This window comes from Aythya ferina, assembly GCF_964211825.1.
Source record: "Aythya ferina genome assembly, chromosome: 8".
Lineage (NCBI taxonomy): Eukaryota > Metazoa > Chordata > Aves > Anseriformes > Anatidae > Aythya > Aythya ferina.
Genome location: NC_140304.1, coordinates 32,310,490 through 32,559,714, shown reverse-complemented (window position 1 = coordinate 32,559,714; position 249,225 = coordinate 32,310,490). Strand labels below are relative to the sequence as shown.

The window sequence follows — 249,225 nt, the reverse complement described above, 5'->3', positions numbered from 1 at the left end:
AGGGAAAAAAGAAAGGGAAATGTAAAATTTTTGTAATTATGTTTGAGTACTGTATCAATAGCAGATGTTGAACATTTTATAGGAATGATAGGACTTGTTCTTCCAAGTTGTTATGAATTCCTAAAGTGTTTTACGTCTATGGTATAAGTTGACACCCACCTCGAGGTCTTGCTTAGAACCAGCTGAGATCCTTACAAGAGACCCAGATTGAATGTATGTAGAGACTGAATTGTCCGGTCGGTGCTGGAGGTCAGGATTAAATACTAATGGGGCCAAATGCCGAATACTCCTGTTGCCCTCTCTTACAAATACCTAATGTAGAGAAGAATGTTTGGGGCAGTGCTGCTGGATCAGGTTTTGTGGCAGGCACAAAACCGAGGAGAGTACGGGTGCCATAAAGTTGCTTGGAAACTTCAGCAGATGCAGAAGGCTGTTTCTTCATAAAGTGAATGTTAGAAATCTTTTTTACTTTTTTTTCTCCTCAGTATTACAGGGAAAGAACCATTTGTTTTGTTGTTTTGTGCTTTTGGTTATTCCAAAATATCACAGAGCTTGCTGACATAGGAAGGAGCCAACGTAGCTGGGGCTATGTATTTTGGCAACGTAGCAACTGCAATGGACTGGATGCTAGATCTTAAACAAACAAAAAAAGAAAAAAAGCAAAAAAAATCCCACTAACAACAGTTATCACCTTTGAGTGTAGCCTTATGTGAAACAGAGGGTTCTGTGTATCTCCACCTGCCTGTAGAAGAGACTTTACTTCTGGTGGGGAGTGAGGTATGGCTTGAAGCCCACTACAGGTTGTGGAAATGTGGTCAGTGATTTCCATGGACTCTGGCTGGAGATTTTTTTTTTAAATCTTCATGACTACACAATGACTAACTTTGATACATTTTAAGATTTGCAGGAACTTTTTCTAGTGCGTTGCTATATTAAGGCTTGCTTTAATTTGGAGCATCAGCAGAGAAGAATGGACACAGGTTTTGTTGACTGTAGTCTTTTTGCATTGTTGTAGTGAACATACTACTGCTTTTCTTACTCCGAAGCCGAATGCTCTGACTCCATCAGATTGTCCTTTCCAGTTCAGTGACTGTTTTATAGACTCCTGTGACAGCCTCATTCAGTGAGAGTTGAACTGTTTCTCGGTACATTTCCTTCCAACTTCTGGTGATGTGTTTTCTGTCTGAAACATTCCTAGCGGTGAGTTTTAAAACACTGTTAAAAACGTATGGACACTTTGGGTGTGGTTTGTGGATCGATCCACTGAAAGCTGTAGGAACCTTCGTTAGCGAGAGCAACGTGTCTTGCGTTAGGCTGAGCCTGTGCTGGGGAGCTGGGTGCTGAGCTCCCCGGCAGCGCAGCTGTGCTGGTGCGGTTCTCCAGTGGTGGCTGTGTCCACACCGGTATAAATGTTTTATCCAGTATCATTCATTTTGCTTGCAAGGGGTTTTTTTTATTGTACTGACACCGCGCATCTGTCAGTACGGAGCCATCCACGCAGAAGCTTTGTCGGCGCTGTAGGTGGGTGAGGTGTTTCTCGTCTAGATGTAGCCTCGGCCCCCAGCTGTGCTGTGGGCGTTGGTGTCCGTTACCACTTAGATCTCCTCTTTGGATATCTTTTGGAAAACTTGTCTTTTTAGCAGGATTGATCTAGCGGAACTTAATTTCTGTTTTTTTCCCTTCATCTTTTCCTTGAGGCCACGTTAGGTATTAAGGAAGGGTTGTCCCTTTACAATGAGTACATATCCACTGAGGCTGTCTCGTTACTGCTGCATAGACAAAAGCCCGGCAGCTCCAGCGCTTTAACGCCACCTGTATGTGTGTGGGGGCTTCCATTGCAACACAATTCCATGGGATGTGAATATCTGGGTAACAAAAATGCATTCCTGGACCTAGTAGCGGAGTTGTGAGGTATCATTTGTGATGCACCCAGCGGGGCTGGGAGAGGCAGCTTTCACAGCCTGTGCAAGAACCACGGTGTTGGGATGCTCGCTGGCACCGTGGGGCTCCCGGAGGCAAAGCTGACGGTACGGGAGGGATGCCCAGAGGGGAGATCTCTGTGTCCCAGGGCTGTGACAGAGACAACCTCAGCGCAGAGTTTGGGTGGTGTTTCTCTCTGATATCACCACCTAATTTTTTTCTGATTGATGAGAGAATTTTTTTATGAATAAGTCTTAAAAAGACAGCCACTAATTTTGGTAAACTGAAATAAGAAATTGTTGCAAATAAATTCTAGGGGTTGTTTCTTAACCAAACTGTTTTACTGGTCTTCCAAAACATTGCTTTAATTTGTGGCAAAGGGAATGCGTTGTCTTTTTCCTTTCAAGGAGCTGCTGTTCCAGTCACTGTACTCACTTTACTGCAATTCTTGATTTATGTATAGAAATGATTTGTTTAAAAAAAAAAAAAAACTCTGGATATATTTGTGCTGGAAACCCACATTGTTGATATTCAAAGCAACTGTCCATTTTTAAATGTATTTGTTCTCAATTTTATTTCATGCAAGGATAACTGCATTATTTAATCTGTATTAACAAGTTTCCTGTAATGCTGCAGTTTCACATTTATTTTCCTTACAATTTGTAACTATCATGGAAACAATGTCACTTTTTTTGCATCTTACTAGTTTTTTGGTCCATGTTTTTAACTTACCTTCACTAATAGTAACTTTTTGGTTGTATCATTTGTTAGAATAAAGACCAAAATATGCTGTTCGATTCTGAAATTGTTCAACATGTGACAAACATGTAAAAATCAAGTTCAATGCTCCCTCCATGCGGTACTCTCAAGAGTATAGAGGTGTACATCTCTGAGCAAGGATTTGATTTGAGAAGATGAGTTCACACTGCTGCATTCTGCAAGGGCATTTTATTGGTCAGTTTTTAAATAAAAGTCTCAATTTTCAGCCTAGCACTGGTTTTTACCCTTTGTGAAGCTCTAAAACGTGATGGGACTGTTTACTACACTGGGGAGGTGCAGTAGTGGTAGATCATGAACACTGCTTCCACCATACCTGAAGGTGAAGGAGACAGAAGCAAGCTCTTCTTAGCAAGTAACAAGAATAGCTACCTTGGAGGGAAAAAAGAGACCTTTTAAGTTTAACTGTGTTCAATATTGACATTAGTTTTATCTCTTAAATCCAGAATTATACAGAAAACTGGCCATAACAGTAATCTCAGAACAAGTGTGGACAATGAACTTTTAACAGTCAGTTGCAAGAGGAAAGTAGAACCTAACAATTAGAGAGCTACAGAGTTAATTAAAATAGTAAAAGCACAGACTGAAGTCAACAGGTACATTGTAATCTTCAGGGTTGGGTTGTAGTAACCTAAAATAATGTCTAATGTAGGTAGCTTCAAGCCTGGCTTTGGCCAAAATGAAGTGCATTCGATTTAAAATGGGTATGCCAACACCTACTCTTTCTTCAGGGATTTCATCCAGTGTCTTGCTCAGCCTGACTTCACAATAATCATTCTTCCTTCATTTAGTGGGAGCTATCCTTGTAGGAAAGCCAATCTGCTGGAACAGCAGCCCCCAGCTACAGCAAGACAAAACCTCCATCCGGCCTGTGGTCCCTCATCTAACACCGTTTGTGTACATTCATGCCAAATGGAACGGGGCAGCTTCAACTGCACACTGGTAAGGTACCTGAGGAGCTGGAACAAAGCCAATATTGACATTTACTAAATATTTTAGTTTCATTTTAGGGGAAAAGATGTCCCATTCCTCAAGACTAGAGGGATGCTTTTGGGTGTTTTGATGCAAACAGAACAGCCACTACTAGGGCTGTGAGTGAATACTGCTGAAATCTGGCAGTGGTGAATGTAAGGTTGCTGTGTAAGCAACAATTAACCCTATTTGGTACAAGGTTTTTTGTTTGTTTGTTTTTTTAAGAATGCTAGTGGCAGAAATAATAGCTATTGAAATACTTAATATAGCACAGGAATTACTATTTGCCAACATAAACAGTCACCTCCTGTATTGCTGTGCTCTTGACCTTTGGTTCCTAGCTGTCATTTTCCAAGGAGTTTAGGTTTGGCCTAAAAATAGCTCCTGCTCTTTGCTTGCAGTCTGCAAGCAGGAAGTGGGAGAAAAGCAAGGAATGACTTTTATACACTCGTCACTTCACAACTGGCAAACCCTCACTGACCAACTCTCAATGCAATTTTAAGCAGAAAAAAACATTCTGCCAGTTATTACTTTAACTTAAAGCCCCTTCCAGGAATGCTAGAGGACAGGAGCAGCTGCTACTCAATCAGGATTAAACTACTCCAGTAAGGCAGAGACTTGTTACATGACTCGAAAAGCTTCACCTCAAGAGGGAGGCGATCTCAGTAATAATTACCAATCAATTATCAAGCCAAAGTTAAATTACTGAAAATAAAGATCTTGAGTCAGCGCTCTAAGAGCTGGTGTACACGTACAAGGGCGCAGCGTGTGCAAGCCCTGCGGGAGGAAGGCAGCGCTGAGCTCTGCACTGATACAGAAGGAGAGCACCGACCTGGTACAGCTGTTTCCTACAGCACCCAGCAGCCCGCCTCTCATCGCCCCTCGCTATCGGCTCCCAGGCTGTAAGAGGCAGCCGAGACACGCTGGCATGCTGGAAGGCAGTGAAATGGGCACAATTAGCAAATGTAGCCTGAGAACGCACACTCTTGTTTCTCCAGTCTACACATTTAGGCTGGGGCAGCCTGAGGTACCCAGTTAATGCACAACACAGACTTCGTTACTAAAATAAACCACCAATCATTTAACTTAATTAAATGTAGCACTGTATACGTCAGCCCCAGCTTTACCACCTTTAGCTCAATACGCTGGTAAGGATCTGACTTAGCCCTTTCATTACAGCATGTTAATGACTTTCACAACAACGAGGTCTAAGGATCAAGGAGGTTTACTTTATTACTATAAATTGTTTTATGTTCTTATACTTCACATATAAATACCTTGACAACTAAAAAGGCACATCTATGAAGACATCATGCACCTTGTCCGTGTCTGTATTTTGTTACAAGAACTATCAGGTTCTCTGCACTGTCAGAAATAAAAGGCTAGAACTGCTTTTATGACATATACCTCTCTGTATTGACAAAATACTTCAAACAGTTGGTAAAAATTTACATTTCTACAAATTCTAAAAAATGACACTTCATATCTAAATGGCAAGTTCCACTTTGCCTAGGGCAAAAGGACAGTTTAAAAAAAAGGTGATTTGACTCATCAGATTCTAAAATTCAAGCACCACTTACAGTTTTATTCCAAAACTTACTGATTCTAACCAGTAAGGTTTCAGTTCCTGGCATAACAGCCTATTTTATACGTACAAAGCACTTGCTGCTTCCTGTTTCTGTGTCTTCCATCAGCATTCTAAAAATAAAGATGAATGTTCATACTTCAATGAAAACACAGAATTTACAAATATGTTTCTTTAAAGTTTTTGCCCCTTAACACCTCTAGATTACCATTTCAGCCTGTTCCCTTTATTCCCAAACGAAGTAAAAGAACTCTCTTTAGTATACAACATATTTAACTCAAGCTAAAATGGCAGGCTTAACAGTTTTGTCACTGTACTTCGTTTTTAAAAAGATGGAGTTGTTATAGTCTTTTTGAAATACATAGATGAAGAAAAATGCATTCTCTAAAAAGGAATGAGGTAAAGATTCACACATTCAGTGGTGTAAATAAATACCAGTAAAGTTTTATAGGAACAGGAATATAAGTTTACGGGTTTTATTATCAAAGGTTTGTAAAACAATTTCAGAAACTGTACATCAACATGGCACAGACTGTAGCCTACTTTTGTCTTTTTACCTGCACAAAAGTAAAAGCTCTTGAACTTCTGTAACTAAGAAAACAGCTTGCCTACCTACTTTGCATATAACATGGAATCACTGTGTGCATAAGATTACTACTGCAGTGACAGTAACACAAATTTATTAGTTTATACAACTTGAGATCAAGTAGAAAGTACATTATCAAGTAGACTTGCTTTTAAAAGCATACAAAGATCAATTTTAAAATGCACTACCCTTTTTGCAATATGTCTAGCTCATTAACAAATAAAACAACCTGGATTATGAAGACTGCACAAATCAACCTTTAATCACCGGGTACAGTTCAAGCAGAGACTTTGACTCCCAAGGCCCAAGATGAGAAGCTAAGAACCATTACAACTTGTCACTTTTTGCTGCCTGGGACGGATTTGAACTGACAGATTAAAATAAGTCCTCGAAAAGGTCAGTGCATTTTAACTTTGTCAAAGCCAAACAAAATCCACCGGAAAAAGAAACAAAACAAAACAAAACGAACAAAAAAGCCCAGCTGTATGGCTTAAAAACAAAACAAAAAAACCCTACCTATATCAGAATGGTTATTTTCAGATGTACTGTCATTTTCTGTGTAGTCACACTTAAGACCCTTAAGTAGATCCACCATATGTTGTAAGATTTTAGAACATTTAGGATGTTTCTGCCACAATCAACATGCAGTCAGTGCATTCCCTATACTGCTCTATTACTGCAATGAATCAAATTCTAGAAACACTATCATAAGTGAGCTGATTTACTAAAGGAGGTCATACAACAAACAGTCCATGCCTGCTGTAGATGCATGCAGCTTTTTGCTTTTGCTTGAAGCATCACTGAGTTAGTAAGGATTGCTTGGATACGCAATCCCTTTCGTCCGGAACAAGAATGGTTACCTTTCTATAAAGCTTTTGATGGGAGTTAGTATCAGGAGCTTTACAAACCATATATAGCTTAGAGCTGTATACATCTAGATTTAGGATTAACAAGTACAGCATAAAAGAATCACACAGGAATGACACTGATGCACGTCTGCAGCTGTGTTGACTGCAAAGGCAAAATTCAGTCACTCATATCCATGTCTTCTTCGTGATGATCATCCCCATTTACTTTGGACTCCCTTGATGAATCTCCGCTTCCTTTATCTGCTGCAGACTCCTTCACTTTAGGAGAAGAAGAATCTGCCATTTTCTTTTCTTCCTTTTTCTCCTTCTCGCTGTCATATCCTTGTTCTTCTTCATCATAATCCCTTGTGACCTGCTTCGCCGAGATAAAAAAATAAAAATTACAATTTGCTTTCAAAGCCCCTGAGGGTTTAAGGTTAATGCTACAGTAAAGGTGGTGAATAAACAGGTTTTTAAAACATACTTTCACATCTTTATCACTTTCGGATTTTCGTTCTCGATCCTTCTCTTTGTCTTTGCTTTTTTTTTTCTTGCTGGTTGACCGTTCCCTCTCATCTCTACTTCTCTCTTTGTCTTTATCCTTCTTTTTTTCCTTTTTATGCCTATAATGTTTAAGAAGAATGAAAATCGGAGTCACACCATTCCATAAACAGAACACAAATTACATCCGCACTGTTACCCACTGTTTTTTAAAAATCTAAATGGAGAAAGAGTCACGTGCAACTAAGATGCGCCATTTGCTTTCAGAAAATAACCAAACATCCTGATTTCTTGGCTCCAGATCAAAAACAAACACTGCAAAGTGAAGCCTAATAAATGTTTTTGTTAAGAATAACATTATAGTGGTTTAAGGAGAACCGCAACTTCCACATTTAGGGGAAAATGATCATAATATGGCTAGGCCACACAGAATTCAATTGACCAGTACTGTATAGAGCCAAATAGGCCAGGAACTCGGGATGTCTCTTACTCCTCATCCCTAGAATACCTCATTTTGGAACTCTTGGTACTAACAAGCTCTATGCTTGAAGCCAATTAAATTATGATAAAAGGTAGCAGGCAGCAGAAATCCACTCTCTCTTAAGAAGTCAACCCATGGCCTAGGTAGAAGAAACATGCCAAACCAACCACCTGCGAGCTGACCCCACTGTGATCTCTACTATAAGTTCAGGTTCAGAATTTTCCACCAGCTTTTTTTAGCCAATTGATACTGACCTTCTTGGAGATGGGGATCGGGACATTTTCCTTTTAGGAGACCTGGGTTTTTTAGGTGACCGTGTTCCACTCCTGCTTCTTCTACGTCGTCTTTCTCTGTAAGGAACAGAGATTAAAGCCTTTCTTTTTTTTTTTCCTTTTTTATTTTTTTTATTTTTTATTTTTTTAAGCTACAAATGCATCCATGGCTCCATAATTAGTACTGGTCAAAATGTAATAAATATGTATTATAAACAGAAATTGATATTTACTATTAGCAGTACTGCAGAACCCCTGCAGTTGCTGATCAGCAGAGTAAACTGTTTTCTATTCTACCACCACCTTAATGAATAAATGAACAGTTTCAACTCTTTTAGGGATGCCGACTCTTATTTTATCCATAACAGACACAAAACAATTTGTTCTTGTTACTACATTAAGTAGATTTTCAAAGCCACTTTCAAAAAGAACACAACTATACATCATGCCAGGATATATTCCAGAAGCCAGGAAATAGTTTAAAAGTGATACAGAGCAAGGAGTACTGTGCTTTGGGGTCAAAGAGAAACTATTCTAAGCCCAAATGATACCTCCAGAAAATTACAGGAAAAAAAACAGTCTTAGAGACATAGGTGTAGAGAGTACATATGCACTTGTACAAGCACATGCGCATACAACCAATATATCCGCATCAATCACCATCCTATTAAATACAAGAATGTTCCTTCTATGAAGTGGATAAAGCATACTGGAAACAGAGACTACAGAAATTTTTCAAGTTACCATACCTGCTTGTGCTTCTAGATCGTCTAGTTGTGCTGTAGCTCTTGGGAGGAGTTTTAGAACGCTTCTTCTCTTTCTCTTCTTTCTTTTTATCCCTTTTAGTAAAATACACATTTTAAGTCATTTTCAGACTATTCATGTATTCGCTACTACTGCTGTATCAGAAAGTGAATGAAGACATGACAGTTACATTGGATAGCATAATTATTTCTTTTATTTCTGGGGCCAGTTATATTATGTTAATGGAAAAGAAGAGAGATGACTTTTATGGAGAAATAAAAGAAGAGCTCTTTTATAACTACTGTGCACGAACAGCACAAACTCTTCAAGTCTAGATACCTGCATTTCCTGTTTTCTAACGATAGCTAATGCATGATTCAGCTAATGCATGCTGCAACTGTTGACTCCTAGGAAAAGCACGTTACCTCTTTTTATGACTAACTGCACATGTGTAGGACAAACTAAAAAGATGCAACAAGAGATTGCTATTAAAGAGCTATTTGTTCATTTTTCCCTGGATTTTTTTTTTTTTTTTAATTAAACACCAGAATTTAAATTCATTTCTGGAAAATACAGTAAGTTTAGTGAAGGATTACCTGGTTTTGGATGTGCTCCTAGATCTTCTGCTTCTCTCTCTGGAATGAGACCTTCTTCGCCTTGGACTTTTAGATCGCCTCCGGCTTCTCGATTTTGAATGGGACCTTCTCCTTGATCTGCTTCTTGACCGTCTACCAATAATACATTGGACAGGTGAGTTAAACACACGAAATGCTGATATACTATTCAGAATTCATCATCTCAATACTGACAGTATTGCAGTGCAATGATACAGAAAACAGAATAAAGAGTACAGAAAACCAAGCAAAGGCGTCACATTCAGCCCACTGAGGAAACAGAAAAAAGGGAGTGCACAAATGCTAGACATGAAAGAAGAAATGATGCTTCAGTCAGCTCTCTTACTACGCTCATTGTGAAAAAATAACAGCCCTATAGTAGAGGAAAAACTGGCAAGTCACATTGAAATGTGAAGAAGAATTTTAAAATGCTAAAACCAAATAAGGGCCAATTACAGAATATGCAAATAGCAAAGAAGTACAAATGAGAGGGTCATAGTTAAAATGGCTCTGCACAGACAGCTAGCATGGACTGCTTAATTGGAGGTGACAAGCCAACAATGCATTTGTTTAGGTAGGTCACTGTTAAGATCTTTAGTCAGGATACCCACACAGACCTAGGTTTTGATTTTTGACTTGGGTAACTTCCACCACGCTGAATTGCTGCACATACTAGAAACAAGCAGCTCAACAGATAAGTGTTCAATGTACATCAATAATCGTGCTCACAGAAATTTCTCAGTACTTCCTTCTAAGACAAATTATAATTACATAGGCACACTGGGAAGAGATTGAAGAAAGAAAAGAGGTTTAAGGAACTAGTGCAAAATGGACTGCCTATGGTAGCTTAAGTGTTGATAGCAGTAAGACCTATGTAAAAATCAAGGCTTTATGCCGTTCCCTATCTGAAACAAGAAACTATAAATTATTTAAAAACAGAGTCCAAACACTCCTAGAAAAGGAAGCCTTGTCAGAAGATGTCCCATTCTTACTGTTCCTGAAGTTCTTGCTGCAGTGGCTTAAGGTATTTTTGAGATATTTTTGCTAGCATTACCCTCTCAACTTTCCTATAAAGACAGGAATAGGCCTTCATCTCACACTATATTCAAGCCAAACCATGGTCGTAGTTTCTTTAGAACATTTGCAATCTTTTTTTTTTTTTAAGTCAGCCTCCATGAGTCCAGTATCACTTTGAAGCAGTAATTCTGAAGAAATTGCTCTGTTTTTTTGTTTGTGTTTTTACGTAAATGCAGTAACTACCTGTGTCTAGATGAAGAAGGTGTCCTCCTCCTCCTCGAGCGTGATCTTGACCTTGAATGCCTTCGTTTTTCATCTTTTTTATCTGGAGTTGGAAAGGAAAACTATAGTTAAAGAGATGCTAACGTTATTTTAGTAATCTAAAACTAGAAAACTACAAAATAGAAAAATATTTACTAACTTCTACAGCTCAGGAATTAAAGGAAAACATCGCCATGAACAAACTTATCAAGGATGTCAAAGTTAAGTCTCTTGCTGTTTCCAGTGAAGTCTCAGAGATGGCAATATGAGCTTCAAACAGGAGAAGCTCAAGCATTTTGCTATCTCCAAATCAAAGTCAATTTTGGAAAACAAACAGATGATTCCCTGCATCATTCTGCTGGACACTTGCAGCATTAACACTGTAGCACAATTAAACACTTGTGAACTAACCATTCGGTCACCATAGATCATGAAAGCATTAAGCCAATATTGTGCTGACCATTACTTTTTGCCATACACTATGTGGGAAAAACACCTTGAATTGAAAATTCCATGATTTAAAATTACCTGGCTCTATAGCAGCAGAAATTAATGACTGTGCTTCTCGTACTCTTTTCATTGCTTCTTCTATTTCTTTACTGGAGGTATCTGATTTCAGACTTGGCGAAACAAGACCTGCAGCTACATGGTTCAACCTGGAACAGAAAAACAGAATTTTATCTATTCAGTACGTCAGAATCCAAAAACCACAATCCTCCATTGTCAGTTTATAGCCTATCCAAAATGACTGATCCAAGTGAACCAGAACCTGTCTGCATTTTGTCATCACTCAGATAACAGAGAAGTAAGTTTATGATGAAAAAGTCCAGAATGAAGCCTGTAGTGATAACAGTTGCATAAAATACTAGCACACGTGGCTTTAGAATTCTAGTAAGCTCTAAATAGTAGGGGAGTTCACATTGTCCTGCACAGGCAAGTTTCTAACGACGCTTTTCAGTACATTTTTGTATAATGCAATTTCAATTTTCATCACCTGAAAGAGCAGCTCCACAGGAAACAATACATTACACACTAGAAAGTCAGTTTCCACTCTATAAGCCATACTGAGAACCCCACAAACAGTGATGAAAATTAAATTTCATAAGTTCTGCTCTATATGGTAGTTTTAAAGACAATCAGGCATACACAACATACCTGTGGCTGATATTATTTAATATATTACCCTTGATAACTAGTTTGTTCAATTAGTTGTACATTCTCTACTTACAGAAACGTCAATTTAAAAGAGAATAATATACTGGAATAAAATTAAAAATGAAGGGAGAACACATCCAGCTTTATCCACCAGTATAGATCAGATGGCTTTGACTTAATACAAGAACAGTGCTTCCCTACTTGCTCTTCACATGTTATAACGTTTTGGACAAAATTGTTGCTTTTCTATAAAGTTAAATAAAAACTAGCAAATACATGTGTTTATTGTTATTTGCTCCTTCTATAAAGTAAGTAGATCTGCTATCTTTTATTACCTTCTGACAGCTGTAACATAACATATGTATTCTTATTCTAGTCTTTTACAACTGTTGCTCGCTTTAGAATATTCTTGGCCATAGCTTGTTTTGCCTCTCTGGCAAAAACGTCATGCGAGAAACTAAATTTCTGTCTTTAACACAATGAAATTCCAGGGATGGATTGGTGTTATTCCATAGATACAAGGTGGAATAATCTTAGTTTCCTACCCCTCTTCCCCTTACTACATAAAATAGAACCCACAACAGATTTCCAAGATACTAGGTTTCTCCGAAAGACTGGATGTTGAATCACAGATGTAATTGCCAAGATTAAGTGTATTGTACAAACGTCTGTAAATACTGAAGCTTACTTTGGATCCACTGTGCTCATAAGTTTTAGTAGCTGATCTGCCGCAAGAGACTGTGGGGAATAAAAAAAGAAGTTAAAAGCATGTCGGAAGATGCATGTGCTTAAGATTATCACCACCCTCAGCAGTGACTATACAAAAATCCCAGCAGTATCTATACAAAAATCTCTACAGATGGAAAAGAAAAATAGAGGGGGACGAGGACAAAAAACAACCCCCCAATAAGTTACCAACAGAAAGATATACCACTCTATTTTAAAACTTGTGGATGGGGGCAAGGGTGGGGATGAAGGTCTGACCACTACATTTCATGGATGCTTAAGTACTTCTTTTTCCCCCAAAGGAGCCAAACAGCCTTTCCTGGGTGGTATCAAAGCACTTCAAAATGCAAACTGCTACATAGTTCTGGTATTTGCAAGTTATTTCTCTGTCACTCCAAGAGAATAGCAAACTCATTAGGGAACTAAGTCACATGCCCATGGGAAGTCTTCAATGTCAACTTATAAATATGCAAAAGGTCCTTTACTCTAAAAATTTAATTACAAAATGTATTTTATAGCTCTTAGGAAAATCCAGGTATTATCACTACTGGTAACATCACGAACCAATGGTACATTAACAAAGCAAAATGTTTTGTTCACAATAAATTATTTTATATGGAGGCAGCCATTTGCTGAATCCAAACAGCTTTACAATCTACAGGCCTAAAGAAAAAAAGAAAGAGTGATTCATCATTCCAAATGTGTATTTTTCTAATTTGCAATTCGAATGCTTATTTTGCTTCTTTTATTTCATTGTCACTATAATTTGGTTTTGTGTGGCATGCAGAAACAGAATGCTAAATGAAGGATTTCTTAAGGAAGCATTAATAATTTAATGCAATGTTTATCCACAGAACATGCTCTGTACAATATTTGGTTCTTATATAAGCCTTTGGTGATGTTTTAGAATGACAGAATCATAAAGGTTGGAAAAGACCTCCAAGACCATCTGGTCCAACCAGCACCTTACCAGCAATGTCACCCTTGTTCAAACCCAAGTACAGTGCTTCCTGATCTTCACGTTGGTATTTAATACACTGGTGAACACTAAAAGCACCATGAATCTTAGCGCATCTATTGACGTACTAGGGACGATAAAACCAATTTTAGAATGTGTGACATACCTGAGAGTTTAAGTTTGCTCCAGGAAGCCCAAGAGCAGCTAGGGCAGGATCAAGAGCAGGAGCTCCTAAAGCAGCTAAAGGAACAGCACCAATCTGTAACAAAGAGAGCAATTGGTCAAAACCATATTAAAAATCGATAAAAGGCTGATAATTCAAGGTTTACAAGCATTACATGCATGGAGATTTGAAGCTAGCCAGAGAAAACTTTATAGCAAGGTCAGTAAGAATACTTTCTATAAATACTCTAAAACGAGTGTTTCCACTGCATCCCAGCAGGTAGGGGGGAAAAAAAAGTAAAACCTTCCAATACATCCAAGAAATAGTTTAAAATGAAATTCTGTCAAGAGTTACCATGAAAATTCATTAAAAGTTTCTGAACCAATTACCTCCTATTTAAGTCAGTTCAGGATTTGAAATTAACATATTTTATGTTAAAAGACAATTATATATTTCTTTATTTTTCTATAGTTTGGTTTAAAATGGCAAAGAGTTTAAAAAGCTTCTGGGAGAACAGGTCTGAATTCCTTAAGACATGGATCTAGAAGCCTCATAAAAGAACATCATTTTTCGGCCATTTAAAGCAAGATGACCAAAACACAGACTGGAACCGATCTGCTCAGAAACTCACGATCTTAGACTAATCGAATGGTTCACAGTTGCTGTGAGGTCTTGCTCTCCCTCCCATTACTTCTCACTTCTTCCTTTTGGTCTTCTCTGGCACTTTTGAGTGTCATTTGTCAACCAATTCAACAAAGCTGCCAGAGAAATTATTGTTGGGCTGCCTGCAACAAGCTTCTTCCATAACCTTCAGGTTTCAAAATTATACTTCAGACTTTTCCCTCTACATAAGGTTAAAAGGAGTTTCTGAACAGCGGCAAGTACATCTTCAATGCAATTGGAAGTAACAGAAGCTATACAAAGTCCTAAGCACGAGCTGAAGATTTAATCTGAAAAGTGCAGAATTAATGAAGCCTAACTCCTATTAATTTTACTCTTGCACTTTGATTCTCTTTTTCGTAGTAAGCTATGTTCTTTGACAGAATTCTTCCATACTGTACTACTCTTACTGCTCAACTTCCATGTGAATTTTTGTGTAGTTAGATAGAGAAAATACATACTGCAATTTTTCCCCCCTTTAAGCTGGAGTATTAATGGAAGTTCTCTCCACACAGCACATCACTCTCTCAAACTTCACAAATTTAAACTTCCATCTATAAGATCTCTCCTCCTTGCCCAATTTGTCAATAAGCATACGATGGAGGAAAGAGGGATAACAAATAGATACAAACACAGAGGCCATGAAACACCAGAAGTGTCATATTACGGAAACAGAAGAATTCCACCTAGCACCTGATTACTGCTTTGCCACAAATTGTATCAGAAAGTTGTAACACCACCATCCATCAAGGTACACAAGCTAGGACATTCGATGAATCGGCATTAGCACAGTGTATTTGCCCCCCACCCCATCAAAGAAACACAACAACAACAAAATAATTAAATCAGCATCTAACGATACTCTTAATAGTTTCCCTTCGTGTCAGTCTTAATTGGAAAGCCTACCTGAGAAAGTGGGTTGGGAGTAGGCAGGAGTCCACCCCCAGGCAGCAGACCTGCCACAGCATTAGCTGGTGCCAAGAGAGACAAAGCCTTAGTCTCATCAGGAATAACTCCTGCAGAGAAATAGCCTGGCATTAGAACGCATTCTGTTTCAATAGCAGAAAATACACAAATACACCCAGAAAATGTCTCCCTGATACACCACCTGAGTTTGTTGAAAGTACTTATGTTGGCTAAAATACAAAGCTTGATGTCTATTAATATTTATCATTAAATTTTTTGTCAGAACGAAACTTCAATGTGTGAAAATTTGACTGTTCCTTTTTCTCTACAAATGGTTAAGTATCTAGAGCAAAAAAATAGCACAATACACACTACTTTTTTGTTAACACTGCCAAGATTTCATCACCTGTACTCGATTTTTAAGTCATGAACCAAACGTAAGCAAGCACAGTCGGTTCTCCAGGGGTGTGCTCTCAACTTTCAAAAGCTGTTTTATGAACAACGACTCGTGTCGGCTGCTTCACTATAAAGCACACAGAAAAATCAAGATACACAAGACAAAAAAAGTTTGATTTAGGGGTTAATAATATGGTACAGTTCACTATGTTTTCTTTTACACCTACCATATAAATTTTGTAAAACTTAAGAGAAGGTATGGAAATATATTTTGTTGAATCAAGCGTAGGGCTTTTGCTGACTTGTCAAATAAAAATGAAAGTCTGCAGATCTTCAAATACACGCTGTGTGTGTGTGTCTGTGGGTGGGCAGGTGCATACGTACAGTATATGGTGGCACATTCCTTACCTGTGCAGTAAAATGCTTATGTTCCAATATGTGCCATGCTTATTGTACCAAGAATGCTGCTACATACTGCCATTTCAGAAGAAACTTCCGGCCCCAAATCTTGCAGCCAACTAAGACAAGTGTCTTATTTTACTGCCTGCTCTGCACATATCGTTTTAAGGGTCCTACTGTGAAACAAGTACTTATGTAGGTATTTTTTATTCTATCCAACAGCAAAAGCCCTATACAGATGGATTAATTTGTTAATGTGCCCAAGCCCCCAAAATGAGAGTTCAATAAAACAATTTTACTATATATTTGCAAATACCAGTAGTGTTTCTGTAATACATATTAAGAAACTGCATCTCATCATAAAACATACAATATGTACAGGGCACTTAAGAGAAACTGGATAAGCTGCAGAAGAAAACTGTTGGGTGGTATTTTCAGCAGGGCCTGGTATATAGTTCAGGCTGAACCAGGGAAAAGAACTGTAAAACACAACAACAAAAAAGAAAAACCACTGTTAAATAAAGGTAATGGTTCCTTCCACCTATACTGAGAGTGCCGATAATATAAACAAATGTATAATACACAGCACTGTTATCTTGCTTGTGTCATTGAGCTGTCATCAATTTAGATACCAAAAGTTATGGAGGGAGAGGGGGGGAAAAAGGTCATTTAGATAAAGGGCATTAATGCATAAATATATTAACATACCTACAGAAAGATTATGGGGTAATTTTGCATGCAAAATTATGTCTCAGAGGATATTTATAAATTATATCTAAACATTTCAAATTAGTGCAACTACAACATTTCTGGCATCTAAATACAAATCCTCAGACTTATTTTGAGACACCTCATAGAAGATCTGCATTCATTAAAAAAAATCATGCATCTGATCCTCTAATTGTTTTTTAAAAAAGTATTTAGAAATAAATAAACTACAATTTAAAAAAAAAAGCAATGAGGCCCCTCACCAGTTAATTTTCATGCTTCAAGAGTTTTTTTTACTGCTGCTTTGTTAGAACCATGAAATACTGTATGAATGTGTAGAAATGAAAGAAAAAGAAACAGACAAAAGAAACAAACATTAACCAAAGAACCTAAATACCCCCCCCAGCCACCTTTAATCTTAGAGTTCCTTCCAAATCTAGGAATAGCACAGTGAAAATTACAATTAATACTAAACCTTACCGTAGACTTTGTGTATAGTTCTATAACACAAAGCAACAGCCAACACCAAAATGTCTGTGTATGCTACAATTGGAGTGCACTTGTGATATAGGGGATAAGTACTGCACTAAACAGATAATAAACATTCACTTTAGTGACAGGCAATATTAATACAGAATTATCACAGTAGAAAACAAAAGCGAAAAGGGCCCAGTTCAGCACACCAGTTAAGCATATGCCTGACTTTAAGCACGTGAGCAATTCCACTGTGGCTTTAAGAATTTTGCCGTATCGTGCTTCAATAAGTTGTTGACTTGGGAGCCTGGCAGTATGTATTTGGAGGGAAAACTATACACCAATACAGGGACAAAAGCATGTGATTACAAAACCAGGGGGCATAACTTTATTGGCTGAACACATCTCTTGCGATATGCCACAACAGTATGCCAAACCCATTATCGTTCTGATTTACCACCACAAGAAACAGCCCATAAGGAACCCCGTGACTTAAACGGGCCCATTAAAATACAATAAACGGGTATTTTATTTTCTTTACCCAGTCCAAACCAAAACTACTGGGCAGATTTCTCTATGTGCCAGATTTATCCACCATCAAGCACAATGGACAAGTCAGACGGACAAAGAGAAAGTTGTTTTTATCCTTACTGGGAAAGTTAAACACTAACATTTTTCACCTCAGGCCTTGGAGAGTATTTCAGTATAAGCTCAGGTGGACCGCTACTTTCTCATGCTTTAATATAAAGAGGAGAATGAGATGTCTTTCAACTGCTGTTATACCTGAACTAGCGAAAGCAGAGGCAATAACTCAACAGCAATTTCAGAACGGGTTCTGTACTAGCAAAAAGCAGCAAGTCTCAGTCAAAGGTCATGCTGCAGATTCCTACAGCCCATAAATTAAGTTTTCGTATCTTTTAAATTGCAGGAATACAAAGATAAGACAGCTCCCCAGGCCTCAAGAGACATTCTATAGCATTATGTCTTGGCAAAAGGTCTGAACCCAGGCCGTGTACCAAATTTATTATTGTAGCATGACTTAATCTGCAGAGGTTGTATTTAATTCAAGCAATTTGGGAAAATCCATTATTTCAGAAGTAAATCAAGAAACAGTACAATGGAAATCAATTACTTCTAAAGCAAGTCTAGAAGAGTTTAATAAGACTTCTGCAAGAAGAGGTGTCTTCTCAGCACTTTGCTTTTAAGTTCCAAAAACCCTGCTCATTGCCTTTCAAATTACTGTAACACCCTAAAATGTAAAAATAAAAAGAAGAAGAGAAAATGTAGTTAACAAGTGGTTACACCAGGAAAACACTTGGGGACTTGAGTGCTTGCTGGCCTTTAGTTAATGTCTAGAATCCCCTGTAGCTGCAGAGGACCCACTGTTTTTCAGTCATCTGGAAGGGCTTTGCATTTGCCTTCTCCACTACAAAAATCACACACACAAATAACAGAGAGAAGAGTTTATTATTTAGTGAAATTCTATCAAATATAGCAAGGCTGAACAAGAAAACTTGGAATAAAAACTAGCACCAGTGCCCATTTGGCACCTCTTGGAAGATCTCACTTCCCAATTAAACCTTAATTATTCAAACCCTTGGTATATTGGAGTTCACAAGAGTGAATGGCTTTCCAGGGAAGCTCCCAACTAAATGCAGTGGCAGCATCTCCCAAAACGTTAATCTACTCTCCCATGTCCTCTCAGGGAGGGAGGAACCGTTCCCATAAAGAGATTTATCATAGGTGATAGAAGCAAACACTTATGGCAAAATTTCCTTAAAACGTTGACCTGTTTGCATAAGTTCATTTAGGAAAACATCTCACTGAAATTGATAAAGGGCATAATTTGCAAGTAATTCTGCCTAAACTGTTCGTATTCTAAACTGAAGGCACACAAACCCAGTAAGAGTTAAACTCCCCAGTTTCATTCAGTGTCACTAAACAACAAAAAAGTATTTAATCCATGGGCAAATTGCAATATACCAAGGGTTTCAAAAAGTTAATCTCTCGTATGTTCGACATTTAACTAATCCTCATTTTTGTGAACTATACTGAAATGAAATGCCATCGTATGTTGGCTTCATAGGCCATTAAACAATTCACAAACCTTCTGCATAGGGTACGACTATCAACGCTCTGTCAACGAATACAGTGTTTGTCAGATGCTGGGCCACAACTGCCGAGTCAGGATCATGGAACTTTACAAAACAGACACGCGATGAAACAGGCAAAGGAGAATCACTGAAAAAGAAGGAAAAAGAAATTAGTTAAATGGAAACTTGTCTGCCATTACGAGGCTTGTAACTAACACGGTCTCTCCCCTTCCATCAAGCTAGAAAGTCATACGGACTGTGTAAAAAAAAATACAGCTGGATGAAGCTACTTCCCATAAAATCACAGGAACAGTTTCATTGCCTCACCTGTAATTGGAAATGAATTCTAGTACGCAGGATGCATCTCTGCCCAGTCACCTACATGCAAATTAGTTTTTGTGACCTATCTGTGGGAAAGGAAGGCTATGAAGTACTCAAGAGAAATAAGATAATCTTACTTCATATACGACAGAAGTTGACAAGAACAGCAGTTTTATACTCTCTGCGTTAGCCCCCACGTTAGGTTTTTGCAGTACACTGTGAAGAGGGTAACGATGCAAAACACCATTATGATTTTCCCTATTAACACAATTCCAGGAAAGCTTCTAACCCAACCTCCGTTATACTTCCCTTAGCCAAACACTCACGCACAGATCTGCCAGGCTCATTTTGAAGGGCTGTGCACTGCTAAATATATGCCTACTACTCAGCAGTAACAGCACTAAACCAAAAATGCAGGAAATTCATGTAGGCAAAACTACAGCTGAAATCTCACTAGCAGGTGAAAACTTTCTGAACAACCCACCAGTAAGCATAAAGTCGTTTGTAAGACGGGTCCCTGCCTACTCCACAGCTCACACAGGTGCCCGTCAGCAGAGCTGTGGAAAAATCCTCGGGCGTGGAAAATCCAAGAGACCACACAAGTTTTGAGTGACCATATAGCCAGGAAACCGTGCAGATTTTCCTTTAGCCAGAGGTATCAACCACAAGAAAGCAAAAGAAAATGTTACACAGACAACTGTGCCGCAGATGAGCTAAGAGCTGCCTGCAGAAGACCCAGAGCAGACGCAGCAAGCAGTAGCAAGTCCCTCAAAGCCCAGCTTCTAACCAGGGCCAGATACGGCCACCCTTCAGCTCTGCCCTGAAGTATCAGACACAAATTATTCCGAAGAGCTAGGTCTGAGCAAAGCTGAGCAACTCCTCATGACAATCACCTGCCTTTACCAAGCAGGTACCCAGGTACAGCAGTAGTTTTTTGAAGTGCATCCCACTGCCAAAGCATTTCATCTAAGTTGAAGCAAACTGATCAAGTCTTTAATCAGCTGAGAGGGAACCTGTCAGAATTTAGGAGAAAGGAGAATGACTTTGATACCAAACAAGAACAACATCTACAAGTTCTTGTCAGTGTAAATGCCAAAATGCTACCTAACCTTCACCACCAGGCACAGGCTCAGCCCAACATGCAAGTTACGTAAACTCTACAGCTGTCTTAAACGAGTATCAGGTTACCCTTAAATATGTGCTTTACATCTCATCTGGCGTTAAAAACTAGATTGGAGCCAGTGCCTTTTATCTTATATAAGTATTAAAACCAGAACTATCCAACCTGCGGCTGTGAACAGAACACTGACAGCAGAGGCCAAGGAAGGCCCTTCCAACCCAACAGAGACACAACACACCAGGAACTCCCAGACACCAGGACGACAAACGCTGGGACACACGACGATGACTGCAGCTCGACACTGCACCAGTTCTGAAACACAACAGGGCAGCGGGGCACTCCAACCTTCACCTCCTAGCCTCCAAACAGAAGCAGCGTTCCCACACAGCGCAGCCAGCATTTTAAACATTAATCTGATTTCTGAAGGTATGTTCCTGCCGCTTACATAAACCTCCTTGCTCATGTAAAACGAAGCTAGAAGCAGGCTGGAGTGACACGACTGTGCAAGCAAGAGATGCTCTTCAGCATTACCATATTCATACCAGAGTGGGAAGAAACAGAGTAAAAATACCCAGCCATGCTCCTCACTTTGAAGCCCAAGTTGTCATCCTTTTCTCACTGAGCACCCAACTCCCAGTGGCAACTGCAGGCAAAGCCAGGATTCTGCGGAGCGCCTCCGTCTAGCTGTCACTTCAGTTATTGCAGAGGAGGGAAAAGATCTTGCAATTACTGTCATCCAGCTTATCAAATCATTAAAATGTATGTTCCTAATTTTATTAAGCTTTAGCACTGTAGATGTTAAGTTTTCCATCCAATGTGCTTTTTGCTTGGTAAATTTCTCCATCCATAACGATTTGACTGGACTGCTCCTGCCCATGAGCAAGGCCAGAACACACACTGGGGTCTGTAACTCCGGTAGCAGTTCTGCCAGTAAATCCTTTTGTACTTAAGCTTTGATGTAAAGGCACTTTTCTTAGGCTAAACAGGATGTACTGAAATTAGCTTTTTAAAAATACATGTATGTGTGTGTGTGTATGGATGTATCTGTATTTTTTTTTTTTCAAGCCCTCTCCAAAGTCCATCCCCTCCACTTTTCAGTGCTGCCTGTCATGGAGTTGGGAAAAAGCAGCAGCAGCAGGGGTGACACCCTCCTTTTCAAGGAGAAGTTACGGAGCCTGCTGTGGGTTACAGCTGCAACATGAAGCTGAGGAGCATGTAAAGCCTGTAACAGCTGATTAAATAAACTAGGATGGAGATGGACGATGGCAGAGAAGGAGAAATGGAGAGAAGTTTAGGAAGCGACTGTTCTGGAAGCCCACGATGATAACAAACTTCTACAGGGGACAGCAGGATCAGAGTGACAGGAGAGAGAGATCAGCTGAGAAGGAGAGCAATGAAACAGGTGCCCAGGAACAGCGTGTGTAAGAAAGAACCCCGGTACAATCTGGGACAGAGAGAGATCCAGATTAGGGAGAGAAATTACACATTTAATTTGTCCTTTACCCCCCAAAAATGGGTGAATGCCAACGGCAGGGAGAAGCCAGGAGGAGGAACTGGAAAGCACTCAAAGAGATGAAAGAACCTGCTGCTGCTGGGAAGTAAACCCCTCTCCAGGGTGAAGTGAAGCTGAAGCCCTCAGAGCATCCCTCCCCTGCCAGCACCGCGTGGCGGCGGAGCAGAGCACTGCCCCCTGGCGCTGCAGCCCGGCAGGGACCTGCCGCGACCGATCCCTGCGCACCCCAGCGGAGACCCGCGGCGGGTCCCGAGGTGCCGGGCAGAGCCCTCGGCATCTCTGCCGGGACAGCCGCACAAAGGGAACAGCGGGAAAAGAACTTAGAATAGTCAAATTAGAAATGTAACCCCAGCCCAAAAACCCACGCGTTCTCATTTTCATCAAGAGCACAACCTTTGGCTAATTTAAATGCACTCTCTATTTGCAGACGTGCTGTTTTTCCACCAAGCCCTACACTCTGCAGCGAAGACACAATAAAGCTGACTCCCACAGCTCTTCAATATTTTCTCCATCTCTGTGCCAGACCCACTTAGCTATGATGCATTTCCTCTCCTGCGTTCATCTCTTCTATGGCTCTGCCTTTTTCATAAATACTCAGGACCCTTCCCAACATCCCTCCGTGGCGAAGCACTGCCTTCCTCTTTCATCTACAGAGTTGAAACCTAAGAAATGTAGGCCAAATGTTTTCACTGATTTTTAGTCTTCTGCTTTGTGATACTTGGAATCTGGGTCACTGGAGTTATTCGCATCGTGCTGCTTTTCCCTTGGTCAGCAGCGAGCCCTCAGGGGCCCTGAGTAAAGGCAGGCAGCTCACTGACCTTCTGTAGAAATCAAGCAGCCCAGCTGAAGCCACAAAACCACCAGTGCCAGAACAAAGGAGGCAGAAGGCAGCAGGCAAGTGCAGGAGCCCAGCCTGGTGGAAACAAACTTACACCAGGACACAATCCAAGAAGTTTCCCTTGAACACAGGTATCCCCTCGTACCCAACTAGTATCAGACACTACAGACACCAGGATTCAATTCAGGCTCTCCAGAGCCAGCTGTCCCGCCTCACAGCCCAGCCCTACAACACACCCTCACAGGCTTCTGAGCCAGGTCTCGCGGGGCCACCACTTCACAGCACACTGGTGCAGAGGAGGTACCTCACGAACACACGGCCAGCCTCAGCTGTGCCAAAAAGAGAGCTGCTGGGATGAGCTTTTTTTTTTTCCCCCTCAGAACGCTTCATTCTGAAACCACAGAAGCGATCTTCTGACACCTTAGTTAATGTGTATCTAAAACAGTACAAAGTTTCAGAAGCAGAGCTCACCTATAGTAACCTCTCTTGAAACCTGGACAAAACATTAAAGTACCGAGCAGCACGTCAAATAACCGCATTTTTTTTTAAAGGTGGTTCACTAGGTTGGCTGCTGAGCACCGCTGCTGTGCCGCTGCAGTACGGCTGTCCCGGTCGTCACACAGCAGCGCTCAGGCCTGGCACTGTCCCACACCCAGCTATGAACACATCCCCCTTCCTTCCGCGCCTAATTCCCGACATGAAGTCACCGCTGGCCAACTCAAAGGAACTGCATGGAGCCCCAAAAAAATGATCCTCAGTGTGATCTGTGACTGACTGGCGGGACGGACGAGCACCCCCAGCTTTGGGCTAGCAGCGATTGAAGGCTGAGCGATAAAAACCTCACTCTGCGATGCCTTTTTCCCTGAAAACGGCACCTATCAGGTTTGTGGATCAGCCCCCAGCCGCCCGCTTTGTGCACAACTTTTACCAGGGAACCACGCTGCTGTCCTTAACACCAGCTGGGGACCAGGCCCCCAGCAGCCTCCTGCAGCCCCGCTGCCTGCCCAGCACGGGCGGCTCCGCCGGGAAAGAGGCCGCGAAGGCCCCCCCAGGCCCCACACCCGCGGCTCGGGGCCGTGCCGAGCCGTGCCGGGCGCCATGGCGGCGGGAGGCGTGCCGGGAGGGGGGGAGGGGAGGCGGCCGGGCCGACTCACTCCGGGGGGAAGAGGCGCAGCTCCTCGATCTTTCCCAGGAAGCCGAAGAGCGTCCGCATCTGCTCGGAGCTGGCGCTGGGGGACACGTTGGTCACCTGGATCACGTCGGTGCCGCTGCTGGAGGCCATCGCGCCGCCGCTGCGAACACACGGGGAGAGGGGGGTCAGCGGGCGAGGGCCGGGCGGCTCCCCCGGCTCCGGGCGGCTCCGGGAAGCCCTCAGCGGCCCCCCCCGCTCGGCCGGGCCCCGTCACGGCCGCTCCCGGCCCCCTCCGCCCCCGCCGCGCCGCGCGGCGCCTCACTCACCCGCCCGCCGGGCCGCAGTATCCCACAATCCCCCGCCGCCGCCCACCGCGCAGGCGCAGCGCGCGCGCGCCCCGCCGCCGCACGCAGCCCCGCGGCCCGCACCGAGCCGCCGCCGCCGCCGCCGCTGCTGCCGCTGCCACCGCGCATGCGCGTGCGCGCGCGCCCCCTCCCGCCTTCGGCCGGGGACGCGCGGGGGGGCGGCGCCTGCGCAGTGGGGCGGGGAGGGGGGGGGAGGCTGCTGCGCCTCAGTGCGTGCGCGCCGCGGGTGTGGCGCATGCGCAGAGTGCTCGGTTGGTTCCTGAGGGACCAAAAGTGGTTGTAAAGTAATGACAGAATCACAGAATCACAGAATTTCTAGGTTGGAAGAGACCTCAAGATCATCGAGTCCAACCTCTGACCTAACGCTAACAGTCCCCACTAAACCATATCCCTAAGCTCTACATCTAAACGGCTTTTGAAGACTTCCAGGGATGGTGACTCCACCACTTCCCTGGGCAGCCTGTTCCAATGTGAACGTTAACGTGCATAAAGGTGTTTGTAACGTTAATCGGTGCGGGAACGCCACCCCTTCCAGCCCCAGTCACGGCTTCTGGGGGAGTCACCTCGGCTTGCTTCACCCCCACGCTTGCAGATGTCTGCCTCCAAGTTTAACTTGAGCGCCTCACACACAACTGGAAGGTGCCGGCGCTTTTTTTAAAGGCCGGGTTGAAATATCCGGAGTTTTCCTATGGGGTGGAGCCCGGTGACTCCCAGCGTGAGAGGAAAAATGAGAACTGAAAAGAGGTTAAAAGCAAAAGGGACAAGTCCTTGGTCACAGCCCAGAGCACGACGTATGGCGGGGGCTCGAATCACCAACCCGCTCACCACAGTGGTATTTAGCCCTTAACGAACTACTTCTACATTCAATGGAACTTAGATTGTAGATTTAAAAAAATAAAAGTAAAAAGGTTGTGTTTGGAACACCAGGTGCTTGAAAACTCAAATGGCTGTAAGTTTTTAATGACTGAGGGAGAAGCACGTTCCTTTATTCGCTTCTCAGAGGATCCGCCGGGTGGGTCAGACACCGATCGCACCCAGGAGCCGAAACCAGGGCTGGTCACCAGTAATGGCAAGTGTTGGTGGGCAGCCAGCGCTGATCAGGTGGGAGTCACAGGATCATTGAATATCCCGAGTTGGAAGGGACCCATGAGGATCATCAACTCCAGCTCCTGGAGTATTTTCACTTAGTTTGCCAACACTGGGCAACAAGGAAACGAGTTGAAGTAAAAGTGCCTTTCTGTGTGGCTACTTGACATGTATATTTACAGTGTTTTCCAGGTTATTTGGTCTGGATTCACTCCTGCGACAAAGGTGAAGACGTTAAATAAAAAGGGGGAGAGGAAGGAAGTGAAATCTGAGCAACACAGCATCCAGTTGCAGCTGGCTTGTATCTCCGTCTCCTTTTGTAGGAATTTCGTACCCTCCGTTCTGCTGCCATCACGCAGTTCCCGGCCTGGCTTCCCTCCCCACATACCCAGCTTTGTACCCGCTCCCTCCCCAGCCCCAGGCTTTTTGGTGCGGCACCAAATGGCGCTGGGGCTGAGGCCGGGGCCGTGCCTCCCGCTGCTGCCTCCCTGAGCCCGGGGCGGGCGCTGGGCCGGGCCCCGCCACCCTGCGGGGCGGTGCCGGCGGCCGAGGCTCGGGATGGCGGCGGCGGCGCGGAGGGCGCGGCCGGGGCAGCCCCGCTCCGGCTTCGGGCGGGCGGCGGAGGAGCCGGGCCCCGCCGTGCCTCAGGGGCTGCTCCGGGCCGCCCGCAAGAGCGGGCAGCTCAACCTCGCGGGCCGCGGCCTCGGCCAGGGTGAGCGCGGGCGGGGGAGCCGGGGGGCTGCGGCTGCAGCGCCGGGAGGGCCGGGGGCTTCCGAAATACAGCGATAAGGGAGGGCAGAAAGATCTACAAGGGGTACAGCGGCCATAAGGAGCGCTCCCTGCCCTCCCGCCCTCGTTGCTGCCGCCTCCAGCCACGTCCAGTTGTCAGCTCTGGAGAAATCTCCAGAAGTGTAATTGTGTGCATGCGGAAAGCACTCAGAATGGGGAAATTTCAGGGTGAGTAACAGGTGTATTTAGCTGACCCGTGTGTGTTTGTGCTTGTAGTGCCTCAGCATGTGTGGCGGATAAATTTGGACACTCCGGAGGAAGCCCATCAGAATCTGTCTTTCGGTGCTGCGGATCGCTGGTGGGAGCAGACAGACCTGACCAAGCTGATTTTAGCCTCAAACAAGCTGCAGCTTCTTTCAGAGGACGTCAAGCTTCTGCCTGCACTCACTGTGCTAGATGTACGTACAACGATCCTGCTATGTGCTCTCTCTGTAGGAGGTGGGACAGGATAGTCTTAGGCCCTTGTTTTCTGTTTCCTATGGAGGTGGATGTGTAGAAGTGCCATTGGTGTGTTCTCAGGATAAGGATTGTTACATACCACCCTGCTGATACATCAGTTTATACACTGGTCGTAGGCATTGTTCTGTAGAAAGATCTAGGAAATATTAATAAGGGCACTGAAAGAAGATCTGGTTTTGGATGCAACCACCTTTCATACACTTCCCCCTACTTCATATTAAATAATTTAATTTCTCACTGCTTACTGTCAATTAAGTAGAATTTTGACAGATTGGCGGTTGCAGTGCTGTTATTGGTAATTGTATCGAGTCATATACACAGCTGCTACTACTGGACAAAACTATTCTTTGTATTAGTTTTTTTAATATCTTTTTGTCTTTTGATGTTGGGGAAGAAAACCTACAAGGTGCAAATTAGTAACTCTTCTAAAAACTCTATTTTTCAGGTACATGATAATCAGCTGACATCTCTTCCATCTGCTTTAGGACAATTAGAAAATCTTCAGAAACTCGATGTCAGGTAAGCGTTACCTTACAAAAAAAAGCGTTACGTTACAAAAGTAGAGCATTGGTTTCCAAGGTGTGAATGAGAGATTGTAGTACAACAAGTTTTGTTGCAGAAAAGTTAACTTTTGGTTTTTAAATAGACAATATACTGAGAATCATAGGTTTCAGGTCAAAAAAATATTTAGGTTTGTTACAAAAAATACTTACATGTAGGTTTGTTAGAATTATTTTGACTAATACTCAGAAGTCACAGGCTCACTTGGAAGCTGAAAGCTGGTATTTTGAATAATCACACAAAAGCAGTATCAAGATTCGTTTGCTTCAGTCTGGCAATTTTGTTTTAAAGGATTAAAAATGTTTTTTCTCATGAATAATATACATTGGAAGTAACTATAGGCCTCGTTTATGCTCTTCATAAGTTCACATTCTTCAGTTACGAGGAATAACTATGTAAGTTTGTGCACAAGGAGACACAGGGTACGTTCCTTTTGTGTGTGTGAACTGCATTAAAAAAATTAGATCCGTCTGGAATATTGTAAATTCAGATGAGGATTAAAACTGGTCTTGAACAAATAACCAGACATAATTCCTCCTAGGAAACCAATCCATTGCAGAGGGCTATAACAGCTGTAAGAGAGATTTTTTTTAAAGGTGATGGTGTCCTGAACAGCATGCATATGCAAGCTGCACTCTGAAAATGTTTCGCAGGAGCCTGTCTCACTGCAGCTGTAATGAACAGTCGGTCTGTGCCAATATCAGAATTTCAGGTGCATGCTGGAAATGCTTGATACTTGCTCGAGGGCCCAAACAGTTTGCATTTCAAGGGGTCATGGTGGCTAGGACAGCCCTGTAGGTATTAGGGTTGTAACCCTAGTTTGGATGGCATCATGTGTAACAGAAGTTTTTTCATGCAGTTATGTTCTTAAAACTACTTAGTGATTGTTATTTCCCTTTGTTTTCCACATTTTAATACCAGCCATAACAAACTGAAAAGTATCCCGGAAGAGCTGATGCAGTTGTCGCACCTGAAGAGCCTTCTTCTTCAGCACAACGAGCTGAGCGACTTGCCGGATGGGTTTGGACAGCTTGTCAGTTTAGAAGAATTGGTAAATTACAACTTTTTGAAAAATATTTATTTGCTCAGAAATGTCAATTTATCCATGTTTTGTTACTGCAAATGTAAATCACAAAAAAAAAGTCTTACATTGCAGAACCTTATGAATATCCCAGTCATTTATGTAGCTTATCAGCTATTACGTTTTTGTGTGTTTGCTCAAAACCAAGCTTTACTTTGGGTTTGCCAAATATTTTAAGAAAAATCAAATCCCATATGACCTGTCAGTCCTGGGAGACTTGTCTCAGCCATTCACATTTCTACCAGGGAGATCCTGAAGATGTCAGCAAACTAGTTTTAATGTTCTGCCAGTAATTAACTTTACAGTAGCAGTACTCATGGGAGACTTTAAACATCTCTCTTTGTAACCTCTTTCTCTCTCTTTTTATTTAATCTTCAGGATCTGTCCAACAATCATCTTACAGACATTCCAACAAGTTTTGCTTTGCTCATTAACTTAGTGCGACTCAACTTGGCTTGTAATCAACTCAAGAACCTGCCTGCAGATCTCAGTGCGATGAAAAGTAAATTTGTTTCCTCAGCTTATTAAGTGTCATACAGCCATTTCTGTGGTTATGTTCGGAAACTTGTTGTATGTTATTCAGGATTAAGACAGTACGTTTTGAAGGAGTTAAAGTATTCTCAAGAGCTCTAGTTCAGTGTTATTAAAAAAAATCAGCTACAGCTACTACATATCAAGCTTAAGTCCTCTCGTGGTTTGTGTTTCTTGACAAATGGAGCACAGGGAATTGTTAGAAAAGCCTAAGGATTCCTGTTGCTCAGCTTTGAAGATATTAGCCTTAAAACTGCAATAAGCAATTTGACAAATGTTTTCTTTAATGCATATTTTGAGTGGAAAATAAAGCATAAATAAGAGGGTTGAATTCATTGGAAAGAGAAAAAACATGAATTTTTCACTGATGAAAAAATCTATTTTTACTGTTCAAATGTTAAATATCAAGCTTATTCATGTCAGATGCATATTTGAATAGCCGTGGCAGATCTGATGGCAGGACCAGGTGGTAGATTGCCATCTTTTTTAAATGCTACAAAAATTATCTGCAGATCTTTCTGAGGTGGTCTGTGATATCAGACTGAAAGTTTCCTGTTATCTCCAAATGAGAACTGGTATCTGGTAGGGTCACTGGAGGCGTTCCAGAATGTCTGTGAAGAACGAATGAAAAACAAATGTTTCGTTTTCAGAAATGCTGATGCTAACTGACTTGATTTCTTCCAAAATTCCAATTGGCAAAATGTTTTTAGGCCTACATCAAAAAGCAGGAAATGTGTGCTTCTGCAGAAAACTATTTTTATTTTCTTTCTTTGTCATTTGCACACTTACTTCTGTAGGCTTAAGACAACTGGACTGTACTAAAAACTACCTGGAAACTGTACCTGCTGAATTGGCGAGTATGGCATCTTTGGAACAACTTTATCTGAGAAAAAATAAATTACGTTCCTTACCGGAACTTCCCTCATGCAAACTACTGAAGGTAAGGTTTGAAATAGTTGGTGCACTGTAAATGTGTTTGCAGTAAACTTCTAAAATAATGATTGTTATGTCATGAGTTACTGTGAATCACTGTGGTCAAAAATTAAGAATTCCCTGTGTAGAATTCTGTTTAATATGTACCCATTTGCAATTACTCTTATTGTCCGTGTTGGTCTGTCCTAATGTCCTTTGGAAGGCAAATTTACAGTGGTGCTCTTCAGATCTGGAAAACAAAAGAAATATTTAAGGAGAAGAATGACTGAAAAATAGATGTAATATTGTCTGCAACAGTTGTGTTTTATCTCTGGCAACATCTTCTGGATGAATTTACATTGTTCACTGTATTTTTTTCTTTGTAACTGCGGAGAAAATATGCACTTGAAAGTATCCCATCTTTCAAATATTTTGTAGCCTTAGTTCCCCATATGTTTATAATTGAAAATTCCCTGGCTCAGAACATCATGATTTTGTTGCTCAACTAACAGAAACATGATTGGGCCAACTGAATGCTTGTATCACTGTTGTTTCCAATGACCAAATCCATCACTGAATGCAGACACCTTAGTTCCTCCTAACTCTGAACTCAGCCTTTACAATCCCAGGCTATTGCAGCATTTTCTAACCAAGCTCCTGCTGCTGTGAGAAGTTCAGTGTCTGTAGGGCATCCAGTAGCATGCGTCTCTTTGGTCTAAAGCACCGTTCAGTTCTTCCATTGTAAGTGAAGCATTTCCAGTAGGGAGATGGAGAGCTGCCGTCTCAGCTTCCTATAGCTTAGAATTTAAGAAACTTCTTGGGTAAAGTAGTTGTTAACAAGTTCTTGACAAAAGCGGAGCAGATTTATTTCTAACTTGGACATGAAACTCAAAGCTGGGAGTTCTCTGATGGTTTCAAAACAAGCTGAGTTCAGACACATGTCCCCGGATCTTTGGAAGCTTTGATGTTTCCTGTGTAGATAAGTGGGTATCAAGATCTGTATCTTCTCCACACCATATGTTTTGGCTAGTGCCATGATTTGGGAGATTAATAACTTGCAGGGTAATTTTACCAGGGTAACATAACTCTGTGAGGGATCTCTGTCTCCACAGGAATTACATGCTGGTGAAAATCAGATTGAAATATTAAATGCAGAGAATCTTAAGCATCTGAATTCCCTCTCTGTATTGGAACTGAGAGACAACAAGATAAAATCAGTTCCTGATGAAATTACTCTGCTTCAGAAGTTGGAGCGACTTGACCTTGCCAACAATGATATCAGTAGGTAATAATAAAAACCACGTATGTCTGCGACAAGGCCTTGCTCAGGGCATCTACTGATGGCTAATTCTGTAGCTAATGTATTACTCTTTGTAAAATGTGATTAAAAAAGGACTTGGTTGTAAAATGGAGGAGCCCGTTCTGTGTTATGTAAATGCTGTGATCAAACTCTGCCTTTATTAAATGTAATACATTCTGCATCTTTTTATTTGAACCCAGAGCTTCAGAATAGCAGGCCATCTGACAAATAATTGCAAGTGCTTTGGGATTTATTTTGAAGCTGCTTTGAACTGAAATGGGTTGTTTCTGGTTGCAGATTGCCCTATACATTGGGGAACCTTCCGCAGTTGAAATTCCTGGCATTAGAGGGAAACCCTTTGAGAACCATTCGAAGAGACCTTCTACAAGTAAGCACGTTTAGGTAGTGTTGAAAATTTGGCTCTGTTGCATACTTATGTTATCCAAATCATGTAGCCAAAATATTATTAGAAAACATCGTAGCCTGCGCAACTTTAATCTGTCTCTTTTGTTTGTGTAATTCATGTGCTCTTTCCGTGGGAGTCTGATAAAATGCTTTAGATCATAAGGACTGTGGAATAAAGGAGGTTGATGCTTCATAGGACCCATTTCTGATTTGCTGCAGAAGCTGTAATATATATTGCAAACAAAGCAACAGATGTCTGGGGAGAAAAGGATAAGGCAGCTGTCTGCTGCCTAATTCTGCTGCAAGTCACAGTTCATTGCAGTGCTAGGCAAGTTCTTTATGTCAGGCTTTTCCTAGATGAGCGTGGATTTCTGTTTCTCATTTCCTGCTTGCCTGAATTAAGGATCTGGGATTCAATTTCCAAAGAGTTTTTAAAACAGATGTGTTTTGAGCCATGACAATATGAGGTACTATGTTTTCTTGTGGATAACCTACACCTCAGATCTATGTTCTCTCTGTAGGTAGATGGCAAAGCGAAGGTGTGAGTTGTGCATGAGAAAACAAGTATGGAGGGCAGCAGGGAGGCTGGAGCATGGGCACTGCTGCTGCTATAGAATTCTCTTTTATTTTTATCTCAGCAGGCTCTTCTTGGTGGTGGCATACATTATTTCTTCTTTTCTGTGCTTTTGCCAGTGCTTTAAAATAAATGTTTCCAAAGCACTTGGATTCTCTAAATACAAACAACATCAAAGGCCCTCAGTTGAAATGAATTTTTGTAATATGTCAGAAATAAGAGGGAAAACATACGTATCTGATTAAGTGTGAATTGTAGTCACTGAATTAATGAGAACATCATACGTGATTCTGGAGTTCAGAATTGTCTTAAAATGTACATACAAAGGAGTCTGAGTTAGGGTTGCTTGGCTACTTCAGTTCTGCTGTTCCCTAGTATATGAGGATTTACTGTCTTTCAGCAGTAAGACCACAGATATATGTAATTTTTTTTGTAAATATTTCTTATTTATACCAAACTACAGCTACAAGGATTCCAGTATGACATTTTTTACTTATACCATCTTGATCCGTTTCCATTACACTGGAAATTTATAGCTGGAATTTTATATGCCTGACTAGATTTTTTTCCACTTGATTTAATAGAGAAATAGATAAATCTTGTAGGGTCCCCAGGCACTTGCTAGCAGCAGGTGAATGCTGAGATGAAGGAGTTGCAAAGACGGGGGATAAAAGTATAGCCTAGCAGGCACAGATTCTGTCTTGTGCATCCCTGATTCATCTCTTCCTGTTCCTCAGGCTTCTCATTCTGGTCTGAAACCCACTCTTGTGTTTTGTTTTGCTTTGTTTGTTTGTTTTTCCAAAATCCAGTCATCTCTTATTAAATCCTAGTCTCTCCTATTTGCATTAAATTATCACCTGACTGCTGAGCTTTGTCTTACTGTCTGCCTTCCTCTCCATGAGCCAGATGACCATCACTTAACTTTCTGTTTGACCTTCACCTTTTTCTTTTCAGTTTCTCCTATATGGGCTTCTCTTGCCTTGCTCAGCTCAGCAGATGCCAAGTCTTCCTGTGTCAGCATTCACTCCCAATCTTCTCCAGCCTCTCTTTCTCTGTCTTCTGTCTTCAATTTCTGTCTGGTTTCATTAGATTCCTTGTGAGAATTCTTCCTTTCCCTTCTCCATGTTTTGTTTTTCCCCTCCGCATTCAGATCAGTCTCTTCTTGTGTATAATAAATGTCAGCTAGAATGAGAAATGTTAATTCATATTCACTGCTTAAGTTCAGTCTCTTCTTTTAAAACTTAGAGGAGAAACACTCAAAATCATGAGGAAAGCCTAGTTTTATCCTAAAACAGATGGGCTGGATGAGATTATGCTTAATTACTCAGAGATTGTGCAGGTAGTAACTGCGTTTGACCAGTAGAGGTTGCTATGAGAGGATTGCCAATCAAATCTTTGGACAATCCAGCAGTTAAAAATCCATGCAAATTACATAAACTGTGGTGATACAAACAGTTACTGGAACACTGAGCAGTCAACTTCTTTGACTAATGTTAAATTTCTTCTCCAATGCAGAATTGTGTTAGACCTTTTAAGAGAAGACTAAGTTCTTTTGAACAGTTTTTCCTCACTCTTGGCCAAAGTCTTTAGATTAAAAGCTAAAAATGTGCAGCCTAAGGTGGTAACATGGGTCTGGGCATTTCCATCTGGAATAAACAACACTCTAAATAAGCAAGTTCATAAGCTACCACAAGAGAGTTTTTCTACACAACCTGTTAGGTAGGTTTTATAGGTAGCAGTGCTATGAGCTCTACCTGTGTGACTGAAATTGTCATTCCTGATTGTCAGAACAGCTGTATAAATACTGGCTAGCAGATGCTTACTGATCTTTCCTTTTCTTTTCTTTCTTTTTTAAGAAGGGTACCCAGGAACTTCTGAAATACCTAAGAAGCAAAATCCAAGGTATATTGTTCCATCGCGCTGCATTTTACAGATAATCTTTCTAAGAAATTGCAATAAGCTAGAGTCTACTCAGGGTAGCAGTTTTAATCCAGTTTCCTCCAGTTTTCCCGCAGTAATAGTTTTCTTTACCCAACAATGTGCTCTTATATCTCACTGTTGTTCCTTTTTCTTATTCTATTGGATAATACTGAACAACAAGCATTCTTTATGGGGCACTGTCACTTAGAAAAATAATCTTAAGTGTTATGCCCTGGTCCCTTTATGCATTTTGGATGAAGAATTCCAGTAGCTTTTTATTTTTTCCCTGAGCATCACAGGAAGTTTATATAACAAGTTCTTCATTTTAAGCTTGCCATCTGTCTGCTGGCTTGGTCGCAGTATGGAAGGGTAGGTGAGATTATGCAAAGGTACTCTGTATTATTGATTCATTCATGTGGGAATGTGGGCAGTAAAGTCCAGTGATTCCCAGAAAGTATATGCATGAAAAAGTCTGCCTTGAAATCATGGTGGTGCCATAAGGTCCAGCATGTAGCTAACAAATAGTATAAAAAATTCTGGGGGAGAAAGTAGTTGATTATTTTAAAGAAAATTCTAATCTTGGCCTACTAGAATTCATCTTTCTGTGACGTATGAGTCTTGATCCCAACATTCCCTATAGAAATAATTAAAAAGTCATAAAGCAGAAATTCAGATGGAATATCTCAAGATTAATTCTCTGGATGCCTGCTGTGTGTTTTTGCGGAATCTTCTTTTGGATTCTGAGATCCAACTGCATGGATTAAAAACCACCTAGCTGGTTGTGTATCACATTTCTCTTAAAGATGCAGTACATTTTACTACCACCAGTTCTTTTTACAAAAAGGGATCAGAAGTTTTTAGTTGCTTCCATGAATGGAAATCACTTTTCAGATTATTACCTGGGCCTCCCATTCAGCGAGATACTTTGCCTTTTTTTAGTTTTGTGCTGTATTTTCTAAGTAAAGTGGTGGAGATGACACTGTATTTTTGATTACATAGGCAACAGGCTGTCAGAGTCTAAGCAAATGGCATGTTGAGGAGATGAAATCTTCTCAAAAACAGGATTTTTTTTTTACCATCTTTAGAAATCTTCATCTTTCTTAAAATGTATGACATGAAACAGGCAAAATAACCGGGTTTGCTGATCATGTTAAATATCATATGGAAATGATTTTGCAGTGCTTAAATGGCAAAAAATGCTTAACTTCTTCATTGAGAAGGGGCCTTGATAAGACACATAGGCAACTTTTATTGAACATGGTACGTGTAAATTTGTATGCTTTCTGCAAGTGGGCTTTCTTTCCATCTGCCAGATGATGGCAGCATTAATTAGGTTACTGCAGTGTGTGAAATTGCTTCAAAATGCCCGATTCCATGCAAGTATAACCTAGTAGTAATTTCGCAAAAATTAGTTGGATGCTAGAGTACATACTCAGAAGCTCACCTGGTGACCTATGACAGTTAATACAATTGTGGATAATAAAATAAGCTAATGTCCTGCATGGATGGCAGCGTTTATGATTTTACTGTATCTGTTACAGCATCTAATAGGGAGTTAAACCAGTAGCAGTAACAGTCTTATTCGTGTAGGGATATAACTGAAAAAGTGGCTCTTAAATCTTGGTTTTGGTTCTTCTTAATGTAAGGCTTACTAGCTGGGCTTAGGAACAATAGTCAGTTGACTTCTATTCACAAATGCCACTGAATTTCCTACAGTTCTGTTCATTTATTTTAATGGAAGCTGGGTTTATCATGCTTGGACTTCTGGGTAAGCTTCACCCTACTTAAGCATATGTTGAATGCCTAGGGTGTGATGCCGCAGCTCAGACACGCAGAGCATTTTTAATTGACTACATTTCTTACATACTCAAAGGAGCAAACAACTTTTTCATGTGGATTGTAGAGAGTAATCAAAAGGAACTCTACAGAGGAGGATATTAGGAAGGTTTTTATAAATATTAATGTTTTAACTATAATTATGGTCAGGTTTGCTGTTCTGCAGATAGTTGACCCTTATCACTTCTTGCCTATCTTCCCTGTTTCTCACTGTTTCTAACCTCCACACTTTGGAGGGTACTGGCTAATAAAAGCTAGCTAGTGCTAGCATACCAGGTATGGTGTTTAATGACCTGGTTTTTTCAAAATCCAAGTCAATTCTTCCACCCCCCCCCCAAAAAAAAAAAACCACAAAGAACCCAAACCCTGAAACCCCAAAATATATGCAAAAAAAAAAAAAAAAAAAATTAGGAAAATCTTGAAATAATCTGAATTAGATTATATGCAGTCAAGCCAGAAGATAGGCAGAGTTAAAATGGCTGATGGCAGGTGACTAGGGACCCTAAAAATTCACCATCTATGCTGCTCAGGGCACATCTACGGCAGCCTGTAGGTTGTGTGACTGTCTGTGTGTGCTATCTCCAGATGATGGACCTAGTCCAAATGAGGAGCCTCCTGTGACAGCCATGACTCTCCCAAGCGAGTCAAGGATTAACATGCACGCCATAACTTCCCTAAAATTACTGGAGTATAGGTAAGTGTTTGGAAATATTGCCTATCTCTAAAGTTATAAGAAAACTTGTGGGACCCTTCCAACTTGGATATTCTTTCTTATATATATTTTTTTTAATTTATTTTTACCTCATGGTGTTTACCAAACACTTTTCGAATTCTGATATATTTGTGCATTTTTCACTTTAATTTGAGTGCTCAGGAGTAGGCAGATGTGATTGCAGTCTGTTTCACATCTCGTTTTCTTTTTTTTTGGCCTGTGTATTGTCAAATACTCCACGATAACATTCCTTTTAACTCATTGAAATGCTTAATATCTTTAGATGCTTTTAGAAGCTTTTACACTTCCTTAGTTATTATCATTAAGTCTCAAAAAATCTCCTGGTAGGTGAGTATTTCTTCAGTTACTTCTTAAATGTAGCCAACAATTTAACTTGTTAGGCTAGGAAAGGGGAATAAAACCCTGCTTGCTGAGAACTGCTGGGTGAAATGCACAGTCCTGCAGAGAGCTGGAACGTAGAAGGGGCTGCACTGTAGTGAAAGGGCTGGGATGGACACTTTCAGTCTGCTCAGATGGTCAGAGGCTCCAAATTCAGTACTTACCTGAGTTACAGCGGGGGGATGTTTTCTCAGCTGAGAGGAAGAAACAAGTGAAATGCTGATTTACTCCAGTTTCTGGCCCAATATATGGCATTGACACATTTGTTGATGTAGTGACCTAATTAAGCTCATAATGATTTTTCCTAAGCAAGATGACAAAACAAGATGTCAGCTAACATGGTGCAGGGATTGGTAGCTTTTTCACAGCCGTCCTTTCAGGACTTTTATTTTAGATATTTATGTATTTATTTTATTGCTCATCTTTTTCTAAAAGGAATGAAAATGTTTTGTTAATAACTAGGAGATGATTAACATGTTTGTGTTACTTGGGTAAATGCTTTTTGTTGTTCAGTGAGAAGCAGGCAGCTGTGATTCCTGATGAAATGTTCAACGCGGTCAGAAGTAATCCTGTCACCACTGTCAACTTCAGCAAAAACCAGCTGACTGCCATTCCTGCAAGGTACTTTCAGAAAGATCATCCTTGTTCGTTTTTATTCTGCCTCTGTTCCTCAGCGTCTTGTGTTGTTTCCACTCAAGCATATTTACACTTCTTCCTCTCTCTGTGTACACACACACAATGCAATTGAGATGCTGAAAAATGTGCTCATGTTTCTGGTACAAGTAGCCTGCAGGTGGGTCCATTTATTAGCACAAAGATCACAGTAAAAACAAGCTTGGCTCTGCTCATCGGTGCTTACATTATACGTTGTCTTTCATACTGCTTTTCTAAGCATTGTTGAAATGAATAGGGGTGGACTCTGATGTGACTTCTAATAATTATGAAGTGCTGTACTTAACTGCAGGCTAGTATTGTTTTCCTTGCAGAGTGGTCCTTTTCCCATACGAAGATAATCTGTGTGTATTCACCACTTTGTTAGGTGATAGCTTTGGACTATTGCAGAGATCCTTTTTCAATGTGGTTTCTTCAGACAGTTTAATTGTGAGGTTTTGGGGTTTTGTCTTCAGAAGCCTGAACAATATCCATGCCTTTTTTCTTGATAGCTATTGTCCCACCACAGCACTGGATATTATTGCACTTGTTCCTTCATCCCCAGTCAAGGAAAAGCTTTCTGTTGACAGTAAGGGGAATAAATACTCTTATTGCATAAGGAGGAGGCTTACTGCATCTCTGTAAGCCTAAGAGCATCATGACAGCTGATTTTTAAGGATACCACCCCACTAGTGGGGATAACTTACATCCATTCTTGGACACAAATGTGCTGAACATTTAACCTTTTGCACATAGAACTCGAGGAGGTGCTATCTCACATGGAGAAGATGTCTTTTCAGTACAATTTAGTGTAGCAAATCAATTTAGTGAGATAATGCTTGCGCCGCCCATGCTTTTTCGCTCTGTGAGAGTCTGTTGCATTCAGGGGGGAGGAAGCTGTAGGTGTGCAGCTGCTAGGTGCAAGGGAATTCAGTGACAATCCAGATAGGAGAGGCGAGTGTTTAGTTCATTTAATTACTTTCTGTTTTTAGGGTTATGACAGACATTCTGTTGTCAGGATTCAGCTACTAACTTTTTGAGCTTTTAAATGCTTTACATCACAGCATCTTAATTTAATATGGAAGCAGAAGGAATAGCAAGAAGCAGTAAGTGTTGTGTTTCTTGCCGTTTGTAACAGCAGAAGTGTTGAACAGAATCAAAAGTTGGAAATAAAATGGCAATCTCTTTCAGTTTGATTGCTTAAAGATGGATAGTCTTCCTGTCAAAGCACTTGCAGGACTGGAGATGGAAGTGATTGTCATTTCTGCCATAATTTCTGAAATCTCTAAACTGCATTTAAGTGAGTAGGCTTTCTTAGCAAATTTACTCTCCTAATAACTTTTTAAAAGTGCTTCTGAGCTTTGTTTTTACATCAAGTGTAACTCTCCAGGATGGAGAGTTTTCAGAGGTGGTTTCTATAATCTTCACGAAATTGCTTCTGAAACATCAAGAAACACCAAATGTTCTTGATTTGTAGATTTCTAGAATGAAATATTTTTTTCAGCAACTTAGAATGCAACACGTGCTTACATAGTAAAAGGATTTTCATGTTGGGTTTCAGGATCGTGGAGCTGAAGGACTCACTTTGTGATCTCAACTTTGGCTTCAACAAAATCTCATCTATTTCCTCGGAGCTCTGCATGCTTCATAAGTTGACACATTTGGATATCAGGTTTGTGACGTGTGTTGGACTTCCTTTCCCAGTGACTTGTTTTCGTGCCTTTTTAAACCAGCCATCTGTTGCAGTGGAATAGCAGTACTGAAATAATTTTTAATTTCCCAAAACAGCTCCGTAGCAGCTGAATGACCGGCAGATCCAAAATAGCAAGTGGCCTAGATTCAGGCACTGGTTAAAGCACAAAACAAGTGGGCAAGCTCCAAGATTTGCTGTGATGGAAGAGCTTGCCTCAGTCACTCAGTGGTTCTCAGAGGTGTTAAGAGCGTGTTTAAAAACAAAACAACACGGAAAAAAAATAATCCTGGGGGATATCTGGGAAGTAGGACAGTGACTGTACCAACTCTGGTGTGCTGCCTGAACCTGCAGCTGTCAACTGGGATCTTATTGCAATACAGCAAGATACTTACTGTCATTCTTCCTTGCATAACTCCTGAAATATGCTCAATGCATGTGTTTAGACCTCAGGGTTAGCTTGCTAGCATTTATTATCTTGGCTGTTTCACAAAATGAAGAGCAGCAAAGCAGAGTGCAGAGACAGGTTTGTACTTTGGCTTGGTTTAAAGTAATCTGCCTGAGGTATGTGCTGCTGGTGGAGGAGTTCTGCTGAAGACTGCAGAAATGGATGATAATGAGAGACTGATGAGGGGACAAGGTTGAATATCTGATTAAGAACTTAGGCCTAAGTCTGGGCATCTTTTAGTGAGTGGCCTTTATTTTCCTGTAATAAGACTTTGTGGCATGTTCAAGAAATACCTTGTTGGTCCTTACAAAGCTCTGTCTTCATTTTATTTAAGAATGGCTTCCTGTTGTGGGAAACTGTGCAGTAACAGTAGCCATAAACGAGTTTGTTAGAGCAACTGGATAGCAGGCTGAATGAATTTTGAAGACGTTTAGAGTTATCTTAGTGATTCATGTTAGCACCAACATCTGGGCTGTTTCATGAGATTTCCTCTGAAACCCAAGTAGCAGAATGCCTGCTTCAGAACTGTTAGATGCTTTGAAATGCCTGGGAATTTTTTAGAGAACAGGCTTTTATGTTTTATTGGCAAAAAATGAAAATGCAAACCTGGTTTGCACTCTTGAGCATGGTCTTGATCCATTTATGAAGCAATGTAGTGGTTTAAAAGAGCACGTTAACACTGATAAATATGCGTATTCCGTCTGTGGATTCTTAATTTAAACATCTTAGAAGTTAGTGATTATTCTTTGTCTTCGTTTGATACACAGAAATAATTTTTTGACATCTTTGCCTGAAGAAATGGAGGCGCTGACAACACTACAAGTAATAAATCTTTCTTTTAATAGGTAAGCAACTGTTTTTTTGTTTGTTCCTCTTTTTGTTTGTTTTTGTAACAAAAAAATCAATATAATTTTAATGTGTTGTAAGATTGAGTAGGGACTTCATCAGCTAACGGTGAGTTTAAACAGTTGAAGAGAACGTATTTCTTTACACAACGGTAATATATTTTTGGAACATCCTGCCACAAGTTTTTGGAGAGAGACAGTAGAAACCAGTTAAAAAAGGGTTTAAACAATCTTGTGAATGATAAATCAAAAAATGGCTTCCAGCAGGACTACCCTGCAGCGTCCCTAACACAACAATTCTGGATGATGGAAAAATACAAGGGGAGTGGGCCACGGGAAGCAGCTGGGAGGTGGCCGTAACTGATAACTGTAGCCACCGTGTTGGGCTGGAAGCATCTTCCTCTGGCTCAGCAGGGCAGTTGTTAAGTACACAGGAAAACGACTGCCCATGGCTCTCCCCTCCTTACACTGGAGAGTCCCCTTCTGTGTGACACTAACTGTCATTCACAGCTGGCCTGTAGTTCTGCTACAGGTGCTGAGCTGTCACTGTGCAAATTCTGTCCAGCTTTTTCACCGTGTGCAAGATAATAAAATAACCAATGCTTTCTCCTTCCAGAGCAGCACATTTAAACATTGAATTTCAGTAAACAACACTAAAATGCCATCTCACTTAAAAGGCTGTTAATTTTTGAATGCCTTGTTTCTGACTTTCATTTGTTTTTCTCCTTTTTACTGAAGGTTTAAAGTATTTCCCAGTGTCCTTTACCGCATCCTAGCACTGGAGACCATCCTGCTCAGTAACAATCAGGTTGGGTCCATTGACCCTCTGCAGTTAAAGAAGATGGAGAAGCTTGGAACACTGGACCTTCAGAACAACGACTTTCTCCAGGTGCCACCAGAACTTGGAAACTGTGAAAATCTGAGGTGTGTACTTTAAGTGATGACACGTTTTATAAAAAGTATATTCTGACTGGTTTCTTCAAGGCATGTTTTGTCAGAGGGTAAAGGGTTTAAAAAAAATCAGTCGTATTTATTAACAAGAAGGTGATGCATGATAATATGTAGTATCTTGAGGTAGTCTGCATTTGGAGAATATCTCCAACTCCTGATACTGATTGCTGAGTTCTCAGCAGCTTTGACCACTCACCTATCTCAGTATGAGTGTCTTTATCAGCAGTGTATGTTCACTGTGTTCCGGCTATGGCTGAAAAAATTAAAAGAACTGAGAAAAATGCCAGATGCCTAAAAGAAGTATGAAAAAAAAAAAAAAGGAAGGTTGTGTTGGTTTGTGAAATGCCATGTCAGAGCCTCAGTCAGTTACCTTGTCTGTATGTGTGTACACTGCTGGTGTGCCTGCGGACGAGCCTGTTGGCCAGGTGGGTGAGCCATAGCACTGCCTGTCAGTAACTCCAGTTGGCTCCTGAACTGTGTAAATAAATCCAATTGCTAGAAAAGAGATGGAATAACATTCTGTAAATAATAATGCTCATATAGGATCAAGGCTGTCAATATCTTCAGTTACATACCTCAAAACCAGTTGTGGATAAGTGGTCTGTCTTGTCAAAGATAGCAGATTATCGTTAGTATGGTTTTCTCCTTTAAAGGGCACTTCTCGAGGGACTTAAAAAATACAAAATAAAACAACCCCTCTGAACACAAACAAGCAAAAAAAAACTCCACAGACATTTATGTTTAGTGAAGAGTGAGCTAGCAGCCAAGCTAGAAAATGGAGGGTTGCAATTTAACCCAGCTTTTCTGTTTAATTTTGCAATGTACATACTTGAGGAGCTCTTTTTCTCACTCTGTATTTTGACAGGTTGCTTTAGAAGTGGGGTATGTGTGTATTGTGCATCTACAGTAATATACCACCACTGATTTATTAGCATACATTAAAATTCAGAAGATAGGTTAGTATGAAGTAGGGTAGCAGAAGTTAACATTTTTTGGAAGAACAAAAGAGGAATTACGTAAGAATTTCAAGATTCATAAATCTATCTGCAGTGTGTGTGTGGTACAAGGAAAAGCCTTCATAAAATAACTCGGCATCTCTGTCTTTCCAGGACGCTTCTTTTGGAAGGCAATCCCTTCCGCACTCCCCGAGCAGCCATTTTGGCAAAAGGGACAGCTGCCGTGCTAGAGTACCTGAGAAGCCGAATTCCTACCTGATAGTCCGTTTCCCTCCCAGACTTGTGAATCGAAGTACAAACACAATTCTTCTCCTGCCTGACCAAATGCTCTGCGATTATATTGCCTTCTTCCTTCTTTGTAAACTTCTTGTTAATCTGGCCCGTGCCATAAAGCATTTGTAATTCTGTTCATGGTTTGCATGTTAAGAAAGAATTCACCTGTGAAATATTTCCCCCTCAAGGCTGCATGTCTCAGGAGTGCATTTTAAAATACCACAACCTATGTTTACACTTTTTTTAATAAAGAATACAGTTGAAAGCTGCATTTAGTAAGAGAGACAATGTTTTTCTACAACTAAGCTATTTTTTTTTTTAAAGAACTGTAAACACCAAAGTACTTGAAAAAAGGTGTAAGTAAACTTACTGATTTTTGTATGCCTGTTTTATAATCTTCTGTAAGGTGCTTGGTCTCTCTTCACTGCTGCCTCAAACAATGAGTTACTGGGCTGTACGTGGTGAAATGCTTGAACCCTTAAACTGTATGGTTCTAAGAACACAGTGTGAAATGTACTGCAGACTGCCTGCATGCCTCACGTAAAAGTAAGCAAAATGTGGTTGCTATTGGTAGCTACTCTGAAACAATAAATGTTTGCTCTTGGATGTGTGTTTTCTTTCTACGTTTTTAAGAACGTGCTCTAAATTTTGTAGCCAGTGGCATATAGACATTTAATTTTTTTATTTAAACACACTTCAACATCATGAAAGTGATCTCTTTATTTGTAACAGTAACACATCATCGTTGTTAATAGTATAAAGGAAGGGCTGCTTGATGTTACTTGCTCTGTGACTGTAGATCCACTGCTTCTCTGTTAGACTGCCTCAGGCCTGTGAATTGACATGAAATTGAAGAGAGATCTATCACATGGATTTCCACTGGTAGGGTTTTTGTTTGTTTTTTAAACTACGCTAAGTATTTCCATGATGGCATTTGGATGATTGAACTGCTGCTGCTCTTAGCCCTGTGACCCTCTCTTTTGTTTCCCTGCCCTTTGTAAGGCATTTGTACCACAGCGAGCAGCAAATCCTGAGCTTTTCTTCCCAAGTGTGCAGACGCTGCACTGCCATATTTGATGTCTCACCAGTAGCAATGTGCTGAACCAGTGGAGTTGCTCAGTTTTCAAGTCTCTCTCTGACATATCTGTAATTATCTGTAATTAAAATGTCTCTTTCCTGAAACGTTACTTTGTTTGCTGGTAGATAGAGCAAACATTTCTGAAGCTGTAACTTAGATCACTGATGATGCAGGTGTAGCTGCTAGCTCCCTGGCCCAGTTTTAAGGAGATGGGTCGGTAACAACCGCCTCACCTTCCATCCCTTGTAGAACTGCGACTTTGGAAAACTCAGATCCTTTCCAATAGTAAAAAATGACAAAAAATAATTACAATAAGGTGACATTTTTATTATTTATACAATAAAGAGACTTTTTAATGTTATTCAAAACACTTTTTTAAATACTGAAAAAGTTGGGTACACCAAAGCCGAAAAATGGCTCTGCTATACACTGCACAGCATTGTTTTAGTCCCTGTATTTGTTTTATGTACAGAAGCATCTGCAAAATGCATTCTAAACACAATATGCACCTTACGGATAAGTGTCATACATGAAATAAAACTGGAAGGATACAACCTGCATGTGCAAATTAACCGACAATATAATTGATTGCACTGAATCAATAGATTTAAAATATAATTTTGAAGTACCTTTTTGCACATAAAATGAAGCAGCTTTCAAGTTCAGTTAAGTCTTTATACTGCAAAAAACATTAAGTACATTCACAATCTATGTTAATAAAGTAGTAAATATTTTTCATTCAGCTTTATTTACATTAATACTGTAATTAAACTGAAAAGTACAGTTAGTCATTTGTAATATAGCAATCTTTTAACACATACAAAAATGACCATTTTCTGTATATAATTTAAGCTCAAAATCACAATTATCTCAAAATATTAATTACAATACAGCCATCTCCATCATAATTAAACATGTCTTTTATAAAATGGTAAAATTTTTAATAAAGTAAGCTGTTGGTTTTGAACTGGATACAGTACTCACAAGTAGAAAACTTAACTGATAAGTGTTTGTTCTGACCAGGGTTTCAGGGCAAAGCCACATATGCTAGCAAAGAGACAAAGAAGGCCCCAATTTACAAAGATGAAGCCTCTTGTGCTGCAGGGCTGTGGCTCGGTTGGTGGTGCTGCAGGAAAAGCCTCACGAGGGCCATGTAAATTCAGCATACAACGCAAAGATGTCATTCACTTCTGGAGTATTTGCTTGGATTCTCAAGCAAAGAGGATTGGCAAAGGCTTTGTTTGTTTGAACAAAACTATTTTAAGTTTATGACTATTAAATACTGTAATTTGAAATTTGCTTTTGCAACGAAAATTCACGTTGGCCGCCCCAGGCTCACGCCGCTGGGGAGGAGCGCGGGTTTCCTTGCCTGGCCTCTGGTGTCACTGCTGTGCTGCACGCGTGGCTAACGCCAGCGATCAAACGTACCCGAACCAAAGTTGTTCGAAACAAAACCAAACCACCAATTAGTTCATATCCTATCCAAACTACTGGCCTGAAAGTTGTATCATCACTTTGTATTCCACTCATACTAGCAAGACTGACAAGTGAAATAAGTCCTTAAACCTGACTGGCTGAAAATAAAATGGGAAGTCTTTGTGCCCTTGTGAAAATGAGAATTTTGAAGGCAGAAGAACTGGGAGAAGAGCGCTGAGGTGGGATGGTGAGGGTGGCACAATAGCCCCTGGGTTAGGAGCTCAAGCTTTAGACAGCATTTTATTCTGAACTAGAAATCCCAAAGGAAAATTCTGCAAAGGTAAGTAGCGGATCTGCAGCCCACAGCTGAGGTTTGTAATCTCCTGTGCTTGTTTACAAATTTGGGCAAATTGATACTTGTGTTTTCTTTCTGTTTTATGTGTCCTGCCTGGCTGTGAGAGCGAGGGGTTAGACCACAGTGAAGCAGATCCCCGGGTGCTTGTGAGCTTCACTTTCATCTGGGAGGCTGGGCAGCACACAAACCCCAACCCTCGTCCTGCTGCCAGTCAGTTCCCCAGGAGCCAGCGGCCAGCCTGGTCTAAATCCCCGTGTCTGAGAGCAGATCCTGCACATGGGCAGGTTGGAACGCGTGGTTTGTCCTTTCATCCTGTCTTTGCATTTACTGTTGCATATACCCCTGTCAGATATATACATATGTACACAGAGCTATAGGTACGCGGGCTTTTCTTTGCATAAGGAAATTCAATGCTATATTACAAGCCAGAGAGGTTTAACCAAGGAGAGTCTTTACATTTTAAGTGCTCACTAACAACAGCAAACCAATCTCACGAACACTTTGTACTGCATTTTTAGTTGAACTTTTGGGTCATGAAGATTAATGGTGTTCTCCAACATCACTGATTTGACTCTTTTGATATTAATCTATAAGCTAAACATATGGCTATTAGAGCAATGTTTCCAAGGTCTTTCAACTGCTCAGAAAAAGGCCACCCCACAACAGCGCCGTATCTGATGGTACACGCAGACAGGGACACGTTAAAATACATCTTGGAAAACACCAACACTGATTTGAAGATAGCTATTACGAACGACTAGCCTTTAAATATCACAGCTCACCAACACCCTGAAAAAAATTGCAAACTGTGAATGGAAAATGAATGAATTATCTGGACTGAAAGGTCTGCACAGGGCTTCCTGGGGTTTTCTCTTAAAATGTTGCTCAAAATAAGAAAAGCATTTGGGGAGCAACTTTTTCCCCCCCCCCATTCATTTTTTTCTTAACAGCAGCCCACAGGGCACTGCCGTGGGGGACAGGGCACTGCTGGCAGCATGAGCCCAGACTGCGACCACCGAGCTCCCCAGAACCTGCTGCAAAAGGAGGCTAAGGGAATTACAGCGCAGGTGTCCCTTTCCAATCTAGCCCTTCCCTGAGGATCATTTGTTGTTTATTGCATGGGAAATCCAGAAAAGCAGAGCTGCGTGCTCGCCGCGAGTGGGGCCATTGCCATGGGAACATCACAGCTGAAAGCTACCGGGGGCAGCCCTGCTGGGGAGAGCTGCCAGCAGCACGCCGGACCTTCCAGTGTTGTTTCTAACCCGGCGTGTTTCAGTCGGTATTAGCATGGCCACGAGTAGCTTCAGAAAAACAGCGTGTGAGTGCCGGTGTAGTTACTGTGGGAGAACATATGGGGTGCTTGGGAGAGCTGCACAGCCCGAAGGAAGGAAACCATCTGCAGTTCCCAGCCTGCTTGCCTCGATCAAAATCCCTTCACACACATGAAACTTAACCCACACACGGAACTCGCCTCTGGGTAAACTGTCACCTACCACCAGCACTTGCCATATAACCACATTTAGTTGAAAAAAATATATATAAACAGTATATATATATATCACATATATCGTACCTATGTGCAGGGCATGCACATAGCTGGGTTCCCCACCTGCACACCGGGCTGTACACGACCATGTACGTGAGGCTGCTGGGGACTCCAGGACAGACAAAAGGTGCACGTTATTTCGAAGGACTAATGTACAAATTCTAATTGGGCTCACTGAATCAGTTTAGTTGCTCATAGCATTAGTCCTATCTAAACATCATTTCTACAAATTTGAATAAAAATAATGCCAAAAAGGAAATATTTGGTGAGTTTGGACAATGGAGGTTGATGTTAAAGGTTCACTGCTGTTCTGTTTCATCTGGGAGGCCAAATTCACCGCAATCCCCTTTCTAGAGTCAGCAGGAGTTTTGGATAAGTTAATTTGGCATTCCATTGCACTAATTCAATTTTATTGTAATTTCGTTTTCATTATAATCCATTAATGAAAGCACTCAGCAATCTTGAACTACAGTTCTGCACACAGCCCTGGCTGATTGTGCCGCTGCGCCTCAGCTCTCAGAAACTCAGCACGCAGAAACCCAGCTGAGCACAAAACGCAGAATTAACAAACACTGAAGACTGCTTCTGCCTTTCTCGGTTTCCCATTTTTCATCTGCATGTTATCTTGGGTGTAGGTGTCAGGATGGGCCCCCTGTCACCCTTCTGAGACCTGCAGCTCCCCAGCATGTTCCTGGAGCTGCTGAGCAGCCGCCACAGGCTGCAGATCTCTGCCTTGGAGCTGTGTGCGGGGACGCGCTGGGTGGGTGTGCACCGAGTCCTGCACCATGGCAGCAGGCAGCGGTACAGCAGGATTCAAAGCTGCGGCAGTAATTTACTCCGTTTTCCTGCTGGAAGGAGAAGTCATGGGGAAAATTTCTGCGCTAGGGAGCTGTGCTATCATGGACTGCCCCCGGGCATGTAGCAGCAGATGTGCAGATGTTCGCTGCACCTCTGTGTGCACGCGTGCTCATGTTCTTAAGTGATTTTTTTTGCATGAAAAGACAAAAGTAGCTCCAAAGAGGAGCTGGGTGCGTAAGTACCTATTAATGTCCCTAATTCCCATTCAGTATAATTAATGACAAACGATGTAGGTGTCTGCAATTTTCTGAGCATATGATGAGAAAATCCTTACTTCTCTAAAGGGCAATGGGCTTAAGTATGGCAATGTTGGCCTCTGACATGCCATGCATGTTAGGAAAGTTTTAGATGTGTTCTGCCAGAGCCTCTGTGGTTTGAGGGGACATTATGAGACTAAAAAACTGGAAGCTGAAAAAATGGGGTAAATAACAATTCAAACCCAAATCATGTGAATTCAGCAAGCAGCTTCGGCTGGTAGCATCGAGGTTTTAATTTACTGAAAAGAATTCATTATTTAAATTTATTTTCTAGACATAATCAAATCATGTATTCAAATAGCACATTTTAGGACTAGCATTACTATGGCTCACTGGGGTACCTGCTGCTGTGCTGCCACTCAGGTGGTGCAGAAGCTCTTGCAGTGTGAATGCTTGCATGTGTTAAGTAAAAACTCGTATTGTGTGGGAACCTGCTCAGTCAGCTTGGAATTTATGGCTCATTAATGGTTATATTAATAAACCTAATCACTCCTATTGATTAAAGAGAAAGGGGGAGGTGTCAACGACCATAGGACAGGGAACTTACATGCAAATGTAAGTCTCACTTTCCTAGCCACTGCTAAACAAATTCCTGTGGGGAGCTGAGGTGAGGGCTGTGGGCTGCGTTTCTCTGCACAGTGCCAGGGGCTGCCCTGACCGTGCTTTGCAATCACTGCCATGGAGGTTAAAATAAAAGGAAAAGGAGTGCAAACACAATAAAAATCCTGCTGCTCCATAACGTTAGAGGATAGTTCCTACTCCTACCGATTATGTATGGGGTACCTCTCTCTCCTTTCCCATGTGCATAGGTGGTCTTTATACCACCCTTTCCTTCCCAAATGTAACAAGTCTTTTTTTTTGAAGGCCCGGGAGCTTCCAGAGAGAGGCAAAGAATGACTGCACCAGCTTTGGGAAGCCTGAGTTCATTTGGAAACCTTGCTTTGACAGTTATGGCCAGGCTGGGGGGGGAAGGAGGGGCTGATTATGCATTTTCCTTTGTGGCTGGTGGATGGGATGAGGCCCCAGGTCCCCTCGCTGTGTAGGCAGTTTCTAAGAGCACCCAGATGTGAATGCACAGAGATGATAACTGAGTAGAGCAAGGATTTGGGGTCCTGGCCTGGCTGTCCCTCTCTCTACCCAGTTCCTCTCCCAACACCCACAGCCAAAGTGATTGCTGTGCACGTAATAACCTCAGCAGACTGCTCTTCCTGAACTCATTGGGTTTTAGGGACTTGATGTAAGCCCCCAGCACACCAAGCAGCACGTGCAGCAGTGCTGAGCACTGGGGTGTCTCAGTAACACCAGGGACACATCAGGAATGCTGCCAGCACCTTTGATAGCTCCAGTCCTTCCACTTACTATAAACAAGACTGCAGCAAAATTCACAAAATGCATTTATACCCCTACAGCAGGACGACTAGGTCCATACAGCAGGCAGGGCAGTAGACCTAAGGGCTCTATTGTCTCTGGAAGTCATGTTAGTTTAATTCGAAGTGTAATTACCTCAGTCATTGTGCGCTTGCTTATGGGACGAGAAGAAAGGTTTGAGAATTTCTAGAGGCTCTTGTAAGCAGCAAAGTGACACGTCCTTTGCCATGCCCGTGAGCTGTAGCACTGTGACCCTGACCAGGGCCCGGCTGCAGCCCCCTGCCCGCGCTGTGGCTCTCCCTGCAGCCCACCACCACCGCTGCCAGGCCGATGGCAACAGCACCCCTCAGAAACACCTCGTGGGAGGTTTCCTTCTGTTTCGCCTTCTTGCTGTCAGTTACGCCCATGATGTAGGCCTGAATTACTGAACCAGCAGCAGGTTTGCAGAGTTCTGTGCTGCCAGTACGCTCTGTCGAGAACAGCGCGAGGATTTTTACCTTAAGGGTTTCAAACTGAGTGCTTCAGTGGGAAAGCTCTTCCCATGCTCTCTCAGCGCCGTTCTTCTGCTCCCCCTGTGATATGTCATATCTCAGATTAAATCTATCCCCACTCATTTTAAAGAGACTGTTACACAAATAAAGGGTTGTATAAAGGTTAAAGCCTTACTGATAATGAACATATCGAGAAGGGGATAACAGCCTGCACCAGAGCAAGAATACAGAACACCAAAGACTGGGGGAATGGGCAATGCAAGGAAGGGGCCTACAGTTTTAAATTCAAAAGTTAAAATAATAAAATTAGCAGCAACAAAAGAAGTTTTACTGCCACCCATCATAAACGTCTTCCATTTATGAAGCGTATCTGTCTAACCTCACTGTTCGTCCATTTAGTGTGTTCACATGGAATCGACTGAAAGTGCCAAAGAAAAGGAAGTTAACCAATCTCCATGTAGGTTATTTATATCTAGGTCCCAGAGTTGACAGTATCATTTATTAAGTATCTCACCCTGTATAGTGACATTTTTACTAATTAGTATGGAGCCAGCTATACACACTGCATATGTACAGGTATTTTCATAAGGCATATAATATCTTTGCATTGAAAATAAATGAACATTATTAAATTTAATTTAATATATACTTTCTTTGAGGTGTTTATGAAAATATTTTTTCTCTATATTTTTGTATGTGACATGATAGAAATATTTCATGGGAAGTACAGGTTAATATATTTTATCTTTATAAAGGCATATACAACTTTGAGGCAGTGTTTCTGATGGACAGCAGAATTCCTAAAGAATTTGTATGTGCTTCTGTGTTTTGAAATCATATGAAATTGACTTTAAGAAGTAACTTGATTAAAAAAACGCACCAATGCACAGCCAGAGGCTGACAATTAAAACTAATACATAGCCACATGAACAATATATTTATATAGTTAATATATTTTTTTCAAGATGATCGGTACTAACATAGAGTATTATACATTTGGCACTACTGTTTGCCATTGGTCCAGCAATTGGCAAAAATTTGTTTCCTATGTATAAATCTGTTTGAACATTAGATCTGGCTAGACATATTTACTATTTATAAAAAAATATTTAGACAGTAAGCTCACGTTGAATAACTAGGTCTACTGTATTCTGGAAACTCTTCAGTAGTAATACAGCTTTCTCATGTTCCATATGTACAAAACTGTGTCCATTTGCCTGCAACACAAAAACAAGAGGAAAAATCAAATGAGATCCTATTTAATATCTTCATTTTGTGGGTGCAAAGGGATATATGGAAATGAAAAACAAGCCTAAAATAAACAACAGTCATATGGTGTTTTCCTGAAAGCAGGAGTTCGAATGGTACCGCTGAGAGAACACGTTTCCCTCTTCCTGCACCGGAGAGATTCGGCACCCTCGGGGAATTAGTGCAGCTTCCAGCAGGAGAGGGACCAGGTGACCTCAGGGGCTCCCTTCCAGCCAAAGTTTCTCTCTGACTCTACAATATTCAGCATATTTTCCCAAGAATCCAGAACTCTGCGATGTAAGGGTTTCCTACACTCTGGAGCCCAAAGGAGCCAGCAGCAGCACAGCCTTGGTCTCAGACACTGCATGTATAGGGAGTGAAAAATTACTGAACAAACTGCTCTACTTTAGTGCTAATTAAATCTTTCTGTAACTGGCTGTTAAAATGCTATTTCAAATCGTCAAACTTTAACCTAATTATCAACAGCTTACTGCATGGGATCGATAAGTAGAACCTCCACAAACAGAGCAAGGCTTGGCCTTCACCAGGCACCGAACAAAGACAGCGCTCGCTGCACACACCTGCCAGTGAGCCACCCACAACAGCTTCACAATTTGGGACAAGGTTACACCCCAGGACTGCCGTGGCTGTGCTGCTGACCCCACACAAGGCAGGGTGACTGCTGGGCTGCCCCTGGGCTCCCCTTCCCTACAGGGCCCCCAGCAGACGCCCCGTCACTGACCCGTGCCCAGGGTGCAAGCACAGCCGGACCAAGATGGTCACTGGGAGAGAGGAGCCAGGTCTCTAGCTTAGGGTAATGCTATAAGCTTACTGTGCTGTGACAAGATATACATTTAAACTCTTTAACATTTTAACTAGCATTTACGAGTAGGTTAGTGAAGCCTTCCTGCCTCAGGCGATGGCAGCAGGCAGTCACGGAGTGCCCTGAAGAGGTCGCGTGCAAGCAGCAGTGAAAGCAGCTCCTGGGCATCGAGTGATGCCAGTGAGTGTTAACACATTTAGGTTCACAGAACCTTGGGAACTGGATACTGTTAGCTAAAGGCATTGCTTGTATTGGAGAAGTCAAATATCCTTCATCCTTTCACACCTATGTTTTTTTCCCCTGTTAATTCTTTCACAAGATTAATGGCTTTCCTTTATTTGCCACAATATAAATCAATACCTGGTAATAGGTATTATGGTTGCATAAAGGAATTGCAAGTAAAAGGAAAATGTTCCTGCTGGAGAATTTAAAATGACGTGCTGACAGTGACAAACGAGAAACTGCTGAGACTGATCTGTGGTCCTACAAGAATGACCGAGAGCACCAAGTCAAACGAACGCCATCAGATCAGTGATGAAAAGAGCTAGGAGAGGGAAATCTGCTACCTGAAAAAATGCAGCAGTAGCTTATACATGATTACGTCAGTACAGGCAAATGCTCCTATGTTAGGAACAGAAGCTGAAAACCCACCTGGATGTAAGGAGCAATGTTTTCCCTGTGAGGGTGGTTGAATGCTAAAGCAGGGGCCTGCTAGGTGCCCCATGCTAATGACAGCAGGAAAAAATCTTGGGCATAACAAAAGCCATAAAAGAAACAGCTCAAAAGAGCTGACAGGTGCATGCACCTCTCAGAACTGCTCCCACACAGCCCTCACAGAACCCGTCAAGAATGTCCCCACTGCCTGTAGTTCATTTAGCATATCAATTTCTTTTTTTCACTGCTTTTGAACATACTAACAATTAATTGCAGATGTTAGAGCTGATGTTACAGAGATGTCAGATGTTTTGCAGTGCCCAGACAGGAGGGGCTGGGGCAGCGAAGGGGAGAGGGAAGCAGGAGGGGAGAAGAAGGAAGGCTCCCAAAGATGCCTGACCATGTCCTTGGTGTGCTGATTTTCTTCATAAGGTGATGACAACACAGTTAACCTCTAACCCTTGATCAGGCCAAATGGCTTTAAAAACTGTTATAAACCCTTCAGACAACTCCAATGACTCTTCATTTTGTCAAAAGTAATACTATTTGCTGCCAGTGGTAATACATTTTCTGGGCTTAAAAGCAAACAAACGACCTTGCAGGACATGGCAGAATACATTTTTCCTGTGTCAACAACCACCATTTTCTGCAAATGAGGAATTTTGGAAAGGTATTTTAGGTAACAGCCTGCCTTTATTCTAAAACCTGAGACCTCTGTTTAAAAAAGTACATTTGAATACAGAAAATATTTGCTTCAGAAATGTAAAAGAAAACAAAAGGCTGAGGTTTCTCTGTAAGTTGTGCAGAACCCAGCAGAAGGGCTGCTTTTCATGCAGGCACATTCAAAAATGAGGAAGCAAAGGAGAGGCAAAAACAATGCCAACCACAAATCCCTCCCAGGGTGTGACTACTTTGCTCCTTACACCAGGATCACATCAGCTGCAAAGGTGAAAACTAGAAACACACCTTACTTTGTCATATCCTGCTGCTAGAGAAACTGCTTGCAAAGCTCCTTCCTCCCTGCGGCATCTTGCACTATTAATGTTGAAAAGCTGGGTATGATGTAAGGAACATTTGTATTTTCAAGTTTAAATTGTTACCTGGATTTTTCCTGTGACAGGCTGTGATCATTAGCCCTTTTCTGCAGTGCCATGTCCTCTCAGAAAGCTGGTGCTGGCATGAATGTGCTTTATCCAGCATCCCTGGGGAGGGAGCAGAATCTGCCAAGCAAAACAAAGGCCAGCCTGGCTCCTGGCTGTGTGATGCTCCCTCTGTTCCTAATGTGCTCTCTGTGTTTAATTCAGCTCCCAGCTAGTGGTTAGGGGTTTGTCAGCCAGCACACCCCAGTGCCTCTTTCCCACATACTCATTTGGTTTTCAAACAGCTTTGTTCCTTCCGAGACCAGCTTTCAAGAGTACTGACAACAATACAACACTCTATTATAAATCAAGTGCCATAACACCAAAAACTGTAGTTGTACTGAAAATAGTGTTACTGTAAGATGCAAAGATTGGCTTTATATCACTTCAGTTACAAAGCAGTCAAGTCCAGCCATACCTGGAGGATCTTGTCGCCAGGCTGGAGCAGGCTGGATGCTGGTCCGTCAGGCTGAACCCTAGTAACAAAGATACCCTATAAGTCAGAAGTAACAGAGGTTAGGATGCTATCACCACGAACTAGTTCCCAAAATACAGGTGTCTCCCTAACTGCTGCTCTGGGGGATCTGTATACTCTGACAATGCTCTAAACTCTAAACTCCTTTTTTAATTTGTAGGTAACCAAACAATGGCAGTGACTTGCAGCAGCTCTCTGTGACCTTCAGCCAGTTACCGCCAAATACAAACGTAATTGTGGGTCATTGGAAATTGAGATTCTGCTTCACAAAATAATGTGCAATTGGAATAGTTTTTGGGCATAGACAAGAGTAAAAGGATTATCAGGAGGTTAATTAAAATGGAGCAATGGTCTGTAGCAACTTCTCTTAATCCATTGTCTGAGGAAGAAATGACTTTGAAAAGGGATAAATCATTAAATAATGAAGAATATTTTAGATTTGGATTTCAAATTTCTGTAAAATATGTTAATAAACCCCCAAACCAAAGATTGAGTTCCTGGATGATGAACACATTAGAAATGTTACCCATACAGCTCATGCAGTCCTGCACATCTGCACCCATGGTCTCACCCTCTCTGCTGTCCTCACCCTACTGCTGACGGCGAGCTCCTATAAGCAGCCTGGAGAGCTGGGCACAGGCCACATTTTAGCCACTTACATTGCTCACATAGACACCAGGGGAATTCCCTGCTCGTTATCATCATGCAAATCATGAGTTTGAGGGATTTTATAGCCTTCCAGAGCAAGGTACTGCCCAGTATTTCTATTCACCTCACAGAAAGCTGAGCTTCTGCAGAGCAGAGGAATGGAATTTTATCATGCTTACATTTCATCCACACACCATTAATGTGTGACTTAAGTCTGCCATTCAAAATGACTGCTTCTGTGCTTTTTACTGCTTTTCCTGTCCTTCCCTCTTTTCACAGCACCGTCAGCACGTCATGGCAGGGACACATCACCGCGCAGAGGAGGGCTTGCTGCCATCCCTGCAGACTTCATCTTGCAGACAGAGCAGTGCCACGTGCATGACTTAAAACCATCACGAATGACTGGCATGTATGATGAGAGACAAAGTCACCCTCCTACTGCTTCTGTGACATGCCAAACATGGTAAATCTGATTTAACGGTATGGGAAGCAAGGGTTCAGTGTAATAACATAAAACTTTAACTGTTAATTCTTTCAATATAACCACCTCGTCAGTACCTTACACACAATTTTGCATTTCTATTACTAGTAAAATTAAGTCTATCTACAGCTATTACTGCACTGAACGTGTTACCCATGTAGGCACATTCATAGTTGGACAGAGATTCCTCTTAATAATTCCAGGCAAATGATAGACAACAGAAGTATAGCTTAATTCTAACATCATACATCAAACTGAAAAAGGGACACGATGTTATAAAGTGTAATACCAGTCTGCAGTCTCAAAAAAGGACACCAAAAATGAGCACGTTTTAAGGGCTAACTGTTAAAATACCTGATGGCACGTACATTACGGTAAACTATACTTTAGGTTCAAAACAGGGATTATTGATGATAAAACTGAAAAAAAGTAAGATTGTGTTAGACTGGTATTTTAAAGAGCATTTTACTTTTCCTATTAGAATCTCTTGTAGTTTGAGAGTGGTGGGTAAATTATTTTTTTTAATTTGCATGCAGATCTCAAATTTATAATACAAGATGAAGATTCATTATTATTTTCATCATTTGCCAAACATTCTCAGTGTTTTTGTAAATTATGACTGCCTCCTGAAACTGAATCCAATATTATCAAACAATATAAACTATAATAATACATTTAACTTAGAGGTACCCATAGTCTTCATTTTCCAACAAACTCCTGTCAGTTTTATTGCACAGGACAGATGAACTCACAGGTCTAAGAAAGAGTTTTCTAATCCTAAAGCACTGTATAGCTGATAATCACCAGATGTTGTATTCTTATTAGTCATCCTTCCACTGACTAAAGAGATTTATCATCCTCTTAAATGTGTAATTCCCAGAATGAATACTGAATGTCCCTGGCCATCATGTACCATAATGGTTATTTTTTTAATTAACATTACAAACTAGGAGATTGCTTGTCAAGGTGTTTGTAAGCCGTCACTGCTTATCTCCAGACCAGTTTGTGGGCCAGGCCTATTTTATTTGACACCCTCCTATAGACCCTGGTATTTCAGTTATCCAGTGAAGACAGTGCTGTTTTAGCATTCCCTCTAATGACTCCAGTGACAATTTAATCAGGGCCTATACCGAGTCTTGAAAGAAAAAAAGTGAAAGAGATGGTACTCGAGAAAACAGTCTGAAAAATTATCTTACACATGGGCTGTAAGCCCGACACCCATGTGACTTCTGGTTTGATTCTCTTGTCTTCATTAAACACAAAAGAAAGAAAGCAAACACTGCTGCCTGAACAGAAAAATGCCAGGCATGGGAAAACTTCTTTCATTTATCACAACAGAAGTGCATAGAAATGTCATTCATGGTATCTATGTTTCCTCTATATGGCACTCTAAAATAAAGCCTATTTAGTGAGCAATTTATTACTTACCTTATCAGAAGGTTTGAATGGATTGCCTTGTCCACTTATTCCACCACTGATACTAAAACCAAGGCCAGGATTCTTCTCTATTCTCACACAAAACTAGGTTAAAAAGATACGGCAAGATAAGTCAATGCCAACACTAACGGCTATCTAAACAGTGGCATCTTCTTCTCATACAGTCCCGTTTACCATTACTGAGCTGACCTGACCCTCTCAAAAGCTGTTTAGCACAACACAGTAAAAGCCAGCAGAATGCTGTTACAAAATGAAAGTATTCTAATTGTTTTAACATGATGCAGCGGTACTATAGTATTCACAGCACTGTGTCTATTTTTGCATATATAAAAAATTTATTTTCAAGGAGAGAAAAAAGGGACTCTTGAAAAGACAGTTTATGTTGGCCAAATTTTTCGCTCTCACTTGAACTTTGGGTAAATGTATGCCAGTGAGAAGGGAATCTGCCCGTACATAGACTTCTTGTGCACTTGTGTTGTTCCAGAAGGTGTCGCACAGGCAGCACCCCTGGGTGCTATGCAGGTGACAAACGCAAGCAGTAAGTAACCTGAAGATCTTCAAATCATTGCCAGTTCTAGGGCCAGGGCCCCAGTAGCTCTGAGCACCAATGGGTTTTGCAAGTGAAGTGCCTTACTACAAAAAAAAATGCTGAATCTTATCTTTTAGTCAGGGTGAATTTAAATGGCATTGGCTAACTTAATATAAGATGAAAATGACTTCAGTGCAGCTTAATGACTACTCATTGAGCCAGTCTGAACACGTACCACAAGCCACGCAAGCAATTGTTTCCAAATCTCAGTGGTATACTCACAGACTTAATACAGGCTGCTCCTTACATGGATTGCCCAATGTTTTACCCAAGAGAAAGGTTTACTAATGATTTGGAGCCTTACTCTTAAAGTCAGGTGCCTCATACAGTTGTTGAAACCATTAAGGCCAAATTTAACAGGGATAGGACCACTTAGTGCAGAAGCTTGTCAGCACCCGCTACGTGCGGCTCGGGGAGTGGAGCTGCCGCTGGCCTTTCTGGGTGCTTGGCTGCTGCAGCCTGTACAAAGCTGAGCAGATCAGCACCTTGCCAAATATGCTGTACTGTTAGCTCTGAGCTAGGTTATGGGGGAATTGGTAGAAATTCAGCATGACTCAGTGATGGGTCAGAAACCTCGGTGCCAGGCTGTGTTGCTTGGTCAAGCCAAGCAAGAATGGTGTCAGAGCCTGGTGCTGGGAAGGACAGAGCTGCTCACCCCCCCCTGTGTGCCTCACACGGTGTGGCACATCTGCCCTTACTGCCACAGGCTCCCTCTTACTGCTATGCACGAGAGGGAAAAAAAATGAAGCTTTTGTCAGTGTTAGCTTATGCTCACACTTTCCTACCTGCTCCTGATAGGCGTCCGTACTTCTCTGCCCCTTGGTCTGGATGAGACACCGCCCCGTCTGAGGTGCTCGGGAGCTCTGCGAGGAGGGGATCTGGATAGGCAGTGGTGGCTGAAACTGTTGGATGGTCACCTTGTTCATGTTTCCTTCGTACTGCTGCTCGCGGCTCCGGTGCTGCAGGCTTTGCGATCCCATTAAGGTCTGGATATGGCTACCTGCCTGTGGGTAACGCAACCCGTTAGGCCCGAAAGTCAGGAAGCTGCAAAGAAGCAATTATTACAACTTACAGAGTCAGGTCAAAGCAAACCTCTTATATCACATCAGAGGTTTGTCTTTTGACCACGACTGGAAACAACTGTGATTAAAAGCAGCGAGGATATGTACAGTGCATTTGGCAGCCCTGGGAGAATAAAGGGAAATTAGGCAGATAGAGCTTGCTTTATGAACAGGAAATAGTTGTTTCCTCATGTCATAATGATTCTGCTCCAAATATTTCTTGAACTGAAAAAATACAATAAATTGAAACAGAGTGCATGCTACAGACATTGGAATGTTTTGTTTGTTTGTTTTCTGAAGCTAGTTTGGAATAGGATTTATGCCACAAATACAGATATTGTCCATTGCAGTGTGCTGTGTACAGAAAGCATGATTAATTGAATTAGTCTTGTCCTAGGAACAAATGTGGTCCTTACAAAATTTGATTAATCAAATTACCAATTTCTATGATAATTTCTACCAAACTGAAACTCTACTATTTTGCAAATGTAAGTGAAATATTGAATTTACATTGGCTTGACATGTTGATATTTTCATTTATAAAAGGGCAATTACTGCCATCCCTCTATCCCCTCTGCCCCACTGCCTTCCACGTTTTCAGCAGTGATCTAGCAGGTGCGGTTTGTGCTTTGTGTTCTATTCCTGACATAGTAAAGTCACCTACTTGCTTAATCTTCAATACACGTTGTCTATTTAGGCACGTGAATTACAGAAACATTTGAGACAAATCTTTGCAAATGAAAATAGGTCAAGACAATTTTACACCTTCGCCATATACAAGATTGAGATGTTGCTTTTAAATAATTGCACACAACTTAGCTGTAAGGGAATGAGCAAAATTCCTGCTCCACTGTATGACCAAATATTACTGCCTCCATGAATTATCACTCCATCGCATTGTTTTCAGATTACAGGCACTCATCAACCAGCAGTTTTATTTGAAGAGCCTGAACGTGAACGAGCATTATGACTGCACATCTCAGTACCTACAAGTGGCTTTGGATGAATGGAGCTACTTAAACAGTGCTTCACATTGAGTTAACACCAGCCAAGGGCACAACCACATCTCCTCATCAAAGTCTAATCCTCATTACCATGGAACCTTTATGATCCTGGTGGAAGAATCACCGGTGGTGAGACTGTATTTTAGACACAATTAAAGTTAATACAGCAAAAGATCAAAACAAGTCTTACCCACTGGACATTCACCTGTCCTTGCAAGTTATGGCAGCCAGGGCCATAGAACTGATTGCATGTTGTCATAGCAAAAATACATCTGAATGGCTTTTCAAGGTTTGTCTGTGGAACACATCATTAATACAGGTGCAGATGGAGCTACTTGAGTCACCGAACACAAAATCCTAGAAAGACACACAGTTCCTGCAGTGACTGCAGGCAAAACTGATCTGCTCTGACGTGCTTTTTTGCTGACGATATTTTGACAAAGGAACTAGCCAGAACAACTAGACCACTTTTCTGGCAGGTCTGTATCTTAGTACATGAGGGAGATAGTCTCAAAGTGAGTAACGGCAGAGGAAGCTGTTACATCTTGTACCCAAATCTTCAATGCCCAAACTCCTCTGTGCTAACAGACGTTGACCAACTTACTCCTGGAAAAGCCTGGTGAAGTCAGCCTGTGCCGTGAATAGCCCACTTCACAGGTCAGAAAGATCTACTATTCTTCCAAGATCAGAAGGGAAGAAAAATGCCCAGGACAGACTTTTTTTGCTGCTCATTAACTCCTCAGCAGCACCAGGCCATGCCTGCAGCAGGTCACCGAGTCTGTGTCACTCTGAGCTGTGCAGACCCACGCCAAGCAGGTGCCCGCATGCAGCAGGGCTCTGTGCTTCATCTTGTGCCAGGTTGCCATCGCAACAGGATCCAAAAAGCAGAATCTCATAAATTTCACTGTTCGACTCAGATATAATCCCAGCGTATCCACCACAGCATACACAGCAGGTACATTCTGCCTCAGAGGAAGACATCTATTTCAAATACAAATAAAACTGTGCTTTTTCACTGAAAATCCTCCAATCTTCTTTACCAGCTTAAAAGACCTGTAGGTTGAACAACAGCTGCTGGAAATGAAACAGAAAGATGCCCCAGCTTCTCAGTTCTGGCTAACAGATACACTCCCAAGTCTGAAAGGGTGAGCAATTGTGACCTGGCCACTTCTGTGCTCCAGTTCCATAGCACACACTTCTTTCACAGCCACCGAGCCTGTTGGAGCCTGTGCAGGGACCTCCAGGAGTTTGTGTGGCCTCAGCCTCTGTGTGATCTGCTGCCATCCCGCAGTACCTGCAGAAGAGCCCAACTCCCATGGTCCAAACACCCATCCCAGACCTGCATAGCTCATCGTCTTCCATGCCCATCAGCATGCACCCAGGTCGGCTGAACTGATGGCCATTCATTTTCCATCTTCATTCTCTCACTTCGACTACTCTTTTTCATAAGGAGTGACTTCCAGGTTCCCTTTTGGTGGTTCCCCCTGCCACACTTCTATCCCTTCCCTTTCTTCGGAGAAGCACATAACTCAGAATGCAGCTGACTTCTGTCTCATTGAGCTGGCAGAAAAATTGGGTCTTCCAGGAAGTATAAATACTGTAGTCTTTTAATAAGTCAGTGGATTATTCGATTTAAAGATTAAAATATCCAACTTCTCCATAGGAGAGACATCTCATAAATTATGGGCTGATTACATAAATGATCATAGTTAAATTAAAATAAAACTGGCATTTAATCTCTAGTCTGAACAGCAAAGAGGACAGAAACAAGCACTCACATAATATATAATGTAGTGACTACTGCGTAGTATTCCCAGCCTACCTAACATACATGAGTAGTATATGCATACCACATTAGCCTAGGTACACAGCCTGTCCGTCTATTGTACATGCTCTTTCCCTTGGAATAACAAGTCCCAATTTTTCTTCCAGTGATTTCCCAAGTACAGCTCTACCATGGGCTGACCCTGCTCTGCACAAGCCCATTCACACTGGTACTACTGTGTTACTGGAAAACCACAACATACACTACTATTTATATTTACATCATTTAATTGTTCCTTATGTTGAACTTTATTTCTATAGATTTTCCAAGTCTGACTTCAAATAATTGCAGGATATTAATCCCCAGACGCTGGTAAACCAGGACACTCCAGGTGACTTTATTGAAAAAGACATTAGCATCGTTGTACCAACACACTGCAAACCACCTCCTGAGGATGGTGGGTAAACAATTTTCAGAATTCATTTTCTCATTCCTGTTAATAGACTTTGTTTGAAGAGATCATATTGTGATTTGGTGTGTATTCATACTGTGGCTCTTGCTGGAGGTGGATAAGCTGAAAACAAACCCTTTTCTTAGAAATGGCAATTATTTATTCTGCAGAAAGAAACTTTACTATGCAGACTGTTCCCCCTGATATCATTTGTATTCTGTACTTTATTTAACATCCACCACAAAAGTTAATTATTTTCAGCTCAGTGTCCAATATTTACAGTATAATTAAAGTAGCTGACAGCGGATGTAACAATGGATTGCTCCACTGAGTTAAGCAGATTTCAGGACAGTTATGCAATGTTTGTACTTACCACATCTGAGCAGCAAGACTCTGAGATATTCAGAATGAAACAGAATCTGCAGTTTCTTATTATAGTACCACTGATGCACAAATGAAAGACATGGACTTGTATTAGATTGTGTGAATGGATGTGTGCAGGCTTTATCCCAATATGTTCATGAAGATAAGGAGTAACTCCTCTTAAATATCTTATCTGGGTTTCTTGCATACCAGAGGATAAAGAAACCCTTTGAACATCTTGGCTGTCAGAGACAATTCCAGTGAACAATGCCAAGACACTGTCCTCTTTACCCTCCTGCACCTTGGGTGGAGCCTCTGGGCTGCTCTAGGTGTAACAACTCACAGCTCCCGTCTTTAAGCAACCCTCCTGCATGCGTGCAAACTATCTCGTCACTACTTTTTTTTTTTTTGTAAAGGCAAGGGCTAGTGCTGCTGAAACTGTCTTGGATAAATAGATGTGAAGCCAGTAGGGAAATATTTGCTTCATCAGTGCTGACAGTTAATTACACTGCAGAAATGATCAATGTGCACATTATGACTCATAAGACTTCACTTCGTCAATGAGCAGGACCCATTTCCATACAGTTAACAATCAGTGGAATTATCATTGCTTACACGTGCAGCTCCACCTTCTAAAGCTGACTGCAAACAGTTCACTTTGTCAAGATCCTTTATTCTGCAGCTTTATGATGATAATATCTAAAAAAGACAGTTTCTCAGCCAATGAACAGAGCCAAGTCGAGCTGGGAGACAGCAGCCAGTGTTTTCACAGGAACTGGCCAGATCCCAACACTGTGCCATTTACTGCCACGAGGTACTAGGAATTAGACACCTTTCTAGTTTATCAGCAAATGGTGTGTGCTCAGGATGTCTCTGCTGAGATGTCTGTAACAATCTGGACAGTGAGCTGCTCCCCATCTCAGCACTTTTTTTTTTTCTTTCTTTTTTTTTTTTTTTTTTCCATGAACTCCATAATTTAATTCAAACAAAGAATTTAAATGGCATATTTAGAGGACAAGAGGGGGCTGATAGCTGTCTGCTACATGCAGGAATACTCCTGCTGAACCAGTGTGCCCGCATCACGCACTAGAGACGTACTACTACCATCTGCATAAATAAACAAAAAAAGCAGGTAGCAGGAATGAAAACATCCTTAATTCATAGCAATTGTTCCTTCAAACTTTGAGACAAAACCAAGGGTCCCACAAACCTGTCCCCGTTGCCCCGTGCTCCTCCTTCCGTGGATTCCCCAGGAAGGGAAGGGAACCGCAGCCATGCAGCCGCTCTGCTCGTGCCACCTACCTTCTTGGTGACGGTGTCGGGGGGCACGTCCCGCCGCCCCAGCGGGTAGGGGTTCCACTGGCCACTCACAGGCACCTCGTCCTGCCCGTTGTCCAGGATGCTGCTCTGCTGCGACGGGGTCTGTTGCAGAAACGGTAGGGCAGCCTTTAGTCACTGGCAAAAATTCTCTCCTCATGCTTATTTCAGTCATCAACCCAGTTAAACTGCCGCACACTATTGCTAAATGGAAAGCCTCCAGTTCCTACGGCATTTCATTAACACGTAATCACAGTGCAGTGGGACTCTGCAAGTTAGAGATCTCGAGAGACATACAGTGAAAATAATGAGCATGATGAATGATGAGAGAAAAGAGAAAAATAATTTAACGTAGTTCCTTATTTCAGGAAAGCAAATTTTGGTGAAGCCACGTATTTAAATTGCAGTCTGCCACTAATTTTTTGAATGAAAAGTTTCTAGTTTCTAACAGGTCATTCAAGTATCAAAAACATTTTACTGAGTACTTGACATGAAGATTAAATTATATGCTCGTATTTTCTTTAAAAAATATTCCCCATAGCGGCAATATTGGACCTGTGAGTACCGTGCCTCAGGCAGAGGGAGCTCTGTGTAACTCCGCCTGTTGTACACTGCTCACAGACCTCTCTAGGATGTGCTGGCTTTGTTTTAGGTTAGCAGGACATCACATGCACGACAACCATTAATTAAACTCTTCCTGAATATGAATGGACATAACACTCATGTAAAGTTTCCTAAATGATCTCAATACTTTTTTCTTTTCCACTTTTCTCTCCTTCAGTCATGGTTCTCATCACTTTTTCACTCCTTACTGTGCTCCTGTTTTCAGTACTTTTCAGGGCATGTATACCTTTGCTGTCCCATCCAGCTTTTATCTTATCTGTGTCTATTTCTTCACAATAGCTGGAAATTTTCCTAACATGGGTATGACTTTTTGTGTCAGACCTTCCAAAATACCAACATTATTTTACCACCGACAGCATATTACATTATACATTATTACATTAATATTATTATCTACATTATTATTTATATTACAAAAAAATCACCCTTGATTTTAATCATTATTTAAAAAGACAAGAAATCTGACATCATAATTCTCTCATCATTCAAGAAGTCCTCCAGAAAAAAATCAGGAAAGATGTGATTTTCCTCGTATTAAAATGCTGCAAACATTTCCCCTGCTGAAAGCACAAGACCTCCCCTTAGAGCTCTCTTTGCACATACTAAAAAGGGAAAAATGAGACCAACCTCAGCACTTTTTCCACTGGTGACCCCTCACAGCTCAGCGGACCCTGTCCTAGTGCCTGACACTGCAGTGCTGCCGCTCTCTGGCGGCACAAATCTCCTTTAATGTTGGCTAATGTGGGCCCAGAGCTCGGCAACATAGGGACAAATGCATTTGAAAGAAGGGCTGCCTGAGCAGGGGCCAGGGAGGGACTTGGTGCCTACATAAAGCCCTGGATCAGCCTCTCTGCCCTGTTTGCTGCTCGCCCCTGTGTCCTCACCCAAAGGGGACACATCAGCTGAGAGCCAGGCAGCAAAGTTCTAAAACGAAGAGGTACTATTGCAAAAATCCGTGCTCTGAGGAGTAACAAAAAACAAAGGAAAAGAAAGGAAAAAGAAAGGACATCATCTGTGTGCCATGAGTCAGCCTTCCAGACCCACCACACAGCGAGATGCCCAAGGCTGGGCTGGAAATGTGGTCACCTCCCTGCGAGAAAAATTGATGAAGAATTGATGCCCGCAGCCACACAGCCACCGAGGGATTGTGCGGAGGCAGCTTCCTACTGGCACTTGTGGTTTTTCTCCTAAGTGATGTATGGGAATACACTGATTATTCCTGAAGGGAGGGGGTGCCGTACACTTCTGAGACTGAAATGCACCAAACCACAAACTTTTAAAAGAATTGTGACACAGATGCCAACAATTCAAAGCAATCTTCTGAAAAGTGGTTCTTTTGTTACTGCAGACAATGCTGCGTCTTTTTGATAAGCGACTGACTAATCTGCAGAGGTGAGTTAACACTCAAAAAGGAAAAAATATAGAGGATGCTTTCTGAAGAAAAAGGAAAATTCTGTGATAAGTTTTCATTTTCATTTTCTGCAGTAAAACAAATTCATTTACTTGCAATATCACTCATTTACAGAGCTTGGATGGACTGCAAACCAGTAAAAACTATGTGCTTTTTATGTCTAGGTAAATAAAGAAAAGCAGCAGTTTAACATTTTATACATGCAATAGACTCAGTGTAATAAACTTTCCCAGTTTAGGCAATTCATATACTTGATTTCCTGATCTTCCACTGGACAACTAGACCCCACTCATTACTCTCCTGAATCGAGGCCACAAGAAAGAGGAAGGAGAGATAAATTTGAAGCTGCCTGTGGCCTGGATTCATTGAGAAATGCAAAATGTTTTAGAACATGTGAAGGAATAAAACTGATCAACAATGAACATTCAAAGTTCAGCAATAGTTTTACCCCACTTCCCAAACAGTACAGTAAGAGAATACACCCCCTTCATGCATTTCGGCACCATATTTTATATGGACATGTAGCAATGAAATGCCGGTGAAATATAAAGCAGAATAATTCACATAAGGCCACACCAAAACATGTCCAGTTTCATGAAGTTTCATGCCCTAACCATTTTCATGAAGTTCCTCATATATCCATATTAATTTATACTTTAAAATTGTCAAGTATGTAAGATCTTATTCTTAAATGTGTGTACAAAAATACTCCCAACATTTGGAGCTACTGTCAAATTAACACCTTTCAAGGACTTATGACAAGAATTCCTACACACCTAAATAGACAAACAAATTCTTTGAAATAAAAAAACAACATGACCAACACTGGGAAGCTGTCTACATCCAAACAAACACACAGCTACAGCTAAGATTTGACCTGGATGTCATTAACTGAACAACAACGGAGAAGCACACACTAACACTTGGACTTCAGTCCAGGGACAGCTGAATGGGAGCTGCAAATGAAGATAACAGAGTATGGAAAGTTACAGCAGGAGAAACCCAACAGTGATCTATGTGTAGTGTGTGTGCACATTGTTAAACTATCACAATTTTGTTGAAAATAAATCCAGTGCACTGTGTATACCTGCATTAGCTCAGAAATACTGCTGCCTGCCCTCTGGCCAGCAAGCCCAATCTGGTCATGCTGCTGCCCCTAAATTCTCTTACTCTTGTATGCAGGGTTAGATCTCAACTCTTACACTGGGCACTGAAACCTCCTTTGGGAACTCACCCTGGCCAGGCAGTGCCTGGCACAGCACCAGCTGGCTCAGGCCAAACGTGCCTGTGGCCAGCCCGACAATTAGCAGCACAGATGATGGCATTTCAGTGCCTGGATCCATGCTCTGTGACCATTTAATTACTTACAGAGATGCAGCTAATTTGTACCAACAGCTACCGCTGCTAATGCAGCAGTGTCCCTCTCTGGCCTGCTGTGTGTGCTTTTCCTACCAAACATTCGCTTGTGTATAATCGTGTATATATGTACTAATCAACAATATATCATCCATTGCTCACAAATAGAAAAAAAAAAGATGAAGAAAAATATTTCTATGGGCAGTCTTCCAAACAAAAGTTTAACATTAGTTTAAGTGTGCTAGGCACCTACTCGTAATGTATCAGCTATTACAGCATACTCAATGTTCAAATGTTAAAATGTCCATCTCCTGGAGACTATTTAACTGCATGTCAAACATCTCTACATCATTTTTTCTTTTTTTTTTCTTTTTTTTTTTCTAAAGATTAAATAGTAACAAAACAAAACATGTTCTTCATTTCTATGCACAGATTAAGTCATTTACAAAATATAATGATTGCATCAATCTAACACAAGAGCAGAAAGCAGTAATGACAGCCATGTGAGCTACTTAATCCAAAAAGCAAGATTCTTAAAAGATTCCAGGAAAACTGTGTTACTATCATCTTTGCTTTTTGGATTGTGTATAGTATAAGCATGAACTATAGGCAAAAGCTAAACCAGGAAAAAGCAAGGAGTATTATTAATTTATTTCGTAATGCTGGTATATGCTGGCTATCCCATACTTACTTTCGGTAGAGGTAGCTCTTGAAGCATTTGGTTTTCAAATTTAGATTTAGTCTGCAAGTTTAAAGTCATGCTTCTGCCGGCATGCATTGCTGAAAACCCTCCAGAGTGCAGCATGCCAAGGCTAACTGTGTTGTGTTTGTAAGCAGCGGTCTGAGTAGAGGAAACAACCACGTGACAGGATATGAACACACATGCTCCTTGAATCAAGTATCACACATATATGGTTAATTTCACAAAGTTTTAGTTTAAGCAAACAAACAGTACCAAGAAATAAATAGCTTTTTGATGCATGCACTGAGTCACACGGAAGCAAATACATTGCTAGTTATACATAAAATGGATACCATAAAAGACTTCAACGCTGACAGCAGATGAAATATGTTGTTATCTGTATTCTGAAAACTGCAGCATATAACATGGTACAAGTCTTTATTTTGCAAATATGGCCAAATTTTGGTATGCCTGCACAACCACAGAAGGGCCAAAAAACATATCTAGTAAAGGAGTATCAATGTCAGAGAACAAACCCTCTGCACCAGGACCCTACATCCCTGTGAACATTCTGTGGGAGCTCCCAGGTCCTCTGGGGCAAGCCCCCAGGCGTGGCATGGCACAGCAGCATGAGGCTTGTGCAAGGCAGAGCCTGGGCATTCATTCATTCCCTGGATAGCCCCCACACCAGTTAGCCCAACTTTGTGGAGCTTTGCTGGTCCGTGCCGCAAACAGCTGGAGGCCGGCTCTCTGCCTCTGCAGAGATCACTGGGAACTTGATTTAACCACCAGTGTCAGCTTTCCACGAATTAAAATATTTCTTAGGCATATACACATTGCAAACTACGTGTAAAGATGTTTCCAAAACATCTGGGAAGTGTTTCCACCAGAAACTTCTCTACTTGGTCTGCTCTATTTTGGTTAGATATTACGCATATTCCCACCAGTTTCACATAACTCAAGGAAACTAGCTGAAGTAAGGAAAAAGCTTCAGCCTTCAAGCCAATTTGTAAAGTTTACCCATTTGATCGTTAATGTTATTTTAGTATGCATCACGTCGAGCAATTGGGAAGTATTATAAATATATTCACACCAAACGCATGAATATCTAGCATAAAATACGTATACGGACACAGTTTGCAACTAACTTACGCATTAGACCACGGTAACTTTTCACAATCACTTCAGATTATGAAGTAAATCCAGATTCATGAAGTAGGCCATTAAATAGTCAAAATCGTTATAGAAATCATGCACTGTAGTACTTGTATTATGTTTTGTATTTATGTTTTGAGGTTAAATAAGCATAACTTTCTACTGCTAAAAGGAGTAATAATCATATTCCTTGTTAAAAACAGTGGCAATATATATCCAGTAATATTTCTCAGTGTTGAGAGCTTTAGATCCCCTCCACTAACAATAATACGAAAGCTAAAACACTTTTTTAAAAAAACCTTTTTATCTGTGATTTTTTCATTTATTTTGTTTTTCTGCAAAGATGTATCCAGCATCTTCTAATGCTCTCAAATCATTACTGAAGTGGTGGACTTCAGCAGCATGTTCACATCTGCTGATAAGAAGAGATTTTTACTTTTTTTTTTTCTTTTTTTTTTTTTTCACTTCAGACAGTGCTGCAACAGGCACTGAATAAGCACCGTGTGCCACGGTGCAATACCCATGCGGAGGCCGTGTGCCAGCCTCTGCCCGGGAATGCCTCACTCCAGCTGCTTTGTGCACCCACAGACACCTTTGCAAGCCGGTTCCTCTGACACCAATGCAGGAATTTCATTACTGGGAATTCTGGTGGTTACCACTGTACGTGCAAATAGTTTGAAATACCAAAACACACAACTAAAGGCATTAATTGCAGAGAAATGCCAAACATACCCTGTCTAACCTTCTAGCTTCTATATGTCTAAGTAGCTGTTGTCTCCAGTCAGCAGGCATTTTAGCACAGCTCTCATTTCCCTTCACAGGGGTAGGCCTTGTCTTTATATCACTGTTATCGGAAGGCTTGTCGCCATAGTTACCCAAGTTATAGTCTGACGGTATCTTTTCCAGCAGAGCTGCCATTGTAGGCCTCGCTGAAACTGGCCTGGTTTGAGAGGTACCATAACTCTCTGTACTGTAGCTTCTTGCAGACAACGGCCTCCTTTGTGTAAGGTTTTTAACAGGAAAGCTGCCAGTCTGGGCTTTCACTTCTTGGTAGGAAGGATGCTCGTCTTCGTACCTGCCGTTCCTCTTGAGGAACTGAGACTCGGAGACCGAGATGCTGCTTTGGCGCTCCACAGCTCCTCGGTACGGAGGCCTGCCATACCTATCGCTTGGGGGCAGCTCATGGGGCTCACTGACCCTCCTGAACATAGACATCTCGGTGGAACTGGCCAACGAATCCGCTCTCCTCAAGAAGCCCGGCCGAGAGCCCTGGCTCACGAAGGGGGCACTGACGGCCTCCTCGTTGACCGACGGCTGGGAGAAGGAGAACATGTGCTCCACAGGGGGGTAGCCGCGGTATGCCCTCGGGCTGACCAGCTCCTGGGGCAGATTTTTACTCTGCTGGGGAATGTACTCGGGGTTGAGCTGGAAAGGTGGTGGTAACCTCTTCTCGGCTGTGACCTCCACTGCTCCCTGCGGGTTGAAGCTTTGGTCAAACTGGTAGACCTTCTTTGTCACGGACGACTTCTGCTGTGGCTGCACCTTGACGCTGCCGTAGGTCAGCAGCTCGTCATCCAGCATGGGGACCGACTGGCTGCGGGACATGCTCAGCATGCCGTGCTCCGGGCCCAGGAGCTTGTCCACCCTCTCGTGGGCTCCTACAGTATCATTACCAGATGCATAGTTTTCTAAAGGTATATTATAAACTTTGTACGTTCCAATGTCTATCTCATCGATACTCTGTGACTTCTTAAATTTGTTAGTTTTTAAATCCCTCATCATTGGAGACAGCCTTTCTGTGCTCTTGCTGATCGAAATAACACTTTTAGAAGGGTCTGGGCGACAGTGAATATGTGAAAAGACATTTGTGAGACTTCTGTTAGCATTTGAATCGTGATATTCCCATGCTATTCCTGGAGTGAAAGTGCTAGATAATTCAGGAGACTCTTTGATATGATCTTTCCGCTCAGGCAAAGGGCTGGTGGTGGGGGTGTTTTCCAGTTTGGAAGGAAAAGCTGTCCTGTCTTCAAAAGGACTAGGGGTTCTGGTCCAATTTTGCCAAGGATTGGGAGGAGGCACTTCAGATTCGTGTGTGTTTCTGAGCGTCGGCTGCTCCAGCTCCAGAGGAATGCCAACTATCCTGTCTTGTCTGATTAACGGCCTGCGCCCATGCGCAGATGTGCTTCTAGATTTCGTGCTTAGGAGAGGGTTAGCGCTCGGGTTGTCCACCGTGCTCTCCTCTGCAACGAAGCCGGTGTTATCGTAGTGCGAGCTATCATTCCAGCTGTCGGTGAAGGTGTCGCTCAGGGGACGCCTGTCGTTGCGCTGTGGCAGGTTTCCTGCCGGAGCAGATTCCCGCTGGCTCAGTAATGGCTTTGTTTCAAGGGGCTGTGGAAATGACTGCACCAGCCTGCTGAAATAAAACAAAATTAAATAAGGTAAAATGCTCTCTATTAGAGCACAGAAACAGTCAGCAGAAAGACAAATTTATAAAGCAATTTAATATTCTCCCGTCCATATTCAGGCTTTGTGATGGGCACTTATGTCACTGAACTGGCATGAGTGTCTGCAGCAGTTCATTGCACTGGAGCACAGATGCTTCAAGTATGCACACAGAGAAAATAAGAAATGAGTCAAAAGTCCTGGATGGCTCAACACCAAGTTCATATATAAATCCAGCTGAACATATTTTTTTACTGTAAAAATAACCTTCTATGAATTGCAATTTATTTATTTTTTTAAAAAACAAAGCTGCCAGATGCAGTTTGTGCATCTTCTCACCACCAAGATGCTATGCATCGCCAGTAAGCAGGCTCCAGCCTCTATTAATGGGGAAGAGCCTGTGCATTTCTTAAGACAGAGCTACATTTACGCGACTTACAGCAGGAACAGACAGGGCAGAGAGTTCCATGTATGGTACAAGGGTGCTTCCAGGTTGCTGATGGCCAGTGCAGATTACAGCTTTCAATGAACTGTATTGCAATTGGAGGTCCAGGGCAGAGTGATGCTCAGGACAGCATGAATATGAGACACATGCACTCTGTTAGCTACACTAAACTATAACCAGCTGCAGCTCAGGACCACACAGAACAGAATAATTGCAGCTCAATTACTAGGCACTTTTAATGCATGGCTATAGCACATGGTTGAAAAGAGAGCTGTAGAATTACTGACATTTATAGAGTATGAATGGGTGGCCAATGCTCCACAGCCTGGGCCATGTATGGCTGTGTACACCTCAGGATAATTGGGGCAAAATGTTATGATTTTGATCTGAATATCTTTACAGACAGTACACAATTACTTTGAATGAGTACAGTAACATAAGACAAAAAGCAGTTGGAAGCTGTGTTAGAGAAAGAGGATCACACCTGTTTCCCCACAAAGAGTTATTCACTGCATCTTTAGCTGTTGTCTGCAAGGACCCCATTTTAACATGCGCATTGGAGGACCCTGAGGAAGCCTGGGAAGGGGAATAGTCTGAGTAAGTGCCTGAGGAAACGCTGTTATTCAGACAATGGATCTTATCTGCTTCAGACTCATCTGTCGACTCTGAAACAAAACACAGCACATGTTTTCAGGAGGTGGTGTATGGAAACTAAACTCCAGAAAAATGCATTTTCAAATAGATACTATACATATATACATGTATGTGTGTGTGTGCACAAATACATACACAATGTTTTAAAATCAGTGAAGTGCAGAATACGTTAAATAACACATCTATCTATGTGCATTACATATGCTTCCATCTAGCAGGCTGTAAGTCAAGTTAGTACCTTTCTTCTCTTTACCCAGAAGAACAAGCTTGGGTGGGTACAACGGAGTCTCTGGTATGGAAGGACGAAGTTCACCTATCCTCATCTCACTGGCAGGATGTCCAAAGGCATCCTGAGGAATACAATAATGTAGAGTAAACACAGGAAACAGAAACCACTTCAAACTGCAACGAGCAAACATTTCGAAGCCTTCTTTTCATCAATGTGACAACACACCGAAACCCCACCATACGGGCAGAGATTGTCTAATTATGATGATTTGTCAGCTGAAATTTCTAATTAGTTCTACAAAAATACTTGTAAAATTATGGTGATGTGTTCATTCTGAAAATGTGTACAAAACAGATGGAGCTCGTAAGATACATCAAGGCCGTGTAAACATTTTTGATCAGGCAAAGGTCACAAAAAATGCAAGCTGCCAGCAGAAATAAATAAAAATTTTGAATAAATATTTACTTATTATTTCAGGAATAACTGTTCCTCATTCATTCATGGCACAAGTCTTTCCACAGATTCAGCTCTCCTTATAGCTATATTTAATTCAATTACTTTGTCTCTAAAGAGTTTTCTGCTAAATTAAAATGATTCAGATTTCAAAAACTTCTCATAGAGAGTTTAGCAACTCTAGACATTCTAAGTCTTCCTGCACAATTGTTTTGCTGTTCTAGTCAGCAATAGAATACAAACTGAAAATAACATGAGTTGAAAAGTGGAAAGAAAGTGGTCTTAGAAAGAGACATTTTAAATTAAGGCTTTTAAATTGAGCTTATAGGATAGCTAGAAGAAGGGAACAAAGACACAAATAACCAATCTGTAGCATTTCTTATGCCATCACTGAAAAAAGTTCAGAAATAAGAGAGATGCTACACCCAAAGATAGGTGACACGGGGAGACAGGGTAGGGGAAGACCCTAACTGGAGGAATGACAGAGGTAACCCAGCTCTCAGGAAGGATGGGCAACACAGGAATCGCATGCTGGGGGTCTTAGTGCATGGGCTCAGGGGAACATCCCAGAGAGAGAACTGATGGAGATGGGCACAGCAAGACCGGATGGTTGTGCTAACTAACACCAGTGAAGATCCTTGTGGGAAGGGGCAAGAGAAACACATATCATCTTGGAAGCAGGAGGATGAGCTGTGATTTTGTAAAGAGAATGGAAGCCAGGGAAGGAGGGTATCTAGTAAAAAAGAGGATGTGTCAGACCGGTACTAGGAGAAAATCCATAATTAGTAGCAAAAATTAGGAAGGGAATAGTTAGGGGAAACATATTTAGGAAGAAACTTTCCCTAATGGAGACAAAAGGAGGATTTCTGTACCCTGACATTATGTTGTTAATGGTACTCCAACGATTATGGGTCATATGGTTTTGCAGAGAGAAGTCAATAAAGGAAGAGAAACAATTAAGAATTAAACATTTAGAGAAACAACTAAAAATGGAGTACCAAAACCAAAAATGCATTATCAAAATGTAAAATTATACATTTTAAAACTTTATTGATTTTACTCATAGGGTGAAACCTTTGTGAGGTGTAGCCCATTAACTACTTTTGAAATAACAGTGGAAACAAATATTTGTTAAAGCATTTGCCGTGTATTTATCCTTGAAGAACATAATTGTATTTAAGAAACAGATATTTTAATCCTTCTACCTTTGGTGTACTACTGGAGGTAGCACCATACCAAAATAGCAAAGAACAGGCATCTTCACAGCCCATTTAATTAACCCTGTCAACGATAACATTTAAGTAAACACAGCCACATGCTGACTCTTACATGATGTAATATATTCAAGACTTTAAAACACTTTGATACCCAGAGCTCCCTTGTGGTGTATGGTATTTCTCACATAATGGTATTGATGTACATACAACTTAAAGTGAGCAATAGTGCAATAGCATTTTTTCAGTGTAACACAATCATTTCTACTGCAGTGTAGCAAACTTATCATGCAAAACCATTTTTGAAAAATAACAAAGTGCATAGCATTCACAGAACGTGAAATTCTCCACTTTTGAAGCATAGTGTATGCTTCAAATGTTTTTGTTTTGTTTTGTTTGTACCTCTGAGCTTTTTGTGTGCTCTTCTTTCTCCTTCCTGTCTGGGATTTCCAGAGTTGATTTATGAGTGTTGTCTGTATCAGACAGGTGACTCTTATGGAACTCTTTACTTTCTCTATCTTGCACCTAGAATCCCAATATTGTGCCATGAAACTTTTAAAAGTTATAAGCTTAAAATAAAACTACTTGCTGTAAGATAAGAAGAACCAGCAGTTCCATATTTGACATAATGGTGAGCACAGGTTTTTATGAAGTTTTCATGAAGTTTTCTGCTATTCCATCTTTCTTTCTTTCCTTCTTTCTTTAACTTACTTTAGCCTCTAGTCTAGCTATTCCAACAATAATCTATACACTTTTGAAAGAATTAGTCTGGCACTTCTGAACATACCATGAAAAAGTGAAAGATGTAAAAAACCAAAAGCATATTCCATTTACTTTTACTCTGCTTAACAGCACCCTTTTTCTTAGAAGCCCAAGAACAAAATGGGCACTAAAAGAAAAAAGAAAAAAAAAAAAAGTATTATTAATAGGACCACTTGCAAGAGTAAAGTAAAGAAATAGACGTAATTGTGTTTTCTGAGAACCTATTCCTGAAGAGTAACCACAGAAAGATACAGGCAGAGGAAAGAAAAATATGTTGAGCTGTTTCCCAAGAGAAAATACATGGTAAACCCCAGTAAAATAACTGGGAAAGAGAAATATTGGCAATTATTCATGCTGACAACACAAAAACATCAAATTAAAATCTAGAGAGCTGTGATTTTCAAAATAACCTAATTCTGAGAGTCTGTTTGCAAAGAACAGAAAAAGAATAGAAAGACCCGGGCTCAGTGCAGATGCATCATGCATAGGGCAAAGGCATGGAGGACCATTAAGGATGGATCTATTCCAAAAGAACAATTAAATATACATAGAGGGTTGGCAGCACTTCTGAACTGGAGTAGGCGAGGGCAATCTGAAAAATGACAAGCTGGCTATAAAGAAATCAAGAAGCAAAGACAAATAAACAGATTCAGGCTAATATTACTTGGTCCATATTTTACTAAAATTTTAATGAGGGACTAAAGAAGATCACAGAAAATGTAGCAACAAATGTAACCAGATAGATATCAGAATATCTCTAGATACAGTGAGACTAACTGAAGCATACATGTTTTCCCCCAGAATCACAGTTAGGTCTAGAAGTGCAGTCTTAGAAAAAAGCCTCACTGAGCCACTCGCCATGTCACAGACTCTGCACATAAAATGGCAGATCTTCTGTCTCTCAGCCCTGCATGTGGACAGCTTCAAAGTCCCACTAAAAGTCTTCTCCTGATAAGACCACAAAATGCAGACTTCCTGCAGCTCCGTGTGAAAGTCAGTCACAGTTCTGAATATGTTGCTAAAATAGCAATGACCAGATTGACCTAAATAAAATTCAGTCACTAATCCAGAAATGCACTGAGAGTCACCCAAAATGTGGGATTATCCCAGAAGAATGTGGAGTGCAGGGTCTTCCTCCTGGTCCCACAACTCTCCCACTCTTCTGCCTGCAGAGGCTGCTTCCAGGAAGGCCATTTCAGTAGCCATTAGTTCTGAAGGCTGTCCTGTGTGTACAGGGTGTAAAGACGAGGTATAAGTCCTACTAAAGAACTGAACTTGTGGGATGAGAACTTCTGAATGTGGATCTGGAATCTGAAGGTGGGAGAATGAAGAAACCCCGAAACACGTCTCACCTGCTGGGGGGTACAGCAGCCAGCACACTGTTAGAGCATTGACGCAGTGAGCTCTCCCCTTTTTAGCTCCAGCAGGCATTCCCAGACATACAGCATGGCTTTAAAAGGAGACACAAACTTGCTGATTTGGTGACACAAGTACTTGAGGAACAGACTGGGATAGTGTTTGGGCTCCACACAGAAAGACGGAGTAGATCCTGAAAAATAAATTGTTCTGGGCAGGTAGGGCTGTTTCTGCCATGTCTTTCTGCTTTGCAGTCCTGGGGACTGGCAAGCATTTAGAGGAATGCACACTTTAACCTTGCCTGTTAGGTGATCAGAAGTACAGCCCATCAGACGCACCCAGGCACTGACCAGAATTTGCTACCACCTAAGAAGTCAAAGTCTACAGAGATGCATTTATTGTGAAAACTTCAATTTCCAATAGTTTTATTTCAAATGGCTAAGCTTGTTTGCTGACATGGTCAGAACTCTGGAAAGATAAGCTGCAGATTCTTATCCAAGCAGTTTGTCATGTACTGCAGAGGATGGGAAACCCTGTAACGTCATCCTAAGTTATAACCCACGGAGATGGTCTTGCCCAGTTCTGTATGTAGTCTTCAGTTTGAGGACAGAAGGCCCAGCGGTGCTCTGAGTTACAACACCCTAATATCTGAATTGCACTCCCTGTGCTCTCCCATCTCTGGAGGAAAAGAGCTTCTGCCACGCTTGGTCTAGATGGATATGTACCCAATTGCATATATTTCACTGGGGTGAACAGAGACATTCTCAGGTTTCTTGAAAAAGAGACTTTTTATGGCCCATCAGACATAATCCAGGCCTACATGCCCTTCGTATATGAGCTTGTACAGGGTGCCACGTCCAGACGTGTGATACTGCATCTCCCAGGTCCTCACTCAAGTGGGGCCAGGCAGAGCAGCAGCCTCAGTGGGTCCGCTGATACCTTGGACTGATTTTATGGAAGGTGGGCTTTATCTTGGAGACAGTTCTGAATAATGCCTCTCCAGTCCAGACAAAAAGATAAGGTCAGGCAGAAGTCAAAGTAACTCAAAACGGACTTTAAGACATTTGACATCTTATGTGGAGAAAAGTCTCTTGTAAGCCGAATGTCCAGAACAGGAAAGCATTACTTCTCCTTTGACAAGAATTCACTGAGGTCGTAACCTCAATAAACATCCTTTGTACTATGGAGAAACCATATGTCAAAACTCTATAATGAAGATGCTTCTGCCTCCTTATTAAATATAGGTAATTCTGTTGCAAAGAGCTTATCGTGCTATGGCCTTAAAGCAGACACAGACTGAAAACCTTTAGGACATATTTCCCTCCCAGTCAAGAGAGACTGCCATTGTGCATCTCATTAAGGGAAAACGGTTCCCAAAAGAGACACATCAATTGAATCAATCGAAGCCAGGCAACCTGGGGAAAACAAAAGTGTGCAAATTCTCTTGGAAAGGCAAGATGATCTTTTAGACAGTCTCTAAAATTTTCACTAAAAATAGAACAAAAAGAACACCTTTCTCCCTCTCAGCCCCCATTCCTCCAAAACAACCCAAACCCATGCAAGTAATGAACTAAGAAGTTAAAAGGATTACAGTCTTATTTTGATTGAGATGAGATAAAGGTCTCAGAAGAGCCAATGCAGCTGAGGCAGTATTTTTCTGTCTGTTAGCACTAGTACCAGCACCAGCATCTGGAGCAGATTACTCAGAAGACAACAATCTCTCCTTTTTACACAGTACTAATGAACCTGCTAGGAATTAACACGAAGGATGGAATGTTGCATGCTGGACTAGAAAATGCTTTTTGTTTATTTATTTATTTATTTAAACACAAAGCTGACAGTTGTACAGAACTCTTTCAGATGATTTTCTTATATCAAGAATATTAACTAAAGATCTCAATTGCCTATTTGTGGTATTTCTCAGTGATGCTCATGGAAAGGGTACAAAATGCACTAAGTTATCCCAACCTTATTTTTGTCTAAAATGCACATCTTTCGCAATGACATAGGACAACAAAAAGGTTTATTTTAAATGGTGATTAATTAAGAAATTGTTTATTATTACCAAAGGTGGAGGATAATACAGGAGTTTTGAAATGTAGCTTATTACTCATTTCAGATTCTCCTTTTAATTATTTAGGAGCAATTCTGTGAAGACACATGTGTGAATTAATTGCAATAGAACCCAAGAGAGATCAGAAAAGAAACCAGCTTATCTGGCTTCTGAAGATGAAAAAGTGAGCACTGCATCTGAAATTAAATTACCTTGTTATAAGAAAACTGTCTTCAGTCTAAATCTATAGCAGAACACACCTGCATTTTCAAACTGTATTTTAACTTGAGGCTTGAGATCATGTCTCCTAATTATCTGAAAAGCAAATGGAGCTTAATTATGTTTTATTTAACGTGTTACAACTGAAATCATGCTAATGTTATTCACAAATAATTCATGATTTTTCTACAGTTTCCCATACCTCTTCTTTATCTTTATGCAGGAAGCCAAAGAGAGGAAAATGTGTACATGATCTTGCTTTATTGCCATAAAAGCTTCCCAGCAATGTTATTTGCCTGAATGACAGGAATGCTTTTTTTGTTTTCTTTTCTTTATTTGATGAGATAGCTGTGCTACTAGTCTTGAATAAGTACTAGGGAATCTAAAATCTGGAAAAAGTCTACCATCTTCACCCTTGTAATAAAGGAAGATGAAAAATATGTTTCTATTGATATGATAAAAATAGCTCATGGACTCACATCAGTTGCTTGTGGTAGAAAATCAACTAGGAAATTGCAATCACACTATTTAATTGCACTTCAGGAATTACTGCAGGGTCCTTAGCAATTCAACTATTTTTATAAAACATATATTTTGATACTCTTGGATTAAACAGTTCATGTACATTCACAGAAAAACTAGATATGATTATTTTCCTGTTGCAAAAGTGAATGCATTTTTATCAAAGAATAAAATGCAAGAAATCTGTCTTTATCTTCTTCTGTATTAAAATTCAGTAAGCATTCTACATACTGGCGAATAACGGAGGCTTTGCTAGGCTTTGGATACTCTCAGAACTCTGCCATGGCTGTTAGCTGGGACATTACTCCCTGCTAAGGGGCTCCTCTTGGGTGACAGCAGCAGAACCAGTACCGCCACCTGTACCTGAAGCCCTGTGTTGCCAGACCCAGAGCCATGAGACCTAACACCCAATGGCTTTATCAGACAATACTGATTCCAGATAGTATGTATGTGGTCTCAGTATGGTTCATTAAAAACATCAGAAACCTATTAAGAATACTTAAGTTCAAAGTTAGTTGATGCACAATAAATTGTATTCAGCAACAAATCAGAACACGTGAATACTCATGCCACAAGACATAAGTTGGTTAAAAGGCCAAATTTACACAGTGAGATAGAGAATAATTGGTAAAAAAGAATAATGGTAGAATTTAAGATTTCACCTTTAGATAAAACATGAATGATTTAACTTAATTTGAGATTTGAAGAAAGTTTTCTGAAGCCATCCTAAGTCAAAAATAGATATTCTTTTAATAAATGAAAAGGTTTATCTTTAAGTAAAATACACAGTACTGACAGTGCAGCTACAGTGACTGCTGTATAAGTGTGAACAGCCAATCTGTGTTAAGGATACAGAAAATTGAGGAAGAAAAAGTCATCCACACCCAACCAGCCAGGGATATTTCAAAGACAGTGAACTTATCATAATATTTAAATAACAAAGGGGTGAAAAGATAATTTGATTTTTTTTTCTCTTTTTTTTTTTTTTTTTTTTTGAGTATTAGGACTTCATAAAGATTTGTAAGAATGGAGGTATTCCTGTAGACCTGTCCAAGCATTTTACAAACTATCAAGAAATACTGCCAGAGTAAGAGGTTTCTGCTATTTATAAGGTGTGGCTACACAAAGTAAGTCATTAGTATGAATGTATCAATGAGTAGACATCCTCTGAGATCAAACTTCAGCTAATAAAAACAGCTTTGCACAGGACTGTGCAGTACTTTGGAATTGATCTTTTACTAACTATATTTATGTCAGAATAGAAAACTTTGTTGCTATGCATACTGATCCACTTTTGGCCAAAGTATTAAGGGCTAGATTGTGCAATTCATTGAAAAGTACTGTTCAGGGGCAACTGATTTTTAAGTTCCCTGCAGTCAAAGAATCACTTCTGTTGGCTTCATTAACATTTGGCAAGGTTTATTGGCTAAGGAGGATTGGACTAGATGATATTTCAAGGTCCCTTCCACTCCCTAACATTCTGAGATTCTGTGATGTATTATGTATTACTTTTAATGGGATAGAAGAAGCAGAGCCTAATGGCATAGTATTGTGAGACAGAACAAACTGATTTGTCATTTACATATTTGGTGCAGAGATAAACTTACGTAAGCCTGATGTGTAAATCAAGATCAGGTCTAATCTCCCAATAATATGCAAGTCTCTCATATCATTAAAATTTAGGAGAGTGCGGGTATATATCAATACAAAAATTCAGATTTAGCTAGATTTAAAACCCAAAATTCAATCTGATAATCTTAGTTGTATTGAGAAAAAGAGCAACTCAATATAAAACTAGACTTACTTTACAGAATTAAACTAGAAACTCTTAGGTATGAAGTTCACAGCAGATGTAGCATATAATTTGAGGGAGTTATGTTAAAACCCCATCTTGAACTATTGAAAGGAACAACGATCCTTTTACATTACCTCCACTGAAATCTCCTTTGGTGCCATGGGCCACTTGTGCTCATACTTTTCTTTCACAGTTTGTTCACTGTTCGCAGTTGGTGCTGTGTTCTCAGGCCGTACTCCATGGCTTGTTTTGCCCACCAGATTTTGAACTGATTTTACCATATTCTTTAAATCCTCCGGGTATGGAGTGGGATAACGTTTTAGATTTATTTCAACCTGAACATTCATAAAAAGAATTAAAGCACAAATACAAAATGAAAACAGCATGCAAACTAAAACCATGGTTACAGTACTATGCCTAAGTGCAAATTCCTCAAATTTTGAGTTAATCTATTTGAGGCAATTTGTTACATATAGCTACCTTCATGGATTTTTAAGTTCTTGGACTGAAATTTGCATTCAGTTACATTATGGAAACCTATAATGGAAATTCAGTGACATAAAATAATGGATGGGAATGCTTCCCTATAAGCTTATCTTTCACCCTGTGAGAATATTGTATTTTAATTCTACACTTGACTTGAGAGTACTAACATATTAAATCACACTTTTCCAAAACGATACTGGTGTAAATGAAGAATTAATTTAGCCATGTTCAGTGTACTGAATTAATCTGAATTATCTATAACAACTGAGAACAGAATCTGATCTACTGGGAGCTATTTGCTCTTTGAGATGGATAATGTACATACATACACTCAAGTATATGAATACTCTTAAGTATACAGAAAATGCAGGAAAACAGACTCAAACCACTACAGAAAACTCACCCAAAATCACACTGAATATTCCTTTGACTGAAAGAGCTACTGTTTTGTTACAATGATCAACATCTTAGCTTATATTTTTTATCACTCAGAAGTAAAGAAACATGGTATTCACCCAAGTCCAGAGCAACCCTAATTTTAAGACAATTTTACAGAATCTCAGGGTTGAGTGAAAGGGGAGGAGGGACATGACATGACGCTATCAGCAAATTGCTCAGAGGAGACGGTGCTGTAGATTACCATGTCAGGAGGGATCTGAGCAGGAAAGAAGACATACATGGTGCTGACCTCCCCATCGTGTTACAGACATATTTTGTCTGCTGTACATTGCACCCCATCACGAGAAGAGATGCTGAGGAACCAGAAGAGCATGTTCAAACAAAGCATGACCTTAGCAAGGCTGCTTGGGCTGTGCAGAGTGGGCATTTGGTAGGTCTGTCCCTTGCAGCCAGCGCATGGCAGAGGCCCCCCCTCAGCGCATGGCTCTGTCCTCCATGGAGCATCTCCTGCCCTCCCTGCTCTGTCCTTCCCACTGCAGACCTGTGCTATCTGCACTGCTGGGACTGATGGTTGAGGGTCAAGCACCAGCTCCGTGGCTCATGTGGTAAAACAGAAAAGGTCTGCAGAGCGGTCTGTCCGCTGTCAGGCAGGAGTAATGGCCCCCAAGCATGGCCAACTGAAATAGAAAAAGTGCTGCCTGAGTCTGCCACTCTCTTCGGGCCTGGACTTGGGGTGGAAATGCAATCAAATCCTTCAGTGAAGGAAAATTACAGCTCCCAGGGCAAGCTCTGTGTGTCAGGATAACTGTTGCTGTTTATGAGGCTGTGAACTTTGAAATTACTCTACATTTGCCATGTGATAAGTAAGTATTTAGAAGCATTTACCACAAAGCTGCTTTTACCTGGTTGTGTATGTGAAGTAAGCAAAGGGAGGTTGCTTTTAATAGCTCACTATACAGCCACTGAATTTTACACCCCTAATGAGTAGGTAAAAGGTAATTTTGGATTCAAATGAATATGGTCTGTTGATGGGAATATTTTAGAAGCAAGAGCATGATCAATTTGGAAAATGAAACTATATGAAATACTAGCTTATAAGTCTGAACCACAATAGAATAAACATTACAGATAATAGATTCTGACATGACCTTAACATAAAACGTTAAAATGTATGACTATGATGTCATATGTTAATAAAGAATTTCAACAGAAAAAATAAATTAAGTCTGTAAAGCATTACTAAAGCTGTGGTTGATTTGCGGTTGAAAGAAATCGTATTTGGATGTGGCCTAATTAGGCAATAGCTTTTTCACAAAATCCGAGCCATGATTTAAATGCAGGTTGTACAGACAAACAGAGCTAGAACTCAAGTCATAGAGCAAATCCTCAATGAGTACTAGTCAAGGAAAAATTAACTGAAAGACTTTCATGTGATAGGCAAGTCAGACAGGGATTTCAGTAAGAGTCTTATATCGCTATGCGCATAACTATTACACAATGAAAGTACTGGCAGTTGTGGTGGGTGATATCCAGCAGAAAGCAGGCATTTTCATCACCAATTTAGAATTATCATTACAGTGGAAATCTGCACTCCCTGTCGATGCAATTCATTAATGTTTTAATGCTACACCAAAAGTACCATGACCCTGAAAAGAGAATTTTCAAAGTTCAAAATTCTTTATGGAAGAATTTATTGAATAATTAAAATAATCAAATTAATGTTATATAGTTTGGCTGAGAATTCAGTTTTAACTGTGAAATATAGAAAGGAAAAAACATTTACACTTTTATAAAATGCTAACACTGTTTCTGATTACCACCTATTGTTAATTGGTTAATCTTTGAATTCATCCCATAAAGCTCTGATGAAACCGCTAAAACTGCAAATACAAAATAGTCCCTACAATCAATTGCAACACATGGATGGACTGACACACATTAAGTTCACAAAACGTTCCAGAAATTAGCTTTTAGCTCATGTGCATGCATTTAAATGAATGCTTGGGAACAGTTGAATCAAACAACTCTTTATGGCACTTCTAGGGTCATTCATATATGCAGATGAATTAGCCGTTCTGGAAAAGAGCACAGACGTAACAGAAGGATGCAAGTAAGTGTTTCTACCCTATTAATTAAATTTGAGATTTATTTTTTTTTAATAGCTTGGGAAGAAAGGGTGTTTTACGGGTGTTTTCCATCACCCACATACCTACAGTGGGTAATCTTTTCCTTTCAAAGTCTGGTAAGATTTTCTTGTTTTGAGCAATGTTGTTTCCACACTTTCCGTTTTTACAAACTTACGGGATTTATTGGTATTTAGTGTACACACAGTGAGATATAAGAAAGGAAAGATGTTTTCTTTAAGAAACACAGATGGGAGGAAGTATCTGAGCAGCTCCTAGCTCCTTGCTTAACTTTTCATTTAATATCTCTTCTCTGTATAATCAATGACTATGGCATCTGCTGCAAAACGTAATGGTTTGCTTTGATGAAGAGATACTAAGATCATTATGGAGGAGAGGAACATTGGATTGGAGCACCTCTCCTTCGAAGACAGGCTGAGGGAGATGGGTTTGTTCAGCCTGGAGAAAATAAGGTTCATAGAGGCTTTCCAGTACCTAAAGGGGGCTACAGGAAAGCAGGGGAGGGACTGTTTGTCAGGGGGTATAGTGACAGGACAAGGAGTAATGGTTTTAAACTTAAAGAGGGTACATTTAGATTAGACATTAGCAAGAAATTATTCACCACGCAAGCAGTGAGGCCCTGGCTGCCCAGAGGAGCTGTGGCTGCCCCATCCCTGGCAGTGCCCAACGCCAGGCTGGGGGGGATTTGGGCAGCCTGGGCTGGTGGGAGGGGTCCCTGCCCATGGCAGGGGGTTGGAACCAGATGGTCTTTAAGGCCCCTTCCAACCCGAACTACATAGAGAAATCTCATGCAGAAATGGACTTGTATATTACAGCGTTGGTATATCCACTCTCTATGGATGAGAGGGAGAAGAGGTAAGTAACAACTCCAGAAAATATATTTTAGCGTTGGACTCTTCCCCCCACACTGACACAAAGGATGACAACTGTCTTGACCTTCATCAGGCCAAGACAAAGCAGTAGGGAGACCTGCAGCCCCGGGGGCCATGGGTCACCCACATGGCACAAACTGCTCCTCCACGACCGGCCATGCCACAGCTGCCTCCTCGTGCCAGCCGTGAGCAGGCAGCCTGGGAAGGAAGCACTGCAATCGCAGCATCCACAGCATCCTGAGCAGCTCTGGTGCTGTGTGCTCAGGCCTGGCGTCACACCACGCCATGGCAGCTGCTCACCGCACGGCACAGGCCAGCTCCTATCTTCACTAAATGCTGTTTCTAGGAAACATGAAAATAAGGCAATGAGTCTCGGCTGTGTTTGCCTCCCCATTTTCCATACAGCAGATGGCAGCATTGGAACTCAAGTACAAGAACACCATTTAGTGGATGAAGGATATCATTCTTCTACAGAAACGTCTTACTCGAAGGAAACACTTGTTTCAGTCATTCATAGAGTTCAGAAATATATTAAAACCAAAATGGCTAAGTGACATTCTATTGCATTTAAATATTGAGAATAATGCTTGCAACTAGCATATAATACAGTTAAATTCTTCTATGATCGTAGAAACTTATATCTATTTCCCTGTTAATATTTCAGTTATTTTGCATATTTTACACATTTGGACATCCATATTGTTAACAGTTAAAACTGTGATCAGAAGTAGTGGAACAACGTAAAACTCTCCCTGATTCTCTGCTTTCCATATGTGAGCCATAAATCTGCAGTTCACCTGGGGTAAAATTTCAGTTTAATCTATTTATCGTGAGTCAAAGATTGCTTTATGATTTCATTTTTCTGTTTTGCAAAGTAGTTTTCACTTTGCTAAGTAAGTTCTGTTTTGCAGTAGAGTGAATTATCTCTAGTTGCAAGACTTTGATGAAAATTCCTAATTAGGGAAAATAGAACAAAAAATCCAAATTTTCCAAACAGATCTAAATCAGATGTTAAATATTTATTGCTAATAGTATTGTCCTTTTAAAAATTAAAATATGATTTTAATATCCTCATATGATTTTTGGCTCTGGCAACACTTGTTATGTTGGGTATTCTACTGCAGTTCAAAATATGCATTGTAAAGTGTTTGATCTGGGGGAATTCCTTTATATTATTCAAAAGATAGACATTGACATTTTCAAGTTTTTGATAGGTTACAAAATTGATGAAAGATAACCCCTCTGGTGCACATTCCTGTGTAACTCCAAGAAGTCGCAAAGTGCTCATCAACTTCCACAGTGAGAGGAATATGGAATATAGGGTCTAAATATTTCTAAAGAATGGGTCTAAATATTTCTAAAGAATTAGGTGGCTGGAGGGTAATTCTAAGTCCCTAAACATTTGTTGTTAATTTTGGCTTAGTGATAAAACACCTGTCACATTAGGAACCCAACTTAGGAACCCCATTAGGGTTCCTAATTCGAAGTTTTGCTGTCTAGGCAACAGCAGACTACCTGGAACCATGTACTTCAGGGAGAGCAGGTATGTTCTTCTTTCTTAACTGCTATACTTGAAACATGGTTTCAAGTATTTTCTGCTTATTTATAAAACAGAAATAGTTCAATACAAGATCGGTATATTGGACCCTGTCCATAACACGTGAGTACCAGAAAAAATCAAACAGAGCTTACCTTAACTTTCCCTGCATTTTCCTCCTCTTCCTTTTTGTCTTCGAATTCGAAGGCAACAGTCATACGTTGCTGTCTCTGCTCCTCCCATAAAGTAGGATTAAAACTATCACTGTCTGACTGGAAATCTACAGTTAAATTGCAAACAGCAATGCAACAGAACAAGGGATTAGTGCACTCAGCAAACGATTGGAAATGACCTAAAAAGACAAGTTCTTAGTGGCTTCTATAATCTTGGGTGACTGCCTTAAAACTGTTGTGGGGGGTAATGAAAGTATTAACTGACAAACCACTACAAACAAATTTCAATGCTAAAATCGGAAGAATGGTGGAAAGCAAGAGGGTTTCAGGGCAGAGGGGAGTGGGCTACGGGGATTCCAGTGTAACAGGGGTATGTCAGGAGCCAAATTCCCAGATGTGCTGAGCCCAGAGCTCCGCACCCGCACGTCTCGGAGGTGCCCCCACCCCAGCTCCCTCAGGCAGGCCGAGCAGTCCCTGCTCAGCTCCAGCTAGACCCTCGGTTTCTGCCCCACACACACTTCATGCCCAGGTTGAAATCATTTGTACGAGGCCATTCTTCTGAAAATGTAAAAGAAAATGTAAATCCTGAGAATAATGGACAGGAGCCCTTTGTGTGTGACAAGATATGGGCTGTTACGTGTGCACTGCTGACTTTACGTGTCAGAAGAGAGACACTCATACAAAGAACCACATCTGAAACCCCTCCCTCTCTTTTATCTCCACTACCTGAACAAGCACTGCTCCTGCCTGTGTAGGAACTGCTGACGATGTTTTACCTTCATCACTGCGGGGTTGCTGGGGAAACATGTAGTTAGTCAGCACTCTCTGCTTTGTTTCTGGGTGAGCCTCCGTTTGCAGTGGAATGAGAGCCTTGGACTGTATAGGAGAGGCAAAACAAAGGACTGGTCACTCAGAGCATGTGTGTTAATTGAAACAGGATTTTAGTACGTGATAAATAGATAATACAGGAAAAACTAAAATTCTGTGTGAAAATAATCCTCTCCATGGACTAAAACCAGTGTTAGTTTGATGGAAATTCTTACTGTCCCATTCCTCACTTCTAGTCTACATGTGATTCCCACCAGGGCCACCTGAAGAACACTAAACGTTGGAAATACTGACTGCGTGTTCAGCACCACACCGGTGGGGAAGCTAAAGGATCAGAAGAACAGAGCTGCAACTGCACAGGAGAACACCCACATTATGGCTGCGAGTTGTTTTAAGTCAAGGTTAATGACAGATGAGTTCATGATAGCTATTGGTTCAGCTGAGCGTAAACCTGGTGCAAGCTACATGGAAGCACCTTGAATATTCAGATTTTACCATTAGGTTTTACTTTAATTGATTATTTTTATTGCCTTGCTCTAATGTAGGAGTGACTGTCACAGTTCACAGAAGAGAAGTTGATCTAAAATGCATCACTGGAAAGTCAAAATGCTGAAAAAATATAGTAAATTTAAAAAGAAATATATGTTCTCTGGCTGAGTGGAGGTGTCATGCAATGTTAGTTTTTTGATGGAAATAAGAGTGAACAGAAGGAGAATCCTAATTTAGCACTTTAAAATTTACTCATCAGTTTCTATTATCTCTCCCAGTTAGTCTCCCCTCCCTTCAGCTTTGCAATTCTTTGATTAGCTATACAAGCTAAAAGTAAATTTAAGGAGAGATGCAATGAGCAAGTGCTGATGTAAATCTATTGACTGCAGTACACTTGGCCTTGTTTGGGGGCCCAGCTGAGTGCTACGTGCTGGGCAGGAGCCTGGAGGTTTGTCTGGTACCACTACAAAGATACAACCCTGTTTGTGCTGCTCTGCACGGTTCTGCCCTCAGCCATGCTCAGCATGGGCAGATGCGCCTGGTCTGCAAATGAACAACAGCAGGACCAGAGTCCCTGTGGCTTCTTCATCCAGATAAAAGGATGGATTAATTTCCAGTAGTATGATAATTACCCCAATCAACTTCAGTTAAGGAGATATAATATCTGATGTCGGGTGTTATTGTAAGGTGAGAAAGAAGAGATTATGAGAATTTATTGCAATTATTAAAAACTATTAGGTATGTTGAACATTTCTAGCATGTTATTAATTGAGTTTTTCTCCACTTAAAGTCACATTCTGGAACTGCAAAATTATTTTATTCACCAATACTGGCAAAGATTGATGGGGGACTTATTTTAGTGCACAGATGCTGGCTAACTGTTGCATTTCCCTGTGTTCGTGTTACAAAATTTGTTTAAAAATAGAATCCTAAAGAATGTATAGTAGTGATATATAAACCAAGAAAGATATATAAACTAAGAAAGGCATATTTAAATTTAAAAGGAACTTAAACAAGAATTTTCTCCAAAACAAGATTAAGAGTACTTGTTCGTCTTCTACATTTTTAAACTCCCATTGACTTTAATGGAGTTTAAAATATGCAGGAATGGAAGCATGGACAGGAAAAGGCAGAAGACAAAAATGTAGGCATAGATGGAATATGGAGTGGGACAAACAAAGAACAAGTCCAATGAAAAATCTTACCTCTTGAATTTCTATTTAAAAAAACATTTTCTTGATAATTCTGGACTTTATTTTCTACTATATGTTACTACTTTTGTCAGGATATAGAAGGTTAGTTAGAAGCAAGAGGTAATAAATGACAGCCAGGAGAATCTACACCTTGGTATGAAAGTAGCAAGCTCGACTGAGACTAAACACTTCTAAAATTCTACTACAGTCATGTATTAAATTATAGGCTTCATTTATGGCCCTTGCTAAGAACCCTACTACTTTACTAAAGAAATTATGAATATTGAAAGCCATTACCTGGTTGTCAGAAAGCCACAAAGCTGCAAGTTCTTTAAGTTTAGTAAAAGTGAATGGTAAGTTCTTCAGTCTGTAAATGATAATGGAACAACATGAATACTTCATTTCCACAATAGTTTCTTTTTAATCTACATGCAGCACATTTTGGCTCAATCCTACAGAAATTGCTGTCATATCTTTATTTTCTCTTGCATTTTATTAAAATACAGTAAGTTACTAAGGGGATTCCCCTTAAATTGCTTCCACATTAAGAGAGACTTACTAGTAGTAGAAAACTACTGATTTCATTGCCTAGAGGTACTAAGGAGATACCAATGTCTTGCCATCTTGCCATGGCTGTAACGTAACCAGCTTTATAACTTATAACCAACACAAGTTACAGCTTATAACACAGAAAAAATCTTGGTCCCAGTGAGACTTATAGCAAAGTCCTTACAGTTTACAGTGTAGTTAACACAAACCCTTTTATTTATCAGTTAAATTTCTGAACACAAATTACTCTAAGATAACTGAAAATTCATTTTTGCAGAAATGTTAGGAATGAAATTAAAATCAAATTAAAACAAAAACAAAAACAAAAAAACAACATTTTAATTATATGCATGAACACATTTCCTAAAATAATCTGTATGTGGGAACAGGGAAAACATGACTAGATACTTGTGGAAATATCATTCATGTTTTTCCCAATAAGTAACTCATTATGAAAACATTATTTTTACTTTGCAGCCTGTACTAAGCCAGAGAGGGATGTCCTACTCACATCCTGATATCCTCCCATCTTTGTGATACAGAAGATTAAAGAGCTGGAGGACTGTCGAAAGAAATGGACCAGCCAAAGGAGTGACTACAAAGACAAAATCTAAATGTGATTTAACAGAAGGAAGAGAGGAAAAGCCCTTCTCTGAGAGAGTCAGACAGGCTGATATTGTGAAGAGGACTGACAAGTATGTTCATTTGCACCTCAAATAAAGACAGGCATTCTACTCTAAGGGACTGCACCTGCCCAGCATCATCAGGAGAATCCTTTGTCCCTCTATCATTAAATAACTGATAATATTCCTACAATCTTCTTCGCATTAAAAGTCTATCTGCATATCTGGGAGATATGTAACTCACAAGCTTTTGTACCATTGCCTCTATGCAGAGTTTTGAAAGTGCATCCACTGTGGAATTACTTTGGATGCATTTTTTGCCACAAAGATACTACCATTAAATATTGTGTTAGTTTTGAAAGCAGTGTCTACTTACTGCAAGTAACACATTTTAAAGACTGTGATTTTAATAAGAATATCTTATACTAAAGATGACTTAACTACAGAAAAGAAATAAATTGACGTGAATATATACAAACACGGTGTGTTGGGACATAATCTCCAATTAAATGCTTGTATAGATTAGACTATCTTTACATATGTGTGCATGTTTAAGCCTGTAATTGATGCCACAAGAAAGGAAAGAGTTCCTAAACTCCCTGATATTTAGCTTTCATTCCTATTTTATCAAAAAATTCATACTGCAGTGTGTTTAAATGTAAATTTTCACTTTTCTCTGGAATAGTGCAGAGTGAGACATTCTTTATAAATTAAGGTTACAAGATTAACCTTTAATAGATAGTTAACATAAAGATTGTTAAATAGTGTTTATCTGGATGTTTTATTCAGGATGCTTTTCTTTTTTCTTTTTCTTTTTTTTTTTTCTTTTTTTTTTTTTTTCTGTATAAAAAGATATGTACTTTGGGTTTTCAAGTGATGCCCTTATTTCTTTACACTTTAGGATTCCGTAGGATGAGTTTCAGAACTGCATAGAAACTTTTGTCTGCAGAGCACTACTGGTGAAGTTTCCAACTCACTCAAGCTGAGAAGTGTATATCAGAGGGAGAAGCAAAATTGGTAAGCACTCTTCAGAAATGATGTGTGGCAAGTGGATCTCCATGCTGGTTTTCCATTTCCGTATTCAAATAAAACACCGAACACTTCATTTTTCATTCTTTTTTGCACATAAGCCTGGACACCTAGCTTTAAACATCTGAAGAGGACTGATTTTAAGGCGTCCAATAAGAAAAAATCTCAAATTAGAGATCAAAGAATGGAGGCACCCAAAATCAGTACCATTTTTTGAAAAATTTCCACTGGGACAAGACTCATCCTCTTTTTCTAACTGCAATTTCTTTTGACAATTTTAAGACTGCTTTTTAAATTTTATGAAGTTTATGAACATTTCTCCTTATGTGCACTAAAAATGCAAATGCAAGCATTCTGACTTTCATGAACAACTGAATTACCAAGTCATTTTGTGTTTTACCCATTTTCACAACAAGGCCTGTTATACTTGTCATTTACACTACATTAGTTTAACCATGAAAGGTAAATACGTAAATGTTTTTATAGCTTCATCTGCCAATATAAGGTTATGATATAGCTACAAAGCACCTCAAATGTTACTTATGCATAGCTGTAGCTTGATTACTTTCTACAGATTAGGAATTTTGGTATAAATCAACATAATTTTACTGATTTCAAAGAACTAACTCACAGCATTCTCAGTGAAAGATTTGGCCTCCTCCAAGGAGAAAATTGTCCTTCAGTAATATAAAAATGTGATTAGTTTGAACTGCTTCCATTTATCTAATATATGGCTGCAATCAGATATTAACACAAAGAAATGAAATGTCCATGAATATGCTATTCAACAAATAACTTTTCTGTTATGCTTAGATGCTGAAGCATCTCACTAGACAGCATGGAAAATTACATGCATAATTGTTTTTGTAAATCTAAGGAAAATATATTCACAATGCTAGATGAAACTTTAATAAGTGCATCTTCTTAATTATTAAGAAAAATCAATTATTAATTATATTAAGAAGATGTCCAAATTAATCAATTTACAATGAAAAGGCATATTCTGCTGTACCAAAATAACTTATTCTTACTATGGCTGAAACTCTGCTCAGCCTGAGTAAATAACCTTTGCATGAGGCCATTTCCTTACTGGAAGCTACTGTAGGACTGCTTCAGAGCAGCCAAAATCCAGAAGTCAGGACTGGGAACTTGCTAATAGAAACAGAGCCATAGCTCCTGCACCCGTCACGCACCAGCTGAAGGGCATTCAGAGGCTTGAGTTCTGTGGGAAGGCAGGATCTCTGAATCTTCAGAACAACTACACTGCTTCTGACACTTGGCAGCCATCTGTTGCACATGCTTGCTTGCATAAACAACAGTTGCATTCCTGTACAAGTTTTAAATCACTAACTTTGTTTTGCAGTCTCTTAAACTTAATTGTAAAAAGAGCTAAACATGCAATAACAAAATAAGGAAATCTTTTAGTGCTACAGACATTTTCTGTATTTATATTAGTTATGTTAAAATATATATAAAATCATGTATGCCTTTGGTAAATGTAAAAGTTTAAAGGTTATTAATAGAATTATTTCTTAAAAGGAAAACACTGAAATACTGATTTTTCAGCAAAGTAACTCTCCTCAGTAATAGTTCAGAAAAATAAGAAACACATATGTTCTTTATTGTATTTAATTTTCACACATAAAATGTTTTCCTAGGAGGAAAGAAAAAAGAAAAAAAAAAAAAAGAAGAAAAAAAAAAAAAAACATCCTGTGAATTCCCTTAGGTGAGTAAAACCAAAAACTAAAGCAACAACAGCACACCTTTTGAAATGACATCCTTAAACATTAAAACCATTAGCACCCTATGACCCCACAACCTCAAAGAAACTATATGTCACTGTGTTACACCAGGCTGGAATGAGGACTTTAGGTTAATTTAGAGTAGACTAGCCAGTCAGTCAAGCCCAGAGACAGTTGATACTTGTGACAGTTCTCTACAGTTACACTCAGCAAACTGACAACAACAGGGTTTTGGGAGTGTGAAAGTTTAAAAGAACATAATTCACATTAACTCTTCAATATACTGTTCACATGAATGCCTGTGGATAATAATGGACAGGAATAATTATCTCTTTGGCAATAAGCAATATTGTACAATTAAATAATTGAACAGAAAAGATACACCAAGGAACAGTCCTTTGTTTTGGAATGGATCACATAATCTGGGGATCTTTTTTTATCTAACTTCTGTTCGTGAGATTCAGAGTAGTAATTGAGTCTGACTCCAGGACAGAAGCAGAAGCAGTGCAAATACAGAAAGGTAATGACTCTTTCAGCTCTTCTGTAAGAACAATCTAAAACTAGAAGAAAGGTTACTTACCAGTAACCGATGCTCTTTGAGAAGTGTAGCCCAAATGTACATTCTAACAATTCTACCTCTCAATCACAGGACTCATACCTGGAAGGACTCTGAGGAGAGAGGAGAAGCAGATGGAAGACAAATGTATAGGTGGACTACACATTGTGAAGAACACCGGTTACTGGTAAGACATCTTTTTTTTCTTTGAATGAATCCCATGTGCAGTCTTAGCAGTGAGTGTATCCAAGCAGCTACCCCAGTGTGATGGAGATCTCAGTACCTTTCACGCAAGTGGTAACTGCACAACTACTTTATCAAATGCTGCATTGGTTCTTGAAGCACTGGAGATAGATAGTGTTATGCCTGGCAAAGGCAAGGATGAATCTCCAGGTAGCTGCATTGCAGGTATCTGGAATCAAAACTTTCCAGAACGCACAGGGTGAAGCCACCTAAGCTCTTGTCAGGTGCACACTAACCCTCATTAGACTCCACTTTAGCAATGTGATAGCAAGTCAGGATTCAGCCCACCATTGCCTTTTATTGTGTAGCGACAAACAAATACTGTATTTTCCAGTGGTGTAGAGTCTGTAACAGGGTTGAAAAGGTTTGGACCTGTAAAGATAAAAGGAAAGAGGACTCCCAACTATGGAGATGAGAATTATAGATACAGTCTTAGAGTGTCAGGCTTGGGAAGGAAAAGCTGGAGTCTAATTCCCTTGTTAAAATGGAGTTCTAACATGAATGTCTGTAGAAAATCCTGGAACCAAAATAGCTTCTGGTCTATTAAGATAAGCAAGGTTCATCTTTCAGTGATGAGGGCCTTCAGAAGACATAGAACAAGAGCCTGTAGTAGCTGAAACCATAGTATTAAAAATGCACAAGGGAGAGAATCCAAATACTGACCCACCTTTGATCAAAATGTGTCAACTCACAAAAATTTGAGATTCTTGTTAACCTGAGTGGCAAAGAAGTCTATGTCTGGTTTGTCTCCTTCCTGAAAGATACCCAAGGAGGACTTTAAACCAAATCTGCCACTTATGATACTGGAGGATGTGGAAAATGTAGATTTTTGACATTCATACTCAGACAGGCTACAGGTAACACAAGGAAGAGAGGGCTTCTTTTTAACTCGTTACATGCTATTTCACAGTTAGGTTGTCCATCACTCCTTGTATGCATGACCATTTGGAGAGCAGACAGTAAATTTTCCACTCATTTGAGCAAGGCAAGTTCAAAGCCACCAGCATCTCTGCGCTCTGCATGCCTGGAGCTGGGCTGCACTCCCCATGCCGTGAAGAACATATTCAGAATTAACATTTTTGGTGGCAAAAGGGCATCTCACAATAAACACTTGAGTAGCCCACTCTCAGCAGGGCAGCATTTAACCTCAGATGGAATTGATGTCATTAAAGTAGGAAAACATGATCCCCAAGGACTGCTCAAGAAAAGTATGAGATAATTCAACCAATTCCTCTGTCTCCTAGTCTAGACTCTGCTCTTCAGCTAGCTCTAGAATGTCTGTAACTCACTGTACAGTTTTTCGTATCAAGTTGAGAGAACAGCTTCCCATGCCAATGGGCAAAGGCCCTGTTCTCCTGCCCTCCTCATACTTTCCCATTTGGTGCGCAGCCACTGTTTACCTTCAGCTGGCTTTGATGCTTGCAAGACTCCACTGCGAGCAAATTGGACACATGGGGAGCATCAGAAAGCAAACACAATAAGAAAAAAGATCAATTCTTGAAGTTTCAGTGAATTAAGTCATTGCAGTCATTTGACCAATGAGCCCTGAGTAAGCCCAAGGCAGATAGATGCAGGGCTACCAGCCAGCACAAAAAGGGAGTGGGCAGGACAGTGACTGGTGTGTTCCAGGCTGAGGAACATCACATTGCTGGGATGCTGGTCCCACCATTTACCCCACAATGGAAATCCCAAGTGCTCTCTTATCTCTGGGCAGCCAGGGAAAAGGCAAGTGGGCTGAACTGCTGTTTCAGTTGCAGCCATCAGGTCAGCTTGGTCAAGAAGCCTTGCATACTCTGACCACCTCTGCTGCCTTCTGCCAGCAGTGAGCCACCTCCTCCCTCTCACCCCAGCAATAGCACTCATAAGCAGTAATTACACATGTAGTCACAAGCCTGAAATACGCAGCTGATCTGGCTGAAAAGTTACTTGGCAAAAGGAAAGAAAAGAAGAAGAAAAAAAAGACTAATTTCTGCTTCCTCAACACACGCTCATGGCATGATTACAGGTTTGAAAAGGGGTCAGAGTGACCCAGCTCAGATTGGCTTAATGTGCCGGTGAGGGCACTCTACAGCTGCAGCTCCTTGGAGTCCCTAAGATGCCTTCAGCCAGCGCCGTCCTGTTGCCTCCCCAGCCCCGTGTACACCCTGTGCCCTCCCACATGCTGCTAGAGCTTACTGGGCAGCCACACAATGGAGCAGCCACCCGAAATGTCCACCTGAAAATTCACCATGTTTCTGACATTTGCTGCTTTCATCTGAATTGCTTATGTATTCAGGATCACCATACACCTGGATGTGCCAGCCTGAGGGAGTTTAAAGTTAAAACACAGCTCCAGTCTGTAGCTCCACAGATAAGACCACAAACCTCCACTACTGTGGTGACATGCTGATGGGAGAGTCCTCCCATGTCCCTGTGAAAGCACTGGAATGTGAAACCCAAAAAGATTTGATTCTGGGACTTGGACGGTTTCTGCATGGATTGGAGATCAGTTTAGCTTTACATTCTGGTCCATACATAATGCACTACATAATACACAATTACAGTGAGGAAAATGATCTAATAGAAGTAAGTAAACAAATTTGAATAAATATATTACAGGGATATCTTGATTTTATAGTTTATGATCAACCTTAATTTCAACAATGAAACTGGTGACAGGAAATCAGACACAGATGTGCAAAGTTCTTCCCCTGATATTTACTGAGCACAGATGATAGCTACTTGGAACAGAATGGTGTTCACACCCTTTTTATTTTTATTTTTCGCATTATTAGGCAAATTTGTATTTCTGTGGTTGTACTGAAATTAACATATTCTTGGAACATATGTTTCTTTAAATTCCATGGAAAGGTCAGTCATTTCTGATGCCTATGGGAGCACAGCATAAGTACCAAGAAAGTCTTGTTTCAAGCATTCAATTTCTCAGAGGAACAGTGAAGTGTGTGAGAACACAGAATCTGGTGTTTGGTTTGTGTTTTTGTTTGACAACACTTTTGCCCTGCTGAAGGAAACAGAACATTTTCTTTTGATTTCAGTGGGGTCAGGGTAACATGTAGTATGTTTGCACTTACTGATCTCCTGTATAACAGCTTGTCACAATTTTTTGAGCAGGGCACAACACTAAATATTATAAAGTTATATACAATTTTAAAACCAAATATCACGCTTTCACGTGGAAATTACAGGTGATAATATAAGTAAACAGTCTCTCATCTCTGAAAGCACACCGAGACCCAGATGCTCACCACATTCAAATTTTTCTTTGGATATTATGCAATTAAAACCAAACCATAAAGATTAAAAAAAAAAATAAGAATTTTTCCATATAGTTTAAATACTTAAAGTATTCATAAATATCATTTCTATGTATTTCATATACTTTCATATATTTTAAATAAATGTATTTTAACAATACCTAGAGAGAATTATCTATTCTTTTAAAACAAATTCTTGTGACGTGAGTTAGGAAAATTATGTGAACTATACCTGTTATCACTCAGATTTAACACTCTTAGCTTCTGCATCTGACCTATTTCATCAGGAAGAAATTCCAGCTTGTTGGAGCGCAGAGACATCACTGTTACGTTTTTACAGCTTCCAATCTATGGGAATGGAAAAAAAGATTAAAAAAATGTTAGGATTTTGATAAAATTTATTATCACTAATTTTATGTCAGAGCGTGGCCATTTTTTTCCCCTATAAACAACAAAGAACAGAAAATACAGTATCCAAAATCAGAAAATATTATTCTTCTTTGTCAGAAATCTCAGGGAAATGCACTACATTACTTGAACTTCTGTTTCTGAGTGATATTCTCATCTTTACATGAGTTTACTAGTTTAGTTTTTATTATTTTACTATTGAGTATGTAAGAAAGATTTGATATTCAACACTATGCAGAAATAACCCCTTTAAGCGATATTTTATCATAGTATGGATGAAGTCTTAGGCCTACCAAAAACCATTTAAATCTAATTTAAAAACAGGATCAGCTTCTCACTTCTCTGGGCAGTTCAGGAAGGAAATTCTCATCCACAGCCAACGTCCTCAGGTTGTGAAGGTAACCGATTGTTGAAGGTAAGGACTCCAACTCATTACAGCTGCAGTCAAATTCTTCTAATAAAGATAAACTGAAATTGTAAATGTAGTCGTTAGATGCTGTACAAGGGTTAGGTAATAAAAAATAACAATCTAAAACCTTTGAAAGTTTAAAACCATCACAATTCTACAGATGCCATTCCCTGAAGACGGAAAGTTTATTGCAAATTTCCCTAGAAGTCTATAATAATACAACTTTACGAACTACTAGGAACACTATTTTTCAGTCATAAGTGGTAGGACAGTTTAAGAAAAACCTCTTAGTTTCCCATATTATCATTCTTATTTTTTGAAGTGAGGATGTATTCCAGGTATTCCAAATTCACAATGATCAGGGCAATTCATACTAAACTGAAGAGCCAAACAAAAAATTTATAGTCTTAACATACAAAGACATAAAACAGCTAAAGAAATATCAGTGGTGAGCAAAAAGGAAAAAAAAAAAAAAAAAAAGATGCAGAATTTGCCTTCACTGTATGTCTAACTTACCTTTATCCCATTTTCTTAACTCAAAAAAAAAAAAAAAAAGGTCTTTTAACCTTCAGATTTTATCAAATGTGAAACCAGAAATAGATACTCTTTACAAGGAATTCTCAGAACTTTCCTATAATTGCTGTGTTTCAGTAGACTGAAAAGCCAAAGTGAGTCATACAGCGATTAGTGCAAGAGATGCATGGAATATATCCAGAAGCCCTGCTAGGTTTTAGCTTTTCTTTAATATAAACTTTGCATCTACCTAATTTATTTCAAACTAGTTACAAACCAATTTCAGTAAAGGCATAATCCAGACATGTTTAACTACTTCATACGGAATACGTGCTTTGACAGATGGAAGTCCAACTTGAAAACTTGTTAAATTGAAAGATGTGCACATTCTTCCTTTTACTGATGATAACACTATCAGAAAAGCTTGAAAATAGATAAACTAATTTTGAACAACTACGTTTCCAATGGAAATCGGAAGCTCTGATTCTCTGAACTGTAACTGTGCAAGTTTCTGTGACGGCAAAGAATGACTTTATCAGACAATAGAGTTTTATTTGAAAGATATTGTCTGGCACAGACATTCTCAGCCTCTTTTCTCCCTGGTGACATCATCAGTAGACAATTGAAGATGGCCACAATAAAAACAACAAAGTCCCCATGAAACTATAATTTATCTCTGTAACTACCATTGTTAAATAATACGTAGTTCAGAAAGTGATTTTTCATTCACCATGACTTGATGAACAGTATGTTGAGAATAACAGCTATAATTACAATCATGCTAATTTAGCTAAAATGTCATTAACTTTAATGTCTTCTTGGGCTAAATTCAGATTGTTCTCTATAGATTTAAAGAAGAACAGGCAATAATCAGATATGAACCTGCCACTCCGTTTGGCACCCATTAAAAGGGGTAGTTCTCAGCAGTGTCCTAAGGTAGATGAAGAATATCTTTAGGCAGATTAGTAAGGAGACATTCATGGAGAATGAAGTCTGCCATGAATAGAAGAGTAGTTCCAGCCTGTCTCAGCCCCATTTTGTACAGTCACAGACTTTTTCTCTCGACAGCCACAGCAGCCTAACTCCCAGGTATTAGACACACCCACTGTTATCTGTTCAACAGCAAGCAGAAGGAATTCTGTAGATCCAGGAACAGAAATTTGCACTTTCCTTTGCAGCATCTGATACTGTCAGATATGGTGTTGACTAGAAACATATACGAAACACTCATCTGACACAATATGCTGGCTCCTGAGTTACTGCACCATTACCTATGTATGGGGCACAACCTTCCTCATGACCTTCCTACACAGAAAGTGGGAGAATGGGCATTTGCTCAGGTCCTGTACATACAATCTCCAGTCCCTGGGTCTGATTTGTAAAGTACATAATCGATATAAATCCTCTGATAAACACATGCTTAAACATTTTATTAAGCTAGGTCTACTGTGCGTAGTATACTGTAGGGTCCAACTCTAAATGCCACTTACAGGCTTGCCCTTTGAACAAGACTGCCAAAAATGAGGGTGGTGGCTCACTGCTAACAACATTGACTCAGGCAGTGCTGAAGTGCTCTGTGTCTCATCATGAAATTGGTCCCTGGAGGGAGAATTCCCTCCTCCACATCACTAATCTTTGTGTGACAATAATATACTCTGCAGTGGGTACTATGACTATCATTCAGGAGAAAGAGACCCAGTAGGAAACTATCCAAATGGATGAGTCAGAGAAAGGAAGTTCATTTTGATGTGGGAGACACTGTCCTCATTAAATGAGGGAAAGTACTTCATTTAAAAGAAACAACCAATCATTCAAAAATAATGTGATAATATTAGATGATTAACCTAGTGTTCTACAAATACACCTTTTAGAGCAGCAGTAAGCAACTCTTCAAATATAATTATGGATCCACAACAAACAATTCCGAACAGATATTAAAAAAAAAAAAAAAAGAAAAAAAAAAGAAAAAAAAAAGAGGGAATCCTCTTCAATCTGAATTAATCTGAACAATCAATAAGAAAGCATTGTCACGACAGGTTATAAAAATGATTCTCAAAATTATTAAAGATAATGTTCGACATTATATCAACCTTTTTGCATATAACTTTGAGCCTTATGAGCTTTCACAGTCAGAAGTTATTGCTACACAATAAGATCTTCTTTTTGTCATTCATTTAACCAATTTTTACTACACATCATTAATATCACATAACTCTAAAGGCACTGCAAGAAGTAGAGCATAGCAAGCCAAACTTCAGCTTTCAGATTTCATAGTTCACAAATTTGGATTTTTGGATTTTTTTTTGGATTTTTCGATTTTTTTTTTGAGGTTAGAGCTCATTTCTATTCTAGAGACCTCACTGTCCTATCATATTTTTGAACAAGTTCCAAAAGCTTTCCAGGCTTTAATTTTGGAAGGCTCACAACAGCACTGGCTTAAGAAAAATACTCCCAATGAAGGGGTTTGTTGAGCTAGAACTCACTGAAGAGAGAATAGTTTTTGGACTGTAAGAACAGGCAAAGAGCCTCAGTGCAACTCCGTGAACAGATGCCAGAGACATTGCCTGCCCCTTTCCCCATGTTCTGTGCTGACAGCACGGGATTGGTATAGCCATGTGTTCAATCACATCAGACAGACAATCATTTTTTAGGCTGAATTTAAGTAAACTTTAGGTTTACTTATAGAATACTTTAACTTTTTGATGTATACACCTCTGAAATTGTCATGACGTTTCCATTTATGTTACTTCAATATTTTCAGATATCTTCATACACATGAGGTTTACAGCCATTTTCTTTCCAGCATCAAGTCCTAGCTGTTGCTATAGAAACAGACATATTGCCCCAAATACTTATATTTCTTATACTTTTGTTGCTCTAATCATCCAAATTTCAAGTGATTCATACAGAAGATAACTCTTCGTTCTTTGTCTTGAAAAATATGATATACTTCACCTTCCCATCACTTATGCCAGAGTAAGTCCACAACAGTAATGGTGTTGCTCCAAGTGTAAATGTTACAAGCTGCATGTTAGGCACACATTTTGAAATTACTTTGTAATTCAGTACACCTTCTCTGTCTTACTTTGATTTCAGGAAAAATACATTCCACAAACAGAAGGGAAAACAAATTTTTCTTAATTTTGAAAAACTTGAGACTTATACTCACTTTCCGATTGCATTTGGCAGAATTGTAAGCTGATTGTCATCTACTTTTAAAGTTGTCAGCCTTTTCAACAGTCCTACAAAACAGAAAAGAAGGGAGTAATAGAAAAATATCTCACCTTTTTTCACTTTCTCCAATATTCTTAAATAAGCAATGATGTCTAACACTAAATAATTTAGGTCTAGATTTTAGAAAAAATACAGTATACAAACACATTCTTGTCCCATTGAAAATATGTTTCATCAAAATGAAGCACAGATTAAATGTTGAACTGGATGGCAACAAGTGAAATATTAGGTATATTTCTGAAGTCTTGAAAAAAAATGAAAAGAAAAAAAATAGGAATAGTATCCTATCTGTCTAGGAAGTGCAGTATTTCTAGTTGTTTATGAATTATCATGAAGTCTCACAACAACCAAAAAAAAAAATAAAAAAAAAAATCCTCAACTATAAAAACATGAGCTATGGAGTTCTCACCTATGGAGTCTGGCAGTTGCTGCAACATATTTGATGACAATAGGAGATCTTCAAGTCCTTCACATCCTGATATGTCCAAATCAACAGTTTCTATTCTGTTTTTTGACATATCCAGGTACACGAGCTGTTTTAACTTCCCTATAGACTTAATAGCATGTTACAAAGTGTTACTTGAACAGATAGAAACTGCTTGCCCACCTCTAAATTTAAAGACAAACAACTGTAATATGGATTTATATATAGTTCTCAAAACATGCTTTTTTATTTATTTCACCAAAGCAGCATCAGTAGTGGTCTAATAGCCTCACGGTTCAGGAAGCTGCAAAAACAAAGGCTTAACTATGGGACAGAGCTGAAAATTAGTTTCTCTGTGACTTTTAAAGAGATCAGGTGAAAATTCTGGGGCCTATTAAGATGCTATCCATTGTGGTTAAACTAGCCTTTAATTCTGTAAGTCAGCTGTACCTAAGTGACACATGCCACACTAATTCATGTGTTCCAGAGGCATTAAATCTGCTGAAAGTTTGAGTTCTCCAAGTCATCCAGCTGTATTAATTCTTCACTTGGACACAGAGCCAAGAGACATTTACTCACAATTCATGTCTACTTGTACCAGCAGGCCACTGGGGCTAGATATGCAGGCAATGCTTTTCTGTATCATACCGATTGTCTACATTTGATAAAATCTAAAATTAGACTTCAGATATTCATAGCTCAATTATAAGAGGTTAATCCCAACAGTATACTTTGTGAATGCAGTGTTTAATTGCTGCTATAACATCAATGAATAACATGACAGAAATTCTTCCCTAATTTCTTTGATAATCTGTTTATCATGCAAAAGTTTGAAGCTATAGAAGTAATTTGCTTCTTGATTCATTACCACAAGATGGTCACTTCATTCTAGACATGAAATTTCACCCCCAAAAAATCAACAAAAGAAGGTGCTGTTGTTTTTCCTATACTAAAGCCTGCGAGTGGAACAGCACAGAGATATCACTGCTGGGTTTACAGTGAATGAGCTGGATCTACAACCAAATGGCACAGATATGATTGCAAAGGAGGAGTGAGATAAGGCAGCACAATACCATTACTAGAAGTTGCCATCTGCTTGCAGTGCCTTGCATTAGCAATTCACATTAGCACTTTGTGTTAATGTGAATTACTTGTTTTCCACAGAAAGTACAGACTTGCTACAAAGTAAAATGAGCAATATCAAAATTACATTTCAAAACACATGAATGAACATTTATGGTCTATAAGAGAACTTTATAGCTTTGGGTAGACCATGGCAATTGCCTATGAAATTGTATGGATTCTACAAAAGTGTTGTTTTTTTTGTTTGTTTGTTTTTGTTTTTGTTTTTGTTTTAAAGTTATTTACGTATACTTTTAGTGGCTATCCACTGTACGTATGAAAAAGGCTAATAATTTTAGACAGCTTTATTTGTCAAACAATATGAATGTAGTTTGCTTTCATCTCTTACCTTGCTGACACCTGCTCTCTGCTTCTAAGTAGGCAGTTTCCTATTATCATTATTCAGATCTGAGTTGTAAAAAGGGAAAAATCTCCCTTTCAACCCTATCTTTGCCATTCTAACAGTTTAATATAATCTTTGTTTCTAGCACAGACTACTGTTTATTTAAACCAAATTATCAACACTGGAAACCTGACAAATCTCTAAATCTTCAAATCAATTACCAGTTAGTAATTCCTTTCTAATTTCAGAAGTCAAAATTTAAGGCTAGTATTAACTGTTTTAAACAGCCTGTCTTGGAGAATGTTTTCATAAAACATTGGGTCTTACTAGAATCAGATTTAGTAGACATAAATTATTCCCTGAAAATAATTAAGTTTCTTGGGACTCAGTTCCAAGATCTGCAGAACACCTTCAGCTCTGAACACCCTCTCTAGGGTTTATGATAGCTCAGCAGAACTGTGTCTGGAACACATTTTAGCACTGGATATATTAACCAATTTCATTGTCATCAGAAAAGAAATTGAATAATGGTTAAAATATTTATGCCCACATCCTCTTGTATAGGTGACTTCTTCTACTCAGTTACACTGCAGCAATAATACTGTAACATGTCTGTTTTTGATCTCCATTTGGTATCAGAATCAACAAATGGTTTCAAAATCAGCCCTTTTTAAATCTCATTTTATTTTTTTCCACTAACAAAGTTTTCAAAAAGTGGACATATGTACAGTGACTGAAAATGACCATTTTCTGTGGAGACATCCTGCTTAACACAAAATGAAAAATGATCCTAAATTATTTTAGATTAAAAAGAGTCCTTGTTCAATGAAGAAAATTGAATTTTGATTAATAAATGTTCAAAGCTGAAAGAGGACATAACACTTCTCCTTACAACACCTAAATGTTTTTATGCTAGATCTATTTCTAAAAGTTCCCTGCACCAGTGGAGCATCATTATGTGAAACATAAGATCTGCTACCTGTGTGGAAAAAGGTTAATGACTGGGATATCTTTCCCCAGTCATTGTTTATTAATATCAAATTATTTATGTCAATAAATATTGAAAAAAAAATATCTAAGTTCTATCATGGGGTAGCAAGAACTCAGAAACAGCAGTAATACAGACCCATGACCCTAATGGCTAGATTTTTAAATAGCTCTTGTTCTTTTTCTAAATGGAATGCTTTTAGAGTGCTATCTTCATTCCACTGTCTCAGTCACTTCTAGTATAGTTAAACATGTACATACTACCAGTTTTCTTTAATTTTATTTAGATTACTTAATATTTCCTCTTCCTTCTTAAAAGTCAAGTAGGATTTTATAAAACTGCTAGTTAATGTATGGTGTCTGAGAAGACAACAGTAAACAATTTCCCTTCACAATGAAAACTACACAAGGCTTAAATAAAACAGGCACATTCCCATTTAGACACTATCACGCAATAACACAATATTTAAAAGGTCTTCATATTTATGTCTGCTTTTAGGGTATGGCTACTATATTATTTTTTGATAATAACTAATTCACTTTAATTAATTAACTTTAACTAGGAATATGCACCCATTCAAGAAATGCACATACATTCATTTACTGCAGGGTAAATAGTTAATTATTAGCTTAACAGATTTGATTACATGAAATAAAATTTCATACCCCAGGTAGTATTTGCAAAGAATTATTGTCCATCCACAATTCCTTTAGATTTTGTATTTGTTCGAGAACCTCAGGCTGAGGAAAAGAATAGATAGTATTATGGACAGTTACATAAACCTGTTAGTTATTTTTAGTTAAATAAATCAGTATTTTCTTACAGAAAGATTCCCTCCATCTTCCTTTTTTTTTTTTTTTTTTTTTTTTTTTAAACACCCATCACACTCTCAGATAGATAATGAAACAAACAGTATATTAAATGAACTGACTTTACATGTTATTGCTCTTTTTAAAAACTTGTAAGAAATGTAAGAAACCTTTGGAAATGAAATGAATACAAAGAACTCCTTAGAAGCTCTTGTTCTAAGCAGTTTATTGGCAGTATGCAATTTATGAACAAAGCAAATAAGCGAAGTGAGAAATGTGGAGTTTTAGAAACAATCTGCTAAGAAGAAAGACCAAATCTCATCTTGCAGCACATGTTAAACTCTGCCTTTTACATAATTTATGGTCTCAAAAATAGCTTAACAAAGGCTGATTCCTGAATGCTTTCCACATTTATGGAAATTTACCATATTTATGAACTATTTAATGTCTGTAATTGTCATATTCAGTAGTTAAAACAGCAGCATACAATGATCAAACCTTAAAATTACAGTAATATTAAGCTTTAATCGGATGTTCTATTTTTTTCAACATTATAGATGTCAGTGAGAGAAACAGAAAAGGGCAATTCCCCCAAATCATTTCTCATTCATTACAGCTTTGAAAATCAAGAATTATCAGGTCACCAACATTTCCATGTTTCAGCCTAACCAGTATTTTTCTTTTTGATGAAACACAATTTTCACAGGTAAAACAAGACTTTCAATTTGCCTTAACTCTGTAAAGTTAGAGGTTTTTTCAAAGTCTGCCAGAAACTGATAAAATACTTGATTCAGAATGAACCAGAGTCTAGCATGTGAAAAGCCTGTAGTACTATTTCACCAGAATTATTAAACATAGCTAGAAAAAATGTATCTGTCTAACATCCTAGGACCTCATACTGACCTCATACTGTTTCTGAGACGTGTCAGTTCCTATAGACATTGTAAAAACTTCCCTGAAGGGAACAACAACTTGATTATTTTCTATACTAAGACTGGGGAAAATTCCTGAAAGCCATTCTTTCCCAGGGAACCTGAGTTACCTCTTAGAGTTTAGTTAGGGACAGAAACTGCTTTTGGTGCAAAAAATAAATAAATAAATAAATAAATAACTTCTGCTAAAAGTAATTTCTAATATATTTGGGATTTAATGCTAGATTTTAAGGATATGTAATTAACATGGGTATTTACAGTAAGATCACCAATTCATCTCACACTGAAGTAGTCCAACAGTAGCAACCGGCTGAGAATGAGAATCGCTTTGATCTGAGCTGCAGAAGCTTGATGCAGATGTAGTGTACTGCATTATCAATGCTGACCTCATGGAAGACGACAAATCTATTTTACAGGTAAATGTGACCATAACGTGTGGCCATAATACCGTAATGCCTTTCAAGTAAAAGTTAAATCTCCCAAGCACAGAGCATCCGAAACACAGTGGCATGCTACTAAGAAAAGGCATTTCTTACCAGCTCAGAGAATTCATTATTGCCCAGATCAAGTCTCTCCAGTTGAGTCAGTTTATGCATTGACCTGTAACAGATTAGGAAATTTCTAAGATGAAATTTTTCCTTGGGAGCAGTCAGTCAAATTTTACTTAGGGAAGAAAAAAGCTCAGATGATATTGTTGTTGTAAGAAGAGTTACATCAGCTGGACATTATTGCAGATGAGAACAATGCGCTTCAGCTTCCTGACATTAGCTAAAGTTCTAGAACTGCTAAGATAGCAACAAATATTTTAATATAAAAATGAACATACAATCTCACTATAATTTTGCATAATTGCTCAAGGAAAATGACTCATTTATAAGCAATTGAAAATAATATAAATCATGACATCTACATTTGTAAATTTATGATCAACTTCTTCATAAACTACTAAAAAGTATTTAGTCTCTTTACAGCAAAAGTACAAAGGATGCCTGTTACATCCCTGAAACTGCATCTAACTTCAACCATGATACAAAAGTATTTTTGTGACAAGGAGAAGCACAAAGCTGCACGCTGCACAGCTGGAGCTGAGCTGAGGCTGTTTGGGGTCCTTGTGTTGGCTTAACAGACTGCCCTGAGCCCATGGGGTCCTCTCCTCTTGGGGCTGCTGTATGGGTGACCTGAAACAGGGCTTCTGTTTTGGTCATGAGGAAACTAACTCACACCAACGAGCAACGGTACTCAGTGGCATTTAGTGACACTCACTGTCTTCCAGTAGCTTAGGAAAAAAATAGCATTGTAAGTGGATGAAAAACAGAAAACAGTTTTCTAACTAAACAGTCAATTTGAGATTCAAGCCTCTAACATGCTGCAAGGCACACCTAGGCAAGTATTTCTCTGTGCAGTCTGTGGCCATGCAGCATGGTGCTGCACAGGACCCCACTGGGGTGAGACAGGCTCCACGCAGCCACGGCTGCAAAAGCCAGGGTGACAGCAACATCAACCAAAGCAGCTTATCCTCTTCACAGCATTAGGAAGGAGAGACAAGTAAGAATGCATCATGTGAAACTGAACCAAAAGCAAGTATCAAATATGCACGATAAACCCAAAAGGGCTTTAAATGATGAATAATCGGGATTTATGTCTGCAGCTGATCACCACGTAACAGCCACAAAGGCACTTTCATTGTCTGGGCTCAGGTGACTCAAACAGTGAAATAAGAGGAAAAATGCAAAATGACTAAAAACGACTTGATGAAATTCCTGATTTATTGAACTAAATGGAATAAATCTCCCAAGTTTACCTCCGGATTTGTGCTGTGAGGAAAAAAAGGTTATTTCTAGTATAGCTTAGACCTGTAAAGGCACATGTCACACCGTATGTGGACTGACTCTGAAAAGTATTTAATGTACCAGTTTTGAATATAGGTAAGCTTTTAAAAATACACAGAACTTTAAAAATCTATACTGAGAATGTGTCATGGGCACTGACTCAAAGAAGTAATCCCAAAGCAGCAAAGATATTTTCAAAATGGAAGGAAAATTGCTGAGCAACTTCTTAACATGAGCTGAAGGACTGAACATGCCAGAAGGGTGGCAGTACGGTGATTTCTTCCATTGGAATGGATGTTCTGCTGTAATGTAATGTACAACTTTGCTCATACTGGACAAAAAATAAATAAATAAATAAATAAATAAATTCTAAGGCTGATTTATATGCTGATAGATATGAACTATTGCTACGTCACACCTTCCCAAACTGTTAGAATCTCATAGTTTTATGAAGTTAAGATTAGGAAGTTGCATTCAAAATTACTATGACATTAGAGAGTAAGAGCAGTGTCCTCATTTGAATATATTGATCTTCATGGTTTACGATGGTTGACTTTTAAAGTAAGCAAATGATTTCAAATAGTGCAGTCAATGCTTTATATTTAAAGAGGTTATTAAATTTAAACCAAATAGCTTTATAAATATTACACACAGATTTTAATCATTTTGAAAATAAAATGGAATAATGAGATCATATTCCTCCAGGCCTGATAATGAAAATTCTGCACTAAACAAGGCATTTCAGACATTAAGTCTTCCAGGGCCGCACGAGCTGCTGCTGTGCAAGTGGTGCAAGATGCCAGGGATTGCCCTCGGGTGCTGGCTCACAGCTTCCCTTCTGCTGCCTCAGCACGAGTGCTTCCTCGCCCAGCTTTGGCTCCTATGGGTTAGCTCTAACCAAGCAATTCCTGGACATATCTGGGAGACAGCCTGGCCAGAACCGCTTCCAAAAGGCAGGCAATGTGGCTGCCCTGTTCTGGAAAATGTTCAAATTTAATAAATTAATTACTGCCTCTATTTCCATGAACAAAACTGGGACAGGATAGTATCACTGCTGTAGGACTTCTCTTTAAGCCCTACCATTTTTCAATAGTAGAGTGAAGTATTTTCTGCTAGACATATATTGTTAAAATGAAAAAGTTGGTAGATAAATATTTAGCCCTCAAGTTTAAGAATTTATATATTTTATTAGATTTCTTTAATTAAACAGACTCTTTGACCTACTGCATTTCTCCATCTTTCATCTTAACTTCAAGGAATGAATGTTAGGGTCATAACTTAAGATCAAGTGCCACATGCACTTCTGTACTTTATAGAAATTAATGATCTGCAAAGAAAAGTTGTTAGAAGACATCTAGGACTCTTAGGCAAATCGTTCACTGCTGCACCAATCAAGTAATTCCTTTGGACAGGAGCTCCTGTATCTAGCTCGTTATTGTTCATGTAACATAATTTCCAGTATTTTCAAACACAGAAAATTTAAGCAACATAATGTATAAAAGCCAGTACATTTAGACAATGGTTTGGGGAAATGCAATGCCAAATCCTTTGCAGGTGATGTCATCAGTACTGTGAAACTACTGCAGGTCACACTCCTATGTTATTGATTTTCTTCAGTGCTTTCTTTGTTCTTTTCTAAAATGTTCTTATATGTATTTATTACTGGTGTGTTTTTGTTTGTTTGTTTGTTTGTTTGTTTGTTTGTTTTTGTCCAGTTCTGCACAATCTCTGCTTCTTGCCAAGTCTTTGAGACTCAGCAACTAGCTTATTTCTGCTGATCACACAGTGTTTTGGAAATACCTCAAAACAGTCACAGATTACTTTCAAAATCTTTCATGCTGAAGTCACCCTAGTGCAGATTAATTCACAATAACATCTTTTTAACGTCTTCTGATAGTTCATTTATTTAGTAATCACTCGAGCTCACTGTTCTAGATAGTTTCTTTATATTTTTTTCTTCCTATCCCACATCTTCCATCTATCTGATCAATAATCACAGATATCTTTGAGACAGGAAAGCAAGAGAGACCTTTTGGTTTTGTTTGCTAGAATGAGAGGTAGTTGCCTGCACAGTTCTGAAGGGGTTAGCACCTAAATTGAATGGAAAAGTTACAGCAATTTTTTGACTATAAGGTGCAAAACAAGATGGTGTAGTTTAAGCCTGAAGCATGGAGTGGTTAAATCTGACATTGTTCCAAAACAATACTTATGAACAGAACTATGATTAATCAAGACTGAGCACACAGATTATTAAACAGAAATGACTTTTTATATACTCTATACTGAGTCCCCTTTTAAGTTAGTAATATAACTCTTGATTCATGCTTCCCAATTCCCAATCTGCTTCTTACTGCCTTTTTGCACTTAAAGTATTTATTACTTTGAATTATTATTGTTATAAAGCCAGACGGAATAATGAAAATATTTTATCTTTCAACAGTAACTGTTCAACATGTTGAAGTATCTGGAAGACAAGAAGCCATTCACGAAGCAATAAGCACTGCACTGGCACAACAGATGAGGACACTAAAGATAATGATGTCACCTGGACAATGTGAATATTTTTCACTCCTTTCCCCAGAGAATTCTGTTTTATATTATGCTCTCCATTAAAATTCTAGCAAAAATATGTTTTAACTCCTCTGGTCCTCCAACTGCACCATGATTCTCTTTGGAAATATCTTGCAAGACCAAGAGAAATTTTACAAAGCCAGACAAAAGCTAATTTTTTAAAACAAAGCTGCAACATACTCATCAGCTCATTTACACTCCCTTTCTCCTTAAATAACACATAAATCCCAGAAAATGTTTACATTTGGTCTAACTTGCTTCTTCTAAAACTTTCACCATTGTGTCTTAATTGATTTAATATTAGCCTAGTTTAGACTTCTGGCACTTAGATACAAGTTGTAAATTTCTATATAAATTTTTAGATTAAGTCAAGTTAATGGAAAAAGTAATTACACTGGTAATTGCAAACACTTGATGACTAAGGACAGTCTTATTACCATAAAGAATCTCATTAACTTTATGAGGATTCTTTACACTAATGTGTGCAACCCCTGGCAGTATGTGCTTACAAGACTGGACTCAGCTTATGAAAAATGATTACAATTACTCAACTACAATTTACCAGTTGCCGTTTTGGAAATCAAAGTATTTCTGCCTGAAACAAATCAATCTGACCCTTCTGAAGACCAGCCACTTGTTCAGCAGTCAGGTAGTACCCACACTTTCAGCCTGAATGATTAGGTTGTGAAAAACAATTAAATATTACAAATCTTGACTACAGGTTTCACTCCTAAGTACCATACAAAGGGTTTATACCCTAGGAAACATCTCAGCATGTCAAGTGAGCATTGCAAGTTTATTGTTATTTACACTTGCAGACATTAAAAGTTTTCCAGTTACAGCATTCACTGCATGCACATTCACAAGTATCACTTAGTACATTGGCTTTACAGCTAAAATGAGGAAACGCGACATATGTTTACAACAGACAGTTCTAGTGAAAACTTTTCTCTCAAAGGCAGTATTACTTGTGGCTTTACCGTTCTGCATTAAAGTTAATAAAAGCTTCTAGTGATTATGTTTCCCCATGCCCATGTTAACAATATGCTCCAAGAATAATCAGCCACAAGGCTGCAATTACCTGCTAACTGGAACTGGAAGCTGAACAGCAGCTTTTCTCTGATATTTACATATATAATTACTGTTTATACACGCATGGAATTATGTGTCTTGAAATGTAAAACTCTGAAATTCATCAACAATGAAATGAAGGGTAATTTTAAATTACAAACAGGTTTGGGAAAACTTGTGCATTTCATACTGTCTTCTACCTTTGAACAAAAATTCTGCTTTAAAGGGTTTGTTTGCAATAGTGTAAGTTCATTATAGAAAACATCTTCTAAATACAGCTTTGAATCATGACTGCATAATTTCTCAAGACGGTCAAATAAATAGTTTCAGAAACTGCAACATTTGTATGGAGACAGATTAATTTCATTCAGCTGATGCTGTATTAAAAGATAAAGCACACTGCCAAATGTACCCAAGGGAACATCATATGAGATTTTCCATTATCTTGTGATATTTTTGTCTCTTTAATGTAACTACTTATATTTTTCTTCTGCAAGATCCATTATATATTTTTTTTATGTGGGGTCATTTTATAAAGGTTGAAAAGGAAAGGTGCAATTATGAGTAATGCTCAGTTAAATATTCATTGCTTAAATGATGTAATGTAATTTAATTAATGTGATAATAAAACTTGCAGCCAAAATTTTCACATAAATCTTTACCCATATCACATTTGGATCCATTCTTCCACTCATAACCAACTGCAGGAGCTATATGCAGGAGATCTAATTCTCAGCTGTTGAAGTGGACCTCACAGTAGGTTCAGAATCAGGTGCATTTTTTTAGTTCTACACACAATAATGGACTGTAGTTCTCAAAAAACAAATGTGTGAAAACCAGTGTAAAGAGTAGCTCAGACAGATTACTGAATACTCGGTGGAAAATCAACATTGCTTATAATAGTTTTAATAGCATTCATAATCCATCAACTGTAACTCACACTACAAAATTCAGTGGTATCAATTATAATTCATGGTAATTACATACACTATCTAACATATCTTGCTTATGTTCTTGCATGTTTGCTTAAGTTGCCTTATTTAGAAGTTACATTTCTACAGATTGTTAACACTTCAAATAACCAGGAAATTATCTTGCATTAACAGTTTCATAATAAATAAATAAAGAAAGAAAAGACAACTACCACAACTTATTTTAAAGAAACCACGGTGTTACCACCAAAATCCTGGTCTGACAGAGATGAAATGGTGATTAAGTGAAGGTTTATTCAAACCTTCAATCACAAACTTTTACACATTTCTGATTTTTTTCTACATACAAAGAATTGTACTCATTAATAAAAGTATCTCGAGTAGGTAAAAAGGCATGAGTGAAAAGCAGTTGTGTCAGAGACAAGGTTAGATTTACATAACGATAAATACGATCAAAGATGCAGTACAATACTGCTATATAATGAATGCATAGTTCTTTTCTGTCATAATTCTACAAAGATAGGACTGATAAAGTTATAACAGTGACATGATCTATTTCCTTGTAGAGAAACATAAAGGATTATGTTTATGCAATTTTCTGACAAATGGATACCCTTATTTTCTGAAGAAATAAAAAGCACCTAAAAGGAAATATGTTGTTGTTACTGCAATAACTGCTGTATTAATTTCAAATAATATTTTCTCACACTTTTGTTGTACACAGTAACCTTTATTGCAAAGTTGTTAAAAATGTCACATTCAGGAGTCCCTTCCATTTCTGCTATTTTAAAACTTACAATATAACTTTCAATTCATTAATTATTCAGTTTAGAAGTTGCACTGTAAAATTAGTACCTAATGTTGAGAGTCTACCTGTTGCAGAACAGTTAAATTTTAACCAGAACTACAATATTACGTGATACAACCACAGAGAACTATTTACTTCTACAGCACTTAATGGATTACAAAGAAATCTCACTATTAGTTTTCAGTGAATCTTAAGACAATGCATATCATTTATTGAATATAACACATGTGGCATGGAAAGCAAAGAACTACAAGTATAAATTAATGTGTCATAAACCATTTAATCTACATTTTATCCAGACTTTATAATGACAGGATATGTTCAATTAAAAACTTATTTGGAGGTTACCAAATATTGTTATACATAGACTGTAATATGTATATATTTATGAGGTTACTATCAAAAATAGCCTTTATTTCAACTAAAGTTATAAATCATATATAAGAACTTACATTTTTGCAATCTTTAATATCAATCCACAAATCAGAGAATGTAGCAGAGACCATGAAGAACAAATAACCCCAGAAACCCCTGATCACAAGTGGCACTGTGTTGCTTTGTTGCTTTCATATGGTCTCATCATTAACACAGTTAGGAGCAGCTAGTCCACAAAGCATGCTGTCACCTTGGCTGCATGGCTCTCAGAAATACTACTGCAAAAGGCAGCAATGTCCTCAAAATTAACACATGAGTTAAATATATGTGAAAAGCAGACAGCATATTAATCTGCATTAAACATTCTGGACTAAGAGGCAGCCTTCATCAGCCTTTATATACCAGAACTGTTTGGTTGCATAGTATAGTTTGGGAGAACTACCTCAACACAGTCTACTCGTGCTGATGCTCCTGACGCTGCCATTTCTGGTGCCCGAAAATCTGCTGACTCCACATCCTCTGCTGTTCATGCCACTGTACACACTCAGGCGATGGGCAAGGGCACACTCTCCATCTTCAGATGCTAAGATGAGAAAAATCAATTTCAATGCCCAAAAGATGGAACTGCTAGTGCAGAAGGTGTCTAAACACAACCCATTCATCTATGGCACTGGAGACTTGGGTGACTTTATCTAATTCTATCAAAGGGTTAAAATAAAAAGCACAACAATAACAGAAGTCCTACATACAGAAACTGGAAATCAAGCTCTTTTGTGATTCAGTCAGAATAAAAACACATAGGAAAACATTTCAGGAAAAAATATTTGTTTGCAATATGTAAGCATTTTAGAAAGACACTTCTGACTTAATGTATATGAAACAAATTTCCAATCAATTTTGTTTATGGTATATATGGATCAGATCTCTAAAATCAATCTCTCATTTCAGGACCAAGTTTTGAATCACACTATAACTGGGAAGATATGCTTGACTGATTGCAGAGAAAGGTGAACTCTTCACAATTTTGATCCTTGTTCCCACACAAAATTCTTTCCCAATGCAGCTTATAAGACTATTGGGAAAGAGTATTCTAAATTTCAATTCAGATCTGCTTCTGCTTACCTGATTGTATAAATAAACAGAACACAGAGTAACCTTTTTACCCATTGCAAAGCTCCTAGCAATATCAAGGCTTTGCAAATAAATTTTTATACTTTTTTTTTTTTTCTTTACCATTCTTTTTTCTCTTATCAGTTTGCATCTGCTTCCTGGATTCTTCTACCTTCTTCCTTAAACAGGCTTTGCGTGGTTAAAACCAGGGTTAATGAATGTTTCCACTTTCTGGACTGAATTAGTCGAGTCAGCCTCATCTGGTGCATAAGGTGTTCCTGTGTGTCTGTGGATGCCAGGGGTGCCCTTGCGTGCAGCAAAGCCCCTCTGCAGCCTGAGCAGAATTTTAGTAATGCCAAAGTTGTCTGGTTAAGCCAATGACATCAGATGTCTCTTGCATCACCATTAAAAATTAAATTTATCCCATGACCAGTAGTCATCCAAATTCATTATTCAACTGCATTACTAGGAGCCTTAACAAACCAACCATGTTACACAGTTATTAACAAAGTTTACATCATCCTTATCATATTTTTGAAGGTATCTGAACAATATATTACAGGCCTATTTTCCTCTACATTGGAGCCAAATAATCCCTGACACATCAATTCACAGCGTGACCCTGAAATACCCCATTTTGCTTATGAATCACTACTTAAATCACTACTTTCCTTTGGTACAGAAAATTGAAAAATTTTCTTTCACATTTTATATTTTCTATGCCATGCTCTTTATCTCAGAGAAATCTGGAGGAACACTTCAGAACATAAAAGAAAATATATCCATATATCCCCACTTGTGGGATTAAATGGCCTCAGCTAAACTATTGCTCCTCTTCCAGAAAGTAATCTGTGTTTCTTAACCTTGAAATGCTGATTGCAATGAAAAACTTGAACATACAAAATTCATATTTGCAAAATTTCTATGTATATCTAGTTAAAAACATTCAAAATACAAGTAACAACAAACATACAGTTACTCTGTCTGTGAATTTCAGAATTTATATTCCTGGAGATAAGTGTGAGGTTTGGAACGTTTGAGTTACAGGGTAAATACAACACTAAACCTCGGTGCCAAATTTACATCCACTAAACTCTGTGGTGCTGATGACATCAATGATTTAATTCAGCGGTCTATGATGTCTGCATTTAGACAAAGAAGCAATCATAATTTTCACATAACATATACATAGCATAGGTGACATAATGACAATAAAAAATGCTTGATAACAAATACACCTGTTTTTAATAATTATGAACTCAGGATCCATTGTGGACATTTGAATTCAAAGACATTGAAACAGAGCAAGATTGACTGCATCAGTCACTGCCAGAAAGGTCACCTCCCCCTTTCTGCTTAAAAGGCTGGATATCTGGTAAGTGATATACTAGGCAACTTATATTTTGTTGACAGTGTAATAATACATTGAAAAGTAAAGAGCAGATTTGTAAACACTACAGTACTGATCAACTTGAACATTTTAATAATTTTAGTCAAGTTTTTATATATAAAATCACAGTCGTATTCGGGATCTGGGTCTCCAAAATTTTGAAGACAGACAAGAAGCAGGCTCCAGGTTTCCTATTACTAAATGATGAATAAAAATTTCCTATATTTCATCAGGATATAAAACATATTATTCAAATCTCTAAAGCATTCAGCACTTGATTTATACCCCTATGTGCTAGTTTTGCATGGAATGAATGAATATAAGTTACAGACAGACCTACTTCTGACATGCAAGACTGAAGATGCAGTTTTTGCCCTGCTTTCCCATTTACTTTGCCAGAGAGCAGGACGAAGACCTAACTTAAGGTGCTGAATAATCAACCAGGAGGAACCAAGTTCAAAGGGCATTAATGAATACCTGAGGAGTAAAAATTAACTGAGTCAGCTAACCCAAAAAACAAGAGCCAAATAAATTTATCCTCAACGCATTTCTTATTTAGTAGTCCTTTTGATTCCTATTTCTACTTAAATATAGCCTGAAGACAGCAACAACACATATAAAAACCAAGAATATTTCTACAGCTAAAGCCAGAGGAATGAAAGGGGAATGTGCTAGAAACAGACAAGGATGAATTGGAGATGAAAACTGATGGGACACAATAACAATCTACATGTTAATCAAGGAAGAAGGATGAAGGAGTCAGAGACGGCAAGGACCACATGAGAAAATGTGAAAGCAGAAGGACAACCCTTGCTGTATAGCACATGAAATATCTGGATATAAAATACGCACATTACAGTTAAGCATTCTCAGTAAAATGGCTGATGTCTTCTGTAATCCCTGGTGGAGTTTTAACTGGGTGTATCATTTTTATGATCTGGAAGATCTTTACTGATGAGCTCTCCACATTAGTTATGTTGCCACTCACTAAGCAATGCTTTTGGCTGCACTGGCTGATTGCCAGCAGGGCTATGGCGAACATCAAGAGAAAACTAATGCCGTCTGATATACACAGCACTTGGGAGCAGGTGCCAGAGACTTGGCCACGACTTCTATCCAAGAACCATGCTTAAAAAGAAAAAAAAAAAAAAACAAGCAAATGCAGGGCCAAAATGCGATCTTCCTATTTAGTTATTAGAGGACTGCTGGAGGTAGACAAAAAGATAATATTCCATTTGGAAGTATAGCAAACGTGCAAGACCTGTTTCATAGTCCAATGACAGGAAGCAAGCTGCAACACAGAGCTTGTGAGCTTGAACCAAACCAGTCCATTGGGGACACCGAAATGGGAGAAGCACAGAGCGGCCATGGCTAAAAAGTCAGCTGCAAGGCATAAATGCTGGGCATAACTGGTATCTTTTGTATATTTGTACAAATATATTTCAGTGGGAAATACAAATATAAATAGTTTATAACTCACTGACCAGCTACAGAAAATAACTGTGATATAAGAATAACAACCACTGCAATCTATTCACACACACGTACTCTACAGTTTTTCAAAAGGAAGTCAACCACTTGTCATACATTCAGAAACACAAGCAGCTGAGAGACATCACATTTTTCATGATTGTTTTTTATTTTTCTGGTTACATAAATAGAATGCCTCATGGTACAGTGAATTTTTCAGGGCTTGAGGGAAATGATCACACCAGGTAATGTGTCGCGTACCCCGAGTTGATCACAGGTTAAGTGCTGTCTGCTTGGTGGCCTTGGTGACACTGCCACAGTGCCCTTCCGAGGCTGTCCCACCCCTCTCATGGGAAATGGGATGCTGCTGGAGTTCACAGCCCACAGCGTCCACACGTACAGTTTCTACAATTTGATAAAGCGATGGATGGCAACAACTGACGATGTCCTTTTACAGGTGTTTATTTCAGAACCATCAATCCTTAATCTGACGATCTATGGAATGGCAGACACGTTGTCCCAGGGCATCAGGCTGGGGTGTTTCTCAAAGCTGACACGAGAGCTAACACAGCGCAGGGCACGCGGACGCTCCGAGGTGGTAATATGTGCCTAGTGGTCTCCTGTTCCAGCTGGGAGAAAGACAAAGTCTGCAATGGCCATGGCAGGTAAAAACGCCATCCCATTCTCAATGCACTCCGTAGTCATCTCTAAATTTAAATTCCTGTTGTCATATCAACCGTACACAGGTGTCTTTACTCTGCAGATGTTTTTCAATCACGTAGAATTAACACTGACTTAAGGTGCCCTGAGTATACTGAGCAATTTCCTTGCATACCATAAAACAACCATACCCGAGAGCTGGGCACACAAATTAATATCTCATTAATAACAGTCAGCTTGAACTCTTCGTGTCTTTAGCTTCAATGTCCTGGGAAGAGCTCAGGGTTCTGGTATAACTGAGAACAAAATGAGTGTAAGGTGGACCACGGTGATTCTCCATGGTTAAAAATGTTCTCCCCTCCCGCCTCTTTGTACTGTGAACTCTCTATCTGAAATTTAACCCTACTAGTCAGATAGAAAATATAAATCAATTTCATATCTGTTAAGTGGAAGTTTTTAGACAAATAAGTAATAAATAAATACAAAAATATTTGGTATATGAAACAAGCCTGCATACAAAACTCTAAGTTCCTCTGTGTCTTTCCTTCATCCATTTGAAATTAAAATTGCACACAACACAAACACTCTCAGATAAGAACCACTAATTCATAAGATAATTCATTAGAACCATAAGCTAAAGTAATGTCAGGATTACCCTAGATGACAGAAAAAGTACTGGTATATTTTTAATGAACTATAAGTTCTGGCTGTATCACCTCTCAGACTGTCGCTCACTGGAGATATGGCAAAAAATTGCCACTATTACCTTTAGGAAAGAATAATTATGGCAATTTTTCAGATAAGCTTGACCCACTATTGATGTTGGAAAAGCAATCTTGTAACAGGAAAGCAATAAAATGCATTTTTCTGCATCTTCTCCGAGCAGCAAATATATTTAATTTAAAACAGCCTAATGGGAAGTTATGTAGTAGTAGTTTCTTAACTACTTATTAAAATACCAGCAATATTTTAATAATGTAATGCCAAAGTACTAAGTCATTTAGAATATGATTTATTAAACTCAGCCAGAGTTACCATTAAAGAAAACAGGTCATCATGAAAGATGAAAACATTTGTAATCTCAAAGTGCAAGAAACAGTTTACATCTTTATAATGAACCAGGAAGAAAGTGGAACAGCATTTCAAAAAATAGCAGTCTGAAGTTATGCTTTTAAATCTATATTTAAATGTTCCTGGACATATTCTCAACTGATATGAATAATTGATTCCATTGACTTCAACACACTTCACTCAAACTGTGTTTTTTGCAAATCTACTTCCTAAAACAGAATTTTGGAGGTGGTAAGGATTTCAGGATTATAAATGTTATCTAAGTGAATGGAACTCATGTTCTTAAGTCACAAGAATGCTTCCAACAACTCCATCTTCAGGATTAATGGAAATAATAATTATCAGTTTTATTCATCAAATTTAATACCTGAAAAAACAAAATGGATTGTGATGTTTTAGATGCCTGAATATCTTTCAGAATCTTTTATTGGCTCACTCCAAGCAACACCAAATCTGCAGTCTTTCAACGTGGCAAAAGCTAGAAATGTTTGTGCTTATCTTAAAGTCAAAGCAAAATGGTATTGAAATAGGGAACAAGAGCAAAATAACTTTATCTGACAGTGTTTCAAAACTATGTTTCTATAAATCACCAAAGATGCTCATGAAAGATATATGACAGTTTCTATACTAAAATGATTATGTATAGAGGAATGCCAGCATTCAACACATACAATGTATTTATACAAGACCTGACTACATTATTCTCTTTATTTTTTCAATTCAAAACAAAGTCTTAGCTACAGAAAGTCATAAGACCTTTAACTCTCTACAGGTAGATAATTCAAATTTGTAAATAACCTCTGCAAAATACCTGTCATTATTATAGATATGTTCTGCCAAGGCAGAGTCTAGTCTACAACACCTTACATTGTTGCCTTACCAAGTTACTGTGTGTTTTTTATAAATTTCTTAAGATGCTGCTTAGAAACCTTGATCTTTTGAGTCTCCTTATACACAGTCTCACTCCTAAGAAATGAGCAACAGGAAGGAGGGAAGGAGGGAAGGAAGAGAAATATCAAATTTTCACATTATATTTATGGAAAAAAAATCCCTACACTAGAAATTCAAAAGATAGAAAAATCCATTAAATTTAATTTCATAGTTAGACTGAACTCTTCTGGGTGAAAAACGTGATTCTTCTCCCCTGTACATTTTGTGATAATGTATTTTCATCTTTGAAGACACAACAGATACACTACATATGCACAAAAAGATTGGTTGATTGGTTTCACCATTCCATTCATTACCCAGAAGGAAAAAGTTAATGGATGGCATCCTTTTTGCTTCTGTTTGAAATACCTTTCATGGAAAATTTCAGATGATAGTGACCTTCTGTGCTTTTAAACAGGTGGAAGAAAACAGACCCTTTGCCCTTAATCACGTAAGAATTTCAAACATCCATAATAAAATATTATGCAAAAATAGAAATTTGTATTTTTCTCAGAATTTTTGAGAACTGCTCAATTGTAGAACTAGAATGCACAGAAGTACTGTTGTAATGCAAAAAGTGGCAGTAAAAACACAGAGATTCCCTTTAGAACTTGGGACATTTGCAGAAAAGAAATCAAAACAGAAGAGTACCAGCTTTATATCACATTGCCTACAATAGGTGTGTCTAAACAATAATTTTACAAGTGAAATGTGAATTCCGACAGAAAATATACTTATTAGCCTCAATCCTCAGAAATATGACCTTGTGGCTAAAACATACTGCCAGTATTTTTCCATAGTTACATTTTATTACAATTAAAACCTAAAGCTGTGCAGTTGAGACTAGAAAACATCAAGTTTACATTTTAAAACTGAAAACACATGAATGCAAAAAGGTTAATTATAACAACAGGAAAAAAAATACCCTTCACCATCATCACTTCCCTAAAGTCATGCTATTCCTGGCTCAAGCTGACAGGTATGAAAGATATGGAGGTTGCACTAAAACAACTGCAAACTGATGGCACGGGTATTTAAAAAATAAATCTCTTTCAGAAAGGTACTCTAATGTAATGTACTTAAATGTACTTTAATGTAATTTAAAAGAACAACTAAGGAGTAATAGAATAATGCATGTCGACTTCTTCGAAGGAATATAAAGTTGCTAATCAACAGTATCACTTGTGATTAAAACTTACTGTTTCTGGTTGATTTCAGACGCTGTGCTTAATAATCAACAAACTTTGCTTTGCACGGGGAGCAGATTTCACACAGCAATGCACCAAGTTCAAACCGGCAGGACCGCAACAGATGCCACCAGAGTTTAATCGTCCCACAATTGTCTTGTGAGAATGAAGTTTCTGACAGGAAGGCCAGAGTGGCCATGCAAGCAGGCTGCATCCTGGCCCTTGAGCCCATTGGGAACGCCCGGGACCAGTTCCAGCAGGGGGGCAGGGACCACCCTGCCTCTTCCCACCTTTGGCATCTACTGGTCTTACAAGGGAGAGAGGTTCCCAAGCCGCAAGCGTTGTTTTTGTCTTCCAGCAAAACACAAAGGGGTGTGTGTCAATCTTAAAATAATAGAGACCCTGGAGGTGGGGCTGGCTATGCACTCAGAGTTCTCGTTCCTATGGCCAGCTTATTCTCATCCGCTCCTCTGTCAAACAGATGAACCTGTCCAGGCTGAAGATAATTTTCTCTTCCAAGTTGCCTCACCTGACTGTGTGTAGAGACAAACACTAACATATCTCCCCTCACCTTCTGTTTTCACAGCAATATGCTATTTCTAGAGCCTTGTCTTATGACACATTTTGCAACCATTATTTTTCCCAAAGGATTTGGACCTTCTTTAGCTCTTCCTCGTACTTGTTGCATTTGGAATCTTTCCTAATGAGGTCTCCCTTATTTTCTGTACAGTGCCACAAACACTTCTGTATCTCCAGTGGAAAAACTTTGTCAAAGAACATTTGGCTTTGTCAGGACACTGCTAGGTTGATGACTCATAGACATTTTACATCCCACTAATACAATAATGTCTTCTTTTCTTCAGTGTGATTTCTGACTGAAGAACCCCTAATTTATAGCATAATTTCATATTAGTCCCTCAGTACATGACCTTGCACACCGTATTATTAAATATCACCCAGTTTTAATTGCTCATCTTCAGAATTCCACAGTTCTTCCAATTTTAGAGGCTGTTCTTGAGAATTTGATCCAAAACTTTTACTCTTCACACAGCAAATTAATTCTGAGCACTAGCTGAAGGCGAAGACAAGACCTGTTGTTTTTTCCAAACATTAGCTGCCAAGGACCCATCCCCTTGGTAATGTCTTCATTGTATGTTATTTCCTAAAAGCATGGTATTGTAAACAACAACAAAACCCTAATAGCTCTAATATCTATTGTCAAGAAAATCAAAGAGATGAGAAGCCACAGTTTCAGGTGGGAAATGGTGAGTCATTAAGATGAGTGCAGCAAATACAAGTATTTTCTCATCAATTACCAGCGCCTACACTTTCTCAGACCCTAGTGACTCACCATTTACAATTGCAGTTTCTACAGTTTTTCAATTTCACCAGTTTCTACTGAAGGATATCCTACAAAACCCTGAGAAGGTGTTTTCCTGAGCTCAAACAGCTCTAAAAGCAAAGACCATGCTAACTACTTCAATTTATTCAAAGGTTTTTGAAAAAACACAGGCAGGCTGCCTTGCTGCTCGGTGCAGGTACTGTTTCCAGGTTCCTTCCTGAGATATGAAGTACCCTGGACTCCTCTCAAGAATTCAACAGGATATTAATGTCCCCAAACTTTCAGTTTAGGAGTGTCAAGTCTGCTATGAAGAGCAATGAATATTTATGACAGAGCCTAATTTCAGAAAATATAAATTTAAATGCAAATTAATGAGCTTCTGTAAAAGTGGTAACCAGACCAGGTTTCAATGGGACTGTTAGACAACTTAAAAAATTTTGTTGTTACAGAAATATGCTCAGAACATTTCTTTCCAACTAAGCTGTAAATTCATGTACTGGCTTTGAAGAACAGAGGGAGATTTACTTCAATCAATGTAATAACTCAGCACTATCCTGAAACAACCAGGCATCCTCAGCAGGCAAGCAAGCAAAGTGATGAACATGAGGGAGGGGAACCATCTGAGTTTTGTGTATGTACCACTGTTCCTAAAACACTTGGCTAAAAATTTAGACTTGGAATAGGGTTAATTTCTGGATTAGCTAGTTTGTTTTTTTTTTTTTATGCCAGGTTAGTTGCTGTTAACCATTTGATGAGAGAGAAGGAGACAACACATGCATATATGTTTATATAGCATATATGCGTGGATATGTATATATAAACACGTACACATATATTTTATCTAACTGCATAAATGTGCACACAAACACACCAAAGGCATATTTATATACAGCTTCCACATATCTCTGCTTTTTAAACATGGTGGTGTAGTTATGTTATATGAGATTTTAGGTTTTACAATTTACTCTTCCATCCTAAGTGGGTACTTTCATCAGCCTGAGTACACTGGTTCCTTTGAGCTCCAATGCATTTGAAAGGATCTTTGGTTTAAGTTATAAAAGATAACCTTAATTTTTAATGCACAAACCAAGCTATACGCAAACTCCTCGAAAAAAAGTCAAGATGGATATAAAAATACTACCTGTGGTAGACATGTAAAGTCTAGCTAACACATCTACTTTACCACTTTTAAGAAAACAAAACAAAACAAAACAAAAACCACCACCAACAACAATAAAACAACAAAACAAAAAAATAGGAAAATAATGCCAGGGTTTAACCAGATGCCCATTGGTAGTAGGGCAATACCAATATATTCTTCTCAATAATCTAGATTTAAATCTAGTTTGAACACAGAAGCTTTTGATTTTTACTCTTTTAGGGAGAATATCAGTCTGTATTTGGAAGGTCTACTGCCCAATAGTACATTTATTGGAACTAAACATCCAGAAAGTAGGCACCAGGCCTCAAACTGTGGTCAGAAATGAAGCAATCATACCCACAGGCCACCTGCAGAACCCAGCTCCTGCCGCATGATTTAAGGTTGACTCATGTAACACAGAAATTGTTTCCTACAGTGTGGGCAGCACAAACACGACTTCAGTATTTGTATCCACTGGGAATTTTCATTCAGCTAGTTCGGAGGGAACTTCTCAGAAACAACTAATTGGTTGGAAGAGGTGTACTTTCTAACAATGTGTGCTAACACAAACAGAAGTGCTTTGCAGCTGAAACTCACAGACATCAGTAAAATCCACTTACCAAGCAGCGAGAAAACAGAGGTATTTTTTATCTTTTACACAAATCCTCAAATAAAATTATTAAATACACTGAGCACCAGAGTGGTTGGATTAATCACACAGCTTAGTTACTGTCAACCCATTTTGTGGTTCTTACGGGAATGTCCAATACTCAGAGCCATTCCAACAGCCTCAGAATGAAGTACAGGCCTTAGAGTTCACAGTCCCAACACAACATTTATTTGGCAAATGGCTTCAAAAACATCAACACAAACACTGCTAGCCTAATAATTTTTTAACCACTAGGTTAGAAAAAGCCTCATTGTGCACTCATACAGAAAAACTACACTCCAATTTGTTTGTATCAGAGGTGAGACAAAGCCATCTAAGCTGAATCTGCAATTAAGAGTAGGAAATAGATAAGAGGGTAACAGAGGTGTGAAAGCTGTTTATCCGGACTGAAATGGGAATATTGCAACAACAACGTGAGCATCTATTTCACTGTCACCAAGTCAGGAGTGCTCACAGACTCACACACTTCACATTTGTCAGAAAGACTCATTAATTCCTGGTTCACCATCATGATTTTAAAACAACAAGATATACTTGCACCTCTGAGGCCCAGAGATGCAGGCACACATCCCTCCCTGCATCGACAGGGTCAGGCCCCACATGAGCAGCCCTTCACAAGCCATGTCTGGCCTCTGGGGGAAGTGGCACCAGCTTTTTTCAGGATGGCTCTGGGCAGGTAAGAGGAAAATAATCACAGCAAGAAGTCCTTCCTACCAGCTAAGAAGCTAAATTGCTGCTGTGAGAAGATCAACATGTGCAAGAATTAAAGCAATACAAAACTACCTGTGAAAAGGACCTGAGAAAATCCAAAGCAAACATTGCTAAAAAAACTTAGAAGACATCCTTCAAAGAGATGAAAACACATCCAAATAAGGAAAATAGAACAGAATGGTTAGCTATAAAAGGCTAGAAACTATCTTCAGAAATATTTGAAAAAAAGGCATAAAAAGTAATAATAAATCTTTCTTCAAGCACCTCAGGAGCAGGAAACCTGCCAGAGCCTATGGAAAGGATATAAAAGGAATGCTCAGGAAAAAAGAAAAGAAGGTCATAGCAGAAAAACTAAATTAATTTTCTACATTTGTATTCAGAGCTTGGGCAGGCTCCCATGCTGCAGTGCTTACCCACAGAGAATCAACTGGGGGATTTGTCTTAAGCAGAAGTCTCAATAAAGCAAACCAAATGAACAGCGCAAAATTGCTGAGATGAAATGGTACTCAGGTAAAGAGCTCTAACAATGTGCACGTATGACACACAAAGCCTCTCAAACGGTGCTTCAGTGCTAGATGACTGGGAAGTGTATAACTACTGGCACAACAGCTTTTAAATTACTCCAGGATAAGTCTAGGAAGCCACATGTCACTGACTGGCATCTGTACCAGACAAATTAACAGAAACTCTTCTAAACAATAACGTAAGGGAAATAACAAAGTAAATATAAATATGACACACTGGGAAAAAAATCAACAGTTTTTCTGATGAGAAGGGGTGACTCAGAAACCTCCTGGAGCCACTTGAAAGAGTCAAGAGTACAAGAGATCTGGACAATATAGTCTACCAAACTGGAAATTCTTAACCTAAGCATCTCTGTGATGAGAGAAGGTCTTCATGTAGGTAAATAAATGGCAGCAGATTGGAACTAACTAAATAAATAAATGAGTGGGTGTAGGAGGAGGCTCTGGGCTGGGGCACATGCTGCTCAAGTTGTTTGTAAATGACTTGGAAAGGATGTTAATGAAAAGAGGTTTCCAGAAATCAAGTTTTTCAGGCCTTGCCAGGTGAGGGTCAACCACTGCCACAGATAGGACTGAGGGCAAGACAGGTCCTTGTGGCACCTGTGGGACTCTGGAGGTCTCCTACTGCAGTTCTCCAAGTGGCTCTCCCTTGGCAGCCTCCTGTTCTCCCGTATCTTCCCATCCAGGTTGGACCAGAGCATTATTCAGCAAGATAGAAAACTGGGAATTACATCCCTCCACTCTGAGAAATAACTCAAACACAGAATAATTAAACACTGAAGCACAAATTGCCTCATTCAAAACCCATTGAAGCTAACAGGAATCTCTCCACTGAATATAATTGCTTCAGTTTGGGTGCAAAATGCCTGACAACATCACTGCCAATTGAAAGCCTTGCCTCTAGCTCCAAATACATATTCAGTAGGGTAGCATTACAGAACAGAATGCTACACAGCTATTGGGAGCTGCGGACTATTAAACATCGCCCTGAGCTATTACAGTGATATTACATGTCACTGCAGCGACTAAAGATCAAGTACACTTTTATCCAAACAGAATAATATAAATTATATTGCTTGATTCTTCAAGCCAAAGAGGGCCTTGTGATCAAGGTAGTAACATATTTCAGGCTTAAGAAATGTAGTCAGAATCTCACAAATGCTCCAGAAAGTTAACAGAAATTACAGAGAAGAAAACACATTTTTCTGGTTTTGTTGCACAAATTAATGCTTAATAAAACATTTGTAATATTGGATAGAGATTTCCAAATATTTCTAATTTCCCCAAAGCTCTTGGAAATAGGTATCTGTAACAATCTTTAATCAAACTATTTTCAGTATATAAAAGTAGCAGTAAACCTAAGAGGATTTTCTGAAGAGAAAGTACTGCTGAGAGAAAACAGCAACATCCTGCAGCATGTTCATCTGAAAACTAAGGTACATCTCCAGACCACGATGGTACAGCAAGAAATGTTGTTTTAAATGTTTGGTATGCTTGTCAGAAGAAATCAGAAAACTCTTCAAAACGCTTCATGAACCATGCGTCACTAATTTCCTATCAGGAAACTGCTGGGGAATACAGCGATATGTTTAGATCAGTTTTAAGTGCTGGAAAATTATGTTGACAAATTCAACAGTCAAAGGAGAGCTCTCATTTTTTAATAAAAGATGTATTAAAGAGGGACATTTTTGAGATCTAAGCTCTGGTTAGAGAGCTACCTTTCAGCCACTGATCATTAGTATTTACTTAATCTGATGATTTTGTAAATAATTTTTTAACATTTTGCATTCGGTTACTATGGGTACATTTTACAACAGTCTTGACCTGTTGACTGAGAAGCAAAAATAGAGCTATGGTAAACACGAAGCACATTTAATTGCTATTTATGCCAAAATGCCAAATGTTTCCTTCAAAAATTCTTTATATGCATCTATCTGACAGCACAGAACAGGTGAAAGAGCACGATCTGCTTTTTGATAACTTTTTGTTCCACATCTTCTAAGTTGCACTGAGCAGTGCTGAGCAGAAGTTACTTGAAATGGTCTAACAGTACATTTCAAAACTATTTAAAAGCCAAAGTACAGTATTAAAATTTTTATTTAACTTCCTTTTCACGTCTACTCTTACATCAGAATTACTGAACAAACTACCAGCATAATCAGGTTACCTTTTCCACAATACATCAAATAAACTTTAGGGTAAGAATGAAAGCCTTTAAGCGCCTAGCTGAAAGACCTCCATCACCTGTTTTATCACTAGAGTGAAAAATGCATTCTGATTTCCGTCACTGCATTTGTGTTCCTAACGGCAGGTTGTTCTCTCACAGGCACAGAGCTCTGGTCACAATTACTCGGAAGCCTTCCTGGTTTCCCCGTACAGCCCAAACATCGGCACTAGTGTGCCAGCTCTGCCTGCTGCTGCAGGGCCTTGTGCTGATTTTTTTTTTTTTTTTTTTTTTTTTTTTCTTGAAGAGAAAACTGCTCCGGAGGACAAAAAAATCCAGATATACATAGATCTCTCATTTTTGTCTCATCTCATGAAAAAATGACCTTGCCATCTTTCTTCCCTCTTACTTTTACTTTATTTTTTAATACAGCTATTTTACCAATAGTTTTAAGGACAGCATTTGCACACGCAAAAGCTTTTATTTCCACTGTCAGTAGTATACAGCAACGCCTTCTGCCACAGCACGGAGCAGAGAACAAACACCTGCAAATAACGTTTCCCCTGATTACTGGAGTCACAGAATTTCCTTATTGTCAGAATTACACATGGGGAAAAGTCACGCTTAGCCACTTTAGAAAACCTAGTGCTGCTAAAACCAGAGGCTACCCTTAGGTAGGAGGTCTTCCTAACACATGCCAAACTCGACAATTGCCTGGTAAGCACCATGTATCACAGCAGTAACAGAGCACTGATCATTTTTATTAGTAATGAGGACACACAAGTCTAACCTTGCTGCCACTGACCTCAGTGAAAAATGTATCACCTTAAGTGGGATTATCATTAGACCAGAAGTATCAAAATATTCCATTTGATTAAAATTATTGTGGAATTGCAATTCTTCAATACTAGCACACACACAATCCATTTATTCTGACAAGCACCTTCTGTGTGCAGAGACTTCCCTTCTAAAAGAGACCGATATTTAAGAGCTGGCCTCCATTACATGCACACACTGCAGCATATGTACGGCATTTCAGATGTTAAAGTCCTCAAAGTCTACAGATGTGCCCTCCCAGCAGGTATTATTTTTAAATGCAGCTACACCCTTTGGGAGCAGACTGAAGGGGCTTCACAGAGGGGAAAAAAAAAAAAAAAAAAAAAAAAGTGTTTTCCAATGATATCAGGAATATATCCTTTTAACTTAAAAAATAGCTTTCATATAAAAAAGAAAAGTGTTTTGCCTTTAGGTAAATGCCCACAGGAAGTAGTGAAAACATCATTATATCCCATATAGGTGTAAAATGCCTGTACATCAGATTTTAGTAAACACATGGTTGCTGAACAAAGTGCCCTTTTTAAATAAACTAAATAACAAACAATTTTGTATCAGCAAAGTTGCATAAATACAGTCTATTCACCATCATTATAACTCTCACTTATAATGGGAACATATGACCTCCATTTAGAACAATTCCCATATCCATGGATATTTTTTCATTGGTAAGGATCCCTGTCACATAAAACATTTATATAACATTGGTCTGACTGTAAAAATGTACTCCCTGCTTTATTGCAGTGGTAGTTCCTATATTCAGAGTGGGAACCCTAGATTTTATTTTTCATTTCTTTATTGTTTCCTTTTCAAAATATCATTTAAGTGTTGGTCAAATGACAGTAAATCCCGGAGACATACTTTTTTCTTTTTTGTGAATAATTCAAGAAATGGTGCCAAACTGGACATTTCTTCAATATTCTGATGATACAAGTTTCTAAATAGCATTGTAAATGACCAAATACACTTAACATCTGCATGGATCATATGGGGAGATTGTTCTACTGAGGTTATACTGAAAATGTTTCCAACACATCAGATTACTTCTTGATGAGGAAAATACTATCACATAATCACTGGCCAGGGTTATCCCATGTTTTGTTTCTCAATTCTATTTACATTTAATATTTTAAACGTTACACTGTAGATTTGGGGTATGAAGTTACAGTCAACTACTGTGCCAGTGTCCATCTTCCATTATATGCTTACTTTTTGCTAAAAACCTTCAGCAGAATTTCTTTTAACAGTAGAAAAAAATAACTGAACACAAACAGCACTGTTGTATTGCTACAAATGAAATTATTTTGCACTTTTGGAAATTTCAACTGAAAGTTACATAAATATTCAATCACTTACTTTGGTAGAGTTTTCAAGTGATTCTCCCTTAACTCCAAAATTCTCAATTTGACAAGTCTAGGAACATAATAGAAAATAATTAGTTCATTTTATGAATTAGTTCAGAAATCCATAAGAATGATTTGAAACTACTTATTTTAACAGTAACAAAAAAATGAATCTGCTTAATGTATAACAATAAGACGTCTAGCTATTGATGGATTGAATATAGGATAAAATGCATTCAGAAACAAATAGCTTCATATGTACATAATTTTTCTTTTATGTCCTTATCTGGACTGTTCTGAAAAACTGACATACCTCAGTTTTTCATAACAACTCTAAACTATTTTTACTAACAATTCAAATGAGGGAAAAAGAGGAAAAGTTAATTACTCTCAAACATTTCCAAATCTGTGAAAGGATAAAAACCTGCTATTGAGTTCACAACTGTCTTATGCATTTTTAGCTTTGACTTCTATACCTCCACACAGGCAGACTAATACTACAGAACAGATCTCCATTTAACTTACTGTACTTTATGCAGAAGCAGGACATACGCCTAAGTGTTGGCATGAATTAGAACCTATATACAACAGTACTTCACAATCCCATGTCATTTTGCAAACTCTAACTGGCATTATTTAAGCTGTGTGAAATCAACTGCTTCTGCAAAACTAGTTTGTAACTGTGTCATTTTTAAACAGAGACGTCACATCAGAGTCACACCATGTACGATTTTAGGCTCATAACATCATTTCTATAAGTATATATTTGTATGTGAGGAAAGTTAAAAAAAAAAATAAATACAACAAAGCCTTAAATAGTTCTCTGTCGAGCACAATACCGGTTTTCTCTTTCTTAAACCCCAGTCTTCCCAATAATATGCTTTTCTAGAAAGCTATGATTTTCCCTTTTTCCTTCCAAACAAAGCAGAAAACACTTTTAAATCCTACATTTGCACTTAACCAGGGCTTAAGGGAATGCTTTTAAATGAGAAATGTGGAGAGATGTTCATGTGATGCTCAGGAAGGCTCCATTCCTGACTTTATTCACATAGCTAAATGAGATTATAGGAGATTAACTGACTTTTTCTGTAGCAGAAGAGATAAAGAAAGCACTAAAATCTGGAGAAGAGCAATAAGAGAGATACAGTTAAAGAGCCACATGTGGTTATTAAAAACAAAAACTAAAACTAAACAGTGCAATTTCTGTACACTAATGTTGGAAGCTTCAGAAATATGACAAGGATTTGTAAAGGCAGGATACCGAAAAATGATACAGGAGCAGCACAATCATAATGGAGTAACAACCACACCTGGAACTAGCGTCATTTCATTTAGATAAAATCTGCATTTGTAAAAAAAAAGTGCTAGGAGATTTAGAATACTAGAAATGTCCTTAAGCATCAACGATTACTAGACAAAGTACCAGCAAAGCTTCAGAAGAGAATAATGAATATAAATTTACCATGAACAGAAGCACTGCACAGCTGATAAATTGCAGGGGTGTTTCATGCATTTATTTTTCCTTGACATTTGTACATGTTGTATGATTGTGAACTGCAAAAGCAGTCTTCAGATTTACTCTGATATTCCAAATACTCATCTTCAGCTGGGCATTTTCTGCTCAATATAACACCTAGCCTGAGCCCTGGGTCAGTGATGGGTTCACCAAGCAAATGCCAATAAAGTAGCACATTCCATTGGCCAGCACCTGAGCATACCAATGTTGTTGACAAGACAAAATACGTCACTTCAGTGTTAATTTTGGAGTGCTGTGATGATATTCCCAGGGGAACAGTGAAATACACGTGGGTAGCTAGGTGGACAAGGAAAAAACTAATACTGCATGAATTCTGTTAAAACATATATTTTGTCCCTTAATCCTGTCTTCTGGACAATATACATGTAGTCTACCAAACTGGAAGTTTCATTACCCAGCTGGACAGCCAGAGGGCAGAAAGGCTGCCCATTCCTGTTCCCTTAGCAGTGTAACAGAGGAGGGACAAACTTCATGCTTCATCCAGACTCGAGCAGTGGAAGGATCCACTTTTAAACGGACAAATTGTCTTAACTTTGCTTTTTCTGCCCTTTGCTTCATCCTTTTCTAACACTTTTTGACTCAGTTTCTCCTGTATTTATTTTTACTCTCATTCCATATTCCTTCTGCTCTGCTGTCTTTTGAACCTTCTCCCTTGTTCTTCCTTTAATATTTTTGCTCTGCTTGCTCCACCATGCTCGGTCATTCCTTATCTACCTTTCTGACTCACGACATTCTTTCTGTTCATTTTTCAGTAGGTATAGACCATATTGTTATTTTCTGCCCTCCCCGCAATTTAATAACACATTTGATCAAGGACAGGCCTTTTCTCCAATTTCTATTTCTCTCTACTTTTTCCCTAAACCAGCAAAGTGCTTCACTTCATCATAAAATTCTTGCTGACATAAAATTTTCTCCAACAACAATCATTCATCAAAATATGGCTGAAGAGCAAAAATCTATACCTTCTGCTGTTTAAAAAATAAAAATAAAAATAAAATAAATACAGTTTTAAAATGCTATCAGCCTCAAGTGAGTTCATGAAAGAGCAATGTGCTTTGATGACTAATTCTTACCTTCCAAAGTTAGCAGGAAGAAACTCCAAAAAGGCATCATTTAGATAGAGCTGGGTCAAATTTAGAAGTTGTGTAAAGCCATCTGGCAGCCTAAAAAACAGTTAGAAGCTTAGTGCTCACACTGAAGTTGCTATGGAAACAATAACAATATATATTTAGAAAGAGAAAGATGACTTTCTCTCTCACCTTCTTTTTCTACCTAAATTATCAAGGACTTACTGAGCAACTTTTTACAGACATTTTTGACTGTTCTCATCTTTTCCACATTGCTATAACCACATCAAATTCAAATACTTTGCACATTCAAGTTATATCAGCTTCTTCTACATCCCTAGGTGAGGCTTTTAAGACAAAGGTGTTTTCTTTCTTTCTCGCTTTTTAAAATATTTAAAGTTTCATCCTTTCACTTCCTTCACTCCATTTTGTAAGTCATGAGATTACAAAAGAGATTGATGGTGGTTACTATCACATACAGCAAGAAAAAGGATTGCTAAAGTCCCAACCAAGAAATTATGGGAAGTGAGGATGCAGCACGGCTTGCTTCCCAAACACATCAATTGCCAGCCCCATGTCTAAAGGCTGCACTAAACAGACTGCTTTGCCAATGCTTTTCTTTCTCCACCGTGTGGAGGAACACCGTGTTTGTTACAGAACACAGAGATCTTTTCATAGGTACATCATCTTGGATTTTAAACAGTTAAAAAGAAATGTAGATTAATCTTGCAAATAAACTTGATACTGGTCTTTAAATTTCAGTTCACTTTGCATACATTTTCTGCACTTGCAGTATACAAACACAAGCTACTGATACTCACTTAGATACTGGATTGACACTGGCTTCAATAATTGTTAAACACTTACAACATTTAATATTTTCTGGAAAGTCTTGAATTCCTAAAAAAAATATTGAAAGTATGATTATATACACATGAAAACTGTTTCATAAATGAGTTCATTTGACATTTTCAAATCAGACATAAGCTATAACAGGAAAATAAATTTTCTAGTATTACACTCTAAAAGATATTTAAGCTATAAATAAGTGTACTGCAACAGCCAATATACCATGTACTAAAAATAGTCTGTTAATACTTGGTTTATGTAATCTTCTGGAGTTAGAGTGACATCATTTGTGCTGATATTTGTGCCTTTCATTTGTGTCCCAGCTGCTCATCTTTTCCTTTTTGGGTCCCCGCCCCCCTCATCCCCCCCCTCCCCCCTTCTCTGGAGTCCACATATATAATTCTGAGAGTCTCTAGGATTATATTGATAATAAATGTTTCAAAATTTCCAAGAGTGCCTAAGTCTAATTTTCAAAACAAGAACACTTAAGTTCAGACATGCAAATGTTTTTAACCACGTAAATATGTAAATATCTATTTTGGAAATGCATGTCAGCAAATCAGTCTGGCTATATAAATCCAGGTAGTTGTTTATTTGCAGCCTTATATGCTTACTTACACTAGCAAACCTGGTCCACAAGAGTTCATTAAGTACCAAGCCACTCTGGAAAGTGGAATTGTTCCTAAGTGCAGTGAAAATGGTCCTCCACTCCTATTTTTAATGCTTATCAGTCACAACTTGTTGTGGTTTACTATACCAGAGAGACCTCTATTTTTTTTTAAAGGAAAATAAACACGGTAGATATCTTCCTGGACTTGTCAAGTGCCAGATAAGAACACAAAACATGATCCAGAAAAAGAGCAAGTTTTCTAGAACACAAGCTGATAGGAATTGAAATTTCCTTATTATTGTTTGTTTATTCATTACAAATCTTTAAAATACTTATCTTTTTGATCTCTTACCATTTTTACTGATATCAAGTTCTCTGAGATTAACTAAGCTAGCAATAGTGGTTGGCAGACTGGAAAGGTCATTGTCAGGTATACTCAGTTTGCGTAAAGCTTGACAGTTGAACAGTTGCTGTAACATAAAAAGATACTTTACAGGGTTTCATGAAAAAAGTCAGCTTGGGAACAATATTTAAATACTAAAGTAACAAATATCACAAAACTGCTTTTATTACATAAGAATTCAAAAATGTAATTATATTTTGAAAAGCAATTATTTGAGAAGACATTCCAAAGACTGCTTAGTATCACAAACACAGCTTACATGTGGTTGAAAAGAATCACAAGAATAGTATTTGGAAGCAGAAATATTCAAAACCTCTGAAGTTTTTTGTAAAAAACTGTACAGTCATTGCAATCAACATTTTGAAGGAAAATGTTATTTCATAGGTGTGATAAAAAATGATTATTTTTTTTTGTGGCTTGTGCTAAATTATCATTGTTGTTTTGTTTAAAAAAACAATTGCATGATACATTTTAAAATATTTTGAGTGCACACAGACTAAATTTGCTAGTTTTGAGAAAAAAAATTGGCATTGTCAAAATATGTTCTGTAAATCTGCAAATCCCCATGCTTCCACCCCAAATATGATCCTGATTTTTAATGCTAATTGCTAATTCAATTTTTATAAAGTGTCAGAATTTCCACTATGACAAAAAAAATCTTCCTTTCAACCTGAAGTAATTAGTAAGTTGTGTTGAAAGCACCTATTTAACGTATCTGCTTTCTTCAAAAACTATCACACAGCATAACACACTTGCACAAATTAATAAAACTCATATGAAGTGAAAGTAGTCATGAAAAACTATGTTACATTTAGGTGCTTCGCACCTCAAGGTTATTGCTGTCTTAGACAAAGAATGGGCAAGGTGTATTTTTTAGATGAAGCAGAAATAAACTCCGGGCTGGGCTGCACAAGGAGGTGCCAAATGAGCCCTCACCAACGGGCATCTCAGAAGTGTTCTTCAAATGGCAGTGCTATGTTTGTAAGAGATTTAGTCTTTCCTCCAGACTTCTGTATCAGAATAAATCTTAAGTACTCATCTACAGGCTATCTGAGAACGTATAGCAATTTGATTACCTAGATATGGCTCAGCCAAGTATCTGGAGGGGAGAAAATTAACACACAAATAGTGTGCAAATGCCAGCCTGGTACTTCAGTCTAAGTAAATACTAAATCATTTTGAAACGGCATCTTTTTTTCTGCAGTAACTTTCTATTGCAATCCTTTAAAAAGAAAAGCCCCTGCTTTTTCTTCAAGACCATCTATTCTCAGAAATTCGAGGGGCGATCACATGAAGCGGAACCAAGAGAACAATCAAGGCTCACAACAAGAAGTCTAACACCAGAACCACCACCACCTGGCACTGGGCATGAAAAGGCCTTTGGACTGATTAGCACCTTTGGCATGCCTTTTTATTGACAGTCCTGCTTTTCTGATCCCACAAAATCCATGTGAGAACCACAATTTCTCACACGAAATGCGCTTGTTCATTCCTGAAACCGCGCTGCAGCCCCCTGCAGCCCCGCAGCTGGGGCCAGCAGCAGGCCGCGCAGCGCACAGTGACAGCCCCAAGGGGTGACACAAGAGCTACCTCTACGCTGGGGAACACTTCCACACTTCCATGCTGCCCAATCTGATGTGCCAGAGCAGCCTGAGCAATTACTGCACACCTGGGAGGCAAAACGGGGTGACACGTTGCTGCCTGCAGACAGCCTTGATAAAGAGAAACCTCCCGCTAGAGGATGAGGAGTTCCTCTGCAGCACATCTGAGAGTACCTATTTTTTCTTTAAGCTTTCTTTAAGCATTTTGGACTGAAAAGTAGGGTGAGCAGTAGGCTCTAGTGCTTGCTCTTGATGTTTCTAGCCAGATTGCTGCACTAGAACTGCTGTAGACCCCAGCAATGTGCAGCACAGAGGACCTGCCGAATTTGGGAACACACACAGACAGCACTGCGCTGTTAGGCCTGCAGAATGAAATGCCTGGCGCCCATCCCAGCCATTGTGCTGGAGTCTTATCTTAAAAGACAAGGAAGGCTTGGAACTTGACAATAACTGAACCAACACAAGGCTTTTGAACTGGTGAATAAAGACATCCAATAAAACTCGTTTCCATTAGGAAAAAATATTCCCTCTGGAGAAATTCGGTGGTGTGCTATTGTATCAGCAATAATACAAGGGTGTGAATACAGGTATGCAGACCCACAGTTCATCACTTTTTTTTTAGTGGATATTCAAAAGATGTCCTTGTCAATTTCTAGTGCTTTATGGCCTTGCCACGCCATCAGGATAGCTTGATGTAATCATTAGACTGTATGCCCATGTTCTACTTTTTATTCCTTTTAGACTGGAAACCAAGCGGTGTTAACACTGCTGTGATTTGAGTTATAACAATGGGCTATTACCCTGCATATCTCAAGTTCTCAGTGAGACAATTAAGCGTCAAATTGCAGCCTCTAACTTCAGTAGCATATTCGGCATTACTAATACCTATTTTACCAACACATTACATTTATTTTAATTACATTAATTTTGTCCATTAAATGCTAGTAAAGATTTTGCTTTATATCTATAGGGAAAAGATGCAGGGAAGAATTTTCATATAATTTGTGCTTTTCTGTATACTGAATGCCAGTGACTCCACCTGCATCAAAATCAGGGTTTTTTTATTAGTCATTGATTCATTTGACTCATGCAAATAGGGACACACTTGCAGCAGCAGCTCATGATAATGAAGTCAAAGTCAAGTAAAATAAAAGTCTTAGCTAGGTTTAGGGAAAAATAGAGATTAAGATTACAGAACAATACAACAAATCATGAAGGAAAAAAAAAAAAAAAAGAGGAGAAGAGAGGAAGAGAGAAAATAGGAGCTAGAAATCCAGTTATAGTGGATAGCAAAAAAAAAAAAAAAAAAAGAAAAACAAGCATAATTATAATGCACAAAATATAAGGTAAAATTTCAAAAAAACGATAGCCAGAATTATTTTGATACATGTGTTTAATGCTAAAGAATTTATTGTTGTTATTGGTTTCTAGAGTATCAGGTAACAGTGAAAGTAAACTAAGGTATATAATGATTTAATAGGGTTTTTACCTGTGCTTATTTCAATAAACTTTTAAACAAGATTAAGTGTTCTGATGACAGAAAACTTGAAAAGTACACTGCGAGTAACTTCAGAGGTATATAACATTTGGTAAATAACAAAAAACTGACAAGGTAAATTTTCCCTGGAAGCAGTTTTTTGAATTCACGTTTACAGGGAGAGGAAAGTTCTGTTACAGTAGATCGCAGTATATAATACAAAAATTAATGTTAGGTAATATAGAGGCATTTTAAGGAAAAAAAATGGCATTTTGTCACCTAGAATATTAATTGAGCAGTGGAAAGAGCTTAAATACATAGCAAAAAGTATTTGAAGCACAAAATTTGAGAAAGAAATTATTTCGACTGTTTAATTTATGGTAATGATTAATAAAGGCTTAAGACAAAAATTGTGAATGGTATTAAGCAAGCAAACTAATGCTCCCATTTATATTCTAATATTTGTACAAGACCAAGACTGTTAATGATGTATTTACCCAAGCTCCAGGCTGATCAAAAGGATTTTTTCCAATACCTGGTATTTGCTTCAAGTTATTATTTAAAAAACAAAGAAAAATTAAACAAAAGAGGTGCAAAAATAGAGTCCTATTCATTTAAATCTCTCCAAAGTATGTATTTATCTGCTGTTTTGTTTCACAAATAACACATACAGAATAGATGATACCACAATGCAATGTAAAGGTTTCATTAGCATGCACATTTCAGCTCTGATTGACACTACCACCTTCAATCCAATTTCATGATTTTGGACCCTTTACCTTTGGCCTCAGTTTATTCGTATACAATTACGACATATAGCTCTTTTTATATGTCCTGATATATTTGTCTTGCATTCTGCACTGCAATTTTCTTTAAATACCATGGTGATGCATACTTTCAAGAAACCCAAGACAAATATATCAAAAATCCCTGGCTAAATTAGAGACTTTAAATATTCTTCAGTATGATTCTTCAGTAGCATAATTAAAATATACAAGATTAATCATATGTTTTTATTAAGAGAAAAATAGCCCTGACGGTATTCGGTAACAGTGAAACAATCTCAACCACAACCATTTTATATTTATGGGGACAAAAAAAATATCTGTTTCTCTGTTGTCTTTTCTAGTAGGAGGAGAGATAAAGCAGTTCTCCATACCATTTTTCTGTGACAGCTGAAGATTGGAGCTACCCTGCCTTATCATCTTTAAATAATTTCTTGACTGACTGAGTAATCTTCAGTAATGAACTATCATATCTGAATACAGGAACTCTGTGTAATGGAAAAAGAACATTTTCTACATTTGTAAATAGAATTTATATAAAATCTCTATGCAGTGTAAGTAAGAAACATGTTGGGAGATGATGAAGAATGGATTACATTGGAACAATGTTTAATTAAAAGACTTGTAAGCATCTTTCATTATTGTTGAGAAAAATTCAATTAAGGAATGGATTACATTACTTCATGCTTCATTATGTAGCTAGCACCTACTATTAATTGGTTTTTCCACTACCTTGCCCTCTTTTGTTTCCAGAACACTTAAGTTACACTAACTTTTAATTCCTTACAGTAAATATTAATCGATAGAAGACCAAATTTAAAGATTCTGTAAGAGAAGTTCTACACAGAAAGGATAACTGAAATAACCTCATTGCAGGACCTCATTTACAGTTACAAAAATATTAGGCAGAAAGTGCTAGCCTTTCTCCCACAAGGATAAACAGCTTATCCTGACGAAGAGTTTGCTTTTAAAAGCAGCACTACTGATGATCCAAATGTGAGACCATCTGCCCCATATATTAGTGTACTCTTGGTCTCCCAAGGTACCAAATGTCATATTCATTATTTGTTGTGTGAGAAACTCTTCTAAATGACTATCAGTTTCCCAGTTTAAAACTTCATTGGCTTCCAGCTGTTATTATTTCATGAAGCAGAGAGAAGCAGGCGGCTCTGCTCCTCTCCATGCAGCATCATCTGCAAGAACAGTGTCGCAGTGGTTTGGACTCTTCGGAGAGGGCAGAAAAAATGTAAAAAATGTGACTGAATCTCTAGAGTTAATAGCCCTGACTCTGCCTATGGCAAGCAGGTAATCAGTCCATGAACGAGAACTATTTGAGAGTTGAAGCACATGTTGAATATGCATTTAAGAACATAACTTTTAACATCTGTATTACAGGAAGGACACGGATTACCTTGGGTAGCTCTTCAATTTGATTGGCATCTAGATAAAGCTCCTCTAACGTCCGTTCAAAGTTAAAAACCTCCTTTGGCACCTGCTGTAAGCCACAGTGAGAGTAATCCAACACTGAAACAATCTCCTCTTCACCGCGAAAACACCGGCATGGCACCAAGCGGCCAATAATTTTCCTTTTGGTTGTCATCTCCAAGCAGGGCACTGAAAAGAAAGGGGAAAAACACTTTTCTGAAACTATCAACATGTTTGGAACTCCCTCTTTATCAAGATCAGAGTCTAATTAATTATTTATTTTCCTGAGGGGTATCTGTAATTTGCATGTCTCAATCTACTTTTCCACAAAACACAGAAAAGTGAGATTTGTCAGTGCAACCACAAGAAGCAATCTCAGTATCTTGTCTATTCCCCTACACTGGGATAGAAAAAAACACGTCAAGACCATCCACAATTCTTGCTTTCCTTAATGATGGAAATTAACTGTGGAAATGCTACACATGTGATCACATTCACCAGACAGAGTACAAAGTGACATCTTTCACACTCTGTGTTTTTATCCTTTGCTCGGTTTGACCATGAGTCAGTGAAGTGAATCAGTCATAGTTGTTTGGTTTCTGATTCTCTGTGACAAATGCACAATTGTACCTCATTTCTCTGAAATCAACAGAATTCCTTGGCTTTCCACAGTTATTGGTGGAATGTATTCCTTGTCTTTTTGACCATACAAATAAAGAGAAGAATATGGAAACTTAATTGGTTATGAAACTACAATAACAGAAAGCCAACAGTTTGTTTACCTGTCATTCCTGCTTATCTCCTGCTATCTTAGGCTGTGGAAACTCAGGGAAGTGACTTAGCAGAAATCCCATTAATTTTTCTGCAGCAGAATACACTGCTGGGATATTTCACCTCAGTCTGTTCCCTAACTTCAAATCTAGATGTCAGTTCTACAGATTTTCCTTGCACAAACAATTTATACAAGCACATCTAATTCTTGTGAGTAAGTTTCAGCTTATAATATTTTGCTAAAAAAAATACTAACTTCTTTTGAATTGAGAGAAGACTCAATAAGTAGATTTTCTATGCATCAAGCAGTCTCAGCTTCTAAAAATGTCAATATCTGTTTGAGATGTAATGTTAACCAGTTTATAAATAAATCAGGCTGTTCTGAAACATATCACCATAGAGCCAAGAAGGTCTAAACCCTCATCTTCTATTTTTTAAACCACTTACAAGGTTTTGAGTTACATTTATGAGAAGAATGTACAAAATCAGTCCAAGCAAAGCAAAACTCATCGGGATCCTCTTTCATGGAATGCCAGTGAAAAAGCAACCATGTATTCATGCAAAAAAAAAAATAATCCATAGAGATAAACAATGCAGTCACGCAACATTTCTTGCTAAAACAGCACAAATTATAGCACGTAGTGTCAATTTGTGCTCTCCTTTGTCTTCTCATCCATTACAAGGAACAGCAGCTCCTCAAATGCAAGAAATCCAGTTTCATGTAAGTATAACTGAAGGGAAACAAGTCATTTCTGTTCCTGGACCATTCCTTGTTCACTGAGCTGAGCTGTATTTGCATATGAGTAAGTATAGATACTTCATGTTGTTTCTTAAGCCATTATTTGTCTGATATGTAACATGAAAAAAAAGCATTGGTCAAATAATGCCCCTTTTGTGGTTCTGCAGGAATTTTATACCGTGTAATATGTTGTTATTTCAGAGGTAAGTAAAACACTCAAATGTTATATTTCCTTGTTTAAATTTTATTAGCTCTTAATCTGCCTCTAGCAATCCCAAGGAGATAGGCATACAAATACTGCCAGAAAAAATACTGTTTTTTCATGTTCTCAAGGAGACCAAGATGCTGGAAGAACAGCAGTGAAATCAGAGTGCAGCTGGTTATTCACTGGGCAGTGCCAACACGTTTCTGCTGGCTGATTTTGGCTTAAGGGTAAAGCTTCAAACACAGAAAAAGGTAATTTTGTAATTTAGCTTGACCTGATGCCAAGTTTGCTTGTATAACATAAAACTTAGCTTAATTACAGTCAGCTGATGCAATTAAAACATTTTCATAATAAAGCATACATAAACTTCTGAAAAAATAAAAGTAGAAGACTCATAGGAACATAAAAAGAAGCTATTCATTTTCAAGCTAATAAATGACATCATCATTAATTTTTATTTGAGTTCTAGCAGTGGGATAGTCCATTGCAGAACACAAACACCACCGCAGTGAAAATCTGGGGATGTAACATGGCACTCAAATTTACTTTATCTGTGAACCTCAATTGTAAACATTCCTCATTTAAATTTCTCACACCAGGAACACTGGATCCCCTATCACATTTCGTACACATCCTGTTTCTTGGTTGGCACTTATAATTTCCTGTGATAAATTATTTTAGTATTCCCCCTAATTTTCCATTTCAGCTTAAACTCTGTTGGGTGATTTCAAACACACTGGGGAGGAAAATTCCCAGATCCCTGCTCCAGACCCAGTCCCAGAGGAGAAAGCCCACCACCCCAGCAGTGCTCCCAGGAGGGAGAGGCAGCACACACGCTGCACCCAAGTGGTGGCACCCGTGCTGTGCAGGCCCTCTCCCTTGTCCCTCTAACCCAGTTCCCTCTCAGATCAGGGCTTTCACCAATTTCTGTGCACCAGGCAGATGTCACGGATGCAGGGAAGGCAGCGCTGAGGCCTCACAGCCTCCCACCTTCTCCACTTTGCCATATGGCCAGCATCCATGCCAGGCCACAGAGGGTATGCAGCTTGACCACTGACACCAATTAGCAATGTGTCTTCTGTTCCAGAAATCATCCCAAATGGCTCACTTGAGATTACAAGATCAAAACAGATGAAAATTGTAAAAGCATTGGCCACAGAATAAGTCTTTCACAAGAAAAAAGAAATTAGCTAGCAAGCTGCACAGCCTCTTTGTATTCAAGCATAGGAAGCAGCATTTGCAACTGCATATTTCAGACCATGACACAATACAAATAGATGCCCTTGGAATATCAAATTATTTGTAGCTTTTCAAGGCATTCGAAGATAATGAACAATTGAACAGTGACATGTACTTCAAAAACTATTCAGAAAAACATTCTTCCCATAGGCATTACAAAGCACTTAGCTTTGCATTATTCTCCTCTACTGTAGGCAAACGCATAAAACAAACCTCACATTCCATTTTAATAGAAACCCAGAACAATAACAGTGTAATGGAACAGCTAGAAAATGTACAAATAGCGATGAAGTGATAGAACTGCACTAAGAATAGCAATTACAACAGCAAAAACATTAAAAAAATATTTTTTTTTTTTGCTTATACAAACAAAAGTACTTCTATTCCTATAGTACATAAAAATACCTGTAATTTCTCATTCAATAGAAAACTGTTTTTAAAAATTAGGAAAAAAATGCAAAGGATAAACAAGTGATTTAATTACACTGTCTTCCTCAAAGGCTAGGATAAGACATAGTTTTTATGTCGAAGTAATTTGTTGGGATTATTTGGTTATCTGTTGGAACTGTCATCTTCAGAAAACAAACAAACAGAATGCTATTTGGATAGACCAGCAATCTCTAGTAATCACTGTTTAAGAAAAGATCAATAATAGAATAAGGAAGGTATTGAAGCAGAATTACAGTGCATTGCTAAGAATTTCTTGCAAAAATTAGTGTAAAGTTACTTTACTGAAGAAACCTGTGCTTATAGAACACTTTTTGGAAGAATGACCATAGGAAATCATGAAATTTAATATATTTTGGTGAGAAGTGATTTTGCATGTGTCCATAGTCTACTCCTTTATATATCCTCTGCAATTAAAACAAACAATAATGCTGGAAAACCCTGTTAAAAGTCCCCTGGGACTTCCTTTTCACACTGTTCTTTGCAGACATTTCAGAAAGCATCAGTATAGAATTACAAGACCTGTGATACAATTGAAAGAAGTAAAATTTAATGCCCTGTGGACTAATGGCTTTTAAACCCTTCATTAATTTCTACCCCAGACTAATTCCAGCTTTGGTAATTATACTTTTCTTACCTACATTTTAGTTCTTCATAATTTTCACAAAGCTTTTTTTTTGTTCCGATAGTTACTACAAGAGGATTGCTTATTCAGGTCTTTGGAAACCCAGCCCAAGTCTAGAAGAGTCAACAGGAAGCCAAACTCCTGGTTTGGGGAGGTTGCCACCATATACGCTGCTGCTTCATAAAATTTCTTAAAGCTTGTAAGTGATAAAGTCTTCCTACTTCCTTATAGAAATACTAGTCCTTAGTACTTATCCCCATTTAAACCAGTGAAAAAAATGTGATACTCAATAGCTGAGTATTACAGGTCATTCCTCAGCATGAGTCACATGCTATATATTAATATATATTATATATATACAATATCAAAAATTTATATCACAGTCAAAAGTCAAAGAATTTCAGGGATGAGGCTGTCTATTCAGTTGCACATGTAAGAAAACTAAATTTTCAACAATATTCAACAGACCACACGTAGATACCCTCAGCAACTTGGAAAGCTATGAAGTCTTTGTTCTGCAAAGGCAGTACAAGCAGGTGGATTTTTTTTCAAAAGCAGAACTAGGATAACATGTACATCTTTTATTTTTATTTATTTATTTGGAATTCTGCTTAAGGAAATTCATTATCTTCTTAATTAATAAATATTTCTAAACAACTGCATACATAACAAAATATAATGCACAATTACTCAACATTTCAGAATAACAAAATAAAAAGCAAACATTTTTTTCCCCACAAAAGCTTAAAAATGTTTTGGCCTATTTTCTAAAAACTTTTTTTTTTTTTTTTTTTTTTTAATACGTCCTTTCTAGAATTAGATTAAAGAAACTATGAAAGAAGCATAAATATAAACTGCTATTTATCAGCTTAAGCAAGCATCTCATTATCGTTATCTTCATTTTATTCTCTTACAAAGCGAATTCCTAATCTAAGGAAAATAGAAGTTTTATGGAAATTAATTAGAATAAAATCTAATCTCTTATTAATTAATGGATCTTTTGTGCAGTAAACCCACTAATCCCTGTTTCTTGATAATCATGAGAAAACTTCTCCTTACCTATTTAGACAAAGAAAATTGTTGTATGGCTCAAAAAACTTTGATTTAAAGATGGAAAAAACTATCTCAACAAAACTTCAGTTCTCTTGAAAGAGTAGGAGAGAGAGTAATTTTTCACAAGATACAGTATAGAAGAATTTTGTTCGTCACCTCAGAAACCTTTCCTGCTACAGTGGGCCTATACACCTTTAGATGTAGCCTTTTTCCTTTTTTGGTCAAAAAGCAATTCAAAGTTCATTAAAAAAAAAAAAAAAAATCAAGTAAAAGTAATTTCTCTGAACATATTCTTACCTAGTTGGTTTAGTTATACACTATGTGGTGCGAAATGGTATCATCAATATGTTTTACTTCACCATTAACAGCATTAAAAAACCTTGCAAGTGGCAATTACTGGGCAAGCAATTTGAAAGACTTGTAATGTGAAAACTAGTTTCAAATTGCCTTTGGAAGCCACCAGATCTCTTGTTAATAGTCCATTTAAGCCAAGAATATACAAATTCAGTATTTGAAAGATTTGACTGCAATTATAAAGATCGCTTTCTTGATCATCACAGACCTACAAAACCTCAAATTTATTTGCATGTTAAAACAAACAAACAAAAAAACACAGGGTAGAAAGTACTGGTACGACAATTTTAAAAAGCTGTGGGATTCACAGGTTTGCCTGATATCAGCCAGCACTGATTCTCTTCACCCGGCCTTAAGCCAGCTCTTCTAGAGCAAGTTCCCCAGGACTGCTGTGTGTTAGTACCACTGCTGCTGCAGGGCATCTGCTCCACACACGCAGGTTCTTCAAGCTCTTGAACATCTTCATGAATAAGAATAATTTTAAAGCATTGAAGGAAATTTAAATTTTTAGAAGCAAACAATAGTTCTCTAATATCTTTTTCAAAAGCCTCAAGTAGATATATGAAAAAAGAATTTGTAAAGTGTTACTGTTAAGAACTCCAGAACTTGCCTCTATAACTGGTTGTATAAGCCAATTTTTCTTTTTGTGTTTTCCAATATAGATTGGTAATGAATTTATTTTACTTCCAAACAAGTGTTTGATGTAACACTCCCTTCATGTATTTCTTTTCACAGGAAAGTCTCAGTTCCCAATGTGCTGCCATGATCTGTGATCTGAGTCCACATTCAAACAAAAAAGAAAAACGTTGGATAATAAGGACTTTAGGACCAGCCCACGTTACCTGACAAGGTATCAACATAAAATGATCTCTGCTGTTAAAATTTCATTCAGAAAACTCCGCAAGAAATTGCAGAGTGTAAGTAATCTGGTAGTGCTGGAAAGTTACCGAGAGATCCCGAGAATAAAGAACACAAAAGTGTGAATGAGAGTATTACAAGGCTGAAATGAGTAATAACGGTAACATTTGCCAGAGGGTTCAGAAAATATTAATTATATTCAAACAGCAGACAATTCGCTTCACTGCATTCTTTGTCATACATCACAGATAAGTGATGATTTTTCTGTTCCTTTTCTTTCCCTTATTATCAGCATAATCAACAACATTAATATGCTAATATGTTGGTTCTCTGCAGTGCGTTACACTGTCAAGCTTAGAAATCACAAATATGTCAACCCCTGTACCAGGCCCAGTCTCCATCACCCCCTTCTAGCTCTCCGAGAAGTCACCACCACCAGAGGAGATGGAAGCAGAGCACAATTCCTTGCGATACCCATGGAGCCCTGCACCCCATCCCACCTGGGCTACCCGAGGCAGGGAGCCAAGCCCCCCTGCGACCCCACAGGGGCCACCCATTGTGGACCACCCCTGCACCCCTCACCTTCACAGTGCCAGCTTAAACCCTGACAGCACAGCTGGCTGATTGCAAGGGGAGGCTGGAGCCCAAACTCCTCAGCCACTATTTCTTTTCCCGGTGCCATTCCCTCCTTTCAACCATGCCTAGCAGATGGTAGTACTGCTTTTTCTCTTCAAATCCCATAAAGTAGTTGTTTTGCTAAACAGAAGTGTTTAGCCTGATTTCTGATTCTACAGCTGCTGAAGGCACAGACAGTACGGAAGGTACTCCTCTGGCCCCAGGGGGGTGTTGGGAGTTTTCCCATTCATACAGGTCAGAATTTCATGTTATATTTTCTGTGCTGAAACAGATTTGATAATAGGGACTAGGAATATGAAATGGAACAAAGCTGAGAATATGGTTGGAATTTAAAAAAATATCTTTTTCTTCAGTCTTTCTGCACTGATATTCCTCTAACACCTCTAGCACCGGCCAGGCATTCACTTTTCTTTTCTCTTCTCTCCTTTAATTAATTATGTGCGCTGTGTAGGAGATTTACATTGTGTCCATTTTCAATCCAAATCATTGAAATAATTAGGGAACTTCAAAGCACTCATAGTCCTCTTAATTTGCAGTACAAGTTTTCATTTATAAAAACAGCACTATGAATAATTTAGATCTCTTAAAAACTGCAGAAAGATTATATCTGTGTGTACAAGCTGTGCCCTCTTCATTCAGCTCTTAGTGTTTAACTCTGCTGCTCACCCTTCTATTATGTTCACATCATAGAACCACAGAACCATCCAGGATGGAAAAGACCTGTAAGACATCTGAGCTTTGTCTTGTAGGAAACTCAGGATGAGTTTCACCCAAAATTCATGCTGGGATGCTCCAGTGGCACCCAGTAGGCACACTGCTCCTTCCCAGCCTCCCGTGAGTGCCCTCCAGATGTCCCAGAAGAGGAGACCCACACACGTCTCGAAGGTGCTCACACAACACCTAATGTGTCTGCATTGACCCTAAAGGCTGGAGGTCACATAGTATTTGAGGATCAAAGCAGGGAGTCTTTCAAGGCCTGGGACCTCATTTCTGACTGACTGTGATGATATTTGGGAGAAAATAAATAAATAAATAAATAAATAAAATCAAATATTATTCATTGAAATTTTGCTAAATTCTGCCTTGAATAACCAGAACTTTAACCCTCTGTGACAAAGGATCAAATCTTTACCTTTTCTACCAAGATATTCATTGGTATCAGTGAAAGTTTACTATTGGTCTTGCCTTGAAATTCCTAAGCAAGTTTTTCTGAGGAAATATTTATGGAAGCACTTAACCTTAGGCACTGATGACACCTAGAAGAGACAGTTTAGTGAAATCAAAAAAGTTTTTGTTTGTTTGTTTGTTTGTTTTTACATTTCAAAACTGTATCCTATTCCCCTTAAAAACAGTTTTTCCATTACCTTATGGAAAATTCCAGTTTTGTTCAGTTTGCTATTACACAAGAACTGTCAGAATTTCAGTAATTCATTGCATGCTAGTAGCAAATGTTGAAAAATAATAATAATGCTTTTAATTGCTAGAAACTACAAATAGTTTGATGGCCCACTGTTCAGATACTTAAGCAGGAGCAAGTGCCAATAAGCTAAGAAGAGAAATAACCTTATTTATGAAGTGTGCTTTCTGGAATCTGGGAAATTTACATTTAAGCTTAGATCTTTGATTTATTTCAGCTTTTACTTGAAGTAATTCTTTAGTTTAAAAGATGATTTGGTATGTAATTTATTATGAAATATGCTTTATTTCTTGCCTTATGGTTTTTGCTGCCAATATCAAGGCCAGAACTGCTATCCAAAGGAATAGTATAGAAAACATAATTTACCTGCTAAATACATTAACTAAACAAATTGCTATTTAAATATGACTTTCATTAAGTCTGGTTTTCTTCCTCATAGAGGAAAGGGATCGTACAGAATACCCAATTACTTTCCAGTGCTTTACATCACAATCTGTCTGCATTATTCGTGACATATTAATCAGCTTAGCAGGAGCTTACTCCAGGAAAACTGTATTCGTTTTGCTGAGCTTGCAGAATGAAAGTTCCAGAGATAATAACGTGCAACTCCAAACTGCAGTTAGAAAAAGAAAGTTTTAATTAACAGGGACAACTATGACTCACAACGAAAGCTGATCTGAAAGAGCCCAGGCAGAGGTGTGCTGGGACAAGGGCTGTCTTTCTTCCTCCTCACTGCCACCATGCTCAGCGTAAGATACAATCACATTGCAGCAGATACTACCAAAGTCCAAAATACAAGGAGATTAAGCTGATTTTTGACATGTCCAAAACATGGTTACATTTGAAAAACATGTAACCAACTGCCCAGAAAATACATGTTGCTCGCTCACCATGGTAAATGTTCAACATGTGTCTACAAACTTTTTTTTTTTTTTTTAAAAAAAAGCAAACTTTTGCTTTCTGAAAAATAGAAAATTGTCAATCATAAAAAGAAAAGTGCAAGCCTTTTTTTGCCAGCCTTCTCCATCACTGAAGCACCACCTCGAGACAGTTTCCCACGTACCTTTCTACCATTGGTCATATGCAACTAAAACCTCATCCTCTGCTTATTCTCCCCCTTCTCTCTACAGACCTCATATTTTGAGAAGAAAAAAAAAATAAATCCATCACTGCCATCAGTTTATCTTTCCTTCATCATTCTATCCCCCTTCCAAGCTACAGATTAAATTTTTTTTTCATTGCTCCCCATTTCTTTCACCATATCCACTAATGCTGTAATATGCTTATATGTATGTTCGTAAATTGGATTATCAAAATGCAAAAGCCTGTATACCAAAATGCCAGCACAAGCGCAATCTCAAAACTACCCATGAAAATTGGTTACTCAAATACAAGAGTGCAATTTGTCATCTAAACAGGCATTCATCTCTACAAATACCTCACTACCTACGAATACCTGAGTACATCTCCTTTGTATTTCAGTGTGTATAGTAGCTGCCACAATTCCCTCTTGCTAATTTTAGGTAGAATCAAGTAATTAAATCTGAACTTTCAACACCAATTAGTCCCATCATTACCCTTGAACAGTGACGTACTAAGTATAAACACCCTCAAATAAAGGCCTCCAGAACTTGGGGATTGCTGATTTCATCTTCAGAGCTTAAAATATATTTATACTAGGAAAAGTTCCTTTTATTTCAGTAAGGACTATATTATATTATGTAATTACAGAATTATGACTTTTTTAGATGAATGCATACATTGGAAGTATCTTCGCAGAGCATTCTTTTTCTGCCCAACCATACTGTTTTTTCATTAAAATCTTGCAAAGTTCAAATTCTGTGGCAGGAAGAAATCTTGGGAAGCTACCCTAAAGGAAGGCCTAACAAGAAACACCACAAGAGAAGAGAAGATGCAGACTGATGCAAAAATGGTTTATGACTCTTAGACAAAGTTAATGATGCCATGGCAAACAAGCAAACTTATTTACTGGTATTTCATGAGTAAGTATCACAGTTCATTGAACACACACCAAGAATATTTAAGACTAGGAAAAGACACCACAAGTAATTGGAATTAATAATTTCTGGTAAATGTTTTCTTACAATTTGCTTTCACTTTCCTAAGGACAGCCGTGGGTGGCACATTCTCACTTTCTGCAGGCCAGTTTTTGACACATGAATGCATTTTGCAGTTTTCTCCGTTTGTTGTTTATACATGCTTTGCCACTGTCCACTGCCCCATCATCCAGAACTGAATTCAGAAAAGCACCCTGTGCCACATCAAACCCATGTCTTCTTTTTGGGCAGCGTGGGGCTGTCCCTGCTCCTGCCCCCTGCAGGACCCATGCTATTGCCCTGCCCCACACCACCGCCTCCAGCTGCGGGGCCGCTGCTACCTGGGACCTCGGGAGCCCAGCAGAACAGGAGGGCAGGCCGTTCGGGGCAGATACGGACTGTCTGCTTACATTCTGTTAGCTAATTTTCTGGCTTATGTCTATTCTCTCTACTCTTCCAACAGACAAATCAATTTTACCCAGCCATTTGCTGGTTATTTTTTTGCAGAATACCCAACTTCCATTACCATCACGCCCACTGTTGAATCAGACATCCTTGCCAAATCCACATGCTAATGCTACACCAGGAGACACCCCTGCTAACAAGAAGCAGTCACCTCCTCATCTTTTGCCATGTGAAAGTTCAAGGTCTGGAGCAAGCTAGTCCCATAGGCTCACTTCCTGGTCATCACCTTAGTGTGCAGATTTATTCCACCTCAAGTTAGTGGTTGGCAACCCATGGGAAAAATAATGCAGGCTATTCAAAACAGGGCATTTGAAAAAAAATAAATGTATTTCTAAAGGTTTTCATCAGCAGAGGGCTCTAGAACTACATTCTCTTAGGTATAGTGCTCCCTCCCATGATTAATCTGTCCCAGTTTTTTTTAGTCAATTAACATGCTGTTCTTATGGTACAAATGTTCTCTAAAAAATTCTCACAGCTGAGCTGTCAAACACTGAAATTCAGTACATTGGAATGTCAGGTTTTTAACAAAGTCCTGGAGTTTGTAAAGTATAATCAGAAGTTTAATGCCCAATTATGCAATCTTAGCAATAACTTTCTGAAGAGAATTTTATTGCTTTTACTGTAAACTGGGACCATCAACCAGAACTGTGCCAAACTGTTTCACTCAAGGAATACAGAGGCTTGATTCTTAATGGAGGGGTTCATCAGATTTCATCAGAAATTAGAGGTGTGAATATACCAACGGAAGAGTCAAGCTCTTTGGCCCATTCTCTCCATGCAGTAACAATGATTTTCTTTGTTTTGTGGTGTTGTGTTTTGTTTTGCTTTTTCCTTAGTATTTCCCTTGCTTATTCATGCTTTTGTCTGGTGGTCATAATTAAATTGTTAAGTATTCATTCTTACAAAACATAAGGTCTCTCCTTGTCTCAGCTCATTTAGTTTAGCAGACGTTCTTCAAGGGCTAAGATACCTCCCCTGAGCAAACACAATGAATACTAAAAGTCCAAATTAATTTCTCACAGCCTGAAATAAGATAAAATAAATATGGACAAAGCACTAAGCAAAATTTTAGCATCCACCTACCTGCTCAACTAAGTCTTAGCTGTATATAAACAGTGATGGCCTTTTGGCAGCAATTTATAAATAGCCATACAACTTCCATTGTACAATCTGCTCTGGCTACAAAAAAAAAAAAAAAAAAAAAAAAAAAAAAAAAAAAAAAGGAGAACAAACACAGCCTAGAGGCTTTAAGCTAGAGAAAAGTGAAACACAGAATTTGTTGTCCTTGACTGAATTAGCAACACTATGGTATTTTAATGGGCATGTTTTCTGTACTAGGTACCTGCTAGTAAAATCATTTGGACAACTAGAAGCCAGGGCAAAAGCTCCACTGAAGCAGGTACTAGGTTAACACCAATCAGCACTGAAAAGATATGCCCAGACCTGACTGACTTACAGTGATGCCATAATATTCATACCACTATTTGCAGAGATGTTCAAATATACTCCTAATCACATTTTTAAATGTTCGGGAACATTTTAAATTCTTTAAATTCCTACAGAAGCAGTCAATAATATCATTTAATCTACTTCAGAATGCAACGCTCAAGCAGTTGCATTTTATGAGGATTTAGCAAGTTCTCCTGAACTGCGTCAATGTAGTATTTGATTTGCCTGTTTCCATAATCAAACCGAATAAACCCTATTTGTCATTCTTACAATGTAAGCAAAAGAATCAAGGATTATCTTGAAAGTTTTATAAATTTAATCTAGGCAGTTCATGATTTCAGCAGTTTATTCCAAGTTAAGTTATTCTTGCAACCTTCTATTGGTAACTGAAAATCCTGAATTGATAACTTTCTCTACATGAACAGCACAGCAGGACATGGTCCACAATACCTACTCAAGTGTCCTTTCGTATTTGACAATTTTTCTTTACTATTGCCTGACCCACCGAAAGACTTTAATGCTAAATTATACTGAGAGATTTATAACATGCTTGTAATACACACAAATTGAAAGATGCTTAATCGCTTTTCAGTCTCTATATGGCTTATTTTTATGTGACTCAGGGAAGGCAACAGAAAGGGCTGCTGTATGGATACAGATGTCCACATGAAAAATAAACAACCCATGCACTGAATGTGCAGTCCTTAGCTCTGGGTGATCACTGAACAACACTGCACATAAAGAAAAGAAGTTAGAGAGCATGCATTTCCTAATATACTACAGGTAATCAGCTCTTGTAACTTGGAGGTGATTCTGCTAAGATCAATGACGCACATTTCTTCTTTGGGTTTCATAATACCAAAATAAAAAATATTTCCCTCAGGAATTGACTTAAAATAATGTTCATAACTATCAAGGTATTTAACTCCATCTATTGAGTGGTAAGGAAGGTTACCTTTTAACCGATAGCAGAAGATATGGACTACAAGACACCACCAACAGAATCATTACTGCTCATGGCTTGAGAGGCTACACACATAAAGAACAACATTTAACTCTAATTGCCACCTTCCAGGTCTTCCAGTATACCCACTATTTCCAGCTCTCAGCTATGCTGGTTTTGACAGTTTCACACCGTGTTGTCATGCAAGAGAGGGACTTGCAGAAAACCCTTCTGCAGAAGACATTGCAAAAGCCAGCAGAAAGTACTGGGGAGCACCTTTAAGGCATAAGCTTTAGAGCCAGCTTCTCAGCCTCTTCAGAGGTTCATTGATTTGAAGGCACGTAACTGCAGACTGAAATCATAGAAAAAGAGTATCGCTCTGCTCAGTGTCAGCTACCTGTCGGAAAAAATACATTGATCTGAAAATGAGGACAGGCAAAATGATGGCTGCAAGAACAAGATCGGGACAGTATCCATTATTTTAATGCGGGAGAAAATAAGAGTATTTGGAGAGGGACATGAAAGAATCTGGAAATGCATGAAAAATCACCAGCAGTCACGATGATTAGAGAGAAGAAAAGCAGGAACAGGTAGAGGTAGTGGAGAATGAGAACAAAAGCCGAACATGTGGCTGAAGGAAAGCATTTAGTCAATACACAAGAAAGAGTAAATTGCAAATCCAGCAAAGGGATGCAATGATAGCTTTACTGATGAACCACTGTACTTTGATCTCATAGCAACTGCCACAGACCTTTTTATCTCTATAAAGAGGTGATTACAGCTTTGCTGGGTCAAGTGACATATGGATCAAGACTGCCCAGAGTACAGTACTGTAAGTGCCACTGAACCGCATTAGAAACTGAACATGAACATCTGAATTTCAGCCTGAATGAGGAAAAAACATTTGGAACAGCTTGGAATGAATCCCGTTTCTCCCTCCCACCAAGGAAAACAGATGGCATCAGAAATATGAACAACATCCTAACAGTCCATGCTACTGTTCTTAACGAATAAAAACAGAGAGGCAGAGAAGTATAGGATAAAAAGAACTTTCCTGGTGAATTATGACATCCTACTATGGCTTACAACCTTATCTTTTAATCTATTACCTAAATTCTTCAACTCCATCTCCAGTCAAATGGTTTCTTGCTCCTGCTGAGCCCTACTGGAATGTTCTTGTAGACATTCATTTTTTCTAAGATTCATACTCCCATTAATAACTGACCTAAAATTATTCAGAGGCTATTTATACCTACTTACTCCTTTGCCAAGAGGCTCATTTATAGGTATGAACTTTATAGAATAGACACAGATCTAACGGAAGAAGGAAATTCAGAAGAAGCAAAAGAAACTTATGAAGTCATCAAAAACATTCCTCCTTGCAGAATCTTTTTTTGACATTATCTGATGATCTAAGGCATAAACAAAAAAAAATTTCTAAAGCACTGTAATTTAAACTGACTTTACTTTTTTCCTTTACCATAATAAAAACATAAATACAGCAATAAAAAATAGTGCATGAAATGGCTTCTCTATCAGCAAAACGAAGTCATGTATAGCTGTCATGGGCTCCCCCAGCCTAGCACAGCAGTGTGGCCAGGCGCCTGGAGCACGGCATAAGCAGAGAAGCTGAGAGAGGTGGGGATGCTCTGCCCCCAGAGCAGAAGGGGCAAGGTAATTTAACCGCTGCCTTCTACATACATGTACTACAGGCAGGGGGATGACAGAGGGGACAGATCTAGGCTCTTTTCAGAGATGCACAAGAAAAGGCCAAGTGTTAATAGATAAAAGTAATAGCACAGGAAATTTTGACTAAATAAAGGAAAAAGGTCTCTGTAACAAATGCACGGCACTACAATGGGTGGGCCAGAGTCTGAGGAAACTTCATCTCTGAAGATACTCAAGAGGATGAGCAGCCTAATTTAACATCAAAGCTGGCCTTGTTTTGAGTAAGGAGTCGGACCAGAGACTCTTTGCTTCTCAATTTTAGTAACTCTAAGGTTCTACGATTTGGTAAGTTCAACTCGTACACTGAAAATACATGTATATGAGACTAGGGAAAAGAATTTAGACAAAGGGCATTTAAAGCTCTCCTTTTTATCAGGTGTCCTCTTTCATTACATAATGTAGAAGCCTGGGAAAAGATTTTGTGGAGATGAAACATATCCTGCTTCTTCTAAGATATCTGCATTGTTATGATCCTCAAAAAAAAAAAAAAAAAAAAAAAAAAAAGCATTCGCAACTATGGTTATGGTGTCTTGTAGAATAGTAAATAGACATAAACTATACTCCTAAACATGCTTGCTGCCTGTTCAATGACAGAAAACCTCTACCTTAGCAATTTTAAATGTTTGGTTGGTTTACATCTTATTTGTAAATAGCTATTTACAACGTATTGTGTAATTGCTCCCTTTACTCTTCAAATTTAACTTAAAAACTCCAAACACTGTACACATATTTTACAATTAATTCCTTCCTAGTTATGAAATTTACTCCCTAAAATTGCTCCTATTTTGTGGTTTGGATGCTTACAACTTCCAGCCTGCTCATCTGCTTGTTAACTTTTTAAGACAATGTTTTGAGATTCAAACAGTTGGTTATTGACAGCTACCAAAAGCATGCAGGAATTACTTTAAATTACTTTAAATTTAAAACTTTTTCAATGTTAAAAATCTTTTGAAAATAGGAAATATAATTGGTCAGTATGCTGATATTGTTCAGTTCACAAAACCTTAATTAAGTAAGAAAATGTGAATCTAAGATGTGTGCCTCTCCTACATATTCAATGACATTCACTTCATTAAATGTCTTCACCAAATACCATTTATGCTAAATGTGTTCAAATGCACATTCTACTCTGTTCTCAGCATAACCATTTCTTATCAGTAGAGAGATGTTTTGATGAAATCTATTAAATTGCTTACATTTAAATAAAACTGAAATTTTGACATTTTTTAATTACAGTCTTGCCTCTTTTTGCTCCAAGTAATCTCTAACATATTTATTCATTTGTTTTAATCCTGTCAAAACAGACACAAATCAAAAATTAGTCCTGTTTTCAGGTTGAAACTAACTACTGTGATGAAGCTGGAGATCAACATAAATTTCAACAAGTCTTTCCCTTTGTTATCTCTCTTGTACGTTGACAACATCCAGATCTAAATGTTCAGTGTATCATAGGACCAATTCCAAATAGTCTCTTAGGTTACCTTAAATTGGCAATTACAAATGAAAGAGCAAGTGTTACAGTGTTCATTCTAATATGATGAAATCTATTGCTAAATTCTAACGAATGGACATTTCTGCTTATGCACCTGGCCTTATTTCTGTATCATAAAAAATTAAAAGGATTTTTTTTTCTTACTTGTTTGATGTAAATAGAGATATCTAAAAAAAATAACAAATATAACAGGAGAAAGTTTGCAGCTGTGACATCAATTTCTGATGGAAACGGAGACAAGCTAATCAATTCCCTAACTTTATGTCCAGATGTTCAAATATTCAGGAACAAGACAAGTATCAAACTTCTCATATCTATTATAAGTGCCCTGTACTTCTGCATAACACTCAGAGGCTGCAGTCAAATTGGACTAGTCAAAAACGATGGAGCTTAGTCCCCATTCCAAAAACTTTGTAACCTGATTTCACAGCACGGGCAAACAAACAAACGAAACAGAAATGACAGGGCTGGTAGAAACAAGGTATTCTGGTAACATGCTGGTACATTTATTTTCATTAGCAAAAATCTACAACCCATTACATACCTGTCCACTTCCTGGAGTTAGGCAAACAGTATGGAAGGTTTACAAATAACTGCCTTAGTTATTTAAACCAGAGAAGTCACATGTAATTGGTTATTTACTCTGAATACAAGAGCCTGAAAGGTATTTTGAGGAAAAATGCTGTGAAAACAGTTTTACAAACCAATATGTAGAAAATATTCTGTGTAAGTTGCTAGCCTATAAGCATGGGTGACAGCACTTAAGTAAAAGCTGGGGGACAGACACTGTAAAGTGAAATCTCACTTGAGCTCCTTTCCCACAGTATTTTAAACACTGCTGCTCCCCATTCACTCGCTGAATGGAGGGAAACGTGCTCATGAGCCAGAGGAAGCTGCCAACTCTCCTCCTGTGCTCTGCCAGCCCTACTGAGAGGATGGAAGCCCCTCAGCAGGTAGCAGAGCAGCACAGTGGTGAATCTGGGCTGTTCCCTTCTTATTTGGGGCTTACTCTCTATTTCCAGTTCAGATTGGTTGCAAGCTGAATCAAGAATATATACATGAAAGCACGTACCCAAGTAACAGAGAAACCTGTAAAGTTTGAAAAATTCTAGAGAGATCAGGATGGAAGTTGCTGAACTAGCACTGAGATTTGTGAGCATCAATTTATAACAGAATCCTTTATAATAAAATGATTTCATGTTGTCATCTTATATGATAGAAAGAAGATATTATTTAGCAGACAAAGAACCTGTCTTCTGGATTTAGAAGATGATTATCATAGATGTCAGTCTGATTGAGAAAGAAGTTCATTCTGGTTTAGAACAAGTTGTTTCTTGAAATTTTCTTGAGTTACTTTTTCTCTTGAAGGGAGTTTTCCTAAGAAGAACTGTCAGCTTACAGACGCACATCTGAAATTAGAAAGCTTGTTGAAAAATATTCTGAAGTACGGTATAACTAATATAGCGTGGCTCCCTGGCATTTTCATGACGAAAAGCATACCAAATATTTTTCCTACTTCACGCACATTGGCAGCAGCTAAATTCTAACCCACACTTTTATGATCCTGAAAGATATTGCATATGTATACAAGTGGCCCATTGAAATACAAAGTGCATGTTTTACAAGTGAAGTTAATTCTAGAAAAAGCATACCAGACTGGCATTTTATATTACTTCATGAGTTCATGATATTAAACAAAAATAAAGGAGTAGGTAAACAGAGGATGTTCACTTCTTCCTCTCCTCCACTTCTGAAACATTACATCAGTCAATAAAAAATTTAAATTGGCCAAACTCCTCCGCCTAAGTGTACAGTATTTGCCCTTTCCAAATAGAAATGTCAGACTCCGCTATGACTAAAGATGACTCACAACCAAAATCTCAGCTCCTAACTCTCAGATGAAATCAAGGTTTGAATTTTGCATGTAAACATTTCCTTTCAGAAGTGCATAAACATATACTTCTGAATGTACATTTTAATACTAATATGCATCCATAAACATTAAAATGCAAACTTTCTACATAAAAATGTGTTTTTCTCTTGTTTAGTCATGTTTAAATTGTTTGCTACCCTTATCTGTATTGTCAGTAATTCACAACTTTTTCACGTGTCAGGAGGGGCAATTCCCCCCCCTCAGCACTACGAGGCCACCCCCGGAGTGCTGTGCCCAGCCCTGAGCAGCCCAGCACAGGTCAGGCACAGCCCTGCTGGAGCGAGCCCATTAACGATGATTAACTACGATGATTAACGGACTGGAGCACCTGACACACTGGGCATGAAATTCCACCTGAACGTATGAAAGCGCTATTTTAACGTGAGGGTAGCTGAGCACTGGTGTTGGTTCCCAGAGAGGTTGTGGAGTCTCCACCTGTGGGGCTATGCAAAAACTGTGGGACACGTTGCTTTGCAGCCTGCCCTAGGTGACTGCTTTGGCAGCGGGTTGGGCCAGACACTACCAGGAGGCTGCTGCAAACCTCCACCCTTCTGTGATCCTACAGTTCCATGAAATTTTCTAGTTAAACCTGGACATGTGGATTTCCAGTGGAAATGGAAAGGATACATAGAAGCTCCCTCATCTTTAAAGAGGTAAAAGTGAGAAGTCACACAAAACATGAGTCTTTCTTTCATGAGGAAAAGGAAAGAAGAATCTGAGACAAAGCTCCCCGGCGCTGCTGGCTCCATTTCTGGTTAAATGCAATTGATCTTTTTCTATTAAGAAGAACAAAAAGTAAGGTTTCCCATCATCTAATACAAATTTGATTAATATTTCAACAATGGTGTTACAAACTTTTTGTGTATTACAGAAAATACTGCTGTGCAAGTGTCTGTGTTCCCATACACAGGCAAAAGTAATGAAGTAATGTGAATACCATACTCCAAAAATCCAGACTGAGCATTAATTAGCATCCCTGATGCCATTAAGTTTCATGAAAGTCAGCACACAGAATGAGATTTATCCCCATTCAAAATTTCTTGTCTGAATTCTGTGAAGACATTGCGTGAGGTCACTGAAATTCAGTGTTTCTGATTCAAAATCAATTTTCAAAGTTTCAAGACCAACTTCGGAGCAAAGCTTTTGTTTAAGAATGTATTTAGTAAATTTTATATTAATTCATGTTGTACCAATTGTAACAGTGCACAGTATGGCATGACTTATCATTTCAAGTCATGTAGAAAAATGAAACACTCTGAACTAATTAGAGGAGCAGCTGTTTTTAACACCCATGTGTTAGACTGTGATAACATTTCTAGACTACTGAAAATAGCTGCTCCTCCAATTTACTCACAAGGTGTCTAATATTTTCTGATTCAAACTGTCAAGATGTTCCATTATAGCACAAACAAGAGAAACTTTGACCAAGAAAATAAGGCAAAATGTAGCAGTTTATAGTGGTTTAAAAATAAAATAAAATGAAACAGAGACAATATTTTGACTTTCATGTATATAACATCCATATGCCATGTCAAATAATCTGAAATGACATCAAATGTTATTTTGAACTTTTAGTGACAAATAACCAAGTAATTGAAACAAAAATTAATATATTTCACAGCTATTTTAAAAAATTTAAATCTGACATTTTCCAAATAATTTAGGTAAATTACTTGCATTTCAGAATTAGCTGTCCAACTTCAGATTTTGACAGCTTCAAAAATTTCCTCGAAAGCATGTATGGAACTCTTCTCTTTGAAACAGACTGAAAGTTCCTGGTCAGGAAGGGATCAAAGTACTGCTAACTGTGAGGCAGGAAAAGTGGGTTTGATTATTCACTTTCCTGTGGTGGAATTGCCCTTACTAACTAACGTTTCAGGAGATGGGGTTTGTGCATGCTGATCTAAAGGCAGAGAACTGAAATCACTTCACATTTTCTAAAAAGACATATGAGTATTTTTAAACAGCCCTGACTGACATGTTTCATAATCCTAAGCACCTGCACATTAATTTCTATGATGACAAATCCTTCCTGTCCTAGCAAGACTTTCTTGTGTCTCTATAACAGAAAGAATAAAGCAGCTGGAACCTAAACGAGGGTATACCTTAACTCAGCAGAACTACGAAATTAAGCACAATATACCCAAAGATGATGTCCTTGCTCTTTACTGCCTTTACATATTATTTCATCACAAAGATGAACCAGCAAACATGTGATTTATTAACTTTGGCATGTTAACTATGGATCTTCCAACAGTGATCACTCAGTGTGCTAGCAGTGGTAAGCTCCACCACTCAGATTCAATTCAAAATTCTCTAGCTTTTGGAAAGGCCACAAACACCAAGTTTTTAGTTTTCCAGCATGGTCTATGGCAAATGAATAATAAAGTTCTGTGATTTTTCTTCTGAATGTGTTGCATGAGACACAGGCAATGCTCCTTGGAGAGAGAACTGCTTATCAGATGTTTGAGGAAACATCTCAAAATCACTTAGTTAATGCCACTACTTAGAAGGCATTATCAGTTATATGGAGACAGATAATCTACATGAATCCACATCAGAAATATAATTTGAATCTGTGACTAATCTTCTAAATAATATAGAACTTTTTTTTTTTTTTTAATGTATCCAGAGTTGTGAAAATCAGATAAGATGAACAGAGAGGGCTGCCTTTAAAATGGCATCAGCTCTGCAATGCTGTTAGACTATTTTTCAAACTGACTCACATAGAAGCTCTTGGAGTTATACTGCCAGTGGCAGCTCATGCCAGAATACTATCTTATTCCTCAGCAGTTTCATGTCTCCTGACTATAGCTAACTTTCCTACACATTTCTAAGGTAGGAAAGTAGAACTCATTCCTTGTAGCCAAATAGCAAGGAAGGAAAAATATGTCAGAAGTCAGAGTCAGTGAATGGCTGTGGCTGGAGGGGACATCCAAGATGACCTGGTCCAACCCCTGCATGGCACCAAGCAGAGACAGCTGGAGAAGGCTGCTCAAGACGAGGTGCAGCCAGGTTTGCGTGGCTTTGCAAATGAGACTTCAACATCTCTCTGGGCAGACCGTTCCAGTATTTCATTACCCTCACAGTAAAAATGTGTTTTCTTATGTTCAGATCGGATTTCACATTTCAGTTTGTGCTCATCACCTCTTGTCCCCTCTCTGGGCACAACTGAGAAGGGTCTGTCTCCAGCTTCTTCACTCCCTGCCCTCAGGTATCTGCACATTTATTTGTATCCCTCCTGAGCCTGTCCTTCTCCAGGCTCAGCTTGCTCAGCCTCTCCTCCTAGGAAGGATGCTCCAGGCACTTAATCATTCAGTGGCCCTCCACCAGACATGCACCAGTGTCTGCATTCAGCCAGCATCTAAGCAGTACGAATGAGAGGGCTCTTAGCTGGCCTAAATTGGCATCATTATATTGATTTCAGGGCAAATTCAGATCTATTTAGATAGATAATGGCTCCATAATTTGACAGCAGTAAAGGCAACCACTGAGTTGGAAGGAGTAAACACGAAAACATTCTCAGTAAAGATGAGTGTTATATATCCAGTGGTAAAAGTTTATACTAATTAAGTAGCATCATTGAAGCTAAGAGGTAGCTGCTAAAAAAATCTCTCGATTTTCAGTTCACTTTCCTCATAATTATAAAACAAGATTTTGGGACAGAGAATCCTTAATAGTTCTGGAACAGGTGTTTTGTACTTTGCAACGCAATTTCTCCCATTTTTGTTTTCCAAATTACAAATGAGTTAACTGAAACCAATTAAACTATATTCTGCACTGTGAAAAGTAATCATGGACATACAGTTAAATGTTTAATATATTAATGCAATTCAATTTTGATTTCAAATATAATATTTCTAATGAAATGTATGCATAATTCATACCAAAACTTCTACAGTCCAGATCACCTTGACAGATGTTCTGGTATCACAGCATCATGTGATAAAGTACATATCGGTAAAGTATTTTTTACTACTCTGTCAAGCACCTGACACAGAACAGGGGGCAATGTGCTTTCTGCCATGATGTCGCTCTAAAAGCCCAGACCTATCTGAGATTAGCATAAAGCCCGTGCCAGTGCACAGCATGGCCAGATTCCCTTCTCACTTCAAGACAAGTACACCAGGAGTAGCATTCATTCATCTTTCTGAATTCAGGCGAGCTGGTAGAAGAACAAAAAGCACTGTTACAAAAAAATATGTTGACACATTTTAAGTGAGATCCATGATGTTGATGAAATCCTACTTTTCCTAAATTCAAGCAGTTTTGCCTCTGAATTCCTCCTAACATGGAAGCAGGATTAAGAAAAAACCTGATTAATACAACAGACTTGCTCTCAGAGAAGATTGGTTTTTATATCCCACCCTACCTATTGCAAAAATCTGCTTCCTCAGCATGATTCATAAAAAAACAAAACAAAAAAAAAAAAAAAAATCCAACCATGGCAGCCTAAACCTTTTTTACTTTTAAAATACTACAGAATGTGCCTCAGCCTTAATTACATCTCTTGAACATAACACAAGTTTCTTCTCTTCTGTAAATAAGCAAACATTCCTAACTGAAGGTGACGTTAATTTCCACTTCTGGAGAATCTGGTGTGCTACTTTAATATATACATATTTACACATATCTATGCTGTTAGGTTTATTTTACAAAGAATATCACGTTATGTATCTCAGGAAACAGTTCTTGAATCTTCAGGAAAAATTTGAGGAAAAACAACTATGTATTCCCAATGGCCAATGTAAGGTTGTTAACAGAGATTCCAGGTCTGCTTTTGGTTACGATATTTTCGTTTATTCATTGCTCACATACCAAAGCACAGGCAGAAGTTCACAGTGTTCCAAGTGATACTCCCACTGCACTCGCCTTGACATATTTTGACATCTGTTACTGGTTCTTTATCAAGTTTTTACACGAGTATAATATCGGACTGGATTTTTTCAGATCATCCCTTTCATGAAGCAATTTGGAGATGAACCAGACATTACCAAACACATTTGGGTTGACTTTCACAAATAGTAAAAACTTAGGAAAATAAAAAAATCTTTTTAATGGGGTTAAAAAAAAAATATCAAAGAGAGGCTCCACATTTTACTAATATATAAGCAGTAAATAGGTTACATTTTTAAAGAAGGAAGTTACATTAAAAATCCCACTAATCTTACCAGAAATAAGCAACAGAGACTTTAGAGAGGTTGTTCCAATGGTGCTGCATACTGCTTATTTTTCATTTTGTATTTTCCTACTTCACTTTTATTTGAATGCCCACTTTGCAAATAATCTTTTACTTCACATAACAGTAAAAATACAGCAAACCCTTCTGACATATTTAGATTGCTGTTCATTGTTTACTTGCATTTTAATTAATTGCAACATAACCTTTTCAAGTAGATTGAAAGCTTATTAAACAAGACAAAATGTTCAATTTCAAGATGGAAACAATTCAGTGAAAAGTAAGTTTTCATTTACAATTTAAAGCTGACCCAGTAGACTGGTGGCCATAAAGACACTTGTATTTCTTTCTCATGAAGAGAGCATACCCTAATATCTGAGCCCTCAGATGGTAATCACAGTGTAGCTGGAACCTACTCTCCCCTGTAGTTGTGTAAATCTGTAATACAGTCATTTATTTCAGTAGATTTCAGCTGGAATACTCTAAAAGCAACATTTGTTTTAAAATGAATGGGTAAGCATTAAAAGAACTTGCAATTTAGCACTCTCCAGACTAGACACACACTGTACACTACTAAGTGGTGCATTGTCAGTTAATTCATTCAAATGATTCTTTTCCTCTTTTTTGTTTAGACATTAGAATGAAAATCTAGTGACTGCTGCTTAGCACCCTTTCAGAATGAAGTCTATGCATGTGCATCAATTAAACAGCCCTGATTACAAGAATATTAATATTTATTAAGGAAAAAAGGGAGTATCTACTTGCTATTTATTCTTGTAGCTGCGTAACTTCTTGTAACTTCTAGGTAGTGACCATTTTGATTCACAACAGTTTTCACGTGGTGAGTTCCTATAAGAAAAAAAAAAAAGAAGAATTTTTAATTATGTATGATTAAAGAGGCTCCATTAAAAGCAAGTAGGTCAGCACTTCCTTTGAAAAGACTGCTTTGAATGAAGTCATTACAGTAATGCTTGTGCTCCAAGCTGCCTACATTTTAATTTACACATTCTACTCTTAACATAGGCCCAGCCAAACCAGTTAACTTTAAAATGCTCAAAGTGAAATGAAAATAACTTAAAAGTGAAAAGAAGAGCAAAGTTATGTCTCCAAAATGTGAGTTTCCTGCTGTCAATCAGCTAACATGATCATACCTTTTTATGAAAGTTTGACAATCTCATAAAATCAAATTTATACTAGACCTATCCCGATATCTTGGCACTTGCCATGAATCACAATGGATAGAAGTCATTATAGTGGACATTTGAGACTGAAAGGTAAATTTTATTGATAACCTTTTAGTGGTGTAATAGAAATACAAAGAAAAAAAAAAACAAACAAACAAACAAAAAAAAAAAACTTGCTATAAACAAATGCACCAATGGGACAATTTAGAATGAAACTACCTGACTGAGTAAAGGGAAGAACAGGAATCATCCTGTATCTTATGGAAAGTTCTCCAGCAGTTAATTTACAGAAACTCTGTGTATTTACAGAAACTACCATCTATACGCTCCAGCATTATTTAATATCAGTACCAGCAGAATATCAAAGAAGTGCCAAACATCACACTACTTCCTCTTCACTCGGGCTTGTAAGCAGGTAGGAAAGAAGGAGATCACGAAGCTCGAGGAAAAAAAAAAAAGATAATATAAAAAGAATCTCTCTTACATCAGCTTCACCTTGAGCTCAGTAAAGCACAACTTTATTTTTTTAATCCAGCTCCTTGCTTTGATCCAATGACTGTTGAATTAAAAGTGTACAACTACAGCATCTGTAACCCCAGACTAAAGGGATGTGCATGCTCGTGACCAGCCGTTCAGAAAAGAGACATGCTCACGCACAGCCGCTCACCAACAGCCCACCCAGACACTACACCAAGCTGGGTAACCCAGCCAGGCCGTAAAGACAGAGGGAAGAAATACAGCAGTGCTCCTAAGCTGAATAAATAATGGGTAGGGACTAAAAAGTCACTGTCATGAAGAGAAACCCCAAATTCAAACTTAGAGAAACAAGTACACCCCCTGCAAAAATTTCCAAATTAACATTTTTGAATTGAGAATAATCTTTTGTCAAAACCAAAACTTGTTATGCAAACACGTTCCTACAAGAGCTTTGTTTTCCAAAGAGAAGCTGCAAAAGTGTTCTGATGAACTCAAGATGATCCAATTTAACCTTTCTGGAGCAGAATACCAAAATAACTTTCAATTTAAATGTTTTCTATCCTCTAACAAACTCAAAATCAAACTTTTGGATTATAACAGAATGAAAGGCTCAACTGACCATTTTTTAAACAGTGATTTTGGAAGAAGTTCTATAGTCTTTGTTTCAACCCAAAAGGAAAAAAAAAAAATCCTCTGGAACTGAAATCCCCCAGTTTGACCAGCTGCAGTTTCCAGGCAACCAAATCCCTCTCTGAAGGAGGATGCTTAAAGCAGGCTGTGGCTTGAACACAACTTCCCCAGAGAAATGCAGTGTACTTAGCACACTTGTTTGGAGAAAAAAGAGGCATATGGGAATGGGAAGGTGTCTTGAGCAGCCACAGGGAGATTTTGGACAGCTCTGACACTGAACATACAGATGGAATTGAAAGAAAATACAGAAATCTCCCTATCAAACTAAGCCAGTCAGTAAATAATGAAGCCTGTTCATTTATTGTCTAGCACGATTTAATCTTATTGCTTGTGCATGGTACAGCCAGCCAGCTCCAGTCACCCACATCCAGCGCTAGGCATGATCCAGGACAAGAAAACATCTCAGAGGGGAAGAAGAGGACACATCAGAAATGTTTTTATTCAGTATTTTTAGAATAAAGACGTTAACGAAAGTAACAATACCTAAAAGCCTTGTATTAAGGACATTCTAGCGGAGAACACTGTTGCTTTGTACAGCACCCCTAGGGGGAAACTGTCTTCTGAAAGGCTTTTAAACAATATTTATAGGCCCAGTAACAATAATATTTCAAAGCCTTTGAAAACCAGCCTTATTGCACTTGGCTAGTCTCCTGCATTATTTTCCCTTTGTGCATAGCATAATGACCTTCTATCAGGTTCCCCACAAAAAAACTATTTCAAAATAAGCTGGAAAATCAGGCACTTCAAAAGTTAAAAAATGCCTAAAATAGGTTGCCCTTAGAACCTTAATTTTACCCCATTTTTATGTCTACAGTCCTCAATTGTATGGTATGATCAATGTGGTTTGGGCTCTGTTTGAGGCAAAAGTACTGTGAAAATCAAAGCAAACATGTAATAAACTCCACCAAGAATGCCAAGGATCTGTATGTCACACAGTTCTGAATTGCTTTTCATAAGCATGGAAAGAGGAATAATTTCATTTCAGAATTACTCACTGCCAAATTTCTACATTCTGCAGCAGAATGTGCAAAACTCCTACAATAATTTTTAAGATCAGAAAGTAAGCTATTCTTCATTGGTCCTCAGAAGCTGCTCTGATAGTTATTAAAACTTTTTTTTTTTTTTTTTTTAAAAAAAAAAAAAAAAAAAAAGAAAAGAGGACAGAAACAAGTCTGGAAAATGTCAATAAAATGCTTCATCTAGCCAATATATACGCAACTTAGATGGTGTGACTAACCTGGCAATACTCAGCCTGCTTAGTTACACACAGCGACACTGTTCTGTCTGTAAATCAGAGGAACAAATCTAGCCTTGGATATTCAGCCTCCAGAAAGGAAGCACCACTGTATATGACTAATATAACAGTAACTTGCTTTTGTATTTATTTTTTTCATTAAATTTCAATGAGCAAAACAATAAGGAATCAAGAAAACATTAAAAGTCTAATAAATTTGTCCACTGAAGTGATATAGTGGGATACATGACTGAGAAATTTTTTCTGCAGGTAGCAAGAATATCTCAACATAAAAGCCTGCTTTCTAGCTATTCTCAGCTATAAACATGCCTGAATATGGCCAAAGACACACCACTACTGCTTTCCCAATATGCAGCTTCTTATTTCTCTTACCAGCTCAGCCTGTGCCTGGCTCACACGAGTACTTCACTGATTTACACATAGAAACTTTGGGCAGAGATGAACTAGGCCTGCATTGTTTAGATAGAATCCATCCTCTGGATATCATAAACATTTATCTGGAGAAAATATTTCTAGTGTTTTATTTTCTTCAGAACACACAACACCTGGAGGCATGTACAACCTGGAAACACAGAACCCAACAGTCAGTGTCTTACAGAAAGCAGGTATTTGTTCAATATGCCATTCCAAAGGGACAAATTCTTTAGCCACTTAAAACCATTTTTTCCTCCAGAATAAATTGTTTGCTTTTTAGTGTCTAGCATTGATTTACAGCCCTTACAATGAGAAGTGATCCAGACTGTGAGCATGAGAGCAATTATTTTCTGATGATGCTGTGCCCTTCCCAGACTGGATGGAATAAGAACAGCTCTGTTTGCACATCACTGTTATAAATGCAAAGATTTCCGATGCACTTACATGTTTTATGCTGCAAAAACATCTCCTAAGCTTAAGTGATAAATACAGATGGGTATCACTTGAGAGCATCATAAATTATATCAGATTTGTAAATGTGGCAGGGTTTCATCCTTTCATAGTCAAGTACTTGCGACATATAATTGGATTATTAAAAGATGTGAAATACTTTTTTCTCACTTCATGATCCAGTTTACTCACAGCTTGTAAATCCCGTGGAGCAGCAGTACAGCAAGGACCATGTAAGTACAGTAAGGAAACGCAAGGATTGTTGCCCTAAGCACTCAGAACATGGATTTGGCACTGGTGGAGACAGCCTCTCATGACCCACCAGGCTGACTAGCAAAGCTCCAGCCAAAACCAGTGTTCGGCACACTCCTGTATAGAACAGGCAGGCAGCACAGAGGAAAAGCTTGTACCTGATGAGCTGTGAGTGCCTATGCCCTGTCCCAGGTGCAGTGCAGGGAGCTCCACTTTCACAGCATCAGTGTTATCTCTAATCAGGAAAGCTGTCAAAACATTCCTGTCTAAACTAGGGAAGGGTCTGGATGCCCCAGATACTGGAGCTCACCAGACTCAAGTTGTCTTAGATCAGACTATAATCCGACTTCTACATGTACAGTATTTAATGTTTCTCTTCTTTCTCCTTGAATATTTTTGCTACCAACAGTGTTCCTCTTTTTTTCCCCCATCCCATCTCCCATTTAGAAAACTAACTTTATGACAATTGCCCTCTGGAACCAGGAATTTGTACTTATCAATGCATTACAATAATTACAATAATATTTCCACACGTGTTCAGAAAGTAAGGAAAGTTGAATATGGTTTTAGGAAGCAGCAAACCCATTTTTCATTCTTTCACTGCTGTTTTAGGAAAGAAACTATCAAGGACAGCCCATCTCGCAGAGGAACAGAACGTTATTTCCTATAAGCATCAGTTAATGAATGCTCTATTTTAGGTGTTACGACTTTCCATCAGGAGACAGAAAATTGTATATAATGTAATATAATGGCGTTCAAAAAAATAATCTGGTACTGCTAGCCTCAAGTTTCCTAACAAACCAAATACAAGCTATTGGGAAGCTATTCTCAGGATAGACATATTACATTTCAGATATGAAAATTCCAAGACATTTTGAGAGAAGTGTGTAATTTCCCTCAAACAATAAATACAGAATGAAGCACTACCAAACATTACTATTTGGTCTATAAGAGAATAAATTTGTTTAATATAGTGTTTAACCTCAAAGATGAAAAATCAGATGCATCTATGAAGTGTATCCTAATGAGGATTCTAGCCTGGGAGAACACCTAACTTAGCAACTTCTGATTTGAAGGGCTATCTTCTGTTATCAGAAGGTTTACTTACAGGTTTTTACACAATGAGTTTGGAAACTAATTATGTCACACACAGAGAACGGAATTTATCTGAAAACAATCAAGTAATAACACACTTCAGCAGAACCAACCCAATTTTTTCAGATGAACAGCTTTCCTTGTCACATTAAAAAAAAAAGAAGTCTGAAAATAGTCATTCTTTTCAAAAATTTCAAATGGGAGCTGCCAACTAAGGAAAACACAAAGTATAATGAGCAAGTAAAACCAAGCTTTCTGTCAGTGTGCGTGTCCCATTCTTCACTGGATTCAGACTCAGAAAACCAAGTTCCGTGACACTCAGCAGTAGCAAAGCCTGTTTTCCTACAGAAATATGTTTTTTGTTAAATCCCCTTCTGGTCAATTGAAGCTTTTTTCTGCAATGGGGATGTTTACAAATTTTCTTTCTTTTGTGGTTCCCTCCTGTATGAGTTTATTCAGCAACCTTCTTCCTTAGGTGGGACACCCTTGAGGCCACTTAATTTTTTTCTCCTGTCCCCAAATGTGTCAATATTTAATTGCACTGGGTAACTCTATCCAGTTTGCTGAAATCAATCAACACGATCAAAAGTTAACAGAGAAGGACAGAGTGAAATACACACACGTGCAGTGCACAGCTCCAAGAACTTAAGGCCAACTAACGATTGCCATCCTGAGGCACCGATGCCGATGTGCAGTGCTGTTGTGGGCAGAGCTGCGACCCCATGAGCACCGGAGCCAGGCCACCACCAACAGCACCAGGGAGAGCTCCAGGCCCTGAGCTTGCTCAGAGGAGCCGGGCAAAAATGCACAACTGAGCCAGTGCCATGTCTGGGGGTGGATTTCAGAAGCCTCAGATAGCCTTTGCTACAGCCCTCGGACAGTAGGCTCAGGAGCATTTCTTCCTGAGAGGAATCCATGGCAGTTAGCACTGGAAAATCAGAATCATGGTAAGTAATCGATTTATCTATATATTTCAAATGAATCATACCAGCATGATTTTATTTCAAGCAAATGCAAACAAGTACTATATATCCATAAAAAGAGGACTGGAAGCCAGCTCATCTAGCCTGTCTCATTCACTACTAGCAGGAGCTCAAGTTTCATGCGAAGGAACCCGGGCTGGCACCTTCTGCAGCATTAGCTGTGCATTTGGTTGAAGTAGCAAGCATGGAGGAAGTACTGATTTTCTTGCTCCTCCACACCTTGCCTATGCCATGCTTTTGGTAGATTTTCTCATGCAATAAAAGTGTTTATAAACAAAAACAAAAGAACTGCAAACCCAGAAACATGAAAGTCCACAAAATTTTAGACCCTTCTTAATTAAGAAAAATAATAGCAATATATGTTGGTGTACTGACTTACATGTGAGCACCAACAAAATTAAAGAAAACAAACATTTGTAATAACACAGTGGTCTGAAATGTCAGACCATGATTCTAAATTAATTTTCACGGAAGTCTGAGTTATATAAGCACATGGCAATATCCATCATCTTCTGAAGTCACAGACAGCAGTTTTGAAAAAAATGAATGAAACATGAATGATATATGCATAATTCTGAGCTATATTCTGTCATCCACTACACTGTAAATCAGCTTGAGAGCTAACTCAACTGACTCTTGCAGCCTTTCTTTTCAATAGGAAAATCCTCCAGGGCACACTTCTTCCGTAGCAGTACACGTTCCATTTTTTCAGCTGGCTTTCAAAATTATCTTTGTACTGACAAAAAGGAATAAAGGTTTCCTTAAATGCAGGAGTCACTGTCTTTAAGGGCAGCCAAGCATAGGACCACCAGTTGGGTGAATGTAATGACATGTTTAGAGACTAGGGAAACTCTTAACAGCACATGTACAAAAAGAAACACATTATATATCCCAGGGCTGGAATATATTTTAGATGAAAATGAAGCTTATCCTATTGTCTTAGCTGGTCACTGGAACTCTGCAGGAAAGGTGATGGATAATTGAAAACTGGCACCTTTCTGTTCATAGCCTAGCATGTCTGTCTTTATCCAGTGGACGTATTTCTGCAACCTGAGGCATGATGAAGTTACATGATTTAGACTGATCTTTTTCAAGTATCAGGTCACTGTAAGTTCTATGTGCAATCTTACAAACCAAACAATGCTGCCACCTTTTAGGCAAAACTTTCAACCTCTTTCAAGGCCCCATACACCATTGTTTGGAAATAATGAACAATGATTCAACACAAATCAGTGTCATCTATATTTCCAGATGATTAACACTGCAATGAGCTATCAGGAAACTAAGTTGCTCACAAGTGCCCAGAGACACAGCCCATTGTTCAAGTTCTGGAATTACTCCCATTCACCCAAAACCAAGCAAGTCTTCCACCAGCAAGATCAGAAAATGGGGAGTTAATACCACTGATGCTTCCAGCAACTGAAATAATTCAATTATGTTTTTGAGAGCTTAAAAACAGCACGTAATTTCCACAGAAATAAAAACCAGATTAGCTGAGACATGCCGATCAAATGCTAGACAGTTCTGTATGCACTAGTGGATAAAGCAAGGTCATTTCTGCAGGTCAGTGATCTACTCTGGCTTGGCTCCTTTTCTTCCAGACACTTGGCAAAATGTATTTTTAAAGGATTTTTTAAAAAATCGGTTATTTTTAAGACAAACAAGTCATTTCAGACTCTGTATGGAGGTTACAAATAATTCTCTGGAATAAAGCCTCTAGACTCCGTTTCTGTTTCTGTGCAGAAAGCACTATTTTCACTTCAGAAAGGGTGATTAAATTCTTAATTACCCAACTTGCACATAAACGTGTCTTTCAGTAGAAGTAAATGTGCTTTTTATAGACAGAGGTTAAAGCCCAGTTTCAAAATATGTCCCTTGGTGTCTATTCAGTAACTACCAAGCTGCTAAAAACTTGGAGAAGTGCACACACGTACTCATACAATGTCAGAGGCTCCCTTTGGATGCTCAGTGAGGTGCATCACACCTCTGCCTTTGCAAGCAAGCGTGGAACATCAGCACGCTGCAGTCAGGCTGCAGCAGCAGGCATCGCTCCCGGCAAGCTGGCCTTGGCTCCCAGCAACGATGGGAGAGCTCTGCTAGCAGGAGAGGCATGTTTATGTGCACTGTAAAGATAACACTTAAAATAGTTTTGATTCCATTTGGGAAAACAATTTTAGTGAGTGTGAATGCAATTGTGCTCTATATCATTCTAATTATATTGTGGCACATCTCATAAAAGGAACTCAAAAAAAAAAAAAAAAAAAGGGATTTGCATGTTGTGTAGTTCATTGGCACGGTATTTACTGTCAAATACAGTAAATACTCCCATATTCCCATACATTTAAGAACATTCTATCCACAAATGTTGGATATGTGAGAAAAATGCTTGCATGCTATCCTTTTAGAACTTCAATAAAGCCAAATCTATGACTAATAATAAAGTGTAATGGTTAAAGATGGTTACATCTTTAATAATAGATATTAGTCAAAGTGTCACCAAGTGTGGTTTCTATAATTTAGTATCTCATTCAAAGATCTATTTTTCAGTGCAGCTAATGTCAAGTTCTCAAAACCCCTACAAAGATAACACACTGATTTTATCCTGTGCATAAGGGCAGCACGGGAAAGAAATCAAGATGAGTAATTTCTCCTTAGCAGCTTGTAACAGAATGGTATACAAGCCAAAATTTTAAATGGATTTTAAAAAGCATTCAGACATGCATAAGGGAAAAAAAAAAATCTAAAAACAAATAATACAGATAAAATGTTTGATTCAGGAAGTCCTTGAGGGGCTGCACATTAATAGGAGTGTGTGCCAGGGAAGGATGATCTCATGCAGTATTTCTGTAAGCATTGTATGTGTATAATACCAGGCTCTTGAATGCCTCAGTGAAGGTCTCTACTTCTCCCTGCCATGAGCAGCTTACCTGCAACCTACCAACCACACGCCACACTGCCATCAGACCTCTTCAGAAAAATGGCAGGACACAGAGCCAGGGCACGGATGAGGCTGGAGGTGCCTCTGAGCCCACCTGCTCCAACCTTGGCTCCAGCAGGGCCACCAGGAGCAGAGCCTCAGCACCACCTCCAGGACACAACCTGTGGGGACAGCATCCAAGGCCTTGCTGAGGCCCAGGCAAACAGTACCCGCTGTGCAAGGACGTCAGGAAAAGGGGAAGTCTGAGAAATATCAGAAGTCCTGGTAGGAAATGACTTACTTGTACTGTTCGTACAACAGAGACAAAGCTTCCCTGAGAGCTGCCATAAAACTTCTTGGTTTTAGGAGGATATCCCTCCATGCATGTTCCCTCATGGTTGCTGCCACCTGCAGCCTCCTGCTTTGCCACAGACATGCCCTGCACCGAGCAGCAGCAGCCCCCGCCAAGGAAAGGCTCAGATGTATTTGCCCTTACTTGGTTTCCTGCCTCGCCCTTTAGCAAGGTAGATTTCACCGCTCATATTTTCCTAACGGTGATGTTAGTTACAATCCATTACCTCGTTTATGTGATAGATGGGAGTTCTACTGAAATCAATGCAGTTTTGTACAGCTACTGAGGTCTACTCATAAAGAATGCAAGAAACACGCTACAGGATGAGGTCACCAGAGCCCTGTGCTGCAAATATCCTCTGCAAAGCACTCACAGGAGGAACAGCCTTTAGCTAATACTAGTCTAATATTAAACATCTGAAGACTCGGGTCCTCAAAAATAACAGCTAAATAATAATATTAACAAACAAACAAGATACTTGCAACAAGCAAAGGTAGAAAGATACATTTTAAGAAGTATGTTTTAATAGGTTATAAAAGTATATTTAGTAGAATTCTTCATGGAACTGCATGGATAGGACAAAAGAAGGTAAATTGAGATTTAAAAAGAAAAAACGTTCCTGAGTCAGCATAGAAATGTGTGAGTACATACAAATGTCTACTGAGAGAAGCAAATGACTAGGGAACACTAAATCCAAGTAGAAACAGGAGCAAATACTTCCTATGTGTAAGACTATAAAAGAGACAAAAGACCTTATGAAACGAAACTGTAGTGCATGTGAAAGCTAGGAAGAAAAGCTAAAAATGACCCTGGGAGAACTGCCCACCATACAGATGAAAATAATAAGAGTAAAAAGAGATAGATAAGTGCCTGGAGAGTAGAGATAAGCAACATCATAAAACAAATTATTTGCTTTGAGGAAGGGAGGGCGGCTCTTTCTGTTGTCCCTGCAGTACTGCCTCACAGAGACTGCAGCTAACTCTGCAGAACATATTCCTGAGCCTTTGCCCATTTGAGAAAGAAATAAACTTCTTGTAAAACATACTGCAGGCCTGCCTCTATGTACCCACATAGGCATCTTTACTGCCAGGATGTAAAATTCCTTCTATATGAGACTGGACAAAGTTTTCTTCTATTTCACTTCCCATCAACTTGCAGGAAGGAGGAGAATACAGTAGCAGCAAGAGTTGACTCAAAAAGAGTTGGGAATCAGCCATAAAAGAAAAAATAATTAAAAAAAAAAATATGAAAAAAATCACAAAGAAAGAGCAAAAGAGGGTCAAGGAACACAAAAAGGGAGGTGGAACACTGCATTTTTCTTCAGTGGTAATGAGGGAAATCAAAAATGAAGAAAAAAGCTTCTTCCAAAAATTAACAGTTAAACACAACTCTAACATGAGAGAAAATTACTGCAAAAAGCTGAGGTGGAAGAGATGCTATCCAATAATGATTCACTCCACATTAAAAGGAGACAGGAGAGATGATGAAAAATAAATAAAAAAATAAAAAAAATAATAAAAAAAAAAAAACAAGTCTCTAGGAAAGGCTCTTACTGTGGAAAATTAGAGAACTTAGAGAAATACGTATTGAGAAAAATTAATCAGTGATTTTTTCCAGATGAAAATTGATTTCTCAAGTCTGATAATAAAGGCCTGACAAAGGAAATACGGATGAATGAAAGGAAAAAATATTGTGCCTGCAAATCTGAACAGTGATTAAAGGCAGAGCACATAATTAGAAAAATATATTTCATGATTACTGACAAAAAATATTTTAAACCATCTTGCCACCTTCATGATGTCATAATATTCATCAGTAAATTTTAGAACATGGGGAAGTCGCAGAAAGTTATATTAGGATATTTACTGAAAATAATACAAGATGGAAATGAAATGTTTTGTCTAACAGATGATGATGTATAAGGACAATGATGTAAAAACAAAGAAGCAATGTCCAGTTATTTTAAAGGGTAAATAGTCCCTTAAATAAATGCTGTGGCTTTGTCAACTACATCAAAGTTAATCTGAAAAATTTTATGTTCCTATAATAAAATGGCACTTGGCCTGCCTCGCATGTTCAAACTTTCTGCTAAAGAAATGAGGTTCAGGATCTAGCAGTGTGGCAAGAGAAAAGAATGCCCTAATAGCTTCCTGCAAAACTCAGCCAGGCAGAACACCACAATAAGCTGTGTTCTGTGGGAGTTTCAAACATAATTATGTCTTCAGCTTTATGTTAAGGAATACTTTAAAAATACTTTATGTTACAGAAATACTTTAAAAAGAATTTTTAATACTTTTTTTTTTTTTTTTTTTTTTTTTTTTTATCTTTACAAGTGAAATAAATTAAGATTGTGGCTGCTGCAGTGAAGGTAAATGTGAATGTGTTAAGAATACATATTGCAAGGCAGCACGCTTTTCATCCCGAGTGTGTGTATATACATATACACACGCGGTGGCTCCTGCCTGGGACTGGGTGAGGGCAGGAAGAGGACAAGGAGCTCAAATTGGCCTTTTTATTCTATATCCAGTTAGGTTTTTTATTTTATGTATGGAGTGAATAAAAAGAAAAGAATAAGTACATATAATATTAGAAGAACCCCAAATTAATGTAGTATTTGCATTTTAGTTATTTTATGTTGGCATATCACTATGCTACATTTCTCTTTGTCTTCACCTCAAGATACTCTCAGGGGCTTGTTAGGTAACTTAATTGAAAAAACCTTCAAAGTTGTATTGTCTGTAGAAAATTATAACAGCAAATATCCCTATGTTAAAGGAAAGGGAAAATACAGAGCACGAGTGATTACTAGACAGTGACTCCTTTACTTTTTTTTTTTTTTAATTTGCTAGAAAGCAAGGAAGGGTTTGTAGCTAAAGAAACATGCACCTCTACTATGACCAGCCTGCTTGCTTTCATTCCTCAAGCGCTGCTCCCAAGACAAAAACTCAGCAGCTCCCCAGTGAATGTCCCACCCACAGCAGCAGCAGCGAGCACCACGCGGCCACTCTGCCGTGGTTTGTGCTCACCCTGCCGGGGAGGCATCCATCACTGCTCCGATGGATGTGGCTCTCGCTGGAATGCAGGGCAGTCGTTCATGTTTCATCCTGGTAATTTCGCTTCATTAGCTTCCATTTCCAACACGCATACATTTTTTTCCCCACTGTACAGATGTTCATAACGACACAGGCAATATATCACCCCAAGATTAACAGCGCTTCATTGTTCCTGCCACCCAGCCCTCCTATGTGATAATGAAACCTTATGAAACCACTAGTGTATCCAGCTAAAACTTACAGTTAGGTTTAAAAAGCATAGTGAGTAGACTAAAAAAAAAGATATTAAATAAAATCTTCCTTTCTTGTGTCCAAAAATGGGGGTAACTAGCTCAAACAGAATTGACTGATTTACCAACTGTTCTTTAGGTACATGAAATCACTGGGCTCTTTGTTTTAACCCTAAATTTAGTATGGTACTGCCCATAAAAACAATGAATAAACGGTGCTTTTGTGACTTTCCCACGAGAGGCTCTGGAATTTGCTTGCACTCTTATTCCAGGGTCATGCCATTAGTCCTGTCTGGTGGCAAGATGAAAAACGTGGGTCTGCAACTCAGGGTTCCCCAGCAAGGGAGGGACAACCTGTGGGCTCCCACAGGGAGGGCCCAACTCACCCTTTCAGCACACAATCCATTGCTTCACAGCCTACAGCACTAAAGCTCCACGTAGCACTGTCCTTCTGAGGCACCAGATGCTCTTTCTCTCCTCAAAATAAAACAGCAATTTAGAACAAAAATACAGACATACAAGCAGACACGTTCAGGCAGTCATATTCACACATTCAAATAAGCCCTGTGGGTCTCTGTGCTGGAAGCCAACCAAGTACAGATTTATTCCTCCAGTTCAGCCCATTAGGTTTTGACTCCAATGTTTCCTTCACTGGAAATGCCAATGCCCCTACTGGCTTCGCTCAGGAGTAAAAGTAGGGCCCAGCAACTGAACAGCCTTATGCTTAGATACAGTATCTCCATCCCAAGGCGAAAGTGGTTGCTGAGATTGCAGTGTTTATAGGATTGCATACATGCATGTATCTGGCCACACGCTTCCCTCACAAACCCAGTCAGACTAGAAGACAAAAGGAGTTGTAGAAGCCCAGTCTTTTCAGCAGTTGTACACTGCTGAGAAGGACTTCTACGCCAAAGCCTTCCACCAGCCTCCTGCTTTCAGCCATGCAAATGCCAGTAAGGGCACCCCGAAGGCTTGGGTGGGATGCCTGAGGGCTGATATGATCATGTCAGAAGATCACAGATCAGGATGATACAGTTAATTTGTTGTATAGAGCTGTCAGAATAAATTTTTGCTGTAGAATAACTAAAACAATCTGCCCATACTTTCCTTTTTATCAGAAGTTCTGAGGTAAAACGTTTTTAGAAGAATACACACACCACCTATCTTTATAATCACACAGACACCCTTACCTTTTTACCTTTTTTTTCCCACATGTAGAATTATCTTCTGACCCTTTTCATCCCTGGCACAATGACAAAGTAGCAATCCTTTTATATTAAGAGGTTATTTATTGAAGCAAAACATACCTGAATAGCTTAAATCAGATTAGGAAAGGAAACACTATCTCATGCTAAAGCACCTAGCAGAGCACTGGGAGATCTGCAACACGTCTTGGCGCTGCAGCACACGATGCACGACGGGCAGCTGGTGCTCCCAGCACAGCACACAGCACCCCACATTGCCAGCACCCACAAAGGGTTTCTCCATGAGCTTGGGCTGCTCTTTGTACACCAGTGCAGCTGCACATTGGTGCATGTTGTTGCCTTAATGACTCACAGCCTCATTAGTTCTGGGCTGGCTCAGGTCGCACGGCAATCTGACCACGGAGAACTGCCAAACAAAAAAAATCAGGGTTTGATCCCTATGCCTTTACGTGACATCACAGAAATACTAATGTGAGCACACAGCCAGACTCATCCATGATTCAATTTCATTATTTGTATTAAAATTTTACCACTAGGTAATCTGACAGGTATTTATTTCATTTTTTGCATGGTATGTGGCTTTTGGAAACATGCCGGCTTGGTTTGCCCTGTACTGATTTTTGGTACAGAAAAAACACTTCAAGACAGTGAAAGCCAGCAGAGATCACCCCAACACTTGGCTTTCCATTGCAGCCATGGTCAGCAGCTGGCACCTCGTAGTGGCGTGCAAGCACCACCATGCTGCCTAAGAAGATAGGACATCTCTGGGGCCAGGCTGGGCATGAACGAAATGCATTAAATCTAAGCAATAAGCTATAAATCTTAGCAATAAGCTACACATTCTTAGAGTGCAGACACCTCTCCTACTGGCATAAAGACCCACCTGCAGGCTGCCAGCTTCTACACCAGCTGTAGGGGATAGCTGCTTTCCAGGTACTCCTTGGGCTGCTCATTTTCTCTTACAAGTGCTCCTGGCTGCAGCTGCACTGCTTCAGCTGCAGGGTGCTGAGCGTGGGCCCACCCTCACTGCAGGCTTTGCAGCTTTACCAGGTGAATGTCCTTCACTGAAATACTTCTGTATTGCCTCGGTGCCTGGGACAACTCCATGCTAAAATTACTGGCAAATAACTAAGGTGCTGAGAGTGAGAAACCCAGGGAGCCAGGACTTGTGTGACCACAAGGACCCTCAGACAACTTTTTGCTGAGCCTCTGGGTCTGACCTCCAGGACTCCCCTTTCCACAGAAGAGAAAGTGCTTTACAAGCAAGGTAACCACCCTCCCCAGCCTCTTCTCACCAATTTCTTCCTACCTGAAATTCCAAACTATTAAAATTAAGTTCTGATGCTGCGTGTTACCAGTTATTAATCAAACTGCATATTAACTGATTATCAGAATTTATATATGGCTTCTATTTAATTAAAAAATGAACTGATATTGACTTGTAATTCAGTGCATACTACTCATTAACAGCTAGGGCTATCAGTGTGACTGAACACTATCATATATGGATATTCTTAGAAAAAAAAAATCTAATTTTGATGAGCAGTTTTCTATTTTATGAAATCAAAACAGCAGCAGATCAGCACAGAGGTTGCAAAAACCATGAGCCGCCTGCCCCACCGGGCTGGAGGAGCCCTGTGGCAGCCAGTGGGACACAGCCCCGCGGGCACAAAATCTGGGACAGGCAGCTCCTACGTCCCAGGTAACACTCGCAGTACTTCACCGGCACTTTTTGGCATCAGCCATCATAACAAGAGGGCAAACAGAAGCCTAATTTCTCCCTCACAATGACTTGGATTTCAATAATTTCCAAACAATGTGTTTTAGTTTCATGGAGAGCTCTTCTCATGCCATTGGGAGGAGTTCTAGATAGTCAGACTATAAAATATATAAAAAATAAACCTATATAAATAAATAAATTACATTAAACTCTAAAAAGTGAGCTTAAAAAAAAAAAAAAAAAGTCATGAGTCACATCTACTAAAACACAACAAATTGCTTTAAAAATGCTGACGGAAGAAATGAGGTTTGCATTCTTTTATAGCCAAGCCTGATGTAAGTCGGGGCCACACCGTGCAAGTTTCGCACACTGGGCCCACGCCACGCGAGTTTCCCACTGGGGCCCACGCCATGCGAGTTTGCATGCAGGCAGCAGCACCAGAGCTGTCAGGAAGGACAGAGCCTCTCACCACCGACGACGTGACACATCCGTAAGCCAGCCCACGGTGTCCTAGCGCAGGAACTAGGCAAGCTGCAAGCAGTACTTCAGGAAATGCTATAAAATAAAACGCACCATGGTGGTGGAATTCTATTCCAGCTTTGTGCAGCTAATTCCCTTGGAAAGCGGTCTCTTTGGAGGCACCATGACTGTGTCACACCCGGACCACACTGCTGCAACAGCCCTCTGCCCTTCTCGGACTATCTGCAGTCAATAGTGACCACAGAAGTTTATTTTTCAGGTCAGTTGGAACTGCAGAGCTCCATTTGTCCATCATCTCTACCCCGTGTTTCCAGTGTACCAAGAGATCTGCATGCATCACGGTATCAGACACTAGGCAAGTACTTGGAATGAAAGCTCCCTACATAATATAAGCAAAAGACCTATATTTATGTCTTGCATGTTTGCATGCTTTTATGTCCTCATTTATATTTTTTTATATTTATGTTTGAATGTTTAGATGTCTATATATTTCTGAGTTTATATTTATGCATTTATATTCATAAATTTAGCTATTTATACACTTATATATTGTGTGCTCATATACTTACATATTTATATTTATACATAAAGACCTAAAGGATTTCACATTGAAACTGAAGAAACACTGGAGAAAACAAAAATCATTTCTGTAACTACACGCAATATCTGTTGCTTAAGAATTAAAAGACATCAATAACTTTACATTCATTTTGACATTAAAAATGTTATTACACTCTAGATTTTTTTTCCTGTGCATTCTTTATACCTAACTCCAAGTGACAGTAATGGGAATCCTATGAGCCGTTTTTAAACAACAGAATGAACCTTTTAGCTTTAAAACCTTTGGGTTTACTCGGTGGTTTTTAGCCCCTGGGGAGACCTGTGGATAATAGCTCACATTAAAAAGAAGATCTGTATTTTACAAAATGCAAGGAAAGGAAAGTCAGAGCCAAACATCTTTTGTATTCAAGGTCACACGTTACTTGGTGTGGGTGAGGTTACTCCTTTGGCTTGGACAGAGCTCCTCCAGTTCACAGCAGCTGAGGGTTTGGCTGCTTGTGCCAAGGTTCACCGTTCTACCTGCACCACTCCAACTGGACAAACGCTTTGTGGTGTATCAATCACATGCAAGGCAAAATGAAATGAATGATGTGGCTTAACAGCATTGCAATGTACCACACAAAGTATTTCAGAAAACTACTGTGGCTTTTTCCTGTCACACAGGAAACCACAGAGAGACACCAGAGAGCCCATTCAATACGCCATTTGCTTGTCATCTATTTAAATTACATTACAAACGTATGTCATCATGGACAGCCATAAGCAGAGACCTGAGATGTTGCAGTATGTCCCCACCTCTCCCCTCATGAGTGACACTGTCAGCTCTCATTTTCTGTCCTCCAGCCCAGCACCTTAAGGCAAGATTTCACGGAAGCAAGCTGTACAGTATGGTCAGTTCAACCGGCTGAGCAAGTCACCCCCAAGACAAACACTAGAGAGATGTTATACATGCTGTGGCATAGTCCAAATTTCAAAAGGAAGTTACTGAGTATTATATCACTTGGCACAGTCCATTTTTATTCACTGATGTAAAATACCAGCTGAACATTAGTAACTGCCTATGGCTACACATGTCTGCATCACTGCTTCGGCTCATCAGCTTCATTCAGGCACTCCTCCAACACAGAATAATGGCACGTTCAGTCTGGAAGTGCTCATCCTTGGTTCCTCCTTTCTCCTTCCATCCCAGTGACAGTTCACAAAACTGAAAAACTGCAAATACTTTTTCTTCATTACAAAAGCGTTGGCCAGTATTCTCCAACTGGCAATAAAACAAAAATGTAACATTTGTGTTAAATTCCAACTGACAGTCCAAAAAAAAAATAAAAAATAAGGTTCTACGTTAAATATTAATGATTCATTTTGTTTCCATTACAGAACAGCTAAAAAGCAGCAGTTCAAGATTGTTTCAGAGCCCTCCACAACTTTAAACACGCTAAGGCTGTAATGTGCATGTGTATCTGTCGCAACCGATTTTGCTCCAACTTATTGACATTCTCCTTATGCACATCACAAGGCACCAGCTAGAATGTTTGGGCCGGATCCAAAAAAGGAATTACTTTACCACTCGGATTTCTGTGCTCTCTCAGACGCATATGCTTTCTAATGTTATTTAACATTCATGGCTGCTAGCAATAATTAAGCACTCACTGGATCTGCAGAGGATGCTCCTGGTACAGCACGAGGAGGACAGCCCGTGCAAAAGACATAGGGAGGGAGGGGTGACCAGTGTGGGGCTGGTCTGAAGAGCCAGGACTTCTTCGAAAGAGCTCATCTCAGCCTTCCTACCTCAGACACGGTTCCTAGAGAGCGTGTTGTCCGCAGCCCCGAGGCAGGCAGCTCTGGCCTGTGTGTCTGAGCCGCTGCTGCAGGCAGAGCTCTCCGAGCTCTCCAGGCCTTGTGGAGAAAGCCCAGGCTGCCAGCCTGGCACTGCAGAGCTGCCACACTCCAGGCACCTGGCACGGCCACTATCCTCAGCACCAGAGGCCTATGGCAGCTCCAAATCACCCTGGTCGCCGTGCCGCCTTGGTTCTCTCCCTGCTGCACAGAGACGTTGCTGCATTTTTAAATATAAAGTTGTTTATGGTGAATTAATTTGCGCTAGGTAGTACCTGTGTAAATAGTAGTGCAGACAGGAAGGCTACAGGACTCCTGAGGCTTGTGGTTTACATGCTGTCTGGCAGAAAGGGAAACAGACTGCAAGCCAGACACAAAACTAGCACTCTAAGCTCTTCTTGAGGAGGAACCTGCACTCTGAGAAGAACTCAAAATGCAGCAGTTACAGGTGTGGAGAAAACCTGCCCCTCTCCTCCCAGCAGACAGGGGACTGCTGCTGAGCACACGCGTTGTAAGTGTGGATTCTGGGGGACGTTTCCCTACAGGCAGGGAATCTCTTCCCTCTTTTATCTTACAGGAACACCAGCAATGAGCTTTTGCTTGCAAAGAGGATGGCAATAACTGACTGTTTTTCTCTTGTGTGATGTCTGAGATTGAGTTTCTTCCCCCTTCCCTTCCTCTCAGCAGTAAAGTTACAAAATACGAAGGTTAAAAAAAAAAAAAAACATACACACACATCCTCTTCCCCTAGAGCTTCTCTGAAATTACATTTCTATCATATTCTTTAACTACCAAAGTTTTCTGTGGCTTAAATTGTGTTCTTGCCGTCCTCAGCAGTAGAGCATTCTCAGAGCACTACAGAAACAAGCAGTGAGAACCCTCAAACACAGTTTCATAAACTTCTAATCTCTAGTCCTTCACGACTTCACCTGTGACGACAGCTGTAGACGACAGCTCTAGAATTTAGTTATTTCTCTACCTCCACTTTCCCTGCACTAGTCCCTACTCCACCAGCTTTTTAAAGTTTAAATAGTTCATCCTGCTTCAAAACGTCTGTTGAGAGGCATCGTTCTTTGGGAAGCATCCCATTTATCAAGCCTGCACCGCAGTGACACTACATGGCCACGTGCAAGCTGTGAGCAGAGGCACAGCACTGCAAGTCCTTCCAGCCGGAGGCTGCAGTGGAGATGTGGTGCACCACGAGCTGCCAGCCTGCACAACCTACAGCCACCACCAGACTACTTCATAGCTGCTCAGAACAAGCCACCTTGCAGCTCTCACACCAGCATTCAGACCTGGCAAGGTTTGTATGCACGATGGAAGAGTCTGCAGATACATAACCTAGAGCTGTAATGCAACCACAAAGCCTTCTCCAGCACAGCACGCAGAAGGACCTCCATGCAGATGCATTTTCTGAGCCGGTGGTGCAGTCAGAGGGCTGGGACATTTCTACCACGGAGGTCAGAGAGCTGGGAGGACAGCTTTGCTGAACTCCAGCCTCATTCCTAAATAACACAGTTCTTTGTTAAGGTAGTCTCCTGCTGCCTGAAAGGCTTTTTGGAACCAAAGCAGGTGGCATGAGAGAGGAATCCAAAATTAAATTATTCCAGTAGACCAACCCAGAGCATCAACTTTGCATCATTTTCCTTCTCAATTTCACCAAACATCGGAAGAAGACAGGGAAGATCTTGCCCTGTGAATCAAGAACACCTCGACGCAGTCTAGCAGTAGCTGAAAGGTATTTTCATAGTCTCTAAAGAGCCATGGGGACTTCTCTTCCATTCTTAAAATAGATTTTCTTATTTTGCAAATCTGGCAATGGCTTACTAGATAAGAAAGGGAGCCATAAACATAAACTGAGAAGGTACAAATTTCCCTGCAGTACAAGGCCAGAGTATAGAACCAGCCAAAAAACCATTTCACTATACAGCAGTTCATATTCAGAAAAAATACATTTTGCTGTAACATTTCCCTGAAAAATATACTAGCAACCAAAGTATTAAGAATAAAATGATAGTTTAATAGATATTAACCCTTCCTTTACTGCTGAGTTTTAAAGATATAATTACAATAATCTTTTTTTGTGACATACTGCAAGTCCTTGGCAAGAAGAATCAGAATGAACCAGACAACTACTGTATCAAATGAGTAATAGAGAAAATGAGATAATCTGGATAGTTACAGGTCTGCCAGCCTGACACCAATCCTGCACAATGTAATGGAATAAGCAATATGTAACATTATTTATAAAGTACAGACGCTTAATAAAGTAAAGTAAATGCCAGTACATGTGTGTATAAAAAATGCAGTGTCAACCTAGCACGGCAAATTTATTCTGATGGGATTACAGGTGTGGGGGTTAACCAGTGGTAATGCAAAACAGCTCAGCAGGCATTGGATTTGCTACTGTACAAGTTTTGACTATGTCAGAATGTTATAAAATCAGTATATTACTCTAAATGACATGAAAGTGACAAAAGAAAACTTCAGAAAAGAAGACTAATTGTAAATGGAGAACCAGCAGAGAAGGAGGCTGTATTCAGTCCAGGTCCCAGGTTTTGGCCTTTTGTCACTTCACCTCTTCTCCGGTGACTTAAGAAGATGTGAAATCATTACTGTGCAAGTGAATTAAAAATAGCTGAGCTGAAAATAACTAAGAGAGCAGGTGACTCTCCTTGGTTGGACAAGAGGGAATAAGCAAACAGCATATGCTACACCATAGCCAAACATTGTCCTATCGGTAGGCAAAAAAAAAAAAAAAACAGTATCCAACTGGATCTGTCAGAGTAAAGGGCTCCAGCATGGAAAAACATGAGTTTTAACAGCTCTGGGAGAACAGGCTGGAGTTACAGAAAATCACAGTGCAATAACATGGTAAAATGAACTACTGCAATCTTCAGAAATGTAAATAAGGCAACACTTTATTGGAATACAGAGGTTCTATTAGCTCTGGGTTTTGTGCCCACAATTAAAGAAAAACATTGAAAACATGAATGATGTTCAGAGAATTGACAGGAGACTAATCAAGGGACTGGAAATAAGCTTTCTAGTAGAAAAGACTGTTCATCTTATCAACAAGGAATCTTTCCAGAGACTTGATCAAAATTAGAATGCAATAAAGATGGGGAAAAGATGACTGACAGTAAACAACTCTTCTGTATTACAGACTAAAATTGTAAGATACAGTGCATTAAAGAAATCAGGACCTTAGATGGAAGTTGTGATCCCAGAGATCTGTGGAACCTACAAGGGTCACCGAGAGATCAGCATTCTCCCTCAGCCAGGTTCACAATAGCTCGGGTGCATACTGGAGGCAGTATGGCACGTGGAAGGGGCAAGACCTATAGAGAACTGCTCTCTACAGCTTAAGGAAAGTGAGGGAGCAGCATAACTTAGTAAAAAAGAGCAGAGGAAGTCAAAGAGAGGAGTCCCTGCTGCTGCCTGGACCACTGTGTTGCACTGTAAGTCTGGGACAGTGGACAGTAATATATGTTTGGGGTATTATAATGTTTGGGATAAAAACAGAATATACAGTTTAGAGTAAAACCATCAGCCTGTTCTGTCTGCACTCCCTGCAGCTGATAGATGGATCTTCTACAGGAGGAGGATGCTCTCGTGATCCGTGCTGTGCGGGGTGTATTAATGAGACCCACGCTCCAAAGCGTCAGCCGCAACAACAATGTTCTCCTGAATTAGGATGAGATCCAAATATCCATTTTCCTCAGCTCAGTTCTTGTGGAAGCTAATTTCTTCCTAATAAAGTTTCAAGAGATTAAACTTCAAATGTGAAATGTTAGCAGAAAAAGAAATGTTCAAAGGGCAGGGACTGAAGGAAATCATCCAAGTCCATCAAGTCACACTAGATGCTGGATAAGTCAATTAAAAGCAGTGAAAAATGCTCAGATGTGCTGAACAGGGCTATAGGTTTCTCATTAATTGCGACTGTACAGCAGATAAGACACATCCACTTAGCTTGAGAGGAAAGTGAATAGGAATATTCAAAGAAGCTTAAATATCATCCTTGGGCTGATTATCACAGTCTTTCCCCTAAAAAAGAGTTTCTCTGTCAGTGTGCTTTCCGCCCAGAAAGATGAAGGACACAGTTATTGATGTCCTCCCTTCTGTAATTCTTTTTAACTGTATGTATTTTTCTTTCACAAAGCCACAGAAGATGTGGACATGTCTCTGACCTCCTCCTTAGAGATTCATCAGCTAAAATAAATACTGTATGTGTGAGTAGGAAGATTAATTGCTTTGCATGGCTGCATTTAACAAATGCAACAAGTGAAATTAAATTCATTTACTCAGAGGACTTAATAAAATGGGTTTTGTGGCATTTCACTTTCCCTATGAGAAAGTCTCCTTCTATCAAAACTTGGAAGAATATTTTTTAAAACCATTAAACTAGAAGTATTGTTGTCAATTATCAAAATCAATAAAGTCTTGCAGAGATGCTTGTGACAGCTGAGGATTATTCTTCAAGCTGTTTAAATGCTTTACATTAACAAATACTTAAGTTTGTAAGAAGACCGTTATTACAAATGCTACAGATATCTTAATTGTACTAGTAAATTATATTGGTCCACAAATGACATTTAAAGTATGCTTAAATATTATACTGCTGATTTTGGTTCACTTTCCCCCTCATCTGCTGATCCAAAGACGCTAAGTTCATCTCTCAAGAGGATCTTGTCAGGGTAAAATGTCACTTGAGTAAAATCTTCAAGATTAGAAATGATTATTTTTAATAGCAGAGAGCAGGGAAAGGGCAAAGCAGCTTCCCTGAGGCAGGGCCAGTTCAGTGCAGGGCGCCTGGCACAGGCTGCAGCTGGGTGCCCAGCGCCACATGGGGGTACCCCTGCCGTGCTCTCCGGGGGACCAGGGCTGGCAGGACTGTCATTTTAGGGTGAAAGGGCCCAGATTATGTAAAATGGCTGGCCTTTGGTTAAATCTTACCCTTGCAACACCATCCACTTAGAAGGGCCAGTAACTCCCATTCAACTTCCAAGCCCAAAGGAACACTCCCTCAGTAAACAAAGGCCATTCTGACCAAGCCCCAAACAATCCAACCGATGGCAAGAATCCAAAATCACTTTACAGATAAGTGCCCTCTGATGGCAATATAAATTCAAAGAAAATAAACTACTGCTGAAGGTGCACGTTCAGATTTCTAAAATATTTATTCATTGCGCTCCCAGCTTTGAAACGAGCTCTGACTTAACCAGGAGCTTAACGATGCTGTTGGAAGGTGTCTGAATGCTGCTCCAGCATCCACGCAGACGAGAGGGACAAGAGTGCCAACCTAAGAAAAGTAATACAAATGAGCACACGTCAGGATGAAGAACACTGGAATGCAGCTCTGAATCACTAATCAAGAAATGAACATGGCATTTAAAAATACTGAAAAGATCCAACTACCATCTATTATAATTTATTGGCAAAGCTTCATGGGTTTCCCACAACTGTAAGGTTTCTCATGGTTCAAAATGCTTTCCTGTTGAAAAAGGCTGAGATAAAAGGTCAGGGAAATGGATATGACAGCACAACAGCGTAGGCAAGACGACAACCGTCACTCCATGGCTTTATTCCACGAGAGCTGACAAAACCTGCCAGATTTTCCTTATCTTTCTTTTCGCTAAAGAGGAGAGAGAACAAACGCTGCCTACCTGGAGCATGGTCCTGCAGCACAAGCTTTAACCAAGAGAGCAATTATCTTTCCAAATCACTCTACACACATTTCATAGAAGCCTTCACAACCCATGTAGGTGAATTCGAGCTTTAATGTTGACTGCAATAAAAGCAAAAACTATACATGAAGTTCAAACTAAACAATTTAATTGTTAAGTAGATTGGTTCACAGGAGAAAGGGCACATACAACCTGGAGGAAAACCGCCATTCATCCTCTGCCACTGTCTCTCTGCCTGTTTCTTCACTGAGCACTGAGTTAGTACACAAGAAAGGGGGAGGGAACACACACAAAACCAGTAGTGTAAAACTGAAATATTTGCACTGGGATGCAAGGCACCGGCAGCTTGCAAACGGAGGGCTGATCTTCAGCAGACTATGGGATTCCTGGGCGCTCCTGTCCGCCTCCTGTTCCCAGAAAGGAAAGCCTTTCTGAAACAATCCATCAAAGACTGGCAAATGGTAAAGATGAATTACCCCATCAGAGTGCCTGCCCATCTTGGCCTAGACATGCCACCTTTATTTAATCATTTTCATAAGTTACTTACTGCCTCATCTGTAAGTCTCCAGGGCTCTGGGAGCCAGGCTCGAGCTGATCTAGGCACTGTCCCAGGTGAAATGAAGCTGCAAATTAGAGCAGCATGAGCCTTGGTCGCATCTGAGCTGTTACTGTGCCTGAAGAGGGGACTGGCTCAAACAATCGGCAAACAATCTGGCTCATAATTAGTATTAAAAGGGAAATCAAAAGGAGGAGACAGACCGCCTTATGCAGAGAGGCTTATGGCCACCAGGCCACCAACATGCGTTGGTGGCCTGGTGGCCAAAAAAAAAACACACATAAAAAGCCAACAGCCCACATTATGTAGACTTTGGCATATCAGAGACAAACTGTGGCACCATCTATGAGGCTGAGCATGGCTGAAGCAAGAGCAGTAGAAATGGTTCATTAAAGCTAAGGTCCTCGCCAATACGTTCCAGATGATTTTGCTGCTCACCTTTCAGCAAAAGATACGGTTCTAATGCTTTTCCCTCTCAGAGTAAGTGGCCTGTGCTGCTATTTTGATCCGTTATGGTTAGTGCTGGCAAATAACACAACTCTTTATTTGGTGCATAAAAGAACTCCTGCTGTTATGTAAAGAACAAAAAATCCAATTACGAAGCTTTTAGACTTCTCCCCTAGCAGTAGCATTAGCAAACAAGCTAATCTGTGCAAAGCTCCCGCAAAGATAGTGGGCGAGGACTTTGTGGACCTCAGACGGTGCAGAAACTCTTTGCGAACACCACCGGGGCACGCTCTCCCTTCCCAGAGGGACGCCTGGCAGGCACCAAGGGCAGCCCGACCTCTTTGGACAGCTCTCCCTTCATTTCCTTGCCTCTCCAGAAAGAGGCCTCTCCGCCTGCCTCTCCGCTCTTTAGTTTTTCCTCTTTTACTGCCATTTTACTGAAGATCAATAGAATCCAGCTGAACACTGGTTAAGAAAACACAATTTATTTCTTCACACACAACTGGCAAACAATACCAGATATCATAAGAACGGGGTTCTAACCGCTGGTTCCAAACAAAATTTTGGGGCAAACCCTGAACTATTATTAGGAGAAACTGGGCATGACACTGTGCAGAATAGCTTTTTGAAACAGCAAAAAGCATCTCAGAATGATCTCTTACCAATATTTTTATACTTGCATTACACTAGGCACTATCTCAAGTCCAAATACAGCTTTTGTCAAAAAGCTGTATTTAGCTCTGTCCAGAATAAAACCTCTGATAAAGCTGTGCCAAACAAGTAAGTATTGGCAGCCTGATTCAAATCTCATGCAAGTTAATGCAGGTGCTAGTGAACTCTGTGAACCTTTGGATCAGGTTCCAGTTTGTTCGTGATTCTGAAAGCATGAAGTGACTCATAATTTTCTAGCTTTCCCTCGGTGGTTTTAGAAGAAGTGTTAAGTTACATGGGACTTCTCTTACAACTGTCAAGAATTAGGAAATCATACACATTTCCAAAAACAAGTGAAAGCCCCCAGATAAATTGCAATAACAAAATGAAAGGCATTATTTCTCTTGTATTAGCATACTGCACAGGGCTAATAAAAACACAACAGAGGAATCGGTCATTTGAAAGTCACTTATGAATTCTTTACACAGGACATCTCAATGTCTTACATGGCTGTTCGCTCGGATTGCTCCAGCTAATGAAGGACCGGCTGTAGGACACGAGGATATTCAGCTTCTGTTCTGGGGCACCCGAGCCCCAAGCCTCTGAGTGATAACGCAGCTCCTGCCACGAGGTCTGCTGGTGAGAGCTGAGCCCTCAGCAGCTTATTGCATGTGAAGCAGGGAATTCAGTTCTGCCTCCTGTGTCACCTTGAGTGAGAGATCCCTGGCTTTTGGTACAGCCAAGGAATCCAGAACCTGCCTTCTGCAGCTCACGGGCTGCCTGCAGGCCGCTTTCTGCTCACTTTGATTCCATACACCCCCCTCACTGTGCATTACACATCCGCATTTAAGTGCTAACTCCAGAGAAACAACTGGATTTGCACTCCTGAAAGGGAAGAGTAAATGAGCGAGGAAGCAGATCCTAAATGCAATGAAACCAGCAACATTCAGCACAAAATATGAAAATTAAAATATATTCAACAATATGCCCATACAGAGTCTGTAGAAGTTATTCCAGCAACTTAATTGAGCCCCCCATATAATCCGATTAACTTTGTGTTGTAGAACTGCAGCTGAAGCTGGCTTTCTATCCACTGCATGTGGTTAAATGGACATTGTTAAAGGACTCTTAAAGTGACTACAAATAAACACGGCTTTTGCTCTTCTTGTTGACAAATACAACATCACGAAGATATAGGACACTAAAATATCACACAATTAAAAGCTGTGTTCCAGGAAATCGATTACAAAATCGCTATCGATTTTGCAAAAGACCTGTGTTTCTTTCTTGGCGTGCTGTTCTGTAAGGGCTCATGTTTATAAATTATTCTGCCATGCAACCACTGAAGTTGCCGGCCCGTTCTGTCCCTGCGTGGCTGTGTTCAGCGTGCGTAGGAGAACCTGTGAGGATGCAGCGCAGCGCCCTGCAGCTCTATTTTCTTCCCCGAGAAGAACGCGACACAGATACCGACACAGGATATTTTTGTAGGGTGGGTGTTAAACCAAGCGAAATGCATCCACAAATGCTGTCGGTCCACAGCAGGCATGAGGCAGGTGAAGCTGGGCGGTTGGAAGGCGGTGGTGAAGCAGCACCGATGTCCCTGCCCAGGCACTGCTTGACCCCACAGGGCCCTGCTCTGCTCCCAGTGATGCCAGTTTTCCAACCCAATGGCTCTTAGGTGTGTTTTAAAGAAATGCAGCCCCATAGGCCAGCTCTCCCCACCTTCCTCCTCCAGCATGTAAAGCCATAATGCAAGGCAGCGTATGTAAAATAAAGATTAAACAGGCAGGAAACACTAAAAAACATCTGAAGAATAAATCGTACAAAAAAGCTGGGTTTGCTGGGAAGGAAAAAGCAGTGAGAGGACAGCACGCCAGGCAGGGTGAGCTGGTGTGGTGGCAGCCACGAGACCCATGTGGAGCCCAACGCCTGCATCGCTGACGCACGGAAGACACAGGACCAACGCCTCTTCCACGTGCACGCACTAACTCAACACCAAGTTACTATGGAAATAAAGCAGAATTCTTCCTATCACAATTTGGAAAAATAAGTAGAAAGAGTGGAAAACTAGAGAGACAAAATGTGGGAGAATGACCTTAAATTATGTTTAGCTGTGGACTATCTTTGCCTTCAGAGTAGTTTTAGTAACAAACCACATACGCATCTCCAGAATAACGTCACGATGTGGCTTGCTAATAAGCTTTTTTCATTCACTAATTAGCAATAAGCATTCATGTTATATCCTCAGTTAAATGGTGTCAGTAGTCACCACATTGTATTTTAATTCCATTTGAATTTAAAATCCCTATTTTAATTCTATTAGCTAAATGGTAGCCACTCCAGCTGAAACACTGGAAGCTTTTGTAAGACAAACATAGGTGGATGGCTTTCTCCTTGGTTCGTTCATGTGCTACCACCTTTACTTGATGTTCAGTACCCTCCCATACTGCTGTGATATCAAAAATGGATATACTTTCATATGAATAGACCTATGGAGCTCTCTTGACTTTGATTAAATTATGAGGATAGAAACAAGCAGGATTTGACCTTCTGGGTACATCCAGATAGAAAGAACAAGCTGCATGATATCTTGGAGTCAAATCTCGTGCATCTGGTCAGAGACTCCTTTCCCAAGATGAATTAAATTAGCCTGCGTAACAGACATCAGAGCAAAAAGCTTAATGTGTTTTGATGTTGAGATGAGCTACACACAATTTATTAGGAAACAAATAATCATACTAAATTACAGTTCACAGCTGAAAACAAGAGAAAGTGCCTTAACACTAATAGCTTTTTCCACCATACAGTTTCCAAGTACTCTCTCCATCCCTCCCTGGAGGCAGCCATGGGATGCAGTGCAGCACCTGCAGCAGCACCAGACAGAGGCTGCTTTGCCTCCTGAAACTGGTGGGCAGGCCACCTATGGGTTGCACACCATGCATCCCCAAAAGCCATCTGCATCCCTGTCCTGAAACCAGGATGCTCAAGGGGTTTGTGGCTCATCATTTCTGCTGTGGCTTGGCAAGAGCTTCTTACTTCACTGTTTCAGTGTCCTCCACAAACCTGCTGTGCAGCACACAGAGCCTGCACTCAACAGAAAGCAAGGTTGCTAACACTTAATAGTTAAAAATGCTAGCTCTGTGTATGCTGCCAGCATTACACTAAATTGTTTCTCATTGCAGGTTTGGGCTGATTTTGGCTCTCAGCTATGAATATGCAGTCCTCACTGGTCAGAAAATAATGCAAAGGGTACCTTGGAAGTCATAGAAAAAAAAAGTCTCAAATGTTTCTCTGTGTTTTCTTGGGGCAGACTTTATCAAAATTAAATTACAAGAAAGGTTAAAAAAAAAGAAATCATTATAAGTTCTAAAAGCAAAAATGGTTGGCCCCTCAATGCTCAGCTGGTACTGTAAAACTCTAAGGGCCACGTGACTGGAAGGAAATATATAAATTATTAAATGCATTACGGAATTGTGAGATGTGTATTTTTAGAAGACAGCAACAGATACTAGGTACAAAATAATAATCCTGACATTCCCCATTTCCGCATGTGGAAAGTGCTTGTTACAAGATCGCAGCAGCGGTCAATGTCAAGCTTTACAGCATCACAGAATGAATGCTCCTTCTGCATCGATGCAGTCTTGCCGTGCGCTTCTATTACATCACCTTTAACCACACGATCTCACACTAATTTTCCCGCAGAGCAGCTGTTTCAGTGCACAGGGTGGATGATACTCTGTGAGCAGCTCCCCCCGTCTGCTTTCTCATCCTTGTTCAAAGGACACGGCTGGATACTGAGCACTGCTGAGAGCCTCGGAGCACAGCCCGACTGTACGAGTCGCCGTGCTCCTGTGGGTACCTGAAGCTGCTGCCTGAGCCTGCAGGGCTGCCCTGTGCCCCGCAAACCTCCTGCTCATGGCGATGGGGCTCCCAAAGGCACATAACAGCACTACAGCCTCCTGTTCCAGAGGCTGACCTCTTGTTCAAATCCACCTGGGTTTTCAGGAGGGTGGGAGAAAGCTCGCAGCTGCTGGGATGGCCACCCCACGGAAAATCACGGTGCTCTGCTGCTTTAAAAGGGTCAGCATGTTTCAGAATGGGAGAGCATCAAAAACTAGTACCCTAGGCAGAGGATTGTGTTTCTTCCCACCTAGTCTTAACAGTTCTGAGAAGAAAATATTTATCAGGGAGCAGTTATAAACAGGAAGAACTTAGTTCAGGACCTACAGCTTGGCTGAGCAGAGCAAAGAACCAAAGAGCAGGTCTGGAAAACTCCTGGTGTGCCTGAAAAGCTCTATTTTTGCATTTGTGTTAGCTGGCCTGAGAAAAAAATGTCACCCCTACCTCCATACTGTGCTTTCTCTAAAAAACGATGTAGATGAGTCAGAAATTCTGGGCAATCCTGAAAAAGCCAAAAGCTACCACCACTCTGTGGCTTTGCAAAGCCAATCCTCCACCGGGAGCGTGGCGAGGCCTGGCCCAGGCTGCCCAGGGGAGCTGTGGGTGCCCTATCCTTGGCGGTGCCCAGGACCAGGCTGGGGGGATTTGGGCAGCCTGGGCTGTGGGCATGGTACCCTGACCATGGCAGGGGGGCCTAAGGGGGTTCCTTCCATCCCCAAAAAGTCTATGAGACTATGAAGCTCCTGTGAAAACATCACTCAGCAGGGACAGCAGGACACACAGAATTTCAGCTCAACTGCCCCATTTCACCGCAAGCCAACGGGCATTATCTGCTGGATGAAAAGAAGACCCACGTACATGCGCTTTGCCCTTCTTTTCTGCAGTAAAATAATAAGAAACACTAATTCTCTTCTGACTTGGAGGAAGAACCTATTTGGCTCCCAGATTTCTTTATTGTGCTCTCTGGTTTCACAGTTCTTCATGGAGTCATTGACTCCATGCATTGCCTACAACCAAGCATGTATGAGGACCAGAAACACATGCATCACCCAAAACAGTCTGCTCACCCCATTTCCAACCTAATCTGATCCAGCACAAATTATTCCAGTGCTCATTCTTCAGGGGGGACCAAGAACCCACAGGAAGTAAAAATTAAGCCCTGATACCACCTCCACCATGCTGAAGGTTTTTGAAAACTCAAATAACTCCTTCATGCTTTCCATTCTGCTTGCTGCTTGGAAGTTTCCAGGTGCACTGCTATTGTGAGAATAGACGATGATTATGGAGCAATCCCTCTGATCAGGGTGAATTCAAATGTTTATTTATATAAATCTGTATTTTATATAGACACATGCATTTATATAGGAAAACATACACAGATTGTGCACTAGAGACAAGGGCCGAGAATAGGTTTTGCACTCAGTGCTAAAGTGCTTTTCCTTAACCCCAAAGAAAGAAGAAGGCAAGTTCTCTGCTGTAAAGTAGCTAGAGAAAGAGGATGGGTAAAAGCTGATAGGTAGGTTCTGCAGATGATATAATATTCAGACTTATCAGTTCATTAGAAAGATAATGATCTCTTTTTTCTTTCTTGTCAACTATGAACTTCTTCTTAAAAGGGTATTGTATTTTAGGTAAGCATTTCTTAACAAGAACAAACTCATTGTATTCTGTTAATCTTATATTTCTATTAATACCAGCTATGTTTTTTCATGCTGTTCACCCCATGCTGCCAAAGTCAGTGCATTCAGACTAATGGACTAGAAAAATGCAGAGTATTTCAGGAAGGACACAATTTAGTTTTCTTTCAGGTTTCTGAGAGCTATTCTAAAGCTATAAAAAATGGTTCCCTCATTGAAGTAGAAAGGAAAATGCTCAAAATAGGGCTAAAAGGATGGGCAAGGGAATGGACTTCTCTGTGAAGAGTGACTAAGTAGGTCATAAAAGAGATGAGCTGGGGGAGACATGATACATATCTACCAAAACCTGAGCAGCACCGAGAGGACAAAGTGGGTTCAGATCTTCAACATCTCTAGCGCAACGGGGGCTTCAGCCCAATGGGGTATCAGAGAACAATTTCTGACAACACAAGACATTGATACCACCCCTCGGTTCCTCTGCGAGTAACCCCGTAACTTATTATAAGTTTAGTGTGACTAGTCAGGATCAAACCTAGCAAGAGTAATTAAGATTTATCTAATCTCAGACTAATCTGACAGCCAACACAGAAGAGCTTTTTCTGCTTTATCTAAATCTACTAATTATATAATTATATATATAATAGCAATCTATTAAAATGTAATGATATAATAACCAAATCTACCAATTATACCAATTGCAGGAGTTGCACAGAAGAAGGTGCAAGTCCTGAGAACCCCCAAGCCTCCTTTCCCAGTACTCTTGCCCTCAGTTTGTTTCCTGTTGTCAGGCAGAGGCTGAGGAGGTGAAGGGGCAGGCACGGCATCGGAGGTGAGAAAGGCGACCACAGAAGATTCTTTCTGCTAAGAAAGAATTCGTAATATTGAAATGTGGAAAAACAAAACAAGACAAAACCTACCTTATACATCACTGTATAAGGCAACAAAGAAACCCTAGGAGTATGCTCAAGTAGCGTATTCTGAATGAGGCACATAGACCTCAATGTTTCTAAAGGCAGCTATGGACTGGGGCCAAACCCAATGACAACCAATGTAATCCCATTTAGCTCCACGTGCTTCAGATTTGCCATAAATTAAGCAGCCCTTTAAGTTATTGCATGAAACATGCACTGTGCAAGCAGGGCAATCACTTAACTGTATTGGAAACCCTTTTCTTTGCTGTTTCACACAAACTCGGTTAAATGGAGGAACAACTGGGGTGGGGGCAGGGAGGAAGCAAATGATAAAAACAGATTCTTTCCCCCTCCCCACGGATAATAATTAATCAAGAATTACAAAGAGAGCCATTCCCAAACTAAGATGTCTTGGACAAAGACTAAATGTGCTGTGACACTTTGCATCACACCTATTTATGCTAAATCTGTCCACATAAAAATAGCAGCGCTGATTAAAGAATGCCAGCAGCCCTTTTGCTCTGACTGGCAGTTCCATGGTCTTAATTTTTAACTTGTCGAAGTTAACATATTGTTGCTATTATAAATGGAAATGATCATCCAGCAGCAGAGTGTTAATGACATCCCATTAAAAAGAGTGCCTTTCCCTGGCAGAATGAAAACTCAGGCACCAGTTAGCCTTGGGAAATGCACAGAAATACCTACTTTAAAGGGTTTCTGTGCACATATTTAAAAGCTGATGTGCTAGCACAGGCAAGCATTTCAGTGCTCATTTTTAGTGCGCCCTTTCACACATACTTCTGTAGGAATCCTGAAATGAGGCTTTACTAGAGAAAATCCTCCAGTACTTAGAAAAACACTGCAGCAGCCCCTGCATCCATGAAATAATGAATAAAGAAAACCACATGTGATGGCATTAATATGAAGAGGAAGAGAAGAGGAAGAGAAGAGGAAGAGAAGAGAAGAGAAGAGAAGAGAAGAGAAGAGAAGAGAAGAGAAGAGAAGAGAAGAGAAGAGAAGAGAAGAGAAGAGAAGAGAAGAGAAGAGAAGAGAAGAGAAGAGAAGAGAAGAGAAGAGAAGAGAAGAGAAGAGAAGAGAAGAGAAGAGAAGAGAAGAGAAGAGAAGAGAAGAGAAGAGAAGAGAAGAGAAGAAGAGAAAGAGGTGCTCTGCTCTAGTGACGTTTGTACACCACAAGCCATGTGGTTATGCAGTCTGTATCACTGTGTGGTTACAAAATCCAAGGTGTCTATGTCCTAGCACCTCTCACATAAACCGTTACTCTGTTAAATATTGGTAAAAAATGTTGTTTGAAAATATCATTGTCAATACCATTTTGAAATTCTCAGAAAGCAAGGGATGGATCTGCTTAGCTGTCACGCCAAAAAGATACTAGAAATCATAGGTGTTGATGGCATTCCTGACCCAATTTGTTTCGATGTGTAAGCCCCATCTTAAACACTCCAACACTCTCTCGTGTAAATAAATAAGTTTTGCTTGGTTGTAGCCCTTTCAAAATATTATTAAACATTGGAAAGTTATTAATATAACTTTAATAACTTTTTAAATATAACTTTATTAATATAACTATAATGGCAGATCTCCGTGGATCCCCACTCCTCCCTTCTTGCTGTGTGCCTGCCCAGGAGGGAACCAAGTTGCACAGCCCCTCCAAACATCATGACAGCCCCTGAGACATCGCTCACCCATCCTCGGCCTCTGGCTTTCCCAGCAACCGGTGGGGATGAAGCCCACTCCTCCTCCTCCTTCTCCTCCTGCATGTAGCCACAAGCATTACAAAACCTTCTGGTACAAGCCAAACACTTCTGGGGTGTTGTCACTCAACAGGAAGGCAAAAAGTAAAAATGAGTATTTCCCCCAAAAATCCCTTTGAGGGTCGTTCTGCTCTTCCATCATCATAAAGAACTCCTTCTCTTCATTTCATACTTTCATGAATTTGTAATCAGCCTGTCCCCAGCATTCACTCAGAACATCACAAAGTACTCGAGTAACCCGTTCATCTCACCATCTCACTGCATAGCGTGGCAAGATACCTCCTGCTACATCCCTGAAATGCACATGACAAGCAGACATCCTCGCTTCTTCTGCTGAAATGGCTGAGCACGAGGAGGAGCATGCAAATGCCCAGCAAAGATGAAGAAGAGATGCACGATGCCTGGCAAGTTAGTACCAGCACCCTTGCTGCTAACGGGTGCTCCTCCATGGAGCATCTGTACACCTACGAGCTGCCAAAAAGCACCAACCATTTCTAAAAACACTTCCTGTGCAGTTTGCAAGGCCATGGAGCAGGTTACACGGCGGGATATTTTTGCCAGGAAAAGAGACAGACCACTTTGTATTTCTGGTTCACGATCAATACCCAGCCTACAAGGCACCGGGGAGATAAAACTGCATTATTGCTGCAGGAGAAGGCACTGATGGCGTTAGGAAAAAATCCCTCACCATATAAGGGCTGCGAACATTTTCCCACTTAAGACAACGTGTGGGATCATATTCACAGACACAGAAATATGTTCTGTTCCCTGACACCCACAAGTCCTAGAACACCGGGCTGAAGTGCTGGCAAGAATAAGAACCATTTGTTAAGTACAAAAAATGTCTCACATAATTAGAGAACTGCTGAAAGCTACCAATTTAGTACTCAGGCTTTAAAATTTAAGAATTCTCATTGTAACAACAGCTCAGGCTCCGGTGCGCCTAGAGATGGGAACGCCTAACACACGCACCATGCGGCTCCATCGGCGTACCAAGGCAAAATTAAACCAAGGAGACTTCGTCACCACTCAGCCAACACCTTGAGCAGGTTTTATGGCAGTGACGAAGGGAAGCTGCCCTGCAGGCGCTGTGAACGTCTCACCAAGTGTCCCCCGGGGAGAAGAGCAGCCCCTGCCTCACCGATGCACCCCATGAAGACCCAGCACCAGGTAGCAATGAAAGAGTGCCCATCAGAGCAAGGGAGGACAGCGGTGATGGTCCCTCACATGGCCCATAACACAAAAAAATGTGAATCCATTACAGAACTGGGTTCCTCCAAGAGCAGGGTCCGGCATGCCGTGCTTCTTCCAAGTTTCCTTAACTCAGTTGAAGTCAAATTTCTAAAAGTGAAACGAAGACAACAAAGCAGTATTTTCAAGCCAGCAGCTGAAAAACACTCCAAGCCAACCCCAGCTCTCAGCAATCCCTGGGGAGCGCTGACACCCGAGGGCAGTGGCTGCAGCCCACTGACGCCACTGCTGGCGCACGCGCGTGCAACGCCACTCACGATGCCGTACAGCATGAGCGTCCGAGATCACATGGATTTCTCTTGATCAAAACGCTCCTTGAAAACGTATTTTATACCTGCAAGCTCGCTCTATTGATTGCTCTATTTTTAGTCCACGCCGTATCTCTGAAGCATCAAGCTTCGGTGAGAAACTGAGCATCGCAGATTCCACAGGCGTGCCTTTACACCCTGAGCACATCACTGCAAGAAAGAGTCACGACTGGCAACCGACGTGACATAAATGCTGTACGTTTGTTCCCATCACGGGCGCTTGCACAGCCAGCACAGCCCCACAGGAGTCCCCCCGACTGGTTCACATGTCTGAATAAACCCTGTCATTGTGTTTCACCCAACCAAGACAGATTCCAATTTTTTCTGCCCATTGTCCCCTGCCTCCTGTGCTTGTAGGCTGATAAACCTGCTTTCCTCAGGTTCTCTTTGTTCCAACTCTCATTTTCTTTCTCCCCAGCAAAATATTTGGAAAAATAGCGTTTCCCTCCAATAGGCTTGAGGTCCCATAGCCGTGTATCCACTTCACTCCGGGCAGCGCATTAACTAAGGGACGACAGAGCTCTCCTCCCCTGCTCCACCACCTCACCACAGCCCTGAGAGCTGCTCGGGGCTGCTGCCCCTTTGCTTCCACACTCCCACACTCGGCTGCAGATCCACAAGCAGCTGCCTCCCCTTCAGCCCAGCCCAGCCCAGCTCCGTCCACACTCTTCCTCCTGGGCTTCCACCACGCCTCTGCCTCTTCCAGGGCTCTCAAACAGCTCGTGCTCGAAGGCGGGTATCTGCCCCACGGAGATGCACAGTAAAACATGTGGGATTTAGCTGCTATCAACAAATTTCTGCATTCCAAGGGAAAAAAAAAAAAAAAAAGAGAGAGAGAGAGAGAGAGGGAGATCTGACAGAAAGCTAGCAGTTCTAAAGGACTTGTGCTAGGATTTGATGCAATCTGCCGTGCCGGCAAATTAAAGCCTACAGAAACCATGCTAAAATTAGAGAGAGCTGAGCTGAAAACCAAAGACTCACGGTGGCTGCTGCAAATCCTTAAACGTGGCTTAATGCAACATTTCGGTGCTCTGTCTGAGCTCGGCTTACGCCCACCAAGGCCGTTCATTTGTGCTGTGAAGTAGCACCGACCGCTTCTGGGACAGTTTTCCACCCCACACCTCCCATGGCTACCAATGTGGCCTTTCAGACACCAACACAGCAGCCCAGCCTATGTTCGAAGCACCTGTGATGGCCCCGAAGGAGTTGCACACCCTATTTTGGGTGAACACTTCCCCTACGCCCCCCACAGAGGGTCTGACTCCAAGGCAGCCGGGTGCAGGCTGCCCATGCGGGGTCCCCTGGCACAGCCCCAGCGAGGGGTCTCCCACCCAGCCCACCACATCAGGATATGGCCCTGCGTTAGCCAAAGGTCTTGCACACCATGGTTCCACATTTCTGGAGCATGGCAAGACCTCTGCTGGACCCAGGGGGCCCCAAGAAGCACCCCCCAGGCGGCTGCCTGCTCTCTCCCTCCCGAGCTCCTGCTCTCCGCATGCTGCGGTGCCTCGATCCCTGTGCTCAGGGCTTGGGATGCAGTTCAGTGCTCTGCTGGATTTCACATCACTGCCACCTGCTCTCAGCTCAGTGTGCACACCACCACGGCTCCATACAGACGCAAATGCCCCCGGGGCTATTAATTGCTCATTAATCAGAAGTTTTGTGGCTTTACCAGCATGCACACGCTGCCGCCTTGAAATATTCCAGAGAAAACGGGCAACCTTCCTTTCAAAATCCCATTTGGTAAGTAACTGCTACTCGATCCATTTTTTAATCAGTGGTTAAGAAGCGTTTATAAATTCCTGTGGGACAAAGGAGTGATGAATTTTGACCTCCTCCTTTCGCTGGGCTCCCGCAGTGGTGGCAGCGGTGCCCGTGCCATGTCCCGCAGCTGCCTCCCGCCGGGCTCTGCAGAGAGCAGCGTTTGCTTCCCAGCTGCCGGGCCCGGCTTGGGAAGCACCCGGTGCACAGGGTGCAATTAGCTGTGATGGCCTCTTCTTCGGGAACTGCAGGAATTGGTTTCGTGTGAAGCCAGTTTTAAGTTTTTCACATTGTTTGTATAATAAAAATGCGCAGCAAAGCTCCCCTGTGAGCTGTCTATAAAGCACCACTTGCATCACTGAAAAGCGGTTTTATGCATCAAACACTGACCAAGGTTAAAGTTCGCAGGGACATCAAGCTAGAACAACCCACCAAGAAATTTGACGTGAAGGTCATTGATTTCATGCAGGTTTTTTAAAGTGTGCACTGCTGGAAAACGAGGAAACCTCCGTTCACTAGGATTGCATGAAGAGAAAAATGCATGACCTCCCCAGGAGGCTGGCTCCCGATCCTGCCCATAAAACACACACCTATGAACCCAAAGGAGCATTAAAATTCTTGAAAAAGAGGTCATGCTTTCCAAGATGCGCAATCTATCTACGATTACGTAGGTACCGAAATAAGCTGTTCCTATTTCTTTAACAAGTCTTGCTACTTCCAAAAAAGTGGCTGCAATATGCGACGTGGAGGTTGCCATGGCAAGCATACATTCCCTGTCGAGTATCTGAGCAAGCAGATGCGTAACAGCAAAGCCCACAAGATTAAGTCACTTCTCCTGCCATGGAACAATGGGGAGGAAAGCGCTTGGTATTTCATCTCTTCCCAAAACCGAAAATCGCTCACAGCACCCGAGCTTAACACCAAGGACGGCACGTGGCCGGAGGCTTTAGCCGAAATTCCCAGATGTGCAAAATGAAGGGGCTGCACGGGAGTTCCCGCACACCCGAAGCGCCCAGCACCTGCGTCCCCCCCGAGCAGGGAACCTCCCCCGGCACGACCCCTCCCCGCTCCAGCCTCCCGGGAGCCCCGGGCGCGGGCACGGAGCCTCCCGTGCCGGGGCTGGCAGCGGCTGCGGGGGGAGCCCGGAGCCGTGCCGGGGTTCCCGAGCCTCCACGCCGGCCCTGCAGCGCCGGCCGCGTTTAAAACCCCGGCCGTGGCGGCGGGCGGCGGCATCCCCGGGCTCGCATCCCTCGGCTGCGCCCGGCCACGGCTCTCCCGGGTGCCGGTGCCCGCGGAGAGCCGGCAACGGGTGCGGAATTTTCCAGGGGCTGCGCCCAGCACCGCGGCCGGGCCGGGGGGCGACGGCAGCGCCAACCCTCCCCGAGCGCCCTGCGCCGCCGGTGGTACCCGGGGAGCGCCGGGGAGGGGCCGCCCCCAGCAGCCCCGCGGAGGCTCGGAGCATCCCTGCGGGGCTCTGCCCCCCGCTCCCTCCCCCGTCCCCCTGTCCGTCCATCCCCCGTCTGTCCGGCCGGTACTCACGCTGCAGGCGGGAGCGCGCATCCACGCGCGGCCGAGCCGCCGTCCGGGGGGGCGCGGAGCCTGCGGGGGCGCCGCCGAGGGCTGCCCGCGCCCGGGGCTCGCCGCCCGCCGGCCCCGCCGCGCAGCGCCCGGCCCGCCCCGCTGCGGGCGGCGCCCGGCCACAAAGGCGGCGGCGGCGGCGGCGGCGGCGGCGGCGGCAGCGGCGGGGCGGGACCCGCTGCGCGCCCGCGGTGCGCTCCGAGGCGGCGGCGGCGCAGGGGCGGAGCGGCTCCGGGCGGCCGCGCCCTCCCCGCGAGGGATGCGGGGCGCGGGGATGCGGGGATGCGGGGCGCAGGGGTGCGGGGCGCAGGGATGCAGGGCGCAGGGGTGCGGGGCGCAGGGATGCGGTGCCGCCCCGACGGGACGCGCCGAGGCCGGGGCATCCCCGCGCTGGGGGCTCGGAGGCGCCGTTGATGCCGCTTTCCCTCTCTGCCTCCCCCTGCGCTCCCCCCTCCCGTGAGGCCGGAGCTATGTTTCTGCTCCGGGGCTAAGCTGAGGGCCCGGCGGGGAGGGCGCTGGGTGTCCCCCGGGAGCGGCGGGGCACGGGGACAGCTCCCCAGCCTCCGGGTTGAGCCGGGAGAACGCGGCGGGGGCGCTGGGGCAGACCCCGCATAGGGTCGAAGACCATGGGGCTGCAGCCCTCCAGGTGCTCTGACAGCAGCTCCCACAGCTGGTGGGGCAGGGACCTCTCAGGGGTGTTCCCCTTTGCTTCCCTCTTCATCTCCAACTGCCCCAAAGCTCTCAGCAGCAGCGCTGCCACCTGGCCTGGCACGTTGCTGGCCGCCCGTCCTGCCCGCTCAGCCTCGAGGGCTCACTGTGTGCCATGAGGCCACCGCCTTGTTCTCCCAGCACCGCGGCGTTGGCCAAACATTGGGTAGGGAAAGGGGTTGGTAGGAGCTGGAAGAGGATCACGAGAGGGTTTATACCTGCGCTGAGTTCTCCACCCCTGTTGGATTTGACTAATTCCTTGGTGGAGGTGACCTGCACCCGGGCTGCTCCTGGCCTCTCCCGCTGTCACTGTGTGTGGAGCAGGGGCTGAAATCTGCTCTGGGCTGGGTTTTGCTTCCTGTGACACGATGTGAGATCTTGGCTGCTGTCACCTGGCTGGCCCCTTTTGGACACACTCACTAAGTTGGAGATGGGTTTGGCCTTTGCTTTGGTGGAATTATGACTACAGAGGGTTTTTGCTTCTTCCAGCTTCAGGGTTGTCTGTGGCTATTCCGAGACACACGACTTTTTGTCAATGGGAGTGCAGGGGGAGGCTGTGGAGGCAGCAGCCCTCACTCCCATCCATGGGATGGGTGCGTGGGGGCCTCAGAAGTGCCAGAGCTAAATGTGAGGGCTGGAAAATGCTCATGGCTGAGCCACTCAGCCGGATTATGGGCTCTGATTTAAGCAGAGTGACTTTGGTGCAGGTGAGCACTGGCTGTGCCAGCGGGAAGCCCCCTGCACCATGCCAGGGCTGTGGCACTGCTGGAGGTGGGCGGCAGGATTGGCTCTCCTGGCTGTACTGCTGCCTTGGGCACAGCCGCTTGGGTTTCCCAAGTAAGCACAGGCTGATTTATTCTAGTCTTGGGTTTTTGCACAGCTTCATTGGGTGACAACCAGCTGCTGCCTCACCCCGTGCCGCGGAGAGCAGAGGATGTGTTTGCAGTGAAAAACTCCGGAATCGGCCTCTGGCGATCACTAATGAAACAGCCTACGGTCAGGCCAGGAGTTGGCATCCCTGCGAATGAGGTTTGGGAGAAAAGCCTGCTGCTTTTGTTAGCTGCTTATCAGCGAATGTGTGTTGTTGGTCCTGTTTACAGATAACGTTGAAGTGGTTGCACATCACACAAAGAGCCTCAGGAATCACAGGAGTTTCATCGTGGTTTCACTTCCACTAACTGCAGCAGGGACGTGCCAAAATGAGGCTAGCGAAGAGCAGGCCAAAATAGCTGCTTTCTGAAAAGATGTGGGTCCAGGGTATATCCCTGCTATCACACTGCTTCGTGCGCAAAGTCAATTAGCTGGGCTTCAGCATGGGGAGTCGAACCTATTTTCACTGGCACATACATATAAATAACCGCACTCCATACTGATTTCTATTCATTCGTACATCTGGCTAATTAAAGTTTTAAAATCATGAAATTCCTTCAGCAGATTTTAGTGGAAAGCTGAGTGTGCTCCTTGCGTGGATTCCGCAAACCTGGGTTCACTGCTGGCTGCTGGAGTTACACCAGCATGGCAAACCAGAGCACGTGCTTCAGACTGATAACCCCGATTTTTTTCTTCTCATTTTTAAAGTGCCTGAAATATATGGGAAAGTAGTGGTTACTAATGGCACAGTTCCTTGCACTTAATAAATGGCGGTGCTACATAGCTTTAAAAATTTCCCCTGTAGAATTCCCGATCTATTTTTTTTCCTTCTGGTTGCGCTAAGTCTTCTCAAGTGCCACTTCATCTGCTTCTAGACAACGCCAGCCTCCCTTCCTGAAGGCTTTCAGGTTGAGAGGAGCGGATGAGTCATGGGCTGTGGTGGTGGAGATGGGGGCTGATTTTTGGGTCACCCTCTAAATAGGCCAAGGCTGGTGGCTGTTAAAAGTCCCCCTGGCCGCGAGCCAGTGCCCGTGGCTCCAGCTGGGGACTGTCAGCGCGGGTTCTGGCAAAAAGCATCAGTAACTTCTGAAACAAGAAGTACCAAGAGCAGACCTTCCTCCTGGGGGTCCTGGGGAGAAAAAGCAGGGCAGGGAGGGTGGCTGGGCAGGAGCAGCCCTGCCTGAGCCAGGAGTCAGCTCATTGCTGCACTGTCACCATCACTGGCATCATCACTGCCACTGCCACCATGACCATCATCACCACTAACTCCATCACCACCATCGCCACTTCGTGTCAATGCAACGGCACGCATGTGCAGCCCAGAGGCAGCCAGTGCTTACCTCTTTTCTGACATTTTGAAGAAAAAAAGCTATGAGATCTATGAGGTCTGTTAGTCCTTGAAAAAAATCTGGGCAGAGTGAGGGTGCTGAGGTCTGGTCTGGGTGCTCTCCGGAATAATGTTGGATATCAGCATCCCTGTGCCTTGTCTCAGGTCCAATTTGCATGAAATAGGTCAAAAAAAAATGAAGTTATGTTGTATCAGACCAAGCACGGTGCTGAGATGAGCCAAGGTGCTTCTCCATTTACACAGCCACATGCAGATCTTTTTTTAAAAGCCCTTAAAATTGCAGGCATCCCGCTGGGATGCTGGACATGCAGTGCTGGGGCTGGTGTCGGGGGAGCACCGAGTGCCCCCACTTCCATCCCATTTCCTCGACGCATGGAGCTGCCGCCCATGGCCGGACACCCGGCGCCCAAAAGCCCTCGCTCCTGTTTCATTGCAGCCCAGAGAAGGCTGAGCTCTTCAGGTCGATCCAGCAAAAAGTATTCAAATGTCTGCTTTAAACCTAATTACAGCTGTCTCTCAAATCCATAATTTCATCTAAATTTGCCACAATTCATGCATGACCTTCCCTGCCAGAGCCGCCGTGTGAAGAACAGCTGAAGGTCACTCCCAACTCCACTGCGAGCACAGGGAAATTAGTGTGGCTTTGATGCAGAGGCTTCCCACCAGTGTTTTGTGTCAGTGCTGGCAGAGTTGCCGGCTATTACATTTTTGCTGTACCTCCCATCAAAGCACACACACGGCGCTTTCCACCGAGTGCAGGAGGAAGCGAATTCGGCTCCCCTCCTCTGCTGCAGTGGGCTGCACTCTGCAGCAAGCGTGTGTCAAAAATACATTGCAGACACTGCAGCAGTAACAAGTCCTCGCCACGTGCTCCAGCGTGTTCCCACACAGGCAGTGGGTGTTTGTCCCTCTTTGTGTCCCTCTGCCCCTCGGGGTGCAGCTGCAGCACGTACCGTGGGGCGAGGTGCAGGGGGGCAGTGTGGCCGAGCCCCCATTGTGGGTGTTAATGCCCGCCGTGGCTCTGCACCCCAAAATACTCCGCATCCCGAGGTGCAAAAGAGCACGAGCAGTGAGTAGTAACCCCACGATGGATTTGTAATGAATTGGCAATAAGAGCAGAGACTGTGCCAACCACAAGGAGGGTGCTGGGCAGACCTTTGGGGGCAGGCTGGGGGTGCAGCGAAAGTCCCATGCAGGCTGGCCCCAGGTGTGGGAGTGCAGCGGGGCCCCACACTCCGTGCCCAGCAGCAGCAACAGCATCAGATAGAGCCTCACCTCCCCACACGAGCCCACGGGATGCTCAGCACCATGCCTGTGTACCGAGTAGTGTGTGCACTGGGCAGGGGGCTCGGAGAAGCTGCACCAAGGGAAAAGCCTCAAAGGAGGACGCAGCGACAGGAGCAGGCTCTCTGCTCCCCCGTGCTGGAGTATGTCCAAGGGCAAGCACCTCGTCACAGACACGAGCAATGTAAACCAGCTGCCGTGATCCACTGCTACTGCTCCCTCAAGGCTCACTGCCATGGGCAGTCCCGCTTGCAATGTCCTGGGGAGCTGCAATTTTCCCACTCGGGACTCTGTCCGTAACACACCTTTCAGCTTTTTTTTTTTTTTTTAATATCTATTTTCCTGACATCCTCTTATTATTCACAGGTCCCAAGCTATCAGAGACACTCCAAGTCATTTCTGGGGTTCTGGCAGTCTGACAACTCGCCCTCTTTGTGCCTCTGGGGGTGGTTTGGGGCCATTACCCCACAGCCTGCCCACCCCGGCCCGCAGCACTGCCGGCAGGGCCGAGGAGCAGCCCAGCAGCCACCCAGGTTCTGGTTTATTGCTGTCTTGTTAAGGTTATTTTGCAGCAGGGGTGATATTTGCAGCAATCAAATGTATACACAGTAAAGGGCTTTGCTGTTATCAACCCCCTGAGCCTTATTTTGGTATTCAACCAACCATAGAAACATTGATTTTTTTTGCACATATTTAATACCGTGAACCTTATCCCTTATATAAAGGAGGTGTGTATATATAAATATATTAAATGTGTTAAAAACACAATAGGTGATGGTGGCATGGGCCTTTAGGGACGACTTAGCAGAAACCTCAGCTCTTCCTCAGCCCTGGGCCATCCCCCAGCCATGGACATTTATGTCCCCTAAATATGTCAGTGGGCTTGCAGGCAAGAAAGGAAAGAAGCCAACAAACTCATAGCATTGATCTGGGTGGCAAAAACTCAGCCACCCTGCCTGTGACCACAGCCGTAGCCCACCCTGCTCGGTCCAGCTTGCCCCGAGGTCACTGCCTGCATTTCCACCACATTTAATGTGAGGTAGGTGGGAGATGGAGGAAACTTTCTCTGCATTTTTATTTTTTTTTTTTTGTCTAATACCCTCTTAGCATTTAAAAATAGAGCTGTTACTAAGCAATGGCAGTAAGTAGAAAGCAAAGCCTATTGAGGATCATTTCTGTGAACAGGTATTTTTCCCAGCCTAAGTACTGTAAACATTGTGGGTTGACAAATTATGAATCAGAGCGATCCTTCCCCATCACAAGCTGCCCCTGTTCCCATTATCCCCAGAGAACAATAGCAGTGATGATCAGGAGATGTTTATTTTTGCTCTGGCTTTGAACACCTGGGTTTGCAGGTCAGATTCGCAAGCCTTTCCGCACAGTTTAAGATCTTTAAAAAATAAAATATAAATATAAAATAAATAAATAAAAAGAAAAAGAGGAAAGAAAAAAAAAAAAAAAAAAAAAGAATAAAGAAAAAAAAAAAGAAAAAAGAAAAGAAAATGGAAAAAAAAATGAATAAAAATAAATATCAGCATATAACAGTGTAACCGTGGTGGGCAAGAGCTATGAGAACTGTCCGCGATCCCCGTGTCGCAGAGCAGCCCCTGGGTCACAGCAGGAGCAGGGGCCGACTCTCCTGTGGTGCTCTGGCTGCCTGCAGGCAGGTTACAAGCTGAGAAGGGCGCTGAGAAGATACAAAAATACACCCCAGGCCCAGGGGTCACCCGGCCAGCAGGAGATGCACAGGCTGCGGGTGTCACTGCCTGATGCTGGCTGCTCCCAGCCGCCCGACTGTCTCAGAGAGCAGCACCCATGGGTGGGCATCAGTCCTGGCCCTGGTGGGTGCCCCTCGCTGCCAGCACGGCCCATGGCAGCTCCTTCCATGAGCTGCGGCGTGTGTGAAGAGAAGGAAGCGTTGCCACCCGCTTGTTTCCACATCTGCAGATTTCCGTCATCCAGATGGTGTCTGAGAATAAGAAAAATGAGGACGGAAGAGGAAAACCGGTGACGGAGCAGCACCAGTGGCTGCAGCCGGGCACACCGACTGAGCTGCCTTTTGGGGTCAGCCCCCACTGCTCTCCTCCAGCCCTGTCCTTGGTGTCTGGGCTGCAGAGGAGCCACGGGGAGGAACCAGGACGTGGGTGCACGGAGGCACAGCGCCACTCCAGCACCTGCTCCTTGGTGGCATCTCACTTCCAATGTGACATTGCAGCCACCCGTGTTTAATGTGTAACTGTGCTGGCTGAGCAGCAGCACTCGGGTAGTTCCTTGGTGGGAAAAGCCTAACCCAGCATGCGTAAGGTGAATATTTAAACAATGTCTTTATGATTGCTGCGGTCACTGGGGACGTGACGATGTGAAGAGCAGGGAAATCCTCACGGCCGCCTATGAGCCACTCGCAGGGCAGCAGGGCAGCGGGTGTCTGTGTGCCAGCACAGTGGGTCCTGCCCTGGGTGGCTTCCAAAAGCCATGCCCTGCTGCCTGTGTTTTCAAAGCCCATTTAAAAATTCTCCCCACTTGCGACACTTTTCTCAGATGCTGCTATACCAGGCTTTCTCCTGGCACTAAAACTTTGTGTGTGTCGCAAATGCCATTTTAATGCTACATGAATCATTGCAAAAAAAATGCTTTGAAAGGAAAATGTGTGAGCTCCTTTCCCTTGAAAGGGAAACGGGTGAAAACGCGTGGCCCTGGGGCCACCCCAGCTCAGAGGCAGCAGGACCCATGTGCTGGCTGCACCCCGCTGGCTGCAGGGCCTGCTGCTGGCACTGCATCTGTGGCCTCTCCTTCGGGCTGCTGCAAAGAATCTTTCCCCATGCCCTGGAAAAAAATGGCCTTAAGCTGCATCCCATGAGGTGCTGGGGAAGGCTTCTTGCTCCTTGCAGCAGGGACCCTTGGGCATGGGCCTGAGGAGTGGCTGGATAGGGCAGGGCTCCTTCCACTTTCAAAGGGTTGAAGAAAGCATTAAAAGCTAGCTGAGATGGCCAGGTTCTAACAAATCATTTGCAGTTGCATTATTTTATTTCTTACAGTGGGGAAAATTTGTAAGATTCATTACTGCATACACTAATTACTTCGGTTAAGTGTCAAAACTGCACAATTTAATGTTGTGTTTTCATATATTAAAGACATTAATTGCCAGCAAACAGTATGCCATGACTAATTCTTTTTTTTTTTTTTTTTTTTTTAAAAAAAAAAAAAAAAAGAAGAAGAAATCAATATTAAGTATTTTTACTATTAGGAGCTGAAACAGCACAACATATCCGAAGTCAATGTTTCCCTACTGAGCTGTGCTGTTTAAGGACTCGAGGCTTAGCAATTGCATTATTGCTACCCAAACTGTTATTGGCTCTGTGAATCACGTTACTGCCAGGTTACCGCACATGAATTAATACAATAATAACGTGCAGACCCCAGGAGAACACAGGCAGGCACTGGCTGCAGGGGCTGGGGCAGGATCCGGTGGTGCAGGCTCAGGGTCAGCAGGGCAGATGGGTGAGCCAGTGTGGGGAGCACGGGCACTGCTTCCATTTACCTTGGGGAAATCATTGAAATCAGTGACTGAGTGGTAAATTAAAAGCAAAAGGCAAATTTGGTTGCAGTGATGGAGGGGAAGGCAAAAGGCAAGAGAAGCTGCTTACTTTGTTCTCTGCTATGACCTACACATTCCCTTAGTTCCTTGTACTTCTCTTGGCAACACGTTAAAATAAAGGTCATGTTTGTGCCTGTAGGTGACCTGGTCGCTTTGGGGATTTAACTGCATATTCTAAATGTCAGTGTGAATTTCTAAACAATGCAGGTGAAAATGGATGGAAAGAAAACGAGAGCTTGCTCTGCAAAGCCTGCCCACACATCCAGCCACTGCGGGTTGTCCACCTGCAGGATGGAGAGCAAGAGCTGGCAGGTGGCTTCTGTAAGCAGAACACATCCACAGGAAAATAAAATATCTCACTGGGTCTTCCCAGCAGCAGAGATTTGAATTTGACTTAAAGATGTTCATTCTTTCCCCAAGCCAACTGCTGGCAGTGCCCGAGCCCCCTGTGTTGCCCCTTGCCAGGCTCTCACAAGGGCACAGCAATGTTTTTTTTCTGCTCATGCTGACCACAGAATGGCTTCACACGCAGGTGGGTCAGGCTGCATGGACAGTGCTCCTGGAGTCTGCTCCTGGACAAGGCTGCTGGAGGAGTCCAGGCAGAGATGAGGATGTGTGTCCCCCCCCCGGTGACATGGGGCGCTGGCAGCTCTTGGTCTCCCTCTGCTCCTTCCACAGTTGTGCCCGAGGAGCAGAGCTGGAAAGCTGAACATCCAGCTTTCACTCCAGCTTCTTGTGCAAATCACTGTTTAACAACTATCTCCATTGAAGGCTGCAGTGTGTAAGTAGCATTTCATACCCCATAAAATCAAAGTCTCACTTCATTTAATTGTGTCTTTTTTTTTTTATGTCATAAAACACTGAAATTGCCCTCGTAAAGGCATGGGAGGATTTGCCTCTTCACTGCAGGCTCTTGTCCTGATGATGTGCAGTGCACCCTGCCTGCAGCCTCCCCAGCAGCCACGTGCCTCCGGTTGGCTCCAGACATTGACACCCAAACTCTTCAGCAGGTGGTATTTTCCAGGCACCGTAAGAACATAAATTTCCTGGGAAATGGCTCGGTTTCAGTCACTCGAGCACTTTTGAAAACTCGTGACTACAGGCAGTAAAGAGGAGTACCAGCTAGTAAAAGGATCTCAGCTGAGGACGGATCTCAGAGAATGTTAAATACTGTACTTGCAAGTTGGCACCAGAAGCTGCTCGGGCTTGAAGAATTCCTGTTCCACGACCAAAGTGGAATAACAATTTCTGTCTGGCTGCAGTTGGTCTCCCCATGCTCATTTTCCCTCCTTATTCATTTTTCTTTTCTAAATCTATTCTTTGCAAGTCAGATCAGAAAGGACAGTCAGATAAATGTAAGAAAAAGCGTGTATTTGTGAATAATCTTGTGCCTTGTCAGCCTCCCTCATGATGATTAGGAAGGAAGCTTGGACAAGACACAGACTGAGTTATATCTGAAGCTGGGGAATAAAAATGACACCTTGGGTAGATGTTTCTTTCTTTGGTGATAGGGTCATCGTTCTTCCAGGCAAGCCTGGTTCACGGGTCCTTGCTCAAATTCAATTGCCCATTTTCTTCTGCCTCAATTTTCTGCTGCTGATTGAACTGAGCATTGCCTAAAAGCCTGGAATAGCAGTGAGCGTCTTACGTTTCCAGGTAGCTCCCGCATCTTCCCAGCACAGCCGTGGAAGCAGTTATCTTCAGGTTTTCAGATCGTACAGAAAGGCAGCTGTAATTGTCACCATTTTGTCTCTATGGTTTCTCCACCCAATCCCTCAAACCAGGCTGTTCAACAGGATCACATTGTAATTCTTAATCACAGTTGTGTCCTTCCCAGTGTTCAGGGCATCTTCCTACCTTTAGCAAGCAAAACAAAAACCCTGGAGGTTTCTATACTGCCTTTGACTTGTGCTTGGATTTTGGCTGTGCATGGTGTGTGCCCTGCAAGACGCACTAGGCCCGAGAGCAGCGTGGCCACCAGCGCAGCCTCAACCCTGCTGCCCGTGGCCCTCCCAACCCTTAACCACACAGGGAAATGGTGACTCCAGAGCCCATTCCTTGATTAAAGCAACAGCTGTCTCCACGGTGGGCATGGCTGTTCTTCTTTGAGCTGTGACAATGGCACTGAGAGTGTGTGCCGGCGGCCTGGCACAGCGGCTGCTCCTCCTGCCACGGTCAGGGCTGGGCAGTGCTCACCTCACCACAGCTACACCGTCTGGAGACCCAACAGCTGACAAAGTGCAGTCAACAGTCACTAGGGAGGCACAAGCATCCCCAGGGAACTTGTCCCGACCTCAAGCAAGGTGCTTGGATGCCATAGCCACCATCAGGACAGATGCATCTTCTCCCTGCGCATTTTTGGGCACTCTGACATGCTTCGAGCATGGACACATGGTGCTGCTGCTTTTCCTACAGCTGCTGCCAGCGCCAAACCTTCGCTAGACCTCCTTAATTTCATGGTTTTCTGTATCTCTACCAGAAGGCTGAGAGCAGCACCAGTAGAGGTGTGGAATACGTGAAACTGGAAGAAAGACCTAGAGAAATTGGAAACATATCTGCACTTTTCCTACAAAGTATTAAATATATGAGAACTGAGGTTTAAATCCTTGTTAGCTGAAGTAGCTCTCCTGAATCCCCTACTGATTTGTGGTAGCTGAGAATTCCTGCACTGTGTCTTTATGACTAGATTTACGATAAAGTCTCTTCTCACAACAATCACTATCACAGCCAGTGTCAGAGTAAGGGAGAAAATATTATTAAATATAATAATCGACATTTTCAATTAACCAAGACTTTGCAGAGGAAGAAAGCAGCTTAGAATTGCTAGGTCTGCTGAAGAAAAATGGGTAAAAAGCACAGCTCATGGTTATAAAAATTGTAGGATATGGCTGGAGAAGTCCAGGTATTAAAACTAAGAGTCATACATTAAAATTATGAAAAGGAATGAAAGATTTGTCTGTATTCCATGCTCTTTTGTGTCAAAATAACTACATACAGCAGTAGGTAAGCATAGGCTCTCCCTGACAGAGGGAGACAGTGCAGCCCAGGTTCCTCCATCCTCCTCTTCTGCAAACCAGGCAGGTGTTTTAGGCATCCAAGAAATCCCAGAGTTCAGCCCACAGGCTGCAAAAAATTGGATGGGATGTCTCATTGCAGGAGCCCTGCAGGGACCATGGGCACCAAACACCCACAGCACTGGTCAGCATGTCCTCGGGGGAGTGGTCGCTGTCTGTGGCAAATTATTCAGGAACTCTGTGTTCATTTTCTGAGTAACTGCATGAGCACCAGTGCAATGCTCAGTACGTGTATATATTTAAATATATATTTTTAAATCATTTCTTCCTCGAAAGTTTCCAATCAAAAACTTGAATTAAAATCTCTTGAAATTTCACTTAAAACCTTTGGAACCATACTGTAACTAATATTTTGCTACTGATGCAATACACATCCATTTCCCCTTATTTTTCTTTTTATTAACTTTGTTTCCACATTTAGACAGAGTAACTGCTTTCTAATTTCCCATACAAAATGTTTAAAAAGCATCTTCCTCCCTCTATTAATGCTTACAGCTGCCTTTATACACAAAATAAGGTGGCTTTGCAAAGAAATCATTGCATCCTCAGTACTGCAAGAGCCAAGTGAGCAGCTTTGGCAGAGAGGGTGCTGGCTTTCGACCACGGGCATCCCCTTCCAGCATCACACCCAGGCACATGACTGCCACGACAGTGCAAGGTTTGCCAGGTAGCCCGTGGCCACCAGCCGATTGCCTCCATCACTAAGTCACCACCAACCTCCTGCACAGCAGCAAAACAACAGCATGAAGCACAGATGGATGGGCAGGGGGGCAAAGCCGGATTGCCTGCAGTCCCGTGCTGTTGGCACAGCCCAGATGCCCCTCGTGCACATCACCAAGCGACCCGTGGCAGCTCTGCTCCCCCCAAAGCCAGGGCACCGTGTGCATGCACCCCGTGGTGGCAGCGTGGCAGCTCTGCCCGTGGGCAGGAGGGGGCTTTGGCCACCCGGCGGGACCATTCCCATCCATCAGGTGTGCTGCTGGGCTTCTCTTCATGAGGTATCCTTCATTTTCCTTCCCCTCAACAGGGGAGGCATTCCTACATTATTCATAGATAACCTTTCTTGTCCATGATCTAGGGCAGACATGGTGAAAAACTTGACTTTAAAAATTTATTTTCTTTGGGAAGAAATAGCAAATGAATATGAAAAGAAATCTCTTGCATTAGCTGCTCCGTGTTCCCAGCCCCTGTCACAGGGGACACACATTGCACGTGTCCCAGCTGAGGGGGACAGGGATGTGGCTGAGGAGGGAGTCTCCGTTTTTCTTTTCCTCCTACAGAGGTCACAACTGGGACACTGCCACCTCCTCAAGCAAGGGGCACATTCCCCAGCCCTCCGGTCCTCCTCGTCCCACTGCAGGGCAGGGCAAGGCCGAGCTCGTGTCCTGGGGCCGGGCATCTGTCACGAACCCTGCCACGTGTCTCCATGTGCCTCCCCCTGTGGCTTCCTGGTTATAAATCAACTTTCTCACACAAGGGCTAACCTAAAACCCTACGTCTCTCTATAGAGCAAAATAATGCAGTCGGTACATTCCTAAAGGGGCAATTCCATCAGCTCATACGTGCCTGTCTCCCAGTTTCATGCCCCCCATGAGCACCTCTGGAAGAGCCCTGGAGCACTTCTCCCCCTTCAGCTGTACACCCGGTGGCCGTGGGGGCGGTCAGGGTGGGTTGGCTCCCACAGCAGAGCCCCCAGAGGAGACATCAGAGCTGCACAGTGAGAGGAGCCGCCAGGAGACCCCCTCCCAGCCTGAGGTTTCCTCAGGGATGCTCTGGAGACCTTGGGGCCGGAGGTGGTGCTGGCAGCTGCTGGGAATCAAAGGGAGGAGGGCTCATTGACACACGGTGCTTTGCTCCTGGGCCTCCGGCTGGTTCTGAGAACAGACCCACAGGGATCACACGCACTTTATGCTTTTAGAGGTGTGCACGATCCTTCTCTAAGGACTTTTTGAAGACCTGTGTGCTGTGAGGTTGAGCAGCAAGGTTTTGGCTAGAACTAGGCCATGCCTCCCAAGGAGAGCAGAACAGGCTGCACTGATCCTGCCCCCACCACATCAGAGCAGTGTCCCCGTGTGCCTGCAGGAGGAAAGCCAAGAGCCTCCAGAAGAGCCACAGCAGGGCTAGGATGCAGGAGCAGGGCAGTTACTGTGTCACCTAAAGCACACCCTGACAGTTAAACAAGCTGGGTGGCACCAACCAGCAAGGCGCTTTGTGGCACCAAGTCTCACTTTTCCCTCTAGCCCTGCTTTCAGGACTTAATCTGCTTCTTCGATCCTCTGACAGACAAACAGAGGCTTCACTTTTGTGACGAAGCGCGGGGTAAACCCAAAGCAGGCAGCAGGGCTGTGCGTGCAGAGCTCTCTGGAGATAGGTGGCCAGAAGCAGGACACCAGGCACAAACTCCAGCCCTGCAGGCACCCAGGCCCTTTTCTCCTCCCCTTCTTCCACCAGGGAGCATCTTTTAGTGGCTTGTCAAGGGTGTTGCCACGCTTGCCACAAGCTTCATGGCAGCGGTGAATTAACCAAGCACCTTCTAAAGCTCGGGCTCAGGAGCCACAAGCCAGCTTTGCCAGGGCAAGCTGCTGCGAGCACAAAGCTCTGCCCAGCCGGGGCTCCCTCAGTGGGGAGCTTCTTGCTTCTTGCTCAAGCTCTGTGGCATCAAGTCCCCCTCACCCCAGCAGTACGGGATTTTGTGGGCTCCATGGAGTTACCACTAATCCAGACAGCCACCCCCAGGCTGGCCCTGGCCCTGGCAGCCTGTTTGTGGGAGCAGCACAGAGCTGCTGCAGCGCCTGACGCTTCGGGGCCTGGGGCAGAGCGAGTGCAGGAACATCAGTGTGTGAAAAATACCATGAGAAATAAAGCCAGTGTGAAACTACCGGCGAAACCCGAGATTGTGCTGGACTGTATTTATGGCATTTAATATCTACCGTATTTAATGCTGCAAAATAACCACGTTGTCAGCAGCGTAGCAGCAGCAGGGAAGTGGCAGCCGTGAGGGCAGCAAAGGCAAGCACGAAGGGCTCAGACAGAAGCACCGAGGTGCCTGGTATCACCTGAAATAAGCTGCTGGTGGGCTGCAGGACTGCGTGTCCGGCTGTGCCACAGGGGCAGAGCCACACAGGGTCCTGTGGCAGAGGGGTTCACACAGCACGGCTGGTGCCAGATCGGGTATTTCACAGCCCCAGGACCTCAGGCAGCGGAGGTCTGCCTAGCGCCAGGGAGCTGCCACCCCTCCTGTCCTTGCAGAGCACGCGGGATGTAGCAGCACACAAGTGACTGAGAAATGCAAAGTGCTGCCCGAGGAACAGGAGAGCAGCGCTGGAGCAGTGCTTCGCTGTGGACCCACTTCCCTGCACATGCAGCAGTTACTCTGCTCTCCACTGAGGCAGCCCGGGGGCTTTTTCACCCACTCGATCACGGCAAGTTTTCCAAGGCATCTTGCATAACCTTTTTTTTTTTTTTTCTTTTTTTTTTTTTTCCAGGCTGGGCTTGCACCAGCTTTTTTATTTCTGAACAAGAAAGGAAGGTCTTGAAAATACCCTGCTTAGACAGATCTCAATCTGTTTGCTCCTGGCTTTGCTTTAGAGCCTCTGGGGAATCAGATGCTTTTGCAAGCTCTACATCATTAATTGAAAAGTAAAACAAATGGAGCGGGACTGCAGAAGGAGCAGGTGCAGCTCCCACCCTCCCACCTCCGTGCTCTGGGCGCCAGCATTGCTGCCACACCGTTACCTGGCTTTCTGGGGACCTGCAGCTCCCCACAACTCCCAAAATGCTGGAAAATCCCTGACAAAACCAGACAGCCCCAAGACACAGCCCCTAAAACTTGAATCGCTTTCTGCCCCTTATGCCTCAGGCACAAGGGCTGGCTCAGCGCAACATCACAGCACAGCATCTGCCCGTCCGACCCCTTCCAGCTCCCCTCCTGGCTTGCTGGCCCCTCTGGGATAATTTGGGGGTGAGAGGAAGGACCTAGCCCCTAACACCATGCTCTGCACCCACGGTGCCGAAGCAGGGTGAGGAGCCGCTCACTTGCCCCGGGGGTCACATCCCCAGCCCCTCACACACCCTGCCAAGAGCCATGGCACAACGAGGTCTCCCCAAACCCCCTGCGCCCATCGAGGCACCCGGTGCTGGCTTACCGTGGGCAGAAGGCTCATCCCTTCCCTGCCGGCAGCAGTCCTGTCCACACCTCGCTCAGGCAGCTCCTTGGTGTCGGTGCCGGGCAGCCGAGGGTCCCAGGGGCAGTGCGTGGCGAGAGCAGCCTGGAACGGTTCGCGGGACGCACGGCGATGCGGGGAGCACTGCGAAAGCTGGTGCCGTGTCTCCTGCCCTCCGCCGGGAGTGCGTGACAGATCTTAACATGAGCCAGCGAACAGAAATAAGCAGCCGACAACACCCCCGAGATCTCCAGTCTCTGTTAATTACCGTTATAAAGGTAAAACCGAGTAGACACCGAGCTCATGCTGGATTTAAACATAACATTAAAAAGTGAAGAACAAAGGAAAACGCTGTCTTGGTTTCCTGCGTTTGGCCGTTTATTTGCAGCTTTAATGCGTTCCTCTGATTGCTTTGTCTCCGTGCCAGCGGCGTCCCGGTCCCGCTCCCCCCACGCTGTGTGGTGGGTTTTGCCGTACGGACGGACCACGGGGCTCCCGGCAGCGCTTTGACCCCTCTGGGGCCGGGGGCTGCTCACTCGAGCTCGCCTCGGGGCACCCCAAGGGGACGCAGCCGGGTGCCGGGGGCTGCAGCCCGGGGTGCGTGGGTGCTGCGGGGAGCGCGGTAGCCATGGGAACACGGGGTTTTAAAGGCTGGATGCTTCGTGCTTCATCACAAATTGCACTTCCCGCACTCAAGCGGCTCGTGATGCTCTCGGCAAAACATCGGGCAGGACGAGCTGTACCCCTGTGTGGCGGGACGGATGCACAGGCACAGCGGGATGGACAGGGGGGTGCAGAGGGATGCGGAGCCCAGATCCTGTGCCTATTGCTCTTGGTGGTCCCTGCTCCCATCACACCCGCTGCTGAGCATCGGCACCAGCTCCTGGCATCCCGCTGCCCCCTCACCCCCAGTGTCACAGCGGGACCGTGGAGCTGGGACCACTCACAGGGCAAGGCTGGTCTGTGAAATCCCCTGGAGGTGCCGAGGGAAGGAAGATTTCTTCACCCCTACCTACACTTAGCTGCAAGTGAAAAGCATTAAGTGGCCCCAACTGACGCTTAATTTGTTATTTTTATGAGCGAGCTTGGTGCATTTTCCCCTGCGACTCCCACCAGCTGGTGGATGCTCATGCTCAAGATTGAGAGCGTGGAATTCAGAGCTGCGGAGCAGGCAATGCCACAAAAATACAGCTGCTCTTCACCCTGGCGTTGCTGAAAAATGAGAGACGTGAGCTCGGATGCAAGATGTAGCAAATGCATTCCTTGGAAACATCCTGGCCAGAGGGACAAGGAAACTTGCTGCCTACCAGGCTGCCGCCTTGGGAAGCAGTGAGGATGTGGTTGCATTTGAACCCCCTTCTTTTGGCTTTCCCTCAGCCTCCCAGCGAGGAGGGGGCACCCATTGCGTTCCCATCCCCGTGACAGCCCCATGCGAGTGACTTTGTCCTGACCCCCGGTGAAGTTTGGGGTCATTCCTACAAAGCACGAGCTGCCACCTCGGCCGTGCTCTGCAGGCACCAGGGGTGTTAGTGCACGCCTGGTGTGCGCGGTAACTGGCTCGTCTCCCTCTTCTAATTGTCATTGTTTTCTGACTGTAAATCTAGAATCGCTACCTGCTGTACAGAACTGATACACCAGTAATCGTTTTGGAGTTGAATCCAGCTATAAATCATTATTAATTATTCATTTGGTGGTTGCACACTTAAACAAAATAATGGCCCGGGAAAGCCTGAGTCACGGTGTTGTATTTACAGAGCATGATCTGCCGATTAACTGGAAGCCGTTTCCAGTGCAAAAAAAAGCAGGGATTGTATCATATGAAATTTTGATGGGGAGAAATTCCACAGATTTAACATTAATATTAAGCTCGCTGCGAATAAACATTCCGTTAAAACAAAACTTAATTTTTCATGTTAGCACATTTCTTTACTTTTGTGCCACTCTACTATAAAAAAACACGGAAACCCATTCATCAGTGAATAGCACACAGAAGCTGAAAATCCCCTCCCGGCCCTGGCCCCAGTGTCAGGGCCCTGCCTGTAGCTGCTCATGTTGCCCTGCTCGGTGCTCGGCTCCTGACCTGCCCCATGCCCTCCAGGAGCACCCCGTGCCCTGCAGGATGCCCAGGACACATCCACTCAGGCCCATAATGGCACGTTCAGGCACAAGAGGTCGGGGACAAGAAATATTCCTGCTGGAATACTTAGTTTGGGCATATATTCCCAGTTTTACAATTGCAAAGCTTCAGCCTTGTGTTTTCGCCTCTAGTTTCTGTATAAATACAGAAGGTATTTTCTTCCATTTTTTTTTCGGCTTAATTTAACTTTTATTGGACTGAGCAGGAAGCTAGCCTTGTTCCATCTAATAGGAAATGTAGATCATGAAATGAGTTCCAAGGGGTTTTCCAGATAGAGCGAGGAAACAAAAGTCATAAAAAAACTCCAGTTATGAGGTTTCCCCAGTCTTAAAAGTAAATCCTGTCAAATATATTTAGTGTAAAAAAAAAAAAAAAAAAAAAAAAAAAAGAGGAAAAAAATCAGACTACGTCACTAAGAATTACCTGCAGAAGAGGGGCCGGAGGGAGAGGTTTGGTGTCTCAGCAGCAGCCGCATCCCCGCCACTGGGGAGCATGACTCGGGTTTCATGCCATGGGCAGGGGAACCCAGGGGAGCAGGAGGAAGGAGTGATTCAGAAATGCTTTAGCAGGCACAGCACAGCAGGTTTTCATTCAGCAGACACCCTCATGCCCAGTGAACCTCCCCGACACCAGTTACTGCCCCGAGATCTACCCAGAAATACAGCGCCTTTTCTCGGCTCCTGTTCCAAAACAACCCCTTCCACCGCACACCCGAAATCTGGCTGTTACAGTCAATGCCATGGGTGTAGGGAGAGCCTGCCAGGAGCTGTGAGCACTGCACAGGCCCAGAGCAACCTATTCCCTGTGCCTAATGAAAAAACAGGTAACTGCCTTGCTCAGGGTTCTGCACTTCAGCTGGTCTTAGACTACTTTAACCAAATTTTCTTATTTCCTGCCTTCTCTGCTCCCGGCACGGGGAAGAGCAGGGGCTCAGCAGGGTGTCGGGGTGACACATCTCAAATCCAACTCTGGCTCCTGGCACCCGCTACAGCAAACCAGGATGAAGTACTCCTTAGTACTTGGGTTTTCCTATGCTGAGTATTTTCCCTTTGTTCCCCTCCTTCCCCCCTCTCATTTATCACTTCTGGTCCGCCTTCACCTGCAGCAGTTTCAGATTAGCTCTCAGCATCTCCTGCATCCTCTTGCGCTCCTCTTTATTGCTTAATTATTCGGGGACGTTTAATGGTGATAGCTCTCGCCGCTAATTTTCCTGTTATTATGCAGAACATCATCTGCGAAATGCCACGGGAGCAGGCTGGACTCCGATCACATCTCTGAGGTGTGCTCCTGGCCACACGGACACTTGGCAAAGAGCTCAGGGCACGCACCCCACAGCCCAGCATCGTGCGCAGCCCAAAGAGCAGGAGCTCATGGGCAGGTTACCAAACATCTTAAAAATCCTTTGGGAGAGAGAGCACCGTTAGAAGGTAAGCTTTAATTTATTATAGCACCACGCCGTGTGTTTTACCAACTGCTTTTCTCTTGCCACTGAAATGCCTCGCTGGAGCAGGCCTTGTTTTGCAGTCGCACACAGCTGCCTCTCACACCAAGGATAAATATGGTGCTAAATGGGATGCTCTGACCTACATTTTATGTATATTATGTCTCTGATGCTGATAATGAGCAGAGGAACCTTGATATATTATCACTTACTAGGCAGCATTTTTCTGTGCTTCCATCCTTAGGATGTTATATGTCATTCCTAAAACAAGATGCATTTTCTTTAATTTATGTGAAATACAGAACGTTCTGCAAACATTGCCATTTAAAAAACTACCAAGGAGCATTCTTTGGTGAGAACGATTCTCGTTTTTCATTTGAAAGCGCTCATGAATTTGCAGACAAAAATGCAAATTACAAGAAGAGCTGCAGCAGCCACCTCGCCCCTCTCTGTGCCTGGCCCACCCTGGGCAGCCCCAGGGCCGAGGGGGACGAGTTACTGCAGTAATTAGGAAAAGAAATGGAAGACCCATGAATGGAAGACCTTGGTGGGCCCAGAAGACCTGCCCAAAGAGCAGCTGGCACCACTGGGACAAGTGCTGCAGGAGCAGGGCTGTGGTGCAGGTGTCTATTCCCGTCTGTTTTCACTCGCCTGCAGTTTTGGGTGATGTGTGATTAATAGGCGAATAAAAGGTGGTGCCTTTCTGGATGTCCCAGAACTGAGAGCTCAGCATAAAACCGTGAGGGTCCTGATGAGAAGCTCCTTCTGGTGTTAGCCACTTGCAGAGCCCCACAGATGTTTGCGGGGGGGGATTTAAAATCCACCTTGTTGCTGAAACGCCAGCTACACCAAACAAAAGGAGTAGTCTACACTCCTCAGAGGTAAGGATTCCCCACCTCCACTGCAGGCCAGCACTTCAGCCCCTTCCGATCCAAAACCACAGCACCGTGAGGAGCCCCAGCACGTGAATTAGCAGCAGCTGATATCTGGCCAGCCTCCTCCTCTCTCTTCTTCACTCCAGTCTTGGTGAGGGAGCAGGGGAACATTCTCCATGGGTAAAGCTGCATTCACACGCTGGGATTATGAGATCTTTTTCCCAGAAGATGGGTTATCAGAGCTCCAGTGTTCTCCCCACCACACCTATGCCTACTCACGGGAATGTTAATTAACATGCTGGGTTACATAGAACGAGCACACTGAAAGCAGTGCATTTCAGAACAGCATCCTGGCAATTACATTTATTTCCCCAACAAAGGGAAAAGAGAAAAATGCTTTGAGGAGTGGGGGTTGAGCAGATGTAGGTGATTCACAGCAGCAGAGATCAGAAATCCCTCCTAGAACCCAGGCATTGCAGCTCTCACCCTCATCCTCTGCATGGCTTCCAGGATGAGCAGCCCCACTGCGAGATCTCATACCCATCCCCACTAAAAATAAAGCCTTTGAGGACCCAGAAGAGGTGTTGCAGCAGAGGGATGCTGCAGCATCACCGGGGGAGCTCCCAGCCTTGGCTCCCCTTGCCCCTGGCTTCCCCCACTTTCACTTTGCCTTCCCCTGCCCTTCTGCAACCAAGCTGCTGTCTGAGCAGCAAGATCTTTTCATTACAAGTTTTCTCTCTCTTTTTTTTTTTTTTAATAAAACATTTATTAAAATTTATAAAGTGTAATTATAATTTCTTTAAAGTCTTTTCTTTTTTTTTTTCTCTAATTATTCATGGCCTGTTTAAATTAACTGATCTTTCCTTTGGGATGCTGTGCACCCTGGATTAAGGACACTGAGCTGTCTCAACAGAATTGGAAATTGGACTCTTTGCTTGTTACCTATCAAGATTTAATAACTGTAGAACAGGTACAAGGATGACATAAAAACCCCCTCAGAGTGCTCAGCAGGGAGACCCAGGTCCTCGCTGTACAGCAAGGCAGGACCTGCTGCAGGGGAAACCTCAGGTGCTTCAAGTGACCCTGAGGTGGCACAGAAAATAGTTAATGTTTACTAAAATTTCCCAGCTTCTCATCTCGCCCTTTTCTTGGAGGTGTTAAACATCTATGACAAGTATTTCTCCAAGGCTCTCCTCAATTGTGGGTTTAATCCAAGAGCAAGAGATGAAAAGGAGATTTGGGTCAAGCCCTGTAAGTATTATGCTCATTCAATCAGAGCAAAATCAGTGTCGTGACACAGCTCATCTAATTCATCCCTAACCACAGCAGGCAAAGTTTTGTGAAAATTTAGTATCAAAAACCGTATACAATCAATCCATTAAAAGGAAAAAAAAAAAAAAAAAAGAGAGAGAGAGAGAGAGAGAGAGATTCAAGGCCTCACTCAGCCTGACTGAACAAATTCAAGCAGCAAACACAGCTGGACCCATCTTTTCCATTTTACAGACAAGCCTGGAGTGGAAAAAGAAACTATGTTTTCCACATCCATGTTACTCTAGTTTTATTTTTTTTATTATTATTATTTATTTTTTTTGCCTATTCCTTGCTCTGAGAGAGCTCTGGCTTTTCCCTGGGACATCAGAGAGACATTGGACCCCGACTAGCAAAACCAGGGAGCTCCAGAATTTGCTCTTTTTGAGCCCACCTGGACTGGCACAAGCCTCAGCTCATCCAAGCACAGCTCAGCAAGATCTGCTCCAGCCTTTCTGCATCCTCAGCCTCTCACACACGAGTTTCAAATATTAATTCTTCAGGTACACACGTGTTTCAGAATGCAGTTGGAAAACTCTAGATCCACAAGCAGCCGTGCTGTTGGGAGCAGGCCACTCCTTTTGGCACCCAACACAGGCTGTGGAGCCGGGGTTTGGGTCCGTGAGCTGGGGGCTGCCGCGCTGTGCCAGCCCCATGGGGCACATGGCAGCGATGTCCAGAGATGTCTGCCCCACGGGAGCCAGGTCTGCTCCTCAAGTGCCATTTCTCCTACAAACATAGGGATTGATTGTTGTCTGGGGGCTAAAGCAATGAACTCATTTCAGCCGTGAAGCCACTTGTTGTGATCCCATGTCTTGTTGGCTCGTAACGTCACAGAATTACCCCTGGGCACGCAGCGGATCGTAACAATCCAATCACATAAATTAAAAGCAACACTGTACAGGCTTCTGGGCAGAGTCTGAGAGGTAGACGTGTAATTAACCTTCAGCTGAGCCATGGAAGATATTGAACCCAACTGAGTCCCAGTGCTTCAGCTGTGAAGCCACCAGCATCCTCAGCGGTCACATCGATACCCACAGGTTTCACTCTGAGCTCTCAGCTTTCCCCGGCTTTCGTGACACCGAGAGCCCATGCTGGAATTGGGTTTTCTCCTGTTTCTGCCTCCTGCCAGCCCTGTCCCACCACGGGCAGCAGCAGGAGGTGCTGCCTTGATGCATTATTCCCTGCCCCAAATTTCCTTTTCTGCCTTTACCAGCTCCTGCTCTCCTGGCCCCATGGGTGCTCCCCTGCACCGGTATTTTCTGTCACGGGGAGAAGCAGGAAAAGTAATGGGAGCAATTTTCACTTCCTAATGACTTTTCTCTGTCGTGGATGTGAGCCTTCCCTGCTTTTTGAAGACCACAGGCCAAATTATCAGTTGACACAGAACCGCACACCTCTGCTGACATCAGAGACGTCGCAGCAATTCACACCGGCTGGAAATACACCTGGAAGCCTTTGCAGCTAATTCAGTTCAAAGCAGAGGTTTTGGCAAGCGAGGAATGGCAGAAGTTACAGACTGGAAATGTTCTGTGTTCCCTAACAAACTTGGTGGCCAAGGCAGACATCTGCCTCGAGTCCCCCTGTGCTGCAGGGAGCCGCATGGTGCCACCACAGACATCGGTGGTGTCGCACAGACACAACCAGGGTGGCAGAACAGCGGTGCCTGGGGTGTGTGGGGATCAACTGTGTAAATGAAAAGGCTTAGTTCCTCCCGTGCCCAGAGCTGACAGGTTTCATGGGCACAGATCTCACTGGCTCAGGTGCTGCTGGGGTCAACGAGGGTGCTATGGTGCTGAATTTCTCAGTGCAGTGCTTCCTACAATTTTGGGGGATGTTTTCTAGCAAGCGTAAAGTGTACCTTCTCCCGATTTCATAAACAAACTGAAGAAAGCCACACTTTGTTCATTATATCTGGCCTGTAGTAACTTCTAAGATGACTCAGAAAATTACCCGTTAGCAAGGACAGGATCACACACCACAGCAGACCCGGTCTCCTGGCTTTCAATACATATCGACACAGCAGCAGCCAGAAAAGCTCAGAGCGATTGTTTTATCCTAGTAGCAGGGACATGAAGGAAAGCAGATTGAGAAAGTGCAAGTTTCTTTATCCCTTTCTGCCCCTGATCTGCTGAGCAGAAGCAGCAGGGAAGCTGCTGGGACCACTGGGAGCCTGGGGGCTCCTTGCCACCGGCCATCACAAGCTGGCCGCACGAGCTGAGCTGTGAGCCTGGGCCCAAGACCTGTGGAGCTATCAAGCTGCTGCAGGCAGGTGCCCAAACACACACCAAAATAAAGACAAAGTTCCTTTACTCCCTGTTCCCGAGTAACAATCAATAAGTCTATTATTATCCAGCCAAGGGGAAAGCAGACAAATCGGGCTTAGAAACACTGACGTGCATGCCTCAAAACAAGGGAACTGCCAATTTAACCCCATGGAAATATTGATGCTTGCGAAAAAAAAGGCAACATATTTATTCTGTCTCTTTCTGGGAAGATGTAATTACCGAGAGATGATAACACCAGGCTGGACAGGGGCAGGTGGGCAGACCTGCACCAACCCACCCAGCAACCTGAAGAGCATCACCCGACGGCCAGAGGTCAGCGCTCAGCCTGCCCTGGGGAGGAAATGAAGTGCTGCCGCTGGGGCTTTCGCCTTGTCTAATACCTTAATCTTCTTTTCTGGAGCCCAGCTCCCAATGTTTAATTATGCTTCCATTTTGTGCCCTGATTTCCCCGACCCCTTCCCAGCAGGCTGGGGGCTGGCCCCATTTCCCTGCTCCAGAAGCTCAGGAGAGCAGAGATCCCCCCATCCACCATGCGTCTGGCTGGATAAGTGGCAGAGAAAGGGAGGAGAGGAGCCAGGGGGACCTGCAGCAGCAGATACCAGGTACACCTCCTGGCCCCTGCCCTGCCGCCCCGTGCCGGTGCCTGCCGGGGTCTTACGGCTCGCTGCCCGCACGCAGGGCCTTTGGGGAGTTTTAGCAGTGATGCAAAACCAACACGTGGAGTATTTTTAGCTTACAGAGTGTATGGCATATTTCTGTCCCTCCATAGAGCAAATTAAGTATTTGATGACAAATTCGCCAATTAAGTGGGAGCAACTCAATTGACTTCAGTGGAGTTTCACTGACTTACTCCTGCTAATTCCATTAAGCAGGCTTTACATGACATTTATACAGACATACTTCTGCCTCCCTCCCTTAATCTGAATATAGAAGTAGTCCCAAGAAGCCAGTGGATCATTTCTGGTGGAAAACACTGCCAGCTTTATCTCCTGAGCAAACTTGGCAGCTTGTAAAGGTGACTGCCGTGTTGGAGGTTGGTGCGTAGCAGCCACGGCTCCTGCTTGTTTCAGAGAGATCGTTTAACAATGCAGTGCAGGAACCTGGAGCTTACAATCTCTAAAAATAATAATAATAATAATACAGCTATGTATTATTGTAAAGTAGACCTTTCAGGAGTTGCTTTCGCTTTAGACCTAATCCCCTTGGCTCAGGAGGGCGGCTGCGTGTTAGGTCAGAGGTTGGACTCGATGATCTTGAGGTCTCTTCCAACCTAGAAATTCTGTGATTCTGTGATTCTGTGATCCCGATGCAGTGCTGGTGGGCAGCTCTGCCCCATGGCTGCACACCAGAGTTGGGGCATTAAAGGAGCTCTGATGATGGGGAATCCAGGCTGAGCAGTGCAGGTACATCGCTGCTCAGCCCATTTATTCACTCATTATGCAGGTACCTCGCTGCTCAGCCCATTTACTCACCCCTGGCTGCTCCCTGACTGTGGCACGAGGAAGGTCGGTGCTCATCCTGAAGCATCTGCTCATTTCTAAATATTATCACAGGAACTGGGGGTGAATTGCCATGCTGCTGGCACACAAAGCCTATTCCTGGGGACTTCACACCATTTATTTCTATCTATCCTGCCACGGCTGTTCATGATTTTGTGTATTACTCTCTTCTCTGCCACCTCTGTTAGTTGCCCATCGATGCTCTGCAAGTTCTGCGCCACAGTCTGAAGCCTGCTGTGCTGAACCCTCTGACCGTAGCTGCCTTTTTGCAGTAAACTCCAAAGCAGAATAAAAGGATCTTGTCCTAATTTGCAATAAGCCTTCATGACGTCATTATGTGGAAACCAAATTATATGGGTTTCGTTTGAAATCAATTGAAACATATGAGGCTGCAGTGTAAGCCGTTATAGATTCATCCTAAAAATTACTTTATTCATAAAAATTACATTGAGAGTTCTCTAAATCCAGCGATGACCTAAACTAAGGCAAATGCACTAGATACCTCATCCTGCTGTCTCCTCGTTTCAGACAGAACAGTTCCCAGGCAGTGAAAGCAGCGTAACCTCTCACAGGGGGATGCTGGGCACCACAGACCCAGCCCAACCCAAACACACCGGACACGTGCAGCATGCTCACCATCCATGTATCTCTATCAGCCTTGCACCCCTGAGAGCAAGCATAAAGCAGCAAACCCATGGCTGGGTGACACTCCCCTGTGCTCGCTGAAGTTTGTTCCCACCTGCCTGAGATCACTGGTCAGGCTCCTCGAGGGTTCGGGGCTCATGGCAGGATGGGCAGGGTGTCACTGCTGCAGGGAGGTTTTCCCAGACACCTCAGAGGAGCCATCAGAGCAGACAGACATTGAACTTCTCCCCCCACAGCTTCATTTAACACACGTCACCGCTGGGTACTGCCACTTCACGGCTGTGCTCCTCGCTCTGTGCCCTGCTCGGGCACACCTCATCACACCCGAGCAGTGAAGCTTTGCAGGTTTTGCCCCGAAAAGACCAGAAAAACATCAACGACCAGCAAACACCCGCAGAGTGCAGCAGTGTGAGCAGGGGGAGACCCGCAGTGCTGCCGGGCACCCCTGGGCGGGATGCTCTGGGCAGTGCAGTCACCTCCAGCCAGGATGCTGAAAGAGCAATGTGCAAATGTGCAAGGTGTTAGTGCCTGTTCCTGAGGCTGAGCATCCTGCTGTTTTCACCTGTAATGCTTTGGAAGGAAGGGGACAAACCCCACCAGGGGCCGTGCATGGCCAGGCTGACGCCTGCTCCTCTCCAGCACTCTGTGGGGCCAGCCTTGGCCATCACGGCAGCAATGTGAGTGAGAAACCATCACAAAGCACAGCAGAAGTAGCCCTCAGGCATCAATTTATTCAGGAAATGCACTTCTGGAGCCTCCTACTATATTGAAATGCAGGGCAGTAAATTATTAGCAATACTGCTAATCACTTGGACCGGGAATTTAATTTTGCACAAAGCAGAGACAATCGCATTTTCAACGCTCAGCTCTGGCTACACTTGTTACCAGTTTCTGTTTTTACATGGTTTTCCTCTCTGCTATTTTGTGACTGTTAAGGGGAGAAGGGCAGGGGATGCAGTGCTGGGGTGGTCAAGCTCCCAGCCGATCCCGCTCAGTGCCCTTGTGCTGAGGGAAGGACCCGAAATGTTGTCTGCCATCCACAGACCTCTCCCCTGCCTGTGATATCACAGAACCACAGAATCACAGAATTTCTAGGTTGGAAGAGACCTCAAGATCATCGAGTCCAACCTCTGACCTAACACTAACAGTCCCCACTAAACCATATCCCTAAGCTCTACATCTAAATGTCTTTTAAAGACTTCCAGGAATGGTGACTCCACCACTTCCCTGGGCAGCCTGTTCCAGTGTCTAACAACCCTTTCGGTAAAGATGTTCTTCCTAACATCCAACCTAAAACACAATTATCACTTTTGTAAGAGCCAAAAAGCACACAATATTCCTAGCTATCCTGAACCTGACAGCAGCACAGAATTCTTTGTCGTAAATCAGATGTCCTAGTACAATTACTTATACAATGCTTTTTATTTTTTTCCCTTTAAAAGCCCTTGGAATGGCCAGTAACTTCATTATACACCAAAAAACACCTCTCGACATTGCCATAAGCACGCACAAGTTCTTCAAACTCTTCTAACATAAACGAAATGGGCAAATTAGTGATGCACAGCAAAGCATCCGTTGGTTGGAGTTGCACGGACATTTTTTTTCCCCGAAGAGAATACTGGTGAAATTTTCGAATCGCATTTTGAGCCTGCTCTCCATTTAACAGAGTAACAAATGCTGTAAGAGACCAAAACAAGTTACATTGCTTATTACGTTACAAATAAGCGCTATAGCCCCCCTCACCTCTAAGAAGAAACAACACAAAACCCAGCAGTAGAAGTTAGAGGAAAAATAAGAGTTTGGGATTTACTCTGAAGACACAGTACATAAAAAGAAATGCTGCAATATACACTTAAAAATCTGAGAAACGTAGATATACAAAACCTCACTACTTGTAACATGACAGAATTTTACATCGGGGAAACAAAAAGTAATTATGTCTTCTACTTAGGTCAACATATTGGTGATTCAACTACATTTCTTTGAAGGCAGCATCCATACATTCTCACTAGGGATTTACCGCATCTTTTCTGCATTTTGAGTCTCTAGGATATTTCCCAAAATTGCAGAATCACAGACTGGCTGAGGCTGGAGCCCAACCCCTGCTCAAGCAGGACCACCAGAGCTGGTTGCCCATGACCATGCCCAGCCGTCTTTTGAAGATGTCCAAGGACAGAGACTGAGCCACCTCTCTGGGCAGCCTGTGCACAGCACCAAAACATTTCCTGATGTTCAGAGGAAACCCCCTCCGGGTTTTGCTTTGTGCCTGCTGCCTCTTGCCATCTTCTTGCCATCCTCTATAGAGGCTGTAACAGTCTGCAATGAATCAAGCAGATGGAAGATAATTTATGGGTTTTGTTCTTGAGTCCCACTCGAGTGTGCAGCACAGGACAGCCACTGGCAAAATCTTTGGTTCACGTAAGAGAAAGAAAGATGCAAGTCTACAGCTCTGGCTGAGGCATCATCAGCACTGTCAGGCATTTGCGGACACAGGGTTGGGCACTGGACATCTTTCATACCCAAAGTGTGAAGTATCACCTCCAGACAGCAAACATTTTCCTGCTGGAATTGAGCCTTCAAGCCCACAAATCTCAGCAGCAAGTACCACACTAATCTTTAAAATGTGGCAGTGGGTAGGCAGTACCTGCAGGATTTGATGCTCTTTTAACCTTTGCTGAGCTGCTGATCTTCAAACCGATCTTACAGCTGCTGAATTTCCCTCCCCATTATTACAAGTGGCTGTTGGTTGTTGTTATATTTTTATTTTATTTTATTTTATTTAACTGCTGCTTCTGCTCAGTGGGCACGGGTCCTGGTGATGCCATGGCTGTGTCACAGGGGACAGAATGTTGGCGGTGGCCATGTCACAGGGGGAGCCCGTGGTGCAGCCAGCCCTGGCGGCTATAAAAGGGCCGCAGCAGGCCAGGCCGGCCAGTCCGGCCGAGGAGCAGCCAGATGAGTGTGGGCTGAGGAGGGAGAGGAGAGGCCCTCCATGGCAATGAAGGGCGGCCGCTCCCCTCCAGCTGTTTTTTTTATTTATTATTACAGATAGAATCCTGGAAAAGGACAGAGCAAGACCATGGCTACAGCCTTCTTCCAGCACTCCGCTGGAGACGTGTCAACATTCTACAGGAGAGATCCCTGGGCTCCACGGCCACACGATAAGGAAGGTCAACACCCAGCCCCTTCCCATATTGTGCCGCTGGCACCAACCCCACTGATGTCTTGTTGCCCGTACTTGCTTCTCTCCTAGCCTCACCGCTGGACATGGACACGCGCCCATGACACATCAACATTCTACAGGAGAGATCCCTGGACTCCATGGCCACACGATAAGGAAGGTCAACACCCAGCCCCTTCCCACATTGTGCCGCTGGCACCAGCCCCACTGATGTCACGGCCACATCACAGTGGGCCGAGGAGACGCCTGGTGTTAGACATGGCGGTTCTCTTGTTGCCCGTACTTGCTTCTCTCCTAGCCTCACCGCTGGACATGGACACGCGCCCATGACACGTCAACATTCTACAGGACAGATCCTTGGACTCCATGGCCACATGATAAGGAAGGTCAACTCCCAGCCCCTTCCCATACTGTGCCGCTGGCACCAGACCCACTGATGTCTTGTTGCCCGTACTTGCTTCTCTCCTAGCTTCACCGCTGGACACGGACACGAGCCCATGACACGTCAACATTCTACAGGAGAGATCCCTGGACTCCATGGCCACATGCTGAGGAAGGTCAACTCCCAGTATTTCCACATTGTGCCGCTGGCACAGGCCCTGGTGATGTCAGGCCACATCACAGTGGGGCTGGTGACAGGGTGGGCACAGGAGGGGCCTGGTGTTAGACATGGCAGTTCTCTTGTTGCCCGTACTTGCTTCTCTCCTAGCCTCACCGCTGGACACGGACGTGAACCCATGACACATCAACATTCTACAGGACAGATCCCTGGACTCCATGGCCACATGCTGAGGAAGGTCAACACCCAGTCTTCCCACATTGTGCCGCTGGCACAGGCCCTGGTGATGTCAGGCCACATCACAGTAGGGCTGGTGATGGGGTGGGTCCAGGAGAGGCCTGGTATTAGACATGGCAGTTCTCTTGTTGCCCGTACTTGCTTCTCTCCTAGCCTCACCGCTGGACATGGACACGCGCCCCTGACACGTCAACATTCTACAGGACAGATCCTTGGACTCCATGGCCACATGCTGAGGAAGGTCAACTCCCAATCTTCCCACATTGTGCTGCTGGCACCAGCCCCACTGATGTCACGGCCACATCACAGTGGGGCTGGTGACAGGGTGGGCCTAGGAGGGGGGTGGCACAACACACAGGGGTTCTCTTGTTAGTGCTTTTGCTTCTTTGCTAGCCTCAGCGCTGGACATGGACACGAGCCCATGATGCCACGCTCCTGGCCGCCTCTCCTTGACACACCGCTGGAGACGCAGCAACATCCTACGGGACGGTCCTACAGAGCAGATGGTGCCATCAGCTGCGGACGAGAATTCTGGAACACCCCACACTTGCTATTAACTTGTCTATGTGCAACCTTTTCTTAATAAAAGAACTTTTCTTAATAAAATGTAATTTTGAGAACCACTATGAATTGTGATGAAGTATCTTTTAGCTGTTTCCTGCTGATTTCCTGTATACTGTTCTCCCACAAAGACCAATGGAAACTTAATAATACCCATTGTTCAGCCATAAGGCCATATTTACACTCTTCTCCCCATCCCCTTCCACCAGCTCAGGGTACTGGGTATCCAGAGAACAACCGGTATTGCCAATAAAGACTGAGGCAAAGAAGGCATTAAGCACCTCATATGAAGATTTACCTTCGGTTTTTGCAGGCTGCAAGCCTCTGCTTTGTAAAACACAGAGCAAGGGGCTTGTTCTGTTTGAATTACATGCAAAGAGACCACAGAGAATTAAATTAAAAATATAACAAAACATAAGTGAAGCACATCAGGATGAGGGGCTTGGCAGCAACTGTGTTGCTTTAGAGCAAGTGCCGGCCTGAATCCTGCAATGGATGGTGCTGGGCCATGGGTGCTGGGTGCTGAGCTGCTGGCAGCCTGATGAGGCACCAGGGCCTCATCCTACACCACTGCATCCCACAGCACCTGCAACGGGGAGCAATCAATATCTCTGAATGCATTAGGTACTTCTCAGCTGCACCGGCACCAAGCCTCAGCAAACTCTGCTCTTATTCCCTGCTGTCGGTGCTGGCCCAGGCAGAGCTCCCCAAGGAACACAAAACTCTGAATAACAAACAGCGTGAGCAAAACCAACTCGCCGTTTTGTGATGCCTCCCACGCCGCCGTGTCTCACAGTGCCTCACAAAGTGTTTTATTGCATGTTAGCATTGGAAAAAACTCTGCATTTTTCTGCGTGCCAAGGCACCGAACTTTGCAGGTGGGCTTCCAGCGAGTGGGACAGGAGCCAGGCGCAGAGCAGGGACTGTCCCCCCGCAGGGGACACAGCGGCTATGTCCCAGGAACAGGAATTAACTGTGCACACACAAAGAATTTTAAACTGGAGCTTGCAACAGATACTTTGGTAAAAGATGAACCTTTTTCTCCTTTATTTGTCTATTTATGCATTGCTTCGTATACATTGTTATGGTTTCCTTCATACAGATTTAACGTTCACGCAAAGAGGCTAAGAAAAGGAACAGGGACCCAGGAGCTGACTTGAATAGAGGGAGATGTAGAGACCGGGGCTAGCAGGAACCAAGCAGTGACAATTCAGTCCAAAAAGGGGACTCCAGACACCAGTCCTGCCGGGGAGGGAGAGGACAAGCAGCGCCAGAGGATCTCCATCCCCGTGCTGCTGTGTTGGTTCCTTGGTGCGGGTGCGAGCCAAGCCCTCCTGCCCCACTCCCCAAAGCTCCCCATGGGGACGCAGCCCCTCTGCCCTCTCTCGCAGCAGGGTGGCAGCCCCCTGGCTGCTGCAGCCCATGCCATGCAGAATTTGCTGGCTGGAGAGGCACGGGCACTGCGATGGCAGTAAGGCATGCGGCAGCACGCACGGCTCTGCCGCACCTCCGGCAGCCTGCCGGGACGCAGCTGGGCTTGCAGCAACATATGCTCCGCTGCACGAATCTTATTAGAAAAATTAACCAAGTCAAATCCACTTAAGAGAAATATTCGAAATAATGATGCTCTGAAGTGAGGCGTTGGCTGCAGAGCAGCTCTTCCGATGGTGGCTGTACCACAAAAAGCCTCGCTGCTACTTCGAAACCTCCCTCAGATCTTGAAATACTTTGGGGGGGAAAAAAAAAAAAAAAAAAAAAAGGACTTTTCGGGAAAAAGTGCTGGAAAATCCCTTTTGTGTCAGTGTTGCAGGGGGCACTGCAAGGGGCAGGGCAGGGCTGCGAGGGCTCAGCCTCGGCTCCCAAACCCCCTGCCAGGAACATGGATTTTGGAGCTGCAGCGAGCGACCCCACCAGGCAGTCCTCACCTGGGAGCTCACAGGTCTGTAGTTAAAATCTTGTGTTATAAAAAGTCTGTAGTTAAAACCTTGGATTTTCAGACACCAGCCAAAGAAGCTGGGGGCTCTGTGCCACGGCCAGGCAGAGCCGTCGGCAGCATGCAGGGCACAGGTGAATTTCGTGAAACTTTCACTGCAGCAGGAGGAGCCTTTCTTCTCAGAAGTGGCACCACTTATGGTAATTAAATTTGAAGAGTTCATTAGGTAAATGGTAATTGCAATAGCGTGCTTTAAAGAAATGATGGAACACAAAAACCTGCTTTCGGAAAACCCACTTATCTCCTTTCCAGGTAACCTTCAAAGAGCCATGTCAAGATTAAGAAAGGAAAACAACATTTCTGACACGCTGGCTTTCCAGACAAACTGCTAATTAGCACAGGGCAGCTTTCTTTTCCGATTTGTTTGTTTTGCTTTCGCTCTCTCTTTGATTTGACCGGCTCTTCTTCTTCTTCCCAAAAGCTGCTGGCTGCAAGGCATTGTCTTCATCACCACCACCTGGTCTGTGGCCACCACCAGCCACCCCCAACCACCACCAGTCACCACTGGCCACCACTGGCCACCACTGGCCACCAGCGGCCACCACCAGCCTTTTCTCCCAGGGGGCAGGCACCGGCTTGCAACGCTGCTGTGAGGCCAGCCAGATTGGGGTTATTTTGCTAGGAAAAATAAATAAATAAAAAAAAAGTAAATCCGCAGTGGAAAGGGATGGCTGGCTGCAGACACCGTCCCAGCCGCCATCACCTGCCAGTGCACAGGCCCGCCAGTGCCTTTCTGGGGAGATGAGCACATTTCTGGTCTCGTAAGCCCCGCAGCTGCGGTGAAGATGTTTATTTGTGCTGCGGTGGCACTACAACCCCCAGCTATGTACCGGGATCCAATTATGTCAAGTACTTGCTGATTTAACGAGGCATTCTGGAGGCGGGGGCGGGCAGACGGCTGCAGAAAGCTGCTGCACTCCTTGCAGAAGACGAGGCTCCGGGGGACTTGTGCTGGGCCAACTCAGAGCAGGGGGAGGCCGGGACCTCCTGCTGCCAGCCCACCACCCCTCGCCCCTCCAGGAGCAACCCTGGAGCGTTTATGGTGCTGCTGCACCAAGGGGGACAGAGCTGGCACCCAAAGCTGCTCGTGTTCCCTCCCAGCAGTCTCCCAGCACACAGGAGCGGAGGCAGGTCCGTGGGTCTCCAACAACCATCATCTCCTGGCTGGTCAGGAAAGAGCCTTCAAAAAATAATCGAGTGAAATCTGAAGCTTCCAAATGCTTTCCGATGTGCTTTTGTTTGCTTTTTTGTAAGAAATCCTTATTCCATGCACTTCTGGCATCAGGAGCTCTAGCAAAAATCAATGGCTGCAGCTGTTAGGGAGCAGAAATACACTTTACATGCAAAATATCGACGAGCACTATTGAAGGACGGCGGGCGCCTGTGTCACCACAGTATCTCCTCCTGCTTCTGGGGGCTAAGGACAAGCAGGAGCTGTTTGCAGACATCCTGACATCCCGTGTTGGGCAGGCAGCATCATGGAGGGGGAAATCCCCCTTTTGCAACGTTTTCATCCAAAGGAACCTGCAAAGGGCCCGAATGTTCCCTGGGCCATCTCCGCCAGCTCTGCTGGTGTCTGTCCAAGGAATATTTTTGCCCCAAATGCTACAGCTCAGTACCAGACGTGTTAGCACTGCAGTGTTTCCTGCTCCCACGCTCGTACTAGTATTTCTTAGCCACTTCTAATGCTGTCAGCACGTGGAGGGAGCCTCCAGCAACTCCAGGGGCACGGCTCGGTGTTAGCACAACGTCAAAGGAGTGCAGGGCTGCGCATTTTGGGGCAGCTCAGCACAAAGCTGGAGGTCCCAGCCATGGGGCAGCGGTGGATGGAAGCTTCACCATGCAAAGGCATAAGCAGGTGTTAAAACACAGGGACCTGAAGCAAAAAGGGACACGCTATAAAAGAAGAGAGAGGACAAGTTGCAAGAAAATCAACTCAGGGGAAAAGGTGTCTCTGAAACACAGCTCAAGACAGGGCTCAAGGCTGCAGCACCGTGCCTTGGGGCCTTACAAGCACTGAGAGCACCCACCTGGCTCCCGCAGTTATTTGCAGGTTCAGGGCTGAGGTTTCTTACAGGGAGCTCATCTCTCCTTCAGCACTTAATGAGATAATTCTAAGCTCTAAAAGCTGGCAGAAAATAAGTATTAATGACTTTTCTGCTCTTTGGTTCACAGATACTCGCAGAAGCATAAAGCTGGCTTTATGGCTGCTGCTCTGTATTGTTTCCTGTTGCAAACGGCTGTGCACCCGGGGTTAATTAATTTACAAATGGTGGCATCCCATAACTGGCACTGTGCTGCAAAGTGCAGGTGTGGCTGTAAGCGTGCAGCACTTAGCAGCTCGGGTTATTGGCCATGAAGATGACATCTTTGCAAGCCTGCTCAAAGTACAGTTGTGGGGAAAAAAAAGGCTATTAGATCATTTTAACCTCTCCCGCGTACATGGCCGTTTGCTGCCACCATGCTTATGAGAAGCTGTTCCACCCAATCCCCATAATGGCTGTGTCAGGAGTGAGCTGATTTTCTTGTTATAAAACTGCTGCTTTCCTGATGTGCTTGAGGTGAGCTGGGTGGAGATACAACTGGGGTGAAGCCCCTGCATGGAGCTACGAGCGGGGCTCCCTGCCACAGCAAACAGATCTCGCCTGGCTGGGGCTTGAGCAGAGTAAAGGGGAACAAACAGGAGCAAGTTTGGGATCGAGTGGGAGGCCAGGAGCACGGGGCTGGCTGAGGAGCTTTGCTCAGGGTCAGGTCACCTCGGTGGGGATATCACAAGCCAGCAGGGCTCAGCTCACAGCGGGGACAAGGTGTGGATGTAACCCTTGTTTTTGGGACATGCTGTGGCTCAGATGGGGTATCTGTGCCTCTTTGGGTCACTGCTTCCCCTGCCATCAGATGTGGACTTCGCTGTTCCCGCATGCAATGACTACTTGAAGCAGCAGTGCTGGTGCATGCAGCGCCTTGGGGCAGGCTTCTGCTGGAGATGGGGACACGCACCCTGTCCCACCCCGCAGCAGCACCAGTGGCCCCGTGGTGAACACGAGCAAAAGGTGCCCTGGGAGCAGCTCACATCAGCTCCTTCCCGGCTGGGGTCAGCACTGAAAACCAGACAGACTGACGCAATGGCTCTGACTGCCTGCAGAAAGCGTCGGCTTTAACCTTAATTCATCCCCTCGCTACAGCCGAAGAGCACAGCAGTCTGATACGGAAGAGAAGGTAACGGGCAAGAAAAGCAGTCATGGTTGGTAAAGACCACGGAAAGACAGCATGCTGGAGGTGGTTCTCCCCTCCACAAACTCCTGCAAAGTTGACTCTTCTTATTAAGACACAGGAAGCACATTGCCGAGCCTGCTCCCGGGAGACTTTCTGCTATTCTTAGCCGAGCGGAAGGAACAGCACTGTCACAACAAGGAGCGAGGAATAAAGGAGCTAAAAAAGGAACGGTGGTGACTTCACTCGCATTTTGCTTAACACGTTAATATTCATCTTACCAAAATGTTTGTGGTCCTTCTTTGACAGTCATTAAGTCTGACTTTCAAAGTTGGTGCCTCCAAGAGGCAAGTACAAAAGGAAGGAAATCAAATCAAACTTAATCAAATATCTGGAATTCAGGCAAGTGGTATTTCAGCGAAGGCGGACGAGATCTATAGTTATTGGATTTTGCAGAGCCAATGTCCCCCTGTGACCAGGAGTTTGCCAATCGGGGCATGCAGCAGCTCCATGCCCCGGCCAAGCCACTGCCTGCGGCCAGTTCGGGTGCTGGGTGCGAGGTCCAGGCGAGCCCAGGAGCTGCTCCCACACCCAAAAGCTCCCACGTCCCACCGACACCCCCAGGAAGCACAGGGGGCACACAGGGCTCGGCAGGCAGTGGTGCTGCAGCCCAGTCAATAGCTGTGACAGCCCCAACCCTGCAGTGGGTCGTTGCGTGGCCTGTGGGGTTCCTTGGGGCTTTCGGCATTATTTAACCCTTCCCCTAACAAGGGGCTGGATGACCCCAGTGACCGCTGACCCTGCCTGGGACAGCCTTGCCCGACACGTGCTCAGCCATCCCTGCCCGTGGTGTTGTCCCAGGTCCACTGCCAAAATTGCAGCCCCCTGGCTCCACCATCCCACGCCATCAGCCAGGGATATTCCTCCTGCCCGACGGCATGAGGCCATTGGCCACCAGACAGTGTTCTTTTTTTTGTGAAAACAGCTTGTCCACAGCCAGCAGCTGGGCTGCAGGGCTCTGAAATGATGAGACCAGAGCTCCGAGACCTGCATCCTGTGGGGAGCTGCCGGGGGAACCGGGACGGCGACAGCCAGCAGCGCGCTGCCACAGCCCCGCGCGTGTGGATTTTGGGGGCGCCCACGCCGCGGAGAGATGCCAGCAGCTCGGTCGGAAAACGTTCCTGCACGCCTGGGCTGCCTGATGCTGCGAGCAGCATTTATAGCCGTGTGTGGGAGGAATCCTCTCCAGCAAGCTGCATTTCTGCGGCTCCCACCGGCAGCACAGCCCCGCTGCCTGCAGATGTCCCCAGCACTGCCCAGGGATGGGGGCAGCCCCCGGGGCTCCTCGGTCACCCCACATCAGCTGCAACAGCCCCAGTGCTCCAAACAAACCTCCTGCCAGCCCCTGGGGATGGGTTTTCTCCCCCGGGTCCCCACAGATCCCAGTGGCTGTGCCGGGCTGAACCCCCCAGCACATTGCTGCCTGCTCAGCAGGAATTTCCAGAAGCCCTCCGCACGCTTCTGTCGCATCCTGCTGATTTTTCCCTATTTTATGTAAATCACCCATTGGTGATTTACACCCATTGGCTGGAGGAAGATGGTGGGTTTGCCCCTGCCAGGAAAACCCTCATTTTCTTGAACCTTCATGCAAGATCCAGCCCTGGGGACCAGGCACTGCCCCGGAGCCCCCTGTGCTGCAGCCCAAGGCCATGGAGCACGCAGCCACCCTGCCAACCCCGTAACCTTCTGGAGTCCTTAAGAACACGGAAATTCTGTTACTGGCCCTGTATAACCCCTCTGGCCAGGGGCTTGGCTTTATTTTCATACTACGTTACCTCCACGGGTTCTTGCCATGTTTTGGGGTGAAAATGGCCTGAGCCACCCCCAGCAGTGGTGCTGCTGCTGAGCTGCCCCGCAGACCTCACTGCCTCGTAATGAACTCCCAAAACTTCCTAGCTCATGCATCCCCGCTCGTGTCGGTGAGAGCCAACCTGAGAACGGCCACTGCTACACGAGGAAAAAATAGGCCAGGTTTGAAAATGCCTTAATTAATAGCAATTTAAACAGGCTTTTGCTCCTAGTGCAAATGGAATGTAATACTTCCAGAAATGCGTTAACTGGTTGCGAGTCACTCTGGGGAAGAGCTAACATTTCCAAACGTAACCTATTTTCCCAGTCTAGACGTGCCAGATGTGTCTTGCCTCTAATTTTTAGTGGGTTACTTCATGGCACTGAACCAACAGAACAACGACTTGCAGCAGGCTGACAAGCTGCAGACACGGGATCCGTGAAATCCTGGACCCTCCACACACCCGACAGGTACGAGCAGGAGGGAGCTCCCACACAGCCTGCTGCAGAGCCTGCCCCAAAACTGCCCCAAAACCATGCTGCGTGACAAGGTCCCGGCTCAGAGATGTTTAAATATCGAGATCATCTGATATTTTATGAGCTTTTTTATTAAGGCCAAGCAGTCTGAACCTCTCCTCTCCTCTTGGTGGAGTAACCTAACAGCACCACCCCATCGACATGAAGCTCCCACGTGCACAGGCCTTTCCAGGTAAGGCTTCAGCAGCTGCTACCAGTCAACCCTGCGGCCCTTAAGGACAGGGGAAGCCTCCAGATGGGATCCTAGGCTGAAGATTAAAATTTGTGCGTTGTCCTATTTTGCTTTGACACCAACAAGATGGAAAATTCCTGGTTCAGTCTCGCCGCTGGCAGAGCTCTCTGGTCCGAACCAGCGAGGCACCTCTGAAGGTAAGAGAGGAGAGAAGGAGAAGGAGGAGAAGAGGAAGGGGAAGGGGAAGAGGAAAGAGGAGAAACAATTCCACACACACAGGGTGAAAGTTCCTGACAGGGCTGCAGCCAGCCCGGCTCCTGGCGCTCCCACGGGCACGGAGCTGCACCGGAGCTGCCCGCGTTCCCCAAAGGCTGCCCGGCAGCCAGCCAGGCCCTCCAGGCATCTCTCCCTTTGATATCAATACAAGTTTCTGTTTTCTTGGCAGTTGTAATCATTAGAAATTACATAGTTGGCTGCTCTTCCAGGAGCAAATTAGAAGGAGCAGTGTTGTTAGGAGAGGCAGCACAGTGAGGGGCAGGGATGGGAACCACGGCGTGCAAATGGGACACGGCACAAAGCGCCCTGGAGCTGCTGGCTTTGCCTCGTCACGCCTCAGATTATCCCCAAATATCCCTCGATGAATTATTCTCAATGAGAATTTTTTACACAGATTAATGGCAAGCCAAGGCCCCCAGCACTGCCCCCAGGTAGAAGAACAGTGGATGTGTTACTTGATTATTCCCTTCAGAAAACTGAAATTCAGAAATTTTCCTACCAAAAATGCCAAAAACAGAATAAAAAATGCTCTTGCATGAAGATGAGCAGGACAAACCTGAGACAGCCCAAAGGTTATGGTATAGAGGGACAAGGATAAGTCCATGTTTATAATGCAAGACTTATTATTTTCATTAATATGGATCAAAACTGTCACAGAAGAGGATTTTTTCAAGAAAAGTGAACTTCTGTGGGCTAACTGCTCTTGCCCAGGGCCACCCCCCAGCAAGACCCAGTTCTGGGACCTGCCCCGGTGCCTGCAGACCCCAGTGCCATGCTCCCGCAGTGCCTCTCAGGGTGACACTGAATAAACACAAGAAATAAGAGAACACAGACACTTTGTGTTTGTTTACTAAAAATGCAGTATCACATTCTGATGCACTAGAAGCAGGCAGACACACTCTGCCCAAATAAACCACATTCAATTACAGAATTACAGACGGTGAAATCCTGAGCAAACCAGGATGGAGACCCTCAGCGTGTCTCCCGCTCAGCAACACGGCAGGCTGGGACCTCGTTCTTCTCTCTCTGTAATTACAAATAGATCCTCTTCTAAAATGCTGCCAGATGTGTGTTTTTTCTCATTTTTTAATCATCCTCCTGCTCTTCCCGAGCACCTTGGAGCACCCCAGGGCTCCCCGCTGCCATCACCATGCTCTCGGTGCGGTGCCACCTCCATGAAGGCGCCAGGTGAAAGAGCCAAGAAAACTGCACCACAGCCACGGAGCACAACTAGGAATGCTTCCCGTCTCCCAGAAAAGCCTTTTAGAGCCAAGACAGAAATACTTCTGTTGGCTTTTTTCCTGCCAATGCTGTAATCAGGAGCGTGCTGGGGTGAGTGACTGCGTTAGGCAGAGCACAGTGCGAAAGGCACCCTCATTTCCATCAGCTTCTCTTGCCGGGTGCAAGGAAGGGAATTTCCTGACAAGTGGCCAAGCAGGGGAGCAGCTTGGGCTGATGATGAGCTGTAAAACCTTACCGGGGCTGGCGGGGGCAGGAGCTGACTGAGCCCTCGACCTCGAGACTAAAAGGACACCCCACTGCTGCCCCGTGCCCGATGGCTGCAAGGAGGTGTTTGGGGGCTCACTCCGGGAAGGAAGCTGTTCCCCAGAGTCACCAGCAAATCCCCGATTAGATACATGTCCACTGAGCTGCCCAGCCCTGCCCGGGGTACGGCAGCGAGCCCGGCCTCAGCAGGCATTTAGCATTAATGTTTCAGGACTACACGGATTCGGTAAAATACTTCCCATCAGGCTGTCACATCCCTTCCTCTCGGAGTTCCTGAGAATAAAACCCTATTTGCTTATAAATTTGTGATGTGGTGGAATTACAAAACAGGTCAGCTAGAAGGTTGTTAACATCTCTCCCACTGAAACCCAGCCACGTGCACGAGCCTGCACCGCGCTGCTGGGCCAAGCAGGGACTGAACACACAGCACAGCGCGCGGCCTCGACACTGTGAGTCTGGGCACAGCATCCAGGGAAAGCCAGCGTCAGAAATCGTCATTGTCACTGCCCCAGTGGAGCTGCCTGGGCTTTCATTTCCCTTAGAGGTGAAGGACAGATAGGTTTTATACATGCCTCATAAAACGGTATTGCTGAACATTAAAAACACGTCAAAGTAAGGAAATACAACAGCTGATGTTATTCTGAGAACTGCATTTTCTAAGAGGTCAGAGCTAGATCCTAAATTTGTGGTAGGAATTACTTGAACTCGCAGTATTAAAATTAAATATAGATGACAGAATTTGCACATTCAAGTGAAACCAGGCTGTGCACGCAAACGTGCTTTGCATGCATTGGTTTCTATCTGCTGCTGGGGAAAACAATACTTCCTCCCTGGATCTGCTGCAGAAAAGAGACCAGGCATGGACAATTATTGCCAACAAGGCAGAAGCCCATGTATCTTTATTTTGTAAACCTGTAGGGGAAATGAAAGCTTTCGTACAAGTGGGAGAAATGTAAAACCCAGGTGGTGCTTCCCCTTGCCCCAGGCCACGAGCACAGCGCTCCCCGTGAGGATGAGGAGTCCAGGGGCTCCCTGCCTCAGCTCTGAGGTGCTCCGTAGGCAGAGCATCATCTCTGAAGGGGGGTAATCAAACAATTCCTGGGCTTATTATCCGCATCCTTTTCACCGCCTTTTGCAAAAAAACAGATGTCAGAATTTATTTGTGACACGAGAACCATTACGCTGACAGTAGGCAGAGAATAGGGAGCAATTTTGCCATCTGAAAAGCGTCTGAATGAAGGACATTGTCTGAGAGCCATCTCCTCCAGCTGCACTGTGCAGGCTCAACGCATGCTTTACACCATCCTCTCAAAGTGCTGGGAGCTGCCACGCCGAGCAGGCTGCGTGCCATAGGAACGTTTTCACCCCATGGACACGTGGAGCTGTGGCCTTGGGCAGGGCTGAGACCAGGGCCCTGCAGCAGGACAGGCAGCGGGCTGGCACAGCGGGGCGCAGGGAGCCCTCACAGGGGCAGGGAAAGAGAAATAATAACAAGAAATAACTCGTCCGGAGAGCAGAGGCTGAGTGTGAAACACCTGATGGGGCAGCAGCACCGCGCTTCACTCCAGAAACAAGTGGCAAAGCAGCTTGAGGTAAAGAAGGGCATTTTACGGGCACCTTGTTTGTTGTCTTTTGCTTCCAGGCCTTCAGTGACAAAATGGCAGGTGAAAATCAATGCGGGTAAATAGAAAATAGCACACGGCAGCAAGCTCCTGAGGAGCTGGGGTCGAAGACTGGCACTGCCCCGCTGGAAGAGCAGGAGCAGGGATGGAGGGAGCGGTCCTGCAGAGGAAACACAGGCACACAGCCCGTGAGAGGGCACTATTTATGCCCTTATCACTAAGATAAAAAACATACACAACATCTATGGCTTCCTTTCTTACCATCACTTCAACTTGGCCAACATGAGGCCAGCTTTGCCAAGTGAGACGTGCCTGCACCGTGACTCTCCGGGGCCGCCTGCTCTCCCCCTGGCGATGCTGACCGAGGGTTTCCCCGGGCTGGAGTCGGGTGGGATGGCTGCAAAGCTGCTCACACGTTTGGTCCTTTCTGCTCCAGCACCGAGGGATGAGTCCGTCCTCATCTCCTCCTAAACCCCGGCCAGAGCACGGCTCTAATATTTCATAGGCTGGCAGAGACAGAGCTGCCTTGTCACTTCGCATTAACAAAGTCATCAGATCCATTTAGAAGGCAATCAAGAATGTCTAATTTTAATTAGAGGTGGGATTGCCACGGTTAAGCTAAACAAGAGTCCTTCTTTCTTTTAGTGAATCAAACCTCAGCTGCACTCTCCCCGTGCCCTCCAGCACCTCCGAGGCACGTTTCTGCTATCCCCAAGCATGGCAGCACTGAACTCACACACAGATGCGTTTGATTCTCTAGATATGTAACACGGAGAGGTTTGGCACCAGGCACGTTTCATAAGTTAGTGACCTGTGGAAAACGCAGGAGGAAATACAGAAAATATAGAGGAGGTATTGCACTCCATGCGGTTATACTGCACTGAGCCCGGTGCCATTGTCAGGTTTTATTAAAACGCTTCTGAAAGAAGAGCTTTGATGAAAACTGCCTGTTACCTTCCTTCCTACAGCACACGAGGTATGGAGTGAGGGACCAAAATACCCTCAGACAACAGGCTGTGCCTCAAAGCCTGTTCTTTTCCATGCGCAGCTCAGTGGCACTGCATCAGACGATGCTGCTGAAAGCTTTTGCAGGTTGTGTACTGCAAAGAGAAAGTACAGGGGAAAAAATATTTATTTATTTATTTATTTATTTATTTTTCTAGAGGGGAAGTGTGCTGTGGACCCTACAGGGAGCAGCTGCCAGTGTCACCCTGGGTTCCTGGATGGCACCAGCAAAGTTTTTTGGTTTGTTTGCAGCAGTGAAAGAAACCTCCGTCATTTCTCACAGGGGAAAACAAGCAGGAATCTAGCACAACAAGCACCCAGATTGCCAGGTGAGGACAGATTTGCACCTGAGCAAATTGCACCCGAGAACAGCGCATGGTAACAGCTTTCTGTATTATTTTAAGTAGGACCACTGTCTGTGTGGGCTGCCCAGGACAGCACACCTCACCGTGCGAAGCTCAGGCTCCACGAAGACAGCACAGCCAGGAGAAACAAAACCAACTCTCCTCGGCAGCAGAGGTTTCCCAGTTCATTCACAGACAGCCGAAGAGCCTGGCAATAGAAACACACAAGGAAGAGATTTTGCTGTTGTTTGCTATAGGGCTAAGCCCAGGCAGAGCCAAACTGAGCACGATTGCATCACAGCATTACACCCGCTGCCGGCGTGCACGGGGCAGGCTCGTGCCCAGCCATCAGGGTGCTCGGGGCTCGGCCGCCTGCTCAGCCCGGGTTTCCTCCTTCACCAGCAGCTCCAATCTCAAACTAATTTCCAGGTTCATTTCCCTCTCGCTGTTTCTCTCTTCCGATGTGAGAGGGGATAATTTAGGCATCGCTCTTACGTTATCATCTGCCCAAATTCTGGACAGCTACAGAGGAAGAACTTTTCGAGCAGTTCCTGCTAAAAAATTATTCATTAATTTATAATGCTATCATCTGGTGCACCGAGGAAGAGGGGTGATGTCTTTGATTAATTGAAATAATTGAATTTCCCATCCCTACAGAAGGGTGAGCTGAAGGCACTGCCTCTGCGCCTGCCTAGCCCTGTGCAGGAGGCTCCTTCAGCCACCCAGCCTCGCCTGTCCCTCTGCGTGCTGCTCCCCGGCATCAGCTGCCTGAAAAAGCTTTCCCAAGCACATTCCTTGCCCCGTCACTGTGGGGATGTTCACACTCTCTGCCTGAAAACCCCAGCTTCGGCTGCACAGAGTCAAAATGCCCCAAACCGCCCAGAAGAGGAAACCCAAGGGGGAGCAGGGAGCGCACTGGGAAACGTCTGGGTAGAGCCAGTGACTGGGCTGGGGTTGTTCAGACAATTCCTATCTATATCGATTCATTTGGGGTAAAACTACCAACTCTAAAGTCTTGATAAAAACCTGACAGTCCTCCCTGGCACGCTGCATCAGCTTTCTGGCTGTGGTCTCTGGAGGAAGGCAGGAGGCGAGGTGCGGTCCCAGGCGGTCGGTGGGGAGCGAGAGCTGCTGCAGGGGGCCAGCAAACTGCAAAGCAAGCGGGAACTCAGAACAGAGGGAGCCAGCTGTGGACCGACCAGCTTCCCAAAAAGTGCTCCAGGAACCCACCCTCCAGTTTGTCAGCACAAGGGCAGGCAGCCAGGTGCCACCAAACAATGTTCAGGAGCTGCATGTCGGCCCCAGCACCCCAGAGCCTTTGGGGAAGATAATTGTAAGGGAAAGAGCGCGACGACTGCTGGAACAGCTCTTCCTAACGGGTCATCTTCTCTGGGCTGCACACTAGTCATTTTTAAAGGATTCTCTCCAAAATTGTACTGAGATGTTTTTGCATGCTCTCTCTTTTGCCCATAAAACAAGACTATTTCTGGCCATGTGCACTGCGAGACAGCCAAGAGCGTTAATCTAAATCACCATCATACCTCCCAAATGCAAGCCATCATAAATATTTTCTGTTTATTTATAAAGAGTAATTAATTCCTTTGATTTTGCTATTCAGTGCTCAGTAAACCTCTTCCCATCCCTTCCCTGCAGCACCCAGATTTTGGCTGGTGGGAGGCAGGAAGCGCCAAGGCTGGGAGGGCACCAGGGAAAGCACCACTGCAACGGGCACAAGGACTTCATGGCAGCTAAAAATCCAAGTCAGGACACAGAACTAAGCATTTCCTTTGTTTTTTCCCAACTTCTAGGAAAGTGGAGCTTTCCCCAAGCCTTATGAACCACTGAGGGGGTTCATCTCAAACAGCTCGTGGTGGCATACAGCAGAAGCTGCTGTACATGAGCCTCAGTCCCATCCCAAGCCCACCTTGCTCCCGGGGGTCCTCAGGCTTCCTCGGGGGCCAAGCAGCCACCAAGAGCCACCGCACCCCAGCAGCAGGATCTTGCCCCACTCTGTAGCTGTGCACAGAAAGCAGGCTGCCAACCTGCTGTGCTGAGTGGGTATCTGAAGGCTTTGCTGCCACCCACGTGCTGCTGGCAGCTGGGGGTCCACAGCCGCAGCAATTCGGAGCCGGTGGCACCCCGGGCCACCAAGGGGAGGTTCAGACAGCTGACAGCAGGACAGGCACAAAACTGGGTCTTTCTGAAACCAATTATTTCATGGAAAAGCTGGTCTGCAGGGCGCGGGGCACAGCACTCAGCAGGGCCCAGCCCCATTCCCATCAACATCTGGGTTTGAGCCTCTGGTCTCGCTCCTGATCCAGGCCAGATCGTGAGCATCTCTCCAAGCGTTTCCACCTCCATGGCATTGTGCTTCCCACAAGCTGCCAGCTTTCACTTCAGCCTTTTAAGATCCAAAGGGCACACCCTGAAACTAAAAGGGCTTCCTGGGATGCTGCTGGCATGGCTGAAGCGAGCCCCAGCCAGGCGCTGGGCAGCAGCGGGTGCCTGCAGCCCCTGCAAGCTCAGCCTGGATTTAAGGTACACAGAGCTCACAGGGAAATGTTGCTGGGAACGATGGAGGAGAAATCATAATGGGTTAACTGGGAAACAGCGCAGGATTTTGCATGAGCATGTTCAATAATGGTTTAAGGAAAGAAGCAGATGAAATCGCAGATGTTATAGAGAATGGCACAGGTCTGTCACTCACCGGCAACTCGTCATCCCCTGAGCATCCACGGATATTTTCATCCTCCCTCCTGGGACGCTGGCAGAGGAAGTGGAGCAGCCCTGGGCTGGTGGGGATGGGCACTAAGGGCATAAGGACACCAAGACAGCCGAGAGCCTGTCCAGCATTGCACTGCTTCACCTGGAGAGGGACGCGCATTGGCCTTGCCCGGCATCCCTTGTGACAGAAATAGTAAAGGAGGCTGGACAAAACTGGGGAAAAAGGAAGCAAAATGGTAAAAAGAATTTTCTTTGAACACCACACATGCTACAACCCAGGGGACCCCGCTGGTATTTCTGGTGCCTGGCAGCCAGGAAGGTTTTCCTCCGAGTGCCCTCAGCACCAGCTGAGCTCCGCAGCACTCCTGGGGCACGCTGCAAACCTGGGGCTGGGTGCCTTCCCCTGGCTTTTTTTTGGTCCTACTTCATAAAAAAAAGATTTATTTATTTTTTATTAAAATGAAACGTCTCCATCACGGCAAAGCAGTGCAGCACATGCTATTTAAGATTAAAAATTTAAGATCTTCAGGAGAAAATCTGTGTGATGAACTGCTAGAAGATGGGCCTGCAGCACTGAATCACTGAAAGGCTCAGGTTGGAAGGGACCTTAGAGATCATCTCTCCTCCTGGACATGCACGTACAACTGCTTTCTAGGTATCATTGCTTCTTTTTCGAGGAAAAATCTGCTGCTTTTGGTTGCACAAAGACAAACACGGGCCTGAGCTTTCCCCTTGTTGCTGCCGTT

General features: G+C 41.9%; 3 protein-coding genes across 19 annotated transcripts; 1 reads left to right on the top strand and 2 right to left on the bottom strand.

Moving 5' to 3' along the window:
* Nucleotides 1-5,716: 5,716 nt before the first annotated feature.
* Nucleotides 5,717-24,598, bottom strand: SRSF11 (serine and arginine rich splicing factor 11). Of its 5 annotated transcripts, none has more exons than XM_084527481.1 (13): nucleotides 24,467-24,598; nucleotides 24,163-24,300; nucleotides 19,231-19,364; nucleotides 15,147-15,256; nucleotides 13,584-13,676; nucleotides 12,422-12,471; nucleotides 11,107-11,234; nucleotides 10,561-10,642; nucleotides 9,283-9,414; nucleotides 8,692-8,781; nucleotides 7,925-8,020; nucleotides 7,173-7,311; nucleotides 5,717-7,061 (listed from the first exon to the last, which is right to left on the bottom strand). In XM_084527481.1, exons 2-13 carry the CDS (start codon nucleotides 24,288-24,290, stop codon nucleotides 6,867-6,869), a joined length of 1,377 nt encoding a protein of 458 aa, XP_084383607.1. In that variant the 5' UTR covers nucleotides 24,291-24,300; nucleotides 24,467-24,598; the 3' UTR covers nucleotides 5,717-6,866. The 5 variants fall into 5 exon arrangements, with proteins under 5 accessions (XP_084383607.1, XP_084383608.1, XP_084383606.1 ...); XM_084527482.1 differs by having other exon boundaries at nucleotides 5,717-7,064; nucleotides 24,467-24,597; XM_084527480.1 differs by lacking the exon at nucleotides 24,467-24,598 and having other exon boundaries at nucleotides 5,717-7,064; nucleotides 24,163-24,380.
* A 1,473-nt stretch (nucleotides 24,599-26,071) lies between these two features.
* On the top strand, nucleotides 26,072-43,490 carry LRRC40 (leucine rich repeat containing 40). The gene is made up of 15 exons (XM_084527479.1): nucleotides 26,072-26,303; nucleotides 26,597-26,778; nucleotides 27,285-27,358; nucleotides 28,322-28,451; nucleotides 28,860-28,983; nucleotides 29,810-29,952; nucleotides 31,037-31,209; nucleotides 31,522-31,612; nucleotides 34,060-34,105; nucleotides 36,545-36,653; nucleotides 37,584-37,691; nucleotides 39,283-39,393; nucleotides 40,627-40,704; nucleotides 41,443-41,628; nucleotides 42,765-43,490. The coding sequence occupies exons 1-15, from the start codon at nucleotides 26,150-26,152 to the stop codon at nucleotides 42,868-42,870; spliced, it is 1,815 nt and encodes a 604-aa protein (XP_084383605.1). The 5' UTR covers nucleotides 26,072-26,149; the 3' UTR covers nucleotides 42,871-43,490.
* Nucleotides 43,142-219,104, bottom strand: LRRC7 (leucine rich repeat containing 7). Of its 13 annotated transcripts, XM_084527464.1 has the most exons (27): nucleotides 218,494-219,104; nucleotides 164,618-164,705; nucleotides 140,253-140,455; nucleotides 134,928-135,045; nucleotides 133,938-134,016; nucleotides 133,123-133,212; nucleotides 130,526-130,582; nucleotides 106,916-106,979; nucleotides 105,304-105,378; nucleotides 102,171-102,315; nucleotides 101,697-101,769; nucleotides 97,944-98,073; nucleotides 97,430-97,545; nucleotides 89,499-89,568; nucleotides 87,468-87,567; nucleotides 86,674-86,798; nucleotides 81,215-81,415; nucleotides 74,776-74,898; nucleotides 72,716-72,827; nucleotides 72,308-72,488; nucleotides 69,669-71,349; nucleotides 67,791-67,940; nucleotides 63,694-63,813; nucleotides 58,533-58,751; nucleotides 57,150-57,242; nucleotides 54,536-54,610; nucleotides 43,142-51,470 (listed from the first exon to the last, which is right to left on the bottom strand). In XM_084527464.1, coding segments are annotated over exons 2-27 (4,509 nt in total). In that variant the 5' UTR covers nucleotides 164,619-164,705; nucleotides 218,494-219,104; the 3' UTR covers nucleotides 43,142-51,362. The 13 variants fall into 13 exon arrangements, with proteins under 13 accessions (XP_084383590.1, XP_084383586.1, XP_084383598.1 ...); XM_084527460.1 differs by lacking the exon at nucleotides 74,776-74,898 and having other exon boundaries at nucleotides 218,494-219,103; XM_084527472.1 differs by lacking the exon at nucleotides 74,776-74,898 and having other exon boundaries at nucleotides 54,536-54,593; nucleotides 218,494-219,103.
* Between the last annotated feature and the right edge of the window lie 30,121 nt (nucleotides 219,105-249,225).

Excerpts from the sequence above, each read along its gene's own strand:
- SRSF11 (XM_084527482.1), bottom strand. The coding sequence starts at position 24,290 with ATGGCCTCCAGCAGCGGCACCGACGTGATCCAGGTGACCAACGTGTCC. Across the intron at positions 15,257-19,230 it reads AGTCGTACCCTATGCAGAAG|GAGTTATTCCTGATGAGACT; the intron begins GTTTGTGAATTG and ends ATTTCTCTGCAG. Across the intron at positions 13,677-15,146 it reads CTCCCAACCCACTTTCTCAG|ATTGGTGCTGTTCCTTTAGC; the intron begins GTAGGCTTTCCA and ends TCTTTGTTACAG.
- LRRC7 (XM_084527464.1), bottom strand. Across the intron at positions 101,770-102,170 it reads GCAACTGCCAGACTCCATAG|GACTGTTGAAAAGGCTGACA; the intron begins GTGAGAACTCCA and ends TCTGTTTTGTAG. Across the intron at positions 63,814-67,790 it reads AAGAGCTACCTCTACCGAAA|ACCCCGTCGCAGCAGAGCAG; the intron begins GTAAGTATGGGA and ends TTTCTGCAACAG.
- LRRC40 (XM_084527479.1), top strand. The coding sequence starts at position 26,150 with ATGGCGGCGGCGGCGCGGAGGGCGCGGCCGGGGCAGCCCCGCTCCGGC. Across the intron at positions 31,210-31,521 it reads GCCAACAATGATATCAGTAG|ATTGCCCTATACATTGGGGA; the intron begins GTAATAATAAAA and ends TTCTGGTTGCAG. Across the intron at positions 39,394-40,626 it reads TTGACACATTTGGATATCAG|AAATAATTTTTTGACATCTT; the intron begins GTTTGTGACGTG and ends TTTGATACACAG.